This window comes from Ranitomeya imitator, chromosome 5, assembly GCF_032444005.1.
Source record: "Ranitomeya imitator isolate aRanImi1 chromosome 5, aRanImi1.pri, whole genome shotgun sequence".
NCBI lineage: Eukaryota > Metazoa > Chordata > Amphibia > Anura > Dendrobatidae > Ranitomeya > Ranitomeya imitator.
The window spans coordinates 533,269,922-533,558,279 of record NC_091286.1 but is presented as its reverse complement, the minus strand read 5'-3'; positions in this window follow the sequence as shown (position 1 = coordinate 533,558,279).

The following is a 288,358-nucleotide window of genomic DNA, read 5'->3' as shown; positions in this document are numbered from 1 at the left end:
AGAATCGGGCCACCATCTAGTATTCATATAAACATTGGTGCTTACATTTATGTTTTAACTCATTGGACACACTGTCATTATTTTTCTCCTGTCTTTATTTTAAGAGTCAAAACTTTATTAGTCATCTATCACTGTATGACAGCTTGTTTTCTACAGGATGACTTATAGTTTTCAAAGACACCATTTATTTTACCATATGATAAACTTAAAAACGGGGACAATTTTTATTCTCTCCCTTACACACTGTCCTCCATGTTGTTCTTTCCCTCCCAGACTGTCCTCCAAGTTAATCTCTCCCTCACACACTGTCCTCCATGTTATTCTCACCCTCACAGACTGTCCTTCATGTTATTCTCTCCCTCACAGACTGTCCTCCATATTATTCTCTCCCTCACAGACTGTGCTCCATATTATTCTCTCCCTCACACACTGTCCTCCATGTTATTCTTGCCCTTACAGACTGACCTCCATGTTATTCTCTCCCTCACAGACTGTCCTCATTGTTATTCTCTCCCTCACAGACTGTCCTCCATGTTATTCTCTCCCTCATACACTGTCCTCCATGTTATTCTCGCCCTCACAGACTGACCTCCATGTGATTCTCTCCCTCACAGACTGTCCTCCATATTATTCTCTCCCTCACAGACTGTCCTCCATGTTATTTTCTCACTCACAGACTGTCCTTCATGTTATTCTCGCCCTCACAGACTGACCTCCATGTCATTCTCTCCCTCACAGAGTGTCCTTCATGTTATTCTCTCCCTCACAGACTGTCCTCCATGTTATTCTCTCCCTCACAGACTGTCCTCCATGTTATTTTCTCCCTCACACACTGTCCTCCATGTCATTGTCTCCCTCACAGTCTGTCCTTCACATTATTCTCGTTCTAGTATATGTATGTAGTTTATTTATGAATGCTGATTGGTCGAGGATGGACGGGCGCGCCCAATCAGTGATGCGGGATTTTGTTTAGAGACAAACAGACTCTTAGACAATTATATATATAGATTTAAGCAATAGACGAGGACTATTAGTTAGCAATTAGCTTTTACAAAGGATGTTACTATATTCTGGCACTGGAATATTATTTAGCTGGTAAAAAAAATGTGATATGCTGCTACACAGGGATGTTATGTAGCTCCAAAAACATGATTTTATATATGCTGGTTCTGCTTAATATTATTTGCCTCTAAAACAACTTATTTGTATATTATGATAGTGGGTGAAAGCCTGCCTATCTCTTCATAATCCCACAGTCTGTTCCTATTCTTAAAGTATACAACACACATTGCAAAATAACAGAGATCTCCAGCATGTCCTTTCAATGATGAAGTGAACTGATAGCGATAACACCCAGATGCCTGGCTTCTTAAGCCCCCGTCACACAAAGCGAGATCGCTAGCGAGATCGCTGCTGAGTCACAAGTTTTGACACATAGCAGCGACCAGGCCCCTGCTGTGAGATCGCTGGTTGTGTCGGAATGGCCTGGACCTTTTTTTGATCGTTGAGGTCCCGCTGGGTAGCACACATCGCTGTGTTTGACACCTTACCAACGACCTCGTTGACAGGACATCCCTCATTGAGGTCTGTTAATCGTCATGAAATAGCTGCCATGTGACATCGTTGTACAGGTCGATACAGGTCGCCGCATCGCTGCTGCGTCGTTGGGGAGATCTCACAGTTTTACATCTCACCAGCGACCACATAGCGACGCAGCAACGATCCCTGACAGGTCGTATCGTTGTCGGGATCGCTTTAGTGTCGCTAAGTGTGACGGGGCATTTACTTTCCCTCCTATTAAATCTCTCCCTACCCTATTTCCACCTAACAAAGAACTAATCTTCACTCTCATGAGCTCTTAAAAGAGCTTTTTTGAATAAAAAATTCATTCTGTATGCTCCTTTCACTCTACTTACCCTCACACTATGCTGTTTCTGGCTGCAATGTGGCAAGATTGTGCCAGCAGGGATTAAATATCCCCTATGTTGCTGTAAGGCCAGCCAATCACAGTAATGCCACACCAAAGATGGCACTGACACTACTGTGATTGGTAAGCCAGCCCTGCATGTTCATTGGCTGCAAATAAAGCGTCAAACATGTTGGATGGGTCACTTAAATATATCGAGGCGAATGCCAAATTACTCACCGACTGACAAATAGCCTAAATAGCGTACTATTCGTGCGAGTAATGAATAATGCCGAATGTATTTGCTCATCACTAGTATAGAAAAATTTTGCAAAAAAGGTGGCAATCCAAAAGAAATTTATTTTTAATAGATATAAGTAACTCTATTCAAATACATAATGGTTAATAATTATTCATGTAAAGGTGCCAGGCAATGTTTACAAAAATAAAGAAGTTAAGGTGCAGCATACCTGTGAGGATATGCAATACAGTATTTAGGGGACAGAAAGGTAGGTAGAGAGAGAAATGAGCTGATGTGCACATGTATAAAAAGGCTGAAGGTGTGTAGTCAGCTGTAGAAAGCTATGAATAAAATTCTCATGAAGGCTGATAAAGGAGTTTTAACATGCAGATTGCCGATACCTGTGAAGTAAAGATGCTCAGACAAGAGAATCACCAACGCGCGTTTTGCAATTGCTTCTTCCTGGGGGTAGGTCAGTCATTTCCACCTCAGGTCTTCCAAAATGAACGGGGCTGTGATGAAACAGGTCATTTAATTGATGAAGAGCTGTGGCGTATGTTAGTTCTGAAATCTTAACCCTTTCATTGCAGACCGATGATAGAGACAGTGGTAAACTTAGTTTGATATGACTTGCATTTATTTATAAAAATATTGGAAATTTGGTGAAAATTTAGAAAATTATGCCATTTTCAAACTTTTTATTTTTATGATCTTAATCCAGAGTTATGTCACACAAATTAGTCAATAGAACATTTATACGTACTTTACATAAGCAGAATTCTTAAATCATATAAAGATTTTTTTTTTCTGTTAGGGAGTTAAAAGGGTTTAAAGTTGATCACCAAATTCTGATTTTTCCCACAATATATACAAAACCACTTTTTTTTTTTTAGAGAACATATTACTTTTAAACTGAATTTGAGGGGCCTATATGTTAGGAGTTGAGTTTCCTCTGCTGCACAGGGGGAATCTCGATCCGTCTCCGCTGCGGTCTCCCATTCTCCTCCAGCCGCAGTGGAGTCTGCTCAGCAGGGACGTCGATCCCAGCATCTCGCTCAGTCTGACTCTGTGCGAAGAGTTGCTGCTGCTTCTCCAGTCTCTGCCATTAAAGTCAGTGCTGGTCAGCAGCGAGCGGACTTCTCTGGGACTAAGTCCTTGTCTGCACGTACTGAGCATGCCCAGGGTAAGATCTCCCATTGGAGATCGAGGGTCATGTGCTCAGGCTCTGCAGCACATTCCATTGGTCCTCTTGGTAGGTCTTGGAAGGGCAAAAGTGCTGTAGCCACTTCCTGTGCTGCAACTATATAAACTGCGCATGACCGCACGGCCATGCGCTAGTATTGTCTCATAATGTTAAATGTGTGTATGTTGTGAGTGAAAGTCGCTCTTTAAATAACCCTCCCTATTGAATGTCTGTTCGCGGAAGGTGTATGTTTGCTATCTAGCGCCCGACTTATCCTACAGCACGATTCACACATTACAGCGTCCTCTTGCTGTGTCCGCCTGTACGGCGCCGTGCGCTTGTCTTGCGCTTTCCATACCCAAGCCAGTGTGGTTGGTGGCGTCCGTCAGTGCGGCATTGCTCGCACTCCTGTGCATTTATATATTTATACTTAGTTTCCTTACACACCCAGTTGTGGTGTAGTGCCAGCGAGGGTCTAATCGGACTTCAATCCCAGTTGGGGTTAAGTACGCTGACTACTCGCTCGCGCTTTAGGTGCGGTACCGCGATCCTGTGACGCAACAGGATTGCTCCCTTCACGTTGGGTGAGGTTGAACCCACGTGTATATACTTTAGTGTACCGCCATATAGTCTGTATTTACTAGCAGCAGGTTTTCACCTGCACGGTGGACCCCGGACTGCGAACGCATCTATATCACCTTTCTTGGTGCGTTCCGCCAGTCCTAACAGAATACTAGCGCCAGGGTCTGGCTAGTAAATGATGGACGATCAGCGTTCACAGCGGTACATCCAGCAGCTGGAGGGAAGGTTGGCGGCTCTTGAGCGTTCAACTTCAGCTGTGGATGTCACTGCTGTCGCTGTTCAGGCTGCTAGTGTTGCTGCAGCCACCTTGTCCACTGCCGCTCCTGTCCCGACTCTAACTCGCCTCCCGCTTCCAGAGAAATTCTCTGGTGACAGTAAGTCTTGTAGGGGTTTCGTGAGTCAGTGCTCTATCCATCTCGAGCTTCTGGCCTCTCGTTTCCCTACAGAGTGGGCTAAGGTGGGATTTATAGTGTCTCTTCTGTCGGACAGAGCGTTGCAGTGGGCTACGCCGCTATGGGAGCGTAGCGATCATGTGGTGCAGAGTGCTCCGTTGTTTCTGAGCACTCTGAAACAGGTCTTTTTGGGACCTCGAGTCACCCATGATACGGCGCTCCAATTGTTGGCATTGACTCAGGGCTCGTCCTTGGTCAGTCATTTTGCCGTCCACTTCCGCACCTTAGCATCTGAGCTGGAGTGGTCGGATAAAGCCCTCATTCCGATATTTTGGAAGGGGCTGGCTGACCACGTTAAGGATGCCCTGGCCACTAGGGAGATTCCCACCACACTGGAGGAATTAATTACTCTATCCACTCGTATTGATCTCCGTTTTCGCGAGCGGAGGTTGGAGCGAGCCCAGTGTAGGCAGAGGTTTCGGCTGGCTCCCACCTTCGCCAAACCTTTGGAATCTCCAGACCAGGCTCCTGAGCCCCATGAGCCTGTGGTAGAGTCTCGAGCAGGATCTAAGTCCCGGACCGCTCGTGCACTCCAGATTTGTCATCTTTGCCAACAGTCTGGACATCTTGCCTCCAGATGTCTCCAGCGGTCGAGGAAACGTCAGCGTCTAGTGGCAGTTGGTGGAGGTGCACTAGACACGGCGACGTTTGCCTCCAAATTGTCCTTTAAGGGGACAATAACATTGGGCTCATCCTCTCACTCGGTGGAACTCTGCGTGGATTCTGGGGCGGAGGGCAATTTTATGTCTTCAGCCTTCGCCCAACGTCACGCAATTCCTCTGGTCATGCTATCTCAACCAGTAACGGTACGAGTGGTGAATGGGTCGACACTACCCACACAGATTACACATCAAACTATCCCTTTTACTCTGTCCATGTCACCATCTCATCAGGAGATTATATCTCTACTCGTCATTCCTGAGGGAATTGATGAGGTTCTCTTGGGGATACCTTGGTTACGGTACCACTCTCCTCACATCGAGTGGTCCTCAGGCAGAATTCTGGGATGAGGTGAATCTTGTGGGAACAGGTGTCATCGAGAGTGCATTCAGGTTACTACTTCAGAGGTACCCGCAGATCTCTCCTCTCTCCCCAAGCAATATTGGTCTTATGCAGACGTGTTCTCCAAAAAGGCAGCGGAGACTCTTCCGCCCCATCGCCCCTATGACTGTCCTATTGATCTCTTGCCTGGTGCTGAGCCTCCCCGGGGTCGAGTCTATCCATTATCTCTCCCAGAAACGGAGGCAATGTCTCAGTACATACAAGAGAATCTGGCAAGAGGGTTCATCAGGAAGTCAGTGTCACCTGCTGGGGCAGGGTTCTTTTTCGTGCAGAAGAAGAATGGAGAACTACGTCCATGCATAGACTACAGGGGTCTTAATGCTATCACAGTTAAGAACAAGTACCCTTTGCCGTTGATATCTGAGCTTTTCGATAGGCTTCGGGGAGCTAGAGTGTTTACTAAACTAGATCTGCGGGGTGCTTATAACCTGATTCGCATCCGTGAGTGGGACGAGTGGAAAACGGCATTTAACACCAGAGATGGGCACTATGAGTATCTGGTGATGCCCTTCGGGCTCTGTAATGCACCTGCCGTTTTCCAAGACTTTGTCAACGATATCTTCCGGGATATGCTTTCCACCTCGGTTGTAGTCTATCTGGATGATATTCTCATCTTTTCTCCAGATATTGACTCCCACCGGAGAGATGTTGGCAGAGTCTTCGACCTCCTACGGGCAAACTCTCTTTATGCAAAGTTGGAGAAGTGTGTGTTTGAGCAGGAGTCCTTACCTTTCCTGGGCTATATCATCTCCGCCCAGGGATTGGCTATGGATCCTGCCAAACTACAGGCTGTGATGGACTGGCAAGAGCCCCATTCTCTTAAAGCGGTGCAGCGCTTTATGGGGTTCATAAACTATTACCGCCAGTTCATTCCCCACTTCTCAACTCTGGTAGCTCCCTTGGTAGCCCTCACCAAGAAGGGAGCGAATCCCAAATTGTGGTCGGAAGAGGTCTCCAAGGCCTTCACTTCTATTAAGTCCCACTTTGCTAGCGCTCCCATCTTACATCATCCCGATGTGGATAAGCCATTCCTAATGGAGGTGGATGCCTCGTCCGTTGGTGCTGGAGCAGTCCTCTACCAAAAGGATGCTCAAGGTCGGAAGCATCCATGCTTCTTCTTCTCCAAGACCTTCACGCCAGCGGAGAGGAACTACTCCATCGGGGACAGGGAGTTGCTAGCAATGAAGTTGGCCTTTTCGGAGTGGAGACACCTTCTTGAAGGTGCGCGGTTTCCCTTCCAAGTTTACACGGACCGCAAAAATTTGGTCTATTTGCAGACAGCCCAGCGGCTAAATTCTCGCCAGGCCAGATGGTCCCTGTTCTTCTTCCGGTTCCACTTTTCCCTTCATTATCTCGCCGGGGAGAAGAATATCCGTGCTGACGCTCTCTCTCGCTCCCTTATGTCAACTGAGGAGGAGGAAGAGGAGCCTCGGCTTATTGTCCCTTCCGAGAGCCTGAGAACCGTGGCGCTGGTTTCGCTAGAGTCTGTGCCTCCGGGCAAGACTTTTGTGCCCATTAATTTGCGACCGGAGGTTCTCTCTTGGGCTCATTCGTCCAGGGTGGGTGGACACTTTGGGACAAAGAGGACATCTGAGCTACTGGCGAGGACGTACTGGTGGCCGCATATGGTCCGGGATGTCAGGGATTATGTTCTGGCGTGTGTCTCCTGCGCCAAAAATAAATCTCCGCGTCAAAGGCCAGCTGGTTTGCTCTATCCCTTGCCGGTGGCAGATAGGCCCTGGGAGATGGTCGGGATGGACTTTGTTGTGGGTTTGCCCAAGTCTCGCGGCTGTACCATCATTTGGGTCATCACCGATCATTTCTCAAAAATGGTGCATTTGGTGCCGCTGCCGCGGTTACCTTCTGCACGGGCCTTGGCAGCGTTGTTCATTAGACATATCTTCCGCCTGCATGGTGTGCCAGACAAAATTGTCAGTGACCGGGGTCCCCAGTTTGCGTCTCGGTTCTGGAGAGAGCTCTGTCGTCTTCTCAGTATTGAGTTGAATCTCTCTTCCGCTTATCATCCCGAGACGAATGGGTTGGTAGAGAGGGCCAACCAGACCTTGGTCACATACCTGCAACATTTTGTTTCAGCCAGGCAGGATGACTGGACATCCTTGCTATCATGGGCAGAGTTTGCACTGAACAACGTCGTAGCCGACTCCACTGGACAAACCCCATTCCTCCTCAACTATGGTCAGCATCCACGGGTACCTGTGCCTATGCCCGTGTCTTCCGCCGACTCCAGGGTGGCAGACTGGGCTGTGGAGGCATGGGATATTTGGGACCGCACTCAGGATGCCATTCGGGCCTCTAAGGAGAGAATGAGGTCCACCGCCGATGCTCATCGGCGCCCCGCTCCGACCTTTGCTACTGCTGCACAGGGGGAATCTCGATCCGTCTCCGCTGCGGTCTCCCATTCTCCTCCAGCCGTAGTGGAGTCTGCTCAGCAGGGACGTCGATCCCAGCGTCTCGCTCAGTCTGACTCTGTGCGAAGAGTTGCTGCTGCTTCTCCAGTCTCTGCCATTAAAGTCAGTGCTGCTCAGCAGCGAGCGGACTTCTCTGGGACTAAGTCCTTGTCTGCACGTACTGAGTATGCCCAGGGTAAGATCTCCCATTGGAGATCGAGGGTCATGTGCTCAGGCTCTGCAGCACATTCCATTGGTCCTCTTGGCAGGTCTTGGAAGGGCAAAAGTGCTGTAGCCACTTCCTGTGCTGCAACTATATAAACTGCGCATGACCGCACAGCCATGCGCTAGTATTGTCTCATAATGTTAAATGTGTGTATGTTGTGAGTGAAAGTCGCTCTTTAAATAACCCTCCCTATTGAATGTCTGTTCGCGGAAGGTGTATGTTTGCTATCTAGCGCCCGACTTATCCTACAGCACGATTCACACATTACAGCGTCCTCTTGCTGTGTCCGCCTGTACGGCGCCGTGCGCTTGCCTTGCGCTTTCCATACCCAAGCCAGTGTGGTTGGTGGCGTCCGTCAGTGCGGCATTGCTCGCACTCCTGTGAATTTATATATTTATACTTAGTTTCCTTACACACCTAGTTGTGGTGTAGTGCCAGCGAGGGTCTAATCGGACTTCAATCCCAGTTGGGGTTAAATACGCTGACTACTCGCTCGCGCTTTAGGTGCGGTACCGCGATCCTGTGACGCAACAGGATTGCTCCCTTCACGATGGGTGAGGTTGAACCCACGTGTATATACTTTAGTGTACCGCCATATAGTCTGTATTTACTAGCAGCAGGTTTTCACCTGCACGGTGGACCCCGGACTGCGAACGCATCTATATCACCTTTCTTGGTGCGTTCCGCCAGTCCTAACACTATATGATATAATATACCCAAAAGTGACACCAATCTAAAAACTGCCCCATCAAATTGCTCAAAACCACATCCAAGAAGTTTATTTACCCTTCATGTGCTTCATAGAAACTAAAGCAATGTAGAAGGAAAAAACAAAGGTTGGCTTTTTCAAATACAAATGTTACTTTAGCACAAAGTTTGTTTTTTTTTCACAAGGGTAAAATGATAATATGAACCCCAAAATTTATTGTGCAATATCTCCTGGGTACGCTGATACCCCATAAGTGGTGGAAAACTACTGTTTGGGCACACAGCAAGGAGCATCATTTGAAATTTTGAATCTAAAAGTAGCTGTAATCGAAAGCAGACACCAAGTCGCACTCAGAGAGACCATTTTGGAATCTAGACCCCCTCAAGGAATTTATCTAGATGTGTGGCGAGCAACTTGAACACCCAGGGGCTTCATTGAATTTTATAATGTTGAGCCGTGAAAATTAAAAAAAACACATTTTTCCCACAAAAAAGTTATTATAGTCCCATTTTTTTCACAAGGGTAGCAATAAAAAATTGAACCCACAATTTGTTGTTCAACTTATTCCAAGTAAACCTATATATGGTGAAAAACTATGGTTTGTGTGCACAGCATGGCTCAGATGAGAAGGATGACCATTTGACCTTTTTAATGCAAAATTGATTGGAATCGATAGCTGACGACATGTCATGTTTGTAGAACCCCTGATGTGCCTAAACAGTTTAACCTCCCCCACATGTGACCCCATTTTGGAAACTAGACCCAAAAAGGAATTTATCTAGGTTAGTAATGAGCACCCTTAACTCCCTGATGCTTCACAGAATTTTATACCATTGAGCTGTGAAAACAGAAATTTACATTTTAACCACAAAAATGTTGTTTTAGCCACAATTTTTTAATGTTCACAAGGGTAACAGGAGAAAATGGAATATACAATTTGTTGTGCAATTTCTTCTGAGTGTGTCGATACTCCATATGTGGTGGACAACTACTGTTGGGCAAATGGCAGGACTCGAAAGGAAAAGAATGCTAGTGTGGATGAAATAGGCTGCAGACACCATATCACATGTGAAGAGCTCCTGAGTTGCCATAACAGCAGAAACTCCCCAAAATGACTCCATTTTGTAGTCACAAGGCCTGACAAGTTAAAGGTTGACTTTTTGATCATGTTTTATTCCCCTTTTTTCCTGTGGTATGATAAAAAGCATAGTTTTTTACCACTTTTTTTATTATTTTCATGATGTTCATTGAAAGGGTTAACTAGTGTGACATTTTTGTAGGTCAGGTCGTTCCGGAAGAAGTGATACCAAATATGTGTATTTTTTTTCTTTATGTAAATAAACATATTTATTGGTGAATTTTTTTTTATATTTATTTTGTGATTTAAAAAAAAAATAACTTTTTTAAACTTTTATACTTAGTCACTGTATAGGACTTAAACTTTTATGTTTGTGATGACTAGTCTCTTGCATTACAATACATATGTATTCACACTGTAACGGGAGTTAGTGGACAATATTTTGCGCTGAATGAAGACGTATATCCCAGTATGGTACAGTAAGGTGATGGTTCATTTCAACACATTTTGTTTTTCCTGAAGAAGTTATGTACTTTGAAATGCATTGAAATAAACCACCACCTTACTATACCATACTGAGATATACAGTTATATGAAAAAGTTTGGGCACCCCTATTAATCTTAAGCTTATTGTTTTTTAAAAATTGTTTTTTTTTGCAACAGCTATTTCAGTTTCATATATCTAATAACTTTTGGACACAGTAATGTTTCTGCCTTGAAATGAGGTTTATTGTACTAACAGAAAATGTGCAATCTGCATTCAAACAAAATTTGACAGGGCATAAGTATGGGCACCCCACCAGAAAAGTGACATTAATATTTAGTAGATCCTCCTTTTGCAGAAATAACAGCCTCTAGTCACTTCCTGTAGGTTTTAATGAGTTCCTGGATCCTGGATGAAGGTATTTTTGACCATTCCTCTTTACAAACCAATTCCAGTTCAGTTAAGTTTGATGGTCGCCGAGCATGGACAGCCCTCTTCAAATGATCCCACAGATGTTCAATGATATTCAGGTCTGGGGACTGGGATGGCCATTCCAGAACAGTGTAATTGTTCCTCTGCATGAATTCCTGAGTAGATTTGGTGTTTTGGATCATTGTCTTGCTGAAAGATCCATCCCCTGCGTAACTTCAACTTTGTCACTGATTCATGAACATTATTGTCAAGAATCTGCTGATACTGAGAGGAATCCATGCGTCCCTCAACTTTAACAAGATTCCCGGTGCCGGCATTGGCCACACAGCCCCAAAGCATGATAGAATCTCCACCAAATTTTACTGTGGGTAGCAAGTGTTTTTCTTGGAATGCTGTGTTTTTTGGCCACCATGCATAATGCCTTTTTGTATGACCAAACAACTCAATCTTGGTTTCATCAGTCCACAGGACCTTCTTCCAAAAAGAAATTGGCTTCTCCAAATGTGCTTTTGCATACCTCAGCCGACTCTGTTTGTGGCGTGCTTGCAGAAATGGCTTCTTTCGCATCACTCTCCCATACAGCTTCTCCTTGTGCAAAGTGCGTTGTATAGTTGACCGATGCACAGTGACACCATCTGCAGCAAGTTGATGCTGCAGCTCTCTGGAGGTGGTCTGAGGATTGTCCTTGACTGATCTCACCATTCTTCTTCTCTGCCTTTCTCATATTTTTCTTGGCTTGCCACTTCTGGCCTTAACAAGAACTGAACCTGTGTTCTTCCATTTCCTTACTATGTTCCTCACAGTGGAAATTGACAGGTTAAATCTCTGAGACAGCTTTTTGTATCCTTCCCCTGAACAACTATGTTGAATAATCTTTGTTTTCAGATCATTAGACAGTTGTTTTGAGGAGCCCATGATGCCACTCTTCAGAGGAGATTCAAACAGGAGCACAACTTGCAAGTGGCCACTTTAACCCCTTCCCGACCTTTGACGCCACGTAGGCGTCATGAAAGTTGGTGCCAATCCGACCCATGACGCCTATGCGGCGTCATGGAAAGATCGCGTCCCTGCAGACCGGGTGAAAGGGTTAACTCCCATTTCACCCGATCTGCAGGGACAGGGGGAGTGGTAGTTTAGCCCAGGGGGGGTGGCTTCACCCCCTCGTGGCTACGATCGCTCTGATTGGCTGTTGAAAGTGAAACTGCCAATCAGAGCGATTTGTAATATTTCATCCATTATACCGGGTGAAATATTAAAATCCAGCCATGGCCGATGCTGAAATATCATCGGCCATGGCTGGAAATACTAGTGTGCCCCCACCCCACCCCTCCGATCGCCCCCCCACCCCCCCGATCTGGCCGGTACACTGCTCCGGCTCCCCTCCGTCCAGTGCTCCGCTCCCCCCCGTGCTCGTGTCCGCTCCCCCCGTGCTCCAATCACCCCCCCGTGCTCCAATCACCCCCCCTGCACTCCGATCCACCCCCCCGTGCTCCGTTCCACCCCCCCGTGCTCCATTCCAGCCCCCCCGTGCTCCGTTCCACGCCCCCCGTGCTCCGTTCCACCCCTCCTGCGCTCCGATTCCCCCCCCCGTGCTCCGATCCCCCCCCCGTGGTCTCCCCCCACCCTATCATACTTACCGATCCAGCCGTGGTCCCGTCCGTCTTCTCCCGGGCGCCGCCATCTTCCAAAATGGCGGGCGCATGCGCAGTGCGCCCGCCGAATCTGCCGGCCGGCAGATTCGTTCCAAAGTGCATTTTGATCACTGAGATATAATCTATCTCAGTGATCAAAATAAAAAAAATAATAAATGACCCCCCCCCTTTGTCACCCCCATAGGTAGGGACAATAAAAAAAAAAAGAAATTTTTTTTTTTCCACTAATGTTAGAATAGGGTTAGGGTTAGGGGTAGGGGTAGGGTTAGGGGTAGGGTTAGGGGTAGGGTTAGGGGTAGGGCTAGGGTTAGGGTTAGGGTTAGGGGTAGGGGTAGGGTTAGGGGTAGGGTTAGGGGTAGGGTTAGGGTTAGGGGTAGGGTTAGGGCTAGGGTTAGGGCTAGGGTTAGGGCTAGGGTTAGGGTTAGGAATGTGCACACGTATTCTGGTCCTCTGCGGATTTTTCCGCTGCGGATTTGATAAATCCGCAGTGCTAAACCGCTGCGGATTTATGGCGGATTTACCGCGTTTTTTTCTGCGCATTTCACTGCGGTTTTACAATTGCGATTTTCTATTGGAGCAGTTGTAAAACCGCTGCGGAATCCGCACAAAGAAGTGACATGCTGCGGAATGTAAACCGCTGCGTTTCCGTGCAGTTTTTCCGCAGCATGTGTACAGCGATTTTTGTTTCCCATAGGTTTACATTGAACTGTACACTCATGGGAAACTGCTGCGGATCCGCAGCGTTTTCCGCAGCGTGTGCACATACCTTTAGAATTAGGCTATGTGCACACGGTGCTGATTTGGCTGAGGATCCGCAGCAGTGTTCCATCAGGTTTACAGTACCATGTAAACATATGAAAAACCAAATCCGCTGTGCCCATGGTGCGGAAAATACCGCGCGGGAACGCTGCGTTGTATTTTCCGCAGCATGTCAATTCTTTGTGCGGATTCCGCAGCGTTTTACACCTGTTCCTCAATAGGAATCCGCAGGTGAAATCCGCACAAAAAACACTGGAAATCCGCAGAAAATCCGCAGGTAAAACACAGTGCCTTTTACCCGCGGATTTTTCAAAAATGGTGCGGAAATATCTCACACGAATCCGCAACGTGGGCACATAGCCTTAGGGTTAGGGTTGGAATTAGGGTTGTGGTTAGGGTTAGGGGTGTGTTGGGGTTAGTGTTGTGGTTAGGGGTGTGTTGGGGTTAGGGTTGTGATTAGGATTATGGCTACAGTTGGGATTAGGGTTAGGGGTGTGGGGGGGTTAGTGTTGGAGTTAGAATTGAGGGGTTACCACTGTTTAGGCACATCAGGGGTCTCCAAACGCAACATGGCGCCACCATTGATTCCAGCCAATCTCGTATTCAAAAAGTCAAATGGTGCTCCCTCACTTCCGAGCCCTGACGTGTGCCCAAACAGTGGTTTACCCCCACATATGGGGTACCAGCATACTCAGGACAAACTGCGCAACAATTACTGGGGTCCAATTTCTCCTGTTACCCTTGTGAATCTAAAAAAATGCTTGCTAAAACATAATTTTTGAGGAAAGAAAAATGATTTTTTATTTTCACGGCTCTGCGTTGTAAACGTCTGTGAAGCACTTGGGGGTTCAAAGTGCTCACCACATATCTAGATAAGTTCCTTGGGGGGTCTAGTTTCTAAAATCGGGTCACTTGTGGGGGGTTTCTACTGTTTAGGCACACCAGGGGCTCTGCAAACGCAACGTGACACCCGCAGACCATTCCATCAAAGTCTGCATTTCAAAAGTCACTACTTCCCTTCTGAGCCCCGACGTGTGCCCAAACAGTGGTTTACCCCCACATATGGGGTATCAGCGTACTCAGGAGAAACTGGACAACAACTTTTGGGGTCCAATTTCTCCTGTAACCCTTGGGAAAATAAAAAATTCTGGGCTAAATAATTATTTTTGAGGAAAGAAAACGTATTTATTATTTTCACGGCTCTGCATTATAAACTTCTATGAAGCACTTGGGGGTTCAAAGTGCTCACCACACATCTAGATAAGTTCCTTTCAGGGTCTAGTTTCCAAAATGGGGTCACTTGTGGGGGGTTTCTACTGTTTAGGCACATCAGGGGCTCTGCAAACGCAACGTGACGCCCGCAGAGCATTCCATCAATGTCTGCATTTCAAAACGTCACTACTTCAATTCCAAGCCCCGGCATGTGCCCAAACAGTAGTTTACCCCCACATATGGGGTATCACCGTACTCAGGAGAAACTGGACAACAAATATTGGGGTCAAATTTCTCCTGTTACCCTTGGGAAAATTAAAAAATTCTGGGCTAAATAATTATTTTTGAGGAAAGAAAACGTATTTATTATTTTCACGGCTCTGCATTATAAACTTCTATGAAGCACTTGGGGGTTCAAAGTGCTCACCACACATCTAGATAAGTTCCTTTGGGGGTCTAGTTTCCAAAATGGGGTCACTTGTGGGGGGTTTCTACTGTTAAGCCACATCAGGGGCTCTGCAAACGCAACGTGACGCCCACAGAGCATTCCATCAAAGTCTGCATTTCAAAACGTCACTACTTCACTTCCGAGCCCCGGCATGTGCCCAAACAGTGATTTACCCCCACATATGGGGTATCAGCGTACTCAGGAGAAACTGGACAACAACTTTTGGGGTCAAATTTCTCCTGTTACCCTTGGGAAAATAAAAAATTGCAGGCTAAAAGATCATTTTTGAGAAAATATTTTTTTTTTTTTTTTCATGGCTCTGCGTTATAAACTTCTGTGAAGCACTTGGGGGTTCAAAGTCCTCACCACACATCTAGATTAGTTCCTTTGGGGGTCTAGTTTCTAAAATGGTGTCATTTCTGGGGGATCTCCAATGTTTAGGCACACAGGGGCTCTCCAAACGTGACATGGTGTCCGCTAATGATTGGAGCTAATTTTCCATTTAAAAAGCCAAATGGCGTGCCATCCCTTCCGAGCCCTGCCGTGCGCCCAAACAGTGGTTTACCCCCACATATGGGGTATCAGCGTACTCAGGACAAACTGGACAACAATATTTGGGGTCCAATTTCTCCTATTATCCTTGGCAAAATAGGAAATTCCAGGCTAAAAAATCATTTTTGAGGAAAGAAAAATTATTTTTTATTTTCATGGCTCTGCGTTATAAACTTCTGTGAAGCACCTGGGGGTTTAAAGTGCTCAATATGCATCTAGATAAGTTTCTTGGGGGGTCTAGTTTCCAAAATGGGGTCACTTGTGCGGGAGCTCCAATGTTTAGGCACACAGGGGCTCTCCAAACGCGACATGGTGTCCGCTAACAATTGGAGCTAATTTTCCATTCAAAAAGTCAAATGGCGCGCCTTCTCTTCCGAGCCCTGCCGAGTGCCCAAACAGTGGTTTACCCCCACATATGAGGTATCGGCGTACTCGGGAGAAATTGCCCAACAAATTTTATGATCCATTTTATCCTACTGCCCATGTGAAAATGAAAAAATTGAGGCGAAAAGAATTTTTTTGTGAAAAAAAATTACTTTTTCATTTTTACAGATCAATTTGTGAAGCACCTGAGGGTTTAAAGTGCTCACTAGGCATCTAAATTAGTTCCTTGGGGGGTCTAGTTTCCAAAATTGGGTCACTTGTGGGGGAGCGCCAATGTTTAGGCACACAGGAGCTATCCAAACGCGACATGGTGTCCGCTAACGATGGAAATAATTTTTCATTCAAAAAGTCAAATGGCGCTCCTTCCCTTCCGAGCCTTACCATGTGCCCAAACAGTGGTTTACCTCCACATGTGAGGTATTGGTGTACTCAGGAGAAATTGCCCAACACATTTTAGGATCCATTTTATCCTGTTGCCCATGTGAAAATGAAAAAATTGAGGCTAAAAGAATTTTTTTGTGAAAAAAAAGTACTTTTTCATTTTTACGGATCAATTTGTGAAGCACCTGGGGGTTCAAAGTGCTCACTATGCATCTAGATAAGTTCCTTGGGGCGTCTAGTTTCCAAAATGGGGTCACTTGTGGGGGAGCTCCAATTTTTAGGCACACGGGGGCTCTCCAAACGTGACATGGTGTCCGCTAAAGAGTGGAGCCAATTTTTGATTCAAAAAGTCAAATGGCGCTCCTTCCCTTCCAAGCCCTGCCGTGCGCCAAAACAGTGGTTTACCCCCACATATGAGGTATCAGCGTACTCAGGACAAATTGGACAACAACTTTCGTGGTTCAGTTTCTCCTTTTACCATTGGGAAAATAAAAAAATTGTTGCTAAAAGATAATTTTTGTGACTAAAAAGTTAAATGTTCATTTTTTCCTTCCATGTTGCTTCTGCTGCTGTGAAGCACCTGAAGGGTTAATAAACTTCTTGAATGTGGTTTTGAGTACCTTGAGGGGTGCAGTTTTTAGAATGGTGTCACTTTTGGGTATTTTCAGCCATATAGACCCCTCAAACTGACTTCAAATGTGAGGTGGTCCCTAAAAAAAATGGTTTTGTAAATTTCGTTGTAAAAATGACAAATCGCTGGTCGAATTTTAACCCTTATAACTTCCTAACAAAAAAAAATTTTGTTTCCAAAATTGTGCTGATGTAAAGTAAACATGTGGGAAATGTTATTTATTAACTATTTTGTGTCACATATCTCTCTGGTTTAACAGAATAAAAATTCAAAATGTGAAAATTGCGAAATTTTCAAAATTTTCGCCAAATTTCCGTGTTTATCACAAATAAATGCAGAATTTATTGACCTAAATTTACCACTAACATGAAGCCCAATATGTCACGAAAAAACAATCTCAGAACCGCTAGGATCCGTTGAAGCGTTCCTGAGTTATTACCTCATAAAGGGACACTGGTCAGAATTGCAAAAAACGGCAAGGTCTTTAAGGTCAAAATAGGCTGGGTCTTGAAGGGGTTAAGTAGCTTTTCTCATGATTGCATACACCTGGCTATGAAGTTCAAAGCTCAATGAGGTTAGAAAAACAAAAAAAGTGGTTTAGTAAGTCAGTAAAAAGTAGGTAGGAGTATTTAAAACAAGAAAATGATAAGGGTGCCCATACTTATGCACCTGTCAAATTGTGTTTAAATGCAGGTTGCACAATTTCTGTTAGTACAATAAACCTCATTTCGAGGCAGAAACATTACTGTGTCCAACAGTTATTAGATATATGAAACTGCAATAGCTGTTGCAAAAAAAAAACAATTTTTATAAAACAATAAGCTTAAGATTAATGGGGGTGCCCAAACTTTTTCATATAACTGTATGTCTCCATTTTGTCGGCAGCGCAGAATATTGTCCACTAACTCCCGCTACAGTCTGATGCTCACTTGCTGACCCGTGGATCCGCTGCAGCTGATTGTCTACATTATATGCATCTTTAACAGTTTGAGCAGGTGAGTTTAATATGAGTGATAAACTAGCTGTATTTCTGGGATAAGACCCTATTTGCACTGATTTCTCATACAGTTTGTCGGTTAATACATATGTGGTTAGGGTTGGGATTAGGGTTATGGGTGTGTTGAGGTTAGGGTTAGGGTCATGAGGTATGTTGGTGTTAGGGTTGGCGTTAGAATTGGGGGGTTTCCACTGTTTAAGTACATCAGGGGGTCTCCAAATGTGACATGGCGCCACCATTGATTCCAGCCAATTTTGTGTTCAAAAAGTCAAACGGTGCTCTCTCCCTTCTGAGCCCTGCCATGGACCCAAACAGGGGTTTACCCCACATATGAAATATATCAGCATACTCAGGACAAATTGCACAACAACGGTGTTGGTATAATTTCTCCTGTTACCCCTGGAAAAATACAAATTGAGGGGGGGAAGCTAATTTTTGTGGAAAAAATATTTTTTATTTTCATGGCTCTACGTTATAAACTTCTGTGAAGCACTTGGGGGTTCAAAGTGCTCACCACACATCTAGATAAGTTCCTTTGGGGGTCTAGTTTGCAAAAGGGTGCTACATGTGGGGAATTTCCACTGTCCACTGGCACATCAGGGGCTCTCCAAATGCAATATGGCAATCAATCTCAATTCCAGCCAAATCTGCATTGAAAAGTAAAATGGCGCTCCTTCCCTTCTGAGCTCTTCCGTGCACCCAAACAGTAGTTTACCCCCACAATGGGGTTTTCAGTGTACTCAGGAGAAATTGTACAACTTTTGTGGTGTATTTTCTCTTTTTACACTTGTGAAAATAAAAACAATTGGTTCTGAATCAAAATGTTTGTGAAAAAAAATTAAATGTTCATTTTTTCCTTCCCCATTGCTTCATTTCCTGTGAAGCACGTAAATGTCTTGAATGTGGTTTTGAGCACAATGAAGGGTGCAGTTATTAGAATAGTGCCACTTTTGGGTATTTTCTGTCATGCGCACCCCTCAAAGTCACTTCAAATTTGATGTGGTCACTAAAAAAAAGTGGCTTTGAAAAAATGAGAAATCGCTGGTCAATTTTAACCGTTATAACTTCCTAACAAAAAAAAATTTGTTTCCAAAATTGTGCTGATGTAAAGTAGACATGTGATAAATGTTATTTATTAAGTATTTTGTGTGACATATCTCTCTGATTTAAGGACATAAAAATGCAAAGTTTGAAAATTGCAAAATATTCAAAATTTTTCCCATATTTTGATTTTTTTCCTAAATAAACGCAAGTCATATCAAAGAAATTTTACTGCTATCATGAAGTACAATATGTCATGAAAAAACCTTCTCAGAATCAGTGGGATCCGTTGAAGCGTTCCAGAGTTATAACCTCGTAAAGAGACAATGGTCAGAAATGTAAAAATTGTCCTGGTCTTTAAGCACCAAATTGACTCTGTCATTAAGGGGTCAATATGTTAATTCCTAGTAGAGATGATTATTAATACTGGTGCATAACACAGGCAGTGAGCCAGTTACCGTCTTTCATGCACTCAGCAATAACAATATTTAAAGAGTAACCACCATTTTATTTATTTATAGTATTAGCTCATATTTCAATAGTACACCTTAAAATAAGGAACTTTGTAATACATTTTATCAGTGAAATTGCTTTTTAGGCTCACACAATATTACAGTCCCTAAAACAACTTTTAAAACCTCCACCTTACTAAGTGACAAATGATATTTGACATAACTTTTAGCTAAAGTAAACACTTATAGACAAATTAGAATCCCGGTTACAAAGTAGGAGACACCTCCATTCATTGATGTTGTTTATATCATTACATATTTTGTACAATTAAAGGGAATCTGTAAGCAAGTTTTTGCTGCCTCATCTGAGAGTAAAACCTAATGATATCCCAATTCAATGGCCATGAAGGGCAATATAGATACACCAAAGGAACTAACTTCACAAGAAAAGCCAAAAGTAAAATATAACTTTTATTGATAAACAATAATAATAAGAAAATCACATTGGTGAGGTGTCACCTCGAACACAGGACAGAAAGGTGGGTAGTCCAGAGGGGCTCCAAAACTAACATCAATACATGGTATTGGTGAAACCCCCAGACGAAGCATTTCAAGCGAAACGCGCGTCGGGTGTGGTGGGTCTCCAGGAGCGCTCTCAATTGGTAACTATACCTTGCTGTACTTGCTGTTTTCTATTTCTCATTAGTAGCTGTATATCATTTGTAGTAGGTACATGACTAACTGCATACGGACATTTGTCTTGATACGTATTATCTACCATGTATTGATGTTTGTTTTGGAGCCCCTCTGGACTACCCACCTTTCTGTCCTGTGTTCGAGGTGTCCCCTCACCAATGTGATTTTCTTATTATTATTGTTTATCAATAAAAGTTATATTTTACTTTTGGCTTTTCTTGTGAAGTTAGTTCCTTTGGTGTATCTCATCTGAGAGTAGCATGATGTAAGCAAAGAAATCCTGCATCCAACGATGTATCACTTAGCTTATTAGGTACAGAGTTCTGACACAGAGTTTTTACGCTTAGCAATGAACCAGAGCTGAGAAAGCTAACCCTGCCCACACCAAGCTCTGTATGTACACTGTCTATTGACAGTGAGCTGCTTATCACAGAAGGGGAGGAGTCGGACTAGGATTCGTGTGCACAGGATTCGTGGCAGCAATAATGTCCTTTAAAATCTTAATAACACACAATATCTTTCTGCTGTGGTTTTCCTGCAGTATAAAATCATGAAGACATCAGTGTATTTGAACATACACTTGAAATACTTGCTTAAGACTGATCAAACAAATTACATAGAAATGAAATTTCTGCTTTCTTTTAATAACATCCATACATTTGATTACTGAGAAGTGAGAAAATCATCAGTGCGTCGAGAGTGAGCCAAGATAGGTCAAATGTATCCACAGTGATTCAGAAGCCTTGTATTTCATTATTTATAGCTTATATCAGAAGAGAACTACCAATCATGTATAGCATGCAAAAATCTATTTACATGAAAATGAGGAAACGGAATCTGTACATTTTTACTACACCCACAGCTTCTTAAAATATTAACCTTTAATGAATGACTCAGGTTCCCTTAGGTTTAAATCTACATATAAAGAATTTAAAGAGTTTCAGTATATTAATAGTGTTTTCAATTGTTATATAGGAAAAAAGCAAAACTACACACACAGTATACGAAGTAAGAAGGCTTTAAGGGGACTTGTCACCAGGTCAAAAATGGACAGATTTTGATCCTATGTTGTTCCCACCGTTCCCCCAAACATTCTTTTTTTCATTTATTATACAGTTTCATAAATATGGGTCTTTTTATTTAGAGTAAGCAATAAAATAATTTTTATGACATTTACCAAAGGGATGCCACTCACAGGATGTTTGGGAATTTGTGCCTTTAGGCTTCACTATATAAAATCCAATTGAGTAACAAATAGTGTTGAGCGATACTGTCCGATACTTGAAAGTATCGGTATCAGATAGTATCGGCCGATACCCGAAAAGTATCGGATATCGCCGATACCGATATCCAATACCAAAACAAGTCAATGGGACACCAAGTATCGGAAGGTATCCTGATGGTTCCCAGGGTCTGAAGGAGAGGAATCTCTCCTTCAGGCCCTGGGATCCATATTAATGTGTAAAATAAAGAATTAAAATAAAAAATATTGATATATTCACCTCTCCGGCGGCCCCTGGACATCACCGTGGGTAACCAGCAGGCTTCTTTGTTTAAAATGAGCGCGTTTAGCACCTGAGAATGACGTCGCGGCTTCTGATTGGTCGCGTGCCGCTCATGTGACCGCCACGCGACCAATCAGAAGCCGCGACGTCATTCGCAGGTCCGAAACGCGCTCATTTTAAACAAAGAAGCCTGCCGGTTACCAGCGGTGATGTCCAGGGGCCGCCGGAGAGGTGAATATATCAATATTTTTTATTTTAATTCTTTATTTTACACATCACTATGGATCCGATACCGATTCCCGATACCACAAGAGTATCGGAACTCGGTATCGGAATTCCGATACCGCAAGTATCGGCCGATACCCGATACTTGCGGTATCGGAATGCTCAACACTAGTAACAAACCATTGGTCAAGACCATATGTGACGCCCAGGAGACCGGGATACCCAACACCGGACCAATGGGGTCTGTCTCTTGAGGGGGGTGTCACGGGTGGCTTGACCCGGTGCTGTGGCCTCAGGCAATGCACAGTGTAAAGGGTATCGTGAGGGAACAGGCACTTACTTGATCAGCAGCAGGTTCTCCCAGCGGTGACGATCCCGATCCTGGATAGATGGCTATTGTCCAAATGAAAGACTGAGGCACTGAAACGTTTAACCAGTTTACTTTAACAAAAAAAGGATTTACAACCAGTCCTGTCACCGGAGTCTGTATGGGAACTCTGAGTTACTTTGACCCTGCCGGGGTCTTCGCCTCTTATTGTGCGCAATTTCTGTGTGGCCCTGCTGCTGTATGTGAACTGGCTGCCGGCCCAATCTGTCCCCTCCGGGTCCTGGTTCGACGGGCAACCCGAGTCCTTTTATCGGCTAACCCCCTCCAGGAGTACCGCTGAACTCTGTGTCTGTTGCTGCGTCCGACCCTAGTGAAGCTGATATCACCTCACGTTTTTCCGGTTGCTGTATTATATGTAATGAATACAGCCACGGATCCGGTATCCGTCTTTGCGCCTGTTCTGGGTAGTGATTAATGCTACCCGGTTCTCACAATGTCCTTTTTCTCTATCCCTCTTCTCCTCAGGCCGGTGATTTAGGCCTGGTAACAGTCACAGGGCTGTTAGAGATTCAACTGTATGACCTCTCAGTTTCAGCTCCTTAGCCCAACTGCCATTTCTTCTCTCAGACCAGAATGGATCAAGGGGAGTCTCTGGAGCTCCCCCTTCTGGCCGGAGGTGGTAGTGCAGTCTTGCTATTTTAGTATTTGTACTTACTGTCAGTAACTATTTTTGTGGCAAATACCCCTAGGGGTGCCACACATACAAATTAGCATATTGAGAACATTAATAAAGGCCAATATTTCTGGGACCATAAGGTACAGTTAAAGAGAAAAAAATACTCAGGTGATCAATAGGAATAAATAAATAAAAACAAAGATTGGAAACTTTTGATTTGGTAACAGGTTTTCTTTAAAGGGATTGTCCACTACTGAATGTTTCCTTTTAAATGTCCAATTAATGGATGAAGGGGGTGAACATGTGTGGTCTAGTTTGCTTCTGCAAACATTTTGATTGTCCGGGCTAGTTCTCAGCAGTGCCCAGAATAGCCAATTCATACACAGGACACACAGGGAAGAAATAACAGCCTTATGAAGTATAAAATCTAGTTGTATTATGCTGGTATTGTTTCCTTCAACTCTGTAATTTGACTCATTTCACAAATGCCTCTTTTTTTGAACCATTTTTTGTGTTATTTTTACTAAGTTTTTTTTTAGCAAGAAAATCACTGTGTGATATATCACACCACACCCTGTATATTCTTTGTGGTCTTTCTTTATATGTTTGATATGTCTTTGGAGCTTTTGAACATTGAAATTTCAATGTGCATTTTTCTTTCCCACAAATTTCCATAAAAGATAGGAAAAGTTTTACCAACGAATTTATCAACGTGACCTTAGCATAAAAACAGATGGTAACTCGATAATAACAAAGAGCTTATTTAATATCACAACGCAATCCGACAGAGTGTTCTGTGCGGTGTCGCTGTCAGAGAAAACATCATGTTTTTGTAAATGATTAGCGATATGCATATATTACATATTGGCTTCCACTTCTTCCACAGAAGTATGTTTGCCATTGGCAAAGGAGGCCAATTGTGACCTGCGTTTGATAATTCTATTGCTTTTATTATTAGTATTTTTAACAGCATATTTTGTGCTGCAATAAGATTAACTTTTATACGTGGACTAAGAACACATTAAAAACTCATTGGTTTTGTGTTGGTTACCTCTCCCCACTCTCCAAAATATTGCAATGTTTTGTTTTAACAAGAATCTCCAATAAAGACACGTTTTTGCATTTCACAACCCTTAACCTTGGAGCTGGACCTTCCTTTTCTTAGCCATTCTCTGTTGGAACACTTTAGGGTGACTTGGTCTTGTGCTTCCCAGTAATCCAAAGCTATTAGGGGAGGGTGAGCCCTTACAAAAAGAATACAACAAGAAATGCTAGGCAAATACAGTGAAGAAAATATACTTATAATACATATTATGGCTATACTTATTTCATGCAATAAAATGCAATTTAATTATTTAAAAATCATGCAGTGTCATTTTTTTATTTTTTTTTTATTTTTAGATTTTGTCTCTCACAGTTGAAGTGCACCTATGATAAAAATTACAGACCTCTCCATTATTGGTAGGTGGGAAAACTTTCAAAATCGTCAGTGTATCAGATACTTATTTTCCCCATTGTAGGTACATGAACAGTTATTAAAAATATATATATTTTTTTGTTTTCACAGCCCAGCATTATAAAATTATGTGAAATGCCTGTGGGTTCAAAATGCTTACTACAACCTAAGGCCGGTGTCAGACGAACATATGGCATCCGATGTGAGAGCAACATGCTGCGATTTCACTCGCACCTACAATACAGTCGAGCAAAAAAAACGCTGATGTGAGCTGCCCCATAGATGAACACTGGTCCGAGTGCGATGCGATTTTTTTCGCATAGCAGTCGATCGAATTCTACGGTAGTGTGACTCCGGCCTTAGAAACATTTATAGAGGAGTGTTTCCAAAACAGTTTCATTTTGTTTTTCTTTTTATGGCACCTGCACAGTATCTCATAAGTTTACACTCCAAAAGTCAAATACAATTTCTTTGCTTCCAAATCCGACCATATGTCCATACGCTAGCACATATGGGTAATTGCACTGTTCAAAAGACTTTTTTTTACAAATTGGGGCATCCACTTTTTTTATTACCTTGTAACAATGAAAAACTTGAGTCTAAAGTATCATTTTAGTGGAAACAATGTATATTTTCATTTTAGGGTCCCAATATTATAAATTTTTGAGAGGGTCCAGAAAGGTTACTACACCTCTAAATTAATTGTTGTTGTTTGAGGGATGGAGTCACATGTGTGTTTTCTTTTTTGCTTTTTGGGCACCATGTTTGTGATGCAAATGCAACATGGTATCTACAATCAATTCTATCCACAATTGCACTCAAAAAGTTATTTAGCACTCCTTTCCTTCAAGCTGTATGCCAAAGCAGTAGTATCAGCTTACTCAGGAATTTTTTTTTTTACTAACTATACACTTCTTTTTTTACAGATAGCCTTGTGAAAATGAAAAATCTGAAGCTAGAAAAAACATATTTTTGGAAAAATTTTAGTTTCATGTCCCAATGTTATAAAATTTCTTGATGCACTTGTACAGTATATCCATAAAGCTCACTACATCCCTAGATATATTCCCTGAATTAATGTCAATTGTGGGGGACTTTTGCTGCTTTGGCACCTTGAGATCTCAATAAGTGCAAATTGATGTCCCAAATTCCAGACAAAATTTCTCTCACAAAGTCAAATAGCACTCATTTTGTTGCTGTCTCACATTTGACATTCATCAGAGTTTCTTGTTAAATACACAAACATCAATTTGAGTGCCAAGTTTATTTTTGCTTCAAAAAGATTATAATGTAATTTTGTAAACTATTTTTTAGCCACACTGCAAGGTTTTGAATGAAAATGACTTTTTTCATTTTATTTAATTTTATATCCTTTGTGGGAAGAGCTGTGCTTAAATGTAATCCATACTCAAGTTCAGCCAAAGTTGAGCTAAGTCACATAGCTCTCCTTTCCTTCAAAGCCTTGCTATGTTTTCAAACAATAATTTCCAATCACATTTCGGGTGTCTGCATACTCAGAAGATATTGCTTTGAAAATCAAATTATATATTTTTTCTATTAGCCTTGAAAAAAAAAGTGGGGCTAAATCAACTTTTTTAAAAAAAACAAAAACATGTGAACTTGCTAGTAATGATTTTTTTTCATTTCATGTGCAATCCTTTTTTTACATGTTCTTATTTTTGGGTGCTGTGCAACCTGTGGAAATAAATGACACATTTCTTAGACACAAGAATCCAGTGCCTGTGTGAATGTTACCTAATGCTTACTTGAAAGCTTTCTAACAACTTTTTTTGCAAAGAAGGCATTTAAAAAATTATGCCGATGTCACCTCGTATATGTAGAATGTTATTTATTAACTATGCTGATAATAAGGGAGTGGACAGCACCTCCAAAAATCATACAATGATCTAATGCCGCTAGACAGAATGCTAAACTAAGAACCTTATGATCAGTTATATATTTTGGCCTAGCGGCATTAGATCAATGTATGATTCTTGGAGGTGCTGTCCATTCTACTTTTCAGCAATTATTTATTAACTATTTTGTGTGGTTTGACTATCTGTTATAAGTGCAAACAAATGCAAAGTAGCAAATTTAAAAATTCAAAGTTTCAAATTTTTCAAACGTGTGACAAATTTCTGATATTTTCATAAATCAATGCAAATTTTAGCAACCTACATTTAGCATTATCATGAAATATCAATGTGTAACAAAAAAAAAGTTTCAGAATCAATGCGATTGGAGATGCATTGCAAAGACATTATCACATAAAATGACACATGTAAGTAGGCTTCAGGAGTAAGGGTTAACAAAATTCATCCACTTTCCCAAAATGACAAGACAAAAAATGGTTGGTTGGCACATGTTGAAGAATCCAGCACCTGAAACAGGGTGCTGCATAGAAAAGATCGACTAGCTAACCACATGTGCAAATAAACATTGACATTCATAGTTTGTGAGGGACACATGTGCAGCTAATTGCCTAGATATGGGGGAATACTCTTTTGCATTACAAAAAATATATGAAGACCTGGAAGAACAACAAGTGCAACCCCCTGAAAATCCTGATCCAACCCTGCAACTAGAGAGCACTGCAGCAGATCTGAAACAGAAGATCTTAGATAAATTAAATACCATCAATACCAGAGATCGTCTGTCAAAGCTAAGCAAAAAAACACCACCAGATAGTACTATATCTTAGAACATGCCAATAGAGCACTTGCATCCATACCTACCACCACTATAACTCAAACTAATAAGCTAATCTATGCTACTGCCTCAGCAATCATATAAATGCTTGGCTATACAACCAGCAAGAACAACAGAAGTACTTGAACCCTTTGGAAAAGAAGACTGGAGACCAAGATCAAGGTGGCACAAAGGGAGGTCAGCCAACTAACAGAAATACAGAAGTGTGTGAAGATCAAAAATAAGACCAAGTTAGACAAATACAAAGGCCTGACCACAACTGAAGCCCTAGAGACTGCTAAACAAAGGCTCACAGCACTCGCTGCAAGACTAGGGAGATAAACTAGATAAACTGAGGCCAAGAAGATAAATGCCCTGTTCTCTGAAGAACCATCCAAGGTGTACTCCCAACTACAGAGTAACAGCACAAAGGCAGCAACTACACCAATAGCAGAGACTGAATAATACTGGAGGAATATATGGGAGAAGGAAAAAACACATAACACCAGTACAATGTTGCTGCAAGATCTGAAAATGAAACACAGCAACCACCGAGAGCAAGAACCAGTCACCATTACAGAAGCAGACATCCAACAGCGGGACAAGAATATGAAGAGCTGGACAGCACCTGGCCCAAACATGATCCAGATATACTGGCTAAAGAAATTAACAGTGGTACATGAACACATGGCAAAGCAGATGAACCAACTGCTAGAAGCAGGCCACCACCCAGATTGGCTAACACAAGGAAGAACAGTGCTGATCATGAAGGATACTCATGTCCAAAGACATACTGATAGGGAATTTAGATTGTGAGGCCCATCGGTGACAGTGATGATAATGTGTGCAAAATGTAAAGCGCTGCGGAATATGTTAGCACTATATAAAAATAAAGATTATTATTATACTCACTAAGGAACAGTTCCATTCAACTACTGCCCAATAACCTGCCTTACAACAACATGGAAACTCCTGTCAGTCATCATAGCCACCGAGCTATAGAACCACATAAACCAGTACATGAATCCAGCTCAGAAAGGCATTGGGACAGGCACCAGATGCACTAAGCACTATATTCTAGTAGATAGAGCAGTTACTCAAGACTCAAGGTCCAGACAGACAAATCTCCGCACAGCCTGGATTGACTACGGGGAAGTCTAAGACTCAATGCCACATACATTGATCTGTGAATGTTTGGCTCTCTACAATGTCAACAGGAAATTAAGAACATTCCTCAGAAACTCAATGGGGCCATGGAGGACAGCAGTGGAAGTCAACTCAAGACAACTATAACAAGTGACCATCAAATGTGGCATACACTATGGTTATGCACTGTCCCCATTGCTGTTCTGCATGGGCTTGAACCCCCTCAGTCAGATAATTACAGAGTGTGACTTTGGATACAAGTTCAAGAGTGAAAGCACCATCAGCCACCTCCTCTACATGGATTACATCAAGCTGTATGCGAAAACCGAAAGAGACATCAAATTCACTGATCCACCTGACAAGGATCAACAGTCAAGATATCGGGATGTCCTTTGGACAAGAGAAGTGCGGCCGGTTGGTAATAAAGAGAGGCAAGGTAGTCAAGACTGATGGAGTGGAATTACCAGCAGGGCACATAAAAGATGTACAGACAAGCTACAAGTATCTCAGCATCCCACAGGGATATGGTAACCATGAAGAGGAGGCAAGGAAAGCAGCAACATCCAAATATAATAGCAGCACAACAGCAAGCACTAAGCACCAGATCCATAGAAACAGAAATCTGCAACACAAGACAAGACCCAAGATGCAGACTATGCAAAGAAACCTCAGAAACCATCCAGCACACAGTGGCAAGATGCAAAATGAAAGCAGGAACAGCCAAGTAGCGGGAATTAAGTACAAGAACATCTGCACAGCATATGGGCTAAGTCCCCCTAAGTCCAAGTGAGTCTGAATACTGATGACCATGTGATACTTCAGTTTTTCTTTTTAATAATAATAATCTTTATATAGTGCTAACATATTCCGCAGCACTTTACAGATTGCACACATTATCATTGCTGTCCCCGATGGGGCTCACAATCTAAATTCCCTATTAGTATGTCTTTGGAATGTGGGAGGAAACCGGAGTACCGGGAGGAAACCCACGCAAACACGGGGAGAACATACAAACTCCTTGCAGATGTTGTTTGAACCCAGGACTCCAGCACTGCAAGGCTGCAGTGCTACCCACTCAGCCACCGTGCTGCCCTTTTTTATTAGATTGGGAAAAAATTCTACATTTTTGTCTTTTTCAGTCAAGATGGGGTGCAGAGTGTACATTAATGTGAAAAATAAGAGCTTTTTTGAATTTACCTAATGGCTGCAATGAAACAAAGAGTGAAAAATGTAAATGGGTCTAATTACATTCCGTACCCACTCTATGTAAATAAATTGATCCTCTAAACCAAACAGTAGAGATCATAATAGTAAAAATAATTTATATACTCCAAGATACACCTCTAATAGACATTTCCAACAAAAGAACAAACAGGTACATAACATCTTATAAAACATATAAAATATAACCTTTATTTAAAAAATAAATACCATATATACAAAAACAGATTAATCCTGCAAATAACCACATACATGTTATATTATTACTGCTGGTTAATACCTATATTGTCAGTATTATTGTTACTCATCAGTTTTGTGCTAAAACTAACTCCTATAAAAAGTGCACTCACATTGCCAAGAGCTAGTGTGACCTATGGTCCTGTGTGCCCCAATGCACGTTTCACTGAAGCTTTGTCAGGGGGTGTCTGCACTTTTCGAGTACTTGTCTACACTGTTTTTCTTTGTCACTCTGGTCAAACCATTTGTTTTTGAAGAACAGAAGTTTATTTTAGCCCAGAGCTTATAAACAACAATAGTGACAATAAAGATATTACACAACAGTATGTTTATAATACTTATGTGGTTCTTTAAATGATTACTCTGTTTTTGAATATATGGTATTTATTTATTTTCTAATAAACGTTACATTTTATAAGACGCTATATATCTGTTTGTTCTTTTGTTTCTAATAGCTATATCCCTACCTGCTGTTCAGTGCGCCACACTTCCCTTCCATCGCATCTCCAGTCCAGTGCCATAAGTGCCAGGCTCTGGAGTTAATTATGCAAGGTTCAGGCCTACTTTTAGCTAAAAGTGCTGACCTAGTGTGAATACTTGCACAGGGATACCATGGAAACAGAGAAGACCGGAAAATCAGTAGGTAGCAGCGGGTACAGTTGGAAAGGTGAGGTGAGTCTGTTTTTTCTTCTTTTCAAGATTCTCTCAACCACTCATCTTTCTATTCTCCACCCACGCAATTCTTACCTGCTCTCTGTTCCTAGGCACCTCCATTGTATCTCCAACCTGGTGGTCAGTATATGAAGGAGTGTCTGGCCATGAGCTGTCCCAGGAGTTCACTGCATATGGCCTAGAGTAAGCACCAGGTCATGACTTCTGTCTACAGGCCCTTGAGGTTATTTTATTTATTTATTATGCTTTGCTTATATAGCGCTATTTTATTCTGCAACACTTTACATACATTATCATCACTGTCCCGAATGGGGCTCACAATCTAAATTCCCTATTAGTATGTCTTTGCAGTATGGGAAGAAACCGGAAAACCCAGAGGAAACCCACGCAAATACGGGGAGAACATACAAACTCCTTGCAGATGTTGTCCTTGGTGGGATTTGAACCCAGGACCCCAGTGCTGCAAGACTGCAGTGCTAACCACTGAGCCACCGTGCTGTCCTAAGGTAATTGAATATGCACAGTTCACTCTGGAGCCTGCTCCCTGCCAGAAGCCCAGGCTTAGTGCGAAAAACAAGGCAAGAGATATGACTTGATGGAGGCGCAAATGATCTGACAGTGGGCAGGGAGCAACAGTATAGAAGTGCATTACAAAACACCATACGTTGACACATGGACTGCCTGCAAGTCCATAGTTTTGAGATGCATTCATTCAATGCCATATTGTCTTGTTTCTAAAAAACAGAAATACATTTCCAGAAAAAAGGCCCATCTAGTCAATACATTTTTATCAGAACTCCCTACCACTATGTGTCATTGACAATACTATTGCCTTTGTATGTGATTGAGAGGTTTTTAGAATCCTAAAGGCATCAAGGTTGGCTGCAATTTCTATCTCTGAACCACTTATAGCTTCAAGTGTATACCGTATATGTGCATATCATAAAACATGCCGTATATAATAAGATATTCTGCATAGACTTAAAAATTAAAAGATTAGTCCGAATAAATTGCAATGAAATAAGATTAGGCCATGTATAGATTGCCTGCAGTCTCTTTTATAAGTTCATTTTACTTTTCAAAGACGGTGTTCAGACTTTTTCTGGAATAGTGCATCTATTATATGTCATTGTATCTTAATTACAAGTGTCGAAATTTCAATTTCTTTTAAAACTCCGTGCGCACTTCTACAGCCAATTCCCTATTTCACTTTGCATAAGGCACTAAACAAATCTTAAACACAAATTATTTTCTGTCACTAAAGTGCTGGTTGCAATTCAAAGTAATTATACCGAGGTCAACGCTTCTATTTTACTGTGAAATTACCAAAAAGAGAAAATCAAGCGAGCCTCTCTTACAGAAAGCATATTTGGGTTGAAGAGAAAACCTGGGCAATGTTCACATTTCTTATGTCCAACAAATCGGATGTCTGTAAAATCCATAGTACAGCTCATCTACCCATTAGTGTTAATCTATAAATCACCTAGATCAGTGTTTGTAGAGCCAATTGTGTTAAATTACGAAAAAAAAGTGCGAGCAAGTAATACAATCCATGCTTGAACATTTTAAGTCCCCAAACAGCAAATCATTGCAGAGTTTGTCAGTTGAACTTTGATATTCATCATTGTACAATTGCAGCTAGAGACATCATAGCTGACATGGCCCTCAAGGTAAACTGCAAACCATGGAGCCGCAATACCTATTGAGAAACTGATTTAGAGTTGGCAAGGGGACAATTTTCTTACAGTACATCACATCAACACTCTGTTCTAGCTACAATATATTGCCAGTCACATTATCTGTAAATATATTTCACTGGCCTGGAAGGTCTGATTTGTAGTAGAAATAAGGAGGTAAATCCATTATCATACCTATTGAGCTAAGATAAGGAGTGCAATTGGCATTTGTAGTGACAGCACTAAAGATGACATGATTAGCACGATCCGGCATATGCAGAAGTAATGCAGAAACACAAGGCAATATCTAAATAAAACATGAAGACTCAGAGACTTTTGTAGTGCCGGAAATATGTGGGATATGCAAATTAAAGTAATATTTATCATGCCATACATTGCAGAGCAAAAACAGCAAGTCTATAGAAACTACAATATAACATGTGAAGGTTGTGACTGAGCAATAATCAAAGCCAGTTGGTATAAGCTCCCACTTTAGTGTATTATAATATCTACAAAGCATTCCTCCAAGGAAAGTTTTTATCCTCTTAATATATTTTAGTCACCATATAATATGGCAAGCCATACTTACAATTGCTCATTTTGCCATTCTATTCAGTTATTCTCTTTTCCATTAGGTCTAAGACATTACATAATTGAAAACAGACCAGCTCAATCCTTCTAAGCTCTACATAGAGACAAGAAGTCTCTTTTTCCTGAATGAGTCATCATTAGAACTACAATTCAATATCACTACAAATTCTTGACAGCCCAGCTTCACCCCCTCTTCAACTCCTGACCTAACTGCTCTGCTCCTCTCTCTGCCGGGAACATAACAGTGATGTAGACCCATAACTATTTTTTTCAGTTAACGTAGCCATGTTAGACTAGACGGATTGACATCGGCTCATTTTGGCAGGATTACATGACAAATTGACAGCATAGCTCTAAAGCGAAAGGATAGAAATCCAGCATCCGCAGGAAATAAAATCACTTGAATCTGTTAGGGCTAGCGGAACGCACCGAGTATAGGTAGGAAGCAACAAGGTGCTTTCGCAGCCCGGGGTCCACCATGCAGAGATATCTGCTGCAAAGTAATGGTGGATAAACTCTGAGCTCACACGTGGGTTAAGCTTCACCCCGTGTGAACTGAAAGCGATCTCTGTTGCCACAGATTCGCACAGTGCACAAAAACTATTGCCCTAACTAGGGTTGTGCTTGCAATGGCTAATTGCCCCCACTGACGCTAACTGCCTGCCTGAGTGTACAGCCCCAGCACTACATCCTCACACCACATATATATAAAGAGTGATAAAGTATCCACTGGCATAAGCCAAATACATGTGGCCATGCAAACCTTTTATAGTTGCAGCTCTTTCAGGACCTTCCTGGAAGACCAATAGGAGCTGCTACAGGGCCTAAGCATGTGACCATTCCAATGAGAAGTTCTCCCGTGGGCATGCTCAGTGTGTGCAAAGTAGGACTTAGTCCCAGAAAAGCCTGCTCGCCGCTGACCAGTGCTGGTTAAAAAGGGAGAGCCTGGAAAGGCAGCAGTAACCCTTTGCACAGTATCAGCTTGAATCAGACGCTGGGACCGACATCTCCACTGAGCAGGCTCCACTGTGGCCGATGTAGAATGGGAGACTGCAGCAGATATGGTTTGAAATTCCCCCTGTGCAGCGGCAGGAACTCGACTCCTAACAGAATCTTTGTTGAACTTATTAAAATATTTAAGCCATAATACACATAGCAGGACAATGTACTGTAAGTGTTTCAGGCCGGTAGGCCTCCATAACCATATGAGAGAGGAGTTTAGGTTTTGAATGACTCCTTTCATTTTACTATATAATGTAATGAAAAGCGAGTGAAGTTGGGTGGATTGAAACCGTGAAAATAATACACAATTATGTTGCTGTTTTACAATTTCCTTTTTATGGTATTTATTCTGTTGTAAAAGTAACCTGCAAATATGATTCTAAAGGCCAGTACAATTATGTATGAGTAAAAAAAACTTTGTTAAAAAATGGTTTCTGTCGGCAATTTATGAGACCCATAAACTTTTTTTTTATTTTACCACTGATAGAGATATTGAAGGGTTTGTGAGCTGTGCTTTTTTATTTGTACAATTTTAGGATATAAGCATTTAGATTTTTTTTCCTTTATTTGGGGGAAGTGCAGTGACCAAAAAGATAGTAATTCTGGATTTTTTTTTCTTTTAGGCATTTCGCATAAAGATTTTATTTTTTTAGATTTTAGTAGATCTTACTTTTCCTGACAATATGATATGATGACTATATGATGCCAAATATGAGACTTTTTTATCTTTTAAATTTCTTTATTTTTGAATGAGGAAAGGGTTATGATTTACAGCATGATGTCATTGTTTTTCCATATTTTAAAATTAACATTTTTTACCCAGTTTTACTTTTTATTTTACCTAGAGAACTTGAAATAGTGATTATTTGAGTCATTTTGCCTCTACTCCCACCCGAAGCAAAGCATCATCAGTGATCTATGTTTCATGGGCTGGGCTGGACCCTGTTCCCATGAGAAGGCTTCAGTTGTCAATTCCAATGGATGTTGAGTAAAATTTTGTCACTAAGCCCCATACTTCTCAGTGCACAATGTTAATGCGCTTCCTCGCCAACTGTGATGAGAATTGATGAGCAAGCAAGAGAGCGCACTATCAGTGCTCATTGTAAGGAGAGAACAAGTGTGGAGAGACCAGCGACCACCGCTTTAAGACCTGCAGAAAAATATAAATTAGTTTATGTATTCCTCTTGGAAAATTTGAATATGGAGGATATACACATAATACAGTACCAGAGATGTAGATTTCATCAAACCTCATCTACACACTGCAGAGATTTTCAACATTGAAATTGACATGTGGAATAGATTAATAGATCCATGACATGTCAATTCAGTCAAAATACAATTCTGATATCATTCTGTTGAGGGGTGCAATTTGCAGTTAAATAGATTGCAAATCTGCAGCAAAATCCACATGCAGATTTTACATTAGATTTGCTGCATCTTCTTAGTGAAATCCACTGCAGAATTTTCTTTAAAAATAATGCTTTATTTGCATTTTGCCTAAAGCTAGAGTGTTGAGTTTTTGGGGGTAGCTTAGCAGTATAGCTGAGTTTCCTAATGTAATGCGGTAATTAGTTTTTAGTTTGCTTTAGGCTACTTTCACACTAGCATTTTTTGCAATACGTCACAATGTGTCATTTATGGGGAAAAACGCATCCTGCAAAGTTGTTTGCAGGATGCGTTTTTGCCCCATAGATTAACATTAGCGACGCATTGCGACGCATTGCCACACGTCGTGCGACAGTTGCGCCGTGTTGTGGCGGACCCCCGGGAGCAAAAAACGCTACATGTATCGTTTTTTGCTGCTGACGGTCTGCTTTTTCCAACCGCGCATGTGCGGCTGGAACTCCTCCCCCACCTCCCCGCACCTCACAATGAGGCAGCGGATGCAATGAAAATCTGCATCCGCTGCACCCGTTGTGCGGCGCAAACAACGCTAGCGTCGGTAACCTCGGCCCGACGCACTGCGACGGGCCGAGCCCGACACTAGTGTGAAAGTAGCCTAATTTGTATACATTTATTTTAGTCCTGCTTGGAACCTCCTCTAAGGCTACGAACACACTATACGCATTTGGTCAGAATTTTATGTCAGTATTTATAAGCCAAAACCAGGAGTGGGTGAAAAATACAGGAGTGGTGATGTGTTTATATTATACCTTTCTCTTGACTGTTCCACTCCTGATTTTGGCTTACAAATACTGTACTGATGTAAAGCACTTACCAAATACTGACCGTGTGACCATAGCCTAGTAGGCCTCCTTTACATGTCAGTATTTTGCATCAGTGTTTGTATGCCAAAGCCAAGAGTGAAACCTACAGAAAAAACTATAATTGAAAAAATGATACCTTTTCTGTCTTTTGGAGACACTCCAGGATTTGGCCTAAAAATACCGATGAAATACTGATCAAAAATAATGATGTGTGTTTGAAGTCTAATAATAATATCAGACAGACTTTTTAAGGACTCCTTTCATTCTGGAAAACTCGCTTGAATGGTCAATTGGGTTTGCCTTGGAGAACCGCAGTCTTTAACCCTTTCATCACGCAGCCTATTTTGACCTTAAAGACCTTGCTGTTTTTTGCAATTCTGACCAGTGTCCCTTTATGAGGTAATAACTCGGGAATGCTTCAACGGATCCTAGCGGTTCTGAGATTGTTTTTTCGTGACATATTGGGCTTCATGATAGTGGTAAATTTAGGTCAATAAATTCTGTGTTTATTTGTGATAAAAACGGAAATTTGGCGAAAATTTTGAAAATTTCGCAATTTTCACATTTTGAATTTTTATTCTGTTAAACCAGAGAGTTATGTGACACAAAATAGTTAATAAATAACATTTCCCACACGTCTACTTTACATCAGCACAATTTTGGAAACAAAATTTTTTTTTGCTAGGAAGTTATAAGGGTTAAAATTTGACCAGCGATTTCTCATTTTTACAACGAAATTTACAAAACCATTTTTTTTAGGGACCACCTCACATTTGAAGTCAGTTTGAGGGGTCTATATGGCTGAAAATACCCAAAAGTGACACCATTCTAAAAACTGCACCCCTCAAGGTGCACAAAACCACATTCCAGAAGTTTATTAACCCTTCAGGTGCTTCACAGCAGCAGAAGCAACATGAAAGGAAAAAATGAACATTTAACTTTTTAGTCACAAAAATGATCTTTCAGCAACAATTTTTTTATTTTCCGAATGGTAAAAAGAGAAACTGAACCACGAAAGTTGTTGTGCAATTTGTCCTGAGTATGCTGATACCTCATATGTGGGGGTAAACCACTGTTTGGGCGCACGGCAGGGCTTGGAAGGGAAGGAGCGCCATTTGACTTTTTGAATGAAAAAATTGGCTCCACTCTTTAGCGGACACCATGTCACGTTTGAAGAGCCCCTGTGTGCCTAAAAATTGGAGCTCCCCCACAAGTGACCCCATTTTGGAAACTAGACGCCCCAAGGAACTTATCTAGATGCATAGTGAGCACTTTAAACCCCCAGATGCTTCACAAATTGATCCGTAAAAATGAAAAAGTACTTTTTTTTCACAAAAAAATTATTTTAGCCTCAATTTTTTCATTTTCACATGGACAACAGGATAAAATGGATTCTAAAATTTGTTTGGCAATTTCTCCTGAGTACACCGATACCTCACATGTGGGGGTAAACCACTGTTTGGGCACATGGTAAGGCTCGGAAGGGAAGGAGCGCCATTTGACTTTTTGAATGAAAAATTATCTCCATCGTTAGCGGACACCATGTCGCGTTTGGAGAGACCCTGTGTGCTTAAACATTGGAGCTCCCCCACAAGTGACCCCATTTTGGAAACTGGACCCCCCAAGGAACTTATATAGATGCCTAGTGAGCACTTTAAACCCTCAGGTGCTTCACAAATTGATCCGTAAAAATGAAAAAGTACTTTTTTTTCACAAAAAATTTCTTTTCGCCTCAATTTTTTCATTTTCACATGGGCAATAGGATAAAATGGATCCTAAAATTTGTTGAGCAATTTCTCCCGAGTACGCTGATACCTCATATGTGGGGGTAAACCACTGTTTGGGCACAAGGCAGGGCTCGGAAGGGAAGGCGCGCCTTTTGACTTTTTGAATGGAAAATTAGCTCCAATTGTTAGCAGACACCATGTCGCATTTGGAGCGCCCCTGTGTGCCTATGCAATGGAGCTCCCCCACAATTGACCCCATTTTGGAAACTAGACCCCCCAAGGAACTTATCTAGATGCATACTGAGCACTTTAAACCCCCAGGTGCTTCACAGAAGTTTATAATGCAGAGCCATGAAAATAAAAAATAATTTTTCTTTTCTCAAAAATGATTTTTTAGCCTGGAATTTCCTATTTTGCCAATGGTAGTAGGAGAAATTGGACCACAAATGTTGTTGTCCAGTTTGTCCTGAGTACGCAGATACCCTATATGTGGGGGTAAACCACTGTTTGGGCGCACGGCAGGGCTCAGAAGGGAAGGCACGCCATTTGGCTTTTTAAATGGAAAATTAGCTCCAATCATTAGCGGACACCATGTTGTGTTTGGAGAGCCCCTGTGTGCCTAAACATTGGAGATCCCCCACAAATGACCCCATTTTGGAAACTAGACCCCCAAAGGAACTAATCTAGATGTGTGGTGAGCACTTTGAACCCTCAAGTGCTTCACAGAAGTTTATAACGCAGAGCCATGAAAATAAAATAAAAAATTTCTTTTCTCAAAAATGATATTTTAGCCCGCAATTTTTTATTTTCCCAAGGGTAACAGGAGAAATTTGACCCCAAAAGTTGTTGTCCAGTTTCACCTGAGTACGCTGATACCCCATATGTGGGGGTAAACCACTGTTTGGGCACATGCCAGGGCTCGGAAGTGAAGTAGTGACGTTTTGAAATGCAGACTTTGATGGAATGCTCTGCGGGCGTCACGTTGCATTTGCAGAGCCCCTGATGTGGCTAAACAGTAGAAACCCCCCACAAGTGACCCCATTTTGGAAACTAGACCCCGAAAGGAACTTATCTAGATGTGAGGTGAGCACTTTGAACCCCCAAGTGCTTCACAGAAGTTCATAACACAGAGCAGTGAAAATAATAAATACGTTTTCTTTCCTCAAAAATAATTTTTTAGCCCAGAATTTTTTATTTTTCCAAGGGTTACAGGAGAAATTGGACCCCAAAAGTTGTTGTCCAGTTTCTCCTGAGTACGCCGATACCCAATGTGTGGGGGTAAACCACTGTTTGGGCGCACGTCGGGGCTCAGAAGGGAAGTAGTGACTTTTGAAATGCAGACTTTGATGGAATGGTCTGCGGACGTCACGTTGCGTTTGCAGAGCCCCTGGTGTGCCTAAACAGTAGAAACCCCCCACAAGTGACCCCATTTTGGAAACTAGACCCCCCAAGGAACTTATCTAGATATGTGCTGAGCACTTTGAACCCCCAAGTGCTTCACAGACGTTTACAACGCAGAGCCGTGAAAATAAAAAATCATTTTTCTTTCCTCAAAAATGATGTTTTAGCAAGCAATTTTTTATTTTCTCAAGGGTAACAGGAGAAATTGGACCCCAGTAATTGTTGTGCAGTTTCTCCTGAGTATGCTGGTACCCCATATGTGGGGGTAAACCACTGTTTGGGCACACGTCGGGGCTCGGAAGTGAGGGAGCACCATTTGACTTTTTGAATACAAGATTGGCTGGAATCAATGGTGGCGCCATGTTGCGTTTGGAGACCCCCTGATGTGCCTAAACAGTGGAAACCCCTCAATTCTAACTCCAACACTAACCCCAACACACCCCTAAACCTTATCCCAACTGTAGCCATAACCCTAATCACAACCCTAACCCCAACACACCCCTAACCACAACCCTAATTCCAACCCAACCCTAACCCTAAGGCTATGTGCCAACGTTGCGGATTCGTATGAGATTTTTCAGCACCATTTTTGAAAAATCCGCAGGTAAAAGGCACTGTGTTTTACCTGCGGATTTTCCGCGGATTTCCAGTGTTTTTTGTGCGGATTTCACCTGTGGATTCCTATCGAGGAACAAGTGTAAAACGCTGCAGAATCCGCACAAAGAATTGACATGCTGCGGAAAATACACCGTGTGCACATAGCCTAATTCTAAAGGTATGTGCACACGCTGCGGAAAACGCTGCGGATCCGCAGCAGTTTCCCATGAGTTTACAGTTCAATGTAAACCTATGGGAAACAAAAATCGCTGTACACATGCTGCGGAAATACTGCACGGAAACGCAGCGGTTTACATTCCGCAGCATGTCGCTTCTTTCTGCGGATTCCGCAGTGATTTTACAACTGCTCCAATAGAAAATCGCAGTTGTAAAACCGCAGTGAAATGCGCAGAAAAACCGCGGTAAATCCACAGCGGTTTAGCACTGCGGATTTATCAAATCCTCTGCGGAAAAATCCGCAGAGGACCAGAATACGTGTGCACATCCCGAACCCTAACCCTACCCCTACCCCTAACCCTACCCCTACCCCTACCCCTAACCCTACCCCTAACCCTACCCCTAACCCTACCCCTAACCCTACCCCTACCCCTAACCCTACCCCTAACCCTAACCCTAACCCTACCCCTAACCCTACCCCTAACCCTACCCCTACCCCTAGCCCTACCAATAACCCTAACCCTAACCCTAGTTCTTACCCCAACCTTAGTGGGAAAAAAAAATTATTTATTTTTTTTATTGTCCCTACCTAGGGGGGTGACAAAGGGGGGGGTCATTTACTATTTTTTTTATTTTGATCACTGAGATAGGTTATATCTCAGTGATCAAAATTCACTCTGGAACGAATCTGCCGGCCGGCAGATTCGGCGGGCGCACTGCACATGCGCCCGCCATTTTGGAAGATGGCGGCGCCCGGGAAAGAAGACGGACACCTGCAGGCTCAGTAAGTATAAGGGGGGGGGAGATCAGGGCACGGGGGGGGCGTCGGAGCACGGGGGGAGGCGTCGGAGAACGGGGGGGCGTCGGAGCATGGATGAGGACCGGTGTGCGTGCGGGTGGATTGGAGCACGGGGTGGGGGATCGCTGTGCAGGGGGGTGGATCGGAGCACGGGGGGGATCGCTGTGCGGGGGGGGATCGGAGCACGGGGGGGTTTCATTGGAGCACGGGGGGTGTGATTGGAGCACGGGGGGAGCGGACAGGAGGACGGGGGAGCGGAGCACTGGACGGAGGGGAGCGGACCACAGATCGGGGGGCGGGGGGGCGATCGGTGGGGTGGGGTGGGTGCACATTAGTATTTCCAGCCATGGCCGATGATATTGCAGCATCGGCCATGGCTGGATTGTAATATTTCACCAGTTTTTTAGGTGAAATATTACAAATCGCTCTGATTGGCAGTTTCACTTTCAACAGCCAATCAGAGCGATCGTAGCCACGGGGGGGTGAAGCCACCTCCCTGGGCTAAACTACCACTCCCCCTGTCCCTGCAGATCGGGTGAAATGGGAGTTAACCCTTTCACCCGATCTGCAGGGACGCGATCTTTCTGTGACACAGCATATGCGTCACAGGTCGGATTGGCACCGACTTTCATGACGCATACGCTGTGTCACAGGTCGGGAAGGGGTTAAATTTACTCTACATATTGATATGAACAATGATTTCAGGAGGAATTATGTAATATTCTATGAATCCTATTGTTAATGGTTAACTACTAACAAAAAGTATTACGTCAACTTTATATACACATAAATTGCTCTTGATGAAATATCACGACTAGGCTGAGATTTAATAATTCACTTGAAAAATAAAAAATGTGACAATATGTGCCACAAAGTGTAATTGCTCATTTCAATTATTGCATCACACGCTCATAATTGCTTTAAATATCTTTGTCATTTGCTGTTTAACAATTTTACATTGTTCAAAATTTCATATACGGTAATTCTCAAAGTACTTAATTCATAATACAATTGCTGACATGTTATTTCAAGAACCGTTAGATAGTATCATATAAATTTACATTAAAAAATAGAAAAGAAAAAAGTTAATTTCAGTGCTACAGGTGAATTATCTGATGACACAACATTTAGATACAGAAGTGGTCAATTAAACTGGAAAAGTACTTTCGGTATCTGGAATATACAGTGACTTTACTTACGTTCTTCACAATGGTTTATTTTAACAGTGAAATTTGTCATTATGTGACAGATCTGATAGATTATAAGTACCATCTTCCTTTTCATTTTACTTTTCTTTACCATTTATCATGAATTGACCTTGTAAAATATTTCACATTATTTTAGCTTGACAGAAATCCTACTTTTTCTAAAATCACATTGTTTTGTATTTTTCTTCTTTTAACATGCATTTCCTCATGCACGGGTCCTAAATTCCACCAGATTATGAACTTTTTCAGATATTTTGATTAAGCTTTTTTTCCAAGGTTACTTACGTATATATGACACGAATATTATTTTTTCACATTTTGTTTTTAGGTGAATAAAAGAAGTCACATATACAATAAGGGCAACATGTCACTTCTCTATACATTCAGAATCATCTTCTCACCTGCTCATATACTTGATGCCCTTAATGAGTAATGAGTGCAGAATCATCTTACTTCTGCCTTCACTGATTCAGTTAGTGTTGAAGCCAAGGCCGGCACAAAACTCTTAGGTGCAACTGGTAGTTTAGGAGCTGGAGTCTCCAGTGTACAGTGGGTACAGAAAAAATTCAAACCCGTTTAAATTTTTCACTCTTTGTTTCATGGCAGCCATTTGGTAAATTCCAAAAAGTTCATTTTTTTTTTCAAATTAGCGTACACTCTGCACCCCATCTTGACTAAAAATAAATAAAATGTAGAAATTTTTGCAAATTTAATAAAAAAGAAAAACTGAAATATCACATGGTCATATTTAAGTCACATGCTGTCCATTTCCTTTTGATCTTCATTGAGACGGTTCTACTCTTTCATTGGAGTCTAGCTGTGTTTAATTAAACTGATAGGACTTGATCTGGAAAGGCACACACCTGTCTATATAAGACCTCACAGCTCACAGTGTATGTCAGCCAAGGAGCTCAGAGACAGAATTGTGGCAAGGCACATATCTGGCCAAGATTACAACAGAATTTCTGCAGTGCTCAAGGTTCCTAATCCTTTTATGGAAGAAGTTTGGGAGCACCAGAAGTCTTCCTAAACCTGGCCATCCAGCCAAACTGAGCGATTGTGGGAGAAGAGCCTGGGTAAGAGAGGTAAAGAAGAACCCCAAGATCACTGTGGCTGAGCTCCAGAGATGCAGTAGAGAGATGGGAGAAATCTCCACAAAGTCAACTATCACTGCAGCCCTCCACCAGTCAAGCCTTTATGGCAGAGTGGCCCAGCGGAAGCCTCACCTCAGTGTAAGACATATGAAAGCCTGCATAAAGTTTGCTAAAAAACACATGAATGATTCCCAGACTATGAGAAATAAGATTCTCTGGTCTGATGAGAGGAAGATAGACCTTTTTGGTGATAATTCTAAGCAGAATGTGTGGAGAGAACCAGGAACTTCTCATCACCTGCCCAATACAATCCCAACAGTGAAAATGGTGGTGGCAGCCTCGTGCTATGGGGTGTTTTTCAGCTATAGGGTCAGGACGACTGGTTGTCATTGAAGGAAACATGAATGCAGCCAAGTACAGAGATATCCTAGATGAAAACCTCTTCCAGAGTGCTCTGGACCTCAGACTTGGCCAAAGGTTCACCTTCCAACAAGATAAGGACCCCAAGCACACAGCTAAAATAACAAAGGAGTGGTTTCAGAACAACTCTGTGACCATTCATGACTGGCCCAGCCAGAGCCCTGACCTAAACCCAATCGAACATCTCTGGTGAGACCTGAAAATGGCTGTCCACCAACGTTCACCATCAAACCTGATGGAACTGGAGAGAATCTGCAAGGAAGAATGGCAGAGGATCCAAAATTCTAGGTGTGAAAAACTTGTTGCATCATTCCCAAGAAGACACATGGCTGTGCTAGCTCAAAAGGGTGCTTCTACTTAATACTGAGCAAAGGGTCTGAATCCTTATGACCATGTGATATTTCAGTTTTTCTTTTTTAATAAATTTGCAAAAATTACTACATTTCTGTTTTTTTCAGTAAAGATGGGAGGCAGAGTGTACATTAATGATAAAAAATGAACTTTTTTGAATTTACCAAATGGCTGCAATGAAATAAAGAGTGAGCCGTGCAATATTCACCTGCTCCCATTCCACCGCCAGGCTCCGTATTCCACGTCCTCTGGCTGTGGCATTCCGGTCGGGGGCTCGCACTAACCACGTCATCGCAGAGACCCGGAAGATACAGTGACGACCGGTGATTGATGTGGGCAGGTGAATTTCGCAAGTGGCAAGGGCCTGAGCCAGCGGCGACTCCGGCACCTGACAACGCTGGTGTCCCCACCTGCTCTGGCCCCCAGCACTCGGCACCCAGCGATGAAAGGTGAGTATGTTATTTGTTTTTTCATTTAATCACAGCAGCAGCATACAGGGCATATTATGCTATGGAGCATCTTATGGGGCCATTATTAACCTTTATGGAGCAGCATACAGGGTATATTAAGCTATGGAGCATCTTATGGGGTCATTATTAACCTTAATGGAGCAGCATAGGGGGCATATTATATTATGGACCATCTTATGGGGGCCATCGACCTTTATGGAGCAGCAAACGGGGCATATTATGCTATGGAGCATCTTATGGGGACATCAACCTTTATGGAGCAGCATACAGGGCATATTATGCTATGGAGCGGCAGGCGGGGCATATTATGCTATGGAGCATCTTATGGGGGCCATCAACCTTTATGGAGCAGCATATGGAGCATATTATGCTATGAATAGTGTTGAGCATTCCGATACCGCAAGTATCGGGTATCAGCCGATACTTGCGGTATCGGAATTCCGATACCGAGATCCGATACTTTTGTGGTATCGTTATCGGATCAATAGGGATGTGTAAAATAAAGAATTAAAATAAAAAATATTGATATGCTCACCTCTCCGGCGGCCCCTGGACATCACGCTGGTAACCGGCCGGCTTCTTTGTTTAAAATGAGCGCCTTTAGGACCTGAGAATGACGTTGCGGCTTCTGATTGGTCGCGTGCCGCCCATGTGACCGCCACGCGACCAATCAGAAGCCGCGACGTCATTCTCATTCACAAAACTCCTAATTCTAGGAATTAAGGACCTGCGAATGACGTCGCGGCTTCTGATTGGTCGCGTGCCGGTCACATGGGCGGCATGCGACCAATCAGAAGCCGCGACGTCATTCGCAGGTCCTAAAGGCGCTCATTTTAAACAAAGAAGCCGGCCGGTTACCAGCGTGATGTCCAGGGGCCGCCGGAGAGGTGAGCATATCAATATTTTTTATTTTAATTCTTTATTTTACACCTCACTATGGATCCCAGGGCCTGAAGGAGAGTTTCCTCTCCTTCAGACCCTGGGAACCATCAGGATACATTCCGATACTTGATGTCCCATTGACTTGTATTGGTATTGGATATCGGTATCGGCGATATCCGATATTTTTCGGGTATCGGCCGATACTATCCGATACCGATACTTTCAAGTATCGGACGGTATCGCTCAACACTAGCTATGAAGCATCTTATGGGGCCATCAACCTTTATGAAGCAGCATATGGGGCATATTATGCTATGGAGCATCTTACAGTTTTGGGCCATCAATCTTTATGGAGCAGCATATGGGGTACATGACAGAATGGGGATGCAGGATGGGAGCAGCACATGACAGGATGGGGTGGAGGATGGAAGCAGCACATTACACAATGGGGGCACAGGATGAGAGCAGCACATGCCAGGATAGGGGTGCAGGATGGGACGCAGCACATGACAGGATGGGGTGCAGGATGAGAGCAGCACATGACAGAACGGGGGGCGCAGGATGTGAGCAGTGCATGACAGCATAGGGGTGCAGGATGGGAGCAGCACATGACAGAATGGGGGCGCAGGATGAGAACAGCATATGACAGGATGGGGGCGCATGATGGGGCAGCACATGACAAGATTGGGGTGCAGGATGAAAGCAGCACATGACAGGATGGGGGTGCAGTTTGCCAGCAGCACGTAACAGAATGGGGGCGCAGGATGGGAGCAGCACATGACAGAATGGGGTGCAGGATGGGAGCACATGATAGGATTGGGGCCCAGGATGAGAGCAGCACAAGCAGAATGGGGGCGCCGGATGGGAGCAGTACATGACAGAATGGGGGAGCCGGTTAAGAGCAGCACATGACAGGATGGGGTGCAGGATAGGGGCAGCATATTATAGAATGGGGCACAGGATGGGTGCAGCACATGACAGAATGGGGGCGTAGGATTGGAGCACATTACTTGATTGGGGCACAGGATGGGAGCACTACGTGACAGGATAGGGGCGCAGGATGGGAGCACCACATGACAGGATTGGTGCGCAGGATGGGATCACATGACAGGATGGGGCGAAGGATGGGAGCACCACATCACAGGATGAGGGCAGAGGAAAAGAGTAGCACATGAGAAGAAGAAGGTGCACAAAACAGGATGAGGGTGCAAGATGTGGGCACCACATGACAGGATTGGGGCGCAGGATTGGAGCACCACATGACAGGATGGGGAGCAGGATGAGAGCAGCACATGACAGGATGGGGGCGCAGGATGGGAGCAGCACATGACAGACTGGGGTGCAGGATGGGAGCAACACATGATGGCATGGGGCACAGGATGGGAGCAGCACATGACAGAATGAGGGTGCAGGATGAGAGCAGCACATGACAGGATGGAGGCGCAGGATGGGAGAAGCACATGACAGAATGGGGGAGCAGGATGGGAACAGCACATTACAGGATGGGGACGCAGGATGGAGCAGCACATGTCAGAATGGGGGTGCAGGATGGGTGCAGCACATGACAGGATGGGGACTCAGGATGGAGCAGCTCATGACAGGATGGGGATGCAGGATGGAGCAGCACATACCAGGATGGAGATCATATACCAATATAGATGCTCGCCACCCGGGCGTAGAACGGGTTCAATAGCTAGTGGAAAATATCCACGTAAAGCAAATAGATGAAGCTGCGACTCAAGGGGAAGTCATTATTATAGGGGACTTCAATCATGGGCGGACATACCGCCGGTTCAACCGGTGCAACCGCACCGGGGCCCAGAGCAGGAGGGGGCCCGACCCGACGGATATACACGGCACGTCGGCATTGTTGTGACTGCTGCGTGGATCCTGTAATGAGCGCCGGAGCCGCGGTACCCAGAGCGAGTGACCGCTGGTGAAGAAGCTCAGAAGCTGCCGTGCCCGCCGCTGCCCGGAGTCTGCAGAGACCATCTGTCCGCAGTCCGGGTCCGGGAGAAGGAGCCAGGAGCAGGTGAGTATCATATTTACCTGTCCACGATCCACGCACCGGGCGCCGCTCCATCTTCCCGGTGTCTCTGCGCTCTGACTGTGCAGGTCAGAGGGCGCGATGACGCATATTGTGTGCGCGGCGCCCTCTGCCTGATCAGTCAGTGCGGAGAGACGGGACGGTGAAGACCAGCGGGCGGGCAGAGACGAAAGTCGAGGTGAGTATGTCTTTTTTTTTTTTTTTTTATTGCAGCAGCATTTATATGTGGCACAGCGTTATATGGAGGAGCATCTATGGGGCCATAATGAATTATATGGAGCATTATGTGTGGCGGCACAGCTTTATATGGAGTCCATATAAAGCTGTGTCGCCACATATAATGCTCCATACAATTCATTATGGCCCCATAGATGCTCCATATTATGGATGGAGCATCTATGGGGTAATAATGAATTGTATGGAGCATTATATGTGGCGGCACAGCGTTATATGGAGCATCTATGGGCCGGGGCCATAATGAATTGTATGGAGCATTATATGTGGCGGCACAGCGTTATATGGAGCATCTATGGGCCGGGGCCATAATGAATTGTATGGAGCATTATATGTGGCGGCACAGCGTTATATGGAGCATCTATGGGCCGGGGCCATAATGAATTGTATGGAGCATTATATGTGGCGGCACAGCGTTATATGGAGCATCTATGGGCCGGGGCCATAATGAATTGTATGGAGCATTATGTGTGGTGGCACAGCTTTATATAGACTCCATATAAAGCTGTGCTGCCACATATAATGCTCCATACAATTCATTATTACCCCATAGATGCTCCATAGCATCTATGGGGTAATAATGAATTGTATGGAGCATTATATGTGGCAGCACAGCTTTATATGGAACATCTATGGGGCAATATTCAATAATGAATTGTATGGAGCATTATATGTGGCGGCACAGCTTTACATGGAGCATCTATGGGGCAATATTCAATAATGAATTGTATGGAGCATTATATGTGGCGGCACAGCTATATATGGAGCATATATGGGGCAATATTCAATAATGAATTGTATGGAGCATTATATGTGGCGGCACAGCTTTATATGGAGCATCTATGGGGCGATATTCAATAATGAATTGTATGGAGCATTATATGTGGCGGCACAGCTTTATATGGAGCATCTATGGGGCAATATTCAATAATGGATTGTATGGAGCATTATATGTGGCGGCACAGCTTTATATGGAGCATATATGGGGCAATATTCAATAATGAATTGTATGGAGCATTATATGTGGCGGCACAGCTTTATATGGAGCATCTATGGGGCAATATTCAATAATGAATTGTATGGAGCATTATATGTGGCGGCACAGCTTTATATGGAGCATCTATGGGGCGATATTCAATAATGAATTGTATGGAGCATTATATGTGGCGGCACAGCTTTATATGGAGCATATATGGGGCAATATTCAATAATGAATTGTATGGAGCATTATATGTGGCGGCACAGCTTTATATGGAGCATCTATGGGGCGATATTCAATAATGAATTGTATGGAGCATTATATGGCGGCACAGCTTTATATGGAGCATCTATGGGGCAATATTCAATAATGAATTGTATGGAGCATTATATGTGGCGGCACAGCTTTATATGGAGCATATATGGGGCGATATTCAATAATGAATTGTATGGAGCATTATATGTTGCAGTATGGAGGGGGGGGGGGAGGAGGTGGGGAGGAGGGGGGGGGGGGAGGAGGTGGGGAGGAGGGGGGCCCAGTAAGATTTCTTGCACAGGGGCCCTCTGCAGTCTGTGTCCGCCCCTGACTTCAATTATGCAAAAAGCAATAGTGTAAACTAATCTACACTATACAACACCCTCAGGGGAAACAGATACCATCAGCAATGGAGGGTTATCATTATAAAACTTAACCTTGATATATATTAATAATATAATATAATATTGATGATATTTTTGTACTCTGGAGGGGCACGAGAGACACCTTCTGCCAGTTCATTACATCTTTGAACGAAAATGACATTGGTTTAAGGTTTACGTTTGAGACACAGGAGGACAGGTTACCCTTCTTGGACATCCTGATTTCAAAATCAGAGAGGGGGAACTCTTTGGAGACCACAGTCTATCGCAAACCCACCGCAACAAACTCTATGTTGCGATGGGATAGTCATCACCCCTACCCTCTCAAAAGGGGTATCCCCAAGGGCCAGTACCTTAGACTGCGCCGTAATTGTTCAAATCAAAGAGACTTCAAGGACAAGGCGGATGATCTCAGACGGAGGTTTCTGGCTAGGGGGTACCCCGATCGGATATTAAGGGAGGCTTTCCGATATGCCAACAGACAGAACAGAGGGTTACTCCTTACCCCCTCTGAGAGGGAAGAGAACATCACCAACGAGACAAGACTCATTTGTACTTTTGATAACGGGGCAACCTCCATCAGAAAGATCTTGAAAGAACACTGGGGCATTCTAGGTATGGATGTGGACCTTAAGGGCTTTGTGGGTGGTACACCTAGCATCACGTACCGTAGATGCAGAACCCTGGGGGATAGACTTGTACATAGTCACTTCAACCCCCCTAAAAAGGAAACATGGCTGCCAGTGAGGCCAGCTGGATGTTACAAATGTGGTACTTGTGTGGCTTGTGAGTTTATAAGACCTGGTAAGGAATTTTTGGATGAAAATACTCAACAAGTGTATAAAATCAAGGAATTCATCAATTGTAAAACCACTGGGGTGATCTATAGGGCTCTCTGCATTTGTGGTCAAACATATATTGGTAAAACCATCCGAGAATTCAGGAGACGTGTGGGAGAGCACCTCGGTGACATACGTAATCGGAGAGACACCCCCATTGCGAGACATGTGAATGCTTCTCATGGGGGTAGCACCAAGGGCCTCTCTTTTATGGGTATTGACAAAGTTCGGATGTCACCTAGGGGTGGCGATCTAGATAGAATGCTTCTCCAGAGAGAGGCCAAATGGATATTTTTGCTTGACACGTGTGATCCCAAAGGACTGAATGAACAGCTGAATTTCAGTTGTTTCCTCTGAACATGTTCCTCATGTTGAGTAAATCCAGTTACTTTGTTATTTGATTTTCTCCCCCCAAGCGCCCTCCCCTCCTTTTTCCCTCTTTCATGCTGGGCCATTTTTAGGCCATTGGTTACTGCTTATTATAGGCATCATGTATCGATAATCTGGGCGCTAGCTAATTAATCAGTCAAAGAAAGCAGATTCTATAATAGGTCCACTGTGACCCCTAGGGGTTTGACCACTGTCTTTTCCCCTCTATTGGTGACACTCCGCGTCTCTGAACTTAGTGCTTTACCTATTTGGAAGTATTGCACCATGAATAAGGGGTGTAACTTCACCATTTTGTGAATCAGACTTTTATTCAATTATGTTGTTTCTTCACTTATTTTTGTATTTTTATCTATTAGGCAGCCCTTCATATTTACTTTTTTTTGGGTACGCAACTAAAGCATCCTCCATTGACTTTGGTGGCATTGGCTATGCATAGCTATCAAGTAGTGCCCACCTATATACAAATAACCAAACCCCCCCCACTGTCATACTGCGTGTACTCTGTAGTCGCTGTGCCGTGGTACTCTAACTATGCCCACGGCACGTCATCTGGCGGCTTTTGTTACTATGGCCCCGTCATGTTGTATGATTAGTGACGCTCACAGTATGATTATATTGTCTGGGCGTTCCATTATTTGGAGCACATTCTTGGTGCCATGTTATTACTATTTAATGACACCAACAGTATGGCGATCATGCCTTTCTTTATAGGTGTGTTCCATGGTGTGGGTCGCGCTCTTCTGGCAGGCATGGGTCGCCATGGCATCGCTGTAACGTTCTTATTGCGACGCCCATATGATGGTGATTTCTGTGCGTTCCACATTGTGGAGCGCACTATCTAGCGCAGTTACACTACGCATATCTACTCGGCGCCGCTGTGGCGTACTTTCAGCGACGCCCACAATGGGACGTTCCCATTGTGACGCCCACAGGATGGCGATTTCTGTGCGTTCCACGATATGGAGCACACTACTTTAGCGCGACTACACTGCGCATATCCATTTGGCGCCGCTGTAGCGTACTTTCAGTGACGTCCATAATATGGCGAATATGTGTTCCACCTTTGGAACGCACCTCTCCTGCGCATGTGCGGAAGTGACGCGCACAACATGGTGGCCGCACATCCAGTACATACATCGCTGCACGCTGTATACACATTATTATTATTATTATTTATTGTTATAGCGCCATTTATTCCATGGCGCTTTACATGTGAGGAGGGGTATACATAATAAAAACAAGTACAATAATCTTAAACAATACAAGTCATAACTGGTACAGGAGGAATGAGGACCCTGCCCGCGAAGGCTCACAATCTACAAGGGATGGGTGAGAATACAGTAGGTGAGGGTAGAGCTGGTCATGCAGCGGTTTGGTCGATCGGTGGTTACTGCAGGTTGTAGACTTGTCTGAAGAGGTGGGTCTTCAGGTTCTTGCTGAAGTGCTGAGTGAGTATGACTAATTTCTATCTGGGTTACAGTAGCCTACCACAGGGTACCGACAAATGAGGGGCGGTGACTAGCATTATAATAAAAGGTTACTCCTGTGGGGGTGCGAGTGAGAACACATTTTGACTGCAAACACAGACAGCCATACCTTGCTGATGGGTACCCAGCCACTGCGGGACCCACATTGAAATACGAACCACTTTTTTCTGTCTTTTGCTTGGACTTTTGTGCCTTGTAGCACACATATTTGTTCAAACTCCCCTGATGAGTCTCCTACACTGGTGATGAAACGCGTAGGGAGAAGAGGAAATCTATTTACCTGCACCCATTCATCTGGTGGTTGTCCATAGCAGGGTCCACTTGGGGCCTGTCCTTGTAAGGACAGGAGCTACACAGGGATTACAGGGTAGACAGGATTTGTGCCCTAGCCCGCTGCTTTTTCCCCTGGACTATTACTCATCATAGCCCCACTGGCTGAGAAAGATCCAAGTGTCCGTTCCGAGTGGTGAGACCGTTCCATTCTTTTATATTTTTTGAGCACTGGTTATTTTGGGCACTTTTGTATATATATATATGTGTTTGTTCGTTGGGAACTTCAATTACCCTGAAATAGATTGGGGAACAGAAACCTGCAGTTCCAGCAAAGGTAATCAGTTTTTGACAACAATGAGAGACAATTACCTTTCACAACTGGTTCAGGACCCAACAAGAAGGGGGGCACTGCTAGACCTAATATTAACCAACAGGACAGACCGTATATCAAATATAAGGGTTGGCGGGCACTTGGGTAATAGTGATCACACAATAATAAGTTGTCATGTATCCTTTAATAAGATGTGTAGTAGAGGGGTTACAAGGACACTAAACTTCAGGAGGGCAAATTTACAACGGATGAGAGAGGATCTTAGTGCAATTAACTGGTACGATATCCTGAGACATAAAAATACACAAAGAAAATGGGAGACATTTATTAGCACCTACTGTATTCTCACCCATCCCTTGTAGATTGTGAGCCTTCGCGGGCAGGGTCCTCTCTCCTCCTGTACCAGTTATGACTTGTATTGTTTAAGATTATTGTACTTGTTATTATTATGTATACCCCTCCTCACATGTAAAGCGCCATGGAATAAATGGCGCTATAACAATAAATAATAATAATAATAATAATAATAATAATTAGCGTCCTGGATAGGACCTGTGCATAGTATATACTGTATGGGAATAAACATACTAGTAGAGTTGAGCAACTTTTACTTTTTTAGGATCGATTTGGGTTTCGCAAAACCCGAATTTGTCAAAAGTCGGGTCGGGTGAAATCGGCCCATTATTGCGAAAAGTCGGGGGCCGACTGAAACACGAAACCCAATGCAAGTCAATAGGGAATTAAATTCGGCAGTGAGTGGAGGACAGGAAAAAACCTACAGTGCCCATTTTAATGCCAAAGACATCAATTCTTATTTCTTAAGCTTGTCTATCTTAATTTACTTCATAATAATAGTTAGGCATTGAAAACAGGGGGTCATTTGGCTAAAGTTGGGGGGGGTAGGGCTGGCTCAAGATTTTTGTGGGCTCAGGAAACACAGAATAAGTCACGGCGGTGGAGCAAGGAGAGGTAAGTATTTCAACTTTGCAAGTGCTGGGATCCTGAGCAATCGGGGAAGGGGGGGGGGGGTGGGTGGCACTAGTTGGCATGGGAGAAAAGGTGGCCATTCTTGGCAAATCACCCCTGAGCACAGGCTCTGAGTGCTGGCATTGCAAAACTACTGTCCCTTGAAATGCTGTCATTCAGGCTGGTGGAGACTGACACCTTCCGAAACTTGATTGCATTGGCAGTCCCACAATACAACATTCCCAGCCACTTTTATTTCAGCAGGCAAGCCGTCCCTGCTCTGCAAAAGCATGTGGAGGGAAACATTAAACAAGCGCTAATAAACGCCGTCAGTAGCAAGGTCCACCTGACCACTGATGCGTGGACCTGTCACCATGGACAGCGATGATACCTTTCCCTCACTGCCCATTAGGTAAATGTTGTTGAGCTTGGAACAGATCTTGAGAGTAGCACTGTACGTGTTCTGCTATCTCCAAGGATTGCAGGAATCCAGTCTATACACATTGACTCCTCCTCATACTCCAGTTCCTCTGAATCACCGCTGCAGGAGCTGTCACAGTCTACCTCCACATGGACCCGTGAACGTTTACTTGTTACGACCGATATGAGCACAGCCGTGGCCAAACATCAACAGGCCGTATTGAAATTAATTTCTTTGGAGAATGGAAGTCACACAGGAGCTCTGGAATGCCATCAAGCAGGTGAGGGACGTGTGGTTTGTGCCAGCGAATCTCCAGCCAGGCATGGTAGTATGTGACAATGGCTGAAATCTGGTGGCAACTCTGGGCCTTAGCAACCTCACTCACATCCCATGTCTGGCACATGTGCTCAACTTGGTCGTGCAGAGTTTTTTGAGGAACTATCCGGATCTTGATGCACTGCTGCACAAGGTCTGCCCAGAGTGCGCTCACTTGCGGCGTTCCAGCATGGCAAGATCGCACATTGCAGCTCTGGAGTGCCGATTCCGCCTTCTGGAACATTGCATCATATGTGACCTACCCACAAGGTGGAATTCAAAGTAACATATATTGGAGCGGTTGTATGAGCAGCAGGCAGCAGTAATGGGGTACCAGCTGCATCAGGCGCAAAAAAAGTCGCACTGCGCACCGTTCAGACTTCACAACCTCTGAGTGGGCCACTATGAAGGACATCTGCCAGGTTTTGCGTGCCTTCGATGATTCCACGTGGATGGCGAGTGCAGATGATGCACTAGTCAGCATGACTATCCCCCTCATCTGCCTGCTTCAAAAAGCACTGCAAGCGCTAAGGGATGAGGTTGTGGAAAAGGGGGAGGATGAGGAGTCACAAATGCCATCTGCTTCTGGACAGTTTGCACAATGTGGTTCCTCACAATGGCCTAGGCAGGGGACACTTTGTGAGGAGGATGAGGAGGAGTCAATGGAGGAGGAAGACATCTGTCCAGAGGAGGGAGGTACACAATGCTCTAGTAGTCAGTATGTAGAGAGAGAGTGGGGTGATGCAGAGCAGGCAGAGATCACGCCTTTAGCAGGGGACAGCGTTTCTTGACCAGTTGGCAGTCTGCAGCACATGGTTGATTTCATGCTTCAGTGCCTGAGAAACAACCGCCGCATTGCCCACATTCTCAACACGGCTGATTATTGGGTGTACACCCTCCTAGATCCTCGATACCGGGACAACTTGCAAAGCCTCATAACACCATTGAACCGGGAGCATAAAATGCGGGAGTACCAAGACACACTGGAGCATTCCACCATCTTCTCCAGTACAAGAGCAGTGCTGCTAGTGCATTACAAAAGCAGCTCAGTGCGTTGTGGCAGTGGAGGAAGCTCTGCACAAAGAGGGAGCAGAAGCAGTGCCTCAGCACAAGGCAAGACCAGTTTGGCCCAAATGCGGCAAACTTTTGTGTGCCCACCACAAATGTCTACACCATCGCAGACGGCTCCAGTCAGCAGGAGCCAACGTTTCCGTCAGATGGTGACAGACTACTTGTCTTTCCCTCTCAGTGTACTCCCAGACGGCTCTTCCCCCTTCAAGTTTTGGGTCTCTTAGCTGGATACATGGCCAGAGCTTAGCCAGAATGCATTGGAGGTGCTGGCTTGCCCTACTGATAGTGTATTATCAGAATGCGTCTTTAGTGCCGCAGGTGGTGTACTAACAGACCATCGCATGCGACTATCCTCCAATAACGTTGACCGGCTTACTTTTCTGAAAATGAACAAGACCTTGGATCTCGCAGGAATTTGCCACTCCTCTTCCAGATTAAATAATTTGTTGGCAACAGTATCCAGGTCTCCTGTTGTGTTCATGTTTCTACCACTTGAACTGTTATCCCTGGGCTCCAACACCACCAGTTGCTGCTCAGGAGTGCCGTCTGCACAGTCAACACATGACCCACTGTTATTGGGTTTCAGTAACGTCAGCTGATCCCCAGCTGTGTATCCGGCAAGTTCTCCTGCTCCATCCACACTAACACTACAGCAGATATTAAACTTTCTCCAATTAGGCCTCAGCCTACACTTTGCTTCTCCTGGATTCCCTAGGCTCCAACATCGCCAGTTGCTGCTCAGAAGTGCCATTTGCACAGTCAACACTTGCTCCTCTGTTATTGGGGTTCTATAATGTCAGCTGCTCCCCTGCTGTGTGTCCGGCAATGTCTCCTGCTCCCTCTACACTATGACTACAACAGATATTAAACTTGCTCCAGTTAGGCCTCAGCCTACACTCTGCTTCTAGCATTGACCCTGGTCTCCAACACCACCAGTTGCTGCTCGGAAGTGCTGTCTGCACATAGAAAAACACTAGCTCCTGTGTTAGTGGGGTTCATTAACGCCAGCTGCTCCCCTGCTGTGTGTGCTGCAATTTCTCCTGCTCCCTCCACATTAAGACTACATTAGATATTAAACTTGCTCCAATTAGGCCTCAGCCAACACTCTGCTTCTAGCATTTACCCTGGGCTCCAACACCGTCAGTTGCTGCTCGGAAGTAGAGTTGAGCGACCTTGACCTTTTTAGAGTCGAGCCGGGTTTCGCGAAACCCGACTATCTCAAAAGTCGGGTCGAGTGAAATCGGCCGATTATGACGTAAAGTCGGGATCGACCGAAACACGAAACCCAATGCAAGTCAATGGGGCAGCATAGTCGGCAGTGAGTGGGGGCCAGGAAAACACCTAGAGTGCCCATTTTAATGTCAAAACCATCCATTCTTCTTAATGAAGCTTGTCAAGCGTAATTTACCTTATAATAATTGGAAGGCATTTGAAATTGGGGGTCATTTGGCTAAAGTTGTGGTGGGTAGGGCTGGTTCAAGTAATTAGTGGGCCCAGGAAATCTGGACCACGTCACGGCAGTGGAGCAGGGAGAGGTAAGTATTTCAACTTTGCAAGTGCTGTGAACCTGAGCAAGCAGGGGGGGCCCACTCGTTGGCATTGGCACTGGCACAGGGCCCCTCAAAGTACAGCGGTGTGTTTGCACGGCGGGGGCGCCTCCCACCGGCAGCAACACTTTTGCGTACTATGAGAGGCCCTGTGCTAGTGACGTCGCCAACTAGTATTCCTCCCCCCCACCTGATGAAGGAACCTGCACTTTCATCTGCACCTTCCTCTTTGTCCCCGTGTAAGGTGGTATGGTATGCGGGAAGAGCAACCTGACTTTCAGCAGGGTCACAATGTTGTTGTGTAGCGTGCACGGGGAATGTTGCGTTATGGGTCAATGTACCAGCAGACTCATCTATCACTGGCTGGGCAATGGGCAGGATGAGGAGGAAACACAGATATAGGCCCAAAGAATAAAGTTGGCTAAATGCAGTTCAAAATTGGTAACACAGGAATAACCAGGGGGCATTGGAGTGGAGGACAACTGGAATGAGAGGCTGACACAGAGAGTAGGCCCAAATCAGTAAGTAGTCGAAATGCAGTTCAAAATTGGCAACCGTAGTAAACAGGCGGCACAGCTTTGTTCAGTGGAGGATAACAGCAAGGAGTGGCAGACACCGATAGTAGGCCCCAACCCAACTAGTAGGCAAAATGCAGTCTAACATTAACAACTACTTAACGAGCGCCTGAAAACGGAATTTCAGGACAGGAAACCAGGAGAACAGCAAGGAGTGGCAGACACCGATAGTAGGCCCCAAACCAACTAGTACGCCAAATGCAGTTGTTCCGTTTAACCACAATTTAATGAGAGCCTGAAGATAGAAGTTCAGGAAAGGCAACCTGGAGAACACCTTGGAGTGGAACACACCATCTCTCTACACCCCATACCCAATTTGTAGGCCTAATGCAGTGTAGTTTCCAAGAACTACTAAACGAGAGCCGGAAGATCGAAGCTCAGGAAAGGCAACCTGGAGAACACCTTGGAGTGGAACACACCATCTCTCTACACCCCATACCCAATTTGTAGGCCTAATGCAGTGTAGTTTCCAACAACTACTAAACGAGAGCCGGAAGATCGAAGCTCAGGAAAGGCAACCTGGAAAACACCTTGGAGTGGAACACACCATCTCTCTACACCCCATACCCAATTTGTAGGCCTAATGCAGCGTAGTTTCCAACAACTACTAAACGAGAGCATGATGATCGAAGCATTGGCGAGGAAACCTGGGGAACACCTTGGAGTGGAACACACCATCTCTCTACAGTGGAACACACCATCTCTCTACACCCCATACCCAATTTGTAGGCCTAATGCAGCGTAGTTTCCAACAACTACTAAACGAGAGCCGGAAGATCGAAGCTCAGGAAAGGCAACCTGGGGAACACCTTGGAGTGGAACACACCATCTCTCTACACCCCATACCCAATTTCTAGGCCCAATGCAGCTTAGTTTCCAACAACTACTAAACGAGAGCCGGAAGATCGAAGCTCAGGAAAGGCAACCTGGGGAACACCTTGGAGTGTAACAAACCCTCTCTCTACACCACGGAAGGGCTGATTCTTAGGAAGGAAGGCTGTCGGAAAGAAGCAGGGCGCGTCCGAGGGTGATTATATTCTTATTAGGTATATACTCACCCTCGGACGCGCCCTGCTTCTTTATTTGTAAAGAATGTTTATTTGCAATGTGGTTTTGACTTACTCTATTTTTTTGGTAAATAATGATTTTATTATTTTCATTGTTTTGCATCTTCTTGGCAATAATATAAAGAAGACGCGACAGGACAACACTCGGTGGATGCCATATCTGTGTTTAAAATTGAAAAAACCTTTCAGTTAACTACTTGCAGGAGAAAGTTATTGTAGCTGGTGGCCATTTTTAGTACTGTACCAGATTTTTGTTGTATGTGTTTGTTTTTAATGTTAAAATGTCTGCATTTGATATCTCTCCAGTATTTTCTTTTTTATAAGCAAAATACTTATTTTTATATTTTCTGATGTTGGTTCCAGGGGTACACGGGCAGCAGTGGTGTGGTCAGTGGAGGCCTAGTGGAAGGAGTGACCGCAGACAGGCATCGAAGGCCTAAAATAATAACACATGGCTGTAGGCAATTTTAAATTGGTTCCAGGGGTACACGGGCAGCAGTGGTGTGGTCAGTGGAGGCCAAGTGGAAGGAGTGACCGCAGACAGGCATCGAAGGCCTAAAATAATAACACATGGCTGTAGGCAATTTTAAATTGGTTTCAGGGGTACACGGGCAGCAGTGGTGTGGTCAGTGGAGGCCTAGTGGAAGGAGTGACCGCAGACAGGCATCGAAGGCCTAAAATAATAACACATGGCTGTAGGCAATTTTAAATTGGTTCCAGGGGTACACGGGCAGCAGTGGTGTGGTCAGTGGAGGCCTAGTGGAAGGAGTCACCGCAGACAGGCATCGAAGGCCTAAAATAATAACACATGGCTGTAGGCAATTTTAAATTGGTTACAGGGGTACACGGGCAGCAGTGGTGTGGTCAGTGGAGGCCTAGTGGAAGGAGTGACCGCAGACAGGCATCGAAGGCCTAAAATAATAACACATGGCTGTAGGCAATTTTAAATTGGTTCCAGGGGTACACGGGCAGCAGTGGTGTGGTCAGTGGAGGCCTAGTGGAAGGAGTGACCGCAGACAGGCATCGAAGGCCTAAAATAATAACACATGGCTGTAGGCAATTCTAAATTGGTTACAGGGGTACACGGGCAGCAGTGCCCTGGTCAGTGTAGTAGTAGTTGAAAGAATGGACCGCAGACAGGCATCGAAGGCCTAAAATAAAAAAATTGGGCTGGCTGTAGGCAATTTTAAATTGGTTCCAGGGGTACACGGGCAGCAGTGGTGTGGTCAGTGGAGGCCTAGTGGAAGGAGTCACCGCAGACAGGCATCGAAGGCCTAAAATAATAACACATGGCTGTAGGCAATTTTAAATTGGTTCCAGGGGTACACGGGCAGCAGTGCCCTGGTCAGTGTAGTAGTAGTTGAAAGAATGGACCGCAGACAGGCATCGAAGGCCTAAAATAAAAAAATTGGGCTGGCTGTAGGCAATTTTAAATTGGTTCCAGGGGTACACGGGCAGCAGTGGTGTGGTCAGTGGAGGCCTAGTGGAAGGAGTGACCGCAGACAGGCATCGAAGGCCTAAAATAATAACACATGGCTGTAGGCAATTTTAAATTGGTTCCAGGGGTACACGGGCAGCAGTGGTGTGGTCAGTGGAGGCCTAGTGGAAGGAGTGACCACAGACAGGCATCGAAGGCCTAAAATAATAGCACATGGCTGTAGGCAATTTTAAATTGGTTCCAGGGGTACACGGGCAGCAGTGCCCTGGTCAGTGTAGTAGTAGTTGAAAGAATGGACCGCAGACAGGCATCGAAGGCCTAAAATAAAAAAATTGGGCTGGCTGTAGGCAATTTTAAATTGGTTCCAGGGGTACACGGGCAGCAGTGGTGTGGTCAGTGGAGGCCTAGTGGAAGAAGTGACCGCAGACAGGCATCGAAGGCCTAAAATAATAACACATGGCTGTAGGCAATTTTAAATTGGTTCCAGGGGTACACGGGCAGCAGTGCCCTGGTCAGTGTAGTAGTAGTTGAAAGAATGGACCGCAGACAGGCATCGAAGGCCTAAAATAAAAAAATTGGGCTGGCTGTAGGCAATTTTAAATTGGTTCCAGGGGTACACGGGCAGCAGTGGTGTGGTCAGTGGAGGCCTAGTGGAAGGAGTGACCGCAGACAGGCATCGAAGGCCTAAAATAATAACACATGGCTGTAGGCAATTCTAAATTGGTTACAGGGGTACACGGGCAGCAGTGCCCTGGTCAGTGTAGTAGTAGTTGAAAGAATGGACCGCAGACAGGCATCGAAGGCCTAAAATACAAAAATTGGGCTGGCTGTAGGCAATTTTAAATTGGTTCCAGGGGTACACGGGCAGCAGTGGTGTGGTCAGTGGAGGCCTAGTGGAAGGAGTCACCGCAGACAGGCATCGAAGGCCTAAAATAATAACACATGGCTGTAGGCAATTTTAAATTGGTTCCAGGGGTACACGGGCAGCAGTGCCCTGGTCAGTGTAGTAGTAGTTGAAAGAATGGACCGCAGACAGGCATCGTAGGCCTAAAATAAAAAAATTGGGCTGGCTGTAGGCAATTTTAAATTGGTTCCAGGGGTACACGGGCAGCAGTGGTGTGGTCAGTGGAGGCCTAGTGGAAGGAGTGACCGCAGACAGGCATCGAAGGCCTAAAATAATAACACATGGCTGTAGGCAATTTTAAATTGGTTCCAGGGGTACACGGGCAGCAGTGGTGTGGTCAGTGGAGGCCTAGTGGAAGGAGTGACCACAGACAGGCATCGAAGGCCTAAAATAATAACACATGGCTGTAGGCAATTTTAAATTGGTTCCAGGGGTACACGGGCAGCAGTGCCCTGGTCAGTGTAGTAGTAGTTGAAAGAATGGACCGCAGACAGGCATCGAAGGCCTAAAATAAAAAAATTGGGCTGGCTGTAGGCAATTTTAAATTGGTTCCAGGGGTACACGGGCAGCAGTGGTGTGGTCAGTGGAGGCCTAGTGGAAGGAGTGACCGCAGACAGGCATCGAAGGCCCAAAATAATAACACATGGCTGTAGGCAATTTTAAATTGGTTCCAGGGGTACACGGGCAGCAGTGCCCTGGTCAGTGTAGTAGTAGTTGAAAGAATGGACCGCAGACAGGCATCGAAGGCCTAAAATAAAAAAATTGGGCTGGCTGTAGGCAATTTTAAATTGGTTCCAGGGGTACACGGGCAGCAGTGGTGTGGTCAGTGGAGGCCTAGTGGAAGGAGTGACCGCAGACAGGCATCGAAGGCCTAAAATAATAACACATGGCTGTAGGCAATTCTAAATTGGTTACAGGGGTACACGGGCAGCAGTGCCCTGGTCAGTGTAGTAGTAGTTGAAAGAATGGACCGCAGACAGGCATCGAAGGCCTAAAATAAAAAAATTGGGCTGGCTGTAGGCAATTTTAAATTGGTTCCAGGGGTACACGGGCAGCAGTGGTGTGGTCAGTGGAGGCCTAGTGGAAGGAGTCACCGCAGACAGGCATCGAAGGCCTAAAATAATAACACATGGCTGTAGGCAATTTTAAATTGGCTCCAGGGGTACACGGGCAGCAGTGCCCTGGTCAGTGTAGTAGTAGTTGAAAGAATGGACCGCAGACAGGCATCGTAGGCCTAAAATAAAAAAATTGGGCTGGCTGTAGGCAATTTTAAATTGGTTCCAGGGGTACACGGGCAGCAGTGGTGTGGTCAGTGGAGGCCTAGTGGAAGGAGTGACCGCAGACAGGCATCGAAGGCCTAAAATAATAACACATGGCTGTAGGCAATTTTAAATTGGTTCCAGGGGTACACGGGCAGCAGTGGTGTGGTCAGTGGAGGCCTAGTGGAAGGAGTGACCACAGACAGGCATCGAAGGCCTAAAATAATAACACATGGCTGTAGGCAATTTTAAATTGGTTCCAGGGGTACACGGGCAGCAGTGCCCTGGTCAGTGTAGTAGTAGTTGAAAGAATGGACCGCAGACAGACATCGAAGGCCTAAAATAAAAAAATTGGGCTGGCTGTAGGCAATTTTAAATTGGTTCCAGGGGTACACGGGCAGCAGTGGTGTGGTCAGTGGAGGCCTAGTGGAAGGAGTGACTGCAGACAGGCATCGAAGGCCTAAAATAATAACACATGGCTGTAGGCAATTTTAAATTGGTTCCAGGGGTACACGGGCAGCAGTGCCCTGGTCAGTGTAGTAGTAGTTGAAAGAATGGACCGCAGACAGACATCGAAGGCCTAAAATAAAAAAATTGGGCTGGCTGTAGGCAATTTTAAATTGGTTCCAGGGGTACACGGGCAGCAGTGGTGTGGTCAGTGGAGGCCTAGTGGAAGGAGTGACCGCAGACAGGCATCGAAGGCCTAAAATAATAACACATGGCTGTAGGCAATTTTAAATTGGTTCCAGGGGTACACGGGCAGCAGTGCCCTGGTCAGTGTAGTAGTAGTTGAAAGAATGGACCGCAGACAGGCATCGAAGGCCTAAAATAAAAAAATTGGGCTGGCTGTAGGCAATTTTAAATTGGTTCCAGGGGTACACGGGCAGCAGTGGTGTGGTCAGTGAAGGCCTAGTGGAAGGAGTGACCGCAGACAGGCATCGAAGGCCTAAAATAATAACACATGGCTGTAGGCAATTTTAAATTGGTTCCAGGGGTACACGGGCAGCAGTGCCCTGGTCAGTGTAGTAGTAGTTGAAAGAATGGACCGCAGAAAGGCATCAAAGGCCTAAAATAAAAAAATTGGGCTGGCTGTAGGCAATTTTAAATTGGTTCCAGGGGTACACGGGCAGCAGTGGTGTGGTCAGTGGAGGCCTAGTGGAAGGAGTGACCGCAGACAGGCATCGAAGGCCTAAAATAATAACACATGGCTGTAGGCAATTTTAAATTGGTTCCAGGGGTACACGGGCAGCAGTGGTGTGGTCAGTGGAGGCCTAGTGGAAGGAGTGACCGCAGACAGGCATCGAAGGCCTAAAATAATAACACATGGCTGTAGGCAATTCTAAATTGGTTACAGGGGTACACGGGCAGCAGTGGTGTGGTCAGTGGAGGCCTAGTGGAAGGAGTGACCGCAGACAGGCATCGAAGGCCTAAAATAATAACACATGGCTGTAGGCAATTTTAAATTGGTTCCAGTGGTACACGGGCAGCAGTGGTGTGGTCAGTGGAGGCCTAGTGGAAGGAGTGACCGCAGACAGGCATCGAAGGCCTAAAATAATAACACATGGCTGTAGGCAATTTTAAATTGGTTCCAGGGGTACACGGGCAGCAGTGCCCTGGTCAGTGTAGTAGTAGTTGAAAGAATGGACCGCAGACAGGCATCGAAGGCCTAAAATAAAAAAATTGGGCTGGCTGTAGGCAATTTTAAATTGGTTCCAGGGGTACACGGGCAGCAGTGGTGTGGTCAGTGGAGGCCTAGTGGAAGGAGTGACCGCAGACAGGCATCGAAGGCCTAAAATAATAACAAATGGCTGTAGGCAATTTTAAATTGGTTCCAGGGGTACACGGGCAGCAGTGGTGTGGTCAGTGGAGGCCTAGTGGAAGGAGTGACCGCAGACAGGCATCGAAGGCCTAAAATAATAACACATGGCTGTAGGCAATTTTAAATTGGTTCCAGGGGTACACGGGCAGCAGTGGTGTGGTCAGTGGAGGCCTAGTGGAAGGAGTGACCGCAGACAGGCATCGAAGGCCTAAAATAATAACACATGGCTGTAGGCAATTCTAAATTGGTTACAGGGGTACACGGGTCAGCAGTGGTGTGGTCAGTGGAGGCCTAGTGGAAGGAGTGACCGCAGACAGGAATCGAAGGCCTAAAATAATAACACATGGCTGTAGGCAATTTTAAATTGGTTCCAGGGGTACACGGGCAGCAGTGATGTGGTCAGTGGAGGCCTAGTGGAAGGAGTGATCGCAGACAGGCATCGAAGGCCTAAAATAATAACACATGGCTGTAGGCAATTTTAAATTGGTTCCAGGGGTACACGGGCAGCAGTGCCCTGGTCAGTGTAGTAGTAGTTGAAAGAATGGACCGCAGACAGGCATCGAAGGCCTAAAATAAAAAAATTGGGCTGGCTGTAGGCAATTTTAAATTGGTTCCAGGGGTACACGGGCAGCAGTGGTGTGGTCAGTGGAGGCCTAGTGGAAGGAGTGACCGCAGACAGGCATCGAAGGCCTAAAATAATAACACATGGCTGTAGGCAATTTTAAATTGGTTCCAGGGGTACACGGGCAGCAGTGGTGTGGTCAGTGGAGGCCTAGTGGAAGGAGTGACCGCAGACAGGCATCGAAGGCCTAAAATAATAACACATGGCTGTAGCCAATTCTAAATTGGTTACAGGGGTACACGGGCAGCAGTGGTGTGGTCAGTGGAGGCCTAGTGGAAGAAGTGACCGCAGACAGGCATCGAAGGCCTAAAATAATAACACATGGCTGTAGGCAATTTTAAATTGGTTCCAGGGGTACACGGGCAGCAGTGGTGTGGTCAGTGGAGGCCTAGTGGAAGGAGTGACCACAGACAGGCATCGAAGGCCTAACATAACAAAAATGTCAATACAATGGTATTGTCAGTGGCAGGCATTGAAGGATGTCAGCGCATAGACTAAACATTGGTGGAGCTGTGAGATAATTTTGCAAGTGGTAGAGCACTGTTTGAGCTGGGGTGGGGGGAAACTGTCTTGTGGCCGGCGGTACAGGCCCAGGGCCCCTCATATTACAACGGTGTGTCTGACGTTGGGTGCGCACCACCACCGCCAGAGACACTTTATTGTACTAGGAGGGACCCAGTGGCAGTGCCGTCGACCAAAAGCGGGCTCACCCACCTCTTCAGACAAACTGCACTCTCACGGGTGCTGTCGCCAAGTGTCGATACCACGGCCCCGTGTGGGGAGTTTGGCCATTTAGTGAGGTGTAAACATGTCGTATGCTGGACAATCAGGTGCAGAAAATTACGAGATTGGAAAAGGCATTCAGAATAGTCCACAGGCAAGACCTTTTCATAGGAAAGCTAGGTGTCAGCCGGGCAAGGTGGGGCAAAAGATTTCGAAATCCAGTTGTGGTTCATTTTAATGAAGGTTAGATCATCTACATTTTGGGTAGCCAGACGAGTCCTTTTTTCTGTTAGTATTGAACCTGCAGCACTGAATACTCTTTCTGATAGGACACTAGCTGCCGGGCAAGCAAGCTCCTGCAATGCATATTCTGCCAATTCTGGCCAGGTGTCTAATTTTGATGCCCAGTAATCAAATGGGAATGACGGTTGAGGGAGAACATCGATAAGGGATGAAAAATAGTTTGTAACCATACTGGACAAATGTTGTCTCCTGTCACTTTGAATTGATGCTGCAGTACCTGTCCTGTCTGCGGTCATAGCAAAATCACTCCACAACCTGGTCAGAAAACCCCTCTGGCCAACGCCACTTCTGATTTCTGCCCCTCTAACTCCTCTGGTCTGCTGGCCCCTGCAGCTCGTGTGAGAACGATCACGGGCGCTGTGTGCAGGGAATGCCAGAAGCAAACGGTCAACAAGAGTTGATTGTTTGGTTGCTAATATTAGTTCCAAGTTCTCATGTGGCATTATATTTTGCAATTTGCCTTTATAGCGAGGATCAAGGAGGCAGGCCAACCAGTAATCGTCATCATTCATCATTTTAGTTATGCGTGTGTCCCTTTTGAGGATACGTAAGGCATAATCCGCCATGTGGGCCAAAGTTCCAGTTCTCAAATCTGCGGTTGTGCTTGGTTGAGGGGCAGTTTCAGGCAAATCAACGTCACTTGTGTCCCTCAAAAAACCAGAACCCGGCCTTGCCGCGCCACCAATTTCCAGTGGCCCCGGAAAAGCTTCCTCATTAAAAATATAATCATCCCCATCATCCTCCTCGTCCTCCTCCTACTCTTCGCCCGCTACCTCGTCCTGTACACTGCCCTGGCCAGACAATGGCTGACTGTCATCAAGGCTTTCCTCTTCCTCAGCTGCAGACGCCTGATCCTTTATGTGCGTCAAACTTTGCATCAGCAGACGCATTAGGGGGATGCTCATGCTTATTATGGCGTTGTCTGCACTAACCAGCCGTGTGCATTCCTCAAAAAACTGAAGGACTTGACACATGTCTTGAATCTTCGACCACTGCACACCTGACAACTCCATGTCTGCCATCCTACTGCCTGCCCGTGTATGTGTATCCTCCCACAAAAACATAACAGCCCGCCTCTGTTCACACAGTCTCTGAAGCATGTGCAGTGTTGAGTTCCACCTTGTTGCAACGTCTATGATTAGGCGATGCTGGGGAAGGTTCAAAGAACGCTGATAGGTCTGCATACGGCTGGAGTGTACGGGCGAACGGCGGATATGTGAGCAAAGTCCACGCACTTTGAGGAGCAGGTCGGATAACCCCGGATAACTTTTCAGGAAGCACTGCACCACCAGGTTTAAGGTGTGAGCCAGGCAAGGAATGTGTTTCAGTTGGGAAAGGGAGATGGCAGCCATGAAATTCCTTCCGTTATGACTCACTACCTTGTCTGCCTCAAGATCTACTGTGCCCAGCCACGACTGCGTTTCTTTCTGCAAGAACTCGGACAGAACTTCCGCGGTGTGTCTGTTGTCGCCCAAACACTTCATAGCCAATACAGCCTGCTGACGTTTGCCAGTAGCTGCCCCATAATGGGAGACCTGGTGTGCAACAGTGGCAGCTGCGGATGGAGTGGTTGTGCGACTGCGGTCTGTGGACGAGCTCTCGCTTCTGCAGGAGGACGAAGAGGAGGAGGAGGGGGTGCGAACGGCTACAGCCAATTGTTTCCTAGACCGTGGGCTAGGCAGAACTGTCCCAAACTTGCTGTCCCCTGTGGACCCTGCATCCACCACATTTACCCAGTGTGCCGTGATGGACACGTAACGTCCCTGGCCATGCCTACTGGTCCATGCATCTGTTGTCAGGTGCACCTTTGTGCTCACAGATTGCCTGAGTGCATGGACGATGCGCTCTTTAACATGCTGGTGGAGGGCTGGGATGGCTTTTCTGGAAAAAAAGTGTCGACTGGGTAGCTCGTAGCGTGGTACAGCGTAGTCCATCAGGGCTTTGAAAGCTTCGCTTTCAACTAACCGGTAGGGCATCATCTCTAACGAGATTAGTCTAGCTATGTGTGCGTTCAAACCCTGTGTACGCGGATGCGAGGCTAAGTACTTCCTTTTTCTAACCATAGTCTCATGTAGGGTGAGCTGGACTGGAGAGCTGGAGATCGTGGAACTAGCGGGGGTGCCGGTGGACATGGCAGACTGAGAGACGGTGGGAGATGGTATTGTTGCCAACGGTGCCCTAGATGCAGTGTTTCCTACTACGAAACTGGTGATTCCCTGACCCTGACGGATTTGGCCTGGCAAAGAAACCTGCACAGATACTGCAGGTGGTGCGGAAAATGGTGGCCCTACACTGCCGGAAGGGATGTTGCGTTGCTGACTAGCTTCATTGGCCGAGGGTGCTACAACCTTAAGGGACGTTTGGTAGTTAGTCCAGGCTTGCAAATGCATGGTGGTTAAATGTCTATGCATGCAACTTGTATTGAGACTTTTCAGATTCTGTCCTCTGCTTAAGGTAGTTGAACATTTTTGACAGATGACTTTGCGCTGATCAATTGGATGTTGTTTAAAAAAATGCCAGACTGCACTCTTTCTAGCATCGGATACCTTTTCAGGCATTGCAGACTGAGCTTTAACCGGATGGCCACGCTGTCCTCCAACAGGTTTTAGCTTTGCCACGCGTTTTGGGCAAGATACGGGCCCGGCAGATGGAACCTGTTGCGATGTTGATGCCTGCTGCGGCCCCTCCTCCTCCGCTTCAGAACTGCTGCCGCCTGCACCCTGTTCCCCCAATGGCTGCCAATCGGGGTCAACAACTGGGTCATCTATTACCTCTTCTTGTAGCTCGTGTGCAACTTCGTCTGTGTCACCGTGTCGGTCGGTGGTATAGCGTTCGTGATGGGGCAACATAGTCTCATCAGGGTCTGATTCTTGATCAGCACCCTGCGAGGGCAATGTTGTGGTCTGAGTCAAAGGACCAGCATAGTAGTCTGGCTGTGGCTGTGCATCAGTGCACTCCATGTCAGATTCAACTTGTAATGGGCATGGACTGTTAACTGCTTCACTTTCTAAGCCAGGGACGGTATGTGTAAAGAGCTCCATGGAGTAACCCGTTGTGTCGCCTGCTGCATTCTTCTATGTTGTTGTTTTTGCTGAAGAGGACAAGGAAGCGACTTGTCCCTAACCGTGAACATCCACTAACGACGCGCTGCTTTGACATTTACCAGTTTCACGAGAGGAGGCAAAAGAGCTAGAGGCTGAGTCAGCAAGATAAGCCAAAACTTGCTCTTGCTGCTCCGGCTTTAAAAGCGGTTTTCCTACTCCCAGAAAAGGGAGCGTTCGAGGCCTTGTGTAGCCAGACGACGAACCTGGCTCCACAGCTCCAGACTTAGGTGCAATATTTTTTTTCCCACGACCAGCTGATGCTCCACCACTACCACTACCCTCATTACCAGCTGACAATGAACGCCCCCGGCCACGACCTCTTCCACCATACTTCCTCATTGTTTTAAAAACGTAAACAAACTAACGGTATTTGTTGCTGTCACACAAATTACACGGTGAGCTATAACTTCAGTATGATTTAGCTACCCCTTTACAGGTGAGTGAGACCACAACGAAAATCAGGCACAATGTTACACACTCTGTTGTTGGTGGCAACAAATGAGAGAGATGCCACACACGCAGGACTGTCACTGAAGCATAAATGTAAATATTAATCTCCCACTGATTAGATTTTTTTTTTTTTTTTCAGGGAGACTTTAGGAAAAAAAAAAATAGAATAAAATGATTTTTTCAGGAAGAATTTAGAAACCAAAGAAAATAAAATGATTTTTTCAGGGAGAATTTAGAAAACAAATAAAACAAAAAAAGGCTTTCTATGGCCCACTGAGTGAGAGATGACGCACACAGGAGTCAGGAGTGGCACACAAGCCCAGAGGCCAATATTTATCTCCCACTGATTGATGTAGTGATTTTTTCAGGTAGATTTTGGAACCCAAATCAAGCTAAAAAAATAATAGGCTTTCTATGGCCCACAATTGGAGAGAGAGAGAGATGGCACACCCAGGAGTCAAGACTGGCACACAAGCAGAAAGGGCAATATTAATCTCCCACTGATTTTTTTTTTTTTTGTTTTTTTTCAGGGAGACTTTAGGAAAAAAAAAAATAGAATAAAATGATTTTTTCAGGAAGAATTTAGAAACCAAAGAAAATAAAATGATTTTTTCAGGGAGAATTTCGAAAACAAATAATACAAAAAAAGGCTTTCTTTGGCCCACTGAGTGAGAGATGACGCACACAGGAGTCAGGAGTGGCACACAAGCCCAGAGGCCAATATTTATCTCCCACTTTTTTTTTTTGTTCCAGGGAAAATTTATAAACCCAATAAAAAAAATAATAAATAGGCTTTCTATGGCCCACTATATGAGAGACAGAGAGAGATGGCACGCTTAGGACTGGCACACAAGCCCAAAGGCCAATATTAATCTCCCTTTTTTTTTGTAAGGGAGAATTTATAAAACCAAAAAAAAATAAATAAATAGGCTTTCTATGGCCCACTATTTGTGAGAGAGATGGCACGCTCAGGACTGGCACACAAGCCCAGAGGCCAATATTAATCTCCCACTTTTTTTTTTTTTCCAGGGAAAATTTATAAACCCAATAAAAAAAAAAATAAATAAATAGGCTTTCTATGGCCCACTATCTGAGAGAGAGAGATGGCACGCTTAGGACTGGCACACAAGCCCAAAGGCCAATACTAATCTCCCACTGATTGATTTATTGATTTTTTCAGGTAGAATTTAGAACCCAAATAAAGCAAAAAAAAAAAAAATGGGCTTTCTATGGCCCACTGAGTGAGTGATGATGCACACAGGAGTCAGGAGTGGCACACAAGCCCTGAGGCCAATATTTTTCTCCCACTGATTGATGTAGTGATTTTTTCAGGTAGATTTTGGAACCCAAATCAAGCTAAAAAAATAATAGGCTTTCTATGGCCCACAATTGGAGAGAGAGAGAGAGATGGCACACCCAGGAGTCAAGACTGGCACACAAGCAGAAAGGGCAATATTAATCTCCCACTGATTTGTTTTTTTTTTTGTTTTTTTTCAGGGAGACTTTAGGAAAAAAAAAAATAGAATAAAATGATTTTTTCAGGAAGAATTTAGAAACCAAAGAAAATAAAATGATTTTTTCAGGGAGAATTTAGAAAACAAATAATACAAAAAAAGGCTTTCTATGGCCCACTGAGTGAGAGATGACGCACACAGGAGTCAGGAGTGGCACACAAGCCCAGAGGCCAATATTTATCTCCCACTTTTTTTTTTTGTTCCAGGGAAAATTTATAAACCCAATAAAAAAAATAATGAATAGGCTTTCTATGGCCCACTATCTGAGAGACAGAGAGAGATGGCACGCTTAGGACTGGCACACAAGCCCAAAGGCCAATATTAATCTCCCTTTTTTTTGTAAGGGAGAATTTATAAAACCAAAAAAAAATAAATAAATAGGCTTTCTATGGCCCACTATTTGTGAGAGAGATGGCACGCTCAGGACTGGCACACAAGCCCAGAGGCCAATATTAATCTCCCACTTTTTTTTTTTTTCCAGGGAAAATTTATAAACCCAATAAAAAAAAAAATAAATAAATAGGCTTTCTATGGCCCACTATCTGAGAGAGAGAGATGGCACGCTTAGGACTGGCACACAAGCCCAAAGGCCAATACTAATCTCCCACTGATTGATTTATTGATTTTTTCAGGTAGAATTTAGAACCCAAATAAAGCAAAAAAAAAAAAAAAAATGGGCTTTCTATGGCCCACTGAGTGAGTGATGATGCACACAGGAGTCAGGAGTGGCACACAAGCCCTGAGGCCAATATTTTTCTCCCACTGATTGATGTAGTGATTTTTTCAGGTAGATTTTAGAACCAAAATCAAGCAAAAAAATAAATAGGCTTTCTATGGCCCACTGAGTGAGTGATGATGCACACAGGAGTCAAGAGTGGCACACAAGCCCTGAGGCCAATATTTTTCTCCCACTGATTGATGTAGTGATTTTTTCAGGTAGATTTTATAACCCAAATCAAGCAAAAAAATAAATAGGCTTTCTATGGCCCACTGAGTGAGAGATGACACAGACAGGGATGGCACTCTAGCAGAAATGTCAATCTTAATCTCCCACAAAAAAAAAAAAAAAAACAGGGAGTGTCCTTCAATTACTATCTCCCTGCAGTAATCTCAGCCAGGTATGGCAGGCAGCAATAAGGAGTGGACTGATGCACAAATTAAATAAAAAGTGTGTACAAACAAAAAAGATAGCTGTGCAGAAAGGAAGGAACAAGAGGATTTGTGCTTTGAAAAAAGCAGTTGGTTTGCACAGCGGCGTACACACAGCAATGCAGCTATCAGGGAGCCTTCTAGGGCAGCCCAATGAGCTACAGCGCTGAGGGGGAAAAAAAAAAAATGTAGCTTCCACTGTCCCTGCACACCGAAGGTGGTGTTGGGCAGTGGAAATCGCTACAGCACAAGCGGTTTGGTGGTTAATGGACCCTGCCTAACGCTATCCCTGCTTCTGACGAAGCGGCAGCAACCTCTCCCTAAGCTCAGATCAGCAGCAGTAACATGGCGGTCGGCGGGAACGCCCCTTTATAGCCCCTGTGACGCCGCAGACAGCAAGCCAATCACTGCAATGCCCTTCTCTAAGATGGTGGGGACCAGGACCTATGTCATCACGCTGCCCACACTCTGCGTTTACCTTCATTGGCTGAGAAATGGCGCTTTTTGCGTTATTGAAACGCGACTTTGGCGCGAAAGTCGCGTACCGCATGGCCGACCCCGCACAGGGGTCGGATCGGGTTTCATGAAACCCGACTTTGCCAAAAGTCGGCGACTTTTGAAAATGAACGACCCGTTTCGCTCAACCCTACTCGGAAGTGCTGTCTGCATAGTCAACAGTTGCTCCTCTGTTATTGGGGTTCAGTAATGCCAGCTGCTCCCCTGCTGTGTTTGCCGCAATTTCTCCACTCTGTTTCAAGCATTGAACCTGGGCTCCAACACCTCCAGTTGCTGCTCGGAAGTGCCGTCTGCACAGTCAACAGTTGCTCCTCTGTTATTGGGGTTCTGTAAGGTCAGCTGCTCCCCTGCTGTGTGTCCGGCAATGTCTCCTGCTTCCTCTACACTACAACTACAACATATATTAAACTTGCTCCAATTAGGCCTCAGCCTACACTCTGCTTCTAGCATTGACCCTGGTCTCCAACACCACCAGTTGCTGCTCGGAAGTGCTGTCTGCACAGAGAAAAACACTAGCTCCTGTGTTAGTGGGGTTCATTAACGCCAGCTGCTCCCCTGCTGTGTGTGCGGCAATTTCTCCTGCTCCCTCCACACTAAAACTACAACAGATATTAAACTTGCTCCAATTAGGCCTCAGCCTACACTCTGCTTCTAGCATTGACCCTGGGCTCTAACACTGCCAGTTGCTGCTCGGAAGTGCCCTCTGCACAGTCAACAGTTGCTCCTCTGTTATTGGGGTTCAGTAACGCCAGCTGCTCCCCTGCTGTGTGTGCGGCAATTTCTCCTGCTCCCTCCACACTAAGACTACATTAGATATTAAACTTGCTCCAATTAGGCCTCGGCCAACACTCTACTTCTAGCATTTACCCTGGGCTCCAACACCGCCAGTTGCTGCTCGGAAGTGCTGTCTGCATAGTCAACAGTTGCTCCTCTGTTATTGGAGTTCAGTAACACCAGCTGCTCCCCTGCTGTGTTTGCCGCAATTTCTCCACTCTGTTTCAAGCATTGAACCTGGGCTCCAACACCTCCAGTTGCTGCTCGGAAGTGCCGTCTGCACAGTGAACAGTTGCTCCTCTGTTATTGGGGTTCAGTAACGCCAGCTGCTCCCCTGCTGTGTGTGTGGCAATTTCTCCTGCTCCCTCCACACTAAGACTACTACAGATATTAAACTTGCTCCAATTAGGCCTCAGCCTACACTCTGCTTCTAGCATTGGAGCTGGGCTCCAACACCACCAATTGCTGCTCGGAAGTGCCGTCTGCACAGTCAACACTTGCTGCCGTTTTATTGGGGTTCAGTAACGTCAGCTGATCCAATGCTGTGTATCCGGCAATTTCTCCTGCTCCCTCCACACTCACACTCCTACAGATTTTAAAGGGAACCTGTCCCCTCCCAGGTGTTTGTAAATAAAATAGCCACCTTGTGCAACTCTAATGCTGCATTTGGACAAGGTGGTCTTTTTGTTATGCTCCTTGCACACGCTGAACTAAACCCTTATAAAATGTGCCCCCTCATACTGTGAAAGTCCCGAAGGTGGGACTTTCCTTCCTAATCAGACACGGCATAGCCATCATTCATACCCCCTTGGCGCTGTGAGCCGTTTCCTGAGCGTTGTTTGAATCTGTCCCGGAGCCTGCGCTGTTATGTTATCCTTTGGCCATGCGCAGTTAGCCCTGCCCGTCTTCTGACATCATTTGATGTCAGGCTGACTGCACATGTGCGGCCGCGCTGCCCGAGGTCCTGCCCCGCTGTGTCTTCTGATTTATTCACACTGTGTGGCTGGGATTCATGGGCATGTGCAGTGCATATCTTCGCCTCTCACTCATCTCCCTGGTTCCAGTACCGTCAGCTGGTTCTCGGCAGTGTCTTTGGCTCTTGTACCTTCTGCTCCCCATCTTGGTTCCAGTACCGTCAGCTGATTCCAGGCAGAGCCTTTGGCTTAGGTGCCTCCTTCTCGGTATCCGAGTTCCACCAACATCTGGTGATGCTTGGTAGTGCTTTCTGGCACGGGTACCTCCTGCTTAGTAACCGGGCTCCAGTACCATCAGCTGGTCCTCGGTAGTTCTATTTGCTCTTGTACCTTCGGGAAGCCATCCGTGTTCCAGTACAGTCAGCTGGTTCTCGGCAGTTCCTCAGCCTTCTTGTACCATCTCCTACTTTTCCAAGTTCAAGCTTTTGGAAATGGTTTTTGCTAATCACTCTGGATCTCCCTGACAACGACCCTAAAGACGAAGACCCTGAAGACCACCCCGAAGAAGGCGACGACCCCGGAGATGACGACCCCGGAGATGACGACCCTGGAGATGATGACCCTGAAGACCACCCCGAAGAAGACGATGACCCCGGAGAAGACGACCCCGGAGACGATGACCCTGGAGATTATGACTCTGGTGACGACGACCCTGAAGACCACCCCGAAGAAGACCAAGAAGCAGAAGAACAAGAAGCTGCAGAACAAAAAGCAGAAGAACATTAAGCATAAGACTAAATATCAGAGCAAAAGATATTATCTAAAAGCAGAAGAAGACTAAACAGTGTATGGGGGTGAGTCCGTTCCTCCTCGTGGTGCCCCTGGAAAAAACCTGCTGTTGCAGGCCAAACTGAACGCGGACAAATCCTGTTGTAATTGTCATGTCGGATGCTATTCACACTAGGGCATCCGACAGGCAGTGGTAATTCCGCATTTGTCCACTATGCGCTCAGTGGCGTCGGCTAGATTTTATCTAGGTTGTCCAAGGTTAATCTAGCTGGTACTCGGAATGGAAGCTGGGTCACACCCACTGCCTTTACATAGTTCTGCTGAACATTGGGCGTCGCCGATTATAGCTTGTGCCTCGTGCCTAGTGATTCCGGTCTGGAGTTGTGGTCTTGGAGTATTGATATCGTATCTGGTGGTGTATGATCCATTGTTATATTTCTCCTTCCTATATTTGTATTTGTTTTGCCCTGTGCACATTATCATATTTTCCTGTGTGCTTGCGGCGTGGTGCGTTATTAGTTTTCCCTGTCTGTGCTTTCTGTGGGGGATTGGTGTGTGGTCTCTTCACTGGGTGGCAGGTGGTGGTTTCACTATAGGGCTGAAACAGGAGTTAGGGCCAGGCCTGGCGGCCCAGAAAAGCACACCATCAGTGTAAATTGTGGGAGAGGGACAGAGAGCCTTTCCCCTAGTGTGAGGGATAACGCAGGGGCCCGGGTAACCAGCCTTAGTCTCTCTTGGCAGCCCCGTGACAGTAATTATTTTGTGACAGGCAGAATGGAAGGTGTAATCTTCAAACTTTTATAGATAACAACTACAGGAATGCCTGTCACAAATAAGAATACAGTTATATGAAAAAATTTGGGCACCCCTATTAATCTTAAGCTTAATGTTATATAAAAATTGTTTTTTTTGCAACAGCTATTTCAGTTTCATATATCTAATAACTGTTGGACACAGTAATGTTTCTGCCTTGAAATGAGGTTTATTGTACTAACAGAAAATGTGCAATCTGCATTCAAACACAATTTGACAGGTGCATAAGTATGGGCACCCCACCAGAAAAGTGACATTAATATTTATTAGATCCTCCTTTTGCAAAAATAACAGCCTCTAGTCGCTTACTGTAGCTTTTAATGAGTTCCTGGATCCTGGATGAAGGTATTTTTGGCCATTCCTCTTTACAAAACAATTCCAGTTTAGTTAAGTTTGATGGTCGCCGAGCATGGACAGCCCTCTTCAAATGATCGCACAGATGTTCAATGATATTCCGGTCTGGGGACTGGGATGGCCATTCCAGAACAGTGTAATTGTTCCTCTGCATGAATGCCTGAGTACATTTGGAGCGGTGTTTTGGATCATTGTCTTGCTGAAAGATCCATCCCCTGCGTAACTTCAACTTTGTCACTGATTCATGAACATTATTGTCAAGAATCTGCTGATACTGAGAGGAATCCATGCGTCCCTCAACTTTAAAAAGATTCCCGGTGCCAGCATTGGTCACACAGCCCCAAAGCATGATGGAACCTCCACCAAATTTTACTGTGGGTAGCAAGTATTTTTCTTGGAATGCTGTGTTTTTTGGCCGGCATGTATAACACCTTTTTGTATGACCAAAAAACTCAATCTTGGTTTCATCAGTCCACAGGACCTTCTTCCAAAAAGAAATTGGCTTCTCCAAATGTGCTTTTGCATCCCTCAGCCGACTCTGTTTGTGGCGTGCTTGCAGAAATGGCTTATTTCGCATCACTCTCCCATACAGCTTCTCCTTGTGCAAAGTGCGTTGTATAGTTGACCGATGCACAGTGACACCATCTGCAGCAAGTTGATGCTGCAGCTCTCTGGAGGTGGTCTGAGGATTGTCCTTGACTGATCTCACCATTCTTCTTCTCTGCCTTTCTGATGTTTTTCTTGGCCTGCCACTTCTGCCCTAACAAGAACTGTACCTGTGTTCTTCAATTTCCTTAATATGTTCCTCACAGTAGAAATTGACAGGTTAAATCTCTGAGACAGCTTTTTGTATCCTTCCCCAGAACAACTATGTTGAATAATCTTTGTTTTCAGATCATTAGACAGTTTTTTGAGGAGCCCATGATGCCACTCTTCAGAGGAGCTTAAACAGGAGAACAACTTGCAAGTGGCCACTTTAAGTAATTATTATTATTAATATTTATTGTTATAGCGCCATTTATTCCATGGCGCTTTACATGTGAGGAGGGGTATACATAATAAAAACATGTACAATAATCTTAAACAATACAAGTCATAACTGGTACAGGAGGAGTGAGGACCCTGCCCGCGAAGGCTCACAATCTACAAGGGATGGGTGAGGATACAGTAGGCGAGGATAGAGCTGGTCGTGCAGCGGTTTGGTCGATCGGTGGTTACTGCAGGTTGTAGACTTGTTGGAAGAGGTGGGTCTTCAGGTTCTTTTTGAAGGTTTCGATGGTAGGCGAGAGTCTGATGTGTTGTGGTAGAGGGTTCCAGAGTAGGGGTGATACGCGAGAGAAATCTTGTATACGATTGTGGGAAGAGGAGATAAGAGGGGAGTAGAGTAGGAGATCTTGTGAGGATCGGAGGTTGCGTGTTGGTAAGTACCGGGAGATGAGGTCACAGATGTATGGAGGAGACAGGTTGTGGATGGCTTTGTACGTCATGGTTAGGGTTTTGTTGTGGAGTCTCTGGGCAATGGGGAGCCAGTGAAGGGATTGACAGAGGGGAGAGGCGGGGAATAGCGGGGTGACAGGTGGATTAGTTGGGCAGCAGCGTTTAGAATAGATTGGAGGGGTGCGAGAGTGTTAGAGGGGAGGCCACAGAGCAGGAGGTTGCAGTAGTCAAGGCGAGAGATGATGAGGGCATGGACTAGGGTTTTTGCAGATTCATGGTTGAGGAATGAACAGATTCGTGAAATATTTTTGAGTTGAAGTCGGCAGGAAGTGGAATGGGCTTGGATATGTGGTTTGAAGAAGAGATCAGCGTCAAGGATTACCCCGAGGCAGCGAGCTTGTGGGACTGGGGAGAGTGGGCAGCCATTTACTGTAATGGATAGGTTCGTTGGGGGAAAGATGATGAATTCTGTTTTGTCCATGTTAAGTTTCAGAAATCTAGCGGAGAAGAAGGATGAAATAGTGGACAGACATTGAGGGATTCTGGTTAGTAGGGAGATGATATCTGGTCCAGAGATGTAGATCTGTGTGTCGTCAGCATAGAGGTGATACTGAAAGCCATGAGATTCTATGAGCTGTCCCAGGCCAAAGATGTAAATGGAAAAGAGCAGGGGCCCAAGGACTGAACCTTGTGGGACTTTAAGTATCTTTTCTCGTGATTACATACACCTGGCTATGAAGTTCAAAGCTCAATGAGGTTAGAAAACCAAAAAAAGTGCTTTAGTAAGTCAGTAAAAAGTAGGTAGGAGTATTTAAAACAAGAAAATGATAAGGGTGCCCATACTTATGCACCTGTCAAATTTTGTTTGAATGCAGATTGCACATTTTCTGTTAGTACAATAAACCTCATTTCAAGGCAGAAACATTACTGTGTCCAACAGTTATTAGATATATGAAACTGAAATAGCTGTTGCAAAAAAAAAAAACAATTTTTATAAAACATTAAGCTTAAGATTAATAGGGGTGCCCAAACTTTTTTCATATAACTGTAAGATGAAGAAGAAGATGAAGAAGTAGAATATGAAGAAGAATAATAGTTGAATAAAAAGAATATGAAGAATGTAAAAAAAAGAATAATAGGAAGAAGGTGAAGAAAAAGAAGAAGAAGAAGAAGATGAATAATGTGAAGAAGTTGATGAAAAAGATGCTGCTGCTGTGGATGATGAAGAAGAAAGTGTGGGAGAAGTAAAAAGGAAGGTGAAGATCATGGAAGTAGTGAAACATAAATACCTGACAAAATATAAAAAATCTTAACATAGTCAATATCTTTGTAACTCCGAACGTTTAAAAAAAAAAATAATTCCTGCTATTCCTTTTGATTGGGCTAAACCTCTATGCCTTTAATGTCTCCTCCACCTCCCCCAATACATCCTACATTATTCTTAGTTGTTTTCCTTCATGTAGAATTAACCTACAAGGAAAGAAAGGGTTTATTTTAATTCTGATATTTTTGTCCATTGACTTGTATTGCTATCGGGTATCGGTATCGGCGATATCCGATATTTTTTGGATATCGGCCGATCCAATCCGATACCGATATTTCCGAATATCGGAAGGTATTTCTCAACACTAGTCATGTATTAAATCCTTTTGCAACCTACTCTAGGCATATCTCTATTAAAAGGTTTGCTTGGGCTATTCTTTTAATGAATATACCTGTATCCTGAGGTTTTATATGAAGTCCTGAACAAAATAGTAAATGAGTTTTGGGTACCGTATATACTCGAGTATAAGCCGAGATTTTCAGCCCAAATTTTTGGGCTGAAAGTGCCCATCTCGGCTTATACTTGAGTCAAGGTGGGCGGCAGGGTCGGCGGGTGAGGGGGTGGGGGCGCTGAGGCATACTTACCTGCTTCCAGCAATCCTGGCGCTCCCCGCCTGTCCCACGGTCTTCGGTGCTGCAGTTCTTCCCCTGTTCAGCGGTCACATGGGACCGCTCATTAGAGAAATGAATAGGCGGCTCCACCTCCCATAGGGGTGGAGCCACATATTCATTTCTCTAATCAGCGGTAACGGTGACCGCTGAACAGGGGAAGAGGCTGCAGCACCGAAGACAGCTGTCCGGGAGAAGGAGCCGGACGCCGGGACCAGGTAAGTATCGCATATTTACCTGTCCACGTTCCAGCCGCCGGGCGCCGCTCCATCTTCCCGGCACCGCTCCATCTTCCCAGCGTCTCTGCGCTCTGACTGTTCAGGTCAGAGGGCGCGATAACGCATATAGTGTGCGCGGCGCCCTCTGCCTGATCAGTCAGTGCGCAGAGACGCCGGGACCGGACGCTGGGAGCTGCAAGCAAGAGAGGTGAGTATGTGTTTTTTTTTTTTTTTATTGCAGCAGCAATGGGACAGATATATGTGGAGCATCTATGGGGAAATATGAACGGTGCAGAGCACTATATGGGGCACAGCTATGGGGAAATATGAACGGTGCAGAGCACTATATGGCAGAGCTATGGGGAAATATGAACGGTGCAGAGGACTATATGGGGCACAGCTATGGGGAAATATGAACGGTGCAGAGCACTATATGGCAGAGCTATGGGGAAATATGAACGGTGCAGAGGACTATATGGGGCACAGCTATGGGGAAATATGAACAGTGCAGGGCACTATATGGCACAGCTATGGGGAAATATGAACGGTGCAGAGCACTATATGGCACAGCTATGGGGAAATATGAACGGTGCAGAGCACTATATGGCACAGCTATGGGGAAATATGAACGGTGCAGAGCACTATATGGCACAGCTATGGGGAAATATGAACGGTGCAGAGCGCTATATGGCACAGCTATGGGGAAATATGAACGGTGCAGAGCACTATATGGCACAGCTATGGGGAAATAATGAACGGTGCAGAGCACTATATGGCACAGCTATGGGGAAATAATGAACGGTGCAGAGCACTATATGGCACAGCTATGGGGAAATAATGAACGGTGCAGAGCACTATATGGCACAGCTATGGGGAAATATGAACGGTGCAGAGCACTATATGGCACAGCTATGGGGAAATATGAACGGTGCAAGCACTATATGGCACAGCTATGGGGAAATATGAACGGTGCAGAGCACTATATGGCACAGCTATGGGAAAATATTGAACGGTGCAGAGCACTATATGGCACAGCTATGGGGAAATAATGAGCGGTGCAGAGCACTATATGGCACAGCTATGGGGAAATAATGAACGGTGCAGAGCACTATATTGCACAGCTATGGGGAAATAATGATCTATTTTTATTTTTGATATTCACCGGTAAATGCTGCATTTCCACCCTAGGCTTATACTCGAGTCAATAAGTTTTCCCAGTTTTTTGTGGCAAAATTAGGGGGGTCGGCTTATACTCGGGTCAGCTTATACTCGAGTATATACGGTACTTTTTGTGTATTTCAGAATAAGTTTCACTTTCTTCTATTTCTTTGCTTAAATGACCTTTTTCTGTCACAACTTTTTTTTTATAACATTTTCTTTTGATCTTCTCAAATGTTTTATGTCTTTGATATCTATAAATATCTTTACTTCTATTGTCTTCGAGTCTTTAATCTCTCCCATAGAGATTTTAGCCTTTCACATCTGAACAAGTCTGTCACTTTCTGTTATTTAAGTGTACTGTTTATTTTTCTTCCTTTTTTGTTTGTAGCAAAAGTATTTGTTTAAAATGGTAGAGATATTTCTAGATTGTAAAATGCAGACCCTTGCTAATTTTGTTTACACGTTCTCCTATAAAATTCTTCACAGTTAGATATCTTCTAGGAGCAGAGACAAAAGATAGCAAAATTGGTTCAGAGACAAAAACAGTTGAACTTAACTAATTTTGAGGTGCTAACTTTTAAGATCCTATTTAAATGTAATTACAAGTGATGAGCGAGTATGCTCGTTACTTGGGTTTCTCCGAGCACGCTGGGGTGGTCTCCGAGTATTTCAGTGTGTTCAGAGATTTATTTTATGTCGACATAGCTGCATGATTTGCGGCTGCTGGACAGCTTGAATACATGTGAGGTTCGCTTAACAAACAGACAATCCCCACATGTATTCAAGCTGTCTAGCAGCCGCAAATCATGCAGCTACTTCGACATAAACTAAATCTCCGAGCATGCCAAAATTCTCGGAGACCACCCAAGCATGCCCGGAGAAACCCAAGTAACAAACATACTGTTAGGAGTCGAGTTTCCTCTGCTGCACAGGGGGAATCTCGATCCATCTCCGCTGCGGTCTCCCATTCTCCTCCAGCCGCAGTGGAGTCTGCTCAGCAGGGATGTCGCTCCCAGTGTCTTGCTCGCTCTCACTCTGTACAGAGAGTTACTGCTGCTTCTTCAGCTCCTGCCATTAAAGTCAGTGCTGGTCAGCGGCGAGCGGACTTCCCTGGGACTAAGTCCTTGTTTGCGCACACTGAGCATGCCCAGAGCAAGATCTCCCGTTGGAGATCGAGGGTCATGTGCTCTGGCTCTGCAGCGCATTCCATTGGTCCTCTTGGCAGGCCCTGGAAGGGCAAAGTTTCTGTGGCCACTTCCTGTCCTGCAATTATATAAACTGCGCATGACCGCACGGCCATGCGCTAGTGTACAATTGAATACGTGTGTTTGTTGTGAGTGCAAGTCGTTCATTAAATACCTATACCCTATTGTATGACTGTTCGCGTATGGAGTATGGCTGCTATCTAGCGCCCGACAAATCACTCAACGTGTCACACACGTATCAGCGTCTATTGCTGTTACCGCCAGTGCGGCGCCACGCGCCAGTAGTGCGCTTCCTGACCCACGTCTGGGTGCTTAGTGGTGCCTGCCAGCACGGCACAGTTCGCACTTCGGTGCTCTAATTCTAAGTTGCCTAACACACCCTGTTGTGGTGTTGTGTCAGCAAGTGGTCTAATCGGACTTCAATCCTAGTTGGGGTTAAGTTCGCTGACTGCTTGCTCGCCTTCTATGTGCGGTACCGCGATCCTGTGACGCAACAGGATCGCTTCCTTCACGTTGGGTGAAGTTTAACCCACGCGAGTATACTTATGAGTACCGCCATATAGTCCGTCATTACTCAGCAGCAGGTTCCATCTCTGCACGGTGGACCCCGGGCTACGAACGCACCGTACACTATCAGTCTTATTATTTGGTGCGTTCCGCTAGCCCTAACATTACACTAGCGCCAGGGTCTGGCTAGTGATGACGGACAAACAGCAATCCCTGCGGTATATACAGCAGCTGGAGGGTAGGTTGGCGGCTCTCGAGAGCGCAACCTCAGCTGTGGATGTTACCGCAGTTGCTGTACAGGCTGCCAGCGTGGCTGCAGCAACTTTGTCCATTGCCACCCCTGTTCCGACATTTTCTGGTAATAGCAAATTTTGTAGGGGATTCGTGAGTCAGTGCTCTATTCATCTCAAGCTTCTGGCTGCACATTTCCCCACAGAGCGGGCTAAGGTGGGATTTATTGTGTCTCTATTGTCGGACAGGGCGTTGGAATGGGCTACGCCGCTGTGGGAGCGTGGCGATCATGTGGTGCAGAGTGCTCCTCTGTTTTTGAGCACTTTAAAACAGGTCTTTTTAGGACCTCAAGTCACCCATGACACTGCGCTCCAACTGCTGGCATTAACTCAGGGTGAGTCCTTGGTCAGTCATTTTGCCGTCCAATTCCGCACTTTAGCATCTGAGCTGGAATGGTCGGATAAAGCTCTTATCCCCATATTTTGGAGGGGCTTGGCTGACCATGTAAAGGACGCTCTGGCCACTAGGGAGATTCCTGCCACACTGGAGGAGTTAATAACAGTCTCCACTCGAATTGACCTCTGTTTTAACGAGCGGAGGTTAGAGCGAGCCCAGTGTAGGCAGAGGTTTCGGCTGGCTCCTACTTTCGCCAAACCTCCGGAATCTCCGGTCCTGGTTCCTGAGTCACATGAGGCCAGGGAAGTGTCACAAGCGGGACCTAAGTCCCGGACCGCTTGTGCACTCAGGGTCTGTCATGTTTGCCAGCAGTCTGGACATTTAGCCACCAGATGTCCTCAGCGGTCGAGGAAACGTCAGCGTCTAGTGGTCGTAGGTGGAGGTACACTAGACACGGCGACGTTTGCCTCTAAATTGTCCTTTAAGGGGACAATTACTATAGGCTCATTTTCCCACTCGGTAGAGCTCTGCGTGGATTCTGGGGCGGAGGGCAATTTTATGTCTTCTGCCTTCGCCCAACGCCACGCAATACCTCTGGTTATGCTAGCTCAACCTGTAACGGTACGAGTGGTGAATGGGTCGACTCTGCCCTCACAGATAACTCACCAGACCATCCCTTTTACTCTGTCCATGTCGCCATCTCATCAGGAGATTATTTCTCTGGTCGTCATTCCAGAGGGAATTGATGAAGTCCTGTTGGGAATACCTTGGCTACGGTACCACTCTCCTCATATCGAGTGGTCCTCAGGCAGAATTCTGGGGTGGGGTGAATCTTGTGGGGGTAGGTGTCAGAGGGAGTGCGTTCAGGTAGCTACAACTGAGGTACCCGCAGATCTTTCCTCTCTCCCCAAGCAGTATTGGTCGTATGCAGACGTATTCTCCAAAAAGGCGGCGGAGACCCTTCCGCCCCATCGCCCCTATGACTGTCCTATTGACCTCTTGCCTGGTGCTGAGCCTCCCCGGGGTCGAGTCTATCCGCTATCTCTCCCGGAGACGGAGGCAATGTCACAGTACATCCAGGAAAATCTCGCAAGAGGGTTCATCAGGAAGTCAGTGTCACCTGCTGGGGCAGGGTTCTTCTTCGTGCAGAAGAAGAGTGGGGAATTGCGTCCATGCATAGACTACAGGGGTCTTAACGCCATCACCGTTAAGAATAAATACCCTTTGCCTTTGATATCTGAACTGTTTGATAGGCTTCGGGGAGCAAGGGTATTTACTAAATTAGATCTGCGGGGTGCTTACAACCTGATTCGCATCCGTGAGGGGGACGAATGGAAGACGGCTTTTAACACCAGGGATGGGCACTATGAATATCTGGTGATGCCCTTTGGGCTCTGTAATGCCCCAGCCGTTTTCCAAGACTTTGTGAACGATATCTTCCGGGATATGCTTTCCACCTCGGTCGTAGTCTATCTGGATGATATTCTCATCTACTCTCCAGATATTGACTCCCACCGGAGAGATGTTTGCAAAGTCTTCGACCTCCTACGGGCAAACTCCCTCTATGCCAAGTTGGAGAAGTGTATGTTTGAGCAGGAGTCCTTACCTTTCCTAGGCTACATCATCTCAGCCCAGGGATTGGCTATGGATCCTGCCAAACTACAGGCTGTGATGGACTGGCAGGAACCCCATTCTCTTAAAGCGGTGCAGCTCTTTATGGGGTTCATCAATTATTATCGCCAGTTCATCTCGCATTTCTCAACTTTGGTAGCTCCCTTGGTTGCCCTCACCAAGAAGGGTGCGAATCCCAAATTGTGGTCTGAGGAGGTCTCCAAGGCTTTTATCTCTATAAAGTCACACTTCGCTAGCGCTCCCATTCTTCATCGCCCCGATGTTGATAAGCCATTTATCATGGAGGTGGATGCCTCTTCTGTTGGTGCTGGAGCAGTCCTCTTCCAAAAGGATGCTCAAGGTCGGAAGCATCCTTGCTTCTTTTTCTCCAAGACCTTCGCACCAGCAGAGAGGAATTATTCCATCGGGGACAGGGAGTTGCTAGCCATGAAGTTGGCTTTCTCGGAGTGGAGACATCTCTTGGAGGGAGCACGTTTTCCCTTCCAAGTCTTCACAGATCACAAAAATTTGGTTTATCTGCAGACAGCTCAGCGGTTGAATTCTCGCCAGGCCAGATGGTCCTTGTTCTTCTCCCGGTTTCATTTCACCCTCCATTTCCTTTCTGGGGAGAAGAACATTCGGGCCGACGCTCTCTCTCGCTCCGTTGTGTCATCTGCGGAGGAGGAGGAGGAGCCTCGGCTTATTGTCCCCACCGAGAGTTTGAGAACCGTGGCCCAGGTTTCGCTGGAGTCTGAGCCCCCGGGCAAGACTTTTGTTCCATCTAGTTTGCGACCGGAGGTTCTCTCTTGGGCGCACTCGTCCAGGGTGGGTGGACATTTTGGTACTAAAAGGACATCAGAGTTACTGGCGAGGACATACTGGTGGCCGCACATGGCTCGTGATGTCGCGGAGTACGTTCGGGCGTGTGTCTCTTGCGCCAGGAACCAGACTCCTCGGCAACGGCCAGCTGGTTTGCTTTATCCTCTGCCCGTGGCTGACAGGCCCTGGGAGATGGTCGGGATGGACTTTGTGGTTGGCTTACCCAAGTCTCGTAATTGCACCATTATCTGGGTGATCACCGATCATTTTTCCAAAATGGTGCATTTGGTGCCTCTTCCACGGCTACCATCTGCACGGGCGTTGGCTGTCTTGTTTATCAAGCATATCTTTCGCTTACACGGTATGCCAGACAAAATTGTTAGTGACCGGGGTCCCCAGTTTGCGTCTCGATTCTGGAGGGAGCTATGTCGTCTACTCAGTATTGAGTTAAATCTCTCTTCGGCATATCATCCCAAGACGAATGGGTTGGTAGAAAGGGCCAACCAGACCTTGGTCACATATCTGCGACATTTTGTTTCTGCCAGACAGGATGACTGGGCATCCTTGCTACCGTGGCCAGAGTTTGCACTTAACAATGCCGTAGCCGACTCCACCGGTCAGACTCCATTCCTCTTAAATTACGGCCAGCATCCGCGTGTTCCTGTGCCCATGCCTGTGTCTTCCGCTGATCCCAGGGTGGCAGACTGGGCTGTGGAGGCACGGGACATTTGGGATCGCACGCAGGATGCCATTCGGGCCTCCAAGGAGAGAATGAGGTCCTCCGCCGATGTTCATCGGCGCCCAGCTCCGACTTTTGCCCCTGGAGACTTGGTGTGGCTCTCCGCCCGTAACATCAGGCTGCGAGTTGAGTCCACTAAGTTTGCTCCTCGCTACTTGGGTCCCTTCAAGGTTCTCGAACAGGTTAATCCTGTGGTCTACCGCCTGGCTCTTCCTCCACGCTTGGGTATCACTGACACCTTTCATGTGTCCCTCTTGAAACCCGTATACATGTCCCGGTTTTCCGAGTCATCTGCCGGGACATCGGGTTCGTCTACGGACGATTACGAGGTGAACACTATTTTGGGGTGCAAGGTGGTACACGGCAAAAAGTTTTATTTGGTGGATTGGAAGGGTTATGGTCCAGAGGACAGGTCTTGGGAGCCTGCTGAAAACATTCAGGCCCCACAGCTCATTGCTGCCTTCGAGCGTAGCGAGGCCCAAGGAGGGGGGGGCCCTAGGAGGGGGGGTAATGTTAGGAGTCGAGTTTCCTCTGCTGCACAGGGGGAATCTCGATCCGTCTCCGCTGCGGTCTCCCATTCTCCTCCAGCCGCAGTGGAGTCTGCTCAGCAGGGACGTCGCTCCCAGTGTCTTGCTCGCTCTCACTCTGTACAGAGAGTTACTGCTGCTTCTTCAGCTCCTGCCATTAAAGTCAGTGCTGGTCAGCGGCGAGCGGACTTCCCTGGGACTAAGTCCTTGTTTGCGCACACTGAGCATGCCCAGAGCAAGATCTCCCGTTGGAGATCGAGGGTCATGTGCTCTGGCTCTGCAGCGCATTCCATTGGTCCTCTTGGCAGGCCCTGGAAGGGCAAAGTTTCTGTGGCCACTTCCTGTCCTGCAATTATATAAACTGCGCATGACCGCATGGCCATGCGCTAGTGTACAATTGAATACGTGTGTTTGTTGTGAGTGCAAGTCGTTCATTAAATACCCCTACCCTATTGTATGACTGTTCGCGTATGGAGTATGGCTGCTATCTAGCGCCCGACAAATCACTCAACGTGTCACACACGTATCAGCGTCTATTGCTGTGACCGCCAGTGCGGCGCCACGCGCCAGTAGTGCGCTTCCTGACCCACGTCTGGGTGCTTAGTGGTGCCTGCCAGCACGGCACAGTTCGCACTTCGGTGCTCTAATTCTAAGAGTTGCCTAACACACCCTGTTGCGGTGTTGTGTCAGCAAGTGGTCTAATCGGACTTCAATCCTAGTTGGGGTTAAGTTCGCTGACTGCTTGCTCGCCTTCTATGTGCGGTACCGCGATCCTGTGACGCAACAGGATCGCTTCCTTCACGTTGGGTGAAGTTTAACCCACGCGAGTATACTTATGAGTACCGCCATATAGTCCGTCATTACTCAGCAGCAGGTTCCATCTCTGCACGGTGGACCCCGGGCTACGAACGCACCGTACACTATCAGTCTTATTATTTGGTGCGTTCCGCTAGCCCTAACACATACTGGCACATCACTAGTAATTACTTATGACACATTTAACCCCTTTCCGACATCGGGCATAAGAACTCCCCCTGTTTGGTGCGGGCTCCAGCAACAGCCGCAGGTGGAATCGTGATCCACACATGGCTATTAAGTAGTTAAATACCACTGTCAATTTCTGACAGCGGCATTTAACTCACACTTACTGAAAGCGCATTATTAATTCCACCCATCGGTGACCCATCACTTGATCGTGGGTAACCGATGGGTCAACATGAGAACCAGAGGTCTGCAGCAGACCTCTATGGTTTTTACAGCCGGATGGCTATAACAATGGTGGCCGGCACTAATAGCAAGTAAGCATTTTTGCTGCACACAGGCGATCTGATCATCACCTGTACGTAGCAGAGGTGATCAGACAAATGCAGCTTCTCCCATGGAGACTATTGAAGCATGCACAAAGTAATAAAAAATTGTTTTTGCAAATATTAAACAAATTAAAGAAATATAAAAGTTCAAATCACTCTCCATTCACCAAGTTCAAAATAAAACAATAATAACATCAAATATACAAATATTTGGTAACGCTGCATTCAGAATCGCCTGATCTATCAATATAAAAAAATAATTAACCCGATCACTGAATGGCGTAACGAGAAAAAAATTCAAAATTTCAGAATTACGTTTTTTTGATCGCCTCTTCATTGTAATAAAAGGCAATAATGGTCGATCCAATGATCATATCTACACAAATATGGTATTAATAAAAATGTCAGCTCGGCACGCAAAAAATAAGCCCTCACTCATCTCCAGATCACAAAAATTGGAGACGCTACATGTCTCCAAAAATGGAGCCTTTTTACCCAGCTATGTATTTTTTTTTACCACTTAAATAAAAAAACCTAGGTATGTTTTGTATCTATTAACTTGTAATGTCTTGGAGAATCACAATGGCAGGCAGGGGCTGACTGGCAAATTTTGGCCTGGGGGGCAAGCACACAGCAGTGGCCCATGAGGAGCGGCTCATCCTTGAAGGGGTTGTCGGATCTAATGCTACATGTCTACAGTCACTATGTGTGAATCCTCATATATCGTGCGCACTGTGCGTTATGAGGATTCTCTGGTGCCGGCAACAGGTGGTCTTGTGACCACAATCATGCAATATATATATTCCCAGCCACATTTCGACTAGACTGTTTTGGGCCTTGTTCAATACAGTTGCATTCGCCATGCAAGTCTTGTCGGCATGTGACCACATGTATGCAAATCACAAACTTGCAGCCAGACACACTCCAAATAACCACAGCTCTGCGAGTAATGTGAGATGCACAAGTCTGCAGTCACATAGAATGACACAGAGTGAATGCACCAATGACACATACACACACAGCCCCACTGCATAATTACACACACGCACAGCCCCACTGTATAATGACACACACGCACAGCCCCACTGTGTAATGACACACGCACAGCCCCACTGTGTAATGACACACGCACAGCCCCACTGTGTAATGACACACGCACAGCCCCACTGTGTAATGACACACACGCACAGCCCCACTGTGTAATGACACACACACAGCCCCACTGTGTAATGACACACGCACAGCCCCACTGTGTAATGACACACGCACAGCCCCACTGTGTAATGACACACGCACAGCCCCACTGTGTAATGACACACACGCACAGCCCCACTGTGTAATGACACACACGCACAGCCCCACTGTACAATGACACACACGCACAGCCCCACTGTGTAATGACACACACGCACAGCCCCACTGTGTAATGACACACGCACAGCCCCACTGTGTAATGACACACACGCACAGCCCCACTGTGTAATGACACACACTCACAGCCCCATGGTGTAATGACACACACGCACAGCCCCACTGTGTAATGACACACACGCACAGCCCCACTGTGTAATGACACACACGCACAGCCCCACTGTATAATGACACACGCACAGCCCCACTGTATAATGACACATACGCACAGCCATACTGTATGACACGCACGGCACCACTGTAAAATGACACACACACACACACGCACAGCCCCACTATATAATGACATACACGCACGCAGCTCACACACACGCATGCAGCTCACACACACGCAGCTCTGACACAAATGCATCACACACGCAGCCATCACACACACACGCAACTCTGACACAAATGCATCACACACAAGCAGCCATCACACACACAGGCAGCCATCACACACACAGGCAGCCAGGGGTGGATTAAGGGTAGCCAGGGCCCCGAGCTGTTCAGACACTGTGGGCCCCCTCGGTCATGTGACTGGGGTCATGTGACGGGGGTCACGATATACCTGAACCAGATTATTCCAGGAAAATGGCCGGGCCCTACTCTACTGTAACCTATTAAATTTTTGTTAAAATATGCAAAACAATTTAGGAATATTTTGACCAATATCACATACAAGGAACAAATACCACTGCACCATGACCAGACCACAAATTACAACCACAGTGATCGAATAATATCACATACAAGGAACAAATACCACCGCACCATGCCAACACCACATATTACCACCACTTGGTGACCAAATAGCACACACAAGGGACAAATACCACATCACCATTTCCAGACCACATATTACCACCACATAGTGACTTAATAGTACAATACTGATCAGTAATAAAAAAAACAAAAAACACAGTACTATCACCATAAGTGCCAGTATTCACAGGAGATCTGTACTTAGTATGCAGTGTCTGTGTAGAGGTAATACAGAGATCACTGGTGACATTGTACACAGGAGCTCTGTATATAATGTATAGGTAATACAGTGATCACTGGTGACATTATACACAGGAGCTCTGTATATAATGTATAGGTAATACAGTGATCACTGGTGACATTATACACAGGAGCTCTGTGTATAATGTATAGGTAATACAGTGATCACTGGTGACATTATACACAGGAGCTCTGTATATAATGTATAGGTAATACAGTCATCACTGTTGACATTGTACACAGGACCTCTGTATATAGTATACAGTGTATAGTGTCAGTGTATAGGTAACACTGACTCACCAGTGATGTCTCTAGGTGAACTCCTTCATCTTTCATCCAGCACAGACTGCCATCATTTCTTCCAGCCAGGACTTGTTTCTGCAAGAAATAACACAGTTATCTCAAGCTCCGCTTGCAGAACACATTACTTAATTTTTCTCAACTTCCACACAACACCACATGAAGAAAAAAAGGCGACATAGTGTCACTCTGCACAGTAACAGGACCGCCCCCATTTAAAACAGTATACTAAAAAAAAAAAAATAAATACATCACTGCAGTAATAATATGCCTTAATTAGCCCCTATGGTAATAATATTCCCCATCCTGGCCCCGTATATCTCATTCCTGGCTCCAGCCATATGTTCTCGCATCCTGCCCTCATGAGTATCCATTCTACTCCATATGATCTCCCCATCCTGCCCCATAATCCAATCCTGCCCCATGTCTCTCATTCTGCCCCGTGACTCCAATCATGCCCCATATCTACATTCTGCCCATGCCTCCAGTCCTGCCCCCAGTGTGTCCAGCAATCTGCCCCAGTGTGTCCAGCATATTACCCCAGTGTGTCCAGCATATTACCCCCAGTGTGTCCAGCATATTACCCCCAGTATGTCCAGCATATTAACCCCAGTATGTCCAGCATATTGCCCCAGTGTGTCCAGCAATATGCCCCAGTGTGTCCAGCAATCTGCCCCAGTGTGTCCAGCAATCTGCCCCAGTGTGTCCAGCATATTACCCCCAGTGTGTCCAGCATATTACCCCCAGTGTGTCCAGCATATTACCTCCAGTGTGTCCACCATGCCCCCAGTGTGTCCAGCATTGCCCCCACTGTGTCCAGCAATCTGCCCCAGTGTGTCCAGCATATTACCCCCAGTGTATCCAGCAATCTGCCCCAGTATGTCCAGCATATTGCCCCAGTGTGTCCAGCAATCTGCCCCAGTGTGTCCAGCAATCTGCCCCAGTGTGTCCAGCAATCTGCCCCAGTGTGTCCAGCATATTACCCCCAGTGTGTCCAGCATATTACCCCCAGTGTGTCCAGCATATTACCCCCAGTGTGTCCAGCAATCTACCCCAGTATGTACAGCATATTGCCCCCAGACAGTGTGTCCAGCAATCTGCCCCAGTGTCTGACTCCAGCATATTGCCCCCAGTGTGTCCAGCAATCTGCCCGAGTGTCCAGCATTGCCCCCAGTGTGTCCAGCAATCTGCCCCAGCATGTCCAGCATATTACCCCCAGTGTGTCCAGCAATCTGTCCCAGTATGTCCATCATATTGCCCCAGTGTCCAGCATATTGCCCCAGTGTCCAGCATATTGCCCCAGTGTCCAGCAATCTGCCCCAGTGTCCAGCAATCTGCCCCAGAGTGTCCAGCATTGCCCCAGTGTGTCCAGCAATTTGCCCCAGTATGTCTAGCAATCTGCTCCAGTGTGTCCAGCATATTACCCCCAGTGTGTCCAGCAATCTACTCCAGTGTGTCCAGCATTGCCCCAGTGTGTCCAGCAATCAACAAACTGAGTTCTCCTCACCTTACCAGCACTCCAGGCGGCGAGCTCCCTCCAGCAGCGCGCATTCGCCGGCGACTGACAATGACGTCAGACGCCGGTGATGTGTGTGCTGCGCGTGCGCCTGCGGCCGACTTCAGCTGCCTGCCTCCAATTGGCTGGCGGCTGTTGTTGTTAACTATTGACATGCGGGCACGCGCCCGCACGTCAATAGGAAACCGCCACAGTGCCGGTAGGGGCCCGGTGAGCAGATGAGACGGGGCCCGATGCGGGCCCCCTCTCTCTGCCAACCGGGCCCATATATGATACGCCAGCCAGGGCACAGGCAGTAATGCCCTGATGGCGGCGGGCAATCTGTGCGGTAGCCCAGGGCCCCCCCCCTACACCACTTGGCCCTGGGCTACCGCCTATATTGACCCTGGTCACTACAGGTTGCGCTATGTATTGCAATCACTGCTACTGCTAGTCCTCCAGCGGCCCTGTGCAGCTGCTTAGGCACCGGCCCGGGGGGCCTATGCATTCCTGCCACCTGGGCTTATTTGCATAGCACCATTAATCCCATGGTGCTGTACGTGAGAAAGGGGTTACGTGCAGAGTTTTAGATATAGTTTACAGTAGGGTTGAGCGACCTTGACTTTTTTAGGGTCAAGTCGGGTTTCACGAAACCCGACTATCTCAAAAGTCGAGTCGAGTGAAATTGGCCGACTATGGCGGAAAGTCGAGGATCGACTGAAACACGAAACCCAATGCAAAGTCAATGGAAATTATTTTTATTTTATTTTTTTATTTTTTTCTCTCTCTCTCTCTCTTTCTCTCTCTCTCTCTCTCCCTCCCTCTCTCTCTCTCTCTCTCTCTCCTCCGTCCATCCCTGAACTGAAAAGCTGGTGTTACATATTGCAAGTCGCTACAGCGCACAAGCGACAACATGGTGATATGCGTCCACGCCCCTAAGACCTATGTCATCGCTCTGCCCACGCTCCTTCATTGGCTGAAAAAATGGCGCCAAGCGCATCATACGAAACGCGACTTTGGCGCGAAAGTCGCGTACCGCATGGCTGACCCCACACAGGGATCGGGTCGGGTTTCATGAAACCCGACTTTGCCAAAAGTCGGCGACTTTTGAAAATGAACGATCCATTTCGCTCAACCCTAGTTTACAGTAAACAAATTTACAATGACAGACTGGTACAGAGGGGAGAAGACCCTGTCCTTGCGGACTTACATTCTATGGGATAATGGGTAAGAGACAGAAGGTCAGGGATACGGCAGATCTGGTGGTGGTAAGGTGGCAGCTCTGGTGGTGGTGAGGTGGCAGCTTGGGTGGTGATGAGGCGGCAGCTCGGGTGGTGGTGAGGCGGCAGCTCAGGAGGTGGTGAGGTGGCAGGTCGGGTGCTGGTGAGGCAGCAGCTCAGGTGGTGTTGAGGCGGCAGAATGGTTATTGCAGGTTGTAGGCTTTCCTGAAGAGATGGTTTTCAGGTTCTGTCTGAAGGATCTGAGGGTGGCGAATAATCCGACGTGTTGAGGCGTGGAATTCCAGAGGATGGGGGATATTCAGGAGGTATCTTGGAGGCGATTTCCATTAGGGAAGGAATTTCAAGGAAAAAGCAGTAAACTTTACAGTATCCAAACATTCCATCTGCATTACACCCAGTACCACATACAGAAGACCTGCTGATTCTAAAAACAGAAAGAACATTTTCAGTCAAGTCAAGTGAGGAAGAAGAGGGTGCATGACATCATGAAGCATCTTTTTATCACAACCCAGACTTTCTGTCAGCAACATCAACTGAACCACACCTTATAACACAAAGTGATCTGAACGATCTTATTAGAGAATTGTTTCCTGCTCCCCCGTGCCGTCAAGTATGCTACTTGCACTGTAAGTGTCTGCAATAAAGGATTCGGACCACGCAACCTTTGGTGAGTGCTGCCGCATTTTTTCTTCTATTTGTCCTGGACTTATTAGAGAATTGTATCTTCTCAAAAGTAAAGGTACCTTCACACTGAACAACTTTCCAACGAGAACGACAGCGATCCGTGACGTTGCAGCGTCCTGGACAGCGATCTCGATGTGTTTGACACGCAGCAGTGATCAGGATCCTGCTGTGACATCGCTTGTCGTCGCTGAAAGTCCGGAACTTTATTTGGTCATCAGGTCGGCGTGATTCGTCACGTTTGACAGCAAAAGCAACGATGCCAGCAATGTTTTTTCATGGAGCAAGAACCAGCGAGAACGATAAGTACATCACTGGATCGCTCCTGCATCGTTCTGCTGTTGCCGGTGTTTGACGTCTCCTAGCGACCTAAACAGTGACGCAGCAGCGATCGTATCGTTGTCTATATCGCTGCATGTGATGTGAAGGTACCTTTAGCCTGAACTCTTAGGTTCTAGATTACAGCAGTGGAACCACCTAGAGGGCAAAGCTTGGATTTCTTTGTTATGCAACCGTGATAAAGATCTTGTCCAATACTTCTTCATGGAGGGTGATCTTGTGGTATGCAACAACATCAACAGCTTAATGGAAGCTCTGATCTGAAGATAAGTCATAATCTAGAGAAATGGAGGCTTTTCATTGATTCATTCAAAAGAAGCCTAAAACCTGTCTTGCTGCATAATGGCATTATTCTACATTGAATATAAGTTGGTTATGCAGTCCACATGAAAAAAACAGCACTGCTGCTTGCTGTTTGAGTGGGATAGTCATGCAAGAAAATTTCACTAGAGATGAGCGAACATTTCTAGGTTCAGTTTGGTTGGGAAAACATCCCAAAGTTCACCGAACGCTTTGTCAAACGTACCCAAACCCCTCTGAATTCTAAGGAGGGCACAACCAAATGTACAGACAGCACCTTAAAGGGAACCTGCCACCTGAATTTGGCGGGATTGGTTTTGGGTCATATGGGCGGAGTTTTCGGGTGTTTGATTCACCCTTTCCTTACCCGCTAGCTGCATGCTGGCTGCAATATTGGATTGAAGTTCATTCTCTGTCCTCTATAGTACACGCCTGCACAAGGCAAGATTGTTTTGCGCAGGCGTGTACGATGGAGGACAGAGAATGAACTTCAATCCAATATTGCAGCCAGCATGCAGCCAGCGGGAAAGGAAAGGGTGAATCAAACACTCAAAAACTCCGCCCATATGACTCAAAACCAGTCCCGCCAAATTCAGGTGACAGAGTCCCTTTAAGGGGGGGGGGACAAAAAGCTTCCCAAAAAGCTCAAATTAGGGGCAGACACCAAAAAATGTGGTATCAATTTACACCAGAGTATAAATAGCATAATTGTGAAGCATGGATGCATGGGACAGGGCTTAGACCAGAATTTCTAGCTGAAACACTGATCAGTAACAGGTGAATGAGTGATAGGTGTAAGCCTGGTGTTCTAAGAGGTCTGCCAAATTCAGGAAACACATATGAAGGAGACCCAACTTGGAGTCCAAACATTTCCAAAAATTAGGGGCAGACACCAGGAAAAGTGGCATCAATTGACCCACAGTAGAAATGTTATAATGTCACAGCAGCAGTCAGCCATGGGCCATGCATGAAGTATCAGGGTCTGGGCCAGAATTTACAGCTTTCAGTTGAAGTTTCAATTAAGACGATATGAGTGCGATGTAAGCCTTCTATGCTAGGAGCCCTGATATCTCATGCAACAGCTCAAACTTTTTTTTCCCAGCCATATTTAGGTGGCATAAACATCAGTTCGTAGACTACTATTGATGGAAACAAAGTAAGGATAATAACACAGATAGTTGACTGATTAATTGACCCACAGTAGAAAATTTTATGATGGCAAAGAAGCAGTCAGCCATGTGCCATGCATGTGGTATCAGGGTCTTTAACGCTTTGAATTGAAGTTTCAATTAAGACGGACGTAGAGGGTAAGGGAGCAGTGTAAGCCTTCTTTCCTGGGAGCCCTGATATCTCATGCAACAGCTCAAACTATTTCTTTTTTTCCCAGCCACACCGAGGTGGCACAAATATCAGCTTGGTAGAGCACTAATGTTTGAAAAATTTAAGGATAGTAACACAGGTAGTTGACTGAAAGTAAGTGCAGACCTGCTGATCTTGGAGCCCTACTGCTACAGGTAACACACATACAGTGGGGGGAAAAGAATTTGATCCCTTGTTGATTTTGTAAGTTTGCCCACAGACAAAGACCTGAACAGTCTATTTAGGGTAGGTTAATTTTTATATTAAGAGACAGAATATCAAAATTAAAATCAAGCTGCATCAAGTGGCCTCTCCTCCTCCTCTTCCTCCACATTAACATCACACACAATACAGTCCTCAGATATGGCACCCCAATTACACTTGCTTCCTCCCAAATCACAACTCTCCAACTACCCAAATGACTGTGGGAAACCACAGATATGTGATTCTGCAGAGCTGTTCACATATTCTATTCCATGGGCATAAGAGCTCTGCTCCAAAGATTAACAGACTCAAGAAGAGGAAAGCATCTGCACCGATGGCCAAAAATGTTTTCAGTTGGACCCAGGGCCGGATGAAGTAGGGTCTGAGTAGAATCTGGACCCTCATCACCAGACATTAGCCCCCAGGGGTGGCAATGATCCTGATGGGAGTGAGATACCTGAGCAGCACGCGGACTGTATTATGCTCTCAGGGCAGGAAGAAGATGAGAGTGATTCTCAGGGAGACGAGTGGGAGAACAGAAGAGATGACAATGACATTGTAGATCACACTTGTTTTGAACCCAGAGGCATGCAGTTGAGTAACTCAGCAGAGGAGGTGGAGGAGAGAGAAAGATGGGGAGATTACGATGCGGCTTGCTGAACAACCATGGAATGATGCAACCACAAGAAGCACTGCATCGCCAGCCACAACTCTGGCTGTGGCCAGCAGTGTTAGTGGGCCAGCAGTTCGCATGGGCAGCAAAGCTTGCCTAGCTTGGGCCTTTTCTGAGACTGAAAAGGATGATCCAACTCATGTTATCTGCCAACTTTATAAAAAATTAATCAGTATTGTTGTATCAACGTAGGTTAGTCTGGGAATCTCACTTTGCTAAAGTTTGGCCTAGTGTCCCATGCCTACCACCGGCTGCCCCATCATCCGCCTTGGTTGCTTCTTCCTTCTCTGTAAGTGTTTCTGACTGCAGAACCTCCAATTGTTTACTCACTAGAGTCGGGGTAAGTGACAGCCCATTAACTTCTATGGAAGTAACATGCCTGCTGTTTTTGACAGATCCTAGACACCAAGCATATCACATCTTTCTCAATCCACCATGACATCTCCACCTGCATCTCATTCACAGTCCAGAAGTTTGTGCTCTCCCTAATACACACTCTCTCAGCATAGCAGCTAACCCTCTGTCTCGCAGTTGCAGTCACGTAAAATATTGTTTCTTCCTACACATTACAAAGCTAACAGCTTGAACTTCACCATCTAGAATCAGTTAGCCATGGAAGTGCTGCTTTTCCACCTGGTGTATAGAGATGCTTTCCAAAAGCTGATGCCCGTCGCAGTCCCCAAGTACCAGTTGCCCAGTCACCATTACTAATGTAAGAAAGTTCTATCTGCGCTACACCAGAATGTCACAGACAACATCATTCATTCCTTGAAAAAATTAATGTCTGCCAGGCGGCATTTCACCACTAACATCTGGACAAGCAAGTATATCAAGGGCGTTATATCTCATTGACTGAACACTGGGTGACTTTGATGACTGTGGGGGCAGGCGGTGAAGGGGCTATTCCACAAGTCTTTGGAAACCCCAAGGCTTGAAGGGCACTTGGGGATGGAGACGTAAACCACTACACAGCAGAGGATGGAGAACTAAACTACTCTCCAACAAGGGTTGGATAAATAAACTACTAAAGGGCTGGATAAGTAAAGCACTACACACCCGAAGATGAAGAACATGGAAAAGTAAACTACTAGACAATAGTTTTAGGAGAACAAAACTACTAAACACCTAGGATTTGGTAACTAAAGCATTACACCCTAGAAGATGAAAAACTAAACTACTAGACAACAGGTGCTGGAGAAGAAAACTACTAAACACCTAGGAATGAATAACTAAACCAATTCACACTAGGGGATGGAGAAATTAACCACTATACATCAAGGGATGGTGAACTAAATGACTAGACACTAGAGATAAGCTAATGTTTCAAGGTTTGGTTCAGTTCGGATTCGCCGAAAGGACCACGATTAGTCTGAAAAATTTGCCAAACGGTCCAACAAAATGTACCCGAACCCCATTAGATTCAATGGCAGGCAAAACCAAGTGCACAGACAACAACTTATGAGGTGATAAAATGCTTCCCAAGCAGCTAAAATTAGGGGCAGACACCATGAAAAGTGACATCAATTGACCCACAGTAAAAATTTGAAAATGGCACAGCAGTAGTCAGCCATGGGTCATGCATGAGGTATCAGGGTCTGGCCCAGCATTTGCAACTTGGAATTTCATTTTCAATGGAGGACCTAGTGGTTAAGGGAGCAGTTTAAGCTTTCTTAGCTGGGAGACCTCACACCTATGCAACATCTCCAATTTTTTTTTTTTTATTCCAGCCACACTCAGATGGCAAAAACATCAGTTTCATAGACTGCAATTGATAGACAAATGTAAGAATAGTAGCACTGGTAGTTGACTGATCAAGTGACCCACACTAAAACCTGTTATAATGACATACAAGCAGTCAGCCATGGGCCATGCATGAGGTATTAAGGTCTGGCCCATCATTTACAGCTTGGAATTGAAATTTTAATGAGGTTTTTTTCAATATAAAAATTTAAGAATTGTAACACAGGTAGTTGACTGAAAGTAAGAGCAGGCCTGCCTGTCTGGGAATCCTACTTACACAGGCAACCCACCAGATGGGGATCCAACTTGGAGTCTCCACTAGAGTTGAGCGACCTTGACCTTTTTAGAGTCGAGCCGGGTTTCGCGAAACCCGACTATCTCAAAAGTCGGGTCGAGTGAAATCGGCCGATTATGACGTAAAGTCGGGATCGACCGAAACACAAAACCCAATGCAAGTCAATGGGGCAGCATAGTCGGCAGTGAGTGGGGGCCAGGAAAACACCTAGAGTGCCCATTTTAATGTCAAAACCATCCATTCTTCTTAATGAAGCTTGTCAAGCGTAATTTACCTTATAATAATTGGAAGGCATTTGAAATTGGGGTTCATTTGGCTAAAGTTGTGGTGGGTAGGGCTGGTTCAAGTAATTAGTGGGCCCAGGAAATCTGGACCACATCACGGCAGTGGAGCAGGGAGAGGTAAGTATTTCAACTTTGCAAGTGCTGTGAACCTGAGCAAGCAGGGGGGGCCCACTCGTTGGCATTGGCACTGGCACAGGGCCCCTCAAAGTACAGCGGTGTGTTTGCACGGCGGGGGCGCCTCCCACCGGCAGCAACACTTTTGCGTACTATGAGAGGCCCTGTGCCAGTGATGTCGCCAACTAGTATTCCTCCCCCCACCTGATGAAGGAACCTGGACTTTCATCTGCACCTTCCTCTTTGTCCCCGTGTAAGGTGGTATGGTATGCGGGAAGAGCAACCTGACTTTCAGCAGGGTCACAATGTTGTTGTGTAGCGTGCACGGGGAATGTTGCGTTATGGGTCAATGTACCAGCAGACTCATCTATCACTGGCTGGGCAATGGGCAGGATGAGGAGGAAACACAGATATAGGCCCAAAGAACAAAGTTGGCTAAATGCAGTTCAAAATTGGTAACACAGGAATAACCAGGGGGCATTGCAGTGGAGGACAACTGGAATGAGAGGCTGACACAGAGAGTAGGCCTAAATCAGTAAGTAGTCGAAATGCAGTTCAAAATTGGCAACCGTAGTAAACAGGCGGCACAGCTTTGTTCAGTGGAGGAGAACAGCAAGGAGTGGCAGACACCGATAGTAGGCCCCAACCCAACTAGTAGGCCAAATGCAGTCTAACATTAACAACTACTTAACGAGCGCCTGAAAACGGAATTTCAGGACAGGAAACCAGGAGAACAGCAAGGAGTGGCAGACACCGATAGTAGGCCCCAAACCAACTAGTACGCCAAATGCAGTTGTTCCGTTTAACCACAATTTAATGAGAGCCTGAAGATAGAAGTTCAGGAAAGGCAACCTGGAAAACACCTTGGAGTGGAACACACCATCTCTCTACACCCCATACCCAATTTGTAGGCCTAATGCAGCGTAGTTTCCAACAACTACTAAACGAGAGCATGATGATCGAAGCATTGGCGAGGAAACCTGGGGAACACCTTGGAATGGAACACACCATCTCTCTACACCCCATACACAATTTGTAGGCCTAATGCAGCGTAGTTTCCAACAACTACTAAACGAGAGCCGGAAGATCGAAGCTCAGGAAAGGCAACCTGGAGAACACCTTGGAGTGGAACACACTATCTCTCTACACCCCATACCCAATTTGTAGGCCTAATGCAGCGTAGTTTCCAACAACTACTAAACGAGAGCATGATGATCGAAGCATTGGCGAGGAAACCTGGGGAACACCTTGGAGTGGAACACACCATCTCTCTACACCCCATACCCAATTTGTAGGCCTAATGCAGCGTAGTTTCCAACAACTACTAAACGAGAGCCGGAAGATCGAAGCTCAGGAAAGGCAACCTGGAGAACACCTTGGAGTGGAACACACCATCTCTCTACACCCCATACCCAATTTGTAGGCCTAATGCAGCGTAGTTTCCAACAACTACTAAACGAGAGCATGATGATCGAAGCATTGGCGAGGAAACCTGGGGAACACCTTGGAGTGGAACACACCATCTCTCTACACCCCATACCCAATTTGTAGGCCTAATGCAGCGTAGTTTCCAACAACTACTAAACGAGAGCCGGAAGATCGAAGCTCAGAAAAGGCAACCTGGAGAACACCTTGGAGTGGAACACACCATCTCTCTACACCCCATACCCAATTTGTAGGCCTAATGCAGCGTAGTTTCCAACAACTACTAAACGAGAGCATGATGATCGAAGCATTGGCGAGGAAACCTGGGGAACACTTTGGAGTGGAACACACCATCTCTCTACACCCCATACCCAAGTTGTAGGCCTAATGCAGCGTAGTTTCCAACAACTACTAAACGAGAGCCAGAAGATCGAAGCTCAGGAAAGGCAACCTGGGGAACACCTTGGAGTGGAACACACCATCTCTCTACACCCCATACCCAATTTGTAGGCCTAATGCAGCGTAGTTTCCAACAACTACTAAACGAGAGCATGATGATCGAAGCATTGGCGAAGAAACCTGGGGAACACTTTGGAGTGGAACACACCATCTCTCTACACCCCATACCCAATTTGTAGGCCTAATGCAACGTAGTTTCCAACAACTACTAAACGAGAGCCGGAAGATCGAAGCTCAGGAAAGGCAACCTGGGGAACACCTTGGAGTGGAACACACCATCTCTCTACACCCCATACCCAATTTGTAGGCCTAATGCAGTGTAGTTTCCAAGAACTACTAAACGAGAGCATGAAGATCGAAGCATTGGCGAGGAAACCTGGGGAACACCTTGGAGTGGAACACAACATCTCTCTACACCCCATACCCAATTTGTAGGCCTAATGCAGCGTAGTTTCCAACAACTACTAAACGAGAGCCGGAAGATCGAAGCTCAGGAAAGGCAACCTGGAGAACACCTTGGAGTGGAACACACCATCTCTCTACACCCCATACCCAATTTGTAGGCCTAATGCAGCGTAGTTTCCAACAACTACTAAACGAGAGCATGATGATCGAAGCATTGGCGAGGAAACCTGGGGAACACCTTGGAGTGGAACACACCATCTCTCTACACCCCATACCCAATTTGTAGGCCTAATGCAGCGTAGTTTCCAACAACTACTAAACGAGAGCCGGAAGATCGAAGCTCAGGAAAGGCAACCTGGAGAACACCTTGGAGTGGAACACACCATCTCTCTACACCCCATACCCAATTTGTAGGCCTAATGCAGCGTAGTTTCCAACAACTACTAAACGAGAGCATGATGATCGAAGCATTGGCGAGGAAACCTGGGGAACACCTTGGAGTGGAACACACCATCTCTCTACACCCCATACCCAATTTGTAGGCCTAATGCAGCGTAGTTTCCAACAACTACTAAACGAGAGCCGGAAGATCGAAGCTCAGGAAAGGCAACCTGGGGAACACCTTGGAGTGGAACACACCATCTTTCTACACCCCATACCCAATTTGTAGGCCTAATGCAGCGTAGTTTCCAACAACTACTAAACGAGAGCATGATGATCGAAGCATTGGCGAAGAAACCTGGGGAACACCTTGGAGTGGAACACACCATCTCTCTACACCCCATACCCAATTTGTAGGCCTAATGCAACGTAGTTTCCAACAACTACTAAACGAGAGCCGGAAGATCGAAGCTCAGGAAAGGCAACCTGGGGAACACCTTGGAGTGGAACACACCATCTCTCTACACCCCATACCCAATTTGTAGGCCTAATGCAGTGTAGTTTCCAAGAACTACTAAACGAGAGCATGAAGATCGAAGCATTGGCGAGGAAACCTGGGGAACACCTTGGAGTGGAACACAACATCTCTCTACACCCCATACCCAATTTGTAGGCCTAATGCAGCGTAGTTTCCATCAACTACTAAACGAGAGCCGGAAGATCGAAGCTCAGGAAAGGCAACCTGGAGAACACCTTGGAGTGGAACACACCATCTCTCTACACCCCATACCCAATTTGTAGGCCTAATGCAGTGTAGTTTCCAACAACTACTAAACGAGAGCCGGAAGATCGAAGCATTGGCGAGGAAACCTGGGGAACACCTTGGAGTGGAACACACCATCTCTCTCCACCCGATACCCATTTTGTAGGCCTAATGCAGTGTAGCTTTCTACAACTACTAAACGAGAGTCGGAAGACTGAAGCAATGGCAAGGAAACCTGGGGAACACCTTGGAGTGTAACACACCATCTCTCTCCACCCCATACCTAATTTGTAGGCCTAATGCAGCCTACTTTCCGACAAATACTAAACGAGAGCATGAAGATCGAAGCTCAGGAAAGGCAACCTGGGGAACACCTTGGAGTGTAACAAACCCTCTCTCTACAACACGGAAGGGCTGATTCTTAGGAAGGAAGGCTGTCGGAAAGAAGCAGGGCGCGTCCGAGGGTGATTATATTCTTATTAGGTATATACTCACCCTCGGACGCGCCCTGCTTCTTTATTTGTAATGAATGTTTATTTGCAATGTGGTTTTGACTTACTCTATTTTTTTGGTAAATAATGATATTATTATTTTCATTGTTTTGCATCTTCTTGGCAATAATATAAAGAAGACGCGACAGGACAACACTCGGTGGATGCCATATCTGTGTTTTAAATTGAAAAAAACTTTCAGTTAACTACTTGCAGGAGAAAGTTATTGTAGCTGGTGGCCATTTTTAGTACTGTACCAGATTTTTGTTGTATGTGTTTGTTTTTAATGTTAAAATGTCTGCATTTAATATCTCTCCAGTATTTTCTTTTTTATAAGCAAAATACTTATTTTTATATTTTCTGATGTTGGTTCCAGGGGTACACGGGCAGCAGTGGTGTGCTCAGTGGAGGCCTAGTGGAAGGAGTGACCACAGACAGGCATCGAAGGCCTAAAATAATAACACATGGCTGTAGGCAATTTTAAATTGGTTCCAGGGGTACACGGGCAGCAGTGGCCTGGTCAGTGTAGTAGTAGTAGAAAGAACGGACCGCAGACAGGCATCGAAGGCCTAAAATAAAAAAATTGGGCTGGCTGTAGGCAATTTTAAATTGGTTCCAGGGGTACACGTGCAGCAGTGGTGTGGTCAGTGGAGGCATATTATAAGGAGTGACCGCAGACAGGCATCGAAGGCCTAAAATAATAACACATGGCTGTAGGCAATTTTAAATTGGTTCCAGGGGTACACGGGCAGCAGTGGTGTGGTCAGTGGAGGCCTAGTGGAAGGAGTGACCGCAGACAGGCATCGAAGGCCTAAAATAATAACACATGGCTGTAGGCAATTTTAAATTGGTTCCAGGGGTACATGGGCAGCAGTGGTGTGGTCAGTGGAGGCCTAGTGGAAGGAGTGACCACAGACAGGCATCGAAGGCCTAAAACAATAACACATGGCTGTAGGCAATTTTAAATTGGTTCCAGGGGTACACGGGCAGCAGTGGTGTGGTCAGTGGAGGCCTAGTGGAAGGAGTGACCGCAGACAGGCATCGAAGGCCTAAAGTAAAAAAATTGGGCTGGCTGTAGGCAATTTTAAATTGGTTCCAGGGGTACACGGGCAGCAGTGGTGTGGTCAGTGGAGGCCTAGTGGAAGGAGTGACCGCAGACAGGCATCGAAGGCCTAAAATAATAACACATGGCTGTAGGCAATTTTAAATTGGTTCCAGGGGTACACGGGCAGCAGTGGCCTGGTCAGTGTAGTAGTAGTAGAAAGAATGGACCGCAGACAGGCATCGAAGGCCTAAAATAAAAAAATTGGGCTGGCTGTAGGCAATTTTAAATTGGTTCCAGGGGTACACGGGCAGCAGTGGTGTGGTCAGTGGAGGCATATTGTAAGGAGTGACCGCAGACAGGCATCGAAGGCCTAAAATAATAACACATGGCTGTAGGCAATTTTAAATTGGTTCCAGGGGTACACGGGCAGCAGTGGTGTGGTCAGTGGAGGCCTAGTGGAAGGAGTGACCACAGAAAGGCATCGAAGGCCTAAAATAATAACACATGGCTGTAGGCAATTTTAAATTGGTTCCAGGGGTACACGGGCAGCAGTGGTGAGGTCAGTGGAGGCATATTGTAAGGAGTGACCGCAGACAGGCATCGAAGGCCTAAAATAATAACACATGGCTGTAGGCAATTTTAAATTGGTTCCAGGGGTACACGGGCAGCAGTGGCCTGGTCAGTGTAGTAGTAGTAGAAAGAATGGACCGCAGACAGGCATCGAAGGCCTAAAATAAAAAAATTGGGCTGGCTGTAGGCAATTTTAAATTGGTTCCAGGGGTACACGGGCAGCAGTGGTGTGGTCAGTGGAGGCATATTGTAAGGAGTGACCGCAGACAGGCATCGAAGGCCTAAAATAATAACACATGGCTGTAGGCAATTTTAAATTGGTTCCAGGGGTACACGGGCAGCAGTGGTGTGGTCAGTGGAGGCCTAGTGGAAGGAGTGACCACAGACAGGCATCGAAGGCCTAAAATAATAACACATGGCTGTAGGCAATTTTAAATTGGTTCCAGGGGTACACGGGCAGCAGTGGTGTGGTCAGTGGAGGCATATTGTAAGGAGTGACCGCAGACAGGCATCGAAGGCCTAAAATAATAACACATGGCTGTAGGCAATTTTAAATTGGTTCCAGGGGTACACGGGCAGCAGTGGCCTGGTCAGTGTAGTAGTAGTAGAAAGAATGTACCGCAGACAGGCATCGAAGGCCTAAAATAAAAAAATTGGGCTGGCTGTAGGCAATTTTAAATTGGTTCCAGGGGTACACGGGCAGCAGTGGTGTGGTCAGTGGAGGCCTAGTGGAAGGAGTGACCGCAGACAGGCTTCGAAGGCCTAACATAACAAAAATGTCAATACAATGGTATTGTCAGTGGCAGGCATTGAAGGATGTCAGCGCATAGACTAAACATTGGTGGAGCTGTGAGATAATTTTGCAAGTGGTAGAGCACTGTTTGAGCTGGGGGGGGGAACTGTCTTGTGGCCGGCGGTACAGGCCCAGGGCCCCTCATATTACAACGGTGTGTCTGACGTTGGGTGCGCACCACCACCGCCAGAGACACTTTATTGTACTAGGAGGGACCCAGTGGCAGTGCCGTCGACCAAAAGCGGGCACACCCACCTCTTCAGACAAACAGCACTCTCACGGGTGCTGTCGCCAAGTGTCAATACCACGGCCCCGTGTGGGGAGTTTGGCCATTTAGTGAGGTGTAAACATGTCGTATGCTGGACAATCAGGTGCAGAAAATTACGAGATTGGAAAAGGCATTCAGAATAGTCCACAGGCAAGACCTTTTCATAGGAAAGCTAGGTGTCAGCCGAGCAAGGTGGGGCAAAAGATTTCGAAATCCAGTTGTGGTTCATTTTAATGAAGGTTAGATCATCTACATTTTGGGTAGCCAGACGAGTCCTTTTTTCTGTTAGTATTGAACCTGCAGCACTGAATACTCTTTCTGATAGGACACTAGCTGCCGGGCAAGCAAGCTCCTGCAATGCATATTCTGCCAATTCTGGCCAGGTGTCTAATTTTGATGCCCAGTAATCAAATGGGAATGACGGTTGAGGGAGAACATCGATAAGGGATGAAAAATAGTTTGTAACCATACTGGACAAATGTTGTCTCCTGTCACTTTGAATTGATGCTGCAGTACCTGTCCTGTCTGCGGTCATAGCAAAATCACTCCACAACCTGGTCAGAAAACCCCTCTGGCCAACGCCACTTCTGATTTCTGCCCCTCTAACTCCTCTGGTCTGCTGGCCCCTGCAGCTCGTGTGAGAACGATCACGGGCGCTGTGTGCAGGGAATGCCAGAAGCAAACGGTCAACAAGAGTTGATTGTTTGGTTGCTAATATTAGTTCCAAGTTCTCATGTGGCATTATATTTTGCAATTTGCCTTTATAGCGAGGATCAAGGAGGCAGGCCAACCAGTAATCGTCATCGTTCATCATTTTAGTTATGCGTGTGTCCCTTTTGAGGATACGTAAGGCATAATCCGCCATGTGGGCCAAAGTTCCAGTTCTCAAATCTGCAGTTGTGCTTGGTTGAGGGGCAGTTTCAGGCAAATCCACGTCACTTGTGTCCCTCCAAAAACCAGAACCCGGCCTTGCCGCGCCACCAATTTCCAGTGGCCCCGGAAAAGCTTCCTCATTAAAAATATAATCATCCCCATCATCCTCCTCGTCCTCCTCCTTCTCTTCGCCCGCTAACTCGTCCTGTACACTGCCCTGGCCAGACAATGGCTGACTGTCACCAAGGCTTTCCTCTTCCTCAGCTGCAGACGCCTGATCCTTTATGTGCGTCAAACTTTGCATCAGCAGACGCATTAGGGGGATGCTCATCCTTATTATGGCGTTGTCTGCACTAACCAGCCGTGTGCATTCCTCAAAACACTGAAGGACTTGACACATGTCTTGAATCTTCGACCACTGCACACCTGACAACTCCATGTCTGCCATCCTACTGCCTGCCCGTGTATGTGTATCCTCCCACAAAAACATAACAGCCCGCCTCTGTTCGCACAGTCTCTGAAGCATGTGCAGTGTTGAGTTCCACCTTGTTGCAACGTCTATGATTAGGCGATGCTGGGGAAGGTTCAAAGAACGCTGATAGGTCTGCATACGGCTGGAGTGTACGGGCGAACGGCGGATATGTGAGCAAAGTCCACGCACTTTGAGGAGCAGGTCGGATAACCCCGGATAACTTTTCAGGAAGCACTGCACCACCAGGTTTAAGGTGTGAGCCAGGCAAGGAATGTGTTTCAGTTGGGAAAGGGAGATGGCAGCCATGAAATTCCTTCCGTTATCACTCACTACCTTGCCTGCCTCAAGATCTACAGTGCCCAGCCACGACTGCGTTTCTTTCTGCAAGAACTCGGACAGAACTTCCGCGATGTGTCTGTTGTCGCCCAAACACTTCATAGCCAATACAGCCTGCTGACGTTTGCCAGTAGCTGCCCCATAATGGGAGACCTGGTGTGCAACAGTGGCAGCTGCGGATGGAGTGGTTGTGCGACTGCGGTCTGTGGACGAGCTCTCGCTTCTGCAGGAGGACGAAGAGGAGGAGGAGGGGGTGCGAACGGCTACAGCCAACTGTTTCCTAGACCGTGGGCTAGGCAGAACTGTCCCAAACATGTTGTCCCCTGTGGACCCTGCATCCACCACATTTACCCAGTGTGCCGTGATGGACACGTAACGTCCCTGGCCATGCCTACTGGTCCATGGATCTGTTGTCAGGGGCACCTTTGTGCTCACAGATTGCCTGAGTGCATGGACGATGCGCTCTTTAACATGCTGGTGGAGGGCTGGGATGGCTTTTCTGGAAAAAAAGTGTCGACTGGGTAGCTCGTAGCGTGGTACAGTGTAGTCCATCAGGGCTTTGAAAGCTTCGCTTTCAACTAACCGGTAGGGCATCATCTCTAACGAGATTAGTCTAGCTATGTGTGCGTTCAAACCCTGTGTACGCGGATGCGAGGCTAAGTACTTCCATTTTCTAACCATAGTCTCATATAGGGTGAGCTGGACTGGAGAGCTGGAGATCGTGGAACTAGCGGGGGTGCCGGTGGACATGGCAGACTGAGAGACGGTGGGAGATGGTATTGTTGCCGCCGGTGCCCTAGATGCAGTGTTTCCTACTACGAAACTGGTGATTCCCTGACCCTGACTGCTTTGGCCTGGCAAAGAAACCTGCACAGATACTGCAGGTGGTGCGGAAAATGGTGGCCCTACACTGCCGGAAGGGATGTTGCGTTGCTGACTAGCTTCATTGGCCGAGGGTGCTACAACCTTAAGGGACGTTTGGTAGTTAGTCCAGGCTTGCAAATGCATGGTGGTTAAATGTCTATGCATGCAACTTGTATTGAGACTTTTCAGATTCTGTCCTCTGCTTAAGGTAGTTGAACATTTTTGACAGATGACTTTGCGCTGATCAATTGGATGTTGTTTAAAAAAATGCCAGACTGCACTCTTTCTAGCATCGGATACCTTTTCAGGCATTGCAGACTGAGCTTTAACCGGATGGCCACGCTGTCCTCCAACAAGTTTTGGCTTTGCCACGCGTTTTGGGCAAGATACGGGCCCGGCAGATGGAACCTGTTGCGATGTTGATGCCTGCTGCGGCCCCTCCTCCTCCGCTTCAGAACTGCTGCCGCCTGCACCCTGTTCCCCCAATGGCTGCCAATTGGGGTCAAGAACTGGGTCATCTATTACCTCTTCTTGTAGCTCGTGTGCAACTTCGTCTGTGTCACCGTGTCGGTCGGTGGTATAGCGTTTGTGATGGGGCAACATAGTCTCATCAGGGTCTGATTCTTGATCATTACCCTGCGAGGGCAATGTTGTGGTCTGAGTCAAAGGACCAGCATAGTAGTCTGGCTGTGGCTGTGCATCAGTGCACTCCATGTCAGATTCAACTTGTAATGGGCATGGACTGTTAACTGCTTCACTTTCTAAGCCAGGGACGGTATATGTAAAGAGCTCCATGGAGTAACTCGTTGTGTCGCCTGCTGCATTCTTCTCTGTTGTTGTTTTTGCTGAAGAGGACAAGGAAGCGACTTGTCCCTGACCGTGAACATCCACTAACGACGCGCTGCTTTGACATTTACCAGTTTCACGAGAGGAGGCAAAAGAGCTAGAGGCTGAGTCAGCAAGATAAGCCAAAACTTGCTCTTGCTGCTCCGGCTTTAAAAGCGGTTTTCCTACTCCCAAAAAAGGGAGCATTCGAGGCCTTGTGTAGCCAGACGACAAACCTGGCTCCACAGCTCCAGACTTAGGTGCAATATTTTTTTTCCCACGACCAGCTGATGCTCCACCACTACCACTACCCTCATTACCAGCTGACAATGAATGCCCCCGGCCACGACCTCTTCCACCATACTTCCTCATTGTTTTAAAAATGTAAACAAACTAACGGTATTTGTTGCTGTCACACAAATTACACGGTGAGCTATAACTTCAGTATGATTTAGCTACCCCTTTATAGGTGAGTGAGACCACAACGAAAATCAGGCACAATGTTACACACTCTGTTGTTGGTGGCAACAAATGAGAGAGATGCCACACACGCAGGACTGTCACTGAAGCACAAATGTAAATATTAATCTCCCACTGATTTGATTTTTTTTTTTTTTTTCAGGGAGACTTTAGGAAAAAAAAATAATAGAATAAAATGATTTTTTCAGGAAGAATTTAGAAACCAAATAAAATAAAATGATTTTTTCAGGGAGAATTTAGAAAACAAATAAAACAAAAAAAGGCTTTCTATGGCCCACTGAGTGAGAGATGACGCACACAGGAGTCAGGAGTGGCACACAAGCCCAGAGGCCAATATTTATCTCCCACTGATTTGTTTTTTTTTGTTTTTTCAGGGAGACTTTAGGAAAAAAAATAATAGAATAAAATGATTTTTTCAGGAAGAATTTAGAAACCAAATAAAATAAAATGATTTTTTCAGGGAGAATTTAGAAAACAAATAAAACAAAAAAAGGCTTTCTATGGCCCACTGAGTGAGAGATGACGCACACAGGAGTCAGGAGCGGCACACAAGCCCAGAGGCCAATATTTATCTCCCACTGATTGATGTAGTGATTTTTTCAGGTAGATTTTGGAACCCAAATCAAGCTAAAAAAATAATAGGCTTTCTATGGCCCACAATTGGAGAAAGAGAGAGAGATGGCACACCCAGGAGTCAAGACTGGCACACAAGCAGAAAGGGCAATATTAATCTCCCACTGATTTTTTTTTTTTTTTTTTTTTCAGGGAGACTTTAGGAAAAAAAAATAATAGAATAAAATGATTTTTTCAGGAAGAATTTAGAAACCAAATAAAATAAAATGATTTTTTCAGGGAGAATTTAGAAAACAAAACAAAAAAAGGCTTTCTATGGCCCACTGAGTGAGAGATGACGCACGCAGGAGTCAGGAGTGGCACACAAGCCCAGAGGCCAATATTTATCTCCCACTGATTGATGTAGTGATTTTTTCAGGTAGATTTTGGAACCCAAATCAAGCTAAAAAAATAATAGGCTTTCTATGGCCCACAATTGGAGAGAGAGAGAGAGATGGTACACCCAGGAGTCAAGACTGGCACACAAGCAGAAAGGGCAATATTAATCTCCCACTGATTTGTTTTTTTTGTTTTTTTTTCAGGGAGACTTTAGGAAAAAAAAATAATTGAATAAAATGATTTTTTCAGGATGAATTTAGAAACCAAATAAAATAAAATGATTTTTTCAGGGAGAATTTAGAAAACAAATAAAACAAAAAAAGGCTTTCTATGGCCCACTGAGTGAGAGATGACGCACACAGGAGTCAGGAGCGGCACACAAGCCCAGAGGCCAATATTTATCTCCCACTGATTGATGTAGTGATTTTTTCAGGTAGATTTTGGAACCCAAATCAAGCTAAAAAATAATAGGCTTTCTATGGCCCACAATTGGAGAAAGAGAGAGAGATGGCACACCCAGGAGTCAAGACTGGCACACAAGCAGAAAGGGCAATATTAATCTCCCACTGATTTTTTTTTTTTTTTTTTCAGGGAGACTTTAGGAAAAAAAAATAATAGAATAAAATGATTTTTTCAGGAAGAATTTAGAAACCAAATAAAATAAAATGATTTTTTCAGGGAGAATTTAGAAAACAAATAAAACAAAAAAAGGCTTTCTATGGCCCACTGAGTGAGAGATGACGCACACAGGAGTCAGGAGCGGCACACAAGCCCAGAGGCCAATATTTATCTCCCACTGATTGATGTAGTGATTTTTTCAGGTAGATTTTGGAACCCAAATCAAGCTAAAAAAAAATAGGCTTTCTATGGCCCACAATTGGAGAGAGAGAGAGAGAGATGGTACACCCAGGAGTCAAGACTGGCACACAAGCAGAAAGGGCAATATTAATCTCCCACTGATTTTTTTTTTTTTTTTTTCAGGGAGACTTTAGGAAAAAAAAATAATAGAATAAAATGATTTTTTCAGGAAGAATTTAGAAACCAAATAAAATAAAATGATTTTTTCAGGGAGAATTTAGAAAACAAAACAAAAAAAGGCTTTCTATGGCCCACTGAGTGAGAGATGACGCACACAGGAGTCAGGAGTGGCACACAAGCCCAGAGGCCAATATTTATCTCCCACTGATTGATGTAGTGATTTTTTCAGGTAGATTTTGGAACCCAAATCAAGCTAAAAAAATAATAGGCTTTCTATGGCCCACAATTGGAGAGAGAGAGAGAGATGGTACACCCAGGAGTCAAGACTGGCACACAAGCAGAAAGGGCAATATTAATCTCCCACTGATTTGTTTTTTTGTTTGTTTTTTTTTCAGGGAGACTTTAGGAAAAAAAAATAATTGAATAAAATGATTTTTTCAGGAAGAATTTAGAAACCAAATAAAATAAAATGATTTTTTCAGGGAGAATTTAGAAAACAAATAAAACAAAAAAAGGCTTTCTATGGCCCACTGAGTGAGAGATGACGCACACAGGAGTCAGGAGTGGCACACAAGCCCAGAGGCCAATATTTATCTCCCACTGATTGATGTAGTGATTTTTTCAGGTAGATTTTGGAACCCAAATCAAGCTAAAAAAATAATAGGCTTTCTATGGCCCACAATTGGAGAGAGAGAGAGAGATGGCACACCCAGGAGTCAAGACTGGCACACAAGCAGAAAGGGCAATATTAATCTCCCACTGATTTGTTTTTTTTTTTTTTTTTCAGGGAGACTTTAGGAAAAAAAATAATAGAATAAAATGATTTTTTCAGGAAGAATTTAGAAACCAAATAAAATAAAATGATTTTTTCAGGGAGAATTTAGAAAACAAATAAAACAAAAAAAGGCTTTCTATGGCCCACTGAGTGAGAGATGACGCACACAGGAGTCAGGAGTGGCACACAAGCCCAGAGGCCAATATTTATCTCCCACTTTTTTTTTTTTTGTTCCAGGGAAAATTTATAAACCCAATAAAAAAAATAATAAATAGGCTTTCTATGGCCCACTGTCTGAGAGAGAGAGAGAGATGGCACGCTTAGGACTGGCACACAAGCCCAAAGGCCAATATTAATCTCCCACTGATTGATGTAGTGATTTTTTCAGGTAGATTTTGGAACCCAAATCAAGCTAAAAAAATAATAGGCTTTCTATGGCCCACAATTGGAGAGAGAGAGAGAGATGACACACCCAGGAGTCAAGACTGGCACACAAGCAGAAAGGGCAATATTAATCTCCCACTGATTTTTTTTTTTTTTTTTTTTTCAGGGAGACTTTAGGAAAAAAAAAAAATAGAATAAAATGATTTTTTTCAGGAAGAATTTAGAAACCAAATAAAATAAAATGATTTTTTCAGGGAGAATTTAGAAAACAAAACAAAAAAAGGCTTTCTATGGCCCACTGAGTGAGAGATGACGCACACAGGAGTCAGGAGTGGCACACAAGCCCAGAGGCCAATATTTATCTCCCACTGATTGATGTAGTGATTTTTTCAGGTAGATTTTGGAACCCAAATCAAGCTAAAAAAATAATAGGCTTTCTATGGCCCACAATTGGAGAGAGAGAGAGAGATGGTACACCCAGGAGTCAAGACTGGCACACAAGCAGAAAGGGCAATATTAATCTCCCACTGATTTGTTTTTTTGTTTTTGTTTTTTTCAGGGAGACTTTAGGAAAAAAAAATAATTGAATAAAATGATTTTTTCAGGAAGAATTTAGAAACCAAATAAAATAAAATGATTTTTTCAGGGAGAATTTAGAAAACAAATAAAACAAAAAAAGGCTTTCTATGGCCCACTGAGTGAGAGATGACGCACACAGGAGTCAGGAGTGGCACACAAGCCCAGAGGCCAATATTTATCTCCCACTGATTGATGTAGTGATTTTTTCAGGTAGATTTTGGAACCCAAATCAAGCTAAAAAAATAATAGGCTTTCTATGGCCCACAATTGGAGAGAGAGAGAGAGATGGCACACCCAGGAGTCAAGACTGGCACACAAGCAGAAAGGGCAATATTAATCTCCCACTGATTTGTTTTTTTTGGTTTTTTTCAGGGAGACTTTAGGGAAAAAAAATAATAGAATAAAATGATTTTTTCAGGAAGAGTTTAGAAACCAAATAAAATAAAATGATTTTTTCAGGGAGAATTTAGAAAACAAATAAAACAAAAAAAGGCTTTCTATGGCCCACTGAGTGAGAGATGACGCACACAGGAGTCAGGAGTGGCACACAAGCCCAGAGGCCAATATTTATCTCCCACTTTTTTTTTTTTTGTTCCAGGGAAAATTTATAAACCCAATAAAAAAAATAATAAATAGGCTTTCTATGGCCCACTGTCTGAGAGAGAGAGAGAGAGATGGCACGCTTAGGACTGGCACACAAGCCCAAAGGCCAATATTAATCTCCCTTTTTTTTTTAAGGGAGAATTTATAAAACCAAAAAAAAAAAAATAAATAGGCTATCTATGGCCCACTATTTGTGAGAGAGATGGCACGCTCAGGACTGGCACACAAGCCCAGAGGCCAATATTAATCTCCCACTTTTTTTTTTTTTTCCAGGGAAAATTTATAAACCCAATAAAAAAAATAATAAATAGGCTTTCTATGGCCCACTATCTGAGAGAGAGAGATGGCACGCTTAGGACTGGCACACAAGCCCAAAGGCCAATATTAATCTCCCACTGATTGATTTATTGATTTTTTCAGGTAGAATTTAGAACCCAAATAAAGCAAAAAAAAAAAAAAAGGGCTTTCTATGGCCCACTGAGTGAGTGATGATGCACACAGGAGTCAGGAGTGGCACACAAGCCCTGAGGCCAATATTTTTCTCCCACTGATTGATGTAGTGATTTTTTCAGGTACATTTTAGAACCCAAATCAAGCAAAAAAATAAATAGGCTTTCTATGGCCCACTATTTGTGAGAGAGATGGCACGCTCAGGACTGGCACACAAGCCCAGAGGCCAATATTAATCTCCCACTTTTTCTTTTTTGGTTCCAGGGAAAATTTATAAACCCAATTAAAAAAAATAATAAATAGGCATTCTATGGCCCACTATCTGAGAGAGAGAGATGGCACGCTTAGGACTGGCACACAAGCCCAAAGGCCAATATTAATCTCCCACTGATTGATTTATTGATTTTTTCAGGTAGAATTTAGAACCCAAAAAAAGCAAAAAAAAAAAAAAAGGGCTTTCTATGGCCCACTGAGTGAGTGATGATGCACACAGGAGTCAGGAGTGGCACACAAGCCCTGAGGCCAATATTTTTCTCCCACTGATTGATGTAGTGATTTTTTCAGGTAGATTTTAGAACCAAAATCAAGCAAAAAAATAAATAGGCTTTCTATGGCCCACTGACTGAGAGATGGCACACACAGGAGTCAAGAGTGGCACACAAGCCCTGAGGCCAATATTTTTCTCCCACTGATTGATGTAGTGATTTTTTCAGGTAGATTTTATAACCCAAATCAAGCAAAAAAATAAATAGGCTTTCTATGGCCCACTGAGTGAGAGATGGCACACACAGGGATGGCACTCTAGCAGAAATGTCAATCTTAATCTCCCACAAAAAAAAAAATAAAAACAGGGAGTGTCCTACAATTACTATCTCCCTGCAGTAATCTCAGCCAGGTATGGCAGGCAGCAATAAGGAGTGGACTGATGCACAAATTAAATAAAAAGTGTGTACAAACAAAAAAGATAGCTGTGCAGAAAGGAAGGAACAAGAGGATTTGTGCTTTGAAAAAAGCAGTTGGTTTGCACAGCGGCGTACACACAGCAATGCAGCTATCAGGGAGCCTTCTAGGGCAGCCCAATGAGCTACAGCGCTGAGGGGAAAAAAAAAAAAATGTAGCTTCCACTGTCCCTGCACACCGAAGGTGGTGTTGGGCAGTGGAAATCGCTACAGCACAAGCGGTTTGGAGGTTAATGGACCCTGCCTAACGCTATCCCTGCTTCTGACGAAGCGGCAGCAACCTCTCCCTAAGCTCAGATCAGCAGCAGTAACATGGCGGTCGGCGGGAACTCCCCTTTATAGCCCCTGTGACGCCGCAGACAGCAAGCCAATCACTGCAATGCCCTTCTCTAAGATGGTGGGGACCAGGACCTATGTCATCACGCTGCCCACACTCTGCGTTTACCTTCATTGGCTGAGAAATGGCGCTTTTCGCGTCATTGAAACGCGACTTTGGCGCGAAAGTCGCGTACCGCATGGCCGACCCCGCACAGGGGTCGGATCGGGTTTCATGAAACCCGACTTTGCCAAAAGTCGGCGACTTTTGAAAATGAACGACCCGTTTCGCTCAACCCTAGTCTCCACATTTCAAAAAACAATTGTCACACAGCACTAAAGTGCCATTAATTTCCACAGAGTAAAAACAGTATAATAGGGCTCTGACCCACCTTCCACCATAGGTAACTAACAAGGCGGAGAAACAATTTGGAGTGCCCATATTTTAAAAAAATACATTTCACACAGAACTATAATAGCTTAAATTTCAACAGAGTAGAAACATCAGCAGCAATAGTAACAGCAGGCACAGAAGACTCCACAAAGATGGCACGGACTGCCCAATCTGCAACTGCTTAGTTATTGAAAATCCTTGTTCATTTTGATGAAAGTTAGGCATTCTACACTTTGAAGGGACAGCCAGATGCACTTATCCATTAGAACACTGCCAGTAGTGCTGAAGACACATTCTGAGAGAACGCTGGCTGCCAGGCATGACAAAACCTCCAAGGCGTGACAGGTGAGCTCAGGCTACTCTTCCACTTTTGAAGGCAAAAAGAGTCCAAACCCCCGCTGATAGCATTGATATTGAGCTCCATCATTTGCAGTCGTTCACAACGTGTCAGACTTGTACTCTGTTCCGCTGGTGCACAGGCTGGTCTAAAAAATGTGTTTAACGACTTACAGAAATTGCTTATGCCACTTACAATGCTGCTGCTGTAGTTAATGTTTTGGCAATGATGCCTTGACGTTCCTGGGGTTGGACGTCTGCAACTAGGACGCATACTGTGTGCCTCACTGCTGTCTTGGGGAAAACCACTCTTAAGATTGTCTACAAGAGTTTTTTGATACTCCAGCATGTGCGTATCCCTTTCCAGGGGGGCAAGCAACAGGCTAAATTTACTCTTGTACTGTGGATCTATCAGAGTGGCAACCCAGTAGTCAGCACTATTTCTGCCCTAAGAATATGGGCACCATGTTAAAGATAGTGCAGCAAGAAGATGCTCATTTGTCGGGCGCTTCCATGAGGTCAAAGTCCATGCTATGCTGGTGGTAACCCGTCCCCTCCCGCCAACCACAGACAAAAGAGAGTGTATCATTATGCTTTTCATCTCCTGGTTTTTGCACTTCCATCACCTTGTCCTCCTCAATTTGTTCTTCTTCTTTTGAATCTTCACTAAAAGTTTGTATGGTACCATGAGTCCACCCTTGGTCGCTGTAAGCCACTCTCCTTTGGCATCCACCTGTGTGACGACAATCAAAAAAATTGAGATATTTGTATCTCTTCAACATCCTCCCATGCTTCCAACTCTTCCTCTGGGACATCACATCCTTATGCAGACTATTCAAAGAGTGCTTCAGCATGCAGATAAGCGTAATAGTGATGATGATGACAACATCGTCAGCGCTAAACATCTTAGTAGCCATTTCAAAACTGTGCAGAAAGGTGCAGACGTCCTTCACCTGTGCCCATATTGCAAGCATTATTTGCACCTTTCCCAGACTGCATTGGCCCAGGCTATGCAAAAAGGACATACTGCACTAGGGCTCATCACTGCAGATACAGCTTTTGCAACACGTGCAGAGTGGAATTCACCATGTCGGAACATAGTTAATCAAACGGTTAACCACTAGGCCGAAAGACCTCGGTAGCGATGCTAGTCGATAACCTGCGGGGTGCGATTGTCGGAACTGAGCACACTGCAACTGTGATTTCTGCAACAGAGTATCCAGGCTCTGATAGAGGCAGTAAAATTGCAGTACTGCCAGGTTGAGGAAGTGAGTTGTGCAAGGCACATGTGTGAGGCTGCTATGGTGTAGGGCCTGCCATCAGGTTTGCACCGTTATCGCACAAGGCCTTCCCTGGTTCCAGTTTTAGTGGAGACAGCCATTGCTCTAACTTGGCCTGGAGGAACTCCCATCCATAGAAACAATAATGTCACTACGCCTGTAGATAAATTCTCAAAGGGGTATAGTTTCCAAAATGAGGTCACTTGAGTAGGGATTATGTTCTACTAGCACTTATGTGATCACTGAACCCATAGAATAATTCATTGAGAGGTGTAGTTTGTAAAATTGGGTAAATTATGGGGGTTCTGCTGTTCTCACACCGCAGGGTCTCTACCAATGGAACATGGCACTCTCAAAAACATTTCAAGACGTCACTCCATCCTTTATGAGCCTTGCCATGCACCAAAACAGTAGTTTCCTCTCACATATGAGTATGAGCATGCTCAGGAGAAGTTGAAAAATAATTGGGGTTAATTGTTTCATGTTACCCTTGAGAAAATTTAATCATTGGGGCTAAAAGAACAATCTTCCGGGGGAAATGTATTTTTTCACAGCTCAATGTTATAAACTTCTATGAAGCACCTAGGGGTTCAACGTACTCTGTTATGATAAGGTAATTCAGTACCACAATGGACATAGAGGTCAGAGCACATACAGTGACCTGACAATAACCCAAAAACATAGAACGAGCTCTGAGACGTGGGAACTCTGCTGACCGCAATCCCTAATCCTCTCCAACCACACTAGAGGCAGCCGTGGATTGCGCCTAACGCTCCCTATGCAACTCGGCACAGCCTGAGAAACTAGCTAGCCTGAAGATAGAAAATAAGCCTACCTTGCCTCAGAGAAATACCCCAAAGGAAAAGGCAGCCCCCACATATAATGACTGTGAGTTAAGATGAAAAGACAAACGTAGAGATGAAATAGATTTAGCAAAGTGAGGCCCGACTTTCTGAACAGAGCGAGGATAGGAAAGGTAACTTTGCGGTCAACACAAAACCCTACAAAAACCACGCAAAGGGGGCAAAAAGACCCTCCGTACCGAACTAACGGCACGGAGGTGCACCCTCTGCGTCCCAGAGCTTCCAGCAAGCAGGAAAAAACAAATAGACAAGCTGGACAGAAAAAAAAAGCAAACAAAATAGCAAAGCAGAATTTAGCTATGCAGAGCAGCAGGCCACAGGAACGATCCAGGAGGAAACAGGTCCAATACTAGAACATTGACTGGAGGCCAGGATCAAAGCACTAGCTGGAGATAAATAGAGCAGCACCTAACGACTTCACCACATCACCTGAGGAAGGAAACTCAGAAGCCGCAGTACCACTTTCCTCCACCAACGGAAGCTCACAGAGAGAATCAGCCGAAGTACCACTTGTGACCACAGGAGGGAGCTCTGCCACAGAATTCACAACAGTACTCATCACACAACTAGATAAGATCCCTGAGGGGTCTAGTTTTCAAAATGATGTCACTTGTGAGCGATTTCATCTGTTTAGACACATCGAGGATCTACAAACATGGCATAGCATCAAATAATTATTCCAGCAAATTTTACAGTCAAAAAGTTATATGGTGCTCCTTCCCTTCCAAGCCCTGCGTGCACCAAAACAGTAGTTTTCTCTCACATTTGGGGTATCAGCTTACTCAGGAGAAATTGAACAACAAATTATATGTTGCAGTTCCTCTTGCTACACTTGTAAAAATTCAAAATTTGGAGCTGAAAAACATTTTGTGTGTGTGAAAATTTTTTATTTTTTTTTATTTTTGCAGCTCAACATTATAAACTTCTGTGAAGTACCTGGGGGTTCAAGGCACTCCCCACACATTTAGGTAAGTTCTCTGAGGGGTGTAGTTTCCAAAATGATGTCATTTTTCCTTCCATATTTCATTAATTCCTGTGAAAGCACCTGAAGGGTTAATAAACTTCTTGAATGTGGTTTTGAAATCCTTGAGGGGTGCAGTTTTTGTAATTTTATAATTTCTAAAACTTATAACTTCACAAGAAAAAAATTATGTTAGTGCTCATGTAAAGTAGACATGTGGGAAATGTTATTTATTATCTACTAGCTGAAGAGCCCGGCGTTGCCTGGACATAGTAAATATCTGTGGTTAGTTATAGCACCTCACTTCTCTTATTTTCCAATCACGCCTCTCATTTTCCCCCTCACATCTCTCATTTTCTCCTTACACCTCTCATTTTCCCCCTCACTCCTCTTATTTTCCCCCTCACTCCTCTCATTCCATCCTCACTTCTCTCTTTCCCCCTAACACTTGTCATTTCGACCTCACATCTGTCATTTTCCGATCACTCCACTATTTTTCCTCACTCCTCTCATTTTGCACTCAGACCTTTTCATTTTCACCTCACACCCTCATTTTCACCTCACACCTCTTATTTTCCCCTCAGTATATACATGTTTATCATCTCCCTTATATATTGTATACACCTGTATGTCATCTCCTGTATATAGTATATACCTGTATGTCATCTCCCCTGTAAATAGTACATACCTGCTCTATGTCATCTCCTGTATATTGTATACACCTATGTGTCATCTCCTCCTCTATATAGTATATACCTGTATGTCATCTCTTCTGTATATACTATATACCTGTATGTCATCTCCTCCTATATATAGTATATACCTGTATGTCATCTCCTGTATATAGTATATACCTGTATGTCATCTCCCCTGTATATAGTATATACCTGCTGTATGTCATCCCCTCCTCTATATACCTATCTGTCATCTCCTCTTCTATATAGTATATACCTGTAGGTCCTCTCCTCCTGTATATTGTATATATGTGTGTCATCTCCTCCTGTATATAGTATATACCTGTAAGTCCTCTCCTCCTGTATATAGTATATACCTGTGTGTCATCTGCTCCTGTATATAGTATATACCTGTGTGTCATCTCCTCCTGTATATAGTATGTACCTGTATGTCATCTCCTCCTGTATATGATATATATCTGTGTTTCATCTCCTCCTGTATATAGTATATATGTGTGTCAACTCCCCTGTATATAGTATACATCTGTGTGTCATCTCCTCCTGTATATAATATATACATGTGTGTCATCTCCTCCTGTATATAGTACATATATGTGTGTCATCTCCCCTGTATATAGTATGTACCTGTATGTCATCTCCTCCTGTATATAGTATATACCTGTGTGTCATCTCCTCTTATATATAGTATATACCTGTATGTCATCTCCCCTGTATATAGTATATACCTGTGTGTTATCTCCCCTGTATATAGTATATACCTGTGTGTCATCTTCCCTGTATATAGTATGTACCTGTATGTCATCTCCCCTGTATATAGTATATATGTGTGTGTCATCTCCTCTTGTATATAGTATATAACTGTGTGTCATCTCCCCTGTATATAGTATATATGTGTGTGTCATCTCCTCTTGTATATAGTATATACCTGTGTGTCATCTCCCCTGTATATAGTATATATGCGTGTGTCATCTCCTCCTGTATATAGTATATACCTGTATGTCATCTCCCCTGTATATAGTATATACCTGTGTGTCATCTCCTCCTGTATATAGCATATATCTGTGTGTCATCTCCTCTTGTATTAGACCTCATTCACACGTTATTTGCTCAGCATTTTTACCTCAGTATTTGTAAGCTAAATTGGCAGCCTGATAAATCCCCAGCCAACAGGAAGCCCTCCCCCCTGACAGTATATATTAGCTCACACATACACATAATAGACAGGTCATGTGACTGACAGCTGTCGTATTTCCTATATGGTACAGTTGTTGCTCTTGCTGTTTGTCTGCTTATTAATCAGATTTTTATTTTTGAAGGATAATACCAGACTTGTGTGTGTTTTAGTGCGAGTTTCATGTGTCAAGTTGTGTGTGTTGAGTTGCGTGTGGTGATATACTGTACATGTAACAACTTTTGTGAGATGAGTTTTGTGTGGCGACATGCGTGTAGCAATTTTTTGTGTGTCGAGTTGCATGTGACAGGTTAGTGTAGCAAGTTGTGTGCAGCAAGTTTTGCACATGGCAGTTTTGTGCATGGCGAGTTTTATGTGTGGTGTGTTTTGAGTATGTGCAAGTTTTGTGTGAGGCAACTTTTGCATGTGTTGCAACTTTTGTGCATGTGGCAATTTTTCCACGTGTGCAAGTTTTGCGTTTTGGCGAGTTTTCCATGAGGTGAGTTTTGCGCGTGGCGAGTTTTGAGCGGCAGCTTTTTTGTTTCGACTTTTATGTGGCGAGGTCGGTGTATGTGTGGTGAAATGTGTGCTGAGGGTGATATGTGTTCAAGCACATGGTAGTGTGTGACGCATTTTTTGTGTGTGTTCATATCCTCATGTGTGGTGAGTATCCCATGTTGGGGTCCCAACTTAGCAACTGTAAGGTATATACTCTTTGGCGCCATCGCTCTCACTCTTTAAGTCCCCCTTGTTCACATCTGGCAGCTGTCAATTTGCCTCCAACACTTTTCCTTTCACTTTTTCCCCATTATGTAGATAGAGGCAAAATTGTTTGGTGAATTGGAATGCGCGGGGTTAAAATTTTGCCTCACAGCATAACCTATGACGCTCTCAGGGTCCAGACGTGTGACTGTGCAATATTTTGTGGCTGTAGCTGCGACGGTGCAGATGCCAAAACCAGACATACACACATACACACACACATTCAGCTTTATATATTAGATATACCTGTAAGTCATCTCCCCTGTATATAGTATATACCTGTATGTCATCTCCCCTGTATATAGCATATACTTGTATGTCATCTCCCCTGTATATAGTATATATCTGTGTGTCATCTCCTCCTGTATATAATGTATAGCTGCATGTCATCTCCTCCTGTATATAGTATATACGTGTATGTCATCTCCCCTGTATATAGTATATACCTGTATGTCATCTCCTCCTGTATATAATATATAGCTGTATATCATCTCCCCTGTATATAGTATACTAGCTATTGAACCCGTTCTACGCCCGGGTGGCGAGCATTTATATTGGTATATGGTCTCCATCCTGTCATGTGCTGCTCCATTCTGCATCCCCATCCTGTCATGTGCTGCTCCCATCCTGCGCCCCCGTTCTGTCATGTGCTGCTCCCATCCTGCGCCTCCATTCTGTCATTTGCTGCTTCCATCCTGTCATGTGCTGCTCCCATCCTGCGCCCCCGTTCTGTCATGTGCTGCTCCCATCCTGCACCCCCGTTCTGTCATCTGCTGCTTCCATCCTGCACCCCCGTTCTGTTATATGCTGCTCCCATCCTGCGCCCCCGTTCTGTCATGTGCTGCTCCCATCCTGCGCCCCGTTCTGTCATCTGCTGCTCCCATCCTGCACCCCCGTTCTGTCATGTGCTGCTCCCATCCTGTGCCTCCATTCTGTCATTTGCTGCTCCCATCCTGTCATGTGCTGCTCCCATCCTGCGCCCCTGTTCTGTCATGTGCTGCTCCCATCCTGCGCCCCCGTTCTGTCATGTGCTGCTTCCATCCTGCACCCCCGTTCTGTCATGTGCTGCTCCCATCCTGCGCCCCCGTTCTGTCATGTGCTGCTTCCATCCTGCACTCCTGTTCTGTCATGTGCTGCTGCCATCCTGCACCCCCGTTCTGTCATGTGCTGCTCCCATCCTGCACCTCATGCCACAGCCTCATGCCACAGCAATTTGTTACTTGCACCACCTGATTCCTTTCCGCTGCCATTTTCTTGGTCCTCCTGCTGGCAGAATTCCGGCAGCAGGAATCGGCACCTGCGCAGTCCGCGCTTTCCGGCACCATTTTCTTGAAGACACACTGCAGTGCGCAGGTGCCGCCATTATCTTTGTCCTGCTGCCGGAATCGGCACCTGCGCACTGCAGTGTGTCTTCAAGAAAATGGCGCCGGAAAGTGCGGACTGCGCAGACGCCGATTCCTGCTGCCGGGATCGGCGCCTGCGCAGTCCGCGCTTTCCGGCGCCATTTTCTTGAAGACACACTCCAGCTCCTTTGCCTGTGACTGGTCAGTCAGAGGGTGGCGCCGGCGCGCATTAAGCGCGTCATCGCGCCCTCTGAACTGTGAACGTCACAGCAGAGGACCCGGGAGACGGAGCCCCACGCAGAGCTGGAACGGGGGACAGGTGAATATAATACTTATCCTCCTGGCGCGTCCACGGTCCCTGCCTCTCCGGTGGAGATTGCGGTGTGCGTTCAGTGTTTACGCATACCGCGATCTCCTGGGAGCGTCACTCTGAGGGGCCAGACTGCGCCGGCGCTTGCGCAGTCTATAAAGGCTTCGGACAGAGTGATGCTCCCAGCGTTATATTATAGATACCTGTATGCCATCTCCTCCTGGCTGTCAATTTGCCTCCAACACTTTTCCTTTCACTTTTTCCCCATTATGTAGATAGGGGCAAAATTGTTTAAGGAATTGGAACGCGCGGGGTTAAAATTTTGCCTCACAGCATAGCCTATGATGCTCTTGGGGTCCAGACGTGTGACTGTGCAAAATTTTGTGGCTGTAGCTGCGACGGTGCAGACGCCAATCCCAGACATACACACACACGCACACACACATTCAGCTTTATCTATTAGATTTTGTGTGATATTACTTTCTGGTTTGAAGGCATAAAAATAAAGTATGAAAATTGCAAAATTTTTCAAATTGTTACCAAATTTCTGATATTTTCACAAATAAATGCAAGTCAAATCAAATTTTAGCACTATCATGAAGAACAATACCTCACGAGAAACTCAGAATTGGTTGGATTTGTTGAAGTGTTACAGAGTTATTACAACACAAAGTGATGCTAGTCAGGGTTGTAAAATGTGGCCTGCTCAGGAAGATGAAAACAGACTTTAGGGTGAAGGGGTTATTAATAATAATAATAGTAATAATAATAATAATAATAGTAATAATAATAATAATTTATATATATAATCGTCTAAGGGGCACTTCCGTCTGTTTGTCTGTCTGTGTTTGTCTGTCTGTCTGTCACAGAAATCCCAAGTCGCTGATTGGTCGTGGCCAGCGATGGGTACAGTACGGCCGCAAAATGGCTGCTCCCTACTCCGCTACAGTCAGTGCCCGCCACCCACATAGCGTTTTAGCAGTCTGTTAAACCTACTCTGTTATACCGCGGCATAACGCGGTGTAAAGCAGTCTGTTAACGCTGCTATTAGCAATGTGTGACGAACTTTTTACTATTGATGCTGCCTATGCAGCATCAATAGTAAAAAGATATAATGTTAAAAATAATTAAAAAAAATTAAAAATGGTGCTATTCCCAGAGATGCATTGCAAAATTACTCAGATGACTTAGCGGTCTCGCGAGACCGCTAAGTCATCTGGGTAATTTCGCAATGCATCTCTGAAAACGGAAGCTGGCGGCAGCCTCGCTGCTCGCGTGCATCGGTGGATGCCGGAGGGTGAGTATATAACTATTTTTTATTTTCATTCTTTTTTTTTAACAGGCATATGGTGTAAACACTGCTATATACTACGTGGGCTATGTTATATACTGCGTGACTGATATATACTACGTGGGCAGTGTTATATACATACAGGTCCTTCTCAAAAAATTAGCATATAGTGTTAAATTTCATTATCTACCATAATGTAATGATTACAATTAAACTTTCATATATTATAGATTCATTATCCACCAACTGAAATTTGTCAGGTCTTTTATTGTTTTAATACTGATGATTTTGGCATACAACTCCTGATAACCCAAAAAACCTGTCTCAATAAATTAGCATATTTCACCCATCCAATCAAATAAAAGTGTTTTTTAATAACAAACAAAAAAACCATCAAATAATAATGTTCAGTTATGCACTCAATACTTGGTCGGGAATCCTTTGGCAGAAATGACTGCTTCAATGCGGCGTGGCATGGAGGCAATCAGCCTGTGACACTGCTGAGATGTTATGGAGGCCCAGGATGCTTCAATAGCGGCCTTAAGCTCATCCAGAGTGTTGGGTCTTGCGTCTCTCAACTTTCTCTTCACAATATCCCACAGATTCTCTATGGGGTTCAGGTCAGGAGAGTTGGCAGGCCAATTGAGCACAGTAATACCATGGTCAGTAAACCATTTACCAGTGGTTTTGGCACTGTGAGCAGGTGCCAGGTCAGCATGAAGTGCTCCAAAATCTCCTGATAGCTAGCTGCATTGACCCTGCCCTTGATGAAACACAGTGGACCAACACCAGCAGCTGACATGGCACCCCACACCATCACTGACTGTGGGTACTTGACACTGGACTTCAGGCATTTTGGCATTTCCTTCTCCCCAGTCTTCCTCCAGACTCTGGCACCTTGATTTCCGAATGACATGCAAAATTTGCTTTCATCAGAAAAAAGTACTTGGGACCACTTAGCAACAGTCCAGTGCTGCTTCTCTGTAGCCCAGGTCAGGCGCCTCTGCCGCTGTTTATGGTTCAAAAGTGGCTTTACCTGGGGAATGCGGCACCTGTAGCCCATTTCCTGCACACGCCTGTGCACGGTGGCTCTGGATGTTTCCACACCAGACTCAGTCCACTGCTTCCTCAGGTTCCCCAAGGTCTGGAATCGGTCCTTCTCCACAATCTTCCTCAGGGTCCGGTCTCCTCTTCTCGTTGTACAGCGTTTTCTGCCACATTGTTTCCTTCCAACAGACTTACCATTGAGGTGCCTTGATACAGCACTCTGGGAACAGCCTATTTGTTGAGAAATTTCTTTCTGGGTCTTACCCTCTTGCTTGAGGGTGTCAATGATGGCCTTCTTGACATCTGTCAGGTCGCTAGTCTTACCCATGATGGGGGTTTTGAGTAATGAACCAGGCAGGGAGTTTATAAAAGCCTCAGGTATCTTTTGCATGTGTTTAGAGTTAATTAGTTGATTCAGAAGATTAGGGTAATAGGTCGTTTAGAGAACCTTTTCTTGATATGCTAATTTATTGAGACAGGTTTTTTGGGTTATCAGGAGTTGTATGCCAAAATCATCAGTATTAAAACAATAAAAGACCTGACAAATTTCAGTTGGTGGATAATGAATCTATAATATATGAAAGTTTAATTGTAATCATTACATTATGGTAAATAATGAAATTTAACACTATATGCTAATTTTTTGAGAAGGACCTGTAGTATGTAGCAGCCACGTAATATATAGCAGCCACGCAGTATATAGCAGCCACGTAGTGTAAAGCAGCCACGCAGTATATAACACAGCCCATGCAGTAAATAACACAGCCCACATAGTATATAACTATATAACACAGCCCATGCAGTAAATAACACAGCCCACATAGTTATATACTATGTGGGCTGTGTTATTTACTGCATGGGCTGTGTTATATACTACGTGGCTGCTTTACACTACGTGGCTGCTATATACTGCGTGGCTGCTATATATTACGTGGCTGCTACATACTATGTGGCAGCAATATACTATGTGGCTGTGCTATATCCTACGTGGCTGTCTGTGTTATATAGTACATGGGCTGTGTTTTATACTACATGGCTGTGCTATATACTATGTGGCTGTGCTATATACTACGTGGCTGTGTTATATACTGCATGGGCTCTGATATATACTGTGTGGGCTGTGCTATATACTATGTGGGCTGTGTTATACACTGTGTGGCTGTGCTATATACTACGTGGCTGTGCTATATACTATGTGGCTGTGCTATACACTACATGGCTGCTATATTCTACGTGGCTGTGCTATATACTATGTGGCTGCTATATACAATGTGGCTGCTATATACTACATGGCCGCAATATACTATGTGGCTGCTATAAACTACATGGCTGCTATATAATATGTGGCTGCTATATACTGCGTGGCTGTGCTATATACTACGTGGCTTTGTTATATACTGCATGGGCTGTGCCCAATACTGCGTGGGCTGTGCCATATACTGCATGGCCTGTGCTCTATACTATGCGGCTGTGCTACATACTACGTGGCTTTGCTATATACTACATGGCTGTGCTATATACTACGGGCTGTGCTATATGCTACGTGGCTGCTATATACTATGTGTCTGTCTGTGTTATATAGTACGTGGGCTGTTTTATATACTACATGGCTGTGCTATATACTACATACTAGGTGGCTGTGCTATATACTACGTGGCTGTGTTATATACTACATGGCTGTTCTATATCCTGCACCCCAAACCCCCGACATTCAGTGCCCTGAACTCCCGACATCCTGCGTCCAATTAGCGACAGATGCAGTCCAGTCGCAAATTGTCATGGAATTTAAACCACGCTTCGCTGATTGGTCGCGCCTGGCCGGCAGCAACCAATAAGCGATATTGGCATGGGATTTAAACACCACTTCAGTGATTGGTCACGCACGGCCGGCCACGACCAATCAACGATATTGGCGCAGTATTTAAACACCACTTCGGTCATTGGTCGTGCCCGGCCGGCCGCGACCAATCAGCGACAGGCGCAGTCCGGCCGCGAATTGTCGCCAGATTTGAACCACGCTTTGCTGAATGACAAGCCGGGTGCGACCAATCAGGGATATTGGCGCCGAATTTAACCCCCACTCACAGTGCGACGTACAATCATACATATTCTAGAATACCCAATGCGTTAGAATTGGGCCACCATCTAGTAATAATAATAATGATCTTTATTTATATGGCGCCAGCATATTCCGCAGTGCTTTACAATTCAACAGTTCATATACATATACATAAGTTACAACGTTGAAGGTAATACAATATTTAAAGCGGCTCAGTGGATAGCACTGCAGCCTTGCAGCGCTAAAGTCCTGGGTTTAAATCCCACCAAGGACAACATCTGCAAGGATTTTGTATGTTCTCCCCGTGTTTGTGTGGGTTTCCTCTGGGTACTCTGGTTTCCTCCCACATTCCAAAGACATACTGATAGGAAATTTAGATTGTGAGCCCCATTGGGGGCAGTGATGATAATGTGTGTAAAGCGCTGTGGAATATGTTAGCGCTATATAAAAATAAAGATTATTATTATTAAGCAAGGATAACATTGACCCTGCTTGAAAGAGCTTACAAACTACAATGAGGTGGGGTGAGAAACAAAGTACAGGTGCTTATCTACTATATAATTGTCACTTCCGTCTGTCTGTCCTTCTGTCATGGTTATTCATTCACTGATTGGTCTCGGCAGCTGCCTGTCGTGGCTGCCGCGACCAATCAGCGACAGGCACAGTCCGGAAGAAAATGGCCGCTCCTTACTCCCAGCAGTCAGTGCCTGTTGCCCGCATACTCCCCTCCGGTCACCGCTAACACAGGGTTAATGCCGGCGGTAACGGACCGCGTTATGCCGTGGGTAATTCACTCCGTTACCACTGCTATTAACCCTGTGTGTCCCCAACTTTTTACTATTGACGCTGCCTATGCGGCATCAATAGTAAAAAATGTAATGTTAAAAATAATTTAAAAAAATAAAAAAAACCTGCTATACTCACCCTCCATTGCAGCTCGCGCCGGCCGCCATCTTCCGTTGCAGGTTCTGGTGGCAGAAGGACCTGCCATGACATCACGGACATGTGACCGCGACGTCATCACAGGCCCTGCGCCTGCGCGACAAGGACCTGCCATGACATCATGGTCATGTGACCACGACGTCATCACAGGCCCTGCGCCTGCGCGACAAGGACCTGCCATGACGTCACGGTCATGTGACAGTAACGTCATCACAGGTCCTGCGCACCTGCGCTACAAAGACCTGCCATGACGTCATCAAGGGTCCTGCGCTAATACCAACTCTGGGACCGGAACCTGCCGTGGACTACAAGGGCTCCCTCGGAAAGGTGAGTATATGTTTATTTTTTTATTTTTTCACCTGTGACAAACCTGGCTGGGCAATATACTACGTGACTGGCCAATATACTACATGGCTCTATGCTGTATACTACTTCGCTGTGCAATATACTACGTCACTGGACAATATACTACGTCACTGGGCAATATACTACGTGGCTGCGCAATATACTACGTAACTGGCCAATATACTATGTGGCTGGGCAATATACTACGTGGCTGCGCAATATACTACGTCACTAGGAAATATAGTACGTAACTGGGCAATATAATACGTGGCTGCACAATATAGTACGTAACTGAGCAATATACTATGTACCTGGGCAATATACTATGTGACTGGCCAATATACTACGTGGCTCTGTGCTGTATACTACTTCGCTGTGCAATATACTACATCACTGGGCAATAAACTACGTCACTGGGCAATATACTACGTGGCTGGGCAATATACTACGTAACTGGGCAATATACTACGTGACTGGGCAATATACTATGTGGCTGGGCAATATACTATGTGGCTGCGCAATATACTACATAACTGGGCAATATACTATGTGGCTGGGCAATATACTACGTGGCTGCACAATATACTACGTCACTAGGCAATATGCTATGTAACTGGGCAATATACTACGTGGCTGGGCAATATACTACGTGACTGGGCAATATACTACATGACTGGGCAATATACTACGTAACTGGGCAATATACTACGTAACTGGGCAATATAATACGTGGCTGGCCAATATATTAAGTCACTGGGCAATTTACTACGTGGGCTGTGCAATATACTACATAGCTCGGCAATATGCTATGTAACTTGGCAGTATACTATGTGGCTGGGCAATATACTACGTCACTGGGCAATATACTACGTAACAGGGCAATATACTATGTGGCTGGGCAATATACTATGTCACTGGGCAATATACTACGTGGATGGGCAATATACTATGTGGCTGGGCATTATACTACGTGGCTGGGCAATATACTACTTAGCTGGGCAATATAGTATGTGACAGGGCAATATACTACGTGGCTGGGCAATATATTACGTCACTGGGCAATATACTACGTGGCTGGGCAATATACTACGTGGCTGGGCAATATACTACGTTGCTGGGCAATATACTACGTGGCTGGGCAATATACTACGTGGGCTGTGTAATATACTACGTGGACATGCATGTTCTAGAATACCCGATGCGTTAGAATCGGGCCACCATCTAGTTTAAAATAATGGCCCAGCCATGTTTAAGGAATTGGGATAGATAAAAAAAAATTGGGGTTGTTAGATAGTGAGGAAATCAGGGTGGGGAAGTTAGTCTGTTTGGTGAAGGTGAAGAGCAGAGTTAAAGGTTCTTAACATAAATTTGAAGTGGATGAATTTTTCTGGTGTGTGTTTTCTTCCATAGGTGTTCAGCATTCCTAGAGCATCGCTGGAGAAATCGAGTTTATGATGTGAGCCAGGGCTGTTTTACTCTGTGTTTGGAGGTTCTGAGGTTGAGGGGTGCTACTAGGTCAAGGGTGCTTCTGAGAGTGTCATTGTAGTGATATACAGCCAGATTAGACAGGAAAGAGAGGAGACTGAGGACAGTGATGAGTGCAGGGAGTCTGAAATTGAGGGTTAACGTCATGTAGATTTCTGGATTTCTGAATGTGTGGTAGGTAAGAGTGTGATGGAGTGGGCAAGGATTTGCAAGTGTAAAAGAGAGAATGCTGTGGTCAGAGAGTGGAAGGGGTGAGTTATCTAGGTAGGAGATCGAACAGAGCCAGACAAAGACCAGATCAACGGTGTTATCGTCTTTGTGTTTCACAGAGTTTGAAACGTGTGAGAGGTCAATAGAAGTGGTTAGAGATAGAAGTTTGTATACAGATGAGGAAGTGGGACTATTCATGGGGATGCTGAAGTCTACCAGGATAAGGGTTGGTAATTCTGAGGACATGAAGTACAACATCCAGGCAGAAAAATGGTCAAGGAACTGAATGAGTGAGCCTGGGGGATGATATATAAATGCTACTCTGAGAGTGAGTGGATGGAAGAGCCTGATAGTGTGGACCTCAAAAGAAGCAAAAAAGAGTGATGGAACTGAGGGGATGACCTAGAATGTGCATTGTGGGGACAGGAATATGCCGACTCCATCACCAAGTCTGTTTGCGGGTCTCGGGTATGGGAGAAATGTAGGCCCCCATGAGAAATAGCAGCAGAGGAGACAGTGTCAGAATTCTGAATCCAGGTTTCAGTGAGGGCCAACTCATTTAAGAGAGTGGTTCAGAAAATAGTTATGCAGGAAAGGAAGCTTATTGCATATAGACCAGAGTCTTTCTGGTCTATATGGATTGCAGTGTACACAATTAAAAGAAGGAGATGAAAGACTACAACTAATGTTAATAAGGTTAGTAAAGTTTTGATGTGAGGTGGGGAGGGGTTGAATTTGTCAGTTGGTGAATCGTGGTTGGGGCTAACATCCCCTAAAACTAGTAGCTGTAAAAAGATAAAGATCAAGTAATTGTATTTGTGACATGGTTTATTGAGTGAGATCTTTGGGCAAGATGGACTGAGATTTTCCAGGAAGGTGAAAAGAGAATGGGAGCTGTACATGTGAGAGGGAAGGAAAGAGAGGCTAATGTGGATGAGTGGTGATGGAGGAGTGATGGGGCGGTGATTGGCAAAGGCACACAGGAAGGTGGAAGTAGAAATAAAGCACATGGTTAAAAGGGAGCACAATGTATGGACTACCTGACTCCTGCCCTGACTAACTGCCATTGAATTAACTGCAGCTTCTAGACACGTGCATACATCCCACAAACATGCACCCCTTAGGATGCCTATACATTTATAAGCTGTCATGATCCCAATGGCAGGGGATCACAAAAGGACAAGCACACAAAAAAAACAGAACAAGCTCTAGGGTGATGGAAACTGAGCTAACCGCGATCCTGAACCTAATTCACAACACTAGCAGTAGCCGGGGAACGAGCCTACGATGATTCTAGACGTCTTGCGCCAGCCGAAGGACTAGCTTCCCCTATTAGAAGAAACAAAAACCTCTCTTGCCTCCAGAGAAACACCCCACAGAAATAGCAGCCCCCCACATGTAATGACGGTGAAATGAGAGGAAAGCACATACGTAGTAATGAAAACAGATTCAGCAAAATGAGGCCCGCTAAAACTAGATAGCAGAGGATACAAAAGTGAACTGCGCGGTCAGCGAAAAACCCTACAAAAAACCATCCTGAAATTACCTGAACTCATGTGCCAACTCATGGAACATGAGGAGTAATATCAGCCCACTAGAGCAACCAGCAACAAGGAATCACATAACTGCAAGCTGGACTAAAACAAAAATAAAGCAAAACGTGGAACAGGAAAATCAAAAACTTAGCTTGTCCTGAAGATTACTGAAGCGGAAAGCAGAGGTAACAAGACACACTGATTACATTGATCGCCGGCGAGGAAATGACAAGAAAGCCCGGTTAAATGGGAAACTCCCATATCCTGATAGAACAGGTGGACACCAGAGACCGCAGAGAACACAAGTCACCCAGTACCATCTGTAACCACCAGAGGGAGCCCAAAAACAGAATCCACAACAATAAGCTGACTAGAAGCTAAGGTGAGAGGGATGGTGGGAGCTGGTTTAGGATAGATTAGCAGCTAGTCAACACACCAGGGGGTGGATAGATGATCAAAGGGGTCCATACCCAACACTTGGCTTGACTCCATGTATATGCTATAACACCTGTCACCAGATAACATTTACAGTGACCTAAGGATGGACATACAGCAGTGAGTATTGGATAAAATACAATAGAAAACTTAAAGCAGAGATTCAGCAAGCATAGATATTATACCATTGAATAGTTTCAGAATGGCAAAAGCAGCAGATGACTAACAAAGCAAGCAGAGGTGTTATACCATTAAGTAGGGTTAATAAGGTGACTATACTCTGTCACACAATTGTTAACGTTACATTTTTGCAAAAAAAATCAAAAACTAAAAACTCCTCGGGATCCTGGAAGTGGTAATCCTGCCTTCAGATTGACATAGTCTTATCTTTTGTCTTAAATATATGGGCGTTGAGCTTATTGAGATGAAAACTATATCATACATACTGATATTCATAAAAAGGACTGTGTGGCCGTCAATGTTTTGAACAATACTGTCCGAAGTATATCCCATAGGGGCTAAAAGAAGCAAAACATGTATTGATGTAACACAACAACAGAACAACTGCATGATTATTCAGCAAGCTTTCTACAGTTCTTAATTAAAATGCATGTACAGAGCCATATGTCAAGTACAAAATGCAGTTTATTCAATACACATTAATTAAAAATCTTTTTATTTACTAAGGTCTCTCATGTTTGTTTTATTATAGTCCAGGGAAAGCAGTAGATCAAATGACATGCTATCTCATGCTTGGAATAACAGTAAATATAGCCAATCTCGGCAGATTAAGATATCCACTACCCAAATTACTTACTAGTGAGTTCCCAACTACCCAATTAACTATTACTATAGGGATTCCATCCACTGGAGGTATACAGTTGTTTCTGCAGCTGCTAACATTATGCTGGAAAATCAACTGTATTGAGAGTGTTTTTGATACATAGTGCACTGAAATGCTTCTTAGGCTACTTTCACACTAGCGTTGTTAGCGCCGCACAACGGGTGCAGCGGATGTAGATTTTCATCGCATCCGCTGCCCCATTGTGAGGTGTGGGGAGGTGGGGGCGGAGTTCCGTCCATGCATGCGCGGTCAGAAAAAGCGGTCAGTTGGCAGCAAAAAACGTTACATGTAACACGACGGTTGCGACGTGTGTCAATGTGTCGCAATGCGTCGCTAATGTTAATCTATGGGGCAAAAACGCATCCTGCAAACAACTTTGCAGGATGCGTTTTTCCCCTAAACGACGCATTTCAACGTATTGAAAACAACGCTAGTGTGAAAGTAGCCTTACTTGTGCTAGTTACATGGTATAAGAAATATGCTTCACAGTCAAAATACAAAATGGTTTGGTTGCTAAGTCACCAACATCACTTAACTGTAGTGTGTTGCTTCATTCTTTAACCCTTAATTTATAACACCATCTTTGATTCAAATAATTCATAGAGTATGGAAGCTAACAGTAGTTTTGAGCTTCTTGTAATTGGTTGGTACTTAGGCTATTATTCTTGAAAACCTTGATGGTCATGATTAGTGATGAGCGAGTGAATTCATTACTATTCGCTATTCGCATGGATAGTGCGGTATTCAGGTTATTCGTTACATTGTGAGTATTTGTGTACTCGCCTTGATATATTCGAATGTCCTGCTGTGCAGTTTTGGCGCCTCCTTTGCAGCCATTAAACATTCTGGGCTTCTTAACCAATAACAATAATGCCTCAGACATCTTGGTTTGTGGCATTAGTGTGAAAGGCTGGCGGCCCAGCATCATAGGGTTTATTTAAGCACTGCCACTGCCATTTTGCGCACATTGCATCTGGAGCTTGCATTCTACAAACATAGGGAGAGATCGGTCAGCTGCCAGGGAGAGTCTTTAGGCCTCTTGATAATGCAAAAGCCCTTTTCAGGGCTACCTGCACTGTATACTAGATCAGCGTAGAGCAGGGAGAGAGAGATACTCGAGAAGGGACAGTTTAAAGGAGCCGGTCACTAGCTCCATAATGCCACTAAAAAATATTTCTTTTCAGAGCTGAAGACACACAACAAAGTCAGAGTACAGGGATTGTTCATTAGGTAGGCAGAGGTTAAAGTGTTCATCCAGCGTCCATCTGAAAACAGCTCTTGTTAGAGGCAAAGTAATATTTTTCCAGCACACAGAGTACTAGCATTTAGTGGTGTCTTTTTTTTTAAATCACCGGTCTATTTTCCTTGCTTTTTTGGGGGTCAGAGCCTGGCTTCTGCTGTCCAAATTAGTCAACTTAAAAAGGCATGCTACCAAGCACGCACCAGGACATTTTCCCCACTATTTTGGCTGTGACAGCTAGCTTGGCTTGTGCCCTCAACATCTGAAAATCTCTGAGCAAAGCCTGTTATTAGGGGACAGGAACATGGACGTGGTGTTGTCAGTGGTACGAGAGAAGGCACTGAGTCTGTGTCAGGTCAGAATAAGCTTGATACATCCACTATGTTCCTGGAAAAGGTTCCAGGTCTGGAACGTAAACGTGTGTGGAAGTCAGAAGAGCGAGAGCAGATTCTATCTTGGATAGAAGACAACGCCTCTGTGCATTTGCAAAGCAGCAACAAATCTTTCATGACCACACAGTCTGCTGTCGATACACAGAAGGCTGGCGCATCCAATCCTGAATCTGGTTCTCCTTCCTCCCACCATTATCATTCACAGGAGACATATGACCCCAAGCTTGGCCACTCCGAGGATCTGTTTGCTGTGTATCCTTTAGTTAGCTCTTGCCTATCACTGTGCAGTATTGGAGAGGGATGAGAGGAGGTGGTGTGCTTTGATGCTCAAGTATTTGAGGACCTACGGCCAGAAGAAAGATACTTGGAGGAACGTCAGTTACTGTCTCCAGAGGTGGAGGCTGATGATGATGAGACACAGTTGCCATCAGGTCAGCCTGCAATGTCAACTGGGAAGGAGGATGATATGGAAGATGGGATGGTCGATGATGAGTCCACTGATCCAACCTGGACCATTGGCATGCAGAGCCATCATAGCAACACAGAAGAAGAAGGATTTGTAGCACCAACACAGGCACCAAGGGGTCATGGTTTGCCCAGAGTGAGAACTGGGTCAACTGTTCCCAAGAACACCCCCGCTGTGCGCCAAGTCAGAGCAATGGGGCGTTCAGCCACTGTGTGGAATTTTTTTCTGAAAGTTCTTCAGAGAAAAACATTGCAGTCTGTAGCATCTGCCATACCAAGTTGAGTAGAGGCCCGGTCAAAGGCAATCTGAGCACCACCAGTATGCAAAACCACATGGCAGCCAAGCACCCCAGAAGATGGGCGGAACCCCATGGTAACCACTGCTATGTCGCCTGGGCTATGTCCTTATGAAAGTGCTGTTCAGGAACAAGGCATTCAAACCTCCTGCCCACAAGCTGTGGCTGCTCATACACGAGAAACATCAACCACATTCACTTCCTTGTCCCAGTGAAGTGTCCAAATATCAGTGCCTGAGAGCTCGGAAAGAAAGTATAAATGCCGAGCCACACACCCACAGGCTCAAATACTAAAGTCTCATATTGCCAAATTGCTAGCTGTGTAGATGTTGCCATTTAGGCTTGCGGGAACCAGTTTTTCCGTGATCTATTGGCTGTGGCTGCTCAACAATACAGTGTCCCCAGCTGCCGCTATTTTGCCCGTTGTATCATCCCTGCATTGCAGAAGCACGTGTTAAACAATCTGAACCATGCTCTCACCAATGCGTAACCAGGAAGTTCCACCTAACAACAGACACCTGGACAAGTTGTTGTGGACAGGGACATTTTTGTCACGGCACACCTGGTGAACCTGGAAAAGAGTGGGACAAAGGTGCAAACTGGAACATCACACATTCTACCCATGTCAAGAATAGCGGGCCCAACTTCGGTCAGGTTTTCCGCCTCTACATATTCCACTTCCTCTCACCTGTCCTCCTGCTCCTCATCCTCTGCTGAAGTACCCTCGCATCAATGCCAATCTGGGACCTGTGCAGCAGCGCATTGGCAAAGCAGCCACACTCTGCTGAAGCTGATTTGTTTAGGTCATAAACCACAAATTGCAGCAGAGCTGTGGCAAGCTTTAAAACAACAGACTGATCAGTGGCTCCCCCTACTGCACCTCCAATCTGGTCTGGTCATCTGCGATAATGGGCGTAACCTGATGGCGGCTTTAAAGGTTGGCAAGCTGGTACATTTGCCACGCATATCTCACGTGCTGGACCTAGTTGTTCAGAAAGTTCTAAAAAGATACCTTGCCGTATCTTCTTGAGAAGGTGCACCGTATTAGTGCCCATTTCTGCCATTCCTCTACCCCTTTTACTAGTCTTACAGCACTGCAAAGTGCTTGAATTTGCCAAGTCACTGACTCATTTGCGACCTGCCCACTCGGTGGAACTCAACCTATCATATGTTGGCAGGGATAAGTGAGCAGCAGAGGGCAGTAGCCGAATTCCAGCTTCAACATGCCCGTCAGACTGAGAGTCAGCCACCACACATAAAAACTGTCAAGTGGGTGTGGATCGTGTTGTGAATTCTGTGGCAGAGCTCCCTCCTGTGGTCATAAGTGGTACTTCGGCTGATTCTCTCTGTGAGCTTCCGTTGGTGGAGGAGAGTGGTACTGCGGCTTCTGAGTTTCCTTCCTCAGGTGATGTGGTGAAGTCGTTAGGTGCTGCTCTATTTAACTCCACCTAGTGCTTTGATCCTGGCCTCCAGTCAATGTTCTAGTATTGGACCTGTTTCCTCCTGGATCGTTCCTGTGGCCTGCTGCTCTGCATTGCTAAGTTCCGCTTTGCTATTTTGTTTGCTGTTTTTTTCTGTCCAGCTTGTCTATTTGTTTTTTCTTGCTTGCTGGAAGCTCTGGGACGCAGAGGGTGTACCTCCGTGCCGTTAGTTCGGTACGGAGGGTCTTTTTGCCCCCTTTGCGTGGTTGTTTTAGGGTTTTGTGTTGACCGCAAAGTTACCTTTCCTATCCTCGCTCTGTTTAGTAAGTCGGGTCTCACTTTGCTAAATCTATTTCATCTCTACGTTTGTCTTTTCATCTTAACTCACAGTCATTATATGTGGGGGCTGCCTTTTCCTTTGGGGTATTTCTCTGAGGCAAGGTAGGCTTATTTTCTATCTTCAGGCTAGCTAGTTTCTCAGGCTGTGTCGAGTTGCATAGGGAGCGTTAGGCACAATCCACGGCTGCCTCTAGTGTGGTTGGAGAGGATTAGGGATTGCGGTCAGCAGAGTTCCCACGTCTCAGAGCTCGTTCTATGTTTTTGGGTTATTGTCAGATCACTGTATGTGCTCTGACTTCTATGTCCATTGTGGTACTGAATTACCTCATCATAACAGGATCGCTGACATTTGTGAGGTTCTTGAGAGCTTTGAGTACTGCACCAACCTCGTGTGCGATGATCAGGCTATTATCAGTGTAACCATCCCAATGTTGTGTCTCTAGAAACAATCACTGCACAATCTCAAAGAGGAAGCATTTTGATATGGAGCCAGATTTCACAATGGGTAATACTACCCAGCCCAGCCCAGCCACATGCCTCTCCACAGAAAATACAGACAGCCTTACTCTGATTAAATTCAACAAGGACTGGATATCTCCACAGTTTACCATCTCACCAGATGACAGCAAGCCAATCTAAATTCACCAAAAGCTACTGCTGTTAACATCAACCCCTTCCCATAAAAAACTGTTTCTTTCCTTTGTCACAAATGACTCAGCCCATAGGGCTAATTTTTACAAACCCTATGCACATTGTGCAGTGGACAAATCCTGAATGTAGAGTGATGCTATCAAACTAATATTTGTCATTGGAGGCCCTTGTGAAAGGTTGTCCCATATTGTGACTGAGATAGGGGATACCTATTCAATAGAAATGTACACTGACTGTTGATGACCAAGTGATGGCCCCCTGAAAACTTGAATTGAGGCCCATAACTACTACAGTAGTCCAGCGTAGATAATGTTTGTCAAGGGAGGCCCTTGTCATGGTATCTTCCTGCATCTATGACACATTCCCCAGGAGTAATTTTTTTAAATATGATGCACATTCTGCACTAAGCCAAGTAATTCAGTATCAAGAAGTCTTCTCTTTCTATATAATCTGGGGGTTAATCCTGGAGGGGGTGCACCATATATCCTTTGTCCATTGACTTGCCCAAGATATATTATTGAGCTTGTCATCCAGTTGACTAGTGCAGTTTTATTTTTCCAGTTCACAGAGTTCACCCAAACCTGAGGATCGCAGGCTGCATTCACTGCTACCTTCTAATACTTCATGTCTCTTGCCTTTTTTCTGTGTAGTCTCTGCCCTTAAATGAGTTAAATAATAGAGTGAGGGACGAACAATATGAATAAGTGAGGGCACTCTCAAATGTACACGAGGGCTCTCCAAAATTTATAGAGGAGGGCACTTCCTAACGTATGTTGCAGCGCCACATGAGGGCTCTCAATAAACTCGGTTTTCCTCCCTATTGCTGGCCCTTTGAACATTTCAATTTAGGGATTTAGAATTTCATGGAGGTGGAGGAAGGGGGAAGGGGAGGGTGAAGCCCAACGCTACTGGGGACATTGTAAACTGCTATGTAATATGTATTCCACTATCTGAGTGTCAATGAGGGAGGGACCACTCAAATGTCTAAGTAAGAGCTGTCCCACCAAAATATATGTTACAGGGCCCCCTCTAGGCCCTCACCAAACTCAGGTTTCCTGTCTATTGCAGGCCCTCTTTACATTTGAGTTTAGGGCCGCAGAATTACATGGAGGTGGAGGAAGGGGGGGAGGAGGAGGGTGAAGCTTAACGCTACTATGAGCACATTGTAAACTGCTATGTAATATGTATTCCACTATCTGTGTGTCAATGAGGGAGGGGCCATCCAAATGTATAAGTAACAGCAATTCCTCCAAAATGCATGTTACAGGGCCACTTGACGCCTCTCAGGTCAAAGATCAAAATACCTACTGGCACGCTGTAGCTGGCCTTGCAAAGTGCTGGGGAATAGCTAACTAAAAATTATGTATGACAGAGGAGCCTTCAAAATGTATAAGTCAGGGCCTTCTCAATTGTATATACAAGTGATTATGCAGTAAAAATATTTCTTAACCTTTTTGGTGTATTAAATGCAATTTAAGTTAGGTTTGGTAGGTGTTCTTGTGTATCTGTAAAAGTGGCGTAATACTGCGATAAACTTATTCCCAGAAACCATTTGTGAGTCAGAAATGCATGCAGGCATATTCTCCAGGCTCTTCCCATTCTGTTTCATCACTTTCCCATCCATTTTAGCCTTTCCCTCAGGCCCCCCGACCCCTTTGTAGGGTCCAGCAGAAAATTTCTCGCATTTCCCATTGACTTGCATTGTACTCACTATTCGGAACTAAAACACAATTTTTACAAAGTACTCATTACAATTATAGCGATTACGAATATTAAGGTATTCGCTCATCACTAGTTGTGGCCAAAAAGTTCAATTTTGGTCTCATCACTCCAAATTACCTTGTTACAGAAGTTTTGAGGCTTGTCTCTATGCTGTATTTTTTTTTGTGTGTACTGCAGGTGAGATACTTTGTGGCATTTGCACAGTAATGACTTTCTTCTGGCGACTCAACCATGCATTCCATTTTTCTTCAAGTGCCTCCTTCTTGATCATCTTGAAACAGCCACACTGCAAGTTTTCAGAGAGTCCAGAATTTCAGCTGATGTTATTTATGGGTTTTTCTTTACATCCTAAACGATTTTCCTGGCAGTTGTGGACAAAAATCTGTTGGTATTTCTGACCTTGACTTTGTTTTTACAGAGCCCCTGATTTTCAATGTGTTAATCACAGTTTGAATTCTGCTGACTGGCATTATGAATTCCTTGGATATCTTTTTGTATCCCTTTCCTGTTTTATACAGTTTAACTACCTTTTCCCGTAGATGCGTAGACAATTCTTTTGCTTTCCCCATTAGGGTTGAGCGACTTTTACTTTTATAGGATCGGGTCGGGTTTCACGAAACCCGACTTTTTCAAAAGTCGGGTGGAGTGAAATCGGCCGATCCTATAAAAAAGTCGGGGTCGGGGTCGGCCGAAACCAGAAACCCAATGCAGTGCATTGGGTTTCTAATGGTTCCCAGGGTCTGAAGGAGAGGAAACTCTCCTTCAGGCCCTGCGATCCATATTTAAGTGTAAAATAAAGAATTAAAATAAAAAATATCGCTATACTCACCCTCGGACGCGCCCTGGTAGGCAGACAGGATTAAACCCTGGAACGGATCATGACAATTCTCACCTATGACCTGTTTGATTGTAATCAGTGTGTGTGCATAAAAGCTGAGTGAGTTTCTGGGATCCAGACAGACTCTTGCATCTTTCATCCAGCCACTGGCATTTCTAGATTGTGAGTCATGGGGAATAGGGTTGAGCGAAACGGGTCGGCCATTTTCAGAAGTCGCCGACTTTTGGCAAAGTCGGGTTTCATGAAACTCGACCCCACCCCTGTGTGGGGTCGGCCATGAAGTCGGCGATCTTCTGAATCTGGTATCAGAATTCCGATCCCGAGTTCCGATATGTTTGAAATATCGGAAATCAGTATCGGAATCCATATTTAGGTGTAAAATAAAGAATTAAAATAAAAAATATCGCTATACTCACCCTCTGACGCGCCCTGGTACTAACCGGGATCCTTCCTTCCTTCGAATCAGCGCTTGCAGGACCTTGCGGTGACGTCGCGGTGACGTCGCGGCTTGTGATTGGTCGCGCGACCGCCCATGTGACCGCTCGCACGACCAATCACGAGCCGCGACGTCACCGCAAGGTCCTGCAAGCGCTGATTCGAAGGAAGAAAGGCAGCCGGTTAGTACCAGGGCGCGTCAGAGGGTGAGTATAGCGATATTTTTTATTTTAATTCTTTATTTTATACCTAAATATGGATTCCGATACCAATTTCCGATATTGCAAACATATCGGAACTCGGGATCGGAATTCCGATACCAGATTCAGAAGATCGCCGACTTCATGGCCGACCCCACACAGGGGTCGGGTCGGGTTTCATGAAACCCGACTTTGCCAAAAGTCGTCGACTTCTGAAAATGGCCGACCCGTTTCGCTCAACCCTATTCCCCATGACTCACAATCTAGAAATGCCAGTGGCTGGATGAAAGATGCAAGAGTCTGTCTGGATCCCAGAAACTCACTCAGCTTTTATGCACACACACTGATTACAATCAAACAGGTCATAGGTGAGAATTGTCATGATCCGTTCCAGGGTTTAATCCTGTCTGCCTTTTTTCCAGGCTGATCATATCAAGGGTTAACTTTGCCTCATTCTGGGTTCAGGTTTGCTATTTAGCTTCCATGCATCCTGCTGGCGGTGTCAGCTATAGTTCTGCCTTCAGCATGTGAACCTGACTCTGGTAGCTCTTGATTTGTCCTGCTGTGATCCCTGACTTGCCCCGTGTCTGTTGACTCCCTCTGTCTGCCCTTTTCCTAGCGTTTCCCTGTTTGTCTGTTTGATTCTCTGGTTCCTGACTTGGCTCATATTTGGACTTGCTTCTGCCTTTGTTTTATCCGCTTCTGATCACTGCTGAACACCCTGGCTTGTTCCGGACTACGTTTACTGCTTATCCCTTTTGGTACTTCTACATCTGATTGTATTTTGACTCAGCTTGTCTGACCACTCTCTCACCACTTGGTGGCGCCTGTGCAGCTGCTCTAGGGTGCTTCAGCAACAGCAGCATGACATTATAGCTGACCTGATACATTTAAAGGGATTTCTGCATTTTTTTATCTGCTCTGTTTGCTATGGATCCGCTCCATACCTTGGCGGATCAAATGGACAGTTTGACAGTGATGATACAAGTCCTGTTTGTGGAATAGAGGGCCTTGGCCTAGTCTCATAACCCCCTGCAAAGGTAGCTTTCTCACACAGTAAAATCATTGCAGATTGACTGTAAGCACTCTAGCTCTGTTGATGTCTCATTGCACTCTCCTGAACCTACAGTCAAGCTCCCAGCTTCCTTCTCCGGGGAGAGGGAGAGATTCCATACTTTTAAGGAGAGTTGCAAGCTATTTTTTTCTCTTAGACCCCGATCTTCTGGAGGTGAGAGTCAGTGGGTGAGGATAATCATTTCCTTACTGCGGGAAGGACCTCAGTCGTGGGCTTTCTCTTTACCTTCTTCTGCCCCCAAGCGTGTCTGTGGACAGATTTTTTGAGGCTTTGGGACTGATTTGTGATGAACCAGACCTTGCCAGGACAGCAGAGGACTTGATCATGGGTCTCTTCTAGAGTGAACTCACTGCTGAACAGTATTGTTCGGAGATTAAGCGGTGGTCTGTTGAGGTGTCTTTGGGTGACTCTGCTCTGAGATGCCTGTTTGAGAGAAAATTTTTTGATCATCTCAAGGATGCCCTCCATACGCCACCCAGTTCCCTGGAGGAGGCCATGACCGAGGCCATTCATATGGACCCGGGGTTATGGGAGAGAGGAATTATCCAGCTTGAGATTCCTGTATTTCCTGCCAGTCTGAGGTGATGTCATTCAATTAGACTATGGAAGTTGGTGCCACCAACTTCAAGTAGAAAGAGAGAAAACTATGACGTAATGGGAAATGTTTTTATTGTGGAGATCCGGGACATTGGAAGAAGGACTACCCCTGCTGTCCATCGAGTAACAAGCGGCCGAGTCTGGGTAATGGTCTAGGAAGTCATCCAGACTTTCAGGTACCATTTTCATCATTTCAAAAAGTTTTGATAGAGGTGGAACTGTGATATGTAGGTGGTTTTTCATCCACTTCAGTGTTTGTGGACTGTGGATCTTCCATGAACAACATTTACTCGAATCTGGTGTCCAAGTTAAAGTTAGGGACAGTTAGGCTAGAGACTCCCATCCATATCAATGCCATTGACAAGAGACCATTGGCTCAAGATGTCCTTAAGTTTGTCTCTGAGGAGTTCCTCCTCAAGGTGGGTTCCTTGCACCAGGAACGAATTTCATATTATGTTATGAATAATCTTCCTGCGGGACTGGTGTTGGGGTTCCCATGGTTGCAGAGGCATAATCCTGTTATAGACTGGGGATCTCGTGTATTGTTAAATGGGGTCCTAAATGTTCCAATGGTTGTCTTTATGCTGTTTTTGCATCTGCCATTAGTCCGGAGGGTATTCTAGAGTACCTAAAGGAATATGGGGATCTGTTCTCTGAAAAAGAGGCTGGGGTCTTACCACCCCTTCATCCTTATGATTGTACCATTAATCTTGTTCTGGGTTCTAAATTGCCCAAATCCCGTATGTACAATCTTTCTGGCCAGGAATGTACTGCTATGAAAAAACATATCTCTGATAGTCTACGCAAAGGTCACGTCCTTTCCTCTGTCTCACCTGTGGCTGCGGGATTCTTTCTTGTCAAGAAAAAAGATAATAATAATCTTTATTTATATAGCGCCAACATATTCCGCAGCGCTTTACAATTTAACAGCTTCAAACACAACAGTCATAAGTAACAATGTTAACAATACAATAATTAAAGCAACACAAGACTACCCTGCTCGTGAGAGCTTACAATCTACAATGAGATGGGGAAATAAAAAGTACAGGTGTGTATTTACAATGAAGTATTTACAATGATGGTCCAGCCATCTTCAGGGAACGGGAGATAGATGGAAGTAGAGAATGGGCTACACACAAACAAAATAACTGATTAGGGAACATGATAGGCCGCTCTGAACAAATGTGTTTTGAGGGAGCGCCTAAAACTATGCAAATTGTGGATGGTCCTAATTTCTTGAGGTAGAGCATTCCAGAGGATTGGCACAGCATGGGAGAAGTCTTGTAGTCGGGAGTGGGAGGTACGGATTAGTGCAGAGGTTAGTCGAAAGTCATTTGCAGAGCGAAGAGGTCGGTTGGGCCGATAGACAGAAATGAGGGAGAAGATGTAAGGGGGTGCTGCACTGAAGAGCTTTGTGGGTGAGAATAAGTACTTTGAATTGTATCCTGTAATGACTGGGCAGCCAGTGTAAGGACGCGTTTGAGTAACAATTAGCTAGATAGACGGCCATGGCTGCTGCATTAAGGATAGACTGGAGAGGGGAAAGTCGAGTGAAGGGGAGGCCAATTAATAGAGCGTTGCAGTAGTCCAAGCGGGAGTGGATCAGGGCGACAGTGAGGGTTTTTGTCGTTTCTATAGTGAGAAAAGGGCGGATTCTAGAGATGTTTTTTAGGTGTAATCGGCATAAGCGGGCAAGAGATTGTATATGGGATGTGAAGGAGAGATCGGAGACAAACATAACACCCAGACAGCGCGCCAGCTGCTGGGGTGTTATTATGGTGTCACCCACAGAGAGGGAAACGTCAGGTTTAGGGAGGTTAGTAGATGGTGGGAGCAGAAAAAGTTCAGTTTTGGAGAGGTTGAGTTTCAGATAGAGAGCGGACATGATGTCAGAGACTGCGGACAGACAGTCAGTGGTGTTCTGTAGTACAGCAGGAGTAAGGCAAGGGGATGAAATATATAGTTGTGTGTCGTCAGCATAAAGATGGTACTGAAATCCAAATCTGCTCATGGTCTGTCCAATTGGGGCTGTGTAGAGGGAGAAGAGAAGGGGGCCAAGGACTGAGCCCTGAGGTACCTCGACAGTGAGAGGAAGTGGAGATGAAGTGGATCCAGAGAACAGAACACTGAAGGAATGGTCAGAAAGATAGGAGGAGAACCAGGAGAGAGCAGTGTCCTTAATGCCAAGTGACTGGAGCCTAGAGAGTAAGAGAGGGTGGTCAACAGTGTCAAAAGCTGCAGAAAGATCGAGAAGAATGAGCAGAGAGTGGTCACCGTTACATTTTGCTGTCAGGAGGTCGTTGGTCTCTTTGATGAGTGCAGTTTCTGTCGAGTCTAGGGGGTGGAAGCCGGACTGTGAAGGGACTGTGAAGGGTCTAGGAGGGAGTGAATGGAGAGGTAACAGGTAAGGCGGGAGTAGACTAGGTGCTCCAAGAGTTTAGAGATGAAGGGGAGATCGGAGACCGGTCTGTAGTTGTTTGTGCAGGATGGGTCGAGGGTGGGTTTCTTTAGTAACGGAGTAATGATAGAGTGCTTGAAGGAGGACGGGAAAATGCCAGAGGAGAGTGAGAGATTAAAGATTGTAGTTAGGTGAGTAGTGATGAATGGAGAGAGAGACTGGAGGAGATGAGAGGGAATGGGGTCGGTAGAGCATGTAGTCGGACGAGAAGAAGAGAGGAGCCTGGAGACTTCTTCTTCTGTGATGGGATCAAATGCGGAGAGTGAGCCAGGGGAGATGCAGGGAGGGATGGGAGTCACTGAACTTGGTGATTGGGAGTGGATTTCCTTACAGATATTGTCTATTTTCTCTATAAAGTGGGAGGCCAGGTCATCAGCACAAGTGTCTGTGATAGGAGTTTGAGCGTTTGGCCTGAGGAGGGAGTGAAAGGTGTCAAAAAGTTTCTTGGCATAGTGGTTTACGCCGGTGCCTCAATTTCTGGGAACTAAATAAAATTACCATGAGAAATACCTACCCTCTCCCACTCATTCCTGATCTTCATGACCAATTGTCTGGGGCTAAGTGGTTTTCCAAACTTGATCTCAGGGGAGCATATAGTCTTATCTGCATTCAGGAAGGGAAAGAATGGAAAATGGCATTTCTCATCTCCAAGGGTCTGTTTGAAAATTTGGTCATGCCCTTCGGTCTCACGAATGCGCCCATGGTGTTTCAGAACTTCATAAATGATGTTTTGTCTGCTTTTATCGGGCACTTTATGGTTGTATACCTTGATGATATCCTTGTTTTCTCACCTGACAAGGATTCCCACATTGGTCATTTACGTGCTGTCTTTCACAGGTAACGTGGGAATTCTCTGTTCACTAAACCTGAGATATGTTTGTTTTGTGTCCAGGAGCTTTCTTTTCTGGGGATCATCCTTTCTGCCAATGGGTTTCGGAAGGATCCCGGAAAGGTACAGGCCATTGTTGATTGGGTGCAACCCAGAAACCTCAAGGGGTTGCAGCGTTTTCTGGGTTATGCCAATTATTATCGAAAATTCATCAAGGGGTTTTCTCAGGTGGTCAAGCCACTCACCAATCTCACTCACAAAGGGGCTGATCTCAAAGTTTGGTCACCCTTGGCAGTTGAAGCATTTGTTACATTAAAAAGTGTTTTATTTCTGCTCCTCTATTGGTTCAGCCCTATCCATTTGAACCGTTGAGGGGGCGGTGTTGTCCAGGGACCTGTTACTTTGACCAATTCTCGTTTTCATTTTTCAATCACTTTTCGGCCTGGTTCCAGGAATGTCAATGCCTTATCTCGCAGTTTTGATCAGATATCACCCCCCGAACCTCCCTCCTCCATTCTCCAGTATGGGGTGGTTGTTCTGGGGGTAACCTCTGAATTGGAGCAGGAGATTCGGAAGGCTCAGTCTATTGCTCCAACCTCTTTGCCTGACAATCAGCTCTTTGTCCCGGGTCAGTACCGGGTTCTTGCTCATTTTGCAAGTGTGTGAGAAAATCTTACCATACAGATGACATACGGATGATACAAGGATACATTTTTGAGAAAAAAACGCATCCTGGCATTGCACACAAATGACATACGGATCACCAAACATTTGCGCGATTCTCGGCAGACAAAATCAGACAGATTTTTTAGACATTGTGTGTGACTCCAGCCTAATTCTCGCTATTCCTCCTACCGACGCAAATGCAGCACACATAGGTGCCGCCACAGTTGGCCCCAGGCACACGACATGCCTCTGATGTCACGTGCTTCATCCTTGGCTACCGGCCAGGGAGACCCATCTCTATCTCCCACGGATGGTCACTCTATCTCCCTGGGCTTCCAGCCAATACCAAATCACTGCTACAACGGGAGCCGGAAGGGTCACTCGTGCTCAGGCACACTGCTGTCTCCAACAACCACATGCTGTGTCATTGGCTTTCGGCCAGAGAGCCCCATCTCCACCTCCCTGGGCTTCCGGCCTGCATCAAGTCATTGCTACGGAAGGAGCAGGAGTCCCTCCACCCCCGGGAAACATTCGGCCTGCTTCTGACAGTGGTGAGTGTTTTGATATCAGCAAGTCATCACTATGGCAGGAGCCAGAGTCCCTCCACCCCCGGGAGACACTCAGTTTGTGTCTGACAATGGTGAGTGTTTTGAACTCAGCAAGCACCACGCCATGCACAACGTAGGAATGAGCAAATTAGCATCTACTATCAGGGCGCTAGTTCACCAGTTGACTTGCCAAGTGTTCCCCCATCAACGGGAGTCACTCTAGCTCGGGCACACAACAGAGATCAGACGTCATGTGCTCCATCACTGACTGACAGCCAGAGTGAATCTTCACCCAGGGCTACCAGCCAATACAACCAACAGGAGCCGGAGTTCCTCCATCAACTGGAGTCACTCAGCCAGAATCAGATAGCGGTGAGTGTTTTCTTTCAAGCACACTCCCTGAGGTTGGCTCAGCAGACAGTGGAACACGGGTCCCTGAGGTGGACTCAGAGGAAGGTGGAATATGGGTTCCTGAAGCGGACTCAATAAACAGTGGAATATGGGTCCCTGGGGAAAAGCTCAGAGGACAGGAAAATGAGATTATGAATGGGCTTGACATATTTCTATTCAGAATATAACAGTTTTCAAATAAACTCCAGCTTTACATACTGTTTCTTCATCCACTGCAAATTAAGTCAAACAATAAAAATATCCAGTAACCTAAAATCTGCATGCAAATTCCCAAAATATTACATCAAAAGATCAAACAATAGGTTTAACTAGGTAGAATGTCGGCCCCTTTTCAATCATTCCCGTTCAAAAATATTAAGAATGTCGCCATTAGGCATAATTTAAAAAAAAAACACCCGAAAAATATTGACTAATCCACCATCTGTCACAACCATAAGGCAAGTCTGTTAACGGCGCAATCCCCCCAGACAAAGCTTCCATGATGTACGCATTTTTCAGCAAGGTGGCGGAATTAGTACACAAAGCTGAGCTCGTTGCCTCGCTGGCAAATTCTGACATACAGTCGGCATTCCGCCTATTACCCGTACCCCCCTAATGCTTCCACCTCTTAGGCTGCAAGGTGGACCATCACTATTATTATTTTTATATCTACCTGCCGATGGAATGTTCCATTTCGTTTCACCACTTTGATCTATTCAGCACTTTCCTGGACTGGGCAGTCCGTTATGAAACAGGCAGCAATGCGCCTTTTCACTACGTTAACGAATTTTTGTTTGTCTGACCCCCACCAAAAAAAAAAATTTAAAATTCTAAACTGTGCTCCTTCCTCCTCAAAATAAAATAAAATTAAATTTGTATCTCGGCACTTCAGCGTGCCATTATCATCCAAAAGGACAGTCTGCCCATGTAACTTACCGCCTCTCTTAGGCATCGAAATAGACACTAATTTCGCTTACCATCAGAAAAAATACAGAAAACACTGCTAATGGTAGACAACTTTGGTGAAGTTAAAAAAAGTCACCCTCCAACAGACGCAGTCTTTATTGGGTTTGCTGACATTTGCCATGTAATGCCAGTTGTCAGAGCCTTCTCTCGATGATTATCAATATCAACTAAGGGCATTAATTAGAATCATTTGCACCTTAAAAGCAGACTTACTAGTCTGGAAAACATTCCTACAGTCATACAATGATTTCCTTCAATCCTACAATGGCCATACCTGCATCATAGTACAAGAGACATCACGCAAGGACCTAGGGCACATGGTAAGAGAAAGTATCAAAAATAGTTTTGCAGCAATCTGCAAAAACCAATGGCACAAAGGCAGCTAGCGGTAATTAGGGACCACAGCAAGATGGGGCTGTGATTCTGCCCTATTAGAAATTTGTGCAATAGTATCTTCAGTGGAGCTATGGGCTACTGTGTTAGAAAACACAAACATCCGATTTTAACGAAAAGTCTGGGAACCAAAAAGACCTTAAACAATATGTCTTTTGCATCCCCACCTTAATTTGCTCTTTTACGTCGGCAAGCACTACAATGCTTGAATCACAACATCTGGTGTCGAGCCAGAGTAATGTCGGACGTAGATGATAATCTTGTTAACTCACTGTTATCTTCCGATTAGCAGGTCTTCAAAGTCCTTCTCTCCAAGGCGCAACCATTGGGTGTCCAGTTTCCTCCATCCCTATGGGACACAGTGGCCAATCACTGATGCCCTTAATCCGCGCTTTGATTATACTAGCAACCTGGCAAGTTTATGGTAAGACGTGGGAAGAGTGGTGCTCTCTAATGCAAGGTAGGACGGTCGATAAGTGCAATCGAGTGAGATACGAGGCGAGCGTAGAATATTTGAATCAGCTCAGGGAAAGAGGCGGATCGTGTATATCGGCATCTATCGGGAATAGACTTTTTATTTCAATTAGTGGGCTGGGCGGACGTTAATAGATTCCTCCTTTATCAAACAAACCGTTAAAGGCTGGAGAAAGCTTCAACCAAGTCAACAATGCTGTCGCCTTATATCATTGAGACTATTGCATGATATTATGACAATCTCCTTATCAGTGGCAAGTCGCAACATCAGTTGATCCCCATGTCAGCATCTCTCGCTGTCGCTTTCTTTTTTTGGCGCACTGCACATTAGTGAATTTTTACAGCGGTCAAAAACAGAGTCGGAAGGCGGATTAATCGACGAGGACTTAGTCATTTGCATCGACGCTCTGCGCATTCACATAAGTAAATCCAAATGCGATCCCTCCAGATGAATATGCCTGTCTAAAAATAGTCAAACACTATGTGGTAATAATACATACAAGCAGATTTTTCTCTCACTTACAGACAGGTCCCCTTTTACCAAGTATCAATTTCAAGCAAACTTATAAACAGCGGCAAAAAAAAAAAAAACAAAGCTATCAGAGGCTGAAGTGCAGGCAATTGGCCTCTGTAAATCCGCATGTTTCACCAGATATATGACCTTATTTGCTCGAGTTACACATCTTGTCTCTTACAGGCATCTGTAAGCCTGCAGTTTGGATATTAAGACATTCTTATGTCTACTGGGCAAGCAAAAGAGCTTAACTTCAGCTGGGTGGAAAAGACCTAGGCTTCCTGGGACTAATGGTCAACTTGAGAGGTATGAGTTCTCCAGTGGTAGCATGTGTTCCCGGAAATAGTCAACTACTAAGAGGGCCAAACGGCTGGTGATATTAGTGTTACATGCCGGAGGCAATGATCTGGGCAAGCCAAGAAGTGCTGAGCTCTGTACAGTGATGTCAACAGACATAGAGCGTTTTTCCTGTTTATTACCCGATATGTTATGGTCGGACATAGTGCCATGAGTGATCTGGCATGGAGCTAAGGTCGCAAAAGCCATTGAGAAATCAAAAAGAAGGATCAATGCGAGGATGGCAAAATTTGTGAAAGGAAAATATTGCATCATTGTTTGACACCATGAGCTGGAAGGAGATAACTCAGCAGTACTGAGACCAGACGGCATTCACCTCACAGACATTGGTCTCCATATATTTCTGTCAGGTTTGCAGGATGGAGTTGAACAGGCCCTAATGATGTTGGGTGGGGGTCGGAGTCCTGTGTAGGTCATACACATGATCCTCCGTGGTGATAGTGTAGAGTGGGGCAAAGGTTTGCAACCGCTCATCGGTTTGCTCACCCGGCGGTCACAGACGGGGCCTTCAGCGATGAGTCCCCTATGACATGTAATTTCCCTTCTCTGCTTATCAAATTAATAAACTGTGACCGACTTGTTCAACCCATCCAGGACTGTCTGTGTTTCATTACGGGATTGTTGGGAGGGGGAATGGCACTGTTTTCGATACACAGGTCTCTGCATTGTGGCATGCACTGATTAAGGAATGTGCCTCTGACTGCGGAGCCCATAGGAGAAAGCTAGAAGTAAACTCTGTGCAGTGCCCAATTCCCCATCCCACTACTCCTCAGGTGATGCAATAATTGGGATGCCCAACTGACCAACGGGAAGAAAGATGAAGGGGCATCTGGCCACACCCTCAGGGTTTAAATTCAGGTGCCTGGGGTAAGTGCTTTCCTCTTTCTCCCCGGCTAACCCTTGGAAGCTATTGGCCTTACAATGTATTGGACATGGTGAATCAATGAACACATGCAAAGACGGCAGTGCTTTGGACACAGCGAACATGCACTACGCCCAAAGCACTGCTACTCCTGGATCGTCGGCACATACCCTAAAAAAATGGGTATTTTGAAAGCAGCATATCTACTGCCAAGAGAGTAGGTTTGGCTGCAAAAAAAAAAATAATGCAGCAAAAACACTGATTCATATGCGCACCTGTAATATACAGTTGTGGCCAAAAGTATTGACACCCCTGCAATTCTGTCAGATAATACTCAGTTTCTTCCTGAAAATGATGGCAAACACAAATTCTTTGTTATTATTATCTTCATTTAATTTGTCTTAAATGAAAAAACGCAAAAATAATTGTCCTAAAGCCAAAGTAGATATAATTCCACACGAAACATAAAAAAGGGGGTGGACAAAAGTATTGGCACTGTTCGAAAAATCATGTGATGCTTCTCTAATTTGTGTAATTAACAGCACCTGTAACTTACCTGTGGCACCTAACAGGTGTTGGCAATAACTAAATCACACTTGCAGCCAGTTGACATGGATTAAAGTTGAATCAACCTCTGTCCTGTGACCTTGTGTGTACCACATTGAGCATGGAGAAAAGAAGGAAGACCAAAGAACTGTATGAGGACTTGAGAAACCAAATTGTGAGGAAGCATGAGCAATCTCAAGGCTACAAGTCCAACTCCAAAGACCTGAATGTTCCTGTGTCTACCGTGCGCAGTGTCATCAAGAAGTGTAAAGCCCATGGCACTGTGGCCAACCTTCTTAGATGTGGACGGAAAAGAAAAATTGACAAGAGATTTCAACACAAGATTGTGCGGATGTTGGATAAAGAACCTCGACTAACATCCAAACAAGTTCAAGCTGCCCTGCAGTCCGAGGGTACAACAGTGTCAACCCATACTATCTGACGGCGTCTGAGTGAAAAGGGACTGTATGGTAGGAAACCCAGGAAGACTCCACTTCTTACCCCAAGACATAAAAAAGCCAGGCTAGAGTTTGCCAAAACTTACCTAAAAAAGCCTACAACGTTTTGGAAGAATGCTCTTTGGTCAGATGAGACAAAAGTAGAGCTTTTAGGGGAAAGGCATCAACATAGAGTTTACAGGAGAAAAAAAGAGGCATTCAAAGAAAAGAACACGGTCCCTACAGTCAAACATGGCGGAGGTTCCCTGATGTTTTGGGGTTGCTTTGCTGCCTCTGGGACAAGACTGCTTGACCGTGTGCATGGCATTATGAAGTCTGAAGACTACCAACAAATTTTGCAGCATAATGTAGGGCCCAGTGTGAGAAAGCTGGGTCTCCCTCAGAGGTCATAGGTCTTCCAGCAGGACAATGACCCAAAACACACTTCAAAAAGCACTAGAAAATGGTTTGAGAGAAAGCACTGGATACTTCTAAGGTGGCCAGCAATGAGTCCAGACCTGAATCCCATAGAACACCTGTGGAAAGATCTAAAAATGGCAGTTTGGAGAAGGCACCCTTCAAAAATCAGGGACCTGGAGCAGTTTGCCAAAGAAGAATGGTCTAAAATTCCAGCAGAGCATTGTAGGAAACTCATTGATGGTTACCGGAAGTGGTTGTTCGCAGTTATTTTGGCTAAAGGTTGTGCAACCAAGTATAAGGCTGAGGGTGCCAATACTTTTGTCTGGCCCATTTTTTTAGGTTTGTGTGAAATGGTCAATGTTTTGCTTTTTGCTTCTTTTTTTGTGTTTTTTCATTTAAGACAAATTAAATGAAGATAATAATACCAAAGAATTTGTGATTGCAATCATTTTCAGGAAGAAACTGAGTATTATCTGATAGAATTCCAGGGGTGTCAATACTTTGGGCCACAACTGTATATGTGTATGGTTTACCCTTATTATTTCACATGGGAATTAATTTATTTCTATTTAATGAATACTCTGATTCCGCAGACAATAGTCCTGTCTTGTGTTATCAAGACAGTAGTGACAAGATATCTCCCTGTCAGTGATTACAAGCAGTGATTTATTGACTGTGGTCAGAGCTGCTGTATGTGGCTGTGAATCCTTATCCTGTAGTGATCAGCAAAGAGCTCCGGGATCATAGTGAATAAATCACTGCTCTCTGACCTGTTATTGCTGCTCTAGGAAATCAAACAATTTCTGGCGGGGCTCACCTGCTCTTGCAAGTGCGGAGTCAGTGAGAAGCTGCAGGAGCCTGACAGATGGTGGAACTCAGGTCACAGTGTGTGCTGACTTCCATCTGCAGAGGTTGCAAACAGAAGCTGAGAGCCGAAAACTGTCCTGGCCGTGAGGAGCTAAGCAGACCGGAATGTGTGCACTTATGGACACTGGAGGGCAGATACGGGGCAGTGCACTTTAATCCTTGCCTCGGGCCCCAAAGTTCCTAGCGATGCCCCTGGCAGTACGCCACTGGATGGGGGCCCTTGAAGGAGTGGGGGCCCTAGGCATTTGCCTAGTCTGACTGCCCCTAACGACAGCCCTGCCTCAAACAACATCTTTAGATCAAGGTCAAAAATATTTTTTCTCAATTCATTAATTGTTACGGATTTTAAGTGTAACATTAACAATTAGTGTTGAGCATTCCGATACCGCAAGTATCGGGTATCGGCCGATATTTAGGTATCGGAATTCCGATACCGAATTCCGATACTTCCCGGTTCCCGCGTATCGGATACCGGAATCGGAAGTTCCCAGAATTCAAACTGAACGCAGCAGCCAATGAGGAATGATTGGAAGTGTGGGCACATCCTGTTTAGCATGGTGGGCATGTAAGTACTGGCAAGGCTGCTGAAATGATGTCACTCTGCACTATAAAAAACGCTGCCGCCATTTTGCGCTCACTCTGCTGTGATTTCAGTTAGGGACAGGACGCTGTGTTCTAACTGAGGGCCAGTTGAGATAGCTAATTGCTTTATTTTCCTTTCCAAAGGCTAATTTAGCAAAACGCTGTGTGTTCTTCACTGTTCACCTTGCTCTTGCCTTGCAGCGCTGTTTTAACAGCGTTCTGCAAGGTCTCTGTGTGTGTGTGTGTGCAGCTCACTCTGTAGTCTGTGTGCAGCCATATACCCGGTTGTATTCAGCTCAGGGGGGGTTCACACTGCCTCACACAGTTGTCCTTTTTTGCTCATAGTGCAGCCTGCTGCACATTTTTTCTCAAATTTCCTATTAGTGTTTTTCCACCCGTCTCCAGCTAAATTGTGGAAAAACACTACATAGGATAACCTAGAGGGGGGTTTTTGGGCCTTGCAGCGCCGTTTACGGCTGTCTGCACGGTCTCCGTGTGAGCCCAGCTTGCCCTGTAGTCTGTGTGCAGCCATAGCCGGTTGGATTCAGCTCAGGGTTCGTTACTGCCTCATACCTTGAGAAAAAGTTTCCTTTTTTTCAAATAGTGCAGCCTGTTTAAACTTTAAAAAAAAAATTTCCTATTAGTGTTTTTCCACCCGTCTCCAGCTAAATTGTGGAAAAACACTACATAGGCTAACCTAGAGGGGTTTTTTTGGGCCTTGCAGCGCCGTTTACGGCTGTCTGCACGGTCTCTGTGTGAGCGCAGCTCGCCCTGTAGTCTGTGTGCAGCCATAGCCGGTTGGATTCAGCTCAGGGTGCGTTACTGCCTCATACCTTGAAAAAAAATTTCATTTTTTTCAAATAGTGCAGCCAGTTTAAAATTTTAAAAAAAAATTTCCTATTAGTGTTTTTCCACCCGTCTCCAGCTAAATTGTGGAAAAACACTACATAGGATAACCTAGAGGGTGTTTATTGGGCCTTGCAGCGCCGTTTACGGCTGTCTGCACGGTCTCTGTGTGAGCGCAGCTCGCCCTGTAGTCTGTGTGCAGCCATAGCCGGTTGGATTCAGCTCAGGGTGCGTTACTGCCTCATACCTTGAAAAAAAAATTTCTTTTTTTCAAATAGTGCAGCCTGTTTAAAATTTAAAAAAAAAATTCCCTATTAGTGTCTTTCCACCCGTCTCCAGCTAAATAGTGGAAAAACACTAAATAGGATAACCTAGAGGAGGTTTTTTGGGCCTTGCAGCGCCGTTTACGGCTGTCTGCACGGTCTCCGTGTGATTTAAACTAGCTCTGTAGCCCGATCTGCAAAAATAAAAAAGTAAAGTTCACCAAACACAACTTAACACTTGTGTAGGCCACATTTGAAAAATAATAAAGTTTAGTCCACACTTTACAACATTAGTGTTTCTTACACCTTTTAGGAGGAGCATTTCAGGAATAAGCACACTAAGGCCTTAGTACTTTTCTGCTTATCTTTATCTGTCAACCAAGATGAAGAGGGCAGGGAGTAAGGCACGTGGGCGTGGGCGCGGAACAGGGAGAGGAGCAGGGAGAGGACGTGGTGATTCTGTGCCTGCTGCGGGCGCCGGTGACTCGTCGTCACTCAGTTTCAGCAGGGAACAGTCCTTCATGCGCAGCTTTGTCGGAGAGCGCCGTGCACCGCTGCTGCGTGAAGACCAAATTGAAGCCGTTGTCGGGTGGATGGCAGCTAACGCCTCGGCATCGACTTCAGTTAGCGCCACATCCTCTCAGGCACAGACCACTGGAGAGCAGCCATCTGTCTCTTCACCACCTGCCAAATTGGCCAGGCAGTCAGAGAGCCCAGGACAGGAGCCGTCTCTACTTCTGTTCTCTGAATCTCTTGGCTTGGAAACAGGGGGCCAGCCAAGCAGCATTGGAGAAATGGAAGAAGAGGCAGTGTGCAGTGATGCCCAACAGCTTTGTCTCTCTGACTCTGAAGAGGCGGGTGGGCCAGTGCCTCCGGTGACCACAGCGCAGTACACATCTGATGATGAAACTCAGGTGACGCTTTCTGGTGCATACTGTGCTGCCGAGACTACCCAGGAGGAGCAGTTGGTGGCAGAGGGTAGTGGAGATGATGAGGTCGTTGACCCATCGTGGCGTGAGGAACAGGTGGTGGGAGCAGCTCTGAGGAAGAGATTCCCCTTACGGGCCAAAGAGGGAGAGGGAGGGGGAAGACTGCGAGCCTATAGCCTCCACTTTGGCACCCGTTAGGAGCCTGTCTCTTTCCAAAGCCAAAAAGGGCGCTCCCAAGACTTGCAGTGCCTGGTCCTTTTTTGACACAGTTGCAGATGACATTTGTTTTGTCAAATGCAAGCTGTGTCATCAGAAAGTAAAAAGAGGGAAAAATGTCAGCAACCTCAATACCACAAATATGTGGAAACATGTGCGGACCAGGCACGCGGTGGAGTTACAGAAACATACTGAAGATGTAGGCCAACCAACAGCGGCAGCTACCACCTCTTCAGCTCGTGTTGCCTCTTCCTCCAGCTCACGCACAGCTGGTTTGGCTTCCTCCCAGGATCGCCATGGAAGAACCTCTGGCACTGTTGTCCAGAGACCTTGTGTAATTCCACCCACAGCACCACCTTCCCAGTCATCCTCACACTCCCAGTCTACTCTACAGCCATCGGTAGTACAGGCATGGGAGAAAAGGCGGGCATTCTCGGCCAACCACCCCCGAGCACAGGCTCTGAATGCAGGCATTGCCAAACTGTTGTCCCTGGAAATGCTCTCGTTCAGGCTGGTGGAGACTGACAGCTTCCGTGACTTGATGGCATTGGCAGTCCCACAGTACAAGGTGCCCAGCCGCTTTTACTTCAGCAGGCAAGCTGTCCCTGCCCTGCACAGGCATGTTGAGGGAAACATAAAACATGCGCTACTGAACGCCGTCAGTAGCAAGGTCCACCTCACCACAGATGCGTGGACCAGTCAGCATGGACAGGGGCGATACGTTTCCCTCACTGCCCATTGGGTTAATGTTGTTGAGCCAGGTACAGATCGTGCGAGTGGCGCAGGACGTGTCCTGCCCACTCCAAGGATTGCAGGAATCCAGTCTGTACGCATTGACTCCTCCTCTTACACAAGTTCCTCAGAATCAACTCTGCAGGAGCCGTCACAGTCCACCTCCACATGGACCCGTGAACGTTTACCTATGACCGACATGAGCACAGCCGTGGCCAAACGTCAGCAGGCCGTCTTGAAACTAGTTTCATTGGGGAATCGAAGCCACACAGCGCAGGAGCTCTGGAATGCCATCAAGCAGGAGAGCGATGTGTGGTTACTGCCAGCGAATCTCCAGCCAGGCATGGTAGTGTGTGACAATGGCCGAAATCTGGTGGCAGGTTTGGCCCTTGGCAACCTCACTCACATCCCATGTCTGGCACATGTGATCAATTTGGTTGTGCAGAGTTTTCTGAGGGACTATCCGGATCTTGATGCCCTGCTGCACAAGGTCCGCCTAGAGTGAGCTCACTTGCGGCGTTCCAGCTTGGCCAGATCCCGCATTGCTGCTCTGCAGCGCCGATTCCGCCTTCTGGGACACCGCATCATATGTGACCTACCTACCCGGTGGAATTCCACGTTACATATGTTGGAGCGGTTGTGTGAGCAGCAGCAAGCAGTTATGGAGTACCAGCTGCATCAGGCACAAAGAAGTCGCAGTCAGCGCCGATCAGACTTCACAACCACAGAGTGGGCCACTATGAAGGACGTCTGCCAGGTTTTGCGTCCTTTTGATTATTCCACGCGGATGGCAAGTGCAGATGATGCACTAGTCAGCATGACTGTCCCCCTTATCTGCCTGCTTCAGCAAACTTTGCAAGGGTTAAGGGATGATGTTGTGGAAGAGGTGGAGGATGAGGAGTCACCTTTTCCATCAGCTTCTGGAGAGTCAGCGCCACGTGGTTCCTCACAAAGGGGTACGCAGGGGCCAATTTGTGAGGAGGATGAGGAGGAGTCAATGGAGGAGGAAGAGCTCCGTCCAGAGGAGGGAGCGACACAATTGTCCAGTGGTCAGTGTGTACAGCGAGGGTGGGGTGATGACGAGCGGGCAGAGATCATGTCTCAAGCAGGGGACAGCGTTTCTGGGCCAGTTGGCAGTCTGCAGCACATGGTGGATTTCATGCTGCAGTGCCTGAGAAACGACCGCCGCATCGACCACATTCTCAACATGCCTGATTATTGGGTGTTCACCCTCCTCGATCCTCGCTACCGGGACAACGTCCAAAACCTCATCCCAGCGTTGACCCGGGAGCGTAAATTGCGGGAGTACCACGACACACTGGTGAATTCCATCATCTTCTCCTGTCCAACTGAGAGGAGTGCTGCTAGTGCTTTACAAAGCAGCTCAGTGCGTCGAGGCAGTGGGGGAGGCTCTGCCCAAAGAGGGAGCAGAAGCAGTGCCTCTGCCCAAGGCAAGCCCAGTATGGCACAACTCTGGCACACTTTTGTGTGCCCGCCCCAAATGTCTACACCATCACCGGCGGCTCCAGTCAGCAGGAAGCAACGGTTCCGTCAGATGGTGACAGACTACATGGCTTGCCCTCTTACTGTACTCCCAGACGGCTCCTCCCCGTTCAAGTTTTGGGTCTCTAAGCTGGATACATGGCCAGAGCTAAGCCAGTATGCATTGGAGGTGCTGGCTTGCCCTGCGGCTAGTGTCTTATCGGAGCGTGTCTTTAGTGCCGCAGGTGGTGTACTAACAGACCGTCGCATGCGACTAGCCTCCGATAATGTTGACCGGCTTACTTTCCTGAAAATGAACCAGGCCTGGATCTCGCAGGAATTTGCCACTCCTCTGCCTGATTAAGTAATTGGGTGTCATCCAGGTCTCCTGCTGTGTTCATCTTTCTACCACCAGAACTGCTATTCCTGGGCTCCAATACCGCCAGTTGCGGCTCAGAAGTGCAGGCTGCACAGTAAAAACATACGACCCAGTGTTATTGGGTTTCAGTAACGTCAGCTAATCCCCAGCTGTGTAGCCGGCAATGTGTCCTGCGACCGCCATGCTGGCACAACAACCTAAATGTAAGGGAACCTGTCCCCCCCCCCCCGTCGTTTGTTACTGAAAGAGCCATCTTGTGCAGCAGTAATGCTGCACAAGGAAAAGGTAGCTCTTTTGGTTTAGCTCCTTGCACACGCAGAACTTAACACTTATAAAATGTGTTCACTGATACCGTTATACCGTCCCGGAGCTGGGACTTTCCATCGTAATGTGACGCAGCACAGCCGTCATTCCTACCCCCTTGGTGCCATGCGCTGCCTCCTCAGCGTTGTTTTAAGCTGTCACGGAGCCTGCGCTGTTCTGTTATCCCTTGGGCATGCCCTATTTGCGCTGCCTGTCTTCTGACATAATTTGGTGTCAGGCTGGCTGCGCCTGTGCGGCCGCGCTGCCCGAGATCCCGCCTCGCATTGTCTTCTGATTGAGTCACACTGCGGGCCTGGGATCCATGGGCATGCGCAGTGCATATCTTCCCCTCGGGCTCTCGCTCATTTCCCTCCGCCTTCTTTAGACTGTGCGCCGTCAGCTGATCCCTAATAGCATGCCACGGCCGTGACACCGCACCGTCTGAAGAAGAGGGAAGGAGGGGAGTGAGAGTCGAGTATATGCACTGTGCATGCCCATGGATCCAAGGCCCGCAGTGGGATTACGTTAGACGAGACTGCGAGGTGGGATCTGGAGCAGCGTGGACGCACAGGCACTGACAGCCTGACACCAAATTATGTCAGAAGACAGGCAGCGCTAATTGGGCATGGCCAAGGGCTAACAGAACAGCTCAGGCTCCGTGACAGCTTAAAACAACGCTGAGGAGGCAGCGCACGGCACCAAGGGGATAGGAATGACAGCTGTGCTTTGTCCCATTACGAAGGAAATTCGCACCTCCAGGACGGTTGAACGGTATAAGGGGACACATTTTTAGTGTTTACTTCAGTGTTTGCAAGGAGCATAATTAAAAGAGCAACCTTTTCCTTTTGCATCCTTAGTGCTGCACAAGATGGCTCTTTCAGCTACAAACGTCTTGGGGGGGGGTTAAAGGTTCCCTTTCAACTTGCTCCAATCAGGCTTCGGCCTACACTCTGTTCCTCTCCTCCTCCTGCTGACCCTGGGCTCTAACACCGCCAGTTGGTGCCTGGAAGTGCTGTGTGCACAGTTAACAGTCGCTCCTCTGGTATTGGGGTTCAGTAACGTCAGCTGATCCCCAGCTGTGTGTGCGGCAATACCTCCAATCTGCTCCTCCTGCTGTCCCTGGGCTCTAACACCGCCAGTTGGTGCCTGGAAGTGCTGTGTGCACAGTTAACAGTCGTTCCTCTGTTATTGGGGTTCAGTAACGTCAGCTGATCCCCAGCTGTGTGTGCGGCAATACCTCCAATCTGCTCCTCCTGCTGTCCCTGGGCTCTAACACCGCCAGTTGGTGCCTGGAAGTGCTGTCTGCACAGTCAACAGTCGCTCCTCTGTTATTGGGGTTCAGTAACGTCAGCTGATCCCCAGCTGTGTGTGCGGCAATACCTCCAATCTGCTCCTCCTGCTGTCCCTGGGCTCTAACACCGCCAGTTGGTGCCTGGAAGTGCTGTCTGCACAGTCAACAGTCGCTCCTCTGTTATTGGGGTTCAGTAACGTCAGCTGATCCCCAGCTGTGTATCCGGCAACGTGTCATGCGACCGCCACGCTGGCACAACTAAAATGTAAGGGGACCTGTCCCCCCCCCCCTAGGCGTTTGTTACTGAAAGAGCCACCATGTGCAGCACTAATACTGCACAAGGGAAAGGTCGCTCTTGAAATTATGCTCCTTGCAAAAGCTGAACTACACACTCATGTAATGTGTCCCCTCACACCGTCCAACCGTCCCGGAGGTGGGACTTTCCTTTGTAATGTGACGCAGCACAGCTGTCATTGCTACCCCCTTGCCACCGTGCGCTGGCTCCTTAGCGTTGTTTGATTCCGTCATGGACCCTGCGCTGTTATGTTATCCCTTGGCCATGCACAGTTTGCGCTGCCCGTCCTCTGACATCATTTGTTGTCGTCCTGGCTGCGCCTGTGCGTCCACGCTGCCCGAAATCCCACCTCGCAGTGTCGTCTAATGTGATCCCACAGTGGGCCTGGTATCCATGGCCATGCGCAGTGCATATACTAGCCTCTCACTCCCCTTCTTCACGCTTCTTCAGACTAGGCGGCGTCAGCTGATCCCTAATAGCATGCCACGGCCGTGACGCCGCACAGTCTGAAGAAGCAGGAAGGAGGTGAGTGAGAGGCGATGATATGCACTGCGCATGCCCATGGATCCCTGGCCCGCAGTGGGACTACATTAGATGACACTGCAAGGTTGGATCTCGGGCAGCTTGGACGCACAGGCACTGCCAGCCTGACACCTACATGATGTCAGAAGACGGGCACCGCTAACTGTGCATGGCCAATGGATAACATTACAGCGCGGGCTCCGTGACAGAACCAAACAACGTTGAGGAGGTGGCGCACGGCACCAAGGGGGTTGGAATGACTTCTTTGCTGTGTCACATTACAAAGGAAAGTCCCACTTCCGGGACGGTTTGACAGTGTGAGGACACATTATATGAGTGTGTACTTCAGCGTTTGCAAGGAGCATAATTTTCAGAGCCACCATTTTCCATGTGCAGTATTACTGCTGTACAAGATGGCTCTTTCAGCAACAGCAATGCCTGGGGGGGGGTTAAAGGTTCCCTTTCAACTTGCTCCACTGCAGGCTTCGGCCTACACTCTGCTCCTCTTTGATTCTCTGGGTTTCAACACTGTCAGTTGCCACCTGGAAGTGTTGTCTACACAGAAAAAACACTAGCTGATGTGTCAATGGGGTTCAGCACCGCCAGCTGTTCCCCTGCTGTGTAGTCGGCAACGTGTCCAGCACAAGCCACGCTGGCACAACAGAACAAAAGCTGCCACCAGTGCAGGCTTCGGCCTACACTCTGCTCCTCTCCTACTCCTGCTGACCCTGGGCTTAAACACCGCTAGTTTTTGACCGGAAGTGCTAGCTGCACAGAGAAAAACACCAGCCAATGTGTTAGTGGGGTTCAGCAACGCCAGCTGTTCCCCTGCTGTGTAGCCGGCAACGTGACCTGCAAACGCCACGCAGGCACATGAACTGAAATTAAAGGGTACCTGGCCCCACCCCCCCAGGTGTTTCTATGTATAACAGCCACCTAGTACAGCAGTACTGCTGCATTTGTACAAGGTGGCTGATTTTTTATCCTTGCTCACGTAGAATTAAACACGTAAAATATGTGTCTCATTACAGACCATGACAATGTCCCTAAGGTGTGACTTTCCTTTTTAATGACATGCACCACCCCCCTTGGTAGCGCTGCCCGTATTCTGACATCATTGGTTGGCTGCCTGTGCCTGTGCGTCCGCCCTGCCCGACACAACCCCCCTCGTTTCATATATTTTGGCTGCGAGGGTGTGATTGATGGGCATGTGCAGTGCATATGTTCACCTGTCTTAACTCATCTCCTTCCGCCTTCTTCAGACTGTGCGGCCTCCTGGCCGTGGTAGGCGATAAGGGATCAGCTGAGGCCGCCCAGTCTGAAGCAGGTGTAAGGACATGTGTGAGCGGGAAACATATTTACTGCACAAGGCCACGAATCCCAGCCACGCAGTGTGATTTTTTGAAAACACACTGCGGGCCTGGGATTCATATCCATTGCTAACCGCAACGGCCAACATGAAATGAGGTGAGAAGACAGGCAGCGCTCACAGCGCATGGCCAAGGGATCACAATAGCGCAGACTCCTGTACAGCTAATAACAACGCTCAGGAATCTGCGCCCAGCACCTAGGTGTAAATTTTGACACCTGTGCTGCGTCTCCTTAAAAAGACAAGTCACGCCTCCACTACTGTTAGACAGTATAATGGGCTAAATAGTGTACGTGTTTTATTCAGCGTGTGCAAGGAGCAAACTAAATAGAGCAACCTTTTACTTGTGCAGCATTAATGCTGCACAAGGTGTGGCTCTTGTACCTTGCAACACCTGAGGGGGGGTTAAAGGTTACCTTTGAAATTGGTTCAACTAGGCTTCGGCCTACACTCTGCTCCTCTCCTCCTCCTGCTGACCCTGGGCTCTAACACCGCTAGTTTTTGCCCGGAAATGCGAGCTTCACAGAGAAAAACAACAGCCAATGTGTTAGTGGGGTTCAGCACCGCCAGCTGTTCCCCTGCTTTGTAGCCGGCATCGTGTCCAGCACAAGCCACGCTGGCACAACCGACCAAAAGCTGCCACCAGTGCAGGCTTCGGCCTACACTTTGCTACTCTCCTCCTCCTGCTGACCCTGGGCTCTAACACCGCCAGTTTTTGCCCGGAAATGCGAGCCGCACAGAGAAAAACACCAGTCAATGTGTCAGTGGGGTTCAGCAACGCCAGCTGTTCCCCTGCTGTGTAGCTGGCAACGTGTCCTGCAAACGCCACGCAGGCACATGAACTGAAATTGAAGGAAGCCTGCCCCCCACCCCCAGGTGTTTCTATGTATAACAGCCACCTTGTACAGCAGTACTGCTGCATTTGTACAAGGTGGCTGACTTTTTCTCCTTGCCCACGTTTAATTAAACACGTACTAAATGTGTCTCATTGAGACCATTCCACTGTCCCTGAGGTGTGACTTTCCTTTCTAATGATACGCAGCACCACCCTTGTTAGCGCTGCCCGTCTTTTGACATCATTGGTTAGCTGGCTGCACCTGTGCGTCTGCCCTGCTCGAAACAACGCCCCTCGGTGTCTTATTTTTTTGGACAGCGAGGGTGTGATTGATGGGCATGTGCAGTGCATATGTTTGCCTGTGTTCACTCATCTCCTTCCGCCTTCTTCAGACTGGGTGGCCTCATGGCCGCGGCATGCGATAAGGGATCAGATGAGGCCGCCCAGTCTGAAGTAGGTGTAAGGACATGTGTGAGCGGCAAACATATTTACTGCACAAGGGCACGAATCCCAGCCACGCAGTGTGATTTTTTGAAAACACACTGTGGGTCTGGGATTCATGTCCATCGCTAACCGCAACGGCCGACATGAAATGAGGTCAGAAGACAGGAAGCGCTCACAGCGCATGGCCAAGGGATAACAAGAGCGCAGACTAGAGTACAGCAAATAACAACGCTCAGGAAGCTGCGCCCATGCACGAAGGTGTTATTTTCGACACCTGTGCTGCTTTTCTTTAAAAAGAAAAGTCACGCCTCCACTACTGTTTTACAGTAGAATGGGCTAAATAGTGTACGTGTTTTATTCAGCGTGTGCAAGGAGAAAAATTAAGAGAGCAACCTTTTACTTGTGCAGCATTAATGCTGCACAAGGTGTGGCTCTTGTACCTTGCAACACCTGAGGGGGGGTTAAAGGTTACCTTTGAAATTGGTTCAACTAGGCTTCGGCCTACACTCTGCTCCTCTCCTCCTCCTGCTGACCCTGGGCTATAACACCGCCAGTTGTAGCCTGGAAGTGCTAGGTGCACAGAGAAAAACACCCGCCAATGTGTTAGTGGGGTTCAGCACCACCAGCTGTTCCCCTGCTGTGTAGCTGGCATCGTGTCCAGCACAAGCCACGCTGGCACAACTGACCAAAAGCTGCCACCAGCGCAGGCTTCGGCCTACACTCTGCTCCTCTCCTCCTCCTACTGCCCCTGGGCTCAAACACCGCTAGTTTTTGCCCGGAAATGCGAGCTGCACAGAGAAAAAAACAGCCAATGTGTTTGTGGGGTTCAGCACCGCCAGCTGTTCCCCTGCTGTGTAGCCTGCATCGTGTCCAGCACAAGCTACGCTGGCACAACTGACCAAAAGCTGCCACCAGTGCTGGCTTCGGCCTACACTCTGCTCCTCTCCTCCTCCTGCTGACCCTGGGCTCTAACAACGCTAGTTTTTGCCCAGAATTGCTAACTGCACAGAGAAAAACACCAGCCAATGTGTTAGTGGGGTTCAGCACCGCCAGCTGTTCCCCTGCTGTGTAGCCGGCAACGTGACCTGCAAACGCCACGCAGGCACATGAACTGAAATTGAAGTGAGCCTGCCCCCCACCCCCAGGTGTTTCTATGTATAACAGCCACCTTGTACAGCAGTACTGCTGCATTTGTACAAGGTGGCTGACTTTTTCTCCTTGCCCACATGGAACTCAACACGTACAAAATGTGTCTCATTAGAGACCATTACAATGTCCCTGAGGTGTGACTTTCCTTTTTAATGACACGCAGCACCCCCATTGTTAGCGCTGCCCGTCTTCAGACATCATTGGTTGGCTGGCTGTGCCTGTGCGTCCGCCCTGCCCGACACAACGCCCCTCGTTGTCTCATATATTTTGACTGCGAGGGTGTGATTGATGGGCATGAGCAGTGCATATGTTCGCCTGTCTTCACTCCCCTCCTTCCGCCTTCTTCAGACTGTGCGGCCTCATGGCCGTGGCAGGCAATAAGGGATCAGCTGAGGCCGCCCAGTCTGAAGCAGGTGTAAGGACATGTGTGAGCGGCGAACATATTTACTGCACAAGGCCACGAATCCCAGCACCGCAGTGTGACTTTATGAAAAGGCACTGTGGGTCTGGGATTTATGGCCATCGTTAACCGCACCGGCCAACATGAAATGAGGTCAAAAGACGGCCTGCACTAACAGGGTATTGCCAAGGGATAACACAAGAGCGCACTCTCCTGTACTGCAAATAACAACAGTAAAGAGTCTGCGCCCAGCACCTAGGTGTAAATTTTGACACCTGTGCTGCGTCTTCTTCGAAAGAAAAGTCACGCCTCCACTACTGTTTGACAGTATAATGGGCTAAATAGTGTACGTGTTTTATTCAGCGTGTGCAAGGGACAAAATGAAGAGAGCAACCTTTTACTTGTGCAGCATTAATGCTGCACAAGGTGTGGCTCTTGTACCTTGCAACACCTGAGGGGGGGTTAAAGGTTACCTTTGAAATTGGTTCAACTAGGCTTCGGCCTACACTTTGCTCCTCTCCTCCTCCTGCTGACCCTGGGCTCTAACACCGCTAGTTTTTGCCCGGAATTGCTAGCTGCACAGAGAAAAACACCAGCCAATGTGTTAGTGGGGTTCAGCACCGCCAGCTGTTCCCCTGCTGTGTAGCCGGCATCGTGTCCAGCACAAGCCACGCTGGCACAACCAACCAAAAGCTGCCACCAGTGGAGGCTTCGACCTACACTCTGCTCATCTCCTCCTCCTGCTGACCCTGGGCTCTAACACCGCTAGTTTTTGCCCGGAATTGCTAGCTGCACAGAGAAAAACACCAGCCAATGTGTTAGTGGGGTTCAGCACCGCCAGCTGTTCCCCTGCTGTGTAGCCGGCATCGTGTCCAGCACAAGCCACGCTGGCACAACCAATCAAAAGCTGCCACCAGTGGAGGCTTCGGCCTACACTCTGCTCATCTCCTCCTCCTGCTGACCCTGGGCTCTAACACAGCTAGTTTTTGCCCGGAATTGCTAGCTGCACAGAGAAAAACACCAGCCAATGTGTTAGTGGGGTTCAGCACCGCCAGCTGTTCCCCTGCTGTGTAGCCGGCATCGTGTCCAGCACAAGCCACGCTGGCACAACCAACCAAAAGCTGCCACCAGTGGAGGCTTCGGACTACACTCTGCTCATCTCCTCCTCCTGCTGACCCTGGGCTCTAACACCGCTAGTTTTTGCCCGGAATTGCTAGCTGCACAGAGAAAAACACCAGCCAATGTGTTAGTGGGGTTCAGCACCGCCAGCTGTTCCCCTGCTGTGTAGCCGGCATCGTGTCCAGCACAAGCCACGCTGGCACAACCAACCAAAAGCTGCCACCAGTGGAGGCTTCGGCCTACACTCTGCTCATCTCCTCCTCCTGCTGACCCTGGGCTCTAACACAGCTAGTTTTTGCCCGGAGTTGCTAGCTGCACAGAGAAAAACACCAGCCAATGTGTTAGTGGGGTTCAGCACCGCCAGCTGTTCCCCTGCTGTGTAGCCGGCATCGTGTCCAGCACAAGCCACGCTGGCACAACCAACCAAAAGCTGCCACCAGTGGAGGCTTCGGACTTCACTCTGCTCATCTCCTCCTCCTGCTGACCCTGGGCTCTAACACCGCTAGTTTTTGCCCGGAATTGCTAGCTGCACAGAGAAAAACACCAGCCAATGTGTTAGTGGGGTTCAGCACCGCCAGCTGTTCCCCTGCTGTGTAGCTTGCAACGTGAACTGCAAATGCCATGCAGGCACATGAACTGAAATTGAAGGGAGCTTGCCCCCCACCCCCACGTGTTTCTATGTATAATAGCCACCTTGTACAGCAGTACTGCTTCATTTGTACAAGGTGGCTGACTTTTTCTCCTTGCCCACATGGAACTCAACACGTACAAAATGTGTCTCATTGAGACCATTCAACTGTCCCTGAGGTGTGACTTTCCTTTCTAATGATACGCAGCACCACCCTTGGTAGCGCTGCCCGTCTTCTGACATCATTGGTTGGTTGCCTGTGCCTGTGCGTCCGCCCTGCCCAACACAACGCCCCTCGTTGTCTCATATATTTTGGCTGCGAGGGTGTTATTGATGGGCATGTGCAGTGCATATGTTCGCCTGTCTTAACTCATCTCCTTCCGCCTTCTTCAGACTGTGCGGCCTCATGGCCGCGGCATGCGATAAGGGATCAGATGAGGCCGCCCAGTCTGAAGCAGGTGTAAGGACATGTGTGAGTGGCAAACATATTAACTGCACAAGGGCACGAATCCCAGCGACGCAGTGTGATTTTTTCCAAACACACTGTGGGTCTGGGATTCATGTCCACCGCTAACCGCATCGGCCAACATGAAATGAGGTCAGAAGACAGGAAGCGCTCACAGCGCATGGCCAAGGGATAACAAGAGCGCAGACTCCTGTACAGCAAATAACAACGCTCAGGAAGCTGCGCCCATGCACCAAGGTGTTATTTTCGACACCTGGGCTGCTTTTCTTTAAAAAGACAAGTCACGCCTCCTCTACTGTTTTACAGTAGAATGGGCTAAATAGTGTACGTGTTTTATTCAGCGTGTGCAAGGAGAATAATTAAGAGAGCAAACTTTTACTTGTGCAGCATTAATGCTGCACGAGGTGTGGCTCTTGTACCTTGCAACACCTGAGGGGGGTTAAAGGTTACCTTTGAAATTGGTTCAACTAGGCTTCGGCCTACACTCTGCTCCTCTCCTCCTCCTGCTGACCCTGGGCTCTAACACCGCCAGTTTTTGCCCGGACGTGCTAGCTGCACAGAGAAAAACACCAGCCAATGTGTTAGTGGGGTTCAGCACCGCCAGCTGTTCCCCAGCTGTGTAGCCGGCAACGTGACCTGCAAACGCCACGCAGGCACAGCAGAACAAAAGCTGCCACCAGTGCAGGCTTCGGCCTACACTCTGCTCCTCTCCTCCTCCTGCTGACCCTGGGCTCATAACACCGCCAGTTTTAGCCTGGAAGTGCTAGCTGCACAGAGAAAAACACCAGCCAATGTGTCAGTGGGGTTCAGCACCGCCAGCTGTTCCCCAGCTGTGTAGCCGGCAACGTGACCTGCAATCGCCATGCAGGCACATGAACTGAAATTGAAGGGAGCCTGCCCCCCACCCCCAGGTGTTTCTATGTATAACAGCCACCTTGTTCAGCAGTACTGCTGCATTTGTACAAGGTGGCTGACTTTTTCTCCTTGCCCACGTGGAACTCAACACGTACAAAATGTGTCTCATTGAGACCATTCCACTGTCCCTGAGGTGTGACTTTCCTTTCTAATGATACGCAGCAACCCCCTTGGTAGCGCTTCCCGTCTTTTGACATCATGGTTAGCTGGCTGCGCCTGTGCATCCGCCCTGCGTGAAACAACGCCCCTCGTTGTCTTATTTATTTTGTCAGTGAGGGTGTGGTTTATGGGCACGAGCAGTGCATATGTTCGCCTGTCGTCACTCATCTCCTTCCGCCTTCTTCAGACTGTGCGGCCTCATGGCCGCGGCATGCGAGAAGGGATCAGCAGAGGCTGCCCAGTCTGAAGCAGGTGTAAGGACGTGTGTGAGCGTCGAAAATATTTACTGCTCAAGGCCACGAATCCCAGCACCGCAGTGTGACTTTATGAAAAGGCACTGTGGGTCTGGGATTTATGGCCATCGTTAGCCGCAGCGGCCAACATGAAATGAGGTCATAAGACGGGCAGCGCTAACAGGGCATTGCCAAGGGATAACACAAGAGCGCAGACTCCTGTACAGCAAAAAACAACGCTCAGGAAGCTGCGCCAAGCACAAAGGCGTTATTTGGGACACCTATGCTGCGTCTCCTTAAAAATACAAGTCACGCCTCAACTACAGTTTGACTGTAGAATGGGCTAAATTGTGTACGTGTTGCATTCAGCGTGTGCAAGTAGAAAAATTAATAGAGCAACCTTTTACTTGTGCAGCATTAATGCTGCACAAGGTGTGGCTCTTGTACTTTGTAACACCTGAGGGGGGGTTAAAGGTTACCTTTGAAATTGGTTCAACTAGGCTTCGGCCTACACTCTGCTCCTCTCCTCCTCCTGCTGCCCCTGGGCTATAACACCGCTAGTTTTTGCCCGGAAGTGCTAGCTGCACAGAGAAAAACACCAGCCAATGTGTTAGTGGGGTTCAGCACCGCCTGCTGTTCCCCCACTGTGTAGCCGGCAAAGTGTCCTGCAAACGCAACGCAGACACAAAGCTGACTCCAGTGCAGGCTTCGGCCTACACTCTGCTCCCCCTGCTTACCCTTTGCTCCAACACCGCTAGTTGGGGCTGTAGGAAGACATTCTTTGATAGGCAATGCATCCGGGTTCCAGCACCGCCAGCTGGTTCTCGGCAGTGTTTTTGTCACGGGTACTCCCTCGTGCCAAACCTGGTTCCAGCACCGTCAGCTGTTTCCGGGTACTGTCAAACTCACTGAGACACCTATGCTTGCCCCGTCGTGTTCTGCTCGAGTTAGCCAACTCCAGGGTGCCTCCAGTTTAGGAGCTTCCTATGTGGGCTGCGTGAACTGGTAGTCAAGGCTGGTTCTGTAGTGCCAGTAGGCCCAGCTCCCCCTGTAGGACTGTTGGGGTTCGGTAACTGCGGCTGCCTCGCGGCCTAGCTGTTCTCTCCTCTCCTGTGGGCCTTGGGGTCCACCACCTGGTTCCAGCACCGTCAGCTGGTTCCGGGCCGAGCCTTTGGCTTAGGTGCCTCCTCCTGGGTATCCGAGTTCCGCCAACGTCAGGCGGTCCTTGGTAGTGCTTTTAAGCGCGGGAACCTACAGCTTAGTAACCGGGTTCCAGCACCGTCAGCTGGTCCTCGGTCGTGCCATTGGCTCTTGCACACTGGGGCAACGCATCTGGGTTCCAGCACCGCCAGCTGGTTCTCGGCAGTGTTTTTGTCATAGGTACTCCCTCGTGCCAAACCTGGTTTCAGCACCGTCAGCTGTTTCCGGGTAGTGTCAAGCTCACTGAGACGCCTATGCTTGCCCCGTCGTGGTGCGGTCGGGTTAGCCAACTCCAGGGTGCCTCCAGTTTAGGAGCTTCCTATGTGGGCTGCGTGAACTGGTAGTCAAGGCTGGTTCTGTAGTGCCAGTAGGCCCTGCTCCCCCTGTAGGACTGTTGGGGTTCGGTAACTGCGGCTGCCTCGCGGCCTAGCTGTTCTCTCCTCTCCTGTGGGCTTGGGGTCCACCACCTGGTTTCAGCACCGTCAGCTGGTTCCGGGCCGAGCCTTTGGCTAGGTGCCTCCTCCTGGGTATCCGAGTTCCGCCAACGTCAGGCGGTCCTTGGTAGTGCTTTTAAGCGCGGGCACCTACAGCTTACTAACCGGGTTCCAGCACCGTCAGCTGGTCCTCGGTCGTGCCATTGGCTCTTGTACACTGGGGCAACGCATCTGGGTTCCAGCACCGCCAGCTGGTTCTCGGCAGTGTTTTTGTCACAGGTACTCCCTCGTGCCAAACCTGGTTTCAGCACCGTCAGCTGTTTCCGGGTAGTGTCAAGCTCACTGAGACGCCTATGCTTGCCCCGTCGTGGTGCGGTCGGGTTAGCCAACTCCAGGGTGCCTCCAGTTTAGGAGCTTCCTATGTGGGCTGCGTGAACTGGTAGTCAAGGCTGGTTCTGTAGTGCCAGTAGGCCCTGCTTCCCCTGTAGGACTGTTGGGGTTCGATAACTGCGGCTGCCTCGCGGCCTAGCTGTTCTCTCCTCTCCTGTGGGCCTTGGGGTCCACCACCTGGTTCCAGCACCGTCAGCTGGTTCCGGGCCGAGCCTTTGGCTTAGGTGCCTCCTCCTGGGTATCCGAGTTCCGCCAACGTCAGGCGGTCCTTGGTACTGCTTTTAAGCGCGGGCACCTAGAGCTTAGTAACCGGGTTCGAGCACCGTCAGCTGGTCCTCGGTCGTGCCATTGGCTCTTGCACACTGGGGCAACGCATCTGGGTTCCAGCACCACCAGCTGGTTCTCGGCAGTGTTTTTGTCACAGGTACTCCCTCGTGCCAAACCTGGTTCCAGCACCGTGAGCTGTTTCCGGGTAGTGTCAAGCTCACTGAGACGCCTATGCTTGCCCCGTCGTGGTGCGGTCGGGTTAGCCAACTCCAGGGTGCCTCCAGTTTAGGAGCTTCCTATGTGGGCTGCATGAACTGGTAGTCAAGGCTGGTTCTGTAGTGCCAGTAGGCCCAGCTCCCCCTGTAGGACTGTTGGGGTTCGGTAACTGCCTCGCGGCCTAGCTGTTCTCTCCTCTCCTGTGGGCCTTCGGGTCCACCACCTGGTTCCAGCACCGTCAGCTGGTTCTCGGCAGTGTCTTTTGCTCTTATACCTTCTGCTCCCCATCCTGGTTCCAGTACCGTCAGCTGGTTCCGGGCAGAGCCTTTGGCTTAGGTGCCTCCTTCTGGGTATCCAAGTTCCACCAACGTCAGGTGGTCCTTGGTAGTGCTTTCAGGCACGGGTACCTCCTGCTTAGTAACCGGGTTCCAGTAACGTCAGCTGGTCCTCGGTAGTTCCATTGGCTCTTGGACCTTCGGCTACCCATCCGGGTTCCAGTACCGTCAGCTGGTTCTCGGCAGTGTCTTTTGCTCTTGTACCTTCTGCTCCCCATCCTGGTTCCAGTACCGTCAGCTGGTTCCGGGCAGAGCCTTTGGCTTAGGTGCCTCCTTCTGGGTATCCGAGTTCCGCCAACGTCAGGCGGTCCTTGGTAGTGCTTTTTAGCACGGGTACCTCCTGCTTAGTAACCGGGTTCCAGTAACGTCAGCTGGTCCTCGGAAGTTCCATAGGCTCTTGAACCTTCGGGTAGCCATCCGAGTTCCAGTTCCATCATCAGGTTCTTGGCATTTTCTCAGCCTTCTTGTACCTTCTGCTACATTTCCAAGTTGAAGACCCTAAAGTCGACGACCCGGAAGACCACCCCGATGACGACGACGACGACGACAACCCGGAAGACCACCCCGATGACGACGACGACGACGGCGGAGACGACGACGGCGGAGACGACGACGGCGGAGATGACGACGGCGGAGACGACGACGGCTAAGATGACGACATGGAAGACCGAGAAGCAGAAGAACAAGAGGCTGCAGAACAAAGAGCAGAAGAACATTAAGCATAACACTTAATATCAGAGCAAAAGATATTATCTCAATTATATGCAGAAGAAGACTAAGCAGTGTATGGGGGTGAGTCCGTTTCTCCTCGTGGTGCCCCTGGATAAAGCCTGATGCTGCAGGCCAAACTGAACGCGGACAAATGTAACTTTTGTGACTGGCAGAACGGAAGGTGTAATCTTCCAACTTTTATAGATAACAACTACGGGAATGCCTGTCACAAATGAGAATATGATGAAGAAGTAGAATAGGAAGAATAATAACAGTGGAATAAAAAGAATATGTAGAATAGGAAGAATAATAATAGTTGAATAAAATGAATATGAAGAATGTAATAAAAAAAAAAAAAAAAAAGGTAAAGGATGAAGAAGAAGATGAATAAGGTGAAGAAGAAGTTGATGTCAAAGATGCTGATGATGATGAAGATGAAAGAGTGGGAAAAGTAAAAAAAAAAAAGAAGGGGAAGGTCGTGGAATAGTGAAACATCAATATCTGACAAAATAAAAAAAATATTTACATAGTCAATATCTTTGTCACTCCGAACGTCTTTAAAAAAAAAAAAAAACAAACATGCTATTCTATTTGATTGGGCTAAACCTCTATGACTTTAATGTCTCCGCCACCTCCCCAAATACATCCTGCATTATTCTTAGTTGTTTTCCTTCATGTAGAATGAACCTACAAGGAAAGAAAGGGTTTATTTTAATTCCGATATTTTGGTCCCATTGACTTGCATTGGGATCGGGTATCGGTATCGGCGATATCCGATATTTTTTGAATATCGGCCGATCCTATCCGATACCGATACTTTCCGATATCGGAAGGTATCGCTCAACACTATTAACAATGAATTAAAACATTATTTTATATGTAGATAATGAACTTATTGGTCGTTGTGATACAAGGATGAGTAAAAAAAATACACATCCAATAATCAAGCATATTCAATAGTATTTAATGGAGAAAAATAACACTTTTCCTCAGCTAAGAAATGAGCCGAGTGTCAAATAATGAGCTACACTAATGCAATACATTAACGTATTGCAATATGTCTATTAGTGTAATGAGTAATGGAGAGGATTTACAGTTAGAGTACCCGTTTAATTTGATTCTATTAATCTCATTTAATGTAAAGGTAGAATAACTAATTGACACATTATATATTTAAGAAAAATGACATCTTCACAAAGAATTCCACAGATATAATTTTTTACTTGACAAACAGATACCATAGAAAGGTCATGACAGCATTAGCTCATAAATACTAATTAGTGCCTTCACATAACTGCCCAGTAGGGCTTCCTAATGTATAATTTAAGTTTTCCCTTCCTTAATTTATTCTAAGACACAATTTGTTTAAACTTTCTTGGGAGTGGGAAAGTGAACATGCTTTTACAAAGAACTTGTTCTGTGCTTGATTGCGTGACAATATTTTGAGATTTATTTTGGAGAAGGTGAAATGGAACTTTTTTTTCGTCCACACATCAAAGTTCAGAAAAACAAATAATTTCCTAGATTTACACATTTTGTTGATAATAAGAACTTATTTCAACAAACATTTTTAGAAAATCAACTTCAATGTACAAGGATATCCCATAGGACAATCTTTGAGATCCTGAAAAAACTGCAATGAGTTACTTTTAAAAAAAAAAGGTATTTTCATAAACAAAATTTAACTTGTGAATAAGTCATAAAAATATAATTTCTGGGGGTGGAAATGATAGGGTTCCCAAAATGGAAAGTGTGGCTCCTGTAGTTTTCTACCAACAAAAAAGACTGAATCCACCTGGTAAATGGAAGAGAATATGAAGTCCTACAATTCCTAAACTGCAGGAATATAGTATTTAAATAGCTAGGTGCAATTGTCAGAAAATATAGTTTATAAACAACTAAATAATTGCAACTTGCTTTTTTTATATGTACGTCAAATCCATCAATGTGGGAGAAAATACATTACTTTCTAGTCATATCCACAAGGCACATAACAGAAAGATGTTTTTTGTAAACAGCGGGTGAAATAAGTATTGAACACGTCACCAATTTTCTAAAGTGGTTTGATTTATTTATGTGCGGATTGAATGGATTGTGTTACCAACATCTGGTGAGAATTTCATGTCAATAGCACCTTAAGAAATATATTTACTTAGAAAATTGGTGACGTGTTCAATATTTATTTCACCCGCTATAATTTTGGGGCCCAGGGAAATTGGAATTGGGCCCTCAAAAGAGGAATTTAATAAAAAAAAGGATCTCCAAAAAGAAAGGAAAGTAGAATTGCAAGAAGTAGCAGGCCAAGTCCCATGAATTAAAATATGCATTTTCAGTCATTCAAACATAAAATTAGGATTATCCTCCTAAGTTAAAAATAATATATATGAACTAGAGGTGAACTAATACATTGAAATGGAAAAGAATTCCACTTGAATTTTACAAAAATACACATTCTCCAAAATGTGGATTTTTATCATTTGCATTGGCGCATACTTATCAAGAAGGTAGTTGCCAGCTGCCATTTTATAGAGCTAAAATGGCAATGCAAATGATACAAAATTATAAATATAAATAATTTTGCTCACTTCTTCTCTCTCCTCTGATCCTCACTGACACCAGTCCACCACGTCATGATGTAATGTCATGAACCGTGACCTTTGCGGGCGCATGTGCAGAACACTAGTATAAGGCTCAGAAGCCTCAACCTAGAGTGAGAGGCCAGGAAATTTCAGTGTAGCAAGATGGGAAGATGATCATTCAACTGGCTATATGAAACCAGAGAGGTGAGTGGTGGGCCGATTAATTGTAAGGATTTTATTTATTTTTTTACATATCACATGTACTATGGTCCGAGGTCTGGAAGGACCAAAAAGTGTAATAAGTAACATTATTTTTGGACAGATTAACTTCTTTGCAAATTGAATTTCCGGGGATATTCTGCTCAAACAGATGAATTCAAATTTTGCCTAAACCACGGATCTCTATTATTCATTAATGACTATGTTACCAGGAGCTTAGTTTTCTAATGGATATAGGATATAAAATGTTTTTCATGGTAAAATTGCGTCATTAAAGTTTCATAGTACAAGTTTATTACGAGGATTAATTTCTGCTCTGTTTATTTTAATTAAAAAGAAGATATAACTGCATTGTTTCTTATCTATGTAAAATGAATGAACATTCCAACTGCTAATATTTATCCCTCACTCTCTTTTTTTTTCATACTCAAAGTGGGATGCCGCTCACCCCTGGTCCTCTTCAAGCAACGTTGGTACATACCCAATAATCAACTCTGTTAAACAGCATGTAATGGAGGGAAGTAATATCTTTCTTTAGCTGAAGAATGAGTTGAGTGCCTATTAATGAGCTACACTAATGCAACACATTAATGCATTGCAATGTGCCTATTAGAGTAATGATTAATGGAGTGAATTTATGGTTAGAGTACTCATTTCATTCAATTCTATTAATCACACTTAATGTAAAGGTTGCTCTGCTCAATTGACACATTATATATTCAAGAAATATCACATCTTCTACAAGATTTCTGCAGATAACATTTTTTACGTCACAAACAGATATGATGAAAAGGTCATGACAGCTTTAGTTCATAAATACTCATTAGTGCCTTCAGATGTATTCCAGCAGTCTTTTCTAATGTATAATTGAACATTAGGGGTTGGAAAAACAATTATTATGGTTTCACTCTCTTCTTAGAAGTAAAATGATGTTTCCTTTTTAATTCATCAAATTCATTTTTTTAGCCTAAATGAAGCTCATCTGAAAAGCTGACAGATGCACCTCATTTTAACCTGACAATGTTCATGAGATTTATGTTAATGGGATCAGTTTTTGTTCCTGCTCACTATTTGAGGCATTTAGTTGCTTCCTCGAATGTGTCGTCATGGACGTTTGTAAGGCGGCACATATTATCCATTACTTCGACGACTTCTTATGCCTGGGCCCAAAAGATTCGCCAGAGTGTTAAAACACATGGTAGTCAAAAAAAAAAAAAAAAACACATGGTAGTCCACCTGTGAGAAGGAGAGAGCTGGAGGCAGAGTGGACACCCCAGAGCCGAGGGGTTAGATTGAGAAAGAAAGAAGGCGGTGTAGCTTGCTTCATGGGTGGGGTACTCTACAGAGTAGCAGAAATTGCTACTAGGCCCAAAATGATTTCCTGTGCCAAATTCCATCAAAAATAGTACTTAGGTTAACAGGCAGTGTAGCTTGCTTCATGGGTGAAGTACGCTGCTGAGTAGCACCAAATTCTATTAGGCCCAAAAGGATTTTCTGGGCTAGATGCAGTTACAAAATAGTAGTTAGGTAAGCAGGCGGTGTAGCTTGCTTCATGGGTGGGGTTCTGTGCTGGGTAGCACAAAATGCTATTAGGTACAAAGCGATTTCCTGGGCTAGATGCAGTTAAAAATTAGTAATTAGATCAACAGGCGGTGTAGCTTGCTTCATGGGTGAAGTATGCTGCTGAGTAACACCAAATTCTATTAGGCCCAAAAGGATTTCCTGGGCTAGATGCCGTTAGTAGTTAGGTAAACAGGTGGTGTAGCTTGCTTCATGAGTGGGGTACTGTGCTGAGTAGCACAAAATGCTATTAGGTACAAAGCGATTTCCTGGGCTAGATGCAGTTAAAAATTAGTAATTAGATCAACAGGCGGTGTAGCTTGCTTTATGGGTGAAGTATGCTGCTGAGTAGCACCAAATTCTATTAGGCCCAAAAGGATTTCCTGGGCCAGATGCCGTTAAAAATAGTACTTAGGTAAACAGGTGGTGGGTGGCTGGACTACTCTGCTGACTAGCAGACACTGAAGCTTTGGAGAAGACCTCTGAATCCCAGGCCATAGTATGAGGAAACAACTCTGCAGACGACCCCACCCACCTGGAATTGACGATGGCAACGTCATGTAAAACTCAGCAAGGGGACTAAATAAAAAAGTCTCCATTTTTTCCAAAAATTTGGCCACAGACACCACTTAAGTGTCATCAATTTCGCCAGAGTTTTTTAAAATGGTTGGTGAGGTGATTTTCAAAAATCATCAAGCTTTTAGTCTCCCCAAAATGACACAGGGGTAGAAAAGTCCTTGCGGATCCAGGATTTGTTCATTTTTATGAACATTAGTCTGTCTACATTGTCACTGGACAACTGCGTGCGCTTATCTGTCAGCACACCAGCAGCAGCGCTGAACACACGTTCAGAACGAACGCTGGCTGCGGGGCCCAACAAGATCTCAAAGGCGTGATTGACGAGCTCAGGCCATTTTTCAAGATTGGAAGCCAAAATGAGAAAGGGTCCAGTTCCACAGTCATGGCATCGATGTTAACTTTGAGATACTCTTGTACCATCCTCTCTGGGCGTTGGCTGTGCGTCAGACTTCTTGTCTCCTGTCGCCTTGCAAAGGATGGTCTAAAAAAAATCTTGAAACGATCGGAAAAAATTGCTGTTACCACCAGATACGATATTACTGTTATGGTTTGAGTGATGATCCGATAGTCCCATGGTTGGCAAGTTAGAACTCAGAGATTCACTATGTGGACCACTGGTGTTTTGTGGATAAGCAGATGTTAGATTCTGTAACAGTCTCTGCTGATACTCCTGCATGCATGAATCCCTTTCTATGGCAGGAATTATTTCGCCAAATTTGCTTTTGTACCGGGGATCTAAGAGTGTGGCAACCCAGTAGTCGGCATTACTTCGGATTCTGACAATCCGAGGGTCATGTTGCAGGCAGTGCAGCAAGAAGGCACTCATGTGTCTTGCGCATCCAGGAGGACCAAGTCCTTGTTGTCTTGGTGGTGGCGAGGTGAGAATCATGCTTCCTTCGTCTGCCCTCTCCCCCCAACCTTGCACAACAGAAATTTGATCAAAGTCTCCCTCATCTGATGAGTCTTCCATCCCCAGCGCCAGTTTGTCCTCCACTTCTTCCTTGCCTCCTGCACCTTCCTCAACAGTTTGGCTGCTACCATGCACCCTCGGTAATCTCTCTCCCCCAGCCTCCAATGCCAGCCGCCTTGGTGCTGCCAACCTTCTTGACCTTGGAGATATGATCCCTTCTGCGTACGACTCCTTCTGTTCCTCCTCCTCCTCCTCTTGTTCCACCACCTGGCTCCGAACACTGTGTAAGGTGTGCTCCAGCATGTAAATCACCGGAATGGTCATGCTGATAATGGCATTGTCAGCACTAAACATCTTCGTCGCTATTTCAAAACTGTGCATAGGTCCCTGATCAGAGACCACTCCTTCAGCGTGATTTGTCCCACCTCTTTATCTCATTGGCCCAGGCTATACATCATAATGTATTGCACCAGGGCTCGTCGGTGCTGCCACAGTCGCTGCAACATGTGCAGAGTTGAATTCCACCATGTGGGCAAATCGCATTTCAGCCGGTGAACTGACAGGCCCAACGACTTCTGTAGAGATGCAAGTCGTCGATCTGCGGGATGCAAATGGCGGAAGTGAGCACACAGTGACCGTGCCCTCTGCAGAAGCCCATCTAGTCCGGGATAGTGGGATAAAAATTGCTGGACAACCAGGTTCAAAACGTGAGCCATACAAGGCACGTGTGTGACATTGCCCGGCGTAGGGCCGCACCCACGTTTGCAGCATTGTCGCACACAGCCTTCCCTGGCTACAGGTTGAGTGGAGACAACCACTGATGGAACTCGGTCTCCAGAGCTGACCACAACTCCTCTGCTGTGTGACTCACATTTCCCAGACATTTCAATGTAAACACTGCCTGATGCCGTTGAGCCCTGGTGACAGCATAGTGAGGAGGTGTGCAGGATTCCTTCTGCGCAGTTACAACGTGGGTGGCATTACCAGACAGGTTTTGGGTGCAGGTGGAGGACCGAGAGGAGCTTGAGGAGGCAGAAGCAGTGGAGGAACTTCTAGATACAGAAGATCGATGAGCAACTCATGGCGACGGCAAGACTTGGACAGCAGCCCCTTCTCCTGATGTCGCCATAGTTACCCAGTGCCCAGTCACCGACATGTAACGCCCCTGTCCTTGTCTACTTGTCCAAGTGTCTGTGGTGAAATGCACCCTGTCACACACAGAGTTTCTCAAGGAAGTGGTGATGTTGTGTGCGACATGCTTGTGTAGTGCAGGCACAGCTTTCTTTGAGAAGTAGTGGTGACTGGGCATCTGGTACTGGGGCACTGCGATGGAAATAAGGTCTCGAAAACCCTCTGTGTCCACCAGGCGAAAAGACAGCATTTCTGTAGCCAACAGCTTGCAGATGGAGAAATTCAACCTCTCAGCTTTGTCATGACTAGGAGGAAATGGTCTTTTTTCTTGTCCACATCTGAGGGACTGAGGGCTGGCTGCCGTGCTTAGACGGAGTTGAGTAGGGTGTCCCCGGCAAACTGCTGGTCTGTAAGGAAGGTGCAGGTGGAGATGTTATGTTGCCTTGATCCAAATGTGGTGTCGATGTCGGAGAGCGCTCAACACCAGCAGGTGTTTCCACTTGCAAATGTCCTGACGACCTGCCAATCACACTGGCTGTTGCGGGTAAAGAGGTGGAAGGTCTGCATCCAAAACCATGAGCGACTGCTGTCCCCACAGTCACAGAGGATGAAGAGGATGCGGATGCACTTGATGGGGCAGACGGTGGTTCACCCGGCCCACTAGGCCGTATTGTAGCACAGTGAGCTTCCCACTGCAACTTATGCCTCATATCCATGTGACGGTTCATGCATGAAGTACTCAAGCTAGTGATTTTTTTGGCCTCAACTGAGATTTTGTTGACAAATCTTACAGACAACATGAGTTGGGTCATCCTTTGCGATGTCAAAAAATGCCCAGACTATGCAAGGCTTAGAGCCCGTGTGACCTGAAAAGCCACCATGACTTCTGGTCTGAGGCACAGTTGGGGTTGAGGATGCAGTTGTTGACGTGCTTCCAGTACTCCGTCTCTGTCCAGGAAGGGGCACCGTTACCTCATCGTCAGACTCGTCTCTAGCATCCTCCTCCACCTCCTCTGCTGACCTCATGGACTGGCGGACTGGGGGTTGACAGTAAGTGGGGTCTACAACCTCGTCATCTTCATCTCACACCCGTCATCCTCAGAGCCAACCTCTTCCTGCCCCGACCGAAAAGTCAAGTTTTTGTTTCAATCAGGTATCTCAGTCTCATCATCATCTTCCTCATTGTCTCCACCAACAGGAGTTACAGTTTGGGAACGAGAGTCAACATTATGCTCAGAACCTTCTTCATCTGGGCCTGGATCCGACTCACAAAGATTCTGGGCATCAGTGCAGATCATTTCCTTATCTGGATTCACAGAAGCTCTGGAGCAGACCTCTGATTCCAAGGCTATAGTATGCGTAAACAGCTCTACAGACTCAACCATGTGTGTTACCCCATGCTCAGACAGGCAGCTGGAGACTTGAGAGCTGTGAGGAAGCAAGTGTGATTATGGTGACAACTCTGAGGACTTGAGTAGTTGTGATGTTGAAGTTGACATGGAGGAGAGCCCACTTGAACGAGCACTTGATATCCGTTCAAGCACCTGCTGTTTTTGTGCCTCATCTGGAATTTTTGGCGATGCTTGTAGCGATGGTCATAAGAAAGGGATCACATCAGATTGTCCACGAAAAGAAGTAGACATCTTACTTTGGCTGGAAGATGGTCTTTCTTCTGCAGATGTTACTGTTGCTTTACCACCTGCCCCACGGACACAACCTTTTTTTCCCTTTCCAACACATCTATTCCCCTTTTCACCAGCAGCAGGCCTTTTGCCACTCATTTTAGTGCTGAACTAATGGGCAACTCTGTATCTGTAGTTGTTGGCACAACAACCAATGGATGAAAACCGAGCAGAACTGAGTGGCCAAACTGAGGTACTAGGCCCAAAACTAATAACTGAATTGTATGCAGTGAAAATTGAGATACACAGGCGGTATAGTTTGTTTCACAGGCGGGGTACTCTGCTGACATGCAGACACTGCTCCTAGGCCCTAAACTATTAACTGGATTAGATGCAGTGAAAATTGAGATACACAGGCGGTGTAGTTAGTTTCACAGGCGGGCTACTCTGCTGACATGCAGACATTGCTCCTAGGCCCAAAACTATTAACTGGATTAGATGCAGTAAAAACAGAGATACACAGTTGGTGTAGTTAGTTTCACAGGCGGGCTACTCTGCTGATGTGCAGACACTGCTCTTAGGCCCTAAACTATTAACTGGATTAGATGCAATGAAAATAGAGATACACAGGCGGTGTAGTTAGTTTCACAGGCGGGCTACTCTGCTGATGTGCAGACACTACTCTTAGGCCCTAAACTATTAACTGGATTAGATGTGGTGAAAATAGAGATACACAGGCGGTGTAGTTAGTTTCACAGGCGGGCTACTCTTCTGACGTGCAGACACTGCTCCTAGGCCCTAAACTATTAACTGGATTAGATGCAACGAAAATAGAGATACACAGGTGGTGTAGTTAGTTTAACAGGTGGGCTACTCTGCTGACGTGCAGACACTGCTCCTAGGCCCTAAACTATTAACTGGATTAGTTGCAGTGAAAATAGAGATACACAGGCGGTGTAGTTAGTTTCACAGGCGGGCTACTCTGCTGACGTGCAGACACTGCTCCTAGGCCCAAAACTATTAACTGGATTAGATGCAGTGAAAATAGAGATACACAGGTGGTGTAGTTAGTTTCACAGGCGGGCTACTCTGCTGATGTGCAGACACTGCTCCTAGGCCCAAAACTATTAACTGGGTTACATGCAGTAAAAATTGAGATACACAGGCGGTGTAGCTAGCTTCACAGGCGGGCTACTCAGATGACTATCAGACAATGCTACTAGCCCAAAAGGATTCGCTGAGCTAGATTACACCAAATGCTGTGACAAACACTTGCACAGCACTGGCACAGACCTGCCTGGCAAACAGTCATATGAACTGCTGTAACCTACCCTGAAAAGGGCTGATATTACAACTAGTCCCGACTCCTCCTGACTCCCTAAACCTCTCTCTCTGACAATTCGCTCCAAAAAACACTCTTAGTCTGTATAGCGCCCACAGCAGCAGTGGTGCCGTCTAACACTAAGCTGCAGCAGTGAAGAAATGGTGGCGATGGGGCAAATGGCTGGTTCTTATAGGGCAAGGAGGACATGTGACATACACAGCCAATGACACATGCCCTTGCTTGTGTGCATCACATGCACATTGCTGTGTGTGTGCGCACTGCTGATAGGCTGAGAGACTGCACCGCCCCACTGTCAATGCGGGAAAGAAAAAAAATGGAGATCGGCGTTATTTCAGCACAGATCTATCCCCTGCCCCACCCACCCACTATACACTGAAACAGTCTATTAACAATGATAAACAGTTTTAATGTGCAAATCAAGCTATGCTTTTGGTGAACGAAAAGTTATCGAACAGAAACTCGAACAGCCGAATTTTAAGCAAATTGTTCGGGTTCGATGAATGACTCGAACACCACCCAAAACAGCTCGAATTTGAAATTGGCGAACAGTTCGACTCGAACACCGCTCATCTCTACCCATGACTTTACCAGTGCATCACAGAAGTGCAAGCTCCTAGTTTAAAAGGTCACCACTAGAGTTGAGCGACCTTGACCTTTTTAGAGTCGAGCCATGTTTCGCGAAACCCGACTATCTCAAAAGTCGAGTCGAGTGGAATTGGCCGATTATCGCGAAAAGTCGGGGATCGACCGAAACACGAAACCCAATGCAAGTCAATGGGGGAGCATAGTCGGCAGTGAGTAGAGGCCAGGAAAACATGTACAGAGCCCATTGTATTGGCAAAAACATCCATTCTTGCTACTGAAGCTTGTCAATCGTAATTTAGCTTATAATAATTGGAAGGCATTTGAAATTGGGGGTCATTTGGCTAAAGTTGTGGGGGGTAGGGCTGGTTCAAGTAATTAGTGTGCCCAGTAAATCTGGACCACATCACGGCAGTGGAGCAGGGAGAGGTAAGTATTTCAACTTTGCAAGTGCTGTGATCCTGAGCAAGCAGGGGGGGCCCACTCATTGGCATTGGCACTGGCACAGGGCCCCTCAAAGTACAGCGGTGTGTTTGCACGGCGGGGGCGCCTCCCACCGGCAGCAACACTTTTGCGTACTATGAGGGGCCCTGTGCCAGTGACGTCGCCAACGAGTATTCCTCCCCCCACCTGATGAAGGAACCTGCACCTTCATCTGCACCTTCCTCTTTGTCCCCATGTAAGGTGGTATGGTATGCGGGAAGGGGGACCTGACTTTCAGCAGGGTCACAATCTTGCAGTGTAGCGTGCACGGGGAATGTTGCATTATGGGTCAATGTACCAGCAGACTCATCTATCACTGGCTGGGCAATGGGCAGGATGAGGGGGAAACAGATATGGGCCCAAAGAATAAAGTGGGCTAAATGCAGTTCAAAATTGGTAACAGGACTAACCAGGGGGCATTGTTTTGTTCAGTGGAGGACAACTGGAATGAGAGGCTGACACAGAGAGTAGGCCCAAATCAGTAAGTATTCTAAATGCAGTTCAAAATTGGCAACAGTAGTAAACCGGCGGCACAGCTTTGTTCACTGGAGAACAGCAAGGAGCGGCAGACACAGATAGAAGGCCCCAACCCAACTAGTAGGTCTAATGCAGTGTTGTTTTCAACAACTACTAAACGAGAGCCAGAAGATCGAAGCAATGGAGAGGAAACCTGGGGAACACCTTGGAGTGGAAGACACCGTCTCTACACCCCAGACCCAACTTGTAGGCCGAATGCAGTTTTGTTTTCAACAACTACTAAACAAGAGCTTTAAGATTGAAGCAATGGAGAGGAAACCTGGGGAACACCTTGGAGTGGAAGACACCGTCTCTACACCCCAGACCCAACTTGTAGGCCGAATGCAGTGTTGTTTTCAAAAACTACTAAACAAGAGCTTTAAGATTGAAGCAATGGAGATGAAACCTGGAGAACACCTTGGAGCGGAAGACACCGTCTCTACAACCCAGACCCAACTTGTAGGCCGAATGCAGTATAGATTTCAACAACTACTAAACGACAGTCGGAAGACCGAAGCAATTGAGAGGAAACCTAGGGAACACATTGGAGTGGAACACACCGTCTCTACACCCCATACCCAATTTGTAGGCCTAATGCAGTGTAGTTTTCAACAACTACTAAACGAGAGTCGGAAGATCGAAGCAATGGAGAGGAAACCTGGGGAACACCTTGGAGTGGAACACACCGTCTCTACACCCTATACCCAATTTGTAGGCCTAATGCAGTGTAGTTTTCAACAACTACTAAACGAGAGTCGGAAGATCGAAGCAATGTGGACGAAACCTGGGGAACACCTTGGAGTGTAACACACCGTCTCTACACCCCATACCCAATTTGTAGGCCTAATGCAGTGTAGTTTTCAACAACTACTAAATGAGAGTCGGAAGACCGAATCAATGGAGAGGAAAACTGGGGAACACCTTGGAGTGGAACACACCGTCTCTACACCCCATACCCAATTTGTAGGCCTAATGCAGTGTAGTTTTCAACAACTACTAAACGAGAGTTGGAAGACCGAAGCAATGTAGACGAAACCTGGGGAACACCTTGGAGTGGAACACACCGTCTCTACACCCCATACCCAATTTGTAGGCCTAATGCAGTGTAGTTTTCAACAACTACTAAACGAGAGTCGGAAGACCCAAGCAATGGAGAGGAAACCTGGGGAACACCTTGGAGTGGAACACACCGTCTCTACACCCCATACCCAATTTGTAGGCCTAATGCAGTGTAGTTTTCAACAACTACTAAACGAGAGTCGGAAGACCATAGCAATGGAGAGGAAACCTGGGGAACACCTTGGAGTGGAACACACTGTCTCTACACCCCATACCCAATTTGTAGGCCTAATGCAGTGTAGTTTTCAACAACTACTAAACGAGAGTCGGAAGACCGAAGCAATGTAGACGAAACCTGGGGAACACCTTGGAGTGGAACACACCGTCTCTACACCCCATACCCAATTTGTAGGCCTAATGCAGTGTAGTTTTCAACAACTACTAAACGAGAGTCGGAAGACCCAAGCAATGGAGAGGAAACCTGGGGAACACCTTGGAGTGGAACACACCGTCTCTACACCCCATACCCAATTTGTAGGCCTAATGCAGTGTAGTTTTCAACAACTACTAAACTAGAGTCGGAAGACCAAAGCAATGGAGAGGAAACCTGGGGAACACCTTGGCGTGGAACACACCATCTCTCTACACCCCATACCCAATTTGTAGGCCTAATGCAGCGTAGTTTCCAACAACTACTAAACGAGAGCATGATGATCGAAGCATTGGCGAGGAAACCTGGGGAACACCTTGGAGTGGAACACACCATCTCTCTACACCCCATACCCAATTTGTAGGCCTAATGCAGCGTAGTTTCCAACAACTACTAAACGAGAGTCGGAAGACCGAAGCAATGGAGAGGAAACCTGGGGAACACCTTGGAGTGTAACACACCGTCTCTATACCCCATACCCAATTTGTAGGCCTAATGCAGTGTAGTTTTCAACAACTACTAAACGAGAGTCGGAAGATCGAAGCAATGGAGACGAAACCTGGGGAACACCTTGGAGTGGAACACACCGTCTCTACACCCCATACCCAATTTGTAGGCCTAATGCAGTGTAGTTTTCAAAAACTACTAAACGAGAGTCGGAAGATCGAAGCAATGTGGACGAAACCTGGGGAACACCTTGGAGTGTAACACACCGCCTCTACACCCCATACCCAATTTGTAGGCCTAATGCAGTGTAGTTTTCAACAACTACTAAACGAGAGTCGGAAGACCGAAGCAATGGAGAGGAAACCTGGGGAACACCTTGGAGTGTAACACACCGTCTCTACACCCCATACCCAATTTGTAGGCCTAATGCAGTGTAGTTTTCAACAACTACTAAACGAGAGTCGGAAGATCGAAGCAATGGAGACGAAACCTGGGGAACACCTTGGAGTGGAACACACCGTCTCTACACCCCATACCCAATTTGTAGGCCTAATGCAGTGTAGTTTTCAACAACTACTAAACGAGAGTCGGAAGACCGAAGCAATGTAGACGAAACCTGGGGAACACCTTGGAGTGGAACACACCGTCTCTACACCCCATACCCAATTTGTAGGCCTAATGCAGTGTAGTTTTCAACAACTACTAAACGAGAGTCGGAAGACCGAAGCAATGGAGAGGAAACCTGGGGAACACCTTGGAGTGTAACACACCGTCTCTACACCCCATACCCAATTTGTAGGCCTAATGCAGTGTAGTTTTCAACAACTACTAAACGAGAGTCGGAAGACCGAAGCAATGGAGAGGAAACCTGGGGCACACCTTGGAGCGGCAGACACCGTTAGTAGGCCCTACCAAAGTAGTAGCCCCAATGCAGTTTTCAAATTCCTAGAGGCTGAAAACAAGACTATTGACGCTCTGCTTTTTTCAAAGGAGGACAGCTGTATTGAGTGGCGCAGACAGACACAGGTAGTAGGCCTTAAACCAAAAATGTGGCTCACTGCAGTTTAAAAAAGGTTACAGGGGTACACAGGCAGCATTGCTCTGGTCAGTGGAGGACAATTTCAATAGTGGACCGCAGACAGACTTTGTACGCCTACTATTAAAAAAAGGATGCTCTATGCAATTAAAAATAGGTTCCAGGGGTCCACGGGCAGCAGTGGTGTGGTCAGTGGACGAGTATTGGAAGGAGGGACCGCAGAAAGGCGTAGTAGGTCTAACATAACAAAATTAGGTTGTAGGCACTTTAAAATTGGTTCCAGGGGTACACGGGCAGCAGTGGTGTGGTCAGTGGACGAGTATTGGAAGGAGGGACCGCAGACAGGCGTAGTAGGCCTAACATAACAAAATTAGGTTGTAGGCACTTTAACATTGGTTCCAGGGGTACACGGGCAGCAGTAGACAGGTCAGTAGAGGCCTAGTGGAAGGAGGGACCGCAGACAGGCTTCGAAGGCCTAACATAATAAATTTGGGCTGTAGGCACTTTGAATTCTCTTGCAGGGGTACACAGGCAGTGGGCACCATTGGTGTTGTCAGCGGCGGCCGATTGTAATGAGTGTCTGCCAGTTAGTAGTCCCAAAAAATAAATACATGTTAATGTGTCGCATTACAACAAAAAGAAAAACCAAAATGGTGCAATCATTAGGTACAGGGGTGGGCTCCTCTGCGTAGTTTCAGACCTAGTAATTTGGCACAAAGTATTTACTTGGGTAAATATAGGACACTGCCCCTGACTATGTTAAGTACCATCATACATGTCAACACAATGGTATTGTCAGTGGCAGGAATTTACGGATGTCAGCGCATAGACTAAACATAGGTGGAACTGTGAGAGATAATTGTGCAAGTGGTAGAGCAATGTTTGAGCTGGGGGTGGGGGAACTCTCTTGTGGCCGGCGGTACATGCCCAGGGCCCCACATGTTACAACAGTGTGTCTGACGATGGGTGCGCACCACCACCGCCAGAGACACTTTATTGTACTATGAAGTACCCAGTGGCAGTGCCGTAGACCAAAAGCGTGCACACCCACCTCTTCAGACAAACAGCACTCTCACGGGTGCTTGCGCCAAGTGGCGATACCATGGCCCCGTGTGGGGAGTTTGGCCATTTAGGGAGGTGTAAACATGTCGTATGCTGGACAATCAGCTGCTGCAAATTACGAGATTGGTAAAGTCATTCAGAGTAGTCCACAGGCAATACCTTTTCATAGGAAAGCTAGGTGTCGGCCGGGCAAGATGGGGCAAAGGAATTCGAAATCCAGTTGTGGTTCATTTTAATGAAGGTTAGATCATCAACATTTTGGGTAGCCAGACGAGTCATTTTTTCGGTTAATATTGAACCTGCAGCACTGAATACTCTTTCTGATAGGACACTAGCTGCCGGGCAAGCAAGCTCCTGCAATGCATATTCTGCCAATTCTGGCCAGGTGCAACAAACATAATCCTCTAAAGGGTGTGCCAGGCAGAGGATAAGAAGTGAAATGAACCGCAATAAATGTTAAAATAACTATTTATTAATACATAGATTAAAAAACAAGGGGAACACGAAAATGTATAATACAAAAAAGACGCAAAAATGGGACCTCTAAGTGGTAAAGGGGGAGAGGAGCCACCAGAATAAATCAATAACAAATGTTGCAAGATAGTCTATATGCCACTTGGAATAGATCCCCCTCCAACACAGGGTATTAATATTCTTAGAAATATAAGTATGGCTGCAAGAAACGGTATGGCTAGCTAGCCTGATCTGTGGAGTAAAAATACCTTAACAGAGCCATCACATACGTAGAGTATATAATAATGAAACAAGAAAGCTGAGCGGTGGTAGGGGGTATTTCCAAAGTACAGAGAGCCACTGGTGCTAAAACGCTACTCAAGAGGCTAATACAGGAATCCCTATGCACTCATAGCATCAGTAATATGAGGGAGTAGATGGCGTATTGTGAAGTAGGTATTATTACCTGTGCAGAGCCGCGGAGGAGATGGGGGCCAAAGCCCTGGGATCAAGCAGGCATGGGGGGTGTGTGGCTGTGCTCTCCCGATGCCCGATGAGCGCCGTTTCGCAAGGATGCTTCTTCCGGGGGCGGGTACAGGAGTTCGGGAAAGACCGGTGTTTTATGTGCGGTGGGATGTGCTGATTGGGGAAGAGGGGCCTGGAGGCGGGGCTGTCTGAGCCAATGTGAGCGCCGGCGTCAGGAGACGCCCCCTGTTGCTAAGGGGACCTCCGGAACGGCGCTTCTGTGGCACGCAGTGGAGCGCACTGCGGTCACATACTGGAGCGCTTCCGGAGGTCAGAGGGGGCTATGTATCTCCCTGCGCAGGCGCATCTAGGCGGCAGACAGAAATCACAGCGCCAGAGCACAGAGCAGAGAATGGTATAGAGAAGGATGAGAACGCCCATAAAAGGGGCGGGCGGTGCTGTGTATTATAATGGACGGTGGGTGCATTCACACGTGGGGATAAGAGAATGGACCAATAAAATGATGGGAATCATAAATGGGGGAGGGAGGAGGGTCTTGATCACAATGAGAAAGGAAGAGCCACATGGAGAAAAAGAAGAGGGGAAAGAGAAGGCGTATGTAAAAGGGTAGCTAGATTACTAATGGACATGAATGGGAATTAGCAATGTATCGTGTATGGCTATAAGGGCAAAGTCTCAAAAATGGAGAAATGTAAGGGAAGTGATGAATATGCAATAATATTAAAATAGTATCAATCAAAAACTGGGGGGGGGGGGGGAAAAAGGGGGATAGAAGAAAGTCCGAGGTATTTAGGACGGGAGTTTTTCCTGGGAAGAAGTGTCAAAAGACACAGTGTACAAAGTACATCAGAAAGTGCTGGAGTGCTATAGGAAAAAGTCGTAGTGGAATGGACATTTATAGGGAATAATAATTGATATTAGAATTAATGACAGCCTAAAAAGTAGTGAGTGGTGAAAGTACAAGTATAGCGGGCCAAAGTGAACCAGGGAGTAATTATCAAAAGGGTACGACGTACCTCAAAAAGCACTATGGTGATGCAAAGTAATATAACAATCAGATAAACATTCATAAATTAGTAAAATAATAAAAGAAAAAAGGGGGGGGAGAAGGGAGGGGGAGGGGGATGGAGGGGGTATGTCATTAGAAAAAGTGCAGGTGCAAAAGTCCATATTTTTTCTCTCCCTTGTTTCCTCTCTCTCTTCACGTGCTTCCTTTTGACATCTTTCATCTCCTCTTCTCCAGTTGGAAATGTCCATTTAGCGCATGTGTGACCGAAAAAGTTCTGCCAAGTGGCCCCACCATCCGATGAGCTAATCCGAAAAATCAAGCACCGCAAGCAGTAATGGTGAGTATGGGAACCTGGGTAGTGAGATAATATAAGTTAATATATGCATGGGGGAAAGGACGGTATAGAGGGAGGGGAAAAAGGCAAGTGGGAGGGGGAGGAGGTTTTTTGGAGGAGAGGAGGATAAAAAGAGGGGCCCATATAAAAATACATACATAAAAAACACCTAAAAACATCTAGAGAAAACAACCTGTTTAAAGACTACAGTTACAGAACTCCTGTACCCGCCCCCGGAAGAAGCATCCTTGCGAAACGGCGCTCGTCGGGCGTCGGGAGAGCACAGCCACACACCCCCCATGCCTGCTTGATCCCAGGGCTTTGGCCCCCATCTCCTCCGCGGCTCTGCACAGGTAATAATACCTACTTCACAATACGCCATCTACTCCCTCATATTACTGATGCTATGAGTGCATAGGGATTCCTGTATTAGCCTCTTGAGTAGCGTTTTAGCACCAGTGGCTCTCTGTACTTTGGAAATACCCTCTACCACCGCTCAGCTTTCTTGTTTCATTATTATATACTCTACGTATGTGATGGCTCTGTTAAGGTATTTTTACTCCACAGATCAGGCTAGCTAGCCATACCGTTTCTTGCAGCCATACTTATATTTCTAAGAATATTAATACCCTGTGTTGGAGGGGGATCTATTCCAAGCGGCATATAGACTATCTTGCAACATTTGTTATTGATTTATTCTGGTGGCTCCTCTCCCCTTTTACCACTTAGAGGTCTCATTTTTGCGTCTTTTTTGTATTATACATTTTCGTGTTCCCCTTGTTTTTTAATTTATGTATTAATAAATAGTTATTTTAACATTTATTGCTGTTCATTTCACTTCTTATCCTCTGCCTGGCACACCCGTTAGAGGATTATGTTTGTTGCATATCGTAGGAGTGACCCTTTGAGCCACAAATACTAACTAGGACTATGATAATTAATGTCAATTCTGGCCAGGTGTCTAATTTGGATGCCCAGTAATCAAATGGGAATGACGGTTGAGGTAGAACATCGATAAGGGATGAAAAATAGTTAGTAACCATACTGGACAAATGTTGTCTCCTGTCACTTTGAATTGATGCAGCAGTACCTGCCCTGTCTGCGGTCATAGCAAAATCACTCCACAACCTGGTCAGAAAACCCCTCTGTCCAACGCCACTTCGGATTTCTGCACCTCTAACACTTCTGGTCTGCTGCCCCCTGCTGCTCGTGTGAGAACGATCACGGGCGCTGTGTGCTGGGAATGCCTGAAGCAAACAGTCAACAAGAGTTGATTGTTTGGTTGCTAATATTAGTTCCAAGTTGTCATGTGGCATAATATTTTGCAATTTGCCTTTATAGCGAGGATCAAGGAGGCAGGCCAACCAGTAATCGTCATCGTTCATCATTTTCGTAATGCGTGTGTCCATTTTGAGGATACATAAGGCATAATCCGCCATGTGTGCCAAAGTTCCAGTTGTCAAATCTGCGGTTGTGCTTGGTTGAGGGGCAGTTTCAGGCAAATCTACGTCACTTGTGTCCCTCAGAAACCCAGAACCTGGCCTTGCCACGCCACCAATTTCCAGTGGCCCCGGAGAAGCTTCCTCATTAAAAAAATACTCATCCCCATCCTCCTCCTCGTCCTCCTCCTGTTCGCCCGCTACCTCGTCCTGTACACTGCCCTGACCAGACAATGGCTGACTGTCGTCAAGGCTTTCCTCTAGCTCGGCTGCAGATGCCTGCTCCTTTATGTGCGTCAAACTTTGCATCAGCAGACGCATTAGGGGGATGCTCATGCTTATTATGGCGTTGTCTGCACTAACCAGCCGTGTGCATTCCTCAAAACACTGAAGGACTTGACACATGTCTTGTATCTTCGACCACTGCACACCTGACAACTCCAGGTCTGCCATCCTACTGCCTGCCCGTGTATGTGTATCCTCCCACAAAAACATAACAGCCCGCCTCTGTTCACACAGTCTCTGAAGCATGTGCAGTGTTGAGTTCCACCTTGTTGCAACGTCTATGATTAGGCGATGCTGGGGAAGGTTCAAAGACCGCTGATAGGTCTGTATACGGCTGGAGTGTACGGGCGAACGGAGGATAAGTGAGCAAAGTCCGCGCACTTTGAGGAGCAAGTCAGAAAACCCCGGAAAACTTTTCAGGAAGCACTGTACCACCAGGTTTAAGGTGTGAGCCAGGCAAGGAATGTGTTTCAGTTGGGAAAGGGAGATGGCAGCCATGAAATTCCTTCCGTTATCACTCACTACCTTGCCTGCCTCAAGATCTACTGTGCCCAGCCACGACTGCGTTTCTCTCTGCAAGAACTCGGACAGAACTTCCGCGGTGTGTCTGTTGTCGTCCAAACACTTCATAGCCAATACAGCCTGCTGACGCTTGCCAGTACCTGCCCCATAATGGGACAACTGGTGTGCAACAGTGCCAGCTGCGGATGGAGTGGTTTGGCGACTGCGGTCTCTGGACGAGCTCTCGCTTCTGCAGAAGGACGAGGAGGAGGAGGAGGAGGGGGTGCGAACACCTACAGCCAACTGTTTCCTAGACCGTGGGCTAGGCAGAACTGTCCCGAAATTGATGTCCCCTGTGGACCCTGCATCCACCACATTCACCCAGTGTGCCGTGATGGACACATAACGTCCCTGGCCATGCCTACTGGTCCATGCATCTGTTGTCAGGTGCACCTTTGTACTCACAGATTGCCTGAGTGCATGGACGATGCGATCTTTAACATGCTGGTGGAGGGCTGGGATGGCTTTTCTCGAAAAGAAGTGTCGACTGGGTAGCTCGTAGCGTGTTACAGCGTAGTCCATCAGGGCTTTGAAAGCTTCACTTTGAACTAACCGGTAGGGCATCATCTCTAACGAGATCAGTCTAGCTATGTGGGCGTTCAAACCCTGTGTACGCGGATGCGAGGATAAGTACTTCCTTTTTCTAACCAGAGTCTCATGTAGGGTGAGCTGGACTGGAGAGCTGGAGATCGTGGAACTAGCGGGTGTGCCGGTGGACATGACAGACTGAGAGACGGTTGGAGACGGCATTGTTTCCACCTGTGCCCTAGATGCAGTGTTTCCTACTACGAATCTGGTGATTCCCTGACCCTGACTGCTTTGGCCTGGCAAAGAAACCTGCACAGATACTGCAGGTGGTGCGGAAAATGGTGGCCTTACAGTGACGGCAGGGATGTAGCGTTGCTGACTGGCTTCATTGGCCGAGGGTGCTACAACCTTAAGGGACGTTTGGTAGTTAGTCCAGGCTTGCAAATGCATGGTGGTCAAATGTCTATGCATGCAACTTGTATTGAGACTTTTCAGATTCTGACCTCTGCTTAAGGTAGTTGAACATTTTTGACAGATGACTTTGCGCTGATCAATTGGATGTTGTTTAAAAAAAATGCCAGACTGCACTCTTTTGAGCCTCGGATCCCTTTTCAGGCATTGCAGACTGAGCTTTAACCGGATGGCCACGCTGTCCTCCAACAGTTTTTGGATTTGCCACGCGTTTTGTCCCATCTACGGGCCCGGCAGATGGAACCTGTTGCGATGTTGATGCCTGCTGCGGCCCCTCCTCCTCCGTTTCAGAACTACTGCTGCCTGCACCCTGTTCCCCCAATGGCTGCCAATCGGGGTCAACAACTGGGTCATCTATAACCTCCTCTTCTAGCTTGTGCGCAACTTCGTCTGTGTCACCATGTAAGTCGGTGGTAGAGCGTTCGTGACGGGGCAACATAGTCTCATCAGGGTCTGATTCTGGATCAGTACCCTGCGAGGGCAATGTTGTGGTCTAAGTCAAAGGACCAGCATAGTAGTCTGGCTGTGGCTGTGCATCAGTGCACTCCATGTCAGATTCAACTTGTAATGGGCATGGCCTGTTAACTGCTTCACTTTCTAAGCCAGGGACGGTATGTGTAAAGAGCTCCATGCAGTAACCCGTTGTGTCGCCTGCTGCATCCTTCTCTGTTGTTGTTTTTGCTGAAGAGGACAAGGAAGCGACTTGTCCCTGACCGTGAACCTCCATTAACGACGCGCTGCTTTTACATTTACCAGTTTCAAAAGAGGAGGCAAAAGAGCTAGAAGCTGAGTCTGCAAGGTAAGCCAAAACTTGCTCTTGCTGCTCCGGCTTTAAAAGCGGTTTTCCTACTCCCAGAAAAGGGAGCTTTCGAGGCCTTCTGTAGCCAGACGACGAACCTGGCTCCACAGCTCCAGACTTAGGTGCAATATTTTTTTTCCCACGACCACCTGCTGCTCCACTACCACTACCATCATTACCAGCTGACAATGAACGCCCACGGCCACGACCTCTTCCACCAGACTTCCCATTGTTTTAAAAACTTAACCAAAGTAACGGTATTTGTTGCTGTAATACAACTTACACGGTGAGCTATAACTTCAGTATGATTTAGATATCCCTTTACAGGTGGGTGAGACCGCAAGGAAAATCAGGCACAATGTTACACACTCTGTTTTCGGTGGCTCCAAATGAGAGAGATGCCACACACGCAGGACTGTCAGTCAAGCACAAATGTCAATATTGATCTCCCACTTTTTTTTTTTTTTTTCAGGGAGAATTTAGAAACCAAATAAAAAAAAAATAGGCTTTGCATGGCCCACTATTTGAGAAAGAGAGATGGCACACCCAGGAGTCAAGACTGGCACACAAGCAGAAAGGGCAATATTAATCTCCCACTGATTTTTTTTTTATTTTTTCAGGGAGACTTTAGAAACCAAATAAAAAAAAATGATTTTTTCAGGGAGAATTTAGAAACCAAATAAGAAAAATGATTTTTTCAGGGAGAATTTAGAAACCAAATAAAAAAAAAAATAGGCTTTCTGTGGCCCACTATTTGAGAGAGAGAGATGGCAGACCCAGAAGTCAGGAGTGGCACACAAGCAGAAAGGGCAATATTAATCTCCCACTGATTTTTTTTTATTTTTTCAGGGAGAATTTAGAAACCCAATAAAAAAAAATAGGCTTTCTATGGCCCACTATTTGAGAGAGAGAGATGGCACACCCAGGAGTCAGGAGTGGCACACAAGCAGAAAGGGCAATATTAATCTCACACTGATTTTTTTTTATTTTTTTCAGGGAGAAGTTGGAAACCAAATAAAAAAAAATAGGCTTTCTATGGCCCACTATTTGAGAGAGAGTGATGGCACACCTAGGAGTCAAGACTGGCACACAAGCAGAAAGGGCAATATTAATCTCACAATCATTTTTTTTTATTTTTTCAGGGAAAATTTAGAAACCAAATAAAAAAAAAATTGGCTTTCTATGGCCCACTATTTGAGAGAGAGAGATGGCACACCCAGGAGTCAAGACTGGCACACAAGCAGAAAGGGCAATATTAATCTCCCACTGATTTTTTTTTATTTTTTCAGGGAGACTTTAGAAACCAAATAAAAAAAAATGATTTTTTCAGGGAGAATTTAGAAACCAAATAAAAAAAAATGATTTTTTCAGGGACAATTTAGAAACCAAATAAAAAAAAATAGGCTTTCTATGGCCCACTATTTGAGAGAGAGAGAAGGCACACCCAGGAGTCAGGAGTGGCACACAAGCAGAAAGGGCAATATTAATCTCCCACTGATTTTTTTTTATTTTTTCAGGGAGAATTTAGAAACCCAATAAAAAAAAAATAGGCTTTCTATGGCCCACTATTTGAGAGAGAGAGATGGCACACCCAGGATTCAAGACTGGCACACAAGCAGAAAGGGCAATATTAATCTCCCACTGATTTTTTTTTATTTTTTCAGGGAGAATTTAGAAACCCAATAAAAAAAATAGGCTTTCTATGGCCCACTATTTGAGAGAGAGAGAGATGGCACACCCAGGAGTCAGGAGTGGCACACAAGCAGAAAGGGCAATATTAATCTCCCACTGATTTTTTTTTATTTTTTCAGGGAGAATTTAGAAACCCAATAAAAAAAAATAGGCTTTCTATGGCCCACTATTTGAGAGAGAGAGAGATGGCACACCCAGGAGTCAGGAGTGGCACACAAGCAGAAAGGGCAATATTAATCTCCCACTGATTTTTTTTTATTTTTTCAGGGAGAATTTAGAAACCCAATAACAAAAAAAAAAAATAGGCTTTCTATGGCCCACTATTTGAGAGAGAGAGATGGCACACCCAGGAGTCAGGAGTGGCACACAAGCAGAAAGGGCAATATTAATCTCCCACTGATTTTTTTAAATTTTTTTCAGGGAGAATTTAGAAACCAAATAAAAAAAAAAAAAGGCTTTCTATGGCCCACTATTTGAGAGAGAGAGATGGCACACCCAGGAGTCAAGACTGGCACGCAAGCAGAAAGGGCAATATTAATCTCCCACTGATTTTTTTTTATTTTTTCAGGGAGAATTTAGAAACCAAAAAAAAATAAATTAATAGGCTTTCTATGGCCCACTATTTGAGAGAGAGATGGCACACTCAGGACTGGCACACAAGCCCAAAGGCCAATATTAATCTCCCACTGTTTTTTTTTTCAGGGAGAATTTATAAACCCCACAAAAAAAACAGAAAAATAAAAAGGCTTTCTATGGCCCACTATGTGAGAGAGATGGCACACACAGGGACGGCACTCTAGCAGAAATGCCAATCTTAATCTCCCACAACTTATTTTTTTAGGGAGAAAAAAAAAAAAAAAAACAGGGACTGTCCTACAATTACTATCTCCCTGCAGTAATCTCAGCCAGGTATGGCAGGCAGCAATAAGGAGTGGACTGATGCACAAATTAAATAAAAAGTGTGGACAAACAAACAAGATAGCTGTGCAGAAAGGAAGGAACAAGAGGATTTGTGCTTTGAAAAAAGCAGTTGGTTTGCACAGCGGCGTACACACAGCAATGCAGCTATCAGGGAGCCTTCTAGGGCAGCCCAATGAGCTACAGCGCTGAGAAAAAAAAATGTAGCTTCCACTGTCCCGGCAAACAAAAGGTGGTATTGGACAGTGGAAATCGCTACAGCACAAGCGGTTTGGTGGTTAATGGACCCTGCCTAACGCTATCCCTGCTTCTGATGACGCGGCAGCAACCTCTCCCTAGGCTCAGATCAGCAGCAGTAAGATGGCTGTCAGCGGGAACGCCTCTTTATAGCCCCTGTGACGCCGCAGACAGCAAGCCAATCACTGCAATGCCCTTCTCTAAGATGGTGGGGACCAGGACCTATGTCATCACGCTGCCCACACTCTGCGTTCACCTTCATTGGCTGAGAAATGGCGCTTTTAGCGTCATTGAAACGCGACTTTGGCGCGAAAGTCGCGTATCGCATGGCCGATTCCACACAGGGGTCGGGTCAGGTTTCATGAAACCCGACTTTGCCAAAAGTCGGCGACTTTTAAAAATGAACGATCCATTTCCCCCAACCCTAGTCACCACTGATGAGCCCAGCTGCACTTTATAAAGACAAAATGTGCAAAAAATAATATATAGTATAATATTAGGAGGTACTGGTTAAGATTTTGTCTAATATATGCAAGCCCGAAATCCACATCCAGGATTCTCACTGTTTTGCAAGTCCCTACACTACAGTAAAATAAAAAGTACATCCAAAGCAATAAAAAGGAACTATAAATATCCCCCAAATAATTAAATTATAGACATAGAATTTACTTTGTGACCCTGTCTGGTAAATAAATGATTGCCTTTTTGCTATGTCTATAATTGAATTATTTTGGAAATTAAAAAAGTTTTTTTATTGATTTGGCAGTGTTTTTTATTTTACAAAAATCCATATTCTCCAGAATGCCGATTTTTATGGTAATTTGCTCCAAGTAAATCCATGAAAATGGGGGTTGACCACCATTTTGATAACTCATAGAGTGATGGAACAAAAGTTTAAAAAAATTGAATATTCACACAACTTCTCAACTCTGGCACCAAATCTGCTTACTCGCGCTCTCCGTATTTCGCAATTGGCGCCTCTTCCTACCACTCACGATGAAATTTTCATGCTATACTGAGACTTCTGGATGACACTACGCCAAGCTATTGTGACTAACCCCAAGACATCTCTGTGCATGCCCTTTGTAAATTTGTGGCAACATCATGCTACCATGACGTGCTCCACTACCTTGCAATACACACTGTGGGCAAGGATTTCTGTTCCTGTGCAGCAGCATTAAGAAGAGACGCAGAGGACCATACAGGGCACAGTGAGCAGTGGAGGCTAACAGTAAGTATTAGTCTTTTTTTTTTCTTCTTCATTTTATTCATTATACCCTTTGCTCTTCAAAACGCATAGCATAATAAGGTACATTTTTGTAAATCAAATTTTCCTATAATTTCTCCACAATTTGAAGAATTCAAATCTTGCTAGATCAGCTTATTACTAGTATTTGGTACTCTTGATTTTGCTGAGAACAATATTCATACACCAATCTATAGATGAATATGGGTACATTGAGTTGAGCAATAGTTGTCTAATTCCTATGGCCAACATAAGAAGTTTTACCGTATTGTTAAGTGATAACTTGCCAAGATGGGACAATCTGTTTCCTGGAGTTAAACTAGAACAGAACTATAGAAAAAGAATCAGCAAACTTCTGCACTACAACACAAACTGTGAAGTAGATGTCAAAACATAAAGTGAGTTAGACTGCCACAGCTGAAGTGCCACAGGTCGCTGATCCAAGAAAGAATTAATCTTTTAATATATTGCCATCATCATTTTAAACAGAAACACATGGGCTACTTGCACATTGAACAAGTCTGTAGGAACATGTTCACACCACCAAGAAGCTTGAAGACACAAAAGAGAAAAGTGAGGTCAAAAATACTCTGTTGTCAGTTGGGATTCACATACACATGATAAATTCTTCCGTACATGGTTGCCTTGGCAACTAGCATCTCAGGCTACCCCATAGTTTCTCATCAGCTATTCTTCTTGCCTAACACTTGGTTGTGCTACCTTGATTTCCCAAGGTTCTTTTACTGCACTGTGATGGACCCGGGTACAGCTCAATTACCTATTTGATTTAGTCATGCTTGATATTTTCCCTGTCTTTGTTTCCCAATTGGTCAAAACTATCTGTTTTTGCTCCCCGTATGTTTATGCTTTTATTCTGCTCATTTTTTCTCTGACGAGGGATCTTTGTATAGGGAGTTCATTTTGACCACTTCACATCCCCCCAATCCCCCCCCCCCCCCCCCCCCCCCCGGGTCACCCACCCCCTTTTTTTTTTTATTGTCTTGTTGTTTCTGTCGGTTCAAATATCTGAATGATATCTTCTTGAGATACATGATTCGGATTGTGCAACCTAACTACTCTGATTGGAACTCTTTGCTAACATAACCAGAGCTGTGGACACTTCTGACAATTAATCTGTAAACGGGGTACACCCGAAATGTCACAATTTATTTCATTTAAAATTATGTACCCGTATGACTCAGATTCATGTACCCTGCATGGTTGTTTATTTGTTTATGTGTTTTGAAAAGTTGAAAATAAAAAAATAAAAAAATAAAAAAAATACTCTCTTGTTAAAAAATCACAGTAATAAGCAAGTGCTAGTCAAAAGATGGAAAAAAACAGGGTATTTAGTTGCTACGTTTTTTTGCAAAAAAATGTATACTAAGCTGCTCCACCAATCGTCAAGGTATACCCATTTAGAGCAGTCCTAAATAATGTATATAATCCCTAACTGATGTATTTAAAACCTGATCATCTGTATAGTACCTGTATAAGCAGGGTTCAGAGAGGGAATATCCATGTGGACATGCAGGATGGAACAGCTTTAGTGCAAATTACCCACAAAGTAGTGGTGGACTCCCCAGTCTTGTAGAAACAAGAGAACAATTATAGAAACAGAAACACATGGGCTACTTGCACATTGAACAAGTCTGTAGGAACATGTTCACACCACCAAGAAACTTGAAGACACAAAAGAACACAGTAAGGTCAAAAATACTCTGTTGTAAAAAAAAATCACAGTAATATGCAAGTGCTAGTCAAAAGATGGAAAAACAGGGTATTTGGTTGATACTTTTTTTGCAAAAAAATGTATACTAAGTAGTGTTGAGCATTCCGATACCGCAAGTATCGGGTATCGGCCGATACTTGCGGTATCGGAATTCCGATACCGAGATCCGATACTTTTGTGGTATCGGGTATCGGTATCGGATACATAGAGATGTGTAAAATAAAGAATTAAAATAAAAAATATTGATATATTTACCTCTCCGGCGGCCCCTGGACTCAGCGCGGGTAACCGGCAGGCTTCGTTGTTCAAAATCAGCGCTTTTAGGACCTGAGAATCACGTCCCGGCTTCTGATTGGTCGCAGGCCGCCCATGTGACCGCCACGCGACCAATCACAAGCCGCGACGTCACCGCAAGCTATTAACGCGCTCATTTTTAAAAATGAGCGCGTTAATGGCTTTCAAAGACGTAGCGGCTTGTGATTGGTCGCGTGGTCGCGACCAATCACAAGCCGCGACGTCACCGCAAGCTATTAACGCGCTCATTTTTAAAAATGAGCGCGTTAATGGCTTTCAAAGACGTAGCGGCATGTGATTGGTCGCGTGGCCGCGACCAATCACAAGCCGCGACGTCACCGCAAGCTATTAACGCGCTCATTTTTAAATAGCTTGCGGTGACGTCGCGGCTTGTGATTGGTCGCGGCCACGCGACCAATCACAAGCCGCTACGTCTTTGAAAGCCATTAACGCACTCATTTTTAAAAATGAGCGCGTTAATAGCTTGCGGTGACGTCGCGGCTTGTGATTGGTCACGTGGCGGTCACATGGGCGGCCCGCGACCAATCAGAAGCCGGGACGTGATTCTCAGGTCCTAAAAGCGCTGATTTTGAACAAAGAAGCCTGCCGGTTACCCGCGCTGAGTTCAGGGGCCGCCGGAGAGGTAAATATATCAATATTTTTTATTTTAATTCTTTATTTTACACATCCCTATGGATCCCAGGGCCTGAAGGAGAGTTTCCTCTCCTTCAGACCCTGGGAACCATGAGAATACCTTCCGATACTTGATGTCCCATTGACTTGTATTGGTATCGGATATCGGTATCGGCGATATCCGATATTTTTCGGGTATCGGCCGATACTATCCGATACCGATACTTTCAAGTATCGGACGGTATCGCTCAACACTAATACTAAGCTGCTCCACCAATCGTCAAGGTAGACCCATATAGAGCAGTCTAACTAATGTATATAATCCCTATCTGATGTATTACTGTCATTACATTAAGTCTGACACTTGTTGTTTATGATTAATTACTATTCAGACCCTGTGTTTTTTTCTTGCGGCACTGTAGCAATTTTTGCCCATAATTAGTAAGATCATCTTTGTCAGTACATAATGCCCAAAACTTTACCCTGATCCTAGTCATTGTATATGTGTATATGTTATTTATGTACTCTAATAAATTTATATTTTGTGATCATCTTGGACTACATCTCCATTTTTTCTGATGTTATATAAAGTTCAATGAAGTGTGCAATTTTCCGGTGTGGTGGGCTAACATATTCAGATTCTAAAAGATAAAGGAAGTGGATCTGAGTATTTCAATTATAAAAAAATATTTTTCTTTGTTCTGATGGCAATTGTGGATGCTGAATGTTGATTTGTCACCATTGACGTTGGATCATTTGGACGAGAAAATGACTCAGAGACTTTCAAAAACTCAGACATGGGACAATGATTGTGTGGGAATGATTTTAATTCCCCCCCCCACAACCTCATCCTAACACTGAAGGACCACCAATGCCATTTGTTATTGTTGGTGAGGAGGCTTTTCAAATGTCTGGCAACCTCCTAAAACCATACTCAAGTCGGGACTTGAGTCACACAAAAAGGGTTTTGAATTACCAACTGACAAGGGCACGAAGAACTGTAGTATGTGCCTTTGGTTTGCTGGCATCTAAATGGTGCATTTTTGGCACAGCCATAAATCCAGAAATTATTAATTATTATTATAGCTCCATTTATTCCATGGCCCTTTGTATGTGAGGAGGGGTATACATAATAAAAACAAGTACAATAATCTTAACCCCTTAGCGACCGCCGATACGCCTTTTAACGGCGGCCGCTAAGGGTACTTAAACCACAGCGCCGTTAATTAACGGCGCTGTGGAAAAAGTCAATAGCGCCCCCCAGAGGCCGATTTTCTCCGGGGTCTCGGCTGCCGGGGGTAGCCGAGACCCCAGAGAACATGATTCGGGGGTTTTTTAACCCACCCCGCATTTGCGATCGCCGGTAATTAACCGTTTACCGGCGATCGCAAAAAAAAAAAAAAACGCGATCTCTTTTTAACTTCTCTGTCCTCCGATGTGATCGCACATCAGAGGACAGAGAAAAGGGGTCCCAGGTGGCCCCCCAATACTCACCTAGCTCCCCAGATGCTCCTCGTGTCTCCCGGTGGGCGCCGCCATCTTCAAAATGGCGGGCGCATGCGTAGTGCGCCCGCCGGCCGGCACTGGGAGAATCTTTGGGGTCTCGGCTGCCGGGGGTAGCCGAGACCCCAAAGAGCATGATCGGGGTCGGTTTTACCGACCCCTGTTTTGCGATCGCTGGTAATTAACTGTTTACTGGCTACCGCAAAAAAAAAAAAAAAGTAAAGTGTAATTCTCTGTCCTCTGATGTGATCGCACATCAGAGGACAGAGAAATAGGGGGATTCGGGGACCCTACAATACTCACCTGTGTCCCTGGATCCTCTTGCTGCTCCTCCTGGCCGCCGGCAGAAGAACATGGCGGACGCATGCGCAGTGCGTCCGCCATCTGTCTCCATCTGCCGGCCGGCAGGAGAACAGCAGTTGGGGCTAAAATTAGGGTTAGGGTTAGGGTTAGGGGTAGGGTTAGGGTTAGGGTTAGGGGTAGGGTTAGGGTTAGGGGTAGGGCTAGGGTTAGGGGTAGGGTTAGGGGTAGGGTTAGGGGTAGGGTTAGGGGTAGGGTTAGGTTAGGGTTAGGGGTAGGGGTAGGGTTAGGGGTAGGGTTAGGGGTAGGGTTAGGGGTAGGGTTAGGGGTAGGGTTAGGGGTAGGGTTAGGTTAGGGGTAGGGTTAGGGTTAGGGCTAGGGTTGAGCGAAACGGGTCGAACATTTTCAAAAGTCGCCGACTTTTGGCTAAGTCGGGGTTTCATGAAACCCGATCCGACCCCTGTGCGGGGTCGGCCATGCGGTACGCGACTTTCGCGCCAAAGTCGCGTTTCAATGACGCGAAAAGCGCCATTTCTCAGCCAATGAAGGTAAACGCAGAGTGTGGGCAGCGTGATGACATAGGTCCTGGTCCCCACCATCTTAGAGAAGGGCATTGCAGTGATTGGCTTGCTGTCTGCGACGTCACAGGGGCTATAAAGAGGCGTTCCCGCCGACCGCCATCTTACTGCTGCTGATCTGAGCTTAGGGAGAGGTTGCTGCCGCTTTGTCAGAAGCAGGGATAGCGTTAGGCAGGGTCCATTAACCACAAAACCGCTTGTGCTGCAGCGATTTGCACTGTCCAACACCACCCTCGGTGTGCAGGGACAGTGGAATTTTTTTTTTTTTTTTTTTTCCCCTCAGCGCTGTAGCTCATTGGGCTGCCCTAGAAGGCTCCCTGATAGCTGCATTGCTGTGTGTACGCCGCTGTGCAAACCAACTGCTTTTTTCAAAGCACAAATCCTCTTGTTCCTTCCTTTCTGCACAGCTATCTTTTTTGTTTGTCCACACTTTTTATTTCATTTGTGCATCAGTCCACTCCTTATTGCTGCCTGCCATACCTGGCTGAGATTACTGCAGGCAGGGAGATAGTAGCTGCCTGCCATACCTGGCTGAGATTACTGCAGGCAGGGAGATAGTAATTGTAGGACATTCCCTGTTTTTTTTTTTTTTTTTTTTTTGGTGGGAGATTAAGATTGGCAATTTGGCATTTCTGCTAGAGTGCCATCCCTGTGTGTGCCATCTCTCTCACATAGTGGGCCATAGAAAGCCTTTTCATTTTTCTGTATTTTTTTTTGTGGGGTGTATAAATTCTCCCTGATAAAAATACAGTGGGAGATTAATATTGGCCTTTGGGCTTGTGTGCCAGTCCTGAGTGTGCCATCTCTCTCACAAATAGTGGGCCATAGAAAGCCTATTTTATTTTTTTTTGGGTTTTATAAATTCTCCCTGAAAAAAAGGGAGATTAATATTGGCCTCTGGGCTTCTGTGCCAGTCCTGAGCGTGCCATCTGTGCCAGTCCTGAGCGTCCCATCTCTCTCACAAATAGTGGGCCATAGAAAGCCTATTTAATTTTTTTTTTGGTTTTATAAATTTTCCCTGAAAAAAGGGAGATTAATATTGGCCTCTGGGCTTGTGTGCCAGTTGTGAGCGTGCCATCTGTGCCAGTCCTGAGCGTGCCATCTCTCTCACAAATAGTGGGCCATAGAAAGCCTATTTAATTTTTTTTTTGGTTTTATAAATTTTCCCTGAAAAAAGGGAGATTAATATTGGCCTCTGGGCTTGTGTGCCAGTTGTGAGCGTGCCATCTGTGCCAGTCCTGAGCGTGCCATCTCTCTCACAAATAGTGGGCCATAGAAAGCCTATTTAAATATTTTTTTGGTTTTATAAATTCTCCCAGAAAAAAAGGGAGATTAATATTGGCCTCTGGGCTTCTGTGCCAGTTGTGAGCGTGCCATCTGTGCCAGTCCTGAGCGTGCCATCTCTCTCACAAATAGTGGGCCATAGAAAGCCTATTTAAATATTTTTTTGGTTTTATAAATTCTCCCAGAAAAAAAGGGAGATTAATATTGGCCTCTGGGCTTCTGTGCCAGTCCTGAGCGTGCCATCTGTGCCAGTCCTGAGCGTCCCATCTCTCTCACAAATAGTGGGCCATAGAAAGCCTATTTTATTTTTTTTTTGGGTTTCAGAAATTCTCCCTGGAAAAAAAAAGGGAGATTAATATTGCCCTTTGGGCTTGTGTGCCAGTACTAAGCGTTCCATCTCTCTCTCTCTCTCAGTCAGTGGGCCATAGAACGCATATTTTTGGTTTTATTTGTTTTCTAAATTCTCCCTGAAAAAATCATTTTATTTTATTTGGTTTCTAAATTCTTCCTGATAAAATCATATTTTTTTTATTATTTTTATTTCTAAAGTCTCCCTGAAAAAAAAAAAAAAAAAAAACAACCAAAAAAACAGTGGGAGATTAATATTGGCCTTTCTGCTTGTGTGCCAGTCTTGACTCCTGGGTGTGCCATCTCTCTCTCTCTCTCTCTCTCTCTCTCTCTCTCTCTCTCTCTCTCCAATTGTGGTCCATAGAAAGCCTATATTTTTTTTCCTTGATTTGGGTTCTAAAATCTACCAGAGAAAATAACTACATCAATCATTGGTAGAAAAATATTGGCCTCTGGGTTTGTGTGCCACTCCTGACTCCTGTGTGCGTCATCTCTCAGTCAGTGGGCCATAGAACGCCTATTTTTGGTTTTATTTGTTTTCTAAATTCTCCCTGAAAAAATTATTTTATTTTATTTGGTTTCTAAATTCTTCCTGATAAAATCATATTTTTTTTATTATTTTTTTTTCTAAAGTCTCCCTGAAAAAAAAAAAAAAAAACAGTGGGAGATTAATATTGGCCTTTCTGCTTGTGTGCCAGTCTTGACTCCTGGGTGCGTCATCTCTCAGTCAGTGGGCCATAGAACGCCTATTTTTGGTTTTATTTGTTTTCTAAATTCTCCCTGAAAAAATCATTTTATTTTATTTGGTTTCTAAATTCTTCCTGATAAAATCATATTTTTTTTATTATTTTTTTTTCTAAAGTCTCCCTGAAAAAAAAAAAAAAAAAAACAACCAAAAAAAACAGTGGGAGATTAATATTGGCCTTTCTGCTTGTGTGCCAGTCTTGACTCCTGGGTGCGTCATCTCTCAGTCAGTGGGCCATAGAACGCCTATTTTTGGTTTTATTTGTTTTATAAATTCTCCCTGAAAAAATCATTTTATTTTATTTGGTTTCTAAATTCTTCCTGATAAAATCATATTTTTTTTATTATTTTTTTTTCTAAAGTCTCCCTGAAAAAAAAAAAAAAAAAACAACCAAAAAAAACAGTGGGAGATTAATATTGGCCTTTCTGCTTGTGTGCCAGTCTTGACTCCTGGGTGCGTCATCTCTCAGTCAGTGGGCCATAGAACGCCTATTTTTGGTTTTATTTGTTTTCTAAATTCTCCCTGAAAAAATCATTTTATTTTATTTGGTTTCTAAATTCTTCCTGATAAAATCATATTTTTTTTATTATTTTTTTTTCTAAAGTCTCCCTGAAAAAAAAAAAAAAAAAAACAACCAAAAAAAACAGTGGGAGATTAATATTGGCCTTTCTGCTTGTGTGCCAGTCTTGACTCCTGGGTGCGTCATCTCTCAGTCAGTGGGCCATAGAACGCCTATTTTTGGTTTTATTTGTTTTCTAAATTCTCCCTGAAAAAATCATTTTATTTTATTTGGTTTCTAAATTCTTCCTGATAAAATCATATTTTTTTTATTATTTTTTTTTCTAAAGTCTCCCTGAAAAAAAAAAAAAAAAAAACAACCAAAAAAAACAGTGGGAGATTAATATTGGCCTTTCTGCTTGTGTGCCAGTCTTGACTCCTGGGTGTGCCATCTCTCTCTCTCTCTCTCTCCAATTGTGGTCCATAGAAAGCCTACATTTTTTTTCCTTGATTTGGGTTCCAAAATCTACCAGAGAAAATAACTCCATCAATCATTGGTAGAAAAATATTGGCCTCTGGGCTTGTGTGCCACTCCTGATTCCTGTGTGCGTCATCTCTCACTCAGTGGCCCATAGAAAGCATATAGTTTGTTACATTTGTTTTCTAAATTCTCCCTGCAAAAATCTATTTTTTTTTTTTTGGGGGGTTTCTAAAGTGTTCCTGAAAAAAATAAAAATAAAAAAAAAATAATAGTGTGACATTAATATTAACATTTGTGCTTCAGTGACAGTCCTGCGTGTGGGGCATCTCTCTAATTTGCAGCCACCAAAAAAAGAGTGTGTAACATTGGGCCTGATTTTCGCTGTGGTCTCACCAACCTGTAAAGGGGTAGCTAAATCATACAGAAGTTATAGCTCACCGTGTAAGTTGTGTGACTGCAACAAATAACGTTAGTTTGGTTACGTTTTTAAAACAATGAGGAAGTCTAGTGGAAGAGGTCGTGGCCGGGGGCGTTCATTGTCAGCTGGTAATGAGGGTAGTGGTAGTGGTGGAGCATCAGGTGGTCGTGGGGGAAAAAATATTGCACCTAAGTCTGGAGCTGTGGAGCCAGGTTCGTCGTCCGGCTACACAAGGCCTCGAACGCTCCCTTTTCTGGGATTAGGAAAACCGCTTTTAAAGCCGGAGCAGCAAGAGCAAGTTTTGGCTTATCTTGCTGACTCAGCCTCTAGCTCTTTTGCCTCATCTCGTGAAACTGGTAAAAGTAAAAGCAGCGCGTCGTTAGTGGATGTTCACGGTCAGGGACAAGTCACTTCCTTGTCCTCTTCAGCAAAAACAACAACAGAGAAGAATGCAGCAGGCGACACAACGGGTTACTCCATGGAGCTCTTTACACATACCGTCCCTGGCTTAGAAAGTGAAGCAGTTAACAGTCCATGCCCATTACAAATTGAATCTGACATGGAGTGCACTGACGCACAGCCACAGCCAGACTACTATGCTGGTCCTTTGACTCAGACCACAACATTGCCCTCGCAGGGTGCTGATCAAGAATCAGACCCTGATGAGACTATGTTGCCCCATCACGAACGCTATACCACCGAACGACACGGTGACACAGACGAAGTTGCGCAGGAGGTACAAGAAGAGTTATTAGATGACCCAGTTCTTGACCCCGATTGGCAGCCATTGGGGGAACAGGGTGCAGGCGGCAGCAGTTCTGAAGCAGAGGAGGAGGAGGGGCCGCAGCAGGCATCAACATCGCCACAGGTTCCATCTGCCGGGCCCGTATCTTGCCCAAAACGCGTGGCAAAGCCAAAACCTGGTGGAGGACAGCGTGGCCATCCGGTTAAAGCTCAGTCTGCAATGCCTGAAAAGGTATCCGATGCTAGAAAGAGTGCAGTCTGGCATTTTTTTAAACAACATCCAATTGATCAGCGCAAAGTCATCTGTCAAAAATGTTCTACTTCCTTAAGCAGAGGTCAGAATCTGAAAAGTCTCAATACTAGTTGCATGCATAGACATTTAACCACCATGCATTTGAAAGCTTGGACTAACTACCAAACGTCCCTTAAGGTTGTTGCACCCTCGGCCAATGAAGCTAGTCATCAACGCAACATCCCTTCCGGCAGTGTAGGACCACCATTTAGCGCACCACCTGCTGTATCTGTGCAGGTATCTTTGCCAGGCCAAAGCAGTCAGGGTCAGGGAATCACCAGTTTCGTAGTAGGAAACACTGCATCTAGGGCACCGGCGGCAACAATACCATCTCCCACCGTCTCTCAGTCTGCCATGTCCACCGGCACCCCCGCTAGTTCCACGATCTCCAGCTCTCCAGTCCAGCTCACCCTACATGAGACTATGGTTAGAAAAAGGAAATACTTAGCCTCGCATCCGCGTACACAGGGTTTGAACGCCCACATAGCTAGACTAATCTCGTTAGAGATGATGCCCTACCGGTTAGTTGAAAGCGAAGCTTTCAAAGACCTGATGGACTACGCTGTACCACGCTACGAGCTACCCAGTCGACACTTTTTTTCCAGAAAAGCCATCCCAGCCCTCCACCAGCATGTTAAAGAGCGCATCGTCCATGCACTCAGGCAATCTGTGAGCACAAAGGTGCACCTGACAACAGATGCATGGACCAGTAGGCATGGCCAGGGACGTTACGTGTCCATCACGGCACACTGGGTAAATGTGGTGGATTCAGGGTCCACAGGGGACAGCAAGTTTGGGACAGTTCTGCCTAGCCCACGGTCTAGTAAACAGTTGTCTGTAGCCGTTCGCACCCCCTCCTCCTCCTCCTCCTCGTCCTCCTGCAGAAGCAAGAGCTCGTCCACAGACCGCAGTCGCACAAACACTCCATCCGCACCTGCCACTGTTGCACACCAGGTCTCCCATTATGGGGCAGCTACTGGCATACGTCAGCAGGCTGTATTGGCTATGAAGTGTTTGGGCGACAATAGACACACCGCGGAAGTTCTGTCCGAGTTCTTGCAGCAAGAAACGCAGTCGTGGCTGGGCACTGTAGATCTTGAGGCAGGCAAGGTAGTGAGTGATAACGGAAGGAATTTCATGGCTGCCATCTCCCTTTCCCAACTGAAACACATTCCTTGCCTGGCTCACACCTTAAACCTGGTGGTGCAGTGCTTCCTGAAAAGTTATCCGGGGTTATCCGACCTGCTCCTCAAAGTGCGTGGACTTTGCGCACATATCCGCCGTTCGCCTGTACACTCCAGCCGTATGCAGACCTATCAGCGTTCTTTGAACCTTCCCCAGCATCGCCTAATCATAGACGTTGCAACAAGGTGGAACTCAACACTGCACATGCTTCAGAGACTGTGCGAACAGAGGCGGGCTGTTATGTTTTTGTGGGAGGATACACATACACGGGCAGGCAGTAGGATGGCAGACATGGAGTTGTCAGGTGTGCAGTGGTCGAAGATTCAAGACATGTGTCAAGTCCTTCAGTGTTTTGAGGAATGCACACGGCTGGTTAGTGCAGACAACGCCATAATAAGCATGAGCATCCCCCTAATGCGTCTGCTGATGCAAAGTTTGACGCACATAAAGGATCAGGCGTCTGCACCAGAGGAAGAGGAAAGCCTTGATGACAGTCAGCGATTGTCTGGTCAGGGCAGTGTACATGACGAGGTACCGGGCGAAGAGGAGGTGGAGGATGAGGAGGATGATGGGGATGAGTATATTTTTAATGAGGAAGCTTTCCCGGGGGCACGGGAAATTGGTGGCGTGGCAAGGCCGGGTTCTGGTTTTTTGAGGGACACAAGTGACGTAGATTTGCCTGCAACTGCCCCTCAACCAAGCACAACCGCAGATTTGACAACGGGAACTTTGGCCCACATGGCGGATTATGCCTTGCGTATCCTCAAAAGGGACACACGCATTACAAAAATGATGAACGATGACGATTACTGGTTGGCCTGCCTCCTTGATCCTCGCTATAAAGGCAAATTGCAAAATATTATGCCACATGAGAACTTGGAACTAATATTAGCAACAAAACAATCAACTCTTGTTGACCGTTTGCTTCTGGCATTCCCTGCACACAGCGCCCGTGATCGTTCTCACACGAGCTCCAGGGGCCAGCAGACCAGAGGTGTTAGAGGGGCAGAAATCAGAAGTGGCGTTGGACAGAGGGGTTTTCTGACCAGGTTGTGGAGTGATTTTTCTATGACCGCAGACAGGACAGGTACTGCAGCATCAATTCAAAGTGACAGGAGACAACATTTGTCCAGTATGGTTACAAACTATTTTTCATCCCTTATCGACGTTCTCCCTCAACCGTCATTCCCATTTGATTACTGGGCATCCAAATTAGACACCTGGCCAGAATTGGCAGAATATGCATTGCAGGAGCTTGCTTGCCCGGCAGCTAGTGTCCTATCAGAAAGAGTATTCAGTGCTGCAGGTTCAATACTAACAGAAAAAAGGACTCGTCTGGCTACCCAAAATGTAGATGATCTAACCTTCATTAAAATGAACCACAACTGGATTTCAAAATCTTTTGCCCCACCCTGCCCGGCTGACACCTAGCTTTCCTATGAAAAGGTCTTGCCTGTGGACTATTCTGAATGACTTTTCCAATCTCGTAATTTTCTTCACCTGATTGTCCAGCATACGACATGTTTCCACCTCACGAAATGGCCAAACTCCCCACACGGGGCCGTGCTATCGCCACTTTGCGCTTGGACCCTTGAGAGTGCTGTTTGTCTGAAGAGGTGGGTGTGGCCGCTTTTGGTCGACGGCACTGCCACTGGGTCCCTCATAGTACAATAAAGTGTCTCTGGCGGTGGTGGTGCGCACCCAACGTCAGACACACCGTTGTAATATGAGGGGCCCTGTGCCTGTACCGCCGGCCACAAGACAGTTCCCCCCCCCAGCTCAAACAGTGCTCTACCACTAGCAAAATTATCTCTCACAGCTTCACCAATGTGTAGTCTAGCCGCTGACATCCTTCAATGCCTGGCACTGACAATACCATTGTTTTGACATTTTTGTTATGTTAGGCCTTCGAAGCCTGTCTGCGGTCCCTTCTTTCTACAACTACTACACTGACCAGGCCACTGCTGGCCGTGTTACCCTGGAACCAATTTAAAATTGCCTACAGCCAGCCCAATTTTTTTATTTTAGGCCTTCGATGCCTGTCTGCGGTCCATTCTTTCAACTACTACTACACTGACCAGGTCACTGCTGCCCGTGTACCCCTGGAACCAATTTAAAATTGCCTACAGCCAGCCCAATTTTTTTATTTTAGGCCTTCGATGCCTGTCTGCGGTCCATTCTTTCAACTACTACTACACTGACCAGGTCACTGCTGCCCGTGTACCCCTGGAACCAATTTAAAATTGCCTACAGCCATGTGTTATTATTTTAGGCCTTCGATGCCTGTCTGCGGTCACTCCTTCCACTAGGCCTCCACTGACCACACCACTGCTGTCCGTGTACCCCTGGAACCAATTTAAAATTGCCTACAGCCATGTGTTATTATTTTAGGCCTTCGATGCCTGTCTGCGGTCACTCCTTCCACTAGGCCTCCACTGACCACACCACTGCTGTCCGTGTACCCCTGGAACCAATTTAAAATTGCCTACAGCCATGTGTTATTATTTTAGGCCTTCGATGCCTGTCTGCGGTCCATTCTTTCAACTACTACTACACTGACCAGGGCACTGCTGGCCGTGTACCCCTGGAACCAACATCAGAAAATATAAAAATAAGTATTTTGCTTATAAAAAAGAAAATACTGGTGAGATATCAAATGCAGACATTTTAACATTAAAAACAAACACACAACTCTAATCTGGTACAGTACTAAAAATGGCCACCAGCTACAATTACTTTCTCCTGCAAGTAGTTAACTGAAAGTTTTTTTAAATTGAAAACACACATATGGCATCCACCGAGTGTTGTCCTGTCGCGTCTTCTTTATATTATTGCCGAGAAGATGCAAAATAATGAAAATAATAAAATCATTAATTACCAAAATAATAGAGAAAGTCAACACCACATTGCAAATAAACATTCATTCCAAATAAAGAAGCAGGGCGCGTCCGAGGGTGAGTATATACCTAATAAGAATATAATCACCCTCGGACGCGCAATGCTTATTTCCAACAGCCTTCCTTCCTAAGAATCAGCCCTTCCGTCGTGTAGAGAGACGTTGTGTTACACTCCAAGGTGTTCCCCAGGTTGCCTTTCCTGAGCTTCGATCTTCCGGCTCTCGTTTAGTAGTTCTTGGAAACTACTCTGCATTAGGCCTTCAAATTGGGTATGGGGTGTAGAGAGATGGTGTGTTCCACTCCAAGGTGTTCCCCAGGTTGCCTTTCCTGAGCTTCGATCTTCCGGCTCTCGTTTAGTAGTTGTTGGAAACTACGCTGCATTAGGCCTTCAAATTGGGTATGGGGTGTAGCGAGAGGGTGTGTTACACTCCAAGGTGTTCCCCAGGTTGCCTTTCCTGAGCTTCGATCTTCCGGCTCTCGTTTAGTAGTTCTTGGAAACTACACTGCATTAGGCCTTCAAATTGGGTATGGGGTGTAGAGAGAGGGTGTGTTACACTCCAAGGTGTTCCCCAGGTTGCCTTTCCTGAGCTTCGATCTTCCGGCTCTCGTTTAGTAGTTGTTGGAAACTACGCTGCATTAGGCCTTCAAATTGGGTATGGGGTGTAGCGAGAGGGTGTGTTACACTCCAAGGTGTTCCCCAGGTTGCCTTTCCTGAGCTTCGATCTTCCGGCTCTCGTTTAGTAGTTCTTGGAAACTACACTGCATTAGGCCTTCAAATTGGGTATGGGGTGTAGAGAGAGGGTGTGTTACACTCTAAGGTGTTCCCCAGGTTTCCTTGCCATTGCTTCGGTCTTCCGACTCTCGTTTAGTAGTTGTAGAAAAGTACACTGCATTAGGCCATACAAAATGGGTATGGGGTGGAGAGAGATGGTGTGTTACACTCCAAGGTGTTCCCCAGGTTGCCTTTCCTGAGCTTCTATCTTCAGGCTCTCATTAAATTGTGGTTAAATGGAACAACTGCATTTGGCGTACTAGTTGGTTTGGGGCCTACTATCGGTGTCTGCCACTCCTTGCTGTTCTCCTCCACTGAACAAAGCTGTGCCGCCTGTTTACTACGGTTGCCAATTTTGAACTGCATTTCGACTACTTACTGATTTGGCCCTACTCTCTGTGTCAGCCTCTCATTCCAGTTGTCCTCCACTGCAATGCCCCCTGGTTATTCCTGTGTTACCAATTTTGAACTGCATTTAGCCCACTTTCTTCTTTGGGCCTATATCTGTGTTTCCACTTCATCGTGCCCATTGCCCAGCCAGTGATAGATGAGTCTGCTGGTACATTGACCCATAACGCAACATTCCCCGTGCACGCTACACAACAACATTGTGACCCTGCTGAAAGTCAGGTTGCTCTTCCCGCATACCATACCACCTTACACGGGGACAAAGAGGAAGGTGCAGATGAAAGTGCAGGTTCCTTCATCAGGTGGGGGGAGGAATACTAGTTGGCGACGTCACTGGCACAGGGCCTCTCATAGTACGCAAAAGTGTTGCTGCCGGTGGGAGGCGCCCCCGCCGTGCAAACACACCGCTGTACTTTGAGGGGCCCTGTGCCAGTGCCAATGCCAACGAGTGGGCCCCCCCTGCTTGCTCAGGTTCACAGCACTTGCAAAGTTGAAATACTTACCTCTCCCTGCTCCACTGCCGTGACGTGGTCCAGATTTCCTGGGCCCACTAATTACTTGAACCAGCCCTACCCCCCACAACTTTAGCCAAATGACCCCCAATTTCAAATGCCTTCCAATTATTATAAGGTAAATTACGCTTGACAAGCTTCATTAAGAAGAATGGATGGTTTTGACATTAAAATGGCCACTCTAGGTGTTTTCCTGGCCCCCACTCACTGCCGACTATGCTGCCCCATTGACTTGCATTGGGTTTCGTGTTTCGGTCGATCCCGACTTTACGTCATAATCGGCCGATTTCACTCGACCCGACTTTGGACATAGTCGGGTTTCGCAAAACCCGGCTCGACTCTAAAAAGGTCAAGGTCGCTCAACTCTAGTTAGGGCTAGGGTTAGGGCTAGGGTTCGGGCTAGGGTTAGGGCTAGGGTTGGGGCTAAATTTAGGGTTAGGGTTGGGGCTAAATTTAGGGTTAGGCTTCTTTCACACTTACGTCGGTACGGGGCCGTCGCAATGCGTCAGCCCGACATACCGACGCACATTGTGAAAATTGTGCACAACGTGGGCAGCAGCTGTAGTTTTTCAACGCATCAGAAATGGCGGATGCGACGTACAAAAAAACGTTTCATTGAATTTTTTTTGTGCCGACGGTCCGCCAAAACACAACTGATCCAGTGCACGACGGACGCGACGTGTGGCCATCCGTCACGATCCGTAGGCAATACAAGTCTATGGGCAAAAAACGCATCCTGCGGGCACATTTGCAGGATCCGTTTCTTGTCCAAAACGACGAATTGCGACGGAATGCCAAACGACGCAAGGGTGAAAGTAGCCTTAGGGCTAGGGTTAGGGTTGGGGCTAAAGTTAGGGCTAGGGTTGGGGCTAAAGTTAGGGTTAGAGCTGGGATTAGGGTTAGGGTTTGGATTAGGGTTGGTATTAGGGTTAGGGTTGGCATTAGGGTTACGCTTGGGATTAGGGTTAGGTTTGGGATTAGGGTTAAGGTTAGGGTTGTGATTAGGGGTGTATTGGGATTAGGGTTAGGTTTGAGGTTAGGGTTGAGATTAGGATTAGGGGTGTGTTGGATTTAGGGTTTTGATTAGGGTTATGGTTAGGGTTGACATTAGGGTTGTTTTTGGGTAAGGGTTGTGATTATGGTTAGGGTTAGTGATTAGGATTATGGATCAGGTTGGGATTAGGGTTAGGGGTGTGTTGGGGTTAGGGTTCGAGCTAGTATTGGGGGGTTTCCACTGTTTAGGTACATCAGGGGGTCTCCAAACACGACAGCCAATTTTGCGCTCAAAAAGTCAAATGGTGCTCCCTCCCTTCTGAGCTCTGCCGTGCGCCCAAACAGTGGGTTGCCCCCACATATGGGGCATCAGCGTACTCGGGATAAATTGGACAACAACTTCTGGGGTCCAATTTCTCTTGTTACCCTTGTGAAAATAAAAACTTGGGGGCTACAATATCTTTTTTGTGAAAAAAAAAATATTTTTTATTTTCACGACTCTGCATTCTAAACTTCTGTGAAGCACTTGGGGATTCAAAGTTCTCACCACACATCTAGATAAGTTCCTTGGGGGGTCTAGTTTCCAAAATGGGGTCACTTGTGGGGGGTTACTACAGTTTAGGTACATCAGGGGCTCTGCAATCGCAACATAATGCCCACAGACCATTGTATCAAAGTCTGCATTCCAAAAAGGCGCTCCTTCCCTTCCGAGCTCTGCCGTGCGCCCAAACAGTGGTTTATCCCCACATATGGTGCATCAGCGTACTCGGGATAAATTGGACAACAACTATTGCAGTCCAATTTCTCCTGTTACCCTTGTGAAAATAAAAACTTGGGGGCTACAATATCTTTTTTGTGGAAAAAAAAATATTTTTTATTTTCACGAATCTGCATTCTAAACTTCTGTGAAGCACTTGGGCATTCAAAGTTCTCACCACACATCTGGATAAGTTCCTTGGGGGGTCTAGTTTCCAAAATGGGGTCACTTGTGGGGGGTTACTACAGTTTAGGTACATCAGGGGCTCTGCAATCGCAACATAATGCCAACAGACCATTCTATCAAAGTCTGCATTCCAAAAAGGCGCTCCTTCCCTTCCGAGCTCTGCCGTGCGCCCAAACAGTGTTTTACCCACACATATGGTGCATCAGCATACTCGGGATAAATTGGACAACAACTATTGCAGTCCAATTTCTCCTGTTACCCTTGTGAAAATAAAAACTTGGGGGCTACAATATCTTTTTTGTGGAAAAAAAAATATTTTTTATTTTCACGACTCTGCATTCTAAACTTCTGTGAAGCACTTGGGCATTCAAAGTTCTCACCACACATCTAGATAAGTTCCATGGGGGGTCTAGATTCCAAAATGGGGTCACTTGTGGGGGATTTCAGCTGTTTAGGCACATCAGGGGCTCTCCAAACGCGACATGGCGTCCGATCTTAATTCCAGCCAATTCCACATTGAAAAAGTAAAACGGCACTCTTTCTCTTCCAAGCTCTGCGGTGCGCCCAAACAGTGGTTTACCCCCACATATTGGGTATCGACGTACTCAGGAGAAATTGCACAACAACTCTAGTGGTCTAATTTCTCCTGTTACCTTTGTGAAAATAAAAATTTGTGGGCAAAAAGATCATTTTTGTAGAAAAAATGCAATTTTTTTTTTCATGGCTCTACGTTATAAACTTCTGTGAAGCACATGGGGGTTCAAAGTGCTCGCCACACATCTAGATAAGTTCCTTAAGGGGTCTAGTTTCCAAAATGGTGTCACTTGTGGGGGGTTTCCACTGTTTAGGCACATCAGGGGCTCTCCAAACGCGACATGGCGTCCGATCTCAATTCCAGCCAATTCTACATTGAAAAAGTAAAACGGCACTCCTTCTCTTCCAAGCTCTGCGGTGCGCCCTAACAGTGGTTTACCCCCACATATTGGGTATCAGCGTACTCAGGAGAAATTGCACAACAACTTTTGTGGTCTAATTTCTCCTGTTACCCTTGTGAAAATAAAAATTTGTGGGCAAAAAAATCATTTTTGTAGAAAAAATGCGATTTTTTTTTCACGGCTCTACATTATAAACTTCTGTGAAGCACATGGGGGTTCAAAATGCTCACCACACATTTAGATATGTTCCTTAAGGGGTCTAGTTTCCAAAATGGGGTCACTTGTGGGGGGTTTCCACTGTTTAGGCACATCAGAGGCTCTCCAAACGCGACATGGCGTCCAATCTCAATTCCAGCCAATTCTACATTGAAAAAGTAAAACGGCGCTCCTTCACTTCTAAGTTCTGCGGTGCGCCCAAAAAGTGGTTTACCCCCACATATGGGGTATTGGCGTATTCAGGAGAAATTGCATAACAAAATTTATGGTTACATTTCTGTTTTTACACTTGTAAAAATAAAAAAAATGGTTCTGAATTAAGATGTTTGCAAAAAAAAGTTAAATGTTCATTTTTTCCTTCCACATTGTTTCAGTTCCTGTGAAGTACGTAAAGGGTTAATAAACTTCTTGAATGTGGTTTTGAGAACCTTGAGGGGTGTAGTTTTTAGAATGGTGTCACACTTCATTATTTTCTATCATATAGACCCCTCAAAATGACTTCAAATGTGATGTGGTCCCTAAAAAAAAATGGTGTTGTAAAAATGAGAAATTGCTGGTCAACTTTTAACCCTTATAACTCCCTAACAAAAAAAAATTTTGTTTCCAAAATTGTGCTGTTGTAAAGTAGACATGTGGGAAATGTTATTTATTAACTATTTTTTGTGACATATCTCTCTGATTTAAGGGCATAAAAATACAAATTTTGAAAATTGCAAAATTTTAAAAATTTTCGCCATATTTCAATTTTTTTCATAAATAATCGCAAGTAATATCGAAGAAATGTTACCACTAACATGAAGTACAATATGTCATGAAAAAGCAATCTCAGAATCAGCGGGATACGTTGAAGCGTTCCAGAGTTGTAACCTCATAAAGTGACAGTGGTCAGAATTGCAAAAATTGGCCTGGTCATTAAGTACCAAATTGGCTCTGTCACTGAGGGGTTAAACAAGGGCTCACAATCTACAAGGGATGGATGAGAATACAGTAGGCGTGGGTAGAGTGGGTCATTCAGCGGTTTTGTTGGTAGTTACTGCAGGTTGTAGGCTTTTGGGAAGAGGTGGGTCTTCAAGCTATTTTTGAAGATTTTGATGGTAGGCGAGAGTCTGATATTTTGTGGTAGAGAGTTCCAGAGTAGGGGTAATGCGCGAGAGAAATCTTGTATGCGATTGTGTGAAAAGGAGGTAAGAGGGGAGTAGAGAAGGAGATCCTGTGAGGATGGGAGGGTGTGTGCAGGTAATTACCGAGAGACGAGGTCACAGATGTATGGAGGAGACACGGTGTGGATGGCTTTGTATGTCATGGTTAGGATTTTGTACTGAAGTCTCTGGGCAATGGGGAGCCAGTGAAGGGATTGACAGAGGGGAGAGGCCGGGGAATAGCGGGGGACAGGTGGATTAGTTTAGAATATATTGGAAGGGTGTGAGAGTGTTCGAGGGGACGCCACAGAGCAGGAGGTTGCAGTAGTCAAGGCGAGAGATGATGAGTTAATGGACTAGGGTTTTTGCAGATTCTTGGTTTAGGAATGTACGGATCCGTGAAATATTTTTGAGTTGAAGGCGGCAGAAAATGGAAATGGCTTGGATATGTGGTTTGAAGGAGAGATCAGTGGCAGCGAGCTGGTGGGAGTGGGCAGCCGTTTACTCTAATGGATAGGTTTGTTGGGGGGTCGCGTGAGATGGAGAAAGATGATGAATTCTGTTTTGTCCATGTTAAGTTTCAGAAATCTAGTGGAGAAGAAGGATGAAATTGCGGACAGACATTGAGGGATTCCGGTTAGTAGGGTGGTGATATCTGGTCCAGAGATGTAGATCTGTTTGTCATTGGCATAGAGATGATACTGAAAGCCGTGAGATTCTATGACCTGTCCCAGGCCAAAGGTGTAAATGGAGAAGAGCAGGGGCCCTAGGACTAAACCTTGTGGGAGTCCGACAGATAAGACGCAAGGTGAGGAGGTGGGGCGTGAGTGGGAGACACTGAATATACGGTCTGTTAGGTATGACGAGATCCAGGATAGGGCCAGGTCTGTGATGCCAAGGGATGAGAGGGTCTATAGTAATAGGTAATAGTCCACAGTGTCAAAGGCAGGGGACAGGTCCAGGAGGAGGAGAACAGAGTAGCGTTCCTTGCTCTTGGCGGTTAATAGGTCATTGGTGACCATAGTTAAAGCAGTTTCAGTGGAGTGGTGGGACCGGAAGCCAGATTGTAAGCAGTTGAAGAGGGAGCAAGAAAAGAGATGGGAGGACAGTTCAAGATGGACATGTTGTTCCAGTAGTTTGGAGGCATAGGGGAGAAGTGATATAGGGCAATAGCTAGATACAGAGGATGGGTCAAGACAGGGCTTTTTGAGGGTAGGTGTGATTGAGGCCTGTTTAAAGCTTGAGGGGAAAACAGCAGTTGTTAGTGATAGGTTGAAGAGATGGGTTAGGATTGGGATGAAGATTGTGTCGAGGTTTGGGATGAAGTGGAATGGGATCAGGTCAAGAGCACAGGTGGTGAGATGCGATTTTGAGAGTAGAGTCGAGAGTCAATCTTCTGTAACGGAGGATAAGTTGGTTTTGGAGGTGGAGGGCTGGGAAGTTGGGAGGAAGGGCTCTGGGGGTTGTTGACCAAAACTGTCTCTGATATTATCAATCTTCTGCTTTGAAAAATGAGACAAAGTCTTCAGCTGAGATGAGTGGGGAGGGTGGAGGTGCTGGGGGACAGAGGAGAGAATTGAAGGTGTTGAATAACTGTTTAGGGATGTGAGACAGGAAGGATATGAAAGATGAACAGTAGGTTTGTTTAGCTGTGGCGATTATGGCCTTGAAAGTAGTGAGGAACTGTTTGAATGCAATGAAGTGCTCGTTGGAGTGGGATCTTTTCCATCTCCGCTCAGCAGCCCTGGAAGCTCGCCTCAGTTCTTTGGTTAGGCTGGTGTGCGAGGGCTGGGTTGGCTAGGCTGATTTTGCAAGCTTTGGTATGTGTGAGAGGGGCAACAGATTCCAAAGCTACAGCTATTGTAGTGTTATATAGAATGGCAGCGTAATCCGCATTGTGTAGGGAACTTATGTCTGTGAGAAGGAGGAGGAATTCAGAGAGTGAGTGTAGATCAAGGTGTTTAAGATTTCTGCGAAGGTGTTCAAGTTTGTGGGGTGGGGATTGTAGACAAGGAGTTGAGAGGGAAGAGAATGTGAGTAGGTTGTGGTCAGAAGGAGGAAGATGTGAGTTAGAGAGGTTAGATAGGGAGCAGAGGCGGGTGAAGATGAGTTCCAGTGTGTTACCATCTTTGTGATTGGCTGTAGAAGACCATTGAGTGAGGCCAAAGGAGGAAGTGAATGATAGAAGTTTAGCGGCAGCTGAGCGGGAAGTGTCAATGGGGATGATGAACTCACCCAAGATGATAGTGGTGATGTCAGTGGAGAGGAAATGAAGTAGCCAGGTGGTGAAGTGGTCAAAGACGGTGGTGACTGGCCCTGGGGGGCGGTAAATGACAGCCAGTTGGAGGTTGGAGGGGGAGTAGATGCGCACAGAGTGCACCTCAAAGGAATGGAGGGTAACAGAAGGAGGCAATGGGATTTGGGTGAAGGAGCAGTTATCTGACAGGAGAAGACCAACTCCTCTGCCATGCTTGCTGCTGGGGCGGGGTGTGTGAGAAAGGTGGAAGCCACCATATGAAAGTGCAGCAGGAGAGGCTGTGTCAGAAAAGGTGAGTCAGGTTTAGGTGATGGCGAGGAAGGAAAGTTTGGTAGCAACAAAAAGATCATTGATGTAGGAAAGCTTGTTGCAGACAGTGCGAGCGTTCCACACAGCTCCTGTTAGCGGGACAATTGATGATGTTGTGAAAGCATGTGTTGTTCTGCATAACTACATCTTGTCAAAAGTGCAACTCCACTTTATACTTGAGGATACTGTTAATACCATATTGCAGGATTACCAACTGCACCCTCTGAGGACTACAGTCAAAGATGCCCAAATGAGGGATAGATTTGCAGCCTATTTTGTTTCTGATAGTGGATGTGTGTCATGGCAAGATGAAATGGTTTAACCTATAAATAAAATGTACCTGTAATGTTATGTACTTTAAATGTTATGTACTTGTAATGTTATGTACCTGTAATGTTATGTACCTGTAATGTTTTCTGACTCTAATATTAACACCTTGAATCTAACTTGTATGGTAAATACCTTAACTGATACACCCATTCATACTTTACTCAACAATACACACATGCTTAAATAAAAAGAAAAAGAAAACACAATGAGACCGGTATTGTGAATCAAAACAATTTTTACTAACAGAAATTAAAAAAAATTACAATTTTGATTAAAAAAGGAAAAATGATTCATTACTTTCGGGATCTGTGGGAGGGAGTAACATGGTGGACAAGGGGGGTGTCAGGCTTTAAATGCAGACTTTAACCCCTTTACCCCCAAGGGTGGTTTGCACGTTAATGACCGGGCCAATTTTTACAATTCTGACCACTGTCCCTTTATGAGGTTATAACTCTGGAACGCTTCAATGGATCCTGGTGATTCTGACACTATTTTCTCGTGACACATTGTAATTCATGACAATGGTAAAAATTCTTTGATAGTACCTGCGTTTATTTGTGAAAAAAACGGAAATTTGGCGAAAATTATGAAAATTTCGCAATTTTCCAACTTTGAATTTTTATGCAATTAAATCACAGAGATATGTCACACAAAATACTTAATAAGTAACATTTCCCACATGTCTACTTTACATCAGCACAATTTTGGAACCAAAATTTTTTTTTGTTAGGGAGTTATAAGGGTTAAAAGTTGACCAGCAATTTCTCATTTCTACAACACCATTTTATTTTAGGGACCACATCTCATTTGAAGTCATTTTGAGGGGTCTATATGATAGAAAATACCCAAGTGTGACACCATTCTAAAAACTACACCCCTCAAGGTGCTCAAAACCATATTCAAGAAGTTTATTAACCCTTCTGGTGCTTCACAGAGAAAATGGACCCCAAACATTGTTTTACAATTTGTCCTGAGTATGCCAATACCCCACATGTGGGGGTAAACCACTGTTTGGGTGCATGGCAGAGCTCGGAAGCGAAGGAGTGCCATTTGACTTTTCAATGCAAAATTGACTAGAATTGAGATGGGACGCCATGTTTCGTTTGGAGAGCCCCTGATGTGGCTAAACATTGAAACCCCCCACAAGTGACACCATTTTGGAAAGTAGACCCCCTAAGGAACTTATCTAGAGGTGTGGTGAGCATTTTGACCCAACAAGTGCTTCACAGAAGTATATAATGTAGAACCGTAAAAATAAAAAATCATATTTTTTCACAAAAATTATATTTTTGCCCCCAATTTTTTATTTTCCCAAGGGTAAGAGAAGAAATTGGACCCCAAAAGTTGTTGTACAATTTGTCCTGAGTACGCTGATACCCCATATGTGGGGGTAAACCACTGTTTGGGCGGATGGGAGAGCTCGGAAGGGAAGGAGCGCCGTTTGACTTTTCAAAGCAAAATTGACAGGAATTGAGATGGGACGCCATGTTGCGTTTGAAGAGCCACTGATGTGCCTAAATATTGAAACCCCCCACAAATGACACCATTTTGGAAAGTAGACCCCCTAAGGAACTTATCTAGAGGTGTGGTGAGCACTTTGACCCACCAAGTGCTTCACAGAAGTTTATAATGTAGAACCGTAAAAATAAAAAATCATATTTTTTCACAAAAATTATCTTTTTGCCCCCAATTTTTTATTTTCCCAAGGGTAAGAGAAGAAATTGGACCACAAAAGTTGTTGTACAATTTGTCCTGAGTACGCTGATACCCCATATGTGGGGGTAAACCACTGTTTGGGCGGATGGGAGAGCTCGGAAGGGAAGGAGCGCCGTTTGACTTTTCAAAGCAAAATTGACAGGAATTGAGATGGGACGCCATGTTGCATTTGAAGAGCCACTGATGTGCCTAAATATTGAAACCCCCACAAATGACACCATTTTGGAAAGTAGACCCCCTAAGGAACTTATCTAGAGGTGTGGTGAGCACTTTGACCCACCAAGTGCTTCACAGAAGTTTATAATGCAGAGCCGTAAAAATAAAACAAAAATTTTTTCCCACAAAAATAATTTTTTTAGCCCCCAGTTGTGTATTTTCCTGAGGGTAACAGGAGAAATTGGACCCCAAAATTTGTTGTCCTATTTGTCCTGAGTACGCTGATACCCCATATGTTGGGGTAAACCCCTGTTTGGGCACACGGGAGAGCTCGGAAGGGAAGAAGCACTGTTTTACTTTTTCAACGCAGAATGATACACCATATGTGGGGGGAACCACTGTTTGGGCACATGGGAGGGCTCAGAAGGGAAGGAGTGCCATTTGAATGCAGACTTAGATGGAATGGTCTGCAGGTGTCACATTGCGTTTGCAGAGCCCCTAATGTACCTAAACAGTAGAAACCCCCCACAAGTGACACCATTTTGGAAAGTAGACCCCCTTAGGAACTTATCTAGATGTGTGCTGAGCGCTTTGACCCACCAAGGGCTTCACAGAAGTTTATAATGGAGAGCCGTAAAAATAAAACAAAAATTTTTTCCCACAAAAATTATTTTTTAGCCCCCAGTTTTGTATTTTCCCGAGGGTAACAGGAGAAATTCGACCCCACAATTTGTTGTCCAATTTGTCCTGAGTGCGCTGATACCCCATATGTGGGGGGGAACCACTGTTTGGGCGCATGGGAGGGCTCGGAAGGGAAGGAGCTCCATTTGGAATGAGGACTTAGATGGAATGGTCTGCAGGTGTCACATTGCATTTGCAGAGCCCCTAATGTACCTAAACAGTAGAAATCTCCCACAACTGACACCATTTTGGAAACTAGACCCCCTAAGGAACTCATCTAGATGTGTTGTGATAGCTTTGAACCCCCAAGTGTTTCACTACAGTTTGTAACGCAGAGCCGTGAAAATTAAAAAAAAAAATCTTTCCCCCCAAAATTAGTTTTTAGCCCCCAGTTTTGTATTTTCCCGAGGGTAAGAGGAGAAATTCGACCCCAAAAGTTGTTGTCCAATTTGTCCTGAGTACGCTGATACCCCATATGTTGGGGGAAACCACCGTTTAAGCGCATGGCAGAGCTCGGAAGGGAAGGAGCGCCATTTGGAATGCAGACTTAGATGGAATGGTCTGCAGACGTCACATTGCGTTTGCAGAACCCCTAATGTACCTAAACAGTAGAAACCCCCCACAAGTGACCCCATATTGGAAACTAGACCCCCCAGGGAACTAATCTAGATGTGTTGTGAGAATTTTGAACCCCCAAGTGTTTCACTACAGTTTATAACGCAGAGCCGTGAAAATAATAAAAAAAAATTTTCCCACAAAAAATATGTTTTAGCCCCGAGTTTTGTATTTTCCCAAGGGTAACAGGAGAAATTGGACCCCAAAAGTTGTTGTCCTATTTGTCCTGAGTACGCTGATACCCCATATGTTGGGGTAAACCCCTGTTTGGGCACACGGGAGAGCTCGGAAGGGAAGAAGCACTGTTTTACTTTTTCAACGCAGAATTGGCTGGAATTGAGATCGGACGCCATGTCGCGTTTGGAGAGCCCCTGATGTGCCTAAACAGTGGAAACCCCCCAATTATAACTGAAACCCTAATCCAAACACATCCCTAACCCTAATCCCAACAGTAACCCTAACCACACCTCTAACCCTGACACACCCCTAACCCTAATCCCAACCCTATTCCCAACCGTAAATGTAATCTAAACCCTAACTGTAACTTTAGCCCCAACCCAAACTGTAGCCCTAGCCCTAACCCTAGCCCTAACCCTAATCCTAACCCTAGCCCTAACCCTAGCCCTAACCCTAACCCTAACCCTAACCCTAGCCCTAACCCTAGCCCTAACCCTAACCCTAGCCCTAACCCTAACCCTAACCCTAACCCTAGCCCTAACCCTAGCCCTAACCCTAGCCCTAACCCTAGCCCTAGCCCTAGCCCTAACCCTAACCCTAACCCTAGCCCTAACCCTAGCCCTAACCCTAGCCCTAGCCCTAGCCCTAACTCTAACCCTAGCCCTAATGGGAAAATGGAAATAAATACATTTTTTTAATTTTTCCCTAACTAAGGGGGTGATGAAGGGGGGTTTGATTTACTTTTATAGCGGGTTTTTTAGCGGATTTTTATGATTGGCAGCCGTCACACACTGAAAGACGCTTTTTATTGCAAAAAATATTTTTTGCGTTACCACATTTTGAGAGCTATAATTTTTCCATATTTTGGTCCACAGAGTCATGTGAGGTCTTGTTTTTTGCGGGACGAGTTGACGTTTTTATTGGTAACATTTTCGGGCATGTGACATTTTTTGATCGCTTTTTATTCCGATTTTTGTGAGGCAGAATGACGAAAAACCAGCTATTCATTGTTAAGGACTGGCGGAACGCACCATGTATAGATGGTAAGAAACTAGGTGCGTTCGCAGTCCGAGGTCCACCGTGCAGGTAAAAGACCCTGCAGCTAGCAAGACGGACAATATGGCGGTACACTAAAGGATACACGCGTGGGTTAAACCTCACCCAGCGTGAAGAAAGCGATCCTGTTAATCCACAGGACCGCAGTACCGCACTAGTGCGCGAGCAAGTGGTCAGCGGACTTAACCCCAGAAGGGATTGGAGCCCGATTAGACCCTTGCTGGCGTAACACCGCAACTGGGTGTGTAGAGAACCTTAAGGAATATAAGTGCACAAGAGTGCGAGCGATGCCGCACTAACGGACGCCACTAACCACCCAGACTCGGGTATGGAAAGCGCAAGACAGGCGCACGGCGCCGTACTGGCAGGCACAGCTACAGGACGCTGAGATGTGTTTTTAGTGCTGTAGGCTAAGTCGGGCGCTAGGTAGCAGCCATACACCTTCCGCGAACAGACATTCAATAGGGAAGGGGTTTCCAAGGACGACTTGCACTCACAACATACACACATCAACAATTGTTTGACAATACTAGCGCATGGCCGTGCGGTCATGCGCAGTTTATATAACAGCAGCACAGGAAGTGGCCACAGCACTTTTGCCCTTCTAGGACCTGCCAAGAGGACCAATGGAATGTGCTGCAGAGCCTGAGCACATGACCCTCGATCTCCAACGGGAGACCTTACGCTGGGCATGCTCAGTACATGCAGACAAGGACTTAGTCCCAGAGAAGTCCGCTCGCTGCTGACCAGCACTGACTTTAATGGCAGAGACTGGAGAAGCAGCACTAACTCTCAGAACAGAGTGAGAATGAGCAAGACGCTGGGACCGACGTCCTTGCTGAGCAGGCTCCACTGCGGCTGGACAAGAATGGGAGACCGCAGCGGAAGTGGCTCGAGATTCCCCCTGTGCAGAAGCGGGAACTCGACCCCTAACATTACCCCCCCCTCCTAGGGCCCCCCCCTCCTTGGGCCTCGCTACGTTCGAAGGCAGCAATGAGCTGCGGAGCCCGAATGTGCTCCACAGGCTCCCAGGTTCTATCCTCTGGACCATGACCCTTCCAATCCACCAAATAAAATTTTTTGCCACGTACCACCTTGCTTCCCACAATAGCATTCACCTCAAACTCATCCGTGGATGAACCCGATGTCCCAGCAGATAACTCAGAAAACCGAGACAAACGAACGGGCTTTAAGAGGGAAACGTGAAAGGTATCGGTGATACCAAGGCGTGGAGGAATGGCCAAACGGTAAACCACAGGGTTGACCTGTTCCAGAACTTTAAACGGGCCAATGTAGCGAGGAGCAAACTTAGTGGACTCAACTCGCAGCCTGATGTTACGGGCGGAGAGCCACACTAAGTCGCCGGGAGCAAAGACCGGAGCGGGACGCCGGTGTGTATCAGCCGAAACCCTCATTCTCTCCTTGGAGGCCCGAATGGCATCCTGTGTGCGGTCCCAGATGTCCCGTGCCTCCACCGCCCAGTCTGCCACCCTAGAATCGGTGGATGACACGGGCATGGGCACAGGAACACGCGGATGCTGGCCGTAATTAAGGAGAAAAGGAGTTTGGCCAGTGGAATCGGCTACGGCGTTGTTCAAGGCAAATTCCGCCCAAGGTAGCAAAGATGCCCAGTCATCCTGCCTAGCGGAGACGAAATGTCGCAAATACGTCACCAGAGTCTGGTTGGTTCTCTCCACCAACCCATTCGTCTCGGGATGATATGCAGAGGAGAGGTTTAACTCTATGCTGAGCAAACGGCAGAGCTCTCTCCAAAACCGAGACGCGAACTGGGGACCCCGATCGCTGACAATCTTATCAGGCATACCATGCAATCGAAAAACATGCTTCATGAACAACACCGCCAAGGCCCGTGCTGAGGGTAACCGAGGAAGCGGTACCAAATGTACCATCTTAGAGAAATGGTCGGTGACTACCCAAATAATGGAGCAGCCACGCGACTTGGGTAAGCCCACCACAAAGTCCATTCCGACCATCTCCCAGGGCCTGTCTGCCACCGGTAGAGGGTAAAGCAACCCAGCAGGCCGTTGCCGAGGAGACCGATTCTGGGCGCAAGAAACGCACGCCTGAATATAGTCCTTGACATCTCGGACCATATGCGGCCACCAATATGTTCTCGCCAAAAGCTCAGATGTCCTCTTGGTCCCAAAATGCCCACCCACTCTGGAGGAGTGAGCCCAAGAGAGAACCTCCGGTCGCAAGTTAGCTGGCACGAAAGTCTTGCCCGGGGGCACAGACTCCAGCGAAACCGGAGCTACAGTTCTCAAGCTCTCAGGCGGGACAATAAGCCGAGGCTCCTCCTCCTCCTCCTCAGATGACACTACGGAGCGGGAGAGAGCGTCGGCACGAACGTTCTTCTCCCCGGAGAGAAAATGGAGGGTAAAATGGAACCGGGAGAAAAACAGGGGCCATCTAGCCTGGCGAGAATTTAGCCGCTGGGCCGTCTGTATATACACCAAGTTCTTGTGATCAGTGAAGACTTGGAAGGGAAAGCGAGCTCCCTCCAAGAGGTGTCTCCACTCTGAAAAAGCCAACTTCATGGCTAGCAACTCCCTGTCCCCGATGGAATAATTCCTCTCCGCTGGTGTGAAAGTTTTGGAGAAGAAGAAGCAAGGATGCTTCCGACCTTGAGCATCCTTTTGGAAAAGGACTGCTCCAGCACCAACGGATGAGGCATCCACCTCCAAGATGAATGGTTTATCTACATCGGGGCGATGTAGGATGGGAGCGCTAGCGAAGTGTGACTTAATCGAGAGAAAAGCCTTGGAGACCTCCTCTGACCACAACTTGGGATTTGCTCCCTTCTTGGTGAGGGCGACCAAGGGAGCTACCAAAGTTGAGAAGTGTGGAATGAACTGGCGATAGTAATTAATGAACCCCATAAAGCGCTGCACCGCTTTAAGAGAATGGGGTTCCTGCCAGTCCATTACTGCCTGTAGCTTGGCAGGATCCATAGCCAAACCCTGGGCAGAAATGATATAACCAAGGAAAGGCAAGGACTCCTGCTCAAACACACACTTCTCCAACTTAGCGTAGAGGGAGTTTGCCCGTAAGAGGTCGAAGACTTTGCGAACATCTCTCCGATGGGAGTCTATATCTGGAGAGTAGATGAGAATGTCATCCAGATAGACTACGACCGAGGTGGTGAGCATATCCCGAAAGATGTCGTTCACAAAGTCTTGGAAAACGGCTGGGGCATTACAGAGCCCAAAGGGCATCACTAGATATTCATAGTGCCCATCCCTGGTGTTAAAAGCCGTCTTCCATTCATCCCCCTCACGGATGCGAATCAGGTTGTAAGCACCCCGCAGATCTAACTTTGTAAATACCTTTGCTCCCCGTAGCCTATCAAAGAGCTCAGATATCAGGGGTAATGGGTACTTGTTCTTAACGGTAATGGCGTTAAGACCCCTGTAGTCTATGCATGGACGTAAGTCTCCAGTCTTCTTCTGTACGAAGAAGAACCCAGCCCCTGCCGGTGACACTGACTTCCTAATGAATCTTCTTGCCAGATTCTCCTGAATATACTGGGACATTGCCTCCGTCTCCGGGAGAGATAACGGGTAGACTCGACCCCGGGGAGGCTCAGCACCAGGCAAGAGGTCAATAGGACAGTCATAGGGACGGTGAGGCGGAAGAGTCTCCGCAGCTCTTTTGGAGAACACGTCTGCATGGGACCAATAGTGCTTGGGGAGAGAGGAAAGATCTGCGGGTACCTGTGTAGTAGCAACCTGAACGCACTCCCTCTGACATCTACCCTCACAGGATTTACTCCATCCCAAAATTCTCCCAGAGGACCACTCAATATGAGGAGAATGGTAGCGAAGCCATGGCATCCCCAACAGGACCTCATCAATTCCCTCAGGAATGACTAATAGGGAGATTATCTCCTGATGTGATGGAGACACAGACAGCGTGAAAGGAATGGTTTGGTGGGTAATCTGTGAAGGTAGTGTTGACCCATTTACCACTCGAACGGTCACTGGCTGGGCGAGCATCACCAAGGGTATTGCGTGACGCTGGGCAAAGGCGGAGGACATAAAGTTACCCTCTGCCCCAGAATCCAAGCAAAGCTCGACCGTAAGAGTGGATGGGCCTATGGTAATTGTCCCCTTGAAGGACAACTTTGAGGCAAACGTCGCCGTGTCTAGTGTACCTCCTCCAACTGCCACTAGACGCTGACGTTTCCCCGACCGCTGAGGACTCTTGGAGACAAGACGTCCTGACTGCTGGCAAACATGACGGACCTTATGTGCACGAGCGGACTGAGACTTAGATCCCGCTCGTGTCACCTCCAAGGTCTCATGTGACTCAGATGCCTTGACTGGGGATTCCAAAGGTTTGGCGAAGGTAGGAGCCAGCCGAAACCTCCGCCTACACTGGGCTCGTTCCAACCTCCGCTCGTTAAAACGGAGGTCTATACGAGTAGAAATAGATATTAACTCCTCCAGTGTGGCAGGAATCTCCCTAGTGGCCAGAGCGTCCTTAACATGGTCAGCCAGGCCCCTCCAGAATATGGGGATAAGGGCTTTGTCCGACCACTCCAGCTCGGAAGCTAAAGTACGGAATCGGACAGAAAAATGGCTGACCAAGGACTCACCCTGAGTTAATGCCAGTAGTTGGAGCGCTGTATCATGGGTGAGTTGAGGTCCTAGAAAGACCTTTTTCAGCGTGCCCAGAAACAACGGAGCACTCTGCACCACATGATCATCACGCTCCCACAGCGGCGTAGCCCACTCCAACGCCCTGTCCGACAACAGCGAGACAATAAATCCCACCTTAGCCCGCTCTGTAGGAAAACGTGCAGCCAGGAGCTCGAGGTGGATAGAGCACTGACTCACGAATCCCCTACAAGTTTTGCAATCTCCAGAAAATTTTTCTGGCAACGGGAGGCGGGATAATGTCGGAACAGGGGTGGCAGTGGACAAGGTTGCTGCCGCCACGCCAGCAGCCTTTACAGCAACTGCGGTAACATCCACAGCTGAGGTTGAGTTCTCGAGAACCTTCAACCTACCCTCCAACTGCTGGATATACCGCAAAGATTGCTGAATGTCCGCCATACTAGCCAGACCTTGGCGCTAGTATTCTGTTAAGGACTGGCGGAACGCACCATGTATAGATGGTAAGAAACTAGGTGCGTTCGCAGTCCGAGGTCCACCGTGCAGGTAAAAGACCCTGCAGCTAGCAAGACGGACAATATGGCGGTACACTAAAGGATACACGCGTGGGTTAAACCTCACCCAGCGTGAAGAAAGCGATCCTGTTAATCCACAGGACCGCAGTACCGCACTAGTGCGCGAGCAAGTGGTCAGCGGACTTAACCCCAGAAGGGATTGGAGCCCGATTAGACCCTTGCTGGCGTAACACCGCAACTGGGTGTGTAGAGAACCTTAAGGAATATAAGTGCACAAGAGTGCGAGCGATGCCGCACTAACGGACGCCACTAACCACCCAGACTCGGGTATGGAAAGCGCAAGACAGGCGCACGGCGCCGTACTGGCAGGCACAGCTACAGGACGCTGAGATGTGTTTTTAGTGCTGTAGGCTAAGTCGGGCGCTAGGTAGCAGCCATACACCTTCCGCGAACAGACATTCAATAGGGAAGGGGTTTCCAAGGACGACTTGCACTCACAACATACACACATCAACAATTGTTTGACAATACTAGCGCATGGCCGTGCGGTCATGCGCAGTTTATATAACAGCAGCACAGGAAGTGGCCACAGCACTTTTGCCCTTCTAGGACCTGCCAAGAGGACCAATGGAATGTGCTGCAGAGCCTGAGCACATGACCCTCGATCTCCAACGGGAGACCTTACGCTGGGCATGCTCAGTACATGCAGACAAGGACTTAGTCCCAGAGAAGTCCGCTCGCTGCTGACCAGCACTGACTTTAATGGCAGAGACTGGAGAAGCAGCACTAACTCTCAGAACAGAGTGAGAATGAGCAAGACGCTGGGACCGACGTCCTTGCCGAGCAGGCTCCACTGCGGCTGGACAAGAATGGGAGACCGCAGCGGAAGTGGCTCGAGATTCCCCCTGTGCAGAAGCGGGAACTCGACCCCTAACATTCATGAATTTCTTTTGGGGGAGGCGTTTATACCGTTCCGCGTTTGGTAAAATTGATAAAGCAGTTTTATTCTTCGGGTCAGTACGATTACACCGATACCTCGTTTATATCATTTTTTTATGTTTTGGCGCTTTTATACGATAAAAACTATTTTATAGAAAAAAATAATTATTTTGGCATCGCTTTATTCTCAGGACTATAACTTTTTTATTTTTTTGCTGATGATGCTGTATGGTGGCTCGTTTTTTGCGGGACAAGATGACGTTTTCAGCGGTACCATGGATATTTATATCTGTCTTTTTGATCGCGTGTTATTCCACTTTTTGTTCGGCGGTATGATAATAAAGCGTTGTTTTTTGCCTCGTTTTTTTTTTTTTTTCTTACGGTGTTTACTGAAGGGCTTAACTAGTGGGCCAGTTTTATAGGTCGGGCCGTTACGGACGCGGCGATACTAAATATGTGTACTTTTATTGTTTTTTTTTTTATTTAGATAAAGAAATGTATTTATGGTAATAATATATATATTTTTTTTTCATTATTTTGGAATATTTTTTTTAATTTTTTTTTACACATTTGAAATTTTTTTATTTAACTTTTTTACTTTGTCCCAGGGGGGGACATCACAGATCAGTGATCTGACAGTTTGCACAGCACTCTGTCAGATCACTGATCTGACATGCAGCGCTGCAGCCTTCACAGTGCCTGCTCTGAGCAGGCTCTGTGAAGCCACCTCCCTCCCTGCAGGACCCGGATCCGCGGCCATCTTGGATCCGGGGCTGGAGGGAGCAGGGAGGGAGGTAAGACCCTCGCAGCAACGCGATCACATCGCGTTGCTGCGGGGGGCTCAGGGAAGCCCGCAGGGAGCCCCCTCCCTGCGCGATGCTTCCCTGCACCGCCGGCACATCGCGATCATCTTTGATCGCGGTGTGCCGGGGGTTAATGTGCCGGGGGCGGTCCGTGACCGCTCCTGGCACATAGTGCCGGATGTCAGCTGCGATAAACAGCTGACACCCGGCCACGATCGGCGGCGCTCCCTCCGTGAGCGCCGCCGATCGCGCTGGACGTACTATCTCGTCCATGGTCATAGGGGCCCACCCCACATGGACGGGATAGTACGTCCGATGTCAGAAAGGGGTTAATGTGCAAATCTTTAAAGTTCAATCTTATAACGTACATTTCATAGACTGGCCTTAAAATGGTTATTATATTAGTTCATATTTCTTAACCCCTTTACCCCCAAGGGTGGTTTGCATGTTAATGACGGGCCAATTTTTACAATTCTGACCACTGTCCATTTATGAGGTTGTAACTCTGGAATGCTTCAACGGATCCTGGTGATTCTGACAATGTTTTCTCATTACATATTGTACTTAATGATAGTGGTAAAATTTCTTTGATATTACCTGCATTTATTTGTGAAAAAAATGGAAATTTGGCAAAAATTTTGAAAATTTCACAATTTTCCAAATTTGAATTTTTATGCAATTAAATCACAGAGATATGTCATGAAAAATATTTAATAAGTAACAATTCCCCCACATGTCTACTTTAGATCAGCACAATTTTGGAAAAAAAAAATTTTGTTAGGGAGTTATAAGGGTTAAAATTTGACCAGCAATTTCTCATTTTTACAACACCATTTTTTTTAGGGACCACATGTTAGGAGTCAAGTTTCCTCTGCTGCACAGGGGGAATCTCGATCCGTGTCTGCTGCAGTCTCCAATTCTGCTTCGGCCGCTGTGGGCTCTGCTCAGTGGAGGCGTCGCTCCCAGCGTCTTGCTGGGACTGATTCTGTGCAGGAGGTTATTGCTGCCTTTTCTGGCTCTCCTGTTGTACCCTGCACTGATCTGCGGCGAGCGGGCTTCTCTGGGACTAAGTCCTTATTTGCACACACTGAGCATGCCCAGGGCAAGATCTCCCGTTGGAGATCGAGGGTCACATGCTCAGGCACTGCAGCACATCCCATTGGTCCTCTTGGCAGGTCCTGAAAGGGCAAAACTTCTGTAGCTGCTTCCTGTGCAGCAACTATATAAACTGCGCATGACCGCACGGCCATGCGCTAGTATTGTCTTGATATTATGTGTGTGTGTATATGGATGTATGTCGATGGATGAAAGCTCCTAAGTATCCCTCCCTAGAGTTGTTGACTGCTCGCGGATGATGGTAGCTATCTAGCGCCCGACTAGCCATCTGCACGTAACACACATCACAGCGTCCTGTTGCTGTGTCCGCCAGTACGGCACCGTGCGCTTCCTCTGCGCTTTCCTTACCCAAGCCTGGGTGGTTAGTGGCGTCCGTCAGTGCGGCACCGCACGCACTCTCGTGCCTATAGATTCTATTTAATAAGTTTCCTTACACACCCAGTTGCGGTGTTGTGCCAGCAAGTGTCTAATCGGACTTCAATCCTGTGTAGGGGTTGAGTTCGCTGACTCCTTGCTCGCGCTCTATGTGCGGTACTGCGCTCCTGTGATGCAACAGGATCGCTTCCTTCATGCAGGGTGAAGTTAACCCATGTGTGTATTCTTAGAACCGCCATAAAGTCCATCTTAATAGCAGCAGGGTCTTTTACCTGCACGGTGGACCTCGGACTGCGAACGCACCTAGTTTCGTATCATCTTTACTTGGTGCGTTCCGCCGGTCCTTAACATAATACTAGCGCCAAGGTCTGGCTAGTAATGACGGACGATCAGCGTTTACAGCGGTACATCCAGCAGCTGGAGGGAAGGTTGGCGGCTAGAGTTGAGCGACCTTGACCTTTTTAGAGTCGAGCCGGGTTTTGCGAAACCCGACTATGTCCAAAGTCGGGTCGAGTGAAATCGGCCGATTATGACGTAAAGTCGGGATCGACCGAAACACGAAACCCAATGCAAGTCAATGGGGCAGCATAGTCGGCAGTGAGTGGGGGCCAGGAAAACACCTAGAGTGGCCATTTTAATGTCAAAACCATCCATTCTTCTTAATGAAGCTTGTCAAGCGTAATTTACCTTATAATAATTGGAAGGCATTTGAAATTGGGGGTCATTTGGCTAAAGTTGTGGGGGGTAGGGCTGGTTCAAGTAATTAGTGGGCCCAGGAAATCTGGACCACGTCACGGCAGTGGAGCAGGGAGAGGTAAGTATTTCAACTTTGCAAGTGCTGTGAACCTGAGCAAGCAGGGGGGGCCCACTCGTTGGCATTGGCACTGGCACAGGGCCCCTCAAAGTACAGCGGTGTGTTTGCACGGCGGGGGCGCCTCCCACCGGCAGCAACACTTTTGCGTACTATGAGAGGCCCTGTGCCAGTGACGTCGCCAACTAGTATTCCTCCCCCCACCTGATGAAGGAACCTGCACTTTCATCTGCACCTTCCTCTTTGTCCCCGTGTAAGGTGGTATGGTATGCGGGAAGAGCAACCTGACTTTCAGCAGGGTCACAATGTTGTTGTGTAGCGTGCACGGGGAATGTTGCGTTATGGGTCAATGTACCAGCAGACTCATCTATCACTGGCTGGGCAATGGGCACGATGAAGTGGAAACACAGATATAGGCCCAAAGAAGAAAGTGGGCTAAATGCAGTTCAAAATTGGTAACACAGGAATAACCAGGGGGCATTGCAGTGGAGGACAACTGGAATGAGAGGCTGACACAGAGAGTAGGGCCAAATCAGTAAGTAGTCGAAATGCAGTTCAAAATTGGCAACCGTAGTAAACAGGCGGCACAGCTTTGTTCAGTGGAGGAGAACAGCAAGGAGTGGCAGACACCGATAGTAGGCCCCAAACCAACTAGTACGCCAAATGCAGTTGTTCCATTTAACCACAATTTAATGAGAGCCTGAAGATAGAAGCTCAGGAAAGGCAACCTGGGGAACACCTTGGAGTGTAACACACCATCTCTCTCCACCCCATACCCATTTTGTATGGCCTAATGCAGTGTACTTTTCTACAACTACTAAACGAGAGTCGGAAGACCGAAGCAATGGCAAGGAAACCTGGGGAACACCTTAGAGTGTAACACACCCTCTCTCTACACCCCATACCCAATTTGAAGGCCTAATGCAGTGTAGTTTCCAAGAACTACTAAACGAGAGCCGGAAGATCGAAGCTCAGGAAAGGCAACCTGGGGAACACCTTGGAGTGTAACACACCCTCTCGCTACACCCCATACCCAATTTGAAGGCCTAATGCAGCGTAGTTTCCAACAACTACTAAACGAGAGCCGGAAGATCGAAGCTCAGGAAAGGCAACCTGGGGAACACCTTGGAGTGTAACACACCCTCTCTCTACACCCCATACCCAATTTGAAGGCCTAATGCAGTGTAGTTTCCAAGAACTACTAAACGAGAGCCGGAAGATCGAAGCTCAGGAAAGGCAACCTGGGGAACACCTTGGAGTGTAACACACCCTCTCGCTACACCCCATACCCAATTTGAAGGCCTAATGCAGCGTAGTTTCCAACAACTACTAAACGAGAGCCGGAAGATCGAAGCTCAGGAAAGGCAACCTGGGGAACACCTTGGAGTGGAACACACCATCTCTCTACACCCCATACCCAATTTGAAGGCCTAATGCAGAGTAGTTTCCAAGAACTACTAAACGAGAGCCGGAAGATCGAAGCTCAGGAAAGGCAACCTGGGGAACACCTTGGAGTGTAACACAACGTCTCTCTACACGACGGAAGGGCTGATTCTTAGGAAGGAAGGCTGTTGGAAATAAGCATTGCGCGTCCGAGGGTGATTATATTCTTATTAGGTATATACTCACCCTCGGACGCGCCCTGCTTCTTTATTTGGAATGAATGTTTATTTGCAATGTGGTGTTGACTTTCTCTATTATTTTGGTAATTAATGATTTTATTATTTTCATTATTTTGCATCTTCTCGGCAATAATATAAAGAAGACGCGACAGGACAACACTCGGTGGATGCCATATGTGTGTTTTCAATTTAAAAAAACTTTCAGTTAACTACTTGCAGGAGAAAGTAATTGTAGCTGGTGGCCATTTTTAGTACTGTACCAGATTAGAGTTGTGTGTTTGTTTTTAATGTTAAAATGTCTGCATTTGATATCTCACCAGTATTTTCTTTTTTATAAGCAAAATACTTATTTTTATATTTTCTGATGTTGGTTCCAGGGGTACACGGCCAGCAGTGCCCTGGTCAGTGTAGTAGTAGTTGAAAGAATGGACCGCAGACAGGCATCGAAGGCCTAAAATAATAACACATGGCTGTAGGCAATTTTAAATTGGTTCCAGGGGTACACGGACAGCAGTGGTGTGGTCAGTGGAGGCCTAGTGGAAGGAGTGACCGCAGACAGGCATCGAAGGCCTAAAATAATAACACATGGCTGTAGGCAATTTTAAATTGGTTCCAGGGGTACACGGACAGCAGTGGTGTGGTCAGTGGAGGCCTAGTGGAAGGAGTGACCGCAGACAGGCATCGAAGGCCTAAAATAATAACACATGGCTGTAGGCAATTTTAAATTGGTTCCAGGGGTACACGGGCAGCAGTGACCTGGTCAGTGTAGTAGTAGTTGAAAGAATGGACCGCAGACAGGCATCGAAGGCCTAAAATAAAAAAATTGGGCTGGCTGTAGGCAATTTTAAATTGGTTCCAGGGGTACACGGGCAGCAGTGACCTGGTCAGTGTAGTAGTAGTTGAAAGAATGGACCGCAGACAGGCATCGAAGGCCTAAAATAAAAAAATTGGGCTGGCTGTAGGCAATTTTAAATTGGTTCCAGGGGTACACGGGCAGCAGTGGTGTGGTCAGTGGAGGCCTAGTGGAAGGAGTGACCGCAGACAGGCATCGAAGGCCTAACATAACAAACTTGGGCTGGCTGTAGGCACTTTTAAATTGGTTCCAGGGGTACACGGGCAGCAGTGGTCTGGTCAGTGGAAGTCTAGTGGAAGGAGTGACCGCAGACAGGCATCGAAGGCCTAAAATAATAACACATGGCTGTAGGCAATTTTAAATTGGTTCCAGGGGTACACGGACAGCAGTGGTGTGGTCAGTGGAGGCCTAGTGGAAGGAGTGACCGCAGACAGGCATCGAAGGCCTAAAATAATAACACATGGCTGTAGGCAATTTTAAATTGGTTCCAGGGGTACACGGACAGCAGTGGTGTGGTCAGTGGAGGCCTAGTGGAAGGAGTGACCGCAGACAGGCATCGAAGGCCTAAAATAATAACACATGGCTGTAGGCAATTTTAAATTGGTTCCAGGGGTACACGGGCAGCAGTGACCTGGTCAGTGTAGTAGTAGTTGAAAGAATGGACCGCAGACAGGCATCGAAGGCCTAAAATAAAAAAATTGGGCTGGCTGTAGGCAATTTTAAATTGGTTCCAGGGGTACACGGGCAGCAGTGACCTGGTCAGTGTAGTAGTAGTTGAAAGAATGGACCGCAGACAGGCATCGAAGGCCTAAAATAAAAAAATTGGGCTGGCTGTAGGCAATTTTAAATTGGTTCCAGGGGTACACGGGCAGCAGTGGTGTGGTCAGTGGAGGCCTAGTGGAAGGAGTGACCGCAGACAGGCATCGAAGGCCTAACATAACAAACTTGGGCTGGCTGTAGGCACTTTTAAATTGGTTCCAGGGGTACACGGGCAGCAGTGGTCTGGTCAGTGGAAGTCTAGTGGAAGGAGTGACCGCAGACAGGCATCGAAGGCCTAAAATAATAACACATGGCTGTAGGCAATTTTAAATTGGTTCCAGGGGTACACGGACAGCAGTGGTGTGGTCAGTGGAGGCCTAGTGGAAGGAGTGACCGCAGACAGGCATCGAAGGCCTAAAATAATAACACATGGCTGTAGGCAATTTTAAATTGGTTCCAGGGGTACACGGACAGCAGTGGTGTGGTCAGTGGAGGCCTAGTGGAAGGAGTGACCGCAGACAGGCATCGAAGGCCTAAAATAATAACACATGGCTGTAGGCAATTTTAAATTGGTTCCAGGGGTACACGGGCAGCAGTGACCTGGTCAGTGTAGTAGTAGTTGAAAGAATGGACCGCAGACAGGCATCGAAGGCCTAAAATAAAAAAATTGGGCTGGCTGTAGGCAATTTTAAATTGGTTCCAGGGGTACACGGGCAGCAGTGACCTGGTCAGTGTAGTAGTAGTTGAAAGAATGGACCGCAGACAGGCATCGAAGGCCTAAAATAAAAAAATTGGGCTGGCTGTAGGCAATTTTAAATTGGTTCCAGGGGTACACGGGCAGCAGTGGTGTGGTCAGTGGAGGCCTAGTGGAAGGAGTGACCGCAGACAGGCATCGAAGGCCTAAAATAATAACACATGGCTGTAGGCACTTTTAAATTGGTTCCAGGGGTACACGGGCAGCAGTGGTCTGGTCAGTGGAAGTCTAGTGGAAGGAGTGACCGCAGACAGGCTTCGAAGGCCTAACATAACAAAATTGGGCTGGCTGTAGGCACTTTAAATTGGTTCCAGGGGTACATGGGCAGCAGTGTATGGTCAGTGGAAGTCTAGTGGAAGGAGTGACGGCAGACAGTCTTCGAAGGCCTAACATAACAAAATTGGGCTGACTGTAGGCACTTTTAAATTGGTTCCAGGGTAACACGGCCAGCAGTGGCCTGGTCAGTGTAGTAGTTGTAGAAAGAAGGGACCGCAGACAGGCTTCGAAGGCCTAACATAACAAAAATGTCAAAACAATGGTATTGTCAGTGCCAGGCATTGAAGGATGTCAGCGGCTAGACTACACATTGGTGAAGCTGTGAGAGATAATTTTGCTAGTGGTACAGCACTGTTTGAGCTGGGGGGGGGAACTGTCTTGTGGCCGGCGGTACAGGCACAGGGCCCCTCATATTACAACGGTGTGTCTGACGTTGGGTGCGCACCACCACCGCCAGAGACACTTTATTGTACTATGAGGGACCCAGTGGCAGTGCCGTCGACCAAAAGCGGCCACACCCACCTCTTCAGACAAACAGCACTCTCAAGGGTCCAAGCGCAAAGTGGCGATAGCACGGCCCCGTGTGGGGAGTTTGGCCATTTCGTGAGGTGGAAACATGTCGTATGCTGGACAATCAGGTGAAGAAAATTACGAGATTGGAAAAGTCATTCAGAATAGTCCACAGGCAAGACCTTTTCATAGGAAAGCTAGGTGTCAGCCGGGCAGGGTGGGGCAAAAGATTTTGAAATCCAGTTGTGGTTCATTTTAATGAAGGTTAGATCATCTACATTTTGGGTAGCCAGACGAGTCCTTTTTTCTGTTAGTATTGAACCTGCAGCACTGAATACTCTTTCTGATAGGACACTAGCTGCCGGGCAAGCAAGCTCCTGCAATGCATATTCTGCCAATTCTGGCCAGGTGTCTAATTTGGATGCCCAGTAATCAAATGGGAATGACGGTTGAGGGAGAACGTCGATAAGGGATGAAAAATAGTTTGTAACCATACTGGACAAATGTTGTCTCCTGTCACTTTGAATTGATGCTGCAGTACCTGTCCTGTCTGCGGTCATAGAAAAATCACTCCACAACCTGGTCAGAAAACCCCTCTGTCCAACGCCACTTCTGATTTCTGCCCCTCTAACACCTCTGGTCTGCTGGCCCCTGGAGCTCGTGTGAGAACGATCACGGGCGCTGTGTGCAGGGAATGCCAGAAGCAAACGGTCAACAAGAGTTGATTGTTTTGTTGCTAATATTAGTTCCAAGTTCTCATGTGGCATAATATTTTGCAATTTGCCTTTATAGCGAGGATCAAGGAGGCAGGCCAACCAGTAATCGTCATCGTTCATCATTTTTGTAATGCGTGTGTCCCTTTTGAGGATACGCAAGGCATAATCCGCCATGTGGGCCAAAGTTCCCGTTGTCAAATCTGCGGTTGTGCTTGGTTGAGGGGCAGTTGCAGGCAAATCTACGTCACTTGTGTCCCTCAAAAAACCAGAACCCGGCCTTGCCACGCCACCAATTTCCCGTGCCCCCGGGAAAGCTTCCTCATTAAAAATATACTCATCCCCATCATCCTCCTCATCCTCCACCTCCTCTTCGCCCGGTACCTCGTCATGTACACTGCCCTGACCAGACAATCGCTGACTGTCATCAAGGCTTTCCTCTTCCTCTGGTGCAGACGCCTGATCCTTTATGTGCGTCAAACTTTGCATCAGCAGACGCATTAGGGGGATGCTCATGCTTATTATGGCGTTGTCTGCACTAACCAGCCGTGTGCATTCCTCAAAACACTGAAGGACTTGACACATGTCTTGAATCTTCGACCACTGCACACCTGACAACTCCATGTCTGCCATCCTACTGCCTGCCCGTGTATGTGTATCCTCCCACAAAAACATAACAGCCCGCCTCTGTTCGCACAGTCTCTGAAGCATGTGCAGTGTTGAGTTCCACCTTGTTGCAACGTCTATGATTAGGCGATGCTGGGGAAGGTTCAAAGAACGCTGATAGGTCTGCATACGGCTGGAGTGTACAGGCGAACGGCGGATATGTGCGCAAAGTCCACGCACTTTGAGGAGCAGGTCGGATAACCCCGGATAACTTTTCAGGAAGCACTGCACCACCAGGTTTAAGGTGTGAGCCAGGCAAGGAATGTGTTTCAGTTGGGAAAGGGAGATGGCAGCCATGAAATTCCTTCCGTTATCACTCACTACCTTGCCTGCCTCAAGATCTACAGTGCCCAGCCACGACTGCGTTTCTTGCTGCAAGAACTCGGACAGAACTTCCGCGGTGTGTCTATTGTCGCCCAAACACTTCATAGCCAATACAGCCTGCTGACGTATGCCAGTAGCTGCCCCATAATGGGAGACCTGGTGTGCAACAGTGGCAGGTGCGGATGGAGTGTTTGTGCGACTGCGGTCTGTGGACGAGCTCTTGCTTCTGCAGGAGGACGAGGAGGAGGAGGAGGAGGGGGTGCGAACGGCTACAGACAACTGTTTACTAGACCGTGGGCTAGGCAGAACTGTCCCAAACTTGCTGTCCCCTGTGGACCCTGAATCCACCACATTTACCCAGTGTGCCGTGATGGACACGTAACGTCCCTGGCCATGCCTACTGGTCCATGCATCTGTTGTCAGGTGCACCTTTGTGCTCACAGATTGCCTGAGTGCATGGACGATGCGCTCTTTAACATGCTGGTGGAGGGCTGGGATGGCTTTTCTGGAAAAAAAGTGTCGACTGGGTAGCTCGTAGCGTGGTACAGCGTAGTCCATCAGGTCTTTGAAAGCTTCGCTTTCAACTAACCGGTAGGGCATCATCTCTAACGAGATTAGTCTAGCTATGTGGGCGTTCAAACCCTGTGTACGCGGATGCGAGGCTAAGTATTTCCTTTTTCTAACCATAGTCTCATGTAGGGTGAGCTGGACTGGAGAGCTGGAGATCGTGGAACTAGCGGGGGTGCCGGTGGACATGGCAGACTGAGAGACGGTGGGAGATGGTATTGTTGCCGCCGGTGCCCTAGATGCAGTGTTTCCTACTACGAAACTGGTGATTCCCTGACCCTGACTGCTTTGGCCTGGCAAAGATACCTGCACAGATACAGCAGGTGGTGCGCTAAATGGTGGTCCTACACTGCCGGAAGGGATGTTGCGTTGATGACTAGCTTCATTGGCCGAGGGTGCAACAACCTTAAGGGACGTTTGGTAGTTAGTCCAAGCTTTCAAATGCATGGTGGTTAAATGTCTATGCATGCAACTAGTATTGAGACTTTTCAGATTCTGACCTCTGCTTAAGGAAGTAGAACATTTTTGACAGATGACTTTGCGCTGATCAATTGGATGTTGTTTAAAAAAATGCCAGACTGCACTCTTTCTAGCATCGGATACCTTTTCAGGCATTGCAGACTGAGCTTTAACCGGATGGCCACGCTGTCCTCCACCAGGTTTTGGCTTTGCCACGCGTTTTGGGCAAGATACGGGCCCGGCAGATGGAACCTGTGGCGATGTTGATGCCTGCTGCGGCCCCTCCTCCTCCTCTGCTTCAGAACTGCTGCCGCCTGCACCCTGTTCCCCCAATGGCTGCCAATCGGGGTCAAGAACTGGGTCATCTAATAACTCTTCTTGTACCTCCTGCGCAACTTCGTCTGTGTCACCGTGTCGTTCGGTGGTATAGCGTTCGTGATGGGGCAACATAGTCTCATCAGGGTCTGATTCTTGATCAGCACCCTGCGAGGGCAATGTTGTGGTCTGAGTCAAAGGACCAGCATAGTAGTCTGGCTGTGGCTGTGCGTCAGTGCACTCCATGTCAGATTCAATTTGTAATGGGCATGGACTGTTAACTGCTTCACTTTCTAAGCCAGGGACGGTATGTGTAAAGAGCTCCATGGAGTAACCCGTTGTGTCGCCTGCTGCATTCTTCTCTGTTGTTGTTTTTGCTGAAGAGGACAAGGAAGTGACTTGTCCCTGACCGTGAACATCCACTAACGACGCGCTGCTTTTACTTTTACCAGTTTCACGAGATGAGGCAAAAGAGCTAGAGGCTGAGTCAGCAAGATAAGCCAAAACTTGCTCTTGCTGCTCCGGCTTTAAAAGCGGTTTTCCTAATCCCAGAAAAGGGAGCGTTCGAGGCCTTGTGTAGCCGGACGACGAACCTGGCTCCACAGCTCCAGACTTAGGTGCAATATTTTTTCCCCCACGACCACCTGATGCTCCACCACTACCACTACCCTCATTACCAGCTGACAATGAACGCCCCCGGCCACGACCTCTTCCACTAGACTTCCTCATTGTTTTAAAAACGTAACCAAACTAACGTTATTTGTTGCAGTCACACAACTTACACGGTGAGCTATAACTTCTGTATGATTTAGCTACCCCTTTACAGGTTGGTGAGACCACAGCGAAAATCAGGCCCAATGTTACACACTCTTTTTTTGGTGGCTGCAAATTAGAGAGATGCCCCACACGCAGGACTGTCACTGAAGCACAAATGTTAATATTAATGTCACACTATTATTTTTTTTTTATTTTTATTTTTTTCAGGAACACTTTAGAAACCCCCCAAAAAAAAAAAAATAGATTTTTGCAGGGAGAATTTAGAAAACAAATGTAACAAACTATATGCTTTCTATGGGCCACTGAGTGAGAGATGACGCACACAGGAATCAGGAGTGGCACACAAGCCCAGAGGCCAATATTTTTCTACCAATGATTGATGGAGTTATTTTCTCTGGTAGATTTTGGAACCCAAATCAAGGAAAAAAAATGTAGGCTTTCTATGGACCACAATTGGAGAGAGAGAGAGAGAGAGATGGCACACCCAGGAGTCAAGACTGGCACACAAGCAGAAAGGCCAATATTAATCTCCCACTGTTTTTTTTGGTTGTTTTTTTTTTTTTTTTTTCAGGGAGACTTTAGAAAAAAAAATAATAAAAAAAATATGATTTTATCAGGAAGAATTTAGAAACCAAATAAAATAAAATGATTTTTTCAGGGAGAATTTAGAAAACAAATAAAACCAAAAATAGGCGTTCTATGGCCCACTGACTGAGAGATGACGCACCCAGGAGTCAAGACTGGCACACAAGCAGAAAGGCCAATATTAATCTCCCACTGTTTTTTTTGGTTGTTTTTTTTTTTTTTTTTTTCAGGGAGACTTTAGAAAAAAAAATAATAAAAAAAATATGATTTTATCAGGAAGAATTTAGAAACCAAATAAAATAAAATGATTTTTTCAGGGAGAATTTAGAAAACAAATAAAACCAAAAATAGGCGTTCTATGGCCCACTGACTGAGAGATGACGCACCCAGGAGTCAAGACTGGCACACAAGCAGAAAGGCCAATATTAATCTCCCACTGTTTTTTTTGGTTGTTTTTTTTTTTTTTTTTTCAGGGAGACTTTAGAAAAAAAAATAATAAAAAAAATATGATTTTATCAGGAAGAATTTAGAAACCAAATAAAATAAAATGATTTTTTCAGGGAGAATTTATAAAACAAATAAAACCAAAAATAGGCGTTCTATGGCCCACTGACTGAGAGATGACGCACCCAGGAGTCAAGACTGGCACACAAGCAGAAAGGCCAATATTAATCTCCCACTGTTTTTTTTGGTTGTTTTTTTTTTTTTTTTTTTCAGGGAGACTTTAGAAAAAAAAATAATAAAAAAAATATGATTTTATCAGGAAGAATTTAGAAACCAAATAAAATAAAATGATTTTTTCAGGGAGAATTTAGAAAACAAATAAAACCAAAAATAGGCGTTCTATGGCCCACTGACTGAGAGATGACGCACCCAGGAGTCAAGACTGGCACACAAGCAGAAAGGCCAATATTAATCTCCCACTGTTTTTTTTGGTTGTTTTTTTTTTTTTTTTTTCAGGGAGACTTTAGAAAAAAAAATAATAAAAAAAATATGATTTTATCAGGAAGAATTTAGAAACCAAATAAAATAAAATGATTTTTTCAGGGAGAATTTAGAAAACAAATAAAACCAAAAATAGGCGTTCTATGGCCCACTGACTGAGAGATGACGCACCCAGGAGTCAAGACTGGCACACAAGCAGAAAGGCCAATATTAATCTCCCACTGTTTTTTTTTTTTTTTTTCAGGGAGACTTTAGAAAAAAAAATAATAAAAAAAATATGATTTTATCAGGAAGAATTTAGAAACCAAATAAAATAAAATAATTTTTTCAGGGAGAATTTAGAAAACAAATAAAACCAAAAATAGGCGTTCTATGGCCCACTGACTGAGAGATGACGCACACAGGAGTCAGGAGTGGCACACAAACCCAGAGGCCAATATTTTTCTACCAATGATTGATGTAGTTATTTTCTCTGGTAGATTTTAGAACCCAAATCAAGGAAAAAAAATATAGGCTTTCTATGGACCACAATTGGAGAGAGAGAGAGAGAGAGAGAGAGAGAGAGAGAGAGAGAGAGAGAGAGAGATGGCACACCCAGGAGTCAAGACTGGCACACAAGCAGAAAGGCCAATATTAATCTCCCACTGTTTTTTTGGTTGTTTTTTTTTTTTTTTTTTTTCAGGGAGACTTTAGAAATAAAAATAATAAAAAAAATATGATTTTATCAGGAAGAATTTAGAAACCAAATAAAATAAAATGATTTTTTCAGGGAGAATTTAGAAAACAAATAAAACCAAAAATATGCGTTCTATGGCCCACTGACTGAGAGAGAGAGAGAGATGGAACGCTTAGTACTGGCACACAAGCCCAAAGGGCAATATTAATCTCCCTTTTTTTTTCCAGGGAGAATTTCTGAAACCCAAAAAAAAAATAAAATAGGCTTTCTATGGCCCACTATTTGTGAGAGAGATGGGACGCTCAGGACTGGCACAGATGGCACGCTCAGGACTGGCACAGAAGCCCAGAGGCCAATATTAATCTCCCTTTTTTTCTGGGAGAATTTATAAAACCAAAAAAATATTTAAATAGGCTTTCTATGGCCCACTATTTGTGAGAGAGATGGCACGCTCAGGACTGGCACAGATGGCACGCTCACAACTGGCACAGAAGCCCAGAGGCCAATATTAATCTCCCTTTTTTTCTGGGAGAATTTATAAAACCAAAAAAATATTTAAATAGGCTTTCTATGGCCCACTATTTGTGAGAGAGATGGCACGCTCAGGACTGGCACAGATGGCACGCTCACAACTGGCACACAAGCCCAGAGGCCAATATTAATCTCCCTTTTTTCAGGGAAAATTTATAAAACCAAAAAAAAAATTAAATAGGCTTTCTATGGCCCACTATTTGTGAGAGAGATGGCACGCTCAGGACTGGCACAGATGGCACGCTCACAACTGGCACACAAGCCCAGAGGCCAATATTAATCTCCCTTTTTTCAGGGAAAATTTATAAAACCAAAAAAAAAATTAAATAGGCTTTCTATGGCCCACTATTTGTGAGAGAGATGGGACGCTCAGGACTGGCACAGATGGCACGCTCAGGACTGGCACAGAAGCCCAGAGGCCAATATTAATCTCCCTTTTTTTCAGGGAGAATTTATAAAACCCAAAAAAAAATAAAATAGGCTTTCTATGGCCCACTATTTGTGAGAGAGATGGCACACTCAGGACTGGCACACAAGCCCAAAGGCCAATATTAATCTCCCACTGTATTTTTATCAGGGAGAATTTATACACCCCACAAAAAAAAATACAGAAAAATGAAAAGGCTTTCTATGGCCCACTATGTGAGAGAGATGGCACACACAGGGATGGCACTCTAGCAGAAATGCCAAATTGCCAATCTTAATCTCCCACCAAAAAAAAAAAAAAAAAAAAAACAGGGAATGTCCTACAATTACTATCTCCCTGCCTGCAGTAATCTCAGCCAGGTATGGCAGGCAGCTACTATCTCCCTGCCTGCAGTAATCTCAGCCAGGTATGGCAGGCAGCAATAAGGAGTGGACTGATGCACAAATGAAATAAAAAGTGTGGACAAACAAAAAAGATAGCTGTGCAGAAAGGAAGGAACAAGAGGATTTGTGCTTTGAAAAAAGCAGTTGGTTTGCACAGCGGCGTACACACAGCAATGCAGCTATCAGGGAGCCTTCTAGGGCAGCCCAATGAGCTACAGCGCTGAGGGGAAAAAAAAAAAAAAAAAAAATTCCACTGTCCCTGCACACCGAGGGTGGTGTTGGACAGTGCAAATCGCTGCAGCACAAGCGGTTTTGTGGTTAATGGACCCTGCCTAACGCTATCCCTGCTTCTGACAAAGCGGCAGCAACCTCTCCCTAAGCTCAGATCAGCAGCAGTAAGATGGCGGTCGGCGGGAACGCCTCTTTATAGCCCCTGTGACGTCGCAGACAGCAAGCCAATCACTGCAATGCCCTTCTCTAAGATGGTGGGGACCAGGACCTATGTCATCACGCTGCCCACACTCTGCGTTTACCTTCATTGGCTGAGAAATGGCGCTTTTCGCGTCATTGAAACGCGACTTTGGCGCGAAAGTCGCGTACCGCATGGCCGACCCCGCACAGGGGTCGGATCGGGTTTCATGAAACCCCGACTTAGCCAAAAGTCGGCGACTTTTGAAAATGTTCGACCCGTTTCGCTCAACCCTATTGGCGGCTCTTGAGCGTTCAACCTCAGCTGTGGATGTTACTGTTGTCGCTGTTCAGGCTGCAAGTGTGGCTGCAGCTACCTTGTCCACTGCTGCCCCTGTACCGACGCTATCTCGCCTCCCGCTACCAGAGAAATTTTCTGGTGACAGTAAGTCCTGTAGGGGTTTCGTGAGTCAGTGCTCAATACATCTCGAGCTTCTGGCCTCTAGTTTCCCTACAGAGCGGGCTAAGGTGGGCTTTATCGTTTCTTTACTGTCGGACAGGGCGTTGCAGTGGGCTACGCCGCTGTGGGAGCGTGCTGATCATGTGGTGCAGAGTGCTCCGTTATTCCTGAGCACTCTGAAACAGGTCTTTTTAGGACCTCGTGTCACCCATGATACGGCGCTCCAACTGTTGGCATTGACTCAGGGCTCGTCCTCGGTCAGCCATTTTGCCGTCCGCTTCCGTACTCTAGCATCTGAGCTGGAGTGGTCGGATAAACCTCTTATTCTTATATTTTGGAGGGGTCTGGCTGACCACGTTAAGGATGCCCTGGCCACTAGGGAGATTCCCGCCACACTGGAAGAATTAATAACAGTGTCTACTCGTATTGACCTCCGTTTTCACGAGCGGAGGTTAGAGCGAGCCCAGTGTAGGCAGAGGTTTCAGCTGGCTCCCACCTTCGCCAAACCTTTGGAATCTCCAGTCCAGGCTCCTGAGTCCCATGAACCTAAGGTAGTGTCTCGAGCGGGATCTAAGTCCCGGACCGCTCGTGCACTCCAGGTTTGCCATGTTTGCCAACAGTCAGGACATCTTGCCACCAGATGTCACCATCGGTCGAGGAAACGTCAGCGTCTAGTGGTAGTAAGTGGAGGTGCACTAGACACGGCGACTTTTGCCTCCAAATTGTCCTTTAAGGGGACAATAACTTTTGGCTCATCCTCCCACTCGGTAGAGCTCTGCGTGGATTCTGGGGCGGAAGGCAATTTTATGTCTTCTGCCTTCGCCCAACGTCACGCAATACCCCTGGTTATGCTACCTCAACCAGTAATGGTACGAGTGGTGAATGGGTCGACACTCCCCGCACAGATAACACATCAGACCATCCCTTTTACTCTGTCCATGTCACCATCCCATCAGGAGATCATATCTCTGCTCATCATTCCCGAGGGGATTGATGAGGTCCTGTTGGGGATACCTTGGTTACGGTTCCACTCTCCTCACATCGAGTGGTCCTCAGGCAGAATTCTGGGATGGGGTGAATCATGTGGGGGTAGGTGTCACCGAGAGTGCGTTCAGGTTGCTACTACTGAGGTACCCGCAGATCTTTCCTCTCTCCCCAAGCAATACTGGTCTTATGCAGACATGTTCTCCAAAAAGGCGGCGGAGACCCTTCCGCCCCATCGCCCTTATGACTGTCCTATTGATCTCTTGCCTGGTGCGGAGCCTCCCCGGGGTCGAGTTTATCCATTATCTCTCCCGGAGACGGAGGCCATGTCTCAGTACATTCAAGAGAATCTGGCAAGAGGGTTCATCAGGAAGTCAGTGTCACCTGCTGGGGCAGGGTTCTTCTTCGTGCAGAAGAAGAATGGGGAACTACGTCCATGCATAGACTACAGGGGTCTTAACGCTATCACCGTTAAGAACAAGTATCCTTTGCCCTTGATATCCGAGCTCTTCGATAGGCTTCGGGGAGCTAGAGTGTTTACTAAATTAGATCTGCGGGGTGCTTACAACCTGATTCGCATCCGTGAGGGGGACGAATGGAAAACGGCGTTTAACACCAGAGATGGGCACTATGAGTATCTGGTGATGCCCTTTGGGCTCTGTAATGCCCCAGCCGTTTTCCAAGACTTTGTCAACGACATCTTCCGGGATATGCTTTCCACCTCGGTTGTAGTTTATCTGGATGATATTCTCATCTTTTCTCCAGATATTGACTCCCACCAGAGAGATGTAGGCAGAGTCTTCGACCTCTTACGGGCAAACTCTCTCTATGCAAAGTTGGAGAAGTGTATGTTTGAGCAGGAGTCTTTACCGTTCCTGGGCTATATCATCTCCGCCCAGGGATTGGCTATGGATTCTGCCAAACTACAGGCTGTGATGAACTGGCAGGAACCCCATTCTCTTAAGGCGGTGCAGCGCTTTATGAGGTTCATTAATTATTACCGCCAGTTCATTCCCCACTTCTCAACTCTGGTAGCTCCCTTGGTGGCCCTCACCAAGAAGGGAGCGAATCCCAAATTGTGGTCAGAAGAGGTCACTTCTGTTAAGTCTCATTTTGCTAGCGCTTCCATCTTACATCGCCCCGATGTGGATAAGCCATTCCTAATGGAGGTGGATGCCTCATCCGTTGGTGCTGGAGCAGTCCTCTATCAAAAGGACGCTCAAGGTTGGAAGCATCCTTGCTTCTTCTTCTCTAAGACCTTCACATCAGCGGAGAGAAATTACTCCATCGGGGATAGGGAGTTGCTAGCAATGAAGTTGGCCTTTTCTGAGTGGAGACATCTTCTGGAAGGTGCACGGTTTTCCTTCCAGGTTTTCACGGACCACAAAAATTTGGTGTATTTACACACAGCCCAGCGGCTGAATTCTCGTCAGACCAGATGGTCCTTATTTTTCTCCCGGTTCCATTTTACTCTGCATTATCTCGCCGGGGAGAAGAATATTCGTGCCGACGCTCTCTCTCGCTCCCTTATGTCAACTGAGGAGGAGGAAGAGGAGCCTAGGCTTATTGTCCCTTCTGAGAGCCTGAGAACCGTCGCGCCGGTTTCGCTAGAGTCTGTGCCTCCGGGCAAGACTTTTGTGCCCATTAATTTGCGACCGGAGGTTCTCTCTTGGGCTCATTCGTCCAGGGTGGGTGGACACTTTGGGACAAAAAGGACATCTGAGCTACTGGCGAGGACGTACTGGTGGCCGCATATGGTCCAGGATGTCAGGGATTATATTCTGGCGTGTGTCTCCTGCGCCAAAAATAAATCTCCGCGTCAAAGGCCAGCTGGGTTGCTCTATCCCTTGTCGGTGGCAGATAGGCCCTGGGAGATGGTCGGGATGGACTTTGTCGTGGGTTTACCCAAGTCTCGCGGCTGTACCATCATTTGGGTCATCACCGATCATTTCTCAAAAATGGTGCATTTGGTACCGCTACCACGGTTACCTTCTGCACGGGCCTTGGCAGCGTTGTTCATTAAGCACATCTTCCGCCTACATGGTATGCCTGACAAAATTGTCAGTGACCGGGGTCCCCAGTTTGCGTCTCGGTTCTGGAGAGAGCTGTGTCGTCTTCTCAGTATTGAGTTGAATCTCTCTTCCGCTTATCATCCCGAGACGAATGGGTTGGTAGAGAGGGCCAACCAGACCTTGTTCACATACCTGTGACATTTTGTTTCAGCCAGGCAGGATGACTGGGCATCCTTGCTATCATGGGCAGAGTTTGCGCTGAACAACGCCGTTGCCGACTCCACTGGACAAACCCCATTCCTCCTCAACTATGGTCAGCATCCACGGGTACCTGTGCCTATGCCCGTGTCTTCCGCAGACTCCAGGGTGGCAGACTGGGCTGTGGAGGCACGGGATATTTGGGACCGCACTCAGGATGCCATTCGGGCCTCTAAGGAGAGAATGAGGTCTTCTGCCGATGCTCATCGGCGCCCCGCTCCGACCTTTGCTCCTGGCGACTTAGTGTGGCTCTCCGCCCGTAACATCAGGCTGTGTGTTGAGTCCACTAAGTTTGCTCCTCGCTACTTGGGCCCCTTCAAGGTCCTCGAACAGGTTAATCCTGTGGTCTACCGTCTGGCCCTTCCTCCACGCCTTGGTATCACCGACACCTTTCATGTGTCCCTTCTTAAGCCCAAAAATCATCAGTATTAAAACAATAAAAGACCTGACAAATTTCAGTTGGTGGATAATGAATCTATAATATTTGAAAGTTTAATTATAATCATTACATTATGGTAAATAATGAAATTTAACACTATATGCTAATTTTTTGAGAAGGACCTGTATATGGAGGGACACAAGACACAAGATCTTGTGCAGCCATATATCAGCTTTGTATACCCCTGATGAACCCCCGCTACACATGTATGGGGGGGAAACGCGTCGGGCATTGTTTGGGGAGACTGCTGTTTAGCGCTTGATGCGATTGGTGTTCCAGCGGTGCCGAAGGTTTCCACAAGCCTGGAGATGAGTATCAATGTTATGGCATTTTAATTATGGGGATGATTGTGTCCCTCCATATATATAAAAAACATTTTTAATTTTTTGCTGATGATGCTGGATGGTGGCTCGTTTTTTGCGGGACAAGATGACATTTTAAGCAGTACCATGGTTATTTATGTTTGTCTTTTTGATCGCGTGTTACTCCACTTTTTGTTTGGCGATATGATAACAAAGCATTGTTTTTTGACTCGTGTTTTTTTTTTCACTGAAGGGGTTAACTAGTGTGACAGTTTTATAGGTTGGGTCATAACGGACTCAGCGATACTAAATATGTGTACTTTTATTGTTTTTTTTATTTAGATAAAGAAATGTATTTATAGGAACAATATATATATATATATATTTTTTTTTAGGCATTTTGTTAAAAATTTTTTTACACAATTATTAATAATTTTTTTTCTACACTATAACATTGCCTCAGAGCAGGCGCTGTGAAGCCACCTCCCTGCAGGACCCAGATGCCGTGGCCATTTTGGATCTGGGTCTGCTGCAGGGAGGAAGGAGGTAGGAGACCCTCGGAGCAACGCGATCACATCGGGTTGCTCCGGGGGTCTCAGGGAAACCCGCAGGGAGCCACCCCCTGCGCGATGCTTCCCTATACCACCGGAACACTGCGATCATGTTTGATCACAGTGTGCTGGGGGTTAATGTGCCGGGGGCGGTCCGTGACCGCTCCTGGCACATAGTGCCGGATGTCAGCTGCGATAGTCAGCTGACACCCGGCCGCGATCGGCCGCGCTCCCCCCCCCGACGGGATAGTACATCTAATGTCACAAAGGGGTTAAAATAATAATACATGTGAAATACAAATATATATTTTTCATTTATATTAAAGAATGTTTTTCAGTCATTTTAATTGGAATAAGAAAGTATAATATTCACCATCCTCTTATTACATGGCCTTTTTAACATTGTTCTTGAGCATCTTACTTTTTCCTTTGTTTACTTTATGTTAGGAGTTGAGTTTCCTCTGCTGCACAGGGGGAATCTCGATCCGTGTCTGCTGCGGTCTCCCATTCGGTATCGGCCGCAGTGGGCTCTGATCAGCGGAGACGTCGCTCCCAGCGTCTCGCTGAGGCTGATTCGGTGCATAGGGTCACTACTGCCTTTTCTGGCTTTACTATGGTATCCTGCACTGATCTGCGGCGAGCGAGCCTCTCTGGGACTATGTCCTTGTTTACTCACACTGAGCATGCCCAGGGCAGGGTCTCCCATTGGAGGTCGAGGGCCACATGTTTGGTCACATGCTCAGGTGCTGCAGTACATTCCATTGGTCCTTCTGGAAGGTCCTGAAAGGGCAAAAACTTCAGTAGCAGCTTCCTGTGCTGCAACTATATAAACTGCGCATGACCGCACGGCCATGCGCTAGTATTGTCTTGTAAATATGTGTGTGTGTTGTGAGTGAAAGTCGCTCTTTAAATAACCCTCCCTATTGAATGTCTGTTCGCGGAAGGTGTATGTTTGCTATCTAGCGCCCGACTTATCCAACAGCACGTAACACACATCTCAGCGTCCAGTTGCTGTGTCCGCCAGAACGGCGCCGTGCGCTTCTTCTGCGCTTTCCTTACCCAAGCCTGGGTGGTTAGTGGCGTCCGCCAGTGCGGCACCGCACGCACTCTCGTGCCTTATTTACTATTTAAATAGTTTCCTTACACACCCAGTTGCGGTGTTGTGCCAGCAGTGGTCTAATCGGACTTCAATCCTAGTTGGGGTTGTGTTCGCTGACTTATTGCTCGCGCTCTATGTGCAGTACCGCGGTCCTGTGACGCAACAGGATCGCTTCCTTCACGCAGGGTGAAGTTAACCCTTGTATGTATACTTATAGTACCGCCATATAGTCCGTCTTACTTAGCAGCAGGTACTTTCCTGTACGATGGATCCCGGGTTGCGAACGCACCAATTCCATCTAATAAACTATATATTTGGTGCGTTCCGCCAACCCTAGCAAAATACTAGCGCCAGGATCTGGCTAAGTAATGGCGGATGAACAGCGATTGCAGGGGTACATCCAGCTGCTCGAGGGCCGGTTGGCGTCTCTTGAGCGTGCAACCTCGGCGGTGGATGTTACCGCAATAGCTGTTCAGGCTGCTAGCCTGGCTGCAGCAGCTTTACCCACTGCCACCTCTGTTCCGACCCTATCTCACCTTCCTTTGCCTGAGAGATACTCTGTTGACAGTAAGTCCTGTAGGGGTTTTGTGAGCCAGTGTGGTATACACCTCGAGCTCCTGGCTGCACGTTTCCCTACTGAGCGGGCAAAGGTGGGATTCATAATCTCCCTCTTGTCGGACAGAGTGTTGGAGTGGGCTACGCCGCTGTGGGAGCGCAATGATCATGTGGTGCGGAGTGTTCCTCGGTTTTTGAACTCTCTGAAACAGGTCTTTTTGGGACCTCAAGTCACCCATGATACAGCGCTCCAGCTGCTGGCTTTGACTCAGGGTTCAACCATGGTCAGCCATTTTGCTGTTCTCTTCCGGACATTAGCGTCTGAGTTGGAATGGTCAGATAAAACCCTCATTCCCGTATTTTGGAGGAGGCTGGCTGATCATGTGAAAGACGCTTTGGCCACTAGGGAGATTCCCGCCACACTGGAGGAGCTCATAGCCATATCTACTTGCATAGACCTTCGTTTTCACGAGCGAAGGTTGGAGCGAGCCCAGTGTAGGCAGAGGTTTCGGCTGGCTCCCACCTTCGCCAAACCTTTGGAATCTCCAGTCCAGGCGTCCGAGTCACATGAGGCCTTAGAGGTGACACGAGCGGGATCCAAGTCTCAGTCCACCCGTGCACATAAGGTCCGTCATTTTTACCGGCAGTCAGGACATCTTGCCTCCAAGGGTCCTCAGCGGTCGGGGAAACGTCAGCGTTTAGTGGCAGTTGGAGGAGGTACACTAGACACGGCGACGTTTGCCTCAAAGTTGTCCTTCAAGGGGACAATTACCATAGGCCCATCCACTCTTATGGTCGAGCTATACGTGGATTCTGGGGCAGAGGGTAATTTTATGTCTTCCTCTTTTGCCCAGCGTCACGCAATACCCTTGGTGATGCTCGCCAAGCCTGTGACCGTTCGAGTGGTAAATGGGTCAACACTACCCTCACAGATTACCCACCAAACCATTCCTTTCACGCTTTCTGTGTCTCCATCACATCAGGAGATAATCTCCCTATTAGTCATTCCTGAGGGAATTGATGAGGTCCTGTTGGGGATACCATGTCTTCGCTACCATTCTCTTCATATTGAGTGGTCCTCTGGGAGAATTTTGGGATGGAGTAAATCCTGCGAGGGTAGATGTCTGAGGGAGTGCGTTCAGGTTGCTAATACACAGGTACCCGCAGATCTTTCCTCTCTCCCCAAGCACTATTGGCCCTATGCAGACGTGTTCTCCAAAAGAGCTGCGGAGACCCTTCCGCCTCACCGCCCCTATGACTGTCCTATTGACCTCTTGCCTGGTGCTGAGCCTCCCCGGGGTCGAGTCTATCCGTTATCTCTCCCGGAGACGGAGGCAATGTCTCAGTACATCCAAGAGAATCTGGCAAGAGGATTCATTAGGAAGTCAGTGTCACCGGCAGGGGCTGGGTTCTTCTTCGTACAGAAGAAGACTGGAGACTTACGTCCATGCATAGACTACAGGGGTCTTAACGCCATCACCGTTAAGAACAAGTACCCATTACCCCTGATATCTGAGCTGTTTGATAGGCTACGGGGAGCGAGGGTATTTACGAAGTTAGATCTGCGGGGTGCCTACAACCTGATTCGCATCCGTGAGGGGGATGAATGGAAGACGGCTTTTAACACCAGGGATGGGCACTATGAGTATCTGGTGATGCCCTTTGGGCTCTGTAATGCCCCAGCCATTTTCCAAGACTTTGTGAACGACATCTTCCGGGATATGCTCACCACCTCGGTCGTAGTCTATCTGGATGATATTCTCATCTTCTCTCCAGATATTGATTCCCATCGGAGAGATGTTCGCAAAGTCTTCGACCTCTTACGGGCAAACTCCCTCTACGCCAAGTTGGAGAAGTGTGTGTTTGAGCAGGAGTCCTTGTCTTTCCTTGGTTATATCATCTCTGCCCAGGGTTTGGCTATGGATCCTGCCAAGCTACAGGCTGTAATGGACTGGCAGGAACCCCATTCTCTTAAAGCGGTGCAGCGCTTTATGGGGTTCATGAATTATTATCGCCAGTTCATTCCACTCTTCTCAACTTTGGTAGCTCCCTTGGGTGCCCTCACCAAGAAGGGAGCAAATCCCAAGTTGTGGTCAGAGGAGGTCTCCAAAGCCTTTCTCTCGATCAAGTCACACTTCGCTAGCGCTCCCATCCTACATCGCCCCGATGTTGATAAGCCATTTATCTTGGAGGTGGATGCCTCATCCGTTGGTGCTGGAGCAGTCCTTTTCAAGAAGGATGCTCAAGGTCGGAAGCATCCTTGCTTCTTCTTCTCCAAGACCTTCACACCAGCGGAGAGGAATTATTCCATCGGGGACAGGGAGTTGCTGGCCATGAAGTTGGCTTTTTCAGAGTGGAGACATCTCTTGGAGGGAGCTCGCTTTCCCTTCCAAGTCTTCACTGACCACAAGAACTTGGTGTATCTGCAAACGGCCCAGTGGCTGAATTCTCGCCAGGCTAGATGGTCCCTGTTCTTCTCCCGGTTCCATTTTACTCTCCATTTCCTCTCCGGGGAGAAGAACGTTCGTGCTGACGCTCTCTCCCGCTCCGTGGTGTCATCGTCGTCGTCGGAGGAGGAGCCTCGGCTTATTGTCCCTTCTGAGAGCCTGAGAACTGTAGCTCTGGTTTCGCTAGAGTCTGTGCCCCCGGGCAAGACTTTCGTACCAGCTATCTTGCGACCGGAGGTTCTCTCTTGGGCTCACTCCTCCAGAGTGGGTGGGCATTTTGGGACCAAGAGGACATCTGAGCTTCTGGCGAGAACATACTGGTGGCCGCATATGGCCCGAGATGTCAAGGACTATATTCAGGCGTGCGTTTCTTGCGCCCAGAATCGGTCTCCTCGGCAATGGCCTGCTGGGTTGCTTTACCCTCTACCGGTGGCAGACAGGCCCTGGGAGATGGTCGGGATGGACTTTGTGGTGGGTCTACCCAAGTCACGTGGCTGCTCCATTATTTGGGCTGTCACCGACCATTTCTCCAAGATGGTGCATTTGGTGCCACTTCCTCGGTTACCCTCAGCACGGGCCTTGGCGGTGTTGTTCATTAAACACGTTTTCCGATTGCATGGTATGCCTGATTAGATTGTCAGCAATCGGGGTCCCCAGTTCGCATCTCGGTTTTGGAGAGAGCTCTGCCGTTTACTCAGCATAGAGTTAAACCTCTCCTCTGCATACCATCCCGAGACGAATGGGTTGGTGGAGAGAACCAACCAGACTCTGGTGACATATTTGCGACATTTCGTCTCTGCTAGGCAGGATGACTGGGCATCTTTGCTACCTTGGGCGGAATTTGCCCTGAACAACGCCGTAGCCGATTCCACTGGTCAAACTCCTTTTCTCCTTAATTACGGCCAGCATCCGCGTGTCCCTGTGCCCATGCCCGTGTCATCCACCGAGTCTAGGGTGGCAGACTGGGCGGTGGAGGCACGTGACATCTGGGACCGCACACAGGATGCCATCCGGGCCTCCAAGGAGAGAATGAGGGTTTCAGCTGATACACACCGGCGCCCCGCTCCGGTATTTGCTCCTGGGGACTTAGGCCGCCGTCACACATGCGAGTTTTACGGACGTAAGAGCGCAGAATCTACGTCCATAAAACTCGCAAAAAATACGGCACAATTATTCTCTATGCCCCTGCTCCTATTTGCCGTATTTTACTGATCAGTATTATACGGCTTTCTACGGCCGTACAAAATCGCAGCATGCTGCGTTTGTCACCGTACTGCGCAAGAAATACGCCAATGAAAGTCTATGGAAGCGTGAAAAATACGGATTACACACGGACAAGCAGTGTGACTTGCGAGAAATACGCAGCGCTGTTAGAGAGAAAAGCCGGTAATTCAGTGCGGTGTACAGTAAAATCACACTGACAGCTTACAGTAGAATAGGTAGAATAAATGTGTACACATAGAATAGGTATATATATATATATATGTCAGTGAGACACATATATGTATATATATTAATATTTATTCCAGCGCTAGACAGCCTGGGAGCTTTCTAGGTAATTTCCCACGATCTATGAACAGCCAGCAGAGGGCGCCTCACCGCAAATGAAGCTAACTATAGATCATTGATCTATTTTTAGCCTCATTCCCTGGGGTTTTGCAGCGAGGAGCAGCCTGCATTAGCACAGCTCCTTGCTGCAAAATGTTTTAACCCCTTCAGAAGGATTTACATCGTTGGACGTTACAGATCTGCGGAGGGTAAGTATATTGTTGGTTTATTATGTTTTTTTACTCACAGAACGAGGGTCTTCAGTGACTGGATTGGGCGTTGAATAAAATACTGCAACAACCATTGTTTTTATTTCATTAAAATAATTTTAAAAAATGTGTTTGTGTTTTATTTAACCCTTTACTAGTATTGGATTAATAATGGATAGGTGTCATAATTGACGCCTCTCCATTATTAATTAGGCTTAATGTCACCTTACAATAGCAAGGTGGCATTAACCCTTCATTACCCCATATCCCACCGCTACACGGGAATGGGAAGAGAGTGGCCAAGTGCCAGAATAGGCGCATCTTCCAGATGTGCCTTTTCTGGGGTGGTTGGGGGCAGATATTTTTAGCCAGGGGGGGGCCAATAACCGTGGACCCTCTCCAGGCTATTAATATCTGCCCTCAGTCACTGGCTTTACTACTCTGGCGGAGAAAATTGCGCGGGAGCCCACGCCAATTTTTTCCGCCATTTAACCCTTTATTTTAAGAGCTAGAACGGCCAAATTTTGCAGATACACACTACTGACATTAGTAGTGTGGAATCTGCAAAAAAAATGGAGAGAAGACATGGTTTACTGTATGTAAACCATGTCTCAAATCATGTCGGGTTTTAGGAAGGAGAAGGAAAAAGCCGGTAATTGAATTACCGGCTTTCAAGCTGTCTAGCGCTGGAATAAATATTAATATATATACATATATGTGTCTCACTGACATATATATATATATACCTATTCTATGTGTACACATTTATTCTACCTATTCTACTGTAAGCTGTCAGTGTGATTTTACTGTACACCGCACTGAATTACCGGCTTTTCTCTCTAATATATGTGTCTACTGACACACATATATATATATATATATATATATATATATATAGACAGTATATATATATATTTTTTTCTTTTTGGGACACATGGATCATTTCTATAGCGGTATGTTGGTTTTGCAAGCCTGCGAGAAAACCACGCAGTACGGATGCCATACGGATTACATACGGAGGATGCCATGCGCAAAAAACGCTGACACACCCTGCCTACGGAGGAGCTACGGACCACTTTTTTCGGGACTTTTCAGCGTATTACGGCCGTAATATACGGACCGTATTGTTTTACGCTGTGTGTGACGCCGGCCTTAGTGTGGCTCTCCGCCCGTAACATCAGGCTGCGAGTTGAGTCCACTAAGTTTGCTCCTCGCTACATTGGCCCGTTTAAGGTTCTGGAACAGGTCAACCCTGTGGTCTACCATTTGGCTATTCCTCCACGCCTTGGTATCACCGATACTTTCCACGTTTCCCTCTTAAAGCCCGTTCATTTGTCCCGGTTTTCTGAGTCATCTGCTGGGACATCGGGTTCATCCACGGATGAGTTTGAGGTGAATGCTATTGTGGGGTGCAAGGTGGTACGTGGCAAGAAATTTTATCTGGTGGATTGGAAGGGTCACGGCCCAGAGGATAGAACCTGGGAGCCTGTGGAGCACATTCGGGCTCCGCTGCTTATCGCAGCTTTTGAGCGTAGTGAGGCTCAAGGAGGGGGGGCCCTAGGAGGGGGGGTAATGTTAGGAGTCGAGTTTCCTCTGCTGCACAGGGGGAATCTCGATTCGTGTCTGCTGCGGTCTCCCATTCAGTATTGGCCGCAGTGGGCTCTGCTCAGCGGAGACGTCACTCCCAGCGTCTCGCTGAGGCTGATTCGGTGCATAGGGTCACTACTGCCTTTTCTGGCTTTCCTATGGTACCCTGCACTGATCTGCGGCGAGCGAGCCTCTCTGGGACTAAGTCCTTGTTTACTCACACTGAGCATGCCCAGGGCAGGGTCTCCCATTGGAGGTCGAGGGCCACATGTTCGGTCACATGCTCAGGTGCTGCAGTACATTCCATTGGTCCTTCTGGAAGGTCCTGAAAGGGCAAAACATGCTCAGGTACTGCAGCACTTTCCATTGGTCCTTCTGGAAGGTCATGAAAGGGCAAAAACTTCAGTAGCAGCTTCCTGTGCTGCAACTATATAAACTGCGCATGACCGCACGGCCATGCGCTAGTATTGTCTTGTAAATATGTGTGTGTGTTGTGAGTGAAAGTCGCTCTTTAAATAACCCTCCCTATTGAATGTCTGTTCGCGGAAGGTGTATGTTTGCTATCTAGCGCCCGACTTATCCAACAGCACGTAACACACATCTCAGCGTCCAGTTGCTGTGTCCGCCCGTACGGCGCCGTGCGCTTCCTCTGCGCTTTCCTTACCCAAGCCTGGGTGGTTAGTGGCGTCCGCCAGTGCGGCACCGCACGCACTCTCGTGCCTTATTTACTATTTAAATAGTTTCCTTACACACCCAGTTGCGGTGTTGTGCCAGCAGTGGTCTAATCGGACTTCAATCCTAGTTGGGGTTGTGTTCGCTGACTTATTGCTCGCGCTCTATGTGCGGTACCGCGGTCCTGTGATGCAACAGGATCGCTTCCTTCACGCAGGGTGAAGTTAACCCTTGTATGTATACTTATAGTACCGCCATATAGTCCATCTTACTTAGCAGCAGGTACTTTCCTGCACGGTGGATCCCGGGTTGCGAACGCACCAATTCCATCTAATAAACTATATATTTGATGCGTTCCGCCAACCCTAACACTTTATAGCTCCTAATTTACATATTTAAGTAATATTTAACAATACAAACCTACTTTTCTTTCAATGTCTGTATTTATTAGTTTGATTATTCTGGAGCTCAATGAGTACTAGCTGCAAGCAAAATATCAGAAGAGCCACTTAGTGAAAACATGTTCTGTTCTGCTCACTGGATGAAGATGACATCCGTCAAAACTAATAAAAAAATATTTTGCTCTAATTTAATGATTCTATTAATGAGATCCTTAAAGTGGAAGAAAAAAACTATTTTTTGTTCTATAAGATGGCCAAGTAGCGATAAAAGGTTATATTCTGCTGGATATTAAACAACTGCAATAAAATGGATTTCTGATCCATTAATATTCAACTTTACTATTTTTTTAAAAAAAATTATATAATAAGAAAAAATCAATAAAGTCAGAAATGCCTCAAAGACTAAGTTTATAAAAAAAATCATCTTGGTGAACATTAGTTCATAAATTAGTATGCATCAAATGGATACATAATAAATAGTAATATAAAACTAGAAGATATTAATGGTTGGTGATAACATAAAGGTTGCTTTAGGAGAATATGCCTGTTTCAGATTCATTGACTATACATAATTGTATTTATAAATACAAGCTAATTCAGTTATATATACATTATTAATTAACCCCTTCATGACCCAGCCTATTTTGACCTTAAAGACCTTGCCGTTTTTTGCAATTCTGACCAGTGTCCCTTTATGAGGTAATAACTCAGGAACGCTTCAATGGATCCTAGCGGTTCTGAGATTGTTTTTTCGTGACATATTGGGCTTCGTGTTAGTGGTAAATTTAGGTCAATAAATTCTGTGTTTATTTGTGATAAAAACGGAAATTTGGCGAAAATTTTGAAAATTTTGCAATTTTCACATTTCAGAGAGTTATGTGACACAAAATAGTTAATAAATAACATTTCCCACACGTCTACTTTACATCAGCACAATTTTGGAAACAAAATTTTTTTTTGCTAGGAAGTTATAAGGGTTAAAATTTGACCAGCGATTTCTCATTTTTACAACGAAATTTACAAAACCATTTTTTTTAGGGACCACCTCACATTTGAAATCAGTTTGAGGGGTCTATATGGCTGAAAATACCCAAAAGTGACACCATTCTAAAAACTGCACCCCTCAAGGTGCACAAAACCACATTCCAGAAGTTTATTAACCCTTCAGGTGCTTCACAGCAGCAGAAGCAACATGGAAGGAAAAAATGAACATTTAACTTTTTAGTCACAAAAATGATTTTTCAGCAACAATTTTTTTATTTTCCCAATGGTAAAAGGAGAAACTGAACAACGAAAGTTGTTGTCAAATTTTACCTGAGTACGCAGATACCTCATATGTGGGGGTAAACCACTGTTTGGGCGCACGGCAGGGCTTGGAAGGGAAGGAGCGCCATTTGACTTTTTGAATGAAAAATTGGCTGCACTCTTTAGCGGACACCATGTCACGTTTGGAGAGCCCCTGTGTGCCTAAACATTGGAGCTCCCCCACAAGTGACCCCATTTTGGAAACTGGACCCCCCCAAGGAACTTATCTAGATGCCTAGTGAGCCCTTTAAACCCCCAGGTGCTTCACAAATTGATCCGTAAAAATGAAAAAGTATTTTTTTTCACAAAAAATTTATTTTCGCCTCAATTTTTTCATTTTCACATGGGCAATAGGATAAAATGGATCCTAAAATTTGTTAAGCAATTTCTCCCGAGTACGCCGATACCTCATATGTGGGGGTAAACCACTGTTTGGGCACACGGCAGGGCTCGGAAGGGAAGGCGTGCCTTTTGACTTTTTGAATGGAAAATTAGCTCCAATTGTTAGCGGACACCATGTCGCGTTTGGAGAGCCCCTGTGTGCCTAAACATTGGAGCTCCCCCACAAGTGACCCTATTTTGGAAACTAGACCCCCCAAGGAACTTATTTAGATGCATACTGAGCACTTTAAACCCCAAGGTGCTTCACAGAAGTTTATAATGCAGAGCCATGAAAATCAAAAATAATTTTTCTTTTCTCAAAAATGATTTTTTAGCCTGGAATTTCCTATTTTGCCAATGGTAATAGGAGAAATTGGACCACAAATGTTGTTGTCCAGTTTGTCCTGAGTACGCAGATACCCCATATGTGGGGGTAAACCACTGTTTGGGCGCACGGCAGGGCTCAGAAGGGAAGGCACGCCATTTGGCTTTTTAAATGGAAAATTAGCTCCAATCATTAGCGGACACCATGTCGCGTTTGGAGAGCCCCTGTGTGCCTAAACATTGGAGATCCCCCACAAATGACCCCATTTTGGAAACTAGACCCCCAAAGGAACTAATCTAGATGTGTGGTGAGCACTTTGAACCCTCAAGTGCTTCACAGAAGTTTATAACGCAGAGCCATGAAAATAAAAAAAAAAATATTTTCTCAAAAATGATCTTTTAGCCTGCAATTTTTTATTTTCCCAAGGGTAACAGGAGAAATTTGACCCCAAAAGTTGTTGTCCAGTTTCTCCTGAGTACGCTGATACCCCATATGTGGGGGTAAACCACTGTTTAGGCACATGCTGGGGCTCGGAAGTGAAGTAGTGACGTTTTGAAATGCAGACTTTGATGGAATGCTCTGCGGGCATCACGTTGCGTTTGCAGAGCCCCTGATGTGGCTAAGCAGTAGAAACCCCCCACAAGTGACCCCATTTTGTAAACTAGACCCCGCAAGGAACTTATCTAGATGTGAGGTGAGCACTTTTAACCCCCAAGTGCTTTACAGAAGCTTATAACGCAGAGCCGTGAAAATAATAAATACGTTTTCTTTCCTCAAAAATTATTATTTAGCCCAGAATTTTTTATTTTCCCAAGGGTTACAGGAGATATTGGACAACAAAAGTTGTTGTCCAGTTTCTCCTGAGTAAGCTGATACCCCATGTGTGGGGGTAAACCACTGTTTGGGCACACGTCTGGGCTCAGAAGGGAAGTAGTGACTTTTGAAATGCAGACTTTGATGGAATGGTCTGCGGGCATCACGTTGCGTTTGCAGAGCCCCTGGTGTGCCTAAACAGTAGAAACCCCCCACAAGTGACCCCATTTTGGAAACTAGACCCCCAAAGGAACTTATCTAGATATGTAGTGAGCACTTTCAACCCCCAAGTGCTTTACAGAAGTTTATAACGCAGAGCCGTGAAAATAATAAATACGTTTTCTTTCCTCAAAAATAATTTTTTAGCCCAGAATTTTTTATTTTCCCAAGGGTTACAGGAGAAATTGGACCCCAAAAGTTGTTGTCCAGTTTCTCCTGAGTACGCTAATACCCCATGTGTGGGGGTAAGCCACTGTTTGGGCACACGTCGGGGCTCAGAAGGGAAGTAGTGACTTTTGAAATGCAGACTTTGATGGAATGGTCTGCGGGCGTTACGTTGCGTTTCCAGAGCCCCTGGTGTGCCTAAACAGTAGAAACCCCCCACAAGTGACCCCATTTTGGAAACTAGACCCCCAAAGGAACTTATCTAGATATGTGGTGAGAACTTTGAACCCCCAAGTGCTTCACAGACGTTTACAACGCAGAGCCGTGAAAATAAAAAATCATTTTTCTTTCCTCAAAAATGATGTTTTAGCAAGCAATTTTTTATTTTCTCAAGGGTAACAGGAGAAATTGGACCCCAATAATTGTTGCGCAGTTTGTCCTGAGTATGCTGGTACCCATATGTGGGGGTAAACCACTGTTTGGGCGCACGTCGGGGCTCGGAAGTGAGGGAGCACCATTTGACCTTTTGAATACAAGATTGGCTGGAATCAATGGTGGCGCCATGTTGCGTTTGGAGACCCCTGATGTGCCTAAACAGTGGAAACCCCTCAATTCTACCTCCAACACTAACCCCAACACACCCCTAACCCTAATCCCAACTGTAGCCATAACCCTAATCACACCCCTAACCACAACCCTAATTCCAACCCTAACCCTAAGGCTATGTGCCCACGTTGCGGATTCGTGTGAGATTTTTCAGCATCATTTTTGAAAAATCCGCGGGTAAAAGGCACTGCGTTTTACCTGCGGATTTACCGCGGATTGCCAGTGTTTTTTGTGCGGATTTCACCTGCGGATTCCTATTGAGGAACAGGTGTAAAACGCTGCGGAATCCGCACAAAGAATTGACATGCTGCGGAAAATACAACGCAGCGTTTCCGCGTGGTATTTTCCGCACCATGGGCACAGCGGATTTGGTTTTCCATATGTTTACATGGTACTGTAAACCTTATGGAACACTGCTGCGGATCCGCAGCCAAATCCGCACCATGTGCACATGGCTTAATTCTAAAGGTATGTGCACACGCTGCGGAAAACGCTGCGGATCCGCAGCAGTTTCCCATGAGTTTACAGTTCAATGTAAACCTATGGGAAACAAAAATCGCTGTACACATGCTGCGGAAAAACTGCACGGAAACGCAGCGGTTTACATTCCGCAGCATGTCACTTCTTTCTGCGGATTCCGCAGCGGTTTTACAACTGCTCCAATAGAAAATCGCAGTTGTAAAACCGCAGTGAAATGCGCAGAAAAACCGCGGTAAATCCCGGAAAAATCCACAGAGGACCAGAATACGTGTGCACATTCCTAACCCTACCCCTAACCCTACCCCTACCCCTAACCCTAACCCTACCCCTAACCCTACCCCTAACCTTACCCCTAACCCTAACCCTACCCCTAACCCTACCCCTAACCCTACCCCTAACCCTAACCCTACCCCTACCCCTACCCCTAACCCTACCGCTAACCCTAACCCTAGTTCTTACCCCAACATTAGTGGAACAAAAAAAAAATTCTTTCTTTTTTTTTTATTGTCCCTACCTATGAGGGTGACAAAGGAAGGGGGTCATTTACTATTTTTTTTATTTTGATCACTGAGATAGGTTATATCTCAGTGATCAAAACTCACTTTGGAACGAATCTGCCGGCCGGCAGATTCGGCGGGCGCACTGCACATGCGCCCACCATTTTGGAAGATTGCGGCGCCCAGGAAAGAAGACGGACGGACCCCGGCAGGATCGGTAAGTATAAGGGGGGGAGATCAGGGCACGGGGGGGCGTCGGAGCACGGGGGGGTGGATCAGAACACAGGGGGGGTGGATTGGAGCACAGGGGGGTGGATCGGAGCACGGGGTGAGGGATTGGAGCACGGGGTGGGGGATCGCTGTGCAGGGGGGTGGATCGGAGCACGGGGGGGAGGATCGCTGTGCGGGGGGGGATCGGAGTGCGGGGGGGTTGATTGGAGCACGGGGGGTGTGATTGGAGCATGAGGGGAGCGGACAGGAGGACGGGGGAGCTTAGCACAGGATGGAGGGGAGCGGACCACAGATCAGGGGGCTGGGGGGGCGATCGCTGGGGTGGGGTGGGGGCACGTTAGTGTTTCCAGCCATGGCCGATGATATTGCAGCATCGGCCATGGCTGGATTGTAATATTTAACCAGTTTTTTAGGTGAAATATTACAAATCGCTCTGATTGGCAGTTTCACTTTCAACAGCCAATCAGAGCGATCGTAGCCACGGGGGGGGGGGGTGAAGCCACCCCCCTGGGCTAAACTACCACTCCCCCTGTCCCTGCAGATCGGGTGAAATGGGAGTTCACCCTTTCACCCGATCTGCAGGGACGCGATCATCCTGTGACACAGCATATGCGTCGCAGGTCGGATTGGCACCGACTTTCATGATGCATACGCTGTGTCACATTTCGGGAAGGGGTTAAAGCTATTGTGGTGCTTGAAAGTTTGTGAGCCTTTAATAAGTTTCCAATTTTTACATAAATGTAACCTAAAACTACATAATATTTTCATACAAGTCCTAAAACATAGATTAAAGGAATAAAAAACAAATGAGTCAAAAATATTAAACTTTGTTATTTTTTAAATAAGCAATTTTATCCAATATATTATGCCTGACAGTGGCAAAAATTGTGAAAACATTTAATATTAGTGGATAATTTAAATCTGAGTAGAGTGGTGTTTTTAATCCATAGGATGTCAATCAGGTGTGAATGGTGAACTTTTTTATTTAAATAGCTGGGATTGGCTGAAACACATCCTTGTTGGATTTATGTGTTTAGTGGACTAAAAGCCTGATTCACCAGTTAATGTTCATCAGGCTGGAAAGATTACAAAACCATCTCTAAAGAGTTTGGGCTCTACCCATCTACAGTCAGACAGATTGTGTACAAATAGAGGAAATTCAAAACCATTATTACCCTTCCAGGGAGTGATTGAATAATAAGGCTACATCCTCACGGTCAGTATTAGGCAGCGCTTTGGAAGCAGCACATGTCCACTCGGTCCAAAGCGCTGCCGGCTTTTGAACTCAAGTGATTCTGCATGAGTGAATTGAACCATGCGGAATCACAGTGCCCAATACATTGGAATGGTGATATTTATCTTGTGGAGATTGAGCATCTCCGCAAGATAAATAGACATGCTGTGGTCTGGAAAAATGCACCACATGTCTGTCTACGCTGGAGGTGTCCGTCCACGCATAATGAAGATGGGATGTCTTAAAATCCCATCCACTATGCTGTAACATCTGGCCGCTGCGGGTTGGACACTTCTGATGTATACAACGTCCAACCTGCAGCGTTTACTGACCATGGGACCATACCCTTAAGGTACCTTCACACACAACGATATTGTTAACGATATCGTTGCTATTTGTGACGTAGCAACGATATCGTTAATGAAATCGTTATGTGTGACAGCGACCAACGATCAGGCCCCTGCTGGGAGATCGTTGGTCGCTGAATAAAGTCCAGAACTTTATTTCGTCGCTGGATCTCCCGCGGACATCGCTGGATCGGCGTGTGTGACACCGATCCAGCGATGTCTTCACTGGTAACCAGGGTAAACATCGGGTAACTAAGCGCAGGGCCGCGCTTAGTAACCCGATGTTTACCCTGGTTACCATGCTAAAAGTAAAAAAAAACAAACAGTACATACTTACCTACAGCCGTCTGTCCTCCAGCGCTGTGCTCTGCTCTCCTCCTGTACTGTCTGTGAGCCGGAAAGCAGAGCGGTGACGTCACCGCTCTGCTTTCCGGCTCCCAGACAGTACAGGAGGAGAGCAGAGAAGCAGAGCGCAGCGCTGGAGGACGGACGGCTGTAGGTAAGTATGTACTGTTTGTTTTTTTTTACTTTTAGCATGGTAACCAGGGTAAACATCGGGTTACTAAGCGCGGCCCTGCGCTTAGTTACCCGATGTTTACCCTGGTTACCGGCATCGTTGGTTGCTGGAGAGCGGTCTGTGTGACAGCTCTCCAGCGACCAAACAGCGACGCTGCAGCGATCCGGATCGTTGTCGGTATCGCTGCAGCGTCGCTTAATGTGAAGGGGCCTTAAGGATCAATCCAAGAACAAAGTGTGTACATAAGATCTCAAAGGAATCAAAGGTAACTTCTAAGCAATTAAAAGGCGCTATCTAGTGATGAGCAAGTATACTCGTTGCTCGGGTTTTCCCAAGCACTCTCGGATGGTCTCCGAGTATTTGTGCCTGCCCGGAGATTTAGTTTTCATCACCGCAGCTGCATGATTTGTAGCTGCTAGACAGCTTGAATACATGTGCGGATTCCCTAGCAGCCAGTCAACCCCCACATGTACTCAGGCTGACTAGCAGCCGTAAATAATGCAGCTGCATCAACAAAAACTAAATCTCCGAGCACTCACAAATACTCAGAGACCACCCGATCATGCTTGGGAAAACCCGAGCAATGAGCATATGTGCTCATCACTAGCACTATCTCATTAGCTATTGTTAATGCTCATGAGACCACCATGAGAAGGACACTGAACAACAATGGTGTGCATGGCAGGACTGCAAAGTGAAAGTCATTTTTCTACAAAAATAACAATATTGTTTGTTTGCAATTTGTAATAGATCAAATTGATAAGCCACAAAGTTTTGTGTATGTGTGAGCCAAAATAGTAGAATTTTATTTAGATGAGAAGCATTATATTTAGAGAAACAAAAAACTGCATTACAGCATAAAGAATAAAGACCTCAACAATGGAACAATGAATTTAGAATTATACTAGCAAATTCTAAATTAAAATGTCTGAAAATCTGCCAGTCACAATAGAACATAGACTATGTAGCAGAACAATAACCCGAAGCACACATATTGTTCTCCAAAAGAATTGTAAAGGAAAATAAAGTACAAGTTCGTACTTGGACATAAGGCAAAATTTAAAAATTATTTTTTTTTAAAAAGTAAGTAAATCAAAATGTTTATTTTTAGTAAAAAATTGGAAATTTCGGTGACCTGTCCAAACTTTAATGTAAGAGGGACTTAGATACACCTTGTACTAGACATAAAGGAAAGCCTCATATACATTTCATTCAAATGGTTATGCAGTAGAACTTCTAGAAGGCTATGCACTATGTGAAAAGTCTGCCAAAAATTACAAGCAATGTCATCCATCATCCTTGAAGGCACAAACTGGTGTGCCTCATTCAAATATTGAGAACAAATTGTAGTTTTTGTACTCTTACAATCTTAAAATCTCTGCACACAATGCAAAACCTGTTGAAAGATATAAGCAAGTCCACCCATACACACTTCAAGACACTAACTGTAGTACTTCATTCAGATATTGTGAACAATGTATAGTTGTGGTACTCCTACCCTCATAAAATCACACAGTGCAAAGCCTGCCAAACATTACAAGCGGGGTCAACCATACACTCATGAAGGCACCAATTGAAGAGCCTCATTCAAATATTATAATACTTCCCACTCATGAAGGCTTTGCACGCAGTCAAAAGCCAGAAAAAAATGTAAAATTGGTAATCCAGAGACCCTTAAAGGCACCAAATGGAGGGCCTCTTTAAAATATAAACAATGTGTAGTTGTGGTACTTCTGCATTCGATAAGATAAGACTCTAGCGGCAGGGCAGCACAACACATCCAAGGCATAAAAGACACCTCATGCCAGGTGTCCAGATTTGAGACCAAAGGACAAATTATCCATCTCCTTCTCCTAATTCCTCTGTTCCTCTTTATTTCCCTCCTCATCCCATTCATCAACGAGAGTTCGAATGAAAGTTATGTGGGTACTAGCCTCTCTCAACCAGCCTCTGCTCTCCCTCCTCAGCCTGCACCTTTTAATTGTTAACCAGTCCGTGAGTAGATGAGATGAGGCTGGACCAAGTAGTGTCTCCCTGTCTCATGTCTTCCTTCATCTACACCTTTTCCACATGCAACACTTCCTGAATGTCAGCAGCGACTGTTTAGGTATGCACTGAAGTGGGATTGTTGCTCTGATTATAGAAACATCACCACTTACCATCTTTGTGGAGTCCTCAATGTCTTGGATAACTACACAAATGTTAGACATCCATGCACACTTTTCAGTTGTTGTGTTCGGAGGTGACCAGAATACCAACGAACATGCTGCAGTATTCTACAACTGCTCACAAAGCCTTGCCAGCATTTGCAGTGTGGAGTTCTAGTATCTGGAATCATTACACACCAGTTGGTGAGCTGGCACTTGAATATGCTGCTTCAGCAATGCCAGGGTAACAACAACAGTAGCTGACTTGCAGAAATGGGCACTGCCGGGGCCTACCTTGACCAGATGCTCTGGCAAATCTCGGTATGTTTTCAGAAACAGTTGAACTACCAAGCTGATCAAGTAGGCCAAGCATGGAATTACATCCCCTTTGAGAAAGCCATCATGCGAAACATGCGTCAGGGGCTGTAGGAAGGATCTCTGCATTGTCCCGACTTAATATGGGTGAGCGTTGCTTTTGATTAATTCAATATGTGTTTAAGGGTATGGTGGTGCTTTATTAACACACGAGTGATTACTGCAGAATGTTAGAACTGTTGTGCACTTAGCCACTGTTTCCCCTTTGTTTTGGAATTGATTTACAAAATGATATATGCATGTGCCCTCCCAGGTCATACAGTGGAGCATGGATTTTTCCTTTAAATACGATCTGTTGTTTCTTTCTTCATTTGCTAATTTATGGAAGCATATTATATGTAACTGAGATGTATATCTAATAAAAGTTGAACTTTTTAACGAATTTTCTGTGGGTGTTACATATACTCTTTTTTCGCTTGTATTGACAATGTTGTTTTGAGTATTTCACCTGGTGATATGCTGTTAGGAGATATATGGGCAGGGTTTTTATGCTAATATACCCTTGGCCCTGATTAACATAATGTGCTGGACGATTATTGTTTATGCAAGCATGGAATGTGTGTGAGCTTGCCAAGCTTAACATCCACCACCAAGTTACGGCCATTATCACACATGACCATGCCTGGTTGGAGGTTAGGTACGAGATCTACAGATCTGCGTGGTCTGTTATTTCTTTCACTAACTGTGCAAAGGTGTGTGGTTTGTCTCCAAGTCAAACTATCTTCGGCTGAGTCTGTAGCTCAGTTGAGGTTGTTCTGTAGAGCTTCCAGCTCCTAGGTGATGTGTACAATGTGCTCTGAGGTAACACATTGGGGATGGAACATGTGAAGGAGCAGAAGGGGGTGTAGGTGATGGAGAGAACCCTGATAGAAGTAGGGCCAGCAGTCCTCAACATCAATAGCACATGTGCGGTAACAGGGTGGAATTCAGTCCCGGCCTCCACAACATTCACCCATTGTGCCATCAGGAATATGTCGATGATTAAGTGGACAATCCCAATAAGTGTATTGGTAAGGGCAGGGCTGATGTTTCGGAACATATGCTGGTTCAAGGTGGGGACTCCACTTCGGGAGAAATAGTGGCGGCTGGGAACTGAGTATCAAGGACAGCTGCTGCCAAAAGTCGGTGGAAATGTGAAAGCAAGAAAAGTATATATGACAGGATGTGACCCAAATTAAAGCTATAAAGAATTATGACAATTTGTGTATAAAAATAACCATGTTAAAACACTAAAGATGTTACTCATACATCACTGGTATATCAATAGTAAATAGTTCATATACACCTAACCAAAATTAAGTATTGTGAGTACTTTTTTGAGAAATAACCAGATCAGAGTTATGCTCGTTTATAGTCCCTAGATGAACATATAGAAGTATTGTTGACATGATTATTTTTATATACGTATTGCCATTATTCTTTATAGCTTTCATTTGGTCACATGCGGTTACATGTACCTTTCTTCCTTTTGGTGGTGCTATTTCTTTGCAGGTTATTACATGGTTACTGATGGCGATTTGACCTAAAGCAGGTGTGACATATTGCGTTTTAGGATGCCAACCTCTGTGTCAAGGTCGGGAAACCATCAGGCCAGAACTAGGGCCAGAATCCCTTTGTCCATGTTTGTGACCTACCCTGCTTGACAATCTATACCTCTCCTTGACTTTAGTGGATAGCACCTGCAATCAATATCTTTCCATCTGATAAGGTATATCTGTACTACCTTAATTAATTTGTGAGATTATATTGACATTGTGTGTCTTAAACTCTTAGACATGGCTTTTTCTTTATGTACTGTCATTTCTAAAGGTCTCTATTGGGGTCACCTTTTGTGTTACATATACTTGTGTGGTTGATGTTTAAATATTCATGGTGGTGCTATTTCTTTGGGAACCAAAATGAAACAACAAAAACCCTTAAAAATAACTTTTAATAATTTTGTCTAAAAGTCAAAATACCACAATAATTTCTAAAAAAAAGGACTTGGTATAAAGTCTTGGATTGATGCTCACGTGGAAGTCATCCACTAGAATGGAGCAACATAATTGACATATTCATTTGAAAATATTAGACCAATAGTATATTTAGGAAATGTCTAGTGAGGATAGAATGTGTATTACCCTCCATCAATCCCTTCCTAGCATTGAAGGTTAGCACCCTGGGTAGCGAATTGGCACCCTCTCTCCACGTTGGCTGACCCTCCTTGGCCCTACCAGGACTCCTTAACAAAGCTTCCACCAAACACCACAATAAAGTGCTGAAGTGCAAAACAACTTATTTGTCTATTCCTTGGTGCCTAGTATATACTGAGCTATGCTAAGGATAAGGCTCAGTATTTAAAGGAATAATGTGGATCATAAAAGTGTAAGTTCTCATAGGCTTTTGAAACAGGGCAGCAGTAATATTCCTGACCCAGTGTGATACATTTGCGGTGTTTGATGATGGCTTTGTTAAGGTGTCCTGGTAGGGCTAGGGAGGGTCAGCCGATGTGAACGGGGGTGCCAATTTGTTACCAAGGGTGCCAACCTCCACTGGTTTGAAGAGATTCATGTAGGGTAATGCACATTCTATCCTCCCTAGACTTTTCCTAAATATATTATTGATCTATTATTTTCAAAACAATGCGTCAATTATGTTGCTTCATCATAATGGAAGAATTCCACGTGAGCATCAATCTAAGACCATATACCTACTACTTTGTTAGAAATTATTGTGGTATTTTAACTTTTAGACATTGCTTAAGGGTTTTTTGTTTCATGCTTGGTTCCCAAAACTATCAAGACTTCACACAACCATTTTTGTTTTTTGGTGCAATTTCTTTGCAGAATTTGACAGGGTCAGAAGGCGAGGCGACATTCAGCGGCGGCGCCACATCTCTCTTTAGGGTGCCAACCTCCGCAGCAAGGTAGGGAAACTCTGAAGCCATAATTAGGGCCACAATACCTATCCGCTCATGTTTGTGACCTAACCCTACTTGTCCTTAGTCCCACTTTTCAATATTGATCAATTAAAATCATTGTAAACAATAGAAAGGTCTTTTAGCATGATTCTTCTATTTGTGACTCAATTAGGTATCTAAATTTTTTGTTTGTGTTTCTGTTGAAAGCGGTAAAGGAAGCTATGTGTCATAGATGGGTGTGTAGCTTGTGCTCCAGCAACAGACATAGTTGCACCTCCCCAAGTACTCGCCATCTGTGTGCACCATCAGCCTTTCACCTACCCCCTCCATTACTGCATTCCTTATGCATTTTGTGGTTGCTAGGTCTCTGGAAACCAAGTTTCCATGATTAATTGAAACTAATGTTTTTTAATAAAATAAAAAATGTGGTCACCTCTGTAGCAGGCCAAGCATTTAAAAAAAAAATTAAATCACTTTAATTTCATGCAAAGCACATTAAACTGTATGGATGACAACAGTCAATCTTTCAAATAAAAAAAATTGTGAACTGTATCAAGCCAAGTGTTTTTTGCTAATTTAAAGCTACTGTAATTTTACATAAAGCACTTTAAACTGTATGTTTGAGAATAGTCACTTTTTGGAACAAAAAAAATTGTGAACTGTTGCAGGCCAAGTGGATTTTACAAATTTTAAACCACCACAATTTTACACAAAACACATTAAACTGTATGGATGACAATATTCAATCTTTAGAACAAATAAATTGTGAACTGTATCAAGCCAAGTGGGTTTTAAAAATTTTAAACCACTGTAGTTTTGCACAAAGCATTTTAAACTGTATGGGTGAGAATAGTCCGTTTTTGGAACAAAAACATTTTGTGAACTGTTGCAGGCCTAGTGAATTTTACATATTTTAAACCACCATAATTTTACACAAAACAAGTTAGACTGTATGGATGACAATAATCAAGTTTTGGAACAAAGACATTTTGTGAACTGTAGCAGGCCAAGTGGTTTATAAAAATGTTAAACCACTGTAATTTTACACAAAGCACGTTAAACTGTATTGATGGCAATAGTCAATTTTTGGAACAAAAATAATTTGCGAACTGTAGCAGGCCAAGCGGTTTTTAAAAATTTCAAACCCCCAGAATTTTACACAAAGCATGTTAAACTGTATGGACGACAATAGCTAATTTTTGGAACATAAAATTTTTTGGGATCAAATTGTGCGTTAAGTATTCTCAATTTTTTTCATTTTCTAGAGCAGTAATACAATTCAAATTTCATGTTTACAAGCTATAGCACTACAGAGTGCTACTTTATTTTATAGATATATTTAACAACTGACTGCAAAGCCCTATGCCCTGCCAAGAGGCTGTATTCAGCCATTCTTTTTGCTGCTGTAGTTGTCCCTAGGCTAAATGCAGAATGCATTGCATAGAAACAGATGGTTCTGCATCAGCACCAGTAACACTACAATAAGACTCTGATTAATGAAACTGTGCACACACAGGCCTGAACAACTACTCTCTCCCTCAAATCACAACTGTTCCTGAGCTGTGTAATGATGTTAGTGTGCCGAACATGACAGCATCAGTCCTTTTATAACCTTTGATGAGGCCATCCAATCACACTAATTCCACTACCAAGAAGGCTATGGCATTACAGTGACTGGCAGGGAATCCACATGTTTATTGGCTGTGTAACAGGCCCCAAACATGCATGGTGGGAATTTGAACATTTAATCTGAGCACGTGCCAATGCTTGATGAATGCCGAGCATATCCAAGCCTTTTTGCTCTTCATTAATGGTAAATTGATTTCATAATGCTCAGATTAACAAATCTAAAGCAGAATATTCTAAAGTGCTGGCAGGAGTTTTGCATGTACTTACCTTCCCTAAGCCAAGCATTTTTTGCTGTAGGATTGTAGCGAGAGTTCCTTTGGAAGGGAAAAAGTGGTCAATGATTTCTCTACTGTAATAAGGTTGGGATAACTGGTGTATATAATTCAGTGCAACACAATAAGACAATATGTAAATAAAAGTGGGATATAAAACATAGGAAGGAAGGATCCAGCGATGGGGCGGGAGTGTCTACAAAATACCTTTTATTGAAAAGTTATAAAAATAAATTGTCAGGCACTAACACACTATTAGGAGAGATCCACGTGTTTCGATCTAAGTCTTATTCATAATCTGACCTGCCCAGGTCTCCGAACGAATAACATTCTTATGGCTGCTCACGTCAATCTGTGCGGTGCGTTGGTCGGCACAGGGGAGAATGCACACACATGCTGGTAAGCTGACTTTTTATTATTTTTCATATAAAACATTATTTACTAAATAATTGATGGGAACTTAAGAGTTTTCTTCATCTAAAATGTTGACTCGATAAATTCACGCATATGTCGAGTAGTTACTTACAGATATCAACTCTGAGTTACACAGCTTAATTGAAATAAAAAGAGAAGGTCAGATTAAGTGTAAATCAATTTCTTGGGTTGAAACGAAGAAGACTGTAAATTGTAACATTTTTTTCAGTTAATTAGCAGTTGTTGAAAAAATGCCAGGAATTACTCAATCTAGTTATCTACACATTGCTAATTAAAACAAATAGGGTACATATGTTACTCCAGTGATAAACTAGACTGATCTTTGTTAATTCTGGAAAATGTATGAAAATTACTTGCTACTAAACAAGCTTTACTGGTACTCTGATCTGTCGTTTATCTTAAAAGGATTGTGTCATCAGACAATGAAATATTTATTATTGCAAGAATTTATTTTAAATCCTGTTTTTATACATTTTTGATAACCATTGTTTGCATTTAGCCATGCCACTTTTGATATCTGCAGTATATTTAATTTAGACTAAAATACACTGAAATCTTTAAGGTTTCACACTGAACCTTGAGCCTTACAATAGACTGATACTTCCTGTTCTGATAAAATTACATCTCTGCAGCCTCTTCATTATCATTGATGGCAAGATTGCAATAAGAAGGAACACCTCAATTATATTATGGGAGGCAGATAACACATTTATCTGAGCTATGAACTATTAATACAAAAGCAGCTGTTCAGGGAATATGGCTGCCCTAATATTTGTGTACCGAAAAAAGAGCAAAAATTTTATAAATATAAACAAACATTACAAATATTTCAGTAACTGAGTTTAATTGGTAAAAAGAGGTGGTACACTCCCTTTGTCAAATTGTCATTTTAAAGGCAGGATTATATTCATATGCTTTATTTCCCAATATACAGTACTTTGGCAATGAAGAGTATGGTTATGCTGGTTATACTATGAAAACGATGACATATCTGTAAACCTCACGAAACATAAATGTTGTTTCAATGGAGGTTGAACGAGATGCGTCTAACGATTCCATTTTCAACTCTTTCTACTGGGTTTAAAATTAATTCCGTTGTTTCAACCCAACATAAAACATTCATGAACTGGTAGATTTAATTTTAGGGTTTTGCTTTCTGAAAACTATTGATCAAATAAGTTTTAAAATTATAGCATAACTGTCATCAACAAATGCTGCTCCCCAATATTTGACATGATGATGGTTTGCTATTAGACTATGTTTATTCAATGCTGAAAACACGGTATGTCAATAACCTAAAATAGTGGCATTTATTATCATAGGAATTAATTGCAGAATAGCATACATGTTTAACATATACTTTTTTTCTACTGGATCCTGCTGTTTCGAATAGCACAAGCAACTGTGATATCTCTGAATGTGGAATTCAATATTTTTACAAAATTCTTGCTCACCATATTATCAACGTAGACACTCAACTGTAGTTATCTGTGTATATAGAACTTTAAGTCAGATGTGGGCCTTCATGGTAAACAAAAAACAACATATTAACATAATAAGAATTGTAAAAATGAAACCCAAAGGTCAATAGCGGAAGTGCATTTACTTTCGCCATGAAACATCACTTGGAATTGTTTTAGCTTTTTTTTCAGTATATTATATGGTAAAGTGAAGGGAGTTATTTAAAACTACAGCTAGTCATGCAAGAAATAAATCCTCATATGGTTATGTTGACACAAAAATCTTGATGAGCGTATGTCTACTTTGATCCTAAAAAAAATATTAATCTTCTGGACTGGCCATAATATAAATGAAAAATAAAAAAATAAAAAAGCAAAAAGAAAATGTAAAGAAATATAACAAAACTATTAAAAAAAAGCATGTAAGATAAACCTAAAAAATGTGCCTTGTCTTAAATAGGGGGAAAAGCCTGGTCTTGAACAGGGTAATACAGTAAATGATCATTAGTAAATATATAAGAAAAAATAGATAAAATGTATACTAAAAGCAAAATTGACCCAATAATGGAGAATTAAAAATGTAAAATGTGGTATGTTGTTAACATAAAAATCACATAAAAATTAAGAAATACCATGCAAATAGATGGATGAATTATTAATGTGTCATTATTTCCCTTTTGAAATTAAATCCCAGTGAGATTCTGGTATTAAAAGTGTAAATCAGCAAACCTTCCCTATTTCTGACGGTGTGTTCTTGATCCCCTCTGCGAATATGTTTATGTTCAATTGCAAAGATTATAAATGAGGAAATTTCTCCACAATGTTGTAGAATTTAGGCAGGATTGTTTCTTAGTAGATGCAACTGTTTGGTGACAATTTTTGATATTTCATTGAAAAATTAACTATAAGAAAAGCCTAGAGGGGAGTCGGTTTCTAAGATTTGGCAGCTCTATGAATAGTACTAGTATTCATGAGATTGTATTTATTATCGATGTGAGGGGTATCACCTATGGCCTATGTTTGAGTCATCTAGCATAATAGAAATAATAACTATAATAATAGAAACAATAATTATTCATTCTTTTTCAAAAAGTGTATAATAAATAGATGATATGCTGGTAGTCTTTGACATCATAATTAATAACAGCCTTACATGTCCTGAAATACATAGTAACATAGTTATTATGGTTGAAGGAAGACTTTAAGTCCATCTACTTCAACCCATAGCATAACCTAACATGCTCTAACATGTTGATCCAGAGGAAGGCAAAAAAAAACCATGTGGCAAAGAGTAAGCTCCACACTGGAGAAACAAATTCCTTCCCGACTCCACATGCGGCAGACTGGCTCCGTGGATCAATGCCCTATCAAGGAAACTAGTGTATATAACCTGTAACATTATACTTTTCATGCATGTAAAGCCCTTAATAGAATTCAAGGAGTCATAGTATAACAATTGATGTTCATGGTATATACAGATCTGGCAAAAATTAAGAGACCACTGCAAAATGTTCAGTTTGTCTGATTTTTCTGCTTATAGGTATATTTTTGAGTAAAATATAAATTGTTGATTTATTCTATAAACTTCTGACAGCATGTCTCCGAATTTCCAAGCAATAAATTTAGCATTTTTTTTCTGACAAAGAAAAATGGTCAAAATGTGCTTTAAGACCTCAAATAATGCAAAGAAAACAAGTTTATAATTATTTAGAAACAACATTACTAATGTTTTAACTCAGGGAGGGTTCAGAAATCAATATTTAGTGGAATCACCATGATTTTTAATCACAGCTTTCATGCATCTTGGCATGCTTTCCCCCAGTCTTTCACACTGCTTCTGGCACAAAAATGTAAGCAGTTCTTCTTTGTTTGATGGTTTATCACCAATGGGATTCAGTTCTGGACATTGGGCTGCCCATGACAGGGATTTGATGTGGTGGGTTTTGCCAGAACTGTATAGCTGGTGTAAAACATGTCTCTAAATTCTGTTTAAAGCAGCTCAGATAATATGGCAGACTAAATAATTAAGTAAAAAAATATTAAACTGCACTCAAAAATTAAAACAGAAACGAAATAAGAGAATATGTATTGCAATCAGTTCCTAATTATAAAATTATTATAGTTGATACATTCTCTTGAACATTTTCTCATTATATTGTATGGTTATCAGCAATGTATATTAAATATTCTGGTTGCTAAATATGTTATCCTTTTTTCAAAGCAATTCAATCCAAAACATATTTTATTTTCTTAACATCTGACATATTTTATGGATGACATTATCATTGTAAAAGGTAGCAATAAAATAAATGTACGTTAACTACTTGCCATTGAGGTTCAGAATGGATGGGCTGTTATGTATAATCTAAAATAAGCTGCGCTCTGATTTACACAGAATCCATCTGTGGAATGTAAGAAACTCCGGAAGGATTTACACAAAAAGATAAAGTTTATTAGAGATAAAGATAGATAGCTGGATTAGTGGCAGTATCTAAATGCTGAACTGTAATAGGCCAAAATAAATTCAGGTGAAAGCTGCTAAGAAGAGCAATATTTTAGTTTAGTCTTTGGATTTACTATGTTTTAACAGAGATTTCTTATCTCTAAAGCATAGCTAGTTCACAGTATAGTCTACTCAATGGAAAACCGATTTACCACTATGCTATAGTTCACATAAAGCAGTCTAGGAGAAATATCAATTAGACTGAGTTTTTTTTTTTGCAAAAGTAAATAGAAAAGATTTATAATTACTTAATTTGTAGTAGTGACTAAGTCCTGAGCCATCGTACATTGTTGATGGATACAATAAAAGTGAAGTCTAGTATATAAAGCTCAAGTAAATTTGGTGATATATATAGTATATTTATACTATTTTTCTGAAATAAAATTATTATTCAGTAGTATAAACATAGATTTTTTTTTAAGAGGTTGAAACATATATATACACAGGGAAAGTCATATGTAAAGGCGCCTTCTCATCACCACTGGATAAATGATAATTATTAGCGCAGTGTGAGTCTTACTGCTGTGACCATTGTTCAACATAATCTCCATTCCCCTCTTCTTGCGTGATGCTTTCCTGGCCACAAGACAGCAGCCTGGAAATGATGAATGGAGTGTGCTGTAGTGCATGAGCCTTGCTGCTGTTAGTGCTGTATTCATTATCTATTCTTTGCCAGGGTCATGGCCAATGTTTGCTTTGAGAGCAATGCCTGGGAGAACAATGTTATTTGAGGTTCATAACTGGGCATGCCCAATCAATGTCTCACCCAACCAACAGGTGGCCAGAGCTCCCATACACATTAGATTGTGGGCCAAACACAGAGAGTTTGGCTGACGTTTAATGGGTATGGGAGTCTTAAAGGGTTATTCCCATTTCCAAGATTCTTTCCCAATGTGCAGGAGGCGTAATAATAGTATTAGAAAATACCTCCAATAGGAAATTTAGTATAGCTCTTCTGATTCGCTATGTCACTTCCGCATGTGCAGGGCATTGCAGTAGAATAGGGATCCATGGTTACGACCATGGTATACGACTCAATTAGTAAGTTAGTTAGTTATCATATCCATGGATACCTGAGCTACTGTAATGCACCTGCACATGGGGTAAGTGACATAGCAAATCAGAAAAACTATTGTGGCACCCCTAGGGGTATTTGCCACAAAAATAGTTACTGACATTAAATACAAGTACTAAGATAGCCAAACTGCACTACCACCTCCGGCCAGAAGGGGGAGCTCCAGAGACTCCCCTTGATCCATTCTGGTCTGAGAGAAGAACTGGCAGTTGGGCTAAGGAGTTGAAAGTGAGAGGTCATACAGCTGAATTTCTAACAGCCCTATGACGGTTTCCAGGCCCAAATCACCGGCCTGAGGAGAAGAGGGATAGGGAAAAAGGACATTGTGAGAACCGGGTAGCATTAATCACTACCCAGAACAGGCGCAAAGACGGATACCGGATCCGTGGCTGTATTCATTATATATAATACAGCAACCGGAAAAACGTGAGGTGATATCAGCTTCACTAGGGCCGGACGCAGCAACAGACACAGAGTTCAGCGGTACTCCCGGAGGGGGTAAGCCGATAAAAGGACTCGGGTTGCCCGTCGAACCAGGGCCCGGAGGGGACAGATTGGGCCGGCAGCCAGTTCACATACAGCAGCAGGGCCACACAGAAACTGCGTACAATAAGAGGCGAAGACCCCGGCAGTGTCAAAGTAACTCAGAGTTCCCATACAGACTCCGGTGTCGGGACTGGTTGTAAATCCCTTTATGTTGAAGTAAACTGGTTAAACGTTTCAGTGCCTCAGACTTTCATTTGGACAATAGCCATCTATCCAGGATCGGGATCATCACCGCTGGGAGAACCTGCTGCTGATCAAGTAAGTGCCTGTTCCCTCACGATACCCTTACACTGTGCATTGCCTGAGGCCACAGCACCGGGTCAAGCCACCCGAGACATCCCCCTCAAGAGACAGACCCCATTGGTCCGGTGCTGGGTACCCCGGTCTCCTGGGCGTCACAATTGGCGTCACGAACAGGATCAAGCCAGCCCGTATACCGGGTATTGTGTGCCATGATTGGAGCCCAAAACTGTGAAAACTTGGATGAAAAATCTTGAAAATTGACTTTATTAAAGAAAATTCCGTTCCACACTGAAAACTATTGAAAGTGACTTTTCCTCATTGGTTATAATGGAGTAAAGATGGCCGCCATCCCCTGAGGTAATCACCCTGTAACCGTTAGGCACGAGGCTGTTAATTGGGCTACACCATTACTTGAGCCCCAGTCTGACTGAAAAACTTCAGAATCCGCCATTACGGAGCGCACGGCGGGCGGGAGAAGCAGGGGGCGTATCATTGTGGGCGGCATTAAGCTGAGCGCTCTGACGTCAGAGCAAGGGGAAAACCAATCCTGCTGCACAGCGGAGTGAATCTACACTATCCCGACGGAAGCGGAGGACCGGAAGGGTCCGGATTAACTAAGGGGGCACAGTATGTCGCAGCACGGAGACGTCGCAGCACCCGGCGACGCTAATGCAGCTGAAAGACAGAGTGTCGATAGAGAGTTAAGCAGCACAGCGGTGCAAGGAGTGGCGCCCATCATGCCGGTGCTGATGCCATATACCCCGGGTGGCCCGTGGCTTCCAATGTATGAAGGTGAGCCTAATACCCTTGACAATTTCAGAGAAAAGATGCTGGCCCATTTTGACATGTTCCCCGTGGGTGAAGTTCAGCGTGTTAGTCTCCTGATGATGCAGTTAAGTGGCCATGCTAAGCGAGAAGTCACAGCATGGGCAGCTGATCTAAAAGGCACTGTTGAACGCATATTTGCTGGATTAAAAGCTACATTTGAAACCACGGCCAGCAGCAAAGCTAAAATACAATTCTTTAATTGCAAACAAAAAGCTAATGAGGGCGTGAGAGACTTTGCCTTAAACCTGCAGGAAGCCTTTAAATCACTTACACTGGCTGAACCCATTTTTAACACCGGAGCGGATAAACTGCTAAGAGATCAATTTATTGAGGGACTCTACACCCCTTCTCACCGGGGGCATGTGAGCATGCTTGTTTTTAAGAACCCTGAATTGACATTTGCCCAATTAAAGGAGAGCGCTATACGTCTCCAGCTGGCAGAGGCACCTCGGGATCAGGATCCTGCGCAACCCATGGCAGAGGCACCTCAACAACAGGGAGTGCCAGTGACATCAGCTATGTCTGGGGCCATTGCTAAGCCCCTGGGGCTCAGTACTAATGAGGCTCTTCAACAAAAGCTTGACTCTTTAGCTGATGTTGTTGCTTCAATGGCTAAAACCATGCAGGAGATGAGAGGACACAAGATGGAGTTGGCAAACTGTAGAGAGGATGTTCCATGGATGAGACCCCGGAGATACCCGACATGGAGAGGACGACCCCACGATCGCTACCAACCGGATGGACAGCCCATTTGCCGCCGTTGCCAGCAGCCAGGCCACTTTGCACAAGATTGTGATTTAAACGGGAATCCCCTGGGAATGCGGGCCGCTTCGCAGGAATGAACTTTCAAGGCCCAACACCCTGGCACGACAGGTACATCGGAGGACGACCCATTATCCCTATCGTGCTGGACGAAATTCCCCTCAACGCTTTGCTGGACACAGGTTCCCAGATTTCATCTATACCGTATATCCTTTATAAGAGGTACTGGGCTGATGCAGATATTGATAAAGGGCCCTCTGATGTTGAACTAGATATATGGGCCAGTAATGGTAAGTTGGTACCGAAACTAGGATTCAGGGAGATGACCATAAAGATTGGTAAAGTAGAATTGAAGAAACAGGGTATAATTGTTGTTGATGTTGACCGGCGGAACTGTGAACCCACTGTATTGATAGGAATGAATGTGTTAGAGAACTGCTTTTCCGAAGTTATTTCTGTCTTACAGCAAATTGCTGAAACTGCCCAATCCAGCCAGCAGAGAGGTCTCCGAAGGGAAATAAAAGTATTGATGTTAAGGCAACAGGTAGAAGTTGCAGGTGGAGAAATCGGCAGTGTGAGGGTAAGTGATCCGACATCTATTGTAATCCCACCAAAAACAGAAATGCTGGTATGGTGTAGAGCAGCCATTGGTACTAAGGGACGAGATTATCAAGCCTTAATAGAACCAGTGTACACCGACAGCAGGCCCACTATACTCACAGCACGAGGGGTAGTCGAGGTACACCGGGGACGAGTGCCGGTACGACTTTTGAACTGTGGAGAGGAAGAGGTCACTTTGTCAAGGTATGCTACAGTGGCAAAGCTATATACTGTTGACAACAATGCCATCACAACCATTGAGCCCTTAGAACCAACCTGTCAGGTGGAAGGCAACGGCTCAGACGGAGAATTGGAGGATTGGTGCCAACAGCTACACGTGGGCATAAATTCAACACCTACCCATCAAAAACAAGGGGTGTATAGGCTAGTGACGGAATATGAACAAGTCTTCAGTAAACACCCATTGGACTTCGGACAGATAGAAGGGGTAGAACACACAATCCCCACCGGTGACCATCCCCCAATAAAAGAAAGATATAGACCCATACCGCCCGCTCACTATCAGTGTGCAAAAGATATGCTGAGGGAGATGAAACAGGCCGGGGTAATAAGAGACAGCTGTAGCCCCTGGGCGGCCCCTCTAGTGATTGTCAAAAAAAAGGACGGAACCATGAGAATGTGCGTAGACTACCGGAAGATTAATAACATCACCCATAAAGACGCCTACCCCTTGCCTAGGATAGAAGAGTCCTTAACTGCTTTGAAATCTGCTAATTATTTTTCCACCTTAGACTTAACAAGCGGGTATTGGCAAGTCCCTGTGGCTGAGAGAGATAAGGAAAAGATGGCATTCACCACACCAATGGGTCTATGTGAATTTAATCGCATGCCGTTCGGACTCTGCAACGCATCCGGTACCTTCCAGCGGCTGATGGTATGCTGCCTCGGACACAAGAACTTCGAGACCGTCCTCCTGTACCTAGATGATGTGATCATCTACTCAAAGACTTACGAACAACACTTAATAGACCTGGCAGAAGTGTTCGAAGCCTTATCCAGGTATGGCATGAAAGTCAAGCCATCCAAATGTCACCTTCTCAAGCCAAAGGTACAGTACCTGGGACACATCGTGAGTTCGGAGGGAGTAGCACCGGATCCCGAGAAAATAAGCGCCATAAGGGATTGGCCAAGACCTACCAACGCAAAAGAAGTGAGGCAATTCCTGGGATTGGTGGGTTACTATCGCAGATTTATAAAAGGATTTACCAAGTTGGCAGCACCCTTGCAAGACGCCTTGGTAGGGCAGACGAAGAAACCTTCAAACCGAAACCCTCCTTTTCAGTGGAACGACGAAAGGGAAGACTCCTTTGAACAACTAAAGAAGGCACTAACCGGAGAAGAGGTTCTGGCATACCCAGATTACCATCAACCTTTCATCCTCTACACCGATGCCAGTAATGTGGGACTAGGAGCGGTGTTGTCACAAAAGCAAGAAGGTCGGGAGAAAGTCATCGCCTTTGCAAGTAGAAAGCTCCGGCCAACTGGACTGAAATTCAGAAAATTACAGCTCCTTCAAATTGGAACTACTGGCAGTAGTTTGGGCTGTGACTGAACGTTTCAAACACTATCTGGCCGCTGCAGAATTTATTGTCTATACTGACAACAATCCGTTGACCCATCTGGACACAGCCAAATTAGGTGCGTTAGAACAGCGATGGATAGCCCGGTTATCTAATTACAACTTCATAATCAAGTATCGAGCAGGTCGCAAGAATGGAAATGCCGATGCCCTATCCCGGATGCCACACTTGAGAGATGTAGAAGAAGAAACGGGGGAGCTTGAAGAAATTGGCCTTCCATCATCCCAAGGCAAAACATCATCAGTCAAGTACCTATCAGAAACAACAAGAGGTGAATTTTAATCCGTTAGCACACCATAGATGGGCTGACACCCAAGACAGCAATCCGGCTGTGAAGTTGGTGAAGGAACTGTTAACTGAGCAAAGTGCATATCCCGATGAGGATGCCCCAGAAGAGACGCATCAACTCTGGAAAGAGAGAGGCAAAATGTTCCTGTATCAAGGGAAGCTCTGTAGAAGGTACACCAATTCGAAAACACATGAATTGGTTTGGCAGATTATCGTGCCTAAACAAGATGTCAAGATGGTCCTCGAAGCTTACCATAATGGTGCTGGTCACTTCAGTTGGAAAAAGTTAGAAGTACTTCTAAGAGAAAGATTTTATTGGGTCGGGATGAGAAAATCAATCGAACAGTGGTGCAGAAATTGTGGCCCGTGCAACCTCAGAAGAAACGATCAAAAGAACCAAAGAGCACCACTGCTGCCCATAATCACCAAACAACCACTTGAACTTGTAGCCATGGACCACGTGAAGTTGACACCAAGCCGGTTCGGCTATGTCTATGCCTTGAGCATCGTGGACCATTATTCACGCTTCTTGGTAGTAGTACCCGTAAAAGATCTGACAGCAAAAACAGCAGCCAAAGCGTTCCAAACGTACTTTTGTAGACCCCATGGATATCCGGAACAGGTTCTCACCGACCAAGGTACAGCCTTTGAATCAGAGATCTTCAGAGAATTCTGTAATATGTATGGTTGCAAAAAGATCCGGACAACGGCCTATCATCCACAAACAAACGGCTTATGCGAGAAGATGAACCATATTGTAATAGACCTACTAAAGACTTTACCTGAGACAGAAAGGAATCAATGGCCAGAGAAATTGCCTGACTTGGTGGATCTGTATAATCATGTCCCGGTGAGCTCCACCAACTGCACCCCAGCTTACCTTATGCGTGCAAGACCCGGCTAATTACCAATCGATCTAGAAATGGGAATTCTGAAACCAGACGCAGAAGTTCAAGACTCCAATTGGGATATCATACGGCAAAAGCAGTATCGCCAAGTGCAAGAGAGTGTGGAAAGAAGCCTTCAGCAAACTAGAGAAAGACAAGAGCGAACTTTCAACCAGAATGCTCTAGCGACCCCATTAAGACCGGGTGACCAAGTGCTCAAGAGAAATCGTCGAACCAATAAACTAGACAATCAGTGGGAAGCCGTACCCTACACAGTTTTACCAACAAGAATGGATAATCCTAAAATGTGTCTCATTAGCAAAAACGGAGGCTTAACATCTGTACTAGTGTCAAGAGACAATCTTAAATTATGTCCGGAAGCATTGAAAGAGCCAGAAGTTGTCCAGCCAGAACCAGAAGTTATTCAACCCATGCAGGTCCAACCAGTAAAGGAAAAAGAAGAGGAAATGTATCACACCTGTATAGGAGACTTTCCCAAAACCCTACTAACATACCATGGTGCAGTAGTTGTTCCCATGGTGGCCTTTTACCCAACACCGAACCCAATACCAGAAGTCCCAAGACAGGAAGAGGCTGACCCCGTACTACAGGAGGTTCCAGGCCAGGAAGAACAGATTCCTGATCAGAGTAATCCCATTCACGGTGGACTTGCCAACTCCATAGTCGTGGAATTATCTTTAGCAGAGCGGGCAGATACTACATCCACAGTAGACAGTAGTACACCACATGAAGAGACACCGCTATTACGTAGATCACAGCGTAGTTCCCAGGGTCAATTACCGGCCAGGTATGCGGATTACCAACTATAAAACTATAGTCATTGTTATCATTCTGCAACGTTTAAGCCCAGTACCTACAGAGACTTGTCTGTATGAACTTCTTGCATATTCTTGAACTTTTTATCAGCCCGGAGGCACTAAATCAAAGCTCCGGAAAGACTGCTTTTTGAACTTTGCTTTTTGCTCTTTTTGAACTTTCTTTAGACTTTATATTGGTAACTCCGTTGGAAAAATGGAACTAAATTCCTGGACACAAAGTGCAGTGCCTTTCCTAGTACCTTCAAGGATAGAACTGTATTAATGGACGC